The sequence below is a fragment of the Notolepis coatsorum genome (assembly GCF_963971535.1).
Source record: "Notolepis coatsorum genome assembly, chromosome: 10".
Lineage (NCBI taxonomy): Eukaryota > Metazoa > Chordata > Actinopteri > Aulopiformes > Paralepididae > Notolepis > Notolepis coatsorum.
In genome coordinates, this window is record NC_140174.1 from 57,711,942 (window position 1) to 58,000,299 (window position 288,358).

The following is a 288,358-nucleotide window of genomic DNA, read 5'->3' on the forward strand; positions in this document are numbered from 1 at the left end:
ACCCATCCTTGCAGTCTATTTTTTAACAGGCTACTCTAAGGCAAGCCAATAGAATTGTCTTGGACCCCTCCCATGTTTTACATGCAGAGTATGAGCTACTGCCCTCTGGGAGGAGGTTTAGAGTTCCACGCTCTAGACCATAGGTGTCAAACTCACGGCCCGCGGGCCAAATGCGGCCCGCCACGTCATTTGATGTGGCCCCCCAAGAGCTCTGGTAAAAAAAAGATTTTTTTTTTTTTTTTTTTTTTATTAGTCTTGGGTTAAAAAATAGCGGTGTTAAAATAATTGTGGGTTAATGCGTTAATAAAGCTTTGACAGCCTTAGTTATTACACATTCTTACACATACATGTGTGTTGAACATCTGAGGTATTGATGAAGTAACAAAGGAAAAAAGCCAAAAGCACTTACTCCTCAGACATTCTTTGACAATTTTAGCCCAAAATACAAAAAAGATCCAGGCGGAATAGGTAACTAAGGGTTCAAGAAATATTGTCTGAACAGTCAGATGCAAGCTGGCTGTGTGACATAACCGAGCATCTCGCTCAATTGAATAAGAAGCTGTAGGGACGCAGACAAGTCCCACCCAAAACTTGACCAATATAGTTGTGAACTGAGACAACCCTTATTTTGTTATTTTTGAGTACAGTTACAGTTGTGTGTTCATGCAGACACATAATAGCAATTTCATTACGAATTGAAAATGGGGGACCCTGATGTAAACAAGTCGAAAGTCTTTCTCTGGTCTGCATCCCCTTAACAATTGTGTGTATTGAGCTGTACTGTACTGTACCCATTCTGCAATCTGTTAATTAAAGTTAATTAACTATCTTCCATTAGTTGGATGTATGGCCTCTGCAAGGTTGTGTGCAGCCATTTGTTTTTGTAACATCTGCTACATCTGTCCCACGTGTTCTTTGCAGCTCACAGGTGTTAGTTCTGCCCCTCTTGACTGTGACAAAAAGGTTTTGAACAAACTTAATGTCATAGCTTGTATTTGATGATATTCTTCTTTGTTACTTACTTGAATGGTTTGATCATTGATTGATGGAGTAATATGGGGTTCTGATAAACTAAAATTATTTGTTAAAATAACATAAGCTAACATATATTTTTACATCTATGCAAATGCATATGCAATATGTATAACTTGAATAAGTAATAAATACAGAAACAACATGTTTAACAATATGTAAATGAGTAGCTACATTTATTTTACATTACATTAACATTTATACGGTCTTTGGCCCTTTGAGGGCAACCATAATGCTGATGTGGCCCTCTGTGAAAATGAGTTTGACACCCCTGCTCTAGACTAAACAGGTTTAAAAACTCCTTTATTCCGATCTCAGTTAAACTTTTAAATAGTGCCAGATAAATGGCCGGCAATTATCAAATAACCGATATTTGGTCGTTATATTATAGATACTATTACTATATATATATGTGGTGTTGCCAGACATCCAGCTGTGCAGGTACTTTATTGTTATTGTATTTTTTATAATGTTTATCTCCTCTGTTTGGAGTCAGTTGCGTCATGTCTGTATGTATGTGTCTGTGGCTGCAGTATGGGTGTAAGCCCAAGACTAATTTCCCAGCTGATGGGACAATAAAGTGACTCTTGACTTGACTAGCTACCGTGTTTGTTTTAAAATTTACCCAAGGTTACTAGGGTTTAGTCGCCGAAGTGGAAGTGAACAACTGCAACGGCTTACAAAGGGACCAGTGGTCATGGAACTTCTGCATTAACATCGTCAAATTCAGAAAGGGAAATAGGAATTCTCCACGTCTCGATGCTAGTCATTGAGATCAGCGTGCGCAGTCCAGACCAGGAAGATGGCTTGTATGTGGGCAGTGGCATATGGCATTGTGCATGTTTGTGGATCTTTTGCCCATGTTTGCACATCTTTACTCCCATTGAAAACCTACGGCATACAGAGATGAGTCCCGCTCTACTGTCTTCTTCTTACAATATCCCCATGATACGACCACGGTTTACAAGACAAGCATTAGCTGTGTTACTCTATTTCAGTCTTTCTTACTATTATTTATGTGTCAAAGTTCACTGACCTGTAATGACCCCGGCGGTGATGTAGAGCTCCGCGATGGAGTTGGTGAACGAGCTGGCCGCCATTCCAACCCCACTCAGTACTCCTCCCAGCATGACCGTCGCCCGGCAACCATATCTTCCCACCAACACACTGCAGAAGGGGCCTGTAAATGTAATGCACTTAGCTAAATACATACTGTTGCATAAAAGGACAAACACTTGTACAGACGTGGCACAGGTTTCCTTAATCCAACCACCCTTTTTGCGCAACTGATAGCAAGTCAAGCTGTAGCAAGTTTTCTTGAATAAAGTCCTACTCTCTCTCATGAACAAGCACAGCCGCGCCACTGACTCAGTTGTTCGGTAGACCTGTGTAGGGCCTGCCCTATAATGCTCCATGTTGGAGTGCACAAGGGTTAGACATCCTGTCAAACCTCCCTTATCAAACAAAGAGGGGAAAAGTCGATTATCATATCCTTGCCTTATTAACTGGGTTTCTAGTATGTAAACATACTAGAGGCGGCCAGTCGATGTGAATCTCATGTATCCAACACAAAGTACCACTTGTGTCATACAGTACCATAAAGTTATGGCTCTCATAACAATCACATTCTATCAGAGTGAACTACAGAGCTGCAAAAAGCTCCATAACTGGAACCACCAGTGTGCTCTATGGGTTTAGGTAACACATTTATCTTGGAACTGGGTTATATCATGACAGTTCTCTGGTCTTTTTGTCCCCCACACTTCTCAATCTCATGCATAGTACAGAATGCTCTACATTAGACTTCTGAGAGGAAGGAAGTTCTTAGAGAGATAGTGGCTTGTACACATTTCTGAGGGCCAACAAATTTGAGTGTCAATAAAAAACAATATGAAAACAGGCACATCTTTAACACATGATCGCCTGACTCTGTTCCCCTCAAGCAAAACATGTGACCTTTAAATAATGTGTGATGAACAGTCAGAAACCCTATTGAGGCCCCCTTTGGTTCCACAATAATTTCCTCTATGACTGTAGCCTCCAGTGAAAATGAACGATTATCTACAATAATAATACAATAATTCTAGAACGCCACGGTTATCCAAGATTGTAATAGCAGTTATATAGATTTAGTGTGAAGTTAGCATAGTGACGACACAATGGTGTAGTGGTTAACACTGTCGCCTCACAGCTAGAAAGCCCTGGGTTCGATTCCCTCTTGGGGACCAGGTTGCCATGTTGCCAATTACCCAGGTGGGGTATCTCCCGGGCCTTTCTGTGTGCTCGCAAGGGTTTCCCCTCCCGATAAGATAAACACAATGGAAAAACATGCACAACAGATCTCTAACGCTGTTGCGTCCCTGACGAAGACGGACAGGAGCACTTGGATTGGTCCCCGGGCGCGGCGCACGCTGCAGCCCTTGTCTGCTCCCGACGGGATGGGAGGTGCCGAGAACATTTCGTCAGCGACTCAGTGCATGTGTGTGTGTATTCCTGTGGGTCGCCCATTGCATGTGTGTGTGTGTTAATCTGTTGACAAATAAAGACTTCTACTTCTACTACTTCATATTGGTTGTTAGGGTTTAAACCTTGATTCACACGCTATTCTTAAATTGCCGTTTCCTGGTTTCAAAAAGCACAAAATAAATATATGTACAGCTGTTTTAGTTGCATAGTAAAATGACTGAAGCTAATCTCAATCTTTCGCCAGAGGCTGAGAGAGAGATCATTCTTCCAGAACCAGATAGTGAGGGCACTGCTGAGGTCTATGTTTACAACATACTTTACCTAGTCTCGGGACACCAGACCCAAATCTCAGCCTGTAAAACCTATAGGATGTAGATCGATGAATGTTTTCCAAAGGTTCTGCTGAACGAAACGTCATTCTTCAAGTCTTCCATAAGAAACATTAAAATTGGTCATGGCGTATGGGTAAAATTGACCTGGGCAACATATGAACAATTAAATAGCCTTTATTAAAATGGCTTCATACAGAATCAAATCAAATCAAATCAAATTTATTTATAGGGCCCGACAACACACGTTAATGTCCCCATGGGCCGTACAGGTCTTCTTTAAACAAGTCAAGAAGACAACATAACAATAAGTCAAGAACAGAACAAGAACACCATAGGGTCCAAAATTTTTTTAGATGAATGCAAATAAATGAAAGAATGCAAGCACTCCCAGACATACCCCACGCGAAGGTAAGGAAAAACTCACTAAAACCTAACAATAGGGAAAAAAAGCTCCACAGGCAATGTGGAGGAGAGAAACCTTAGAAGGGCCGTTCAAGGGGGGATCTCCCTTCTTAGATGTCGGTGATAGTAGTGTTGCAGACGGACAGTTGGTAAGCATGCACTCATGTGTGTGGTGAAACACAGATGAGTGCATGCAATAGCAACTGTACATTTTGAAAAATTAAAGATAGAGCTAATAGCGATAGCAACTGAACATTTTGAAAGATTAAAGATAGAGTTGATAGCGGATCTATTTGAGGCACAGGGGCGGCGCAAGAGGGTCACGTCCTCCCGTCTTAGTCACGGGACATTCAACACTCCGGTCGTTGCTCAGGGACAGCCGGAGACAGGCTACGTTACAGCTAACGTATAGATAGATAAGGGTTCTGCAATCTCGTCTGAGGGTTGGGTTGGTTGAGTTGGTTAATTAATATTAATAACTAATAATAATTAATGAGAAAATATTATTATTTAGAGACTGTCTCATACTGTACCTCCAGCGTGAAGCACTGATGTCATAATGGAGGGTACCCAGGAAGTCTCGCTGTTGGTGGCCTGGAACTCCTCCTGTAGGTCTGTGTAGAAGATCCCCATGCAGGACGGGAAGGCCAGGGTGAGAGCCAGGACCATGATAGTGGCGACCAGCACCACCCAGCCCCAACCTCCATCGGGAGCAGTGACTGCCCCAGGCATAGGCACAGAGTTCCGGGGTTCGTGGTCTCTCTTCCCAGCCTCCTCGGAGCCACAGTCGTTGGCCTCTCCTCCCATCTCCTCCTGACCCGTGCCGTTAGACTGTTTGACCACCTTGGTGGTCTCCATGCGGACGCAGAGGTCAGTTGATCCTCTGTTTCCATTCCTCCTATTCATTTTCTATGGGGAGGGTTTGGGTATAGTTCCCCTGGAGTAGCTTGCCAGGGTGGACTACAGCTACAGATATCACCCATGTCACTGTATCCTTTTCACCTACAAGGGCACCTGTGATGACAAGACAAATAATGTAAAATTATATCTATAACATTTACATTTAGTCATTTAGCTGACACTTTTATCCAAAGCGACTTGCAAATTGTGTACAAGTCAGCAGGAGGGGTACAGCTCTGGTGGCTAAGGGTAAGTGTGTTCATCTAGCAGTGTCAAACTTGAGTACAAAGTAGTATAAACATATTAGCATAGTAAGTAGTAGTATAGGCATAGTAGTGTACACATGGTAGCATAGTACATAATAGTAAATCAGATATTGATTGAAAAAGTGTGTTTTTAGTTGACGATGGAAAATATATTATAAGGGGTAAGATATTGATCTATGTATTTTGGCTGACAACATTCATAAAATAGCTTACTGTACAACCTGCGGAAGTGTACCAGATTAAAATTAAGTGAATATTGCGGAGATGTGCTGAATTGGGAAGAAGGGGGAGAGAGAAGTATGAAACTTGCATGCACTCGAGAAAAGTCCAGAATGAATGGCCCTCTGTGTGTGCACAAAAATGCGAATGAAAATGTACCAGGTCGATTCAGAATGTGTGGTCCATGCGTGCGCTGACGATTGTGCTAGCTGCACTAACAGGGAAGTTTGCATTGATTGATTGATTGAAAAGTTTATTAACAGATTGCAGAATGGGTACAGTACAGTAGGGCTGGGCGATATGGCCTCTAAATGATATCACGATATTTTTTGGCTATGTTACGATACACGATGTACATCACGATATTTTGACATTTCCTCTAAAGCCCTTAAAAATGCTTGATTTAGCCCTTTTTAAAGATTTATTTGTTGGCGTTTTATCGCTTTATTTCTACTGGGCAGTCCAGTAGAGAGAGACAGAGGAGGAACGGGAGACAGAGTGGGGGGAAGACATTCGGCAAATAACGGCGGGTTCGGGAGTCGAACCCGGGTCGGCCGTGCCGCGACTGAGCGTGCTATGTGGTTCGCCACTGGGGGGCGCCCCCGATTTAACCCTTTGAAGCATACAGTCACGCCAACATGACGATTAAAATAGTCCCTGCATTTGCATGTTCTTGGTATTGTATCTGATTCTAGGGCCATCTATGGATCTCAGGGAATGTATTCCCAGTGTGTCTGTTACTAGGGTTGAGTAAATAGTAATGAACCAAATGAGAATATCAATAAAAAAATGTTGTATCTTTGACTGTGAATAACACCATGCTAAAATTGACCAGACCTGACACTGACCTGGCTGAGAGAATGGCTGACTATACTGTATAGAAATGTTCTAGAAGGTTCGGTCATGACATCACCACAAATGTTCTAGAATGTTCGATGTTCTAGGATGTTCGGCTATGACATCACCACAAATGTTAAGAATGTTCAATGTTCTAGAATGTTCGTCTATGACATCATCACAAATGTTCTAGAATGTTCCACCATGACATCATACTGTGACATCACAAATGTTCTAGAATGTTCTATTATGACAATTATATAATACAATAACCTAAATATAGCTTTGGCTCCTACAAGTACTGAATTCTGCCATCCGGACACATGCAATTTGAAATATGATTATAGCATATAGAATATCAGGCATAAAATGGTTGTGTTTATTTTAATTTATATATATATACTGAATGAGTAACACATTGACCATAACTAAATGATAATGATGGACATCTTTGGCATCTTTTTATTATTGTCTATTTAAAACTGAATCAAACCATAAACAAGGTGGCCTGTTGGGATGTTAGATCCTAATGTGAAAAACAGATTTTATATGTCTCTATGTGCTCATTTTATGCCTGTCTTTTTTCTGTTGTGAAGCACTTTGAGCTGCAGTTTCTGTATGAAAGGTGCTCTACAAATAAAGTTTATTATAAAGTTTATTATTATACCTGAAAAATCTAAGCAAATTAATCAATGGAAGATGATTCAACAGAAGGTTTTGTAGATACAGTACTATGAGGGCAGACGTTCCACTCTACTGGTTACAATTACTTACTCGTGAGTAGTACGTTCGTTGATAAAGAAAAATTATGTCCACAGCCACTCCAGTGTAAAACAAAGATATCCAAATGGATGGTCCAAAGATGCACACTGACCTGGCTGAGATAATTTGCTGAATATACTGTATAGAAATGTTCTAGAAGGTTCGGACATGACATCACCACAAATGTTCTAGCATGTTCAATGTTCTAGAATGTTCGGTGATGACATCACCACAAATGTTCTAGAATGTTCAATGTTCTAGAATGTTCGGCTATGACATCATCACAAATGTTCTAGAATGTTCGACCATGACATCATACTGTGACATCACAAATGTTCTAGAATGTTCTATTATGACAATTATATAATACAATAACCTAAATATAGCTTTGGCTCCTACAGGTACTGAATTCTGCCATCCGGACAGATGCAATTTGAAATATGATTATAGAATATAGAATATCAGGCATAAAATGGTTATGCGATTAAAATGTGATTAATTAGATTAATTAATTACAAATCCTGTAATTAATTAGATACATTTTTTTAATCACCTGACAGCACTAATATATATATTTACTTTTTAATTGCATGAAACATTATGAAGTATTCTCTTATGCCGCTTTTCCACGGTCTGCACAGTACCTACTCGGCTCGGTAGTACCCCCCCATAGATATATATAAAGACGGTACCCCCCCCCCCGCCCCGGTCAGTGTAGCTGGGGCGCCGTGACGTCATCTTCAACGCGACAGAGGATTTCGACGCTAGCTATCAAGCTACTGTATTAATCCAGTGCCTTATTAGCTCAATTACGCTAGCTGCAATGCTAACCGTTAGAACGCGAGGCTACTACCAGTTCATCCACATCGGCGCCTCCATATTCCATTGACGTTTCTGAATAAAACATGTAGGGCTAACGTTTAAACTCGCGAAGCTCTCTCCACTTCTCTCACGCTCTCGTATCCCCGGCTGTCTCCTCAAAACAAACCTGTGGCGCCGCCTCTCCGTCTCTGGGTGTGTGTGTGTGTGCGCGCATGGGCGTGCGTCACGTGTAAGTTGGGGCGAGTGTGTGCATTTTTTTTTCTTTGAGAGGGAGAGACGAGAGACGGAGAGAGTAAAGGCAAGCGCTGCGCCAAAGTAAGTCATCTCAACCGCGGCGGCTTATAAACTGATGTGAGGGATTGTGAGAAACATCACGATGTCCGCGATACGTTTAAAAAGTGTATCGTTTATGAACTGTACCCGATATTTATTTAATATCGTCATATCGCCCACCCCTACAGTACAGTACAGCTCAATACATACAATTGTTAAGGGGATGCAGACCAGAGAAAGACTTTCGTCTTGTTTACATCAGGGTCCCCCATTTTAGGGGGGGACACACACACATTTTACACTGTACATTGGAATACTGACAAAGCCTTACTTGGTAATTTACTGTACAGCTAGGTTAGGACATTTGTAGGGGCCAGTTTCAAATTGCAGTCTCACGTAGGTGTTTTTTGAGAGTGTTTTTGAAAGTGGGTAGTGATTCACATTCCTTTACAGCTTTAGGTAGGGCGTTCCACATCGATGTGGCATAATTGCGAAACGTGTTTAGTCCCTTGTTTGAGCCGAATCTGGGTTTTACATGATTTGTGGAGCTCCCTCTGGTGTTGTGATCGTGGTATTCACTGACCTTCGGGAAGTATTTTGACATGTACATGGGTACATTGGTCGCGTAGTGTATCTTGTAGACCAGGCCCATTGCAAGTTGCTGTACTCTGTCGTCTACTCTAAGCCATCCTAGGTTGTCAAAGTGGGCAGGGATGAGGTGGGTTCTAGGAGTCAGGTCAAGCAGTAGTCTGACTAGCTTGTTTTGAGATGTTTGTAATTTGTTTTTTAGTGCCTTTGAGGTGCTTTGGTACCATGAGGTGCAAGCATAGTCGTAGTACCCTTGAATGAGTGCTCCTGCTAGAGTCTTCAGGGTATTCTTGTTTACCAGAGAGGAGATCCGGTACAAGAATCGCGTTCGTTGGTTGACTTTTTTTATTACATTTGTTACAAAGGATCAGATTAAACCGAATATATATATTTATTGATTGATATATATTGCATAGTATTTGTATATCGTTTGATATCCCTTGTATATTCCTTGTACATATACACGGAATATCCCTTTAGCCTAGTACAGACCATAATATTTCATTCTCCTATTGGACAGCGGTCCACAGGCGCCGGGGCCATGCCTCCAGAGTCAGGTTCAAGGCCACCGTCAAGACATGTCTGTACATGCCCGGCCTTGCCCAGGGATACGAGACAGAAATGAGGTTGGCACTAGATTGTTCGCCGTGCATATAAATATGGCGCAGGTGAATACAGAAGTAGAGTTACCCAATAAGTTGAAGCCTCACCCACGATACTCCGTGCGGTGAAGTATGGCCTGTTTGGCCCCAAATAGAGCATTGAGACCGCGTGCGAATTAATAACTGAATTGTCAGAGTTTGGCGCTATACCGTCGAGTGCGACATATTTCTATTAAGTCAGTAATAGTCTATTTGTGTATAGTGTATCGTGCGGCTAAAGTTCTACAGTGACCAGCATCACCAACGCTTCCTCGTACCAGCTAGAGTGCTTATCCAGGCTGGGCTGCTTTCATGGCGCTTTCACCCGAGGAGACCTAGACGAGAACCGTGTGGACATGTACACTGGATTAATCTACCCGACGACTACATAGCCCTTTGCGGCTGGATTATATTTGTTTTGGTCCTGTGATTTATGGAGCGGAGAATCGCCGACGCCTACACGTGTGGGATTTACCCTGTGAGGAGCCACGTCGAGTCTGCGCCTCAGAGAGCCTGAGGCCGGCTAGCTTTCTTCACTGTGGAGCTACAGTCTACGGAGAACAGCTGTATTCGTCTGTGGATCAAGAGACTATTGCACCGTCTCCTGTACTTGGAGTCTCCTTAGTCATCGTTGACCAGACTCTCTACTACCGACAGATCCTCTACCCCTGCTGGCTTACAACCGGGGGGACCCTTCCAGTATCTCCCGCTATATATTACTAGTGTACCATAGATATAATTCCCTAAGATTCAGGTTGTATAATTACCTCCTGCGTAACCAGAGAATGGACATTCATTATTGATTTGCCTACGCACATTCCTTTGCCTTATAAGCGCATCCAAAGTAAAATAGAGAAGTATATTATGTACCTTTTGCTGCAATAAATACTTAATTACCACTTTGTGTGGAACCGATTCATTGTGGGAAGTGTTCATCATATTTATATATCATGTACTGTATGGCCAGTAATTAAAGTACATAAAGCGGTAGTGGTTTAATGATACCATACTTATCAATACAGTCAGGGAATTGTACCCCTCAGTTACAACATTGGATGCCATTTTGTCACAGGAAAGATTAGCCTCTAGGATGGAACCCAGGTAGGTAATTTCATCTTTCCTTGTGATAATATTGTCACCCACTGTAACCGAGAAGCCGTCGGTCTTGCTGAGTTTGTTATTTGAACCGAAGAGAATGGACTCTGTTTTGCCCATGTGTAATGATAGTTTGTTGTCGGCGAGCCATATGCAGATTTTGCCTAGTTCCGAGCTGAGGGCTTTTTCAACCTGTAACTTGTTCTTGTCAGAGACCAGCAGGGCTGAGTCGTCCGCAAACAGGAACAAGTTGCAGTCACAAGCTGACGACATGTCATTTGCATAAATTAGGAATAGTAGCGGTCCTAGTATGCTTCCTTGTGGAACACCACAGCTCACTGTGAGGGGGGGGGGGGGGGGGGGGTAGGGTACCGTTTACCTCCACCATCTGTTCCCTCCCCTCCAGGTAGGATTGTATCCAGCTCACTGATAAACTATCAAAACCATGCACAGAATGTTTGTGTAGTTCTCTCTGTCTTCCAGCATGGCTGCCTGTAACATAGCAACCACTGTTTTGGACACATTTCTGAGGGCCAACAAATTTGAGTGTCAATTTGTAGCTGTGTCGATATGTTTCAAGTTCAAGTTCAAGTTTCAAGTGTGAGAAAGTGAGAAATATATCAAAAAAAAATCGCGTCATTACTGGATCGTGTAAACAGGTAAGTCACACTAGAAAAGTAATATCATGTTTTCCCAAGGTTTTACATACACTGCACGACATACATTTGCAGGCTTCTAGATCGTTTACAGGCATTTGAGTTAGTAGTTGATCAATAGCAAGACACATTTGGCAACTACACCGATGACATTGCTTAGAATTATTATTGTTATTATTTCTTTAACTTTTCCTCTCATTATGAACCACAAACATAGCCTTTCCTCCACGTGGCAACAGCCTAAATTAGTTGTAGAATCTCTTTAAATCATGATCGACCGACACGTACCTTTCCCCAGGCACGCATCCGCCTATCTTCGTGTCCCGTTAATTCGGAATTTACATAATACAGGGCTAATCCTCTCACAGCGATTGTTAATATGAACAAATGCATGTTTATATTCATGACTGATTTGTTATAATAATCATAATAATGAAGGCATTGGCGTTAATATTGTCAACATAACGTCACCGGTTCAGCAAATTCAGATTAAACGGGAACTGAAGCAATTTCAAAATAATTTACATATAACAATCGTTCGCCAATACATGGCGCAAAATTATTTTACCTTCTATGCGTTAGGTCTGTAGTTTACGCCCATTCCCATTTCCCACGATTGTTTTTTTCGCCCAAGGCCAGCACATCTCACAAACAGGCAGCTGGGAATCCCAGCCGTGGCTTTTTGAAGCTCTAATATCGTGTTCTCGGTGGGAGGAGACTTGGTAAAAGGCTTGGTGGGGCTGGGGCAAGACAGGAACTAAGTTGGTATGTTATTGTTAATGTAACAACAACACCCACATTTTGTAATAATCTGCTGCATTTTGTAATACACAGCTTATTATTACATATTGCGGTGGTTATTACAAAATACATTTTTAATGATGAACATGTAAAAATACGGTGCATTATGTAATAACCAACCAACATAGATGTCTTCATCTGTACATGTTAATAAGCTAAATTCAACTATAAATATTAAATAAACCAGTGTTATCACTGACTCTGATCGTAGTCACATAAAAGCAGCAACAAGATCAGCTTTTTATCATAATAATGAGCTAAGCTACCAGTTACTCTGCAGTAAATTAAGCTTCACTACACTGGCCCCCCAGATAAATGTAGCTAAGCTAAGCTACAGCAACATGACAGAAGTAGTTTGTACTACATCAAGCTATTATTATTATTATTATTATTATTATTATTATTATTATTATTATTATTATTATTATTATTATTATTATTATTATTATTATTATTATTATTATTATTATTATTATTATAAATATTTTTTATTTGTATTATTATTATTATTTTTTATTTTACATTGAATCAACTACATTCCAAGTTATTATTATTATTATTATTATTATTATTATTATTATTATTATTATTATTATTATTATTATTATTATTATTATTATTATTATTATTATTATTATTATTATTATTATTATTATTATAAATATTTTTTATTTGTATTATTATTATTTATTTATTTTACATTGAATCAACTACATTCCAAGTTAATGCTATCTCAGTGAATCAGTCAAACAGAATATTCAGTTCAATTGTTTATTAAACAATAATCTGTGCTCTCTGCTCTCACTGCTCAAAAACCAATTGGCAACAAAACAAACAAACTAGAAAGCTGTGCTCGGTAGAGCGCAAATCTCCGGCAGGCGGCATGGCCTAATAATAATGGCAATGTATGCTAAACATCTATCTAAAGCCATGAAAAAATTGTCACAGGCTGCAGGACCTCTTTTTCTGCATTAGGAGTAGCCTGCAGACTTACACACACAGACAAAAATGGTGAGGGGGAGAGAGAGAGAGAGAGAGAGAATTCAAGAGATCCAATGGAATACAATCATAAAGGCTGTCAATCATATGAGTAATCCTGCACTGTATCTGTAATGTACTTGAAGGCACATGTCTTTAAATACACTTGAAAAGCTGGTGCTGTTTTAAAATGTTATACCAAGTTATCTTTACTAAACACATACATCGCCACCTAATGTTCATTATGCCATGAAAAACAAACTGGAGCAGCTATAACGTTAATTTACAACTGCACAAAACTGGAGCAGCTATGACGTTCGCTTACACCTGCACGCACAATAACCATCTGATGTTTTCCATTAAGTGAACCACGCTCTCTGCACAGCTAGCTAGGTGACTGCTAGCCAGCATCCACATTTTCCTCATCTACAGACGTCTGTCACTGAATTATACAATAAACAATGTCCACATCCATATCATTGCTTTACATACATTTTGTGAATATTTTGAGTGCTTATTACATGCTACTGACCTGTTTGTGAACAGATCAAATAAAGAGACAGAAGATAGTTAGGCTGGTCTATATGAATTGAAAATGGGGGACCCTGATGGAAACAAGACAAACGTCTTTCTCAGGTCTGCATCCCCTTAACAATTGTATGTATTGAGCCGTACTGTATTGTACCCATTCTGCAATCTGTTAAATAAAGTTTTCATTCATTCATTCATTCATTCATGGTTCCATTGGCTTCCTGTCACAGAATGACGAGAAGCAACGCGTTCGGAAGGAACAGTTCTAGTTCCGCTGTGGCCCAACACTCCACTGCCACTTACTGGCTGAACTAAATAGTCCCTTAAAGGTTAATCATAGCAATGATGCCGGTTTATACAAAACAAATAAAAACACTAATAAAAACACTGTGACCACATTAGGGGTGTAACGGTACACGTATCCATACCGAACCGTTCAGTACGCGCTGTGTACTGAACGAATGCAACGGTACGTTAACCCTTTCTGTGCCAAACCCGGTTTTGATCCTTTTATCTTTTTTTCAATTTTCCCATTCTAAACACTCGCACGGACCTGCTTGTGTCTCCCTCTGCCTACATTAAAATTGCAATGACGATCGAATCCCGACAGGTGGCAGTATCGCCTACCTTTTGAACTGGGTCTCTAAGATGTCTCTCAGTGCCTCTGTGCCTCTGGCTGCAGGAATCCCCTCCCCCTCAAAGTGAATCAGCACACAGCCATCTGTCGGAGATTTGATCGCCTATTGTTTCCCGTATTATAGCCATGCCCAATGCACACGAGTAATGGCGATCGCGATGGAACTACTGGGATTATTCATTTTGGAGTACCTTCTGACTAAGGTAAGGTCTATTTTAGGTCTATTTTACCGAACCTAAAACATGCTTTTGTATTGATCACAGCATCGTATTTTACCGAACCTAAAACATGCTTTTGGTAACGATCGCAGCTTCATAAAACGACCCCCCCCCTTGATGATTTTGTGAAGAAACATCTATATATGGTATATACCTTTGATTTGGAAATAATATAGTTTTCAGGCGAGCAACCCGAACGATTTGCGCATATGCATATAACACGTCATATCTCGCGATCTAGAAAAAAATACTGGATTATTTTGAAAAGTGTTGGACTATAAATAGTGCCTGTCAAATGAGCCATACTATTGTCTCCATAGCTATAATATAGAATATAGGATGGGTCCGCAAACATTGTGAAAATTGTCAATAACGCTGGCGCCATTGAGTAAAGATGGGAAAACAGCGTGCCAGTCAATGAGTTAACGGAACGCACGCACATAACTTTATATAAAAAAATTCAAGTTCACCCCTTCCCAAAATATAATTTGTGCAAAGTGCCAGGTGTTCATTCAACCCACGCACAACACTGAGAGCTTACCTGTAATTTAGCATAGCCTCATAGTGTGGCGAACACACACACACACCCTCTCTCTCTCTCGTGCGTGAGGTGGAAGGGGCTGTCTCTCGGAGATCAAATTAATTATATGAAACGGGACCTGCATGATGCTTTTTTTCTCTATTCAATAACGTTTTACCCTGAGGGCTGATTTACAATAAAGTTCTAAAACAGAAAAGTAGGCTACTTACATTCTTGACGCTAGAACTCCAGCTGTAGTTTACATAGCTTGCATAAAACTGTCTCAAGGTTCCACAAGTTAATCAAAATCCGAAGTATTTCCAACCGGGGCTTGAGATGCTCAGACAGAGTGCAAACCACTGTCTTCTGGTTGTTGTTGTTGTTGTTCATTATTACTCGATTATTTTATTATTACATGTTGTTCAGCTCAATGATGTTTCCTATCTGTCAAGCAGCGCATTCAGGGGCACCGGGGGCTGGTTTTTTTCACAATACATTACATTTTTCTTTTTTAACAAGTCGAGTATTAATTTGAATATAGAATATTCATTGACAGCCCTACTTAACAGTAACTGCACACTACATCACCCCTGAGTGGAACATGGAAAGCCAAACTTTCCCCCACTGCACCGAAAACCCATACCGAACCGTGACTTCAAAACCAAGGTACATACCGAACCGTGGTTTTTGTGTACCGTTACACCCCTAGACCACATATATGTGTGACACAAGAGCATAATGCTGGAGTGTACAACAATGGAAATTAATTCAAATAAAATTGTTATCATTGACCGATGTGAAAAATATTTGAAGAGAAATACTGAAGTGAACATTTAGTTATTACATAATGTGGGGTTATGATGTCTGCGGTAGGCGGAGCCTATCCAAGGACATTATGCATTCAGTAGTGTGTGTGTGTGTGTGTGTGTGTGTGTGTGTGTGCGTGCGTGCGTGCGTGCATGCGTGTGTGTGTGTGTGTGTGTGTGTGTGAATCCGCTCAATATCTCACAAACTATAGGGCAGATCAGCCTGTGCTTTGGCACAGTATGTTACAGAGGCACAAGGACGAAGCTAATCTAATTAACACACAGGGGTTAGCACAACCAAAGTGCAATGGCTGAACCTCATCCAATATGATCTCATCAACAGCCCAATTATTTTATCTGGCAACAGCTTGGGGCAATAATTATCATTTGGGGGGAAAAAAAGAAAATAAGACATTTTGGGAGTGGGGAGTTCATTTTGTGATGTGAATAGGGAACGTGGCCATAGGCCGCCCTCTTGGCTGAGCCTCACCCACCAGCGTGCCTCTTGTTTCCAGTAACCAGCTAGTGTTACTAAGTTGCGTTTTGAAAAATAATAACATGATTTGCAGACTTTTGGTTGGGCAGTCAGAGTTTTGGTTTCGAATGATGGATTACCTAACGTAAATGCTAGCACCTTCTATTGGAAACAACGTGTGTATGCTAAAGGCACATCAATCTCAATAAAAATCACAAACTAAATGAAAGCACTTGTGAGTCAGAGACATCCTGAAAAGGCCACAAGAGATGACATAAAAATTTATGTGTACATGCCATACATCCTTCAATAGGGGGACATGTGTATTACCAACTATATGAAAAATATTCAAGGTGTAAGGAGTGAGAGGAATAGGAGGGTGTTTCTCTACTTTCCTTTTCTATTTTTCCTTCCTTTGTGTCACCTTTTGTCTAAACTGATTTTAATTTAAGAGAAATACCTCGGTTAAGCAAGTGATTGAGTATGGAAGCGGGAACTGATCCCCAATAAAGGTCAGCTGGTGTTTCAGACGGGAGAAGCAGACGGAGTGGATAGAGTGTGGCGCAAGGCAGTGATATGACCCACCTAAAAACACACCTATTCACACTTGCCTTCGCGCAACACGACCCTGCTCCCAAGTAGCCCACCCCCTTCCCCTCTGACCCTTTTCTTTTAAACTACCGATCCCGTTGTTTTTGTTTATTTTTACTGTGTTACTGTTCGTCCAATTGGACAGCACCTTGCTTCCTTTAAAAAAAAATCCTTTACATTTTTCCTACATATATATAATATATTCATATTTTTTACCCTCTCTTTTATATAGCTTCTCTCTCATTGTAAAGTGTCCTTGGGTCTGAGAAAGGTGCTTCTCTCTATAAATCCAATTATATATCCAAATATTTTAAAGATTTATTTTTTTGGCGTTTTATCGCTTTATTTCTACTGGGCAGTCCAGTAGGGAGAGACAGATGAGAGTGGGGGGAAGACATTCGGCAAATAACGACGGGTTCGGGAGTCGAACCCGGGTCGGCCGTGTCGCGGCTGAGCGCGCTATGTGGTTCGCCACTGGGGCGCCCATAAATCCAATTTATTATTATTATTATTATTTATTATTATTATTATTATTATTATTATTATTATTATTATTATTATTATTATTATTATTATTATTATTATTATTATTATTATTATTATTATTATTATTATTATTATTATTATTATTATTATTATTATTATTATTATATATTATTATTATTATTATTATTATTATTATTATTATTATTATTATTATTATTATTATTATTATTATTATTATTATTATTATTATTATTATTATTATTATTATTATATACTGCTACTCATGAGGACCACAGATGGACTTTTGTGTGTTGAGAAAACCAGTATATTAGATTAGATTAGATTAGATTGTACTTTTATTGTCATTATATTTGCATACAAGATTTGGGACTCAAGCTTAAGGTGCAGTAATAAAATCACAAGTAATAAAAGAGAAACATAAAATCCTATACAGTTACTAATCAGAGACCAGAGTGTCCACAAGCGTCTGACCAGTGAAACAGAACCCTGGTCAGACGTACGATTAAATACATAATTGAAATTACGTACATTAGACATCCAGATATATTCCAGATTTTTTCCTATATTTTAAGGCGTACACATTAAGTCCATTGACAACATGGTTTGACTCCCAAGCATTAGCATCCTGGAGAAAAATAGAAGAAAACATAGTAGCCCCACATAGACTGAAGGACATAGCATACACTAAACTACCAATCAAGCACTGTGAACGAAAATGTTGCCCCATAATTACTCATGCGATCCGGATATGGCGTGAATCACAAAAAAAAAATCCTAACCCACAAAAATGGCACAATCATACTCCCTTATTCAATAACAATGCACTCTTAATTGGTAAACGACCTATAAGATTCCCTATATGGGAAGAGCAAGGCATACACTCATTAGGGGATGTTTTTAACAAACAGGGTTTTTGTAGTGATAAAGAAATACGCAAAAAAATTTATCTCACCAAGTCCACATGGCTTTTTCACAAACAGTTAGAGCTATGTTTGAAGTCTCACGGTGTTCCATTAGACAGACCAATTGAACACCACAGATACCACAAATTCTTCTACGCAAGAGAGACATCGAGAGGTTTTGTTTCAGAATTTTATCATCAATTACTAACGTCCTCGTATGAAACCCTCCAACTTGACTCTGTCTGGAGGAGGGATATACCAGACCTGGAAAATGACTTTGATTGGCAAGGAGCCTGGGCAAATGTCCGACTTACATCAAGGAACCCGGATCATCAACAAATCAATCTTAACTATATTCACAGGACATACTTGACTCCTATAAGACTGTGCCGAATGGGGCTTAAACAAGATTCCAAATGCACCCAATGTACAAATGGGGACGAAGGGACATTTATGCACATGTATTGGGACTGCTCACCAGTTAAGGCATTCTGGAAAGATGTGACCCAACAAATATCAAAACTCGTATCTTGGAATATACCTGTACACCCCTCGGTATTACTATTGAATGATGTTTTTGAGTTTGCAGTGAATCCACAGCTAAAGAGATTGGTTTTATCGGGTATCACAGTAGCCAAGAAGCTGATCGCATCACGCTGGTTTCAACCGGAAAAAATTTGCCGTAAAGTTTGGTTTCTTACATATCTTGATGTAATTTACCATGAAATATCTACAGCAAGAATTCTGGGTCTCAATGAATCCAAAATGTCAATGTGGTTAGAAGTGGTGGAGAGAATAAAAGCTAGCTTATAATGGTAGTGTCTGGTTAGGTGCGAGGGATAGTGGAGGTACTTCTCAAGGTGGGGTCCGGGAGGGGGGGGTTCGAGCTGAGCATAATAGGTTTTTTTAGATAACAGGTATTAGGGGTATATCTTATATAAGACAACTAACTAAAATGTGATCTCATTGGATGTGCCCTGACAATTAATGCTTGTATATCTTATCGTGTGTTGTCATGTTTGTTTATATGTTTGTTTAAAAAATAATAAAAAAATAAAATACAAATTAGACATCCAGATATGACAGAAAGAATAAACAAAATATGCTCCAAAGGGGAGAAATTAATAAACAAGCCTTGGCTAGGCGGTGTTATTGTTATGTCTTTCACACCAGAGGCCAAATGCTCCTAACCTTGGTCGTTGTTAAAGAGACAGTGTCACTCTGTAGCCTCTGTTATACTAGTTGACCTATATTAAACTAGTCAAGCTGTACAGAGTTTTTAAACACAGATGGACATAGACTAGACAGTGCTAGTCCCGGCCAGAGACCTTGTGGGCAGAAAAACTAAACGTTTCTTTGTTCATTTAAATCCAGCGCCTTTTGTTCTGTCATCCTTCCTTAAATAATACACTCAATGTTAGGGCTAGAGCTGGATGACTAACCTTCATACCTCTAGATCAGCGGTTCTCAAACTACGGGTCGTGACCCACAGTGGGGTCGTGGGTAGGTGACAGTGGGGTCACACATTGGCAACTAAAAAAAAATATATATATATACATTTTTTTTTTTTTATGTTCTGGCAACATATTTTGACTAAATATGCCTCGTTTTATAAATGTGTATTGATAACATAGTGGTGTAATTACATTTTCTAATAAATATGCATGATCAAGTTCAACAATGTGTGCTTTTATTTTGATATTCCTTAATTCCATGTTGAAATTACGCAATAAAATACATGTGGGGTCGCCCAAAAAGAATCCTAAATAAAATGGGGTTGTGGTATAAAAGAGTTTGAGAACCCCTGCTCTAGATACACTCTAGTTCCTAACAGAACCCCTGCTCTAGATACACTCTAGTTCCTAACAGTATTGATTGATTGATTGATTGAAAAGTTTATTAACAGATTGCAGAATGGGTACAGTACAGTACAGCTCAATACATACAATTGTTAAGGGGATGCAGACCAGAGAAAGACTTTCGTCTTGTTTACATCAGGGTCCCCCATTTTCAATTCATCATATGACACACACGACATACAGATAGACAGTACTGCTACATCTATACATTTATGACATACCAGATTTGCAAATACAGTACTGTTTATGATACTAAAAAATTCAGAAAAAGAGTGTATATACATTTGACATAGAAACTGTACATTGGAGGAGGTTGGGTAGGTGGGGTGGGGTTGGGTGGGGCTGTACATTGGAGGTGGGGGGGGGGGGGGGGGGACACTGTACACTGTACATTGGAATACTGACATACATTTGACATAGAAACTGTACATTGGAGGAGGTTGGGTAGGTGGGGTGGGGGTTGGGTTGGGTGGGGCTGTACATTGGAGGTGGGGGGGGGCGGGGGTTGGGTAGGGGGGGGCACTGTACATTGGAATACTGACAAGGCCATACTTGGTCTTTACTGTACAACTGGGTTAGGACATTTGTAGGGGCCAGTTTGGAATTGCAGTCTCCCGTAGGTGTTCTTTGAGAGTGTTTTTGAAAGTGGGTAGTGATTCACATTCCTTTACAGCTTTGGGTAGGGCGTTCCACATTGATGTGTGTGGGATATTTGTGGATATCCTGAAGAAGAAGGTTCTCAGTCAACCGAGGTTCAGATAATAATAAGGTTTATTAACCAAACAGATAGAAATGTAAAAATAGTAGTTAGAGAGACTGGCTGAGGCTCTCGCCCCAGGTGGTCAGCTGAAATCACCCAGGTAGAGACCTGGGCGCGTGTAGCTTTATGCCAAGCAAGCAGTGCAAAAATTTACCGTAGTTGCGTGCAGTAATGCGCCTTTCATTTTCCGCCGCCCAGCGCCCAGGTCGCGCGGAAATAGGCTGTCTATTGCCATTCTCTTTGACAAACTCTAACCTTAACCAGCTCCTTAACAACGCCTAAACTTAACCGTTCTAACCTTAACCAACTCCGAAACAATGCCTAACCTTAACCATAGAAATTATATTGCCATTCTCTTTGACAAACTCTAACCTTAACCAGCTCCTTAACAGCGCCTAAACTTAACCGTTCTAACCTTAACCAACTCCGAAACAATGCCTAACCTTAACCTTAAAGAATACACGTTAAAAAAAAATCACGTTAAAAAATATTTTCGATGGGATTCGAACTCGCCAGCAAACAAGCCATAGGATCCACAGCCATGTGTCCTTGCCAATTGAGCTATTGCTAGATACTGGATTAGGGGCGGTGACTTATATATATTGAGCTCCGCTCGTGTCGGATCTCATGCGCATGCGCGGGCACCTCGCGCGAGCACGCCGGCGCACGCACGCACCTGAGCGAGCACGCCGCCGCCGGTGCGCGTACGGTAGCATTTGTCTGAAAAGAAGGGCGCTTTACCGCACTAGCGTGCGGTGACGAATGCGGAAGCATTTTTGCACTGCTTGCTTGGCATTAACGTACAGGCGACCTGGGCCCTCATGCATCAACGTGTTCTACGCACAGATCTGTGCTTACCCTGTGCGTACGATCATTTCTAAGCAAAGAGTGGGATTCATCAACTTCAACTTGAACTTGACTTCGTGCTTACATCTACGCACAGGTCAGACCTGGCGTACCTAGCTCCCAGTGGTAGAATATATTATTACAACAAGGAAATGAGCTTCTGTGCATAATAACACCGGCATGTTCTGTACGAACCGTAGTTCATTATAGTTCATTGTAGAATAGCAACAGTAGTGTAATTATGGTCAAAACCCTATAAATAGCATTTGGAATAATAGATCTTTCTCTCAGAATGAATGCAGCATGGTTTATATAGCGTTATCGGAATATACGGGGTGTAGGCTACTGACTGACTGCGCTCCGCGTAGCTTGATTGATTGATTGATTGAAAAGTTTATTAACAGATTGCAGAATGGGTACAGTACAGTACAGCTCAGTACATACAATTGTTAATTGGGGATGCAGACCAACTTTCGTCTTGTTTACATCAGGGTCCCCCATTTTCAATTCATCATAAATCATAAAGCTCAACTCGTTATTATTCTGCGCAGACCGCAGAAACACGGGAACGTTTTGATTATATTTAAAAGGCTTTACGTTAAACGAAACAAGTGGAACTTCGAAGCTGTAAGCAGAATACAAGTCATATTAATATAGTGTTCTTCCCCCTTTTTACTGTATAAGAAAGAATAGAAAACGCATTGCAATGACACTATAGTGGACAGACTATGTATATGATGGGATTCAAGTTCATGTATTGAAAGGCAGGCTATCATACATGCAGTGAGATTCATTGTTCTTGTATATGCTCTCGTATTATATTGTTTATATAGGCTACCCAATACTGACATCAAAATAGATTGTAGTATGCCTCTAGAAATCATATGCAGCAGGTAGAAAATTGACGGGAGATCCATCGCGATTTGGAATAAAATTGAGGAGAACTTTAATCCCTGGGGTATTAATCAAACAACACGGGAAAAGGCAGTCATATTCCAGCGCGGTCTTTATTAGCCGACAACAAAATAGATGCATCTAAAAATCATATAGCCAATCGAACACAACTTTTACCCAACAAAACACAACAAAAATTACCCCCCCCCCCCCCCCTACCCAACCCCCCCCCCCCCCCCCCCACACACTCCTACCCCCCCCCCCCCCCCCAACCACCTCCAATGTACAGTCCCACCCCCACCTACCCAATCCAATGTACAGTTTCTACGCCTAATGTATATACTCTTTTCTTTCTGGACTCTTTTTGTATCACAAATACAGTACTGTAATTGCAAATCTGGTATGTCATAAATGTATAGATGTAGCAGTACTGTCTATCTGTATGTCATGTATGTCATATATGTTACGATGAATTGGAAATGGGGGACCCTGGTGTAAACAAGACGAAAGTCTTTCTCTGGTCTGCATCCCCTTAACAATTGTATGTATTGAGCTGTACTGCACTGTACCCATTCTGCAATCTGTTAATAAAGTTTTCATTCATTCATTCATTCAAGGCATTCATATTACAAGCACGGTTATAATGACACACAACCAACGCCAAACAGTGGTCAACGAACGGTCTTTATTAGTATTTTGAGCTGTCCAGGCAGAATTGCAGCAATGGTCTTAGGGAGCCGTTGATATCTGACATCACCGTTTACAAATCCGCCTTTTATTTATCCCACAATACGCGATAGTGTCTTCTTGGTTCGACAGCAGTGAATTCTCCGTGGAGTTTCTCAGGGTTCCGTTCGGGTCCGTCCATTATTTCACATCCCATGGGGGGTGTTTCCTCATTTTCATGACCATATATGGATAATCATGCACGAGCATTGACGGTAGAACAAAGTGGTATTCATCAACACGGAGGACCATAGAGCCTGCGTACGCACGTGTGATGAATGCCGACTTCCCTGTGCGTGCGCTAGTTCTACATTCCGTGCTTACGTGTGGAAGTAGGTCAAGTTCTACGTCCACATTGATGCATGAGGGCCCTGGGCCCTCATGTATCAACCTGACGTACGCACAGATATGTGCTTAAGCCGTGCGTACGACCATTCCTAAGCAAAGTGTGGGATTTATCTATTTGAACTTGTGCTTGACTTTGTGCGTATATTTAAGCACAGGTCGGACCATGCGTAGGTGGCGCCGGTGGTAGAATATTTTCACAACGCGGAAATAAGCACTGACTGTGCTCTGCGTAACTCAACTCGTTATTATTTTGCGCATATATTGCAGAAATACGGGAACGTTTTGATTATATTTAAAAGGCTTTGCCATTGTTAAACGTAATAAGTGGAACCCCGAAGCTGTAAGCAGAATACAAGTCATATGAACACCCACGATATAAAAACGCATTGCAACGAGAGTGTATGTGTATACAAAACCCTTGAAATAAATGTGTCTTATGAATGAAAAGCATACATGCTCTGGACACAGAGCATATATCGTGTGGGTGATATTACAGAATTTCACTTATTTAGTTGTTACAATGTCAAAGCCTAAATCAAAACGTTCCCGTATTTCTGCAATCTATGCGCAAAATAATAACGAGTTGAGTTCTAACAAAGAACGTATTACATGCTGGTAGGCTGATAGAGTAAACTATGATATGAATATGAATATGATATGATCATATAAATACTGGTCCGTCCGCGAGGATATCGAGGACTCGGATAGCCATTAAGCCATTTGAGAATATAGGCGGCCTATAGCCTATACATATTATTTAATGTTTTCATAAGCGTAAAGATACAACAGCTAGACGGGCTCATGACGAGCGCACACAATAGGCATTGTAGAGCGCAGAGTTGGCGTCATTACAGTGCTTAATGTCGGGTCATCTCTTGTCATTTATTTCTGTCAATGTGCTGGTTCTGTAGCAGGACTGGGTCAGTCAACATCCTTGGCTCCTGGCGCACCGAAGATTATACGTTCAAGTTGTTGGTCGGACCTCGGTGATCAATCTCGCTCTCAGTGAAGTCTCTCAGAGTTCGCTTGGGTTAGTCCACTTTTCCACATTTCATGGGGGTGTTCCATTACCGTATATGGTTAATCGGGGCGGTTCTGGTATGCAAATACGTGAAAGTGTGCACGAGCCTCGGCGTAGGACCAAGGTGATATTTATCATGACAGGTGTGCGTAGGACCTGTGTACGCACGTGTGATGAATCCCGTTTTTTTGTGCGTGCACACATTTTAATTCTGTGCTTAATTATGGAAATAGAACATTTTCTACGTCACGTTGATGAATGAGGGCCCTGGAATGTTGTTGGGAGGAGCCTTATATAGTTAAAAGGGGGGGGGGGTGTGGTCCCATTTGATAGGTCAAATGGGTGGGGGGGGGACACAGGATAGGGGTGAAAGGCGAGGGGAATGTCTTTACATGAGAGAGTTGGGGAATCATTATATTATTCCACAGTTACTCACTTTTCTCTTCATAATGTGGGTGAGATTAATATATATAATATACCAGGATCATTTGGAACAGGTAAAATATTGAAAAGTGAATATACATGGTAAAAGAATGGGATCGATGTAACCCATCGGTTATCAGATACTGAATGAAATAGAAAACAATTAAAATAATGAAAATTTTGGCCAATGTGATCTGTTGGTTTACCGGATTATTGAATGAAATCATTTTAAAACCTTGATCTGGTGGTTGGCATAACAGTTTAAAATAGAATTATTTACATACATGATTCATGACATGATTGACTGGATTGAGGTCTGTGTGTTATTTTGATATCAGATGTGGGGATATCACCCTTTTCTTTTATTAATAATGGTCTGATTTAGCCACTCAAATACCTATATCAATGAGTGGTCCTCAACTCTGATATCAAACAACAAATAACATAATCATTAGAAGCTATAGCTGTGTATATATCTTGGCCTACCTCCAGTCGCTCACGTCGTGAATCAGACATTTATGTGTCATCTATGTGTCTTCATGATAATATCTATGGGAGCTAAGATCATGGTTGTACACATACAAACATAGTAATATTTACAATAGACATTACCTTAGTGGCTAATGTGTCAAAATAAAATTGAAAACCGTTAACCTAGTGGTTAATAAAAACTAACATGATTGATTATGGGAAAATGTTCAAAAATATATATATATGCACAATTTATAATGATTCTTGATGAAATTACTTAAGATCCAGTTGTATTTAACCTGAGTTTGAGTGTCACTTTCATCTGTGATTGTCTCAGTTTTGTTGGTCTTTACTTAGAATCAGACAATTTTCTCCATTTCTTCTCTATAACTGAGGAGATAAAACGTCTTATGCATCATTCCTGTATGTAATTCTAGTGCATATACTATCAACTGTCCACCATACAGGTGCAAAACAACAACGTTACATGTCCTCTTCTATGAGAGAACAAACCAACTGATTCTTTCTTGTCTAACAATACAATTTTGTAACTTAAGTAATTCAAATGTGATGCAATGTGATCATGTGACCACTTCTTCCTTCAGAAATGCATTTTTTTTTCATTATTACTAAACATTGTTAATGCTATCTCAATGATTTCATTTCATCACATTCCTAGTTAATCTTTTTTCCAGGTGCATATAACATTGTGAAGCTGTTCTTGTTTGTGAAGGCATGAATCTGACAGATGTTGCTTCGCTGTTGACAAGCTGTTCTCTGCCAGGGGTGCGTCCTTCTGTGGTGGTCTTGATGTGTGTTGAACGTATCGTACATTCAGTTGATGTTTCTGTGAGTCTGTTGTGTGGCAGCGCCAGACAGTAAGACAGTAATCTAAAAAAAATAACAATGTGGACACTATGTGCTAGGCCTGTTTTACTGCAAGTGTTAGGCGTTTCTCGTGTGTTTAGGTCGCCATCCACTCCTTGTGTATCTCGTCAAAGGTCACAGGGTTATTGGGAGTGGTGGGGTGGCCATCTACGGGGACGCTGTAGATTCCCCTCCCGGAGCCTGTGTTGCTCTTCATCTGTCGCTGTGCTCACGCTTGGCCTTCATCAGGCCCAGAGACATGGCGGTATGGTGTTCTTGAACGTGCTGTGTTGGTCGGTCCCCCGCTCTCCGTCATCGTGGTACCACTTGGTGGAGGGCGAGGGTTTGCCGGTGTAGTGGCCAGTCAGTAGGACGCTCTCTCTCACACGGATGACAATCTTATCGGAATCCACCTTGATGGTCGGGGCTCTAGTTCCCTTCTGCAGGTGATGGGTTTGGTCTGCCGTGGGCCGCCGGGGTGAGGCTGCATGTCGTCCTTCCTGTCTATGCTCCCCTTCCTTGGGGACGTCTGTCGTGTGGGCTGGGTTGGATGGTGGCTCTCCCACGGTTGCTGTTGTCGCCCTGGTTGTGTCCGCAGCTCCTTGGCGGTGTCCTTCGTGGTCCTCTGCTGTTGTGGGTCGCTCAGGTCTCTGGGTTGTGTTCCTCTCTGCCTGGTCCCGTTGTCTTTCATGGTTCAGGTCACGCGTCGTCTCACTCGTCCTGTCCTCTCACCAATATATGATCTGAGGATGATAAAAACCTGCCTTAGACAACTCCTTACATGATTCAACACCTTTCTGTTAAAGAGGAAAATCATTTAGGGTTAATTCAATTCATTGTTGTAATACCATCATGCATTTTATATGTTTGGATCCGATCTTTGCATGGAATCAGAAAAACATTTCTCTTTATCTTTATAATCTGTGATGTCAAATTGAAGTTGATCTTACCTCAGGATGCGTGCGATGGGTGTACCTCAGGATACTTACCTCGTCACGACTTCTCTGGCTTTCCTCACACCTCTAGTGTGGCTCATGTGACACGATATTAGCATAGAGAAAAACACAAACACAAACCTCTAGGCAGCCAGGCAGTTATTTTTGCATGAAATACATCCATTCATTTTCTCGTCTACTCTTAAGTAGCATTAATTCAATTACCTCTAATACATCTTGTGCATTTTGATAATCATAAATGTAAATGATTATCCTGCTTCCAACTGATACAAATAAATCTAACCCCAACTAACCTTACTGTCATGCACTTGTCCTAATAAACTAATCTACACTGTAGCACTCAATACTTTGATGGACGTTGTTACTCAGCTGATAGAGTTGTGCCCTTCCTGATGACCTGTCGCACATAACTTGTAAGTCGCTTTGGATAAAAGTGTCAGTTAAATGACAACCATGTAAATGTACACTTTGTATGTTTTGATCATTGTGCTCCAACTGGTGGTTTTGATATTTGCAGTCATGGAAAGTACTTGAAATAGCAAGGATTTAGTGGTTATAAGCAGAGGATAGAAGGAGGAGATAGCATGCAAGTTATGTTATTTTCATCATTAATCTTTCATTTTGGGCACTTCTACTTTGTCTGATTTTAAGCAGAACTCATATCTCTAATTTATGTGCCTTCATGAACAGAGAGATGATGCAAATGACTGGTTAGTTATTCTGTTAGTATGGGAACTAGGTAGCTTTTCATAACTGCAATATAATCACCTGTGTCTAATTCATGTTGTATAAATAAACAAGGATAAGTTAATTTTAAAACATTGCATTCATTGCATTTTGTGCTTCGGTGGGAACAACGAGAACATCTGCATCTAAAGTGATACTTCATACTATAGTAGAGATACTAAGTTGAGCCCCTAGGTGTGGTCAGAGTCCTCTATAGCTATTTGCATTGTCTTTCAGCTCCACACCATCCTGGTTGATTTTTTTTGTGTTCAAATGTAGATTATTTTGGGGTCTAAATTTACATGATTGTAGCTGGTCTCACTCTGTGTTCAGATGCAAATCATTGGAGTTTCCGTCTTTTGTGATACAATTTGCGTGTCCACACCACTCTGCATCTCGACCCAGAGCCAGATCTGTCTGTCTCTTGGTTGTCTGTAAACACAAACACATGTTAATTTCCCACTCCTCTAAGACCATTTTTGAGTGTGTTCTCTTTGATTTTGAGTTCATCTAGTCTTCATTTATTTCATCATCTCACAAAAAGTTTATAAGGTCTAATCGCCTATAATGGGAGTAAGTGTGTGTTACTCGTAAATTGTTTCTGCTTGGGGGGCTGTTTTACTCTATAGTTTGTGTCAAAGTAATCTAAGGTTATAACGTCTAATCTACTGTTGCAGAATACGTTATATTTGATGCATGCTTCTCTATGGTACCCCGTATCAAAACAGAGATGTGGGAGTTAAAACATACACTGTTTTAAAATAGAAATGATTTGTTGGATAGTTGTAATTCACAGTAACTGATATTAGATGTGTTATGCATCATCAAGGTTTGTTTCATACTCACCGGACAGCTGTTGTGATGACGTCGTCCTCATAGTTGTGTTCAGTTATTGAATACCCTTATAACTTACCCCCTTTTGTGTTTATGTGTATCTTCAATCGAATAGTGGTCCTTGAGGCTGTAACACGCTACGTGTCGTCAATGCAATGCTCGGCTCGTTTCTCTGGTGGTCTGGGACAATGCAACTTTGGAAAAACTCTTTTGCATCTCGCTACAGTAACACGACACGTTCTAATAGCAGCGCGTACATACACATACAAATAAAACAGATACTACACATGGATTTCATATACCCTCGGCCTCGGGCATATTAAACTTCACGTTAGCCCATGGATAGCTTCATATCAAAATCATAACTTCATGGCGCACACCGTATGACGTCATCGCTCCAAGCGACGTTCACGCGTTCCCATTCACCTCGGAAATAACGCTTTGCAATCCATGCAGTACTTTTCCGCAAGCTCTCAATAGCCTGGAATTCACCTAAACCAGCGTTTTGTAACCGAATGAACAAGCCTGTGCATCATGTGCGGTTCCATGTGAAACGTAAACAAACAGACAAGAAAACGCGATATCGGCCGGTTTTTATCTTAATAAAGCAACGCGACAGGTCCTATAATACTGTGCACATACAAACGAAACGTAATCAGACAAACAAACAAACAATAATACATAAAAGATAACGTGTGTGTATACCTGATCTGTATCGGATCGCTGTTCGTTTAATCGACCAGCACCATGCTGCGATAAGGCTTTTATACCCTTGACATACACTATACATCGTTATTAAAAAGCATAACAACCGAACCTGAACTTCGAAATTTAACAGCGCTATATTAGATTCAATTATACCATTTAATCAAACTCACGGTATCTTCAACACGCGACTAATGTCCCATTTAATGTAGGACACGTCCTACCGGGACGTCCCGTAGTCAGCTTCCCGCTATCTGTATTGATCAATTGGTTCACCTAATCCGAATACATCGTTTTCAGGAATGGAAGAGGTTGTGGGCTTAGTTTGAGGTTGAAACTATGAATATTACAACGTTACTCTGGTAAATCTAATCATGATTCAACCAGCTCTCGGTCTTCTTCCCGCCTATTGCCGAAGGATCATAGAACAATTTCTAACAGAGTAGCGTTTTCCAAGGATATCACGTCTAATAAGCCCATGTATCTTACCTTGTTGCCTATATTTCAGTCTGCACCAGCTAGACTAGGGATAGCAATCCAACAACCTATGTTGTGCCTTAGCTTTCGGTCGGCACCAGCTCGACCGGGAATAGCACTAGAACCCAGCAAATCCTCTCAGAACCGCCTGATAAGGACCGGAGTACACACGTTTCCCCCGTAACGATTCTCAATACAGATCAGATATATTAATGCACATTACTCTCACTCAGCCATGATCTCAATATTGACAACATACCGTAACATTCACCTGGCACAGAGAAAAGCGGGAAGGTTTTAATTCCTTGCCATACATTTTGGTCGACCATCTATATACTCACTTTTCTCTGTATAGATGAAACAACACGGCAGGCCAGGACGCAAAGAGTCCGTCACAAGTTCGTAGACGCCAATTGTGGGATATTGTGGATATCCTGAAGAATGTACTCAGTCAACCGAGATCAAGATAATAAGGTTTATTATCCAGACAGATAGAAATGTACAAATAGTAGTTAGAGAGAATGGCTGAGGGGCTCTCCCCAGGTGGTCAGCTGAATTCACCCAGGTAGAGACCTGGGCCCTCATTTATCAAGTTTTCTTAGAAAACCTTCTATTTCCACACGTAAGCACAGAATTTAGAATGTGTGCACGCACAAAAAAAACAGGATTTATCACACGTGCGTACACAGGTCCTACACACAGTTGTCTTGATAAATATCACCTTGCTCCTAAGCTGGAGCTCGTGCACTGTTTTAAGTATTTGCATACCAGAACCGCCCCGATTAACCATATACGGTAATGGAACACCCCCATGAAATGTGGAAAAGTGGACTAAGCCGAGGGAAGCGTGTTGTACACGGTGATGTCGGATATTATATCTATTAACTTCCTAAAAGACCATTGCTGCCTGGACACCGCAAACACTAATAAAGACCATTAACGTTAGGTTATGACTATAACCAAGTTCTGTTAGTATAGCGACGCTCGGCATCGCTCTCTGCACTATCTCGCATATGTGCACGCGCACTGAATAAAGACCACAAATGTACCTTTAATCCCAATATTCGTCTGACCACACCCCTATCAGCTTACCCATATAAGCAGGGGTGGGGCCACCCACTCGCCTCCTTCCCAAGCTTTCGCCACAAGGCGAGGTCAAAGGCTGCAGCGGCGTCGGATGCCGAGCGTCGCTATACTAACAGAACTTGGTTATAGTCATAACCTAACGTTCTGTTCCGTATACGCTCTCGCTCGGCATCGCTCTCTGCACAAGGGAGGCCGAGCGAGAGCCAACGGCCGACAAATACACCCCGCTGACAGCCCCCCACAACCATCAGAACAGGGAGGGCCGAGCCGCCCCGACCCACCCTAATGGAGGGCACCCCCCCTATTAGGGGCTTCACGGGAGGGCGACGGACCCGACCGTGCGAAGAGGCACTCAAGCAACTCAACGCACAGGGTGAGCAGACCGTGGCTTGACCCCACGACTACACACACGCACAACCCGCATGCCACCCGGGAACGAACGGAGGAACAACCTCGTTACTGCCCCCAGAATCACGGGGTCAAGGGCAAACCCAACCCCGTGGCAAGGCCGTAGCAGCGGAGCGCGAAGGAAGACCCAGACCCACCAAAAGGGCTGGACTCCCTGGAATGGGGGCCCGGAGAAGTCCATGATGCCAGCATCAAGACCCCACCAGGTGGGCACGTAGTGCCCCGCCCCCCACATCGCCAGCGTATTCGGACAAAGGCCCCTCAGCCGAGCGGGCCCCGTCCCCCCAATAGTACACCGCCTGGCACACTGACCCTGCAACAGGCAGTCAGCATGGCCGTAAGCACACAAAAAAGGTTAACCAACGGAAGCAGGCAGCGCACCGGGGAAAAACCAGGCAACAGGCTATTAACCCTAGCCTGGAGACTGCGGACAAGACAGGCGCCAGAGGGGACAGCTGAACACAGCCGCCCCGGCGGAAGGAGCGTAAGCTGGCGGTGTTGCATGACCAAGCCTCCATATAAAAACCCCCACCCAGAGGGGTCGAGGCAGAGAAGGCTGACACGATTGGCAGACGTCATGAACGTGCAGGGGCACCCTCAAACGGTGAACCCGGGAGTTGACACTGCTCCAACACACCAGGAAATCAACCACCTCGGTGTTACCCAATGCGGTGGTTGTTCCTATAACCCCTCAAGAAAAAACTCCAAAACACACCTGCGGGTATACACCGGCTATACCGCAGTACAAGTGTTTCAGTTTTCAAAAAAGGGTTAACCCAGGCCTACGGGTCGACGAAACATTACTTCGGACCGGGCCTGGCGGTACGGGAAGCACAGGGTCACCAGAGGAGGTCAAAAACCACCCCCACAGGCCCCTCTTCGCCATGCGTGAGAGAGGAGCAAAAAAGAATGGAGAACCAGCCCCTAAGCACACCGTACTTGGTATTCCCAGGCGGTCTCCCAACCAAGTACTAACCAGGACCAACCTGTGTAGCGGCCGAGATCCGACGAGATCGAGCGTGTACAGGATGGCATGGCCGTAAGCCATTACGACAGTGCTGAGTAAAAACGTACCCAACCAGGGTCTCCATAGCGCTTAACCCTGTGACACCCGCACCGACCTGGCATTTTTCACCCTGAAAAAAGCCCAAGTCCCTCAGGGTACCAGAACAGCAGATCTGCATCCCCGGCGGACAACGGGTTCAACTGATCCGGACCAGCGTGACCAGAACCAGTCCCGTGCCCTAACCACGCCGACATGCCTACTCCAGGAGAAAGGGCAGATATGCGTGTCGATCTTAACATGAAAAGAAGGCGCCACCCAGACGTTCGGGCGAACCGCGCCTGGTGGCCCACCCCAAGGGCGTGAGACCCCTCTACATATGTTCAGATCCATTCCGTCATCATCCCCCAGACATGAACGAGAATCCGTCGAAAACCAACCCAGGTCGTGGGATTTGGTCGTCGGAAGAGGAAAAACCCCCATCTCAGTTGCTTTATAAAAACGCCGTTTTAACCACAAGCAACCAAGGCGCGCCAGTCAGTCGCCTGTTTACAGCAAGCTAGCACTATACGTGCGTCGGGACACACCCCCATCAATGAACAGGCTATTTAGACCTGTCATTGAATCCCCAAGGCGCCCAGGGGAACGACAAGAGGGGTGTGACACTCCCTAACTCCAACACTTTTTGAATAGAAAAGAAGGAAGCATCAACAGTATGTATCCCAGTCTACACAGCCGGGGGTAAATTTTTTTCACATTTTTACATCCCACCACCCTCCCATAGGAAGGAGACGGGGATCCCCAGGGAGACTTCCCACGCGAGCTGTACAGATTGAAAAGAATATATTGCACCTTGAGCCATGTAAAAAATTGGTTTTAGGGCTCTCCGGGGAAGAGGCACTGAACCCATACACACTCAATAATCGAATTGAATCGAATACATATACAATAGAATAGGACCCTTCTAGAGGGTCCACTCACTTTGACAATCTGAGGAGGAAGGCTCTGTACTCTGATGGAGGCTCCCTCACATGGAAGAAGGAGTCCGAACTCACAGAAGGCCCGAATAGGCGCTTGGTGAGGAGGAGCCCTGACCACCCCCCTGAAACAGATCCATCACATGGACCTGAACAGCACACGGAAGTCCTACCAACAGAGACGCGCACGGTGACGTACTCTATGGCGGGGGAATTCCTGCGGTGCACACGCCCAATATACCAGGCCGTGGGACCAGGAAACTCCCTCCCCCCCCCCCCCCGTAACGTGCCGAACCGCCACGTGACGGGAACCTTGAAGGACAGGGGGTGTACCCCTGACCGACAGAAACGAGGAGGAGAGGAAAGGTTACCAGTTCACCCCTTTACGACCCCACACCCATGATACGATGTAATGACAAAAAGAGAATATGACACAGTCATAGTCAGCTCTATGAAGCGTTTGACAGCTCCACACAGCGCATGAGCTAACCTGCTATCTGATTTTTACTAAGGAAAAAACACAGAATAGAGAGGGCTCTAAGAGCCCCGGTCCAACATACACATGTGCTTCTGTGGCCAGTCCAACCCAGTTGTAGGTCACATGACACACACAACCCATCATCACCTACAAAAAATGGCAAAAACACTCTACAGAGGAACGCCGTTTTTCATAATGAGAGAATACATAATTCTCGATTAGTATCGGCCACAGGCCTTGCTAAGCACACACGAGAGCGACCAAACAATCTTTTCTTCTAGGAAAATAAAGTTTCTCCAGCAGTTTTAGCACAACCTCAGCAATCAAGCTAAGGGTTACATCGCATCCCTACCACACAAAAAACACAATTTAGTGCACAACATGTCTGATAGGAGGATGAAAAAGTCCCCAGGGAACCGGGGGGAAACACAATCCTCTTATTTTACCCTTAATACGGCCAGTTAAAACAGGAAAACCTGTTAATATGTGAACACACTGTTCATTGTCATCACAGGCTGAGAAAAGAACATTCTTTTACTCACTTGTCACTAAGCATAGCTTCATAGGTTAGTTACCTTAGTTGTGAGTACACAGTACATATAAACACCATGATGTTTCTCACACAACAACCAGATCATTGTCACATCTGTAACAACAACCCGATTTGCACGGAGAAGCTAACTGCCAGTGACAAAAACAGTTCACACATAACTCGCGTCGTATCCTAAATGCATTGCAGCAACACACGTTTTGGGAAAACATCGTTATTCACAAAACATTTAGAAAAGTAAAACCAGAAGACGTGTTATAAGGTCTGGTCAAACCTTGTCCTACCCGGAACGTAGATCAGCGAAGTGCAGCAGACTCAAGACCCCGTAGACAACACAGCCGATCCTGTGTTGCTCGAACTGGGCAGCGACGTCGCTCCAACCAGTCGCTACAGTCCTCTTTGTTGACGCAATCCCCGTCCAGGCTCAGGGCAGGGTCGACGAACATCCCCTGTCAAGGATGACGTCGTAGTCAAGAGTGTAAAACATGTTATCATCAAAGCACGTTCAACAGAGTAGCATTAAGCTAACGGCCGCTCCAACCGTTCGGGGCGCTACTGCCCCTGCTCGCGAGACGCCGAGCTAACGGCGCACGTGACCAGAAGCGAGCTCGCGGCGGCGCGCGAGGAGCTAAAGCTACCCCGCGCCAGGCCTTGGCCTATAGCAGCAAGCTAACGTTACCTAGTGATCACGACATGCTAGCGCCGCAGCTAACAGCTGACTGGCTAACAGTAGGCCCAACCTAAGTAGGCCATGCAGCGATCCCAGCAGGCTAACGCAGCAGCTAACAGCTGACTGGCTAACCGTAAGCTAAGCAGCTATCACCTGAACATGTATACAATGACATAACACTCACCCAGACAGGCCGCCGTTCTGAACCTCTCCTCACTTTTTAAGAGAAAAGAGAAACAAGATGTCAACACTGCTTTACAACGGTGATTTTACCAACACCCGACGGAATCACGCCTTGGTTGCCTTGGTTGCTTGAGGTTAAAACGGCGTTTTTATAAAGCAACTGGGATGGAGGTTTTTCCTCTTCCGACGACCAAATCCGACGACCTGGTTTGGTTATCGACGGATTCTCGTTCATGTCTGGGGGATGATGACGGAATGGATCTGAACATATGTAGAGGGGTCTCACGCCCTGGGGGTGGGCCACCGGGTGCGGTTCGCCCGAACGTCTGGGTGGCGCCTTCTTTTCATGTTAAGATCAACACGCATATCTGCCCTTTCTCCTGGAGTAGGCATGTCGGCGTGGTTAGGGCACGGGACTGGTTCTGGTCACGCTGGTCCGGATCAGTTGAACCCGTTGTCCGCCGGGGATGCAGATCTGCTGTTCTGGTACCCTGAGGGACTTGGGATTTTTTCAGGGGGAAAAATGCCAGGTCGGTCCGGGTGTCACAGGGTTAAGCGCTATGGAGACCCTGGTTGGGTAAATTTTTTACTCAGCACTGTCGTAATGGCTTATGGCCCTGCCAACCTGTACACGCTCGATCTCGTCGGATCTCGGCCGCTACACAGGTTGGTCCTGGTTAGTACTTGGTTGGGAGACCGCCTGGGAATACCTAGTACGGTGTGCTTGGGGCTGGTTCTCCATTCTTTTTCGCTCTTCTCTCACGCATGGCGAAGAGGGGCCTGTTGGGGTGGTCTTTGACCTCCTCTGGTGACCCTGTGCTTCCCGTATCGCCAGGCTCGGTCCGAAGTAATGTTTCGTCGACCCGTAGGCCTGGGTTAACCCTTTTTTGAAAACTGAAACACTTAGCCGGTGTATACCCGCAGGTGTGTTTTGGAGTTTTTTCTTGAGGGGTTATAGGAACAACCACCGCATTGGGTAACACCAAGGTGGTTGATTCCCTGGTGTGTTGGAGCAGTGTCAACTCCCGGGTTCACCGGTTGAGGGTGCCCCTGCACGTTAATGACATCTGCCAATCGTGTCAGCCTTCTCTGCCTCAACCCCTCTGGGTGGGGGTTTTTAAATGGAGGCTTGGTCATGCAACAACGCCAGCATACGCCCCTTCCGCCGGGGCGGCTGTGTTCAGCTGTCCCCTCTGGCACCTGTCTCGTCCGCAGTCTCCAGGCTAGGGTTAACAGCCTGTTGCCTGGTTTTTCCCCGGTGCGCTGCCTGCTTCCGTTGGTTAACCTTTTTTGTGTGCTTACGGCCATGCTGACTGCCTGTTCTGCAGGGTCAGTGTGCCAGGCGGTGTACTATTGGGGGGACAGGGCCCGCTCGGCTGAGGGGCCTTTGTCCGAATACGCTGGCGATGTGGGGGGCGGGGTCACTAAGTGCCCACCTGGTGGGGTCTTGATGCTGGCATCATGGACTTCTCCGGGCCCCCGTTCCAGGGGGTCCAGTCCCTTTGGTGGGTCTGGGTCTTCCTTCGCGCTCCGCTGCTACGGCCTTGCCACGGGGTTGGGTTTGCCCTTGACCCCGTGATTCTGGGGGCAGTAACGAGGTTGTTTCCTCCGTTCGTTCCCGGGTGGCATGCGGGTTGTGCGTGTGTGTAGTCGTGGGGTCAAGCCACGGTCTGCTCACCCTGTGCGTTGAGTTGCTTGAGTGCCTCTTCGCACGGTCGGGACCGTCGCCCTCCCGTGAAGCCACCAATAGGGGGGGTGCCCTCCATTAGGGTGGGTCGGGGGGGCTCGGCCCTCCCTGATCTGATGGCTGTGGGGGGCCTCAGCGGGGTGTATTTGTCGAGCTTCTAGCTCCCGCTCAGCTCCTATTATGCATAGAGACGCAGAGCGGGAGCTAGAGTGATACAGAACGTTAGGTTATGGCTATAACCAAGTTCTGTTAACACTAGTGGACGCTCTGCGTCTAGACGCCGCTGCGGCCCTTGATTTTTCATTGTGGTGAAATTTGTTGGGAAGGAGATGAGTGTGTGGCACCACCCCTGCTTATATAGGTAAGCGGATGGGGGTGTGGCCAGATGAATGCTGGCATTTAAAGGTACATTTTGAAATGTATTCAGTGTATATATGCTGAAGCGAGATATATGCATAGAGACGCAGAGCGTCCACTAGTGTTAATCGTTAATTATAAATTCATGGATAAAATATGAGAAACAGGCAGAAGGTCTTTAATAGACAGAGCACAAATAGGTCCCGCCCACACAGAGGGGAAAACACATCTCTCCATTGACTTTGTATTGTGTGACAGTGCTTCCTTGTTATTTCACTCAGCTAGTAAACGTGAACTAAGTTTTCATAAACTTCCAATCCGAAAAACTGAGCCTTTGAGAAGAGAAAAGTGCTTGATTGCCACCTGATTGGTGTCAGGTGTGCAGTACCTTTAAGTAGGTTTGGTTGACTGTGTTCGGATGCTTGTCGGTTTCATGTTATCCCTCATTATTACATGCCGTTTTAACATTCGCCGAAATGCTTGATTGTGATTGGTCAATAGCCCCCGACAGCGGTGAATTATGTAAGGGATAATGTATAGCTAATTATTTTGCTACAATGACCGAGTATAGGCTATACATTATCCCTCTTATTATATGGCTAACTTACTAACAATATACCTACCGTAATTCCTCTAATAGTAACCCCGGCTTGTATTTGTTTCAACTGTAGCGGATACCAGGCTGCGTCTACCTTAATGATAAGCAAGCAGTGCAAAAATGCGGAAGCATTCGTCACCGCACGCCACTACGGTAAAGCGCCTTTCTTTTCAGGCCCGCTTTGGGAGCTGTCGCGCGGAAATAGGCTGTCTATTGCCATTCTCTTTGACAAACTCTAACCTTAACCAGCTCCTTAACAGCGCCTAAACTTAACCGTTCTAACCTTAACCAACTCCGAAACAATGCCTAACCTTAACCTTAACCTTAACCATGCCTAACCTTAACCATAGAAATTATATTGCCATTCTCTTTGACAAACTCTAACCTTAACCAGCTCCTTAACAGCGCCTAAACTTAACCGTTCTAACCTTAACCAACTCCGAAACAATGCCTAACCTTAACCTTAACCTTAACCATGCCTAACCTTAACCGGCGAAAGAATACATGTTAAAAAAAAAAATCACGTTAAAAAAAAATATTTGATGGGATTCGAACTCGCCAGCAAACGAGCCATAGGATCCACAGCCATGTAGTCTTGCCAATTGAGCTATTTCTAGATACTGAACAAGGGGCGGTGACTTATATATATTGAGCTCCACTCGTGTCGAACCAAGGCGGGATCTCATGCGCATGCGCGGGCACCTCGCGCGAGCACGCCGGCGCACGCACGCACCTGAGCGAGCACGCCGCCGCCGGTGCACGCACGGGCGCTGGGCGGCGGAAAATGAAAGGCGCATTACTGCACGACACTACGGTAGAATGCTTCCGCATTCTTGCACTGCTTGCTTATCATTAAGGAAAACGCTACCAGGCTTGTATTAGGAGGAGGCATGTATAAGAGAGAGGCCTATATTTCTAATTTTCAAACAGATCATAATGAATAAATCAACATTTTGTGTCAGTTTGAACCCAGTAAAATGGACTGGGGTCATTTATTGAAACCAAGCAAGTACTGTATGAAATACGGTAGTAAACAGTGCAATTACAGGTGGTCAAAAAAAGTTAAATAAAGTAAAATAGTGCAATCACAATACTGGTATAATAATAATAATAACTTCGTTTTATACAATTCTGAGGTAGGCTTACTCTCTTGGTAAACATTAACACCATACCATTATATGGTATTTACTGCACAGCCAGGCCAGCATATAACAACAATAACTCTAATATACATGAAACCCGGCTTGTATTAGGAGGCCGGCTTATAATTGCTTAGATCAACAGTGCACCCGGTCATTAATAGAGACCCGGTTTTTAATTGAATACCGGTTACTATTAGAGGAATTACGGTAATTCATTTTACGAGATCAAATGCAGACGCAGTTCTGTTCTGTCGCTCCTGCTGTCATCGCCGGCAGCTTGCACTGATGACTGAATGCAGCTGTGCATATGCTGAGCAGCTGAAACAGTGTGTCAGTGGGCTTGATTACTCCAGCTGCGAAAAACAATAATCACCGGTGGTTATCGAAAAATAATTCACCGCTGTCGGGGGCTATTGACCAATCACAATCAAGCATTTCTGCGAATGTTAAAACGCCATGTAATAATTTTCGATAACCACCGGTGATTATTGTTTTTCGCAGCTGTTCGCAATCAAGCCCACTGACACACTGCATCAGTGCAGCCAATCAGACACACCTGCCGGCTGCACTGACAGCGGAGTGTGTGTGACGATGACAGCAGAGCCAGAACAGAACTGCGTCTGCATTTGATCTCGTCTTGTCGATGTAAAATGAATTAGGTATATTGTTAGTAAGTTAGCCATGTAATAAGCGGGATAATGTATAGCTATACTCGATCATTGTCGCAAAATAATTGACCTTCACTGACGTTTAAAACACCTCGGCGAGGCGCCTCTGTATTTTAAACTCCGCGTCGGTCAATTATTTTGCGACAATGACCTCGTAGCTATACATTATCCCTTACTTATTACATGGCGTTTTAACATTCGCCGAAATGCTCGATTGTGATTGGTCAATAGCCCCCGACAGCGGTGAATTATTTTTCGATAACCACCGGTGATTATTGTTTTTCGCAGCTGGAGTAATCAAGCCCACTGACACACTGTTTCAGCTGCTCAGCATATGCACAGCTGCATTCAGTCATCAGTGCAAGCTGCCGGCGATGACAGCAGGAGCGACAGAACAGAACTGCGTCTGCATTTGATCTCGTAAAATGAATTAGGTATATTGTTAGTAAGTTAGCCATATAATAAGCGGGATAATGTATAGCCTATACTCGGTCATTGTAGCAAAATAATTGACCTTCACTGACGTTTAAAACACCTCGGCGAGGCGCCTCAGTATTTTAAACTCTGTGTCGGTCAATTATTTTGCGGCAATGACCTCGTAGCTATACATTATCCCTTACATAGTGTCCCAAGCTCATGCTTCTAGGGTTTTCTGTCTCTAGTGCTATTGTTTTTCTTGTTGTTTTCAACTGCTAGGCAGTGGTGGTTATTTTGGGATTTTTACCCAGTTATTTTGTTTTGTGTTTTCTACAGTTTTAATTTTTATTTATTTTATTCTTGTGTTTTCCCCCACCCTCTCTCATCGCTCAGCGATTCCAGTGGTTACCCGTAACTTTAAGATTCCCCTTTTTGTGTGTCTGCATGTGTCCCAATCCTGACAATTTTCCCCATCTTCATTTTAGTTCTTAAAGGGGAACTATTTTACTATTTCTTTCACTATTTGGGCACTTTTACACAATTCCTGTGAGTCTATGGAACACCTCTGTAATATATATATTTTTTTTATTCATTGTTTTGTATTTCTAATCAAGTCCTCAAAAACAGCATTTTTCTACCTCCAGATCTCGAGCCGTTTTGAGCCTGGGCTCCAACCACTGTGTGCAGCTCATCATGTACCTCGCCATTATCATGCAGCGGTGTCTCTCTGACATCACAAATCATCACATTTTCAGATGACTCAGTTCAGTGAGGGTGAATATTGTGAGAGGAGAATTGGAAGAATGCACCAATATGATAATTAGAGACATAGATCATATTAATATAAGTTCACATAGCTAGGAAACAATGCTAAACACTCAAAAAGGCCATTTATAAGATAGTTCCCCTTTAACTATTTCTGCCATAAATGCTACTTTTCCTCCCTCCTGTGGTGTGTCTAACCTGGAATTATCGATAGTATATATTTTGTCAATATACCTTAGTCTCTGGTAGACACAGGATGCTACAATAATCTTTTGACATGCTGATATTTCATGTCTTTTGTTTAGATTTTCCCCCTTGGTTGCATAATAATGAGTTGGCCTCCTGAGGGCGTGGTTTTCAGAGTATGATTACTGAACAGGCATGCAGGGCAAATGTACCCTCGCAAGCCAGATGAATCTTACATGATTTCGTGTGGCTTGCGAGGCTATAGGCAAATACCCCAGGACGCCAAAACTAAAGATGTTTGCATGTAATTTTGCAATATATCATGTATTTCAACAGCTTTTGTAAGCATAATTTCTGTTGTAGCTTAATCCATTCACACCTGTCTTTTAATTAGCCTACATGATGATAGAACCTCAGTCATGTGATTAGTTGAACAAGGCCACAGAAGAGTCTTTCCAATAGGCTACCACTGATTGGACAACAATGTCTGATAAAGGTAAACATTGGGTCTCATTCCCGAACGGATTTACGACAAAAGATTTCCTCTCAGGCCAATTTAAGACATAGTAGCGCAATTCCCCAAATTTTCCTGACATCGGATTTGGCCGTGGCTGAGAGCAGAATTTAAGAGTGCTGAGAAGCACACTTATGATTGATTGACTGATTGAAAATTTTATTAACTTGACAGACTGTGTTCTCATAGTGATTCCTTCATGTCAACGCTACAGGCCTCCTTGGAATTAATTACTTAATCATAATTAAAATAAATATGACAATATTTGTACGATAAGAAATTACGCATTTGATGTAGGAAAAATAAATAATATGGATTCATCTGATCACAGGCAGCTGGATTAACCATATCTGAACCAGCTATTTTGGACAAATGTATAATTACTTTAATTACTCAGATATTCAAACACAATTATGCAATTATTGTGAGATGATTGAAAATAATTATTTAATGCCTTGTGTGGAATTTGTATTTCTTATTTGTTACATATATTTTAATGATTAATTATACATTTGAAAGAATGCAGGTCAACATGCAATATATCCCATTGATTGGTATACAATGGGACAGACCTTTGTTTGATATAGCTATAAACCTGCATTCCTTCGAATATATCATTAATCAATTAAACTGATATTGAAATACACTATATAGCCTATACACCAACACTAAAATGACAGTGGATAAATAAATAAGAACTAAAGCTAATCGCGTGGAAATAGACTGCATTAATATTCCATGTCTTGTGTGCGCCAGTATAGCCTACGTGTCTAATGAATGAACAGTATAGGCTTATATTATTCTAATTACTTGTTTCATTAGGATTTAGTAGATACTATATGCTCTGCCCTACCTACGTACAGTAAGTACAGTACACATATTAAGGCCGCCAGTCGGGCGTACCAGCGGACTGCACTACCGTCTACGGGGCGGGCAGTGCAGTATATTTGCTGCTCTCCTAATAAAACAAGTCATGATTAGAGTAATATAAGCCTATACTGCGTTCATTCATTACGCGCGTAGGCTATACAGTACTGCGGCGAGCTGTACTATATGATGACAATACATTAATCAAATCTCATTTTGATCGGTTGCAAAGCGCTTCCGCATATCGGCAACCATTTTCACACGGCTGCATCGTCAGTCGCATTCTAATGAGCTGGACAGGTGTCTAACTATTGACTTTTTGTGATTTCATCTGCACACTTCCCTATTCGGACGGGGATGCGCGTTCATGTTTCAGAGCTGTGAAATTCCTCATTGCGGCATCTCAGCTGAGACAGTTGAGTCATTAAGACATCTTCCCCACACGTTGTCGTATTCTGTCTCAGTCGGTTCCAAGATAAGTCTTCCAAGAGAACTCTTTGGAAAATATTCGGGAATGAGACCCATTGTCTGATAAGGTAAATGAGTCACACAAACATTTTTAAAACACAAACACATTTTTATGATTAAAAACCAGACTGGATTTTGTTAAAATTGTTACATTTAAAGAAACGGCATCGGTAGACAAAATTCAAAAAATATAAAATAAATAAAAGTGAAAAGGACAATCAGACAAAATGTTTTTTTTGTCAGCTTCCCAAACAGTTCTCCACAGTCTCCACCGACAATATTCACATTCGACATCAATACTGTTGATAAATGAACACACTAAAAAATAAACGTAATAGATGAGTTTCAGTACGTCTAAATGTGTGTACAAGTGTGTATGTCCACAAACGCATGCAGGTGTGTTTACAGATTAATTATGGCAAAAAATGTGCCACGATTCAAATAATCCTCTTTATTTTGTGTATATGGACCTGTGCGGGTTGAGTATATAAATGCTATATCCAAAGGGGGTGGGTTGGTAGGGAACAGTAGTCTCACTCAAAACTGGGTTGGTTGGTTAATTTGGTTAAGTTGATTAAACTAGTCGTCGTTTTTTTCTCTCTTTTCAATCTACAGTTAAATTGACACGACAGGATACAGAAACAATATAGAAACAGAACGTGATCAGAGAATACGTCTAGTTGTAGACCCTCGACACTCCACACAAGAAGTCTAAACCTACCACAGAGCCATGCCTTCCCTCTGCTCTCCACTCATGCATCACATATACTTTGCACTAACACGGAGGTCAGACAAATTCCAGTACACAACATCATAATCTCTAGAACAATGCATGCTCTCGTGTTTTTCACGTGCCAAAAAACGAGATTTTTTCTTTTTTTTTTCTCTCTTCTCTTTTCGCTTTTGCAGATTTGTCGAGAATTGCACATCTCTGTAGGCTATCTAGTGCAGGTGAAAAGTTGTCAACTTTTTTGAAAATGTTATTATTATGTTTTATTAAAGGTTAAACCTTTAAGGTAATCACACTGCGAAGGTTCAACTAGGTGGTCAAAAAGGGAAGGTTAGAGAGGTGAAATTTGAGTTCACAAAATTGAGAAATAAGTGCTTCAAAAGTTGATTCGATACATCTAGGAATGGGATCACCACGGGTGGCTTCCATCACCTTTAAGAGCAAACATGCAACTCAAGATACAAAGCCAAATCAAAGTCAAGTAGTAAAGCGGTCTCGTCTTCCCCCCCCCCCCCAAAAGTGCACTGCTGGATTTTATTTTTACTAAGATAAAAAGCACAGGAGAAAATAACTTTTTTTTGTAATATATATATATTTTTTTTTAACTACAAATCCTGCTTGAGCGTCTGCTTCTTGCCTCTCTCTCCAGATCGGTAGTGGTGTTTAACTCAACAAGGCAAAAGTATTACAGCTCAAATACAAATAAAAAAAGAGCCCAAAGCAGAGGATTGCAGAGACGCCTTAAAGACGCCTGAGGGGCCGGGGCTCAGTGGAGGAACTTGTTCAAAACAGAATTGGCACAAAGGAAGCAGGAGTTAAACCTAATCGTTTTTCAATCAATCGGTATTGCATAAAAAAACCTAAACAAAGACAAATCACTCAAGGTCTGTTTCATGCCTTCTCATTGAAACTCTTTAACAAGAAGAGACCCGACTAAGGACCACACCTTTAGAAGTACCTCAGGTGTCTCCTGGCTTGTTTTCGGTTGTTGTTGTTGTTGTCTTTTTAGGGTAGGCTATGAGAGGCGGCCTCATGACACAGAGAAAGAACAACTGTGCACACCACAGGTCAAAGGCACAACACTGGACACAGACGAGAGGGAAATCGCTTTGAAAAAAGGCCCAGAGAGAGGGGGAAGAGAAGAGCCCCTCAGTCAGACGGTTTGGGCATTCTTATAGCAGCACACACACACACACACACACACAGACTGCTCATCTCTCAGAATTAACATTAACAGAAGAGCACAAAGCACACTCAAAAGAATAGTCACATCAACGTGGTTGGAGCTTGCGAGGCCGAACAGTCAGGGAGCAAGACAACAGCAAAGGGTAGAGGAGGTTTTTTTTTTGTCGTAAAAATGCATTCGTCTTGTTCATGCCGATATAACATAATTGCAACCAAATATATATATTCTTTTCTACACCGGGTGGTGTTAATCAAGTATGTAACACCAGTCAAATAAAGAAGAGAGGGTGATATCACGTAGGGATAGCGGTACTCCTTTAGATTCTAAGGGCCAAGATATCTTAAGTACACAGTCGATGTGAGAACGAGTTCGGTTTTTCATAAATCGCACAACAAGGGCTCCCATCTCTGGCTGATATGTGTAAATAATAAATACCAGTCAAACGTCATTAAGTCGCTCTTATGCTTTGTCTTATGAGGCTGTAATTACATTAGTAACAACATTATATTCACATCTTACGTGTGTTATATATTTTAGTAAGGTTTAGCGGTTGTGTAGTACTATTGCTCAGACAATCTCATTATTTTGGTCGTTGCACAAATTGAATAGAGGCTGTAACAGTTGTTGTATAAAAAAGAGTCACTGGATGCTTCGCAAATGATTCACAAATCATTTGAAAAGATATAATGATTTGCACGTTGGTCCAATGTTGTTACGGGAATAAAAACAGCGCTGCCTAGCATATAGATAAAAGAGCAACTTAATATTAAATGTCATAAGAGAAACATTACTTTTAACGAGATGGTATCCATCTGTTGGCACTGAACGATGTCACATCGAGTGTGAAATAAAGGCTGTCCTCTTATTTCCAGAATTCCCAACAACACTTCCCATCTGGTACTTTCGAGTTATGTAAAACATCTTACAGTTATAATATAGGCCTGGCTATTTCGGGAGTGTGAAGTGTCTACATTTCAGCTTGCGCCACAGTTGCTACACACACACACTGCAAAATGTGAGACGACGCAGTCTTTCAAGGGAATACTTTTTTTGAGTTCTAAAGATTCGCAACATAGGCGGCTGCAAAGTGCCATGAAAATAATGGGACAAAGCTGTGGAGAGATGGGTACTTTTGAGGCAGCATATAGATGGGGCCGTGTCCCGATAAGATCCGACGGGACCACACTAACTCCGGAACACGTGACCATTCTTTTTTTTCTCCACATCAAACGATAAGCTTCTCTCTATAAATCTTTTTAGCTCTGGTTTACAATTTTAAGATATGCAAGGAAACAAAACAGGATATCCAAGTGTAAATAACATTACTTGTTTTTCCAGAAATGTTTGAGGATTGCAACAGAAAATGTGCTTCTGGGGGTGGGGGTGGGGGGGTTGTCTGATATTTCAGTCATGGACAAAGCAGAGAGGCACTGCATACACAAAGTCACACCCTTGTCTGGGGGGGGGGGGGGGGCTTGGGAAAACTGGTTATGAAGATTGATATTTTCCCATCGTTTAAATAGAATTATTCACCATAATACACAAATATATGACAACTATGATACATAAATCAATAATTACACCATTTGCATTCCATTTTTCATATAATTTTCATCATGTAGCCTATATAGATGTATATAGATTCCTTACATGCCTGACAAATTGTACACAGGTGTAGTTTAAGTCTTTTTGAGTCATTTGTTTTCTTTTGCACTGAAACATCCTTGTTGTGGCTGCAGAAAAAAAGAAAAAGTGCCCTTCCCCCACGAAAACAGACCAAATCTAGCCGGACGTAAAAGGGAGGAGTGAGATATTCATGATTCCCACCATTGACGAGAGCTGTCACCGCGGTGAACCAAAGATGTAGCCGACTGTTTGCACGCTCTCTCGTCCTCAGGCCAGAGCAGTCTGAGCCTCAGGGGAGCGGGGGGAGAGTCGACGTGGGGAAGGTCGGCCCAAAGAGAGTGCAGGGATTCTGGATCTGTCCTTCCTTAGCGGTGTCTCCGTCTCATCCCCCCCACCTCTCTGGACTTCCTATTTCCTCCGAGCTCGGCGCGACATGCTGTGACCTGCCTCTGGCATCGGCCCAGGAGGGGGGAGGGCAGGGGAGGGAGCTGACACTCACCGTGTTATCTGTGAAGTCAGGGTTACTAGGAGGCTCAGTCCGTGTGGTTTTCTTCATTCTTCTTATGTCCTTAAAGAGTCCTGAGGAGATAATCACAGATTTCCGCCAAGTCGACACAGCCAGACAGACATGGGAAAGGGGGGGGGTTCCTGTCCATTAACAATGTGACCATCAGAATGAGAATAATGATGATGATGGTTTAGCTCTGTGTTGAGGATCCATCCACCGACAACGAAACGGGGCTACTATAAGTGCCACAACCTGAATCAACCCGCGGTGATGACTGTCGAAAGCATTCTCACAACAATAACATCTAATATAAAGAATAATACCTTTTCTTTTTTTCTTTTTTTCTCTTTCAAAATCCCTCCAAACGTCCCATAGCCAATCAGGGAAGAAATGATGGATGAGGATGGGGGGATAGGAGGGAGGGGGGGGGTTGGCTTGCAGCACTGTAGGAGAGAGGGCACGGGAGAGCCCCCCACTGTGGAAAGGCACACCAGAGGACGGGCGGCGGTGGTGGTGATGGTAATGATGATGATGGTGATGATGATAATGATGGTGGAGGAGGGGAATAAACACATGGCTGGAAAACTGAAGAAAATGTCAAGTGGTTGTTGTTGTTGTTGTTGTTGTTGTTTTTGAGAGAAAGTGTTGTTAATCTCAGCGTCTGCTTCCGTCTCTTCACATCCGCGAGCCTCTCTCCTGGAGGATCTACATTGGGAAGAAAGAATCAGAATCAGAGTCAAAGAGCTTAGATTAGAAACAGAGAGAAACACCATATACTGTCTGGAAAACCGCTTATATTACAGTTACACCTTCCTAACACCTGCAAAGGTGATCTCAAGTAGGGACAGGCATTTGAAGGCAGTGCACTCATGAGATGACATAGCCTGAAGGACTGCTGTGATCCTCGCCTTCAACGAGTAAAATAATCACAACTGTGACAGTAGGCTGAAAAGTGCAGTTGACACAAACAAAACCATCAGCTACAGTCGAATACCTACATCCTTTTCAAACCACAGTGGGTAGTTGAATATTCTAATAACCACACCCCATCCCCATCCCTAATGAGTCACATTGCAGGTCACTCACCTTGGCCTTCTCAGTCGGCTCGATCACAATGCCGTTGGTGGAGTTGTTGAGCTCCCGGGAAACAACACACAAGAACTCGGCCTGGTCCTCGTTGCCATAGTTATAGGAGGAGCCGATGCTTATGAGCTGAAGGGTGAGAGAGAGAGAGATAGTATTAGAAACTAGTATTAAAAAGATGTAATCGAAATGCTAAAATCTGATATCAAGAGTGAAATATAACTTGCTTTTCTGCCCTTTTCACACATTGGAGAAGAAACCAATTGTATCTGAATAGTTTTTGTCCTTTAACCCCAAACTAACGGTATGAGTCTATATATCAAAGGTAGGGGTGTAACGGTACACAAAAACCACGGTACGTACCTCGCTTTTGAAGTCAAGGTTCGGTACGGGTTTTCGGTACAGTGGGGGAAAGTTTGGCTTTCCATGTTCCACTCAGGGGTTATGTAGTGTGCAGTAACTAATTGTACTTGTAGGGCTGTCAACGAATATTCTATATTGAAATTAATAATAGACTTAAAAAAAATATATATTATATTAGATTGTGAAAAAAACAGCCCCCGGTGGGCGGTCGTGAGTGGTTAACATACCGTTGTATTCGTTCGGTACACTACACAGCCATTCGGTATGGTACGGTACACACTGAAACGGTTCGGTTCGGTATGGATACGTGTACCTTTACACCCCTAATCAAAGGTAAATGGATTGGATCTGGACGACTCCAGCATAGGATGATATTTCACATATAGCACTCAGTCAGAAGCTGTGTCGGCAGAGAAAATGTGACATCTGGGAATACCTAATGAGAACATCTGACAATTCAAAATATATATATTTGATATATTACTTAAAAAAATAAAACTCATTGTTTCCCGCACCTGCTCAAACTTCCAGCCATCCGACATGGTTGAGACCATCTGTGTGAGTTCCTCCTCTTGGCACTGCAGCACCCGGTAAACATGCTTCACAGGGCCCTGAGGGACACAACACACACACAGGCAGATGTGCACGCACACACAGTCGCACACACACACACAAAATGTTACTAATAAGCACAGTAACACTGATACTGGCATACACACAAACAGCACCAAAAAAGTTTTTGATTGGTGGTTTGCGTTTTAAATCAGGCAGATGAAACTGTAAAAAGATTATTCTACCGAGATTATGTCCCCCCCTGAAAGATTAGTACACTTGCACTACAAGAAAAGCTTTCTAGAGGCAAGGTGCTTCTAAAATACGTAAATGTAAATCTCCATGATTAAAAAAAAAAAAAAAAAACATCCATTTGGGAGACAGCAAAAAACCATTGGAAAATACTATCTTGAAGTATGTCAAGCACTGTCTATAAAGACAAACAGTATTAATGGCACCATGCATTCAAATATTGGTTTCAGTCTATTATTGGGAGTTGCCATCTTCCCATAGAGATTTTGTTTCTATAATCAGGGACATTACTTTTATTGTTGTTGCTTTCCCTGCTATATATATATATATATATATATATAATATATACTGTATACCTGAGATGTCCTGTTCTCATTGTCCCGTATCCTCTCCTTAACCAGCCTCACTAGTGAAGCAATGTTGTAGAACTCAGCTTCCTCAAGAACACCTGTCAGAGACACACACACACACACAAATGGCTTGATCGCTTGGTTTTCTGTAAGATATACTGTGTTGCCTACACTGTAAGATACTACTGTTTAAAAAAATTAATACTTTGCAAGGTTTTTAAAACAGCAGTATATTACAGTGATCCAATATCATATTGTTTGCAGTGTGATGGAGGAATAATATATTATCCATTAGTGTGGAGGCTATTGGCTACCTTCCTCTGCCAGATTCTTGTCCATGATCAGTTTTCCGTGCCTCAGGTAATTCAGGATGGGTCCAAAGTATGTTGGGTCCCTGTCAATCAGGTAAGCTCCCGTGTCATCCTATAAGAAACACAACAGGGGTTGATATGTGTGATGGCCTATTTCTTATTTTCTGTTTACCTCAATGCATTGGTGTTCATCGTTTTGCAAACCATTTAGAAATTTAACAAACCAATGGATCTTGATGTAGTAGGGTGTTTATCCGCTGTGATATATAGGCCTATATCTGCACTGCAGTATGTATTGGTAAATATCTAAAGAATATTAAATTCGGAATATGGAATCGAATGATGCCAAAAACATAACGGTAACGTAACGTTAGCTTTTGCTCACCTTGTCCGAGTCCAAATCGGGGTCTTCTTGACACAGTCGGAAAAGGAACGATTTGGGGTCCCTACACAATGTTTGTTTGGTTGTGATGAAGTAGGTCCCACCGACGTTGAGGCGAACCCAGCGGGATCCTGGCTTTTCCGCTGGTTCTGATGGGGAACTAGGATTGCTTTTAGCTGGGAACCCAAACACCGTGCGGGTGGCGTTGCCCGACACCCCGGGACTGGGCAGGTTGCTCCGCGGCGGAATCATGAGAGTGGGCGACGCCAACCGCACAGAGCCCCGTACATCACGGTGTTCGATTTGTTCTATAGTGCTAGTGCCACTCTGCTCCACGACATGTAGTTCAGCCATATTTTCTTTCGTCTAAAACAACCACACGATTAGCTACACCGCAGGGAAACAATTTCTTACCCGATTTGTAAACAGCGAGGCTATTTTTCCTCGAAAAGGTGGCTGGCATTCGGACGTTGCTACACACATTCGATCGCCACTATATCTAACCGTAGTTTACGATATATATATATTTGTAAGATTAAGTATGGAATGTAAGCAACATCGCGTTTAATCTTTTCCGTAAAACAAATTGGTCATTCTTGTTTATTCAAACGTTAATCAGAGAAAGGCAATTCTTCCGGGTTGTAACGTGATTACTGTTTACTTCCGCTGTGTCATTCTTTTTCAAAATAAGAGTAATAAGAGACCCCCACCCCTTCCAAAATATCTGTTCCTTTTTTTTATCAGGGGATTAATTTACCAGTACCGTTACGGTATGAGCATAATTCAAGACATTGTATTCTAAATAGAATGAGAATATACATTTAAATAAATTAGATCATGATCATGAATCATTTAAGATTTCATTAAGTTTATTTATTACCCAGGGACAATGCACATTAATCAACATATTCAGTTTCCACATCAATGTAAATGTGCCAGAATTAGTTAATTTTCATCTGTAGTCCCTACATGCATGTCTTTATGGTGTGGGAGGAAACCGGAGTACCCAGAGGAAACCCACGCAAACACATGGAGAACATGCAAACTCGACATAGAACAATAGGGGGTATCTGCAGCGCCGCAGAGCCAGTCTGGACGGGTATAAATGGTCTGGAGAAGTATAAGTGGTCTGGACAAGTAGTTGCGAATGGGGGGGGGGGGGGGGGGGGGGCGGGGTTCGTCTCGTTTACATAGGTACATTATACAGAGGGTTCGTCTCGTTTACATAGGTACATTATACAGAGGGTTCGTCTCGTTTACATAGGTACATTATACAGACAGTAATGTTACATCTAGACATGTAATAATAGAGTAAACTTGTACCCATACAGTGTTACATCTAGACATACCAGATCTAGTAATAATAGAGTAAACTTAACTTTCGTCTCAGTAACAATGTTCATAAAGTGTTGAGTGCTACAGTGTAGGTTCGTTTATTAGGACAATTCCACCATTGTGGGGCAAGGACTAAGAATAGGCGACTTCTCTTTGATGACCCTCCCGGAGCTTGGATAGGAGTAGGAATAAACTGTACATATACAGCACTGTTTGAACGTGGCACACAACATACTTCACATGTCATTTCTCTTTTTGTTATTCCACCATTGTGGGGCAAGGACTAAGAATAGGCGACTTCTCTTTGATGACCCGACTTCTCTTTGATGACCCTCCCGGAGCTTGGATAGGAGTAGGAATAAACTGTACATATACAGCACTGTTTGAACCTGGCACACAACATACTTCACATGTCATTTTTCTTTTTGTTATTCCACCATTGTGGGGCAAGGACTAAGAATAGGCGACTTCTCTTTGATGACCCAACTTCTCTTTGATGACCCTCCCGGAGCTTGGATAGGAGTAGGAATAAACTGTACATATAGAGCACTGTTTGAACCTGGCACACAACATACTTCACATGTAATTTTTCTTTTTGTGGAGACGAAGATGATGAGTACCGGTCTTCTCCTCAGACATAAAATCAGTTTTTCAATACAAGTACGACTCAAGACACAGAACATTAGTATGCAAAATAAAAAATGAACACAGATTTTGAGTGTGAATGAAAACTTTATTGCAACAAGATTGCAGAATGGGTACAATACAGTACGGCTCAATACACACAATTGTTAAGGGGATGCAGACCAGAGAAAGAAGTTTTGTCTTGTCTTCTCGTACTGAAAACGTGACTGTTAGCACAGAGACGGCTGCAGTTACACACAGGGCCATTTTCGTTTCATTTTCAGGGTCAGTTTCGCTTTTCAGAACGCAACGTAATGGCAGGCAAGTTGCCCAGTCCACACGAGCGCTGGATTTAATATAACCATGATTGTATGTGCGCAGTTGCACTGTTCGGCCACACACAACCGGGGATTTGCTGTTGTTGCAGTTGATGGGGAGCCAGTGGAGTTTTTGCAGGGTGGGGGTGATGTGCTGCCAGGGTTTGGTGTGCGTGAGGACCATTGCAGCCGAGTTCAGCGCTGTTTCTTCCTTTCACGGTCGATTCTGTCATCGAATGCCTCCCGCTCACTAATATGAAAAAGCATAACATACAAAATGTAAAAAAAGGTTGACAATGCAATATTCTGGTAATTCTACACTGTACCACTATACATAGTTAGGTCTAATAGCGATATGACCAGGACAACACATACTGTGACAATAAATTCAAAACAAGACATTTAAAAGAGAAAATGTTTCAGATAATAAAAACGGATGTGATTGGCTTAGACAGCTCCCCACGTGCTCATCTGAGCCAATCGGTGTTCAGAAATAGGAAACACGTGGTCTTAAACGAGGAAGTAAATTATAATATATTTGCCTTTCATTCTCAGTGAGTAATATACGTTTTATATGTTATATGATGCAAATCATTATTGTATTATTATTATTATTATTATATGATTGGAAACAAAATATATGGAAATACTGGAAAGAAAAACGCTGAGATGCGATACTGTGTCGATTCGAATAGGCACATATATCATATCATAATATATCACATACAAGCTACCATCAAGACAAATATGGTTTGGTTGAATGAATGGATGAAAACTTTATTAACATATTGCAGAATGGGTACAATACACAGTACGGCTCAATACACACAATTGTTAACTTAGGGGGATGCAGACCAGAGAAACACTTTCGTCTTGTTTACATCAGGGTCCCCCATTTTCAATTCATAATGTCTGACATTTATGACATACAAACACAACATACATTACATCATGACATTTATGACATACAAGACATATTTGATGGGAACAACTCTCTTTAAACAAAGTGGGTGGCTCTGAAAAGAGCCTTTGGGTGATGGAGGGGCCTGCTGTACAGCGTCGCCTCTGGCTGGAATTCGCAGCTTCTCAGGGCCGTGGAACAGTGCTCACTGCGCCTTCTCACAACAAGGGCGACCCTCACAACAATCGCAACAAGGGCGACAGACGCGCTAGCTGTCTCGTAACATGGCGTCAGACGTCAGCGGTCTGGGCGACACAACATGACCTGCCCCCATCCCTATATTTAGTAAAGATAGCAGAGAGAGAAAGAGAGAGCCAGTTAGCTAATTAAATTCAATTGCACAGGTGGTCTGTGGTGGCCTTGATAAGCAAACCTAATGTCCAAAATAGCGAAATAGGTACTTACATTTTTACATATTTAGTAAATATAGCAGTCCTATACACACCATGCACTTGCAAGTTTATATTTAGTAAAGATAGCAGTCCTACTACACCATGTACTTGCACGTTTATATTTAGTAAAGATAGCAGAGAGAGCAGAGAGAGAGCCAGTTAGCTAATTAAATTCAATTGCACAGGTGGTCTGTGGTGGCCTTGATAAGCAAACCTAATGTCCAAAATAGCTAAATAGGTACTTACATTTTTACATATTTAGTAAATATAGCAGTCCTATACACACCATGCACTTGCAAGTTTATATTTAGTAAAGATAGCAGTCCTACTACACCATGTACTTGCACGTTTATATTTAGTAAAGAGAGCAGAGAGAGAAAGAGAGAGCCAGTTAGCTAATTAAATTCAATTGCACAGGTGGTCTGTGGTGGCCTTGATAAGCAAACCTAATGTCAAATAGCGAAATAGGTACTTACATTTTTACATATTTAGTAAAGATAGCAGTCCTATACACACCATGCACTTGCAAGTTTATATTTAGTAAAGATAGCAGTCCTACTACACCATGTACTTGCACGTTTATATTTAGTAAAGATAGCAGAGAGAGCAGAGAGAGAAAGAGAGAGCCAGTTAGCTAATTAAATTCAATTGCACAGGTGGTCTGTGGTGGCCTTGATAAGCAAACCTAATGTCCAAAATAGCGAAATAGGTACTTACATTTTTACATATTTAGTAAATATAGCAGTCCTATACACACCATGCACTTGCAAGTTTATATTTAGTAAAGATAGCAGTCCTACTACACCATGTACTTGCACGTTTATATTTAGTAAAGATAGCAGAGAGAGCAGAGAGAGAAAGAGAGAGCCAGTTAGCTAATTAAATTCAATTGCACAGGTGGTCTGTGGTGGCCTTGATAAGCAAACCTAATGTCCAAAATAGCGAAATAGGTACTTACATTTTTACTGAAAGACATCTTGTTCTGCCTGCGCAGTGCGCGCACACCACACTGTGAAAGAGTTCGTCTTCTTCTTCTTGTTGTGATGTGAGAAAGAGTTCGAAAAAAATGGACTCTTTATACTCTCACGTGCTCTAGTCCACACGCATGCGCAGGATTTCCATTTGGAGAATAGGTCTGGAAGGGATAAAGCTGGGGTAGGCAACTTCAGAATAATTAGAATTAGAAGAGTGAGTTTACCTGCCCAGCAGAAATGGAGCAACCTATACATCACTTTTCAGGCTCATGCACATGCAACAAAGGATTTCCACACTCACAGAGGCACCCGCAGCTTTAAGTTGAATCTTTCAAAATAAATAATAACAAATATTTTGCACATTGTGTGTGGAGGAAGATGATGGTGGTCTTTGTTTTCTGTGACCACTTGGCAGGCCAAAAGCATCTGATTGGCCAAAAACATCAGCTCCCTGCATCAGCAACCAATCAGATGTTTTCCTGGGGTCACATAAAAAAAACTACTCACAACTACTCAAAAAGTACTCACACAATTGTGCCTCATTCACCAATACTCTCTTATTATTTTTTGTATATTCTTTCTTACCTGTCTGTTAAAACACTTTAAGTGCCGAAAACGTTTTTAGGCGTCCTTCCCCGCCATGCTCAAGTTGCCGAGGACACTGTTACAAAGGATCAGATTAAACCGAATATATATATTTATTTATTGATATATATTGCATAGTATTTGTATATCGTTTGATATCCCTTGTATATTCCTTGTACATATACACGGAATATCCCTTTAGTCCAGCCCATAATAGTTCATTCTCCTATTGGACAGCGGTCCACCGGCGCCAGGGACCGGCCCCCGGAGCCAAGTTCAAAGTCACCGACACGACATGTCTGTACTTGCCCGGCCCTGCCCAGGGATACGGCGACAGAAATGAGAGTGGCACTATTTGTGCACCGTGCGTATAAATACGGCGCAGGTGAATGTAGAAGACCCTTAGCCCCTTACCTCCGTACCCTTCGTGCACTTAGCATGTTACCGATAAGTTGAAGCCTCACCCACGATACAACGTGCGGTGAAGTATGGCCTGTTTGGCCCCAGAATAGCATTGAGACCGCGTGCGAATTAATAACTGAATTGTCAGAGTTTGGCGCTATACCGTCGAGTGCGACATATTTCTATTGAGTCTTTAATAGTCTATTTGTGTATAGTGTATCGTGCGGTTAGAATTCTATAGTGACCAGCATCTCCAACGCTTTCTCGTATTAGCTAGAGTTCTTATCCAGGCTGGGCCGACCGCATGGCGCCTTCACCCGAGGAGACCTAGGCGAGAACCGTATGGACATGTACACTGGATTAATCTACCCGACGACTACATAGCCTTTGCGGCTGGAATATATTTGCTTTGGTCCTATGATTTATGGAGCGGATAATCGCCGACGCCTGCACGTGTTGGATTTACCCCGAGAGGAGTCAAGTCGAGTCGGCGCTCAGAGAGCCTGAGGCCGCCTAGCTTTCTTCACTGTAGAGCTACAGTCTACAAGAGAACCAAGCTGTATTCGCCTGTGGATCAAGAGACTACTGCACCGGCTTCTGTACCTGAAGTCTCCCTAGTCATCGTTGACCAGACGTCCTACTACCGACAGATCTTCTACCCCCTTGCTGGCTTACAACCAGTGGGAACCCCTTCCAGTATCTCCGCTATATTACTAGTGTACCATAGATATAATTCCTTAAGATTCAGGTTGTATAATTACCTCCTGCGTAACCAGAGAATGGACATTCGTTATTGATTTGCCTGCGCATACTCCTTTGCCTTACAAGTGCATTCAAAGAATAATGTAAAGTATCCTATGTACCTTTTGCTCCATTAAATACTTGATTAATACCTTTGACTGGAACCGATTTCATTGTGGGAAGTGTTCATTATATTCATATATCGTGTACTGTATGGCCAGTAATTAAAGTACATAAAGCGGTAGTGGTTTAATGATACCATACTTATCAATACAGTCAGGGAATTGTACCCCTCAGTTACAATTGGTCCTTCGAGCCGGATAATAACTAGTGTAATATTAATATAGTGGTATTAATATTGAAATGGCCTATGATGAACACTCCACAAAACGGTTCTCCTAAAGTAGATCGCCCGCAGCGTAGACGGCAGCCACCTCAGTACTTAGAGGATTACGTTGCCAGTATACTACCTAGCCTTCTACAGACGGTAAACGCGGAAAAAGTAGAAAGTAAAATTATGTCCGACCCTATCAACCAGGCTACCCCGCCAACAGAGGCCCTAGTGGGTTCTAATGTAACTGACCAAGCTCACGGTAGGGACCAGGAGGGAACTGACACAACTTTACCCCCCGCCAAGACCGAAGAAGTAGTCCCCGGAGAGCTCCAGGAGAAAGACAACCCTCCAGAGATGGAACTCTGCCCGGTACAAGAAGAGGAGAGCGCCCAGGAGATAGAGCTCCAGGACTCCCCGCAGGAGAACGCATCTCCAACGAGTACTGCCAGGAGCGGATCACCTCAACCAGCGTCTTCCCCCAGCGAGGCGGACAAGATGCTGGCACAGGCGTTCCTCGCCAGCCTAGCAGCCTCAACAGAGCGCGATCGACTCCAAGCACTGACGCTTAGTGAGCGCGAACATTCTTCCATGGAAAGAGAACGCCTTCAGGCGCAGCAACGTGGCGACGAAGATCGTATACGTCTAGAGATTAGACGCCTTCAGACGGAAGAGAATATGGCAAGGGACCAGGCCGACGCCCAGTGCGCCGCTGCCGGTACCCAAAGAGAAGCCGAGCGCGACCGATTACAAGCGCAGATAATGGAGCAGCTGATCACCAGGGCAACACCCCCTCCCTCCGCACGGGGTTCCAGGGCCTCGTCAAGACACGGGTCAAGGGCACCCTCCCCTAACCGATTAAGCGACCCTGAGCCCGACCACCAGAGAGAGCCTATACACCCCTCCGAACTCCTTCCCCGACCGGTCCCAGTGAGACCCAGCTACAAGGAAGGAACGGTATACACCGCGGAGAGGCTAAATAGACGACTACAGGATCTAGAGGACCTGACAGAGGAAGAAGAAGAGGGAGAGGAGGAGAGTCAAGCCCGACAGCAGCACAGTACTCCACAGGACCAGGAGGTCCAGTACAGCCCAGGCTCTACCCCCGCGGCTCTGCGCTACAGACCCCCGACTCAATTCACGGGTGAGATTGACGCACGACCAGCCCCGAGGAATAGCACCTGGATACGCGGGCCATGGTACCCAGCAGGTACCAGCCCACCAAGAGGCGTAAGAGGAGACTCGCCTAGGAGGCCTCTCTTCCAACGCTCACCGATGTGCCAGCCATCCATGGCATCATACATTGGCACACCGACGTTTCCAGACTTCACCCATGAGAACAGAGCACAGTACACGGAGCTACGGATGTGCTTAGAGACAATGATGGCTGATGTAGCTGATGAACGCCACAAGTATGCTATCCTATTGAAGCACCTCAAGGTGCCCCGAGCGCACAATATAGCGCTGGCCTATGCCACCTCTACTACCCCATACACAGCGGCTCTAGCAGCACTCGACCAAAGATATGGACGCATATGGGACTACGTAATACAAGAGATAAGGCATATTGACCGCCTACCCCCAGCAACAGACAATCGCTCACTAGACGACCTGTCTATCAAGGTACAATCCCTGGTAGGGATGCTGGGGGCGCAACGAGAAAAGGGTATGCACGAACTATACGCAAACTCTAATGTCGAGAGGATTTTAGAGAAGTTTCCGCCCGCCCGACAAGAGCGCTTCAGGCGGCAAAGAGACCACCGTGATCCTAACGGTCCCGAGCCATCCCTCCTAGACCTAGCCGACTTCCTGGCGAGAGAAGTCAGCAGCCTGCGATTGGATACGTTCGTGCGGAGCACACCAAGCTCCAGAGAGGGACCTAGGAGAGCAAACGATGGCCGAAGATTGGTGACTGTCATGCACCAATCAGAACCAGTACCGAGCAGCAAGAACCACAGTACCCCCTCGATGAAAGAGAAGTGGAAGATGGTGTGCCCGTACTGCGAGAAAGAACACTGGTTGTCACAATGTGACACATTCAAGAAGATGACCGCCGACGAAGTGGGTCAATGGATAAAGTCCAACCGACGCTGTTACCGATGTGCGCGCAGTCACATGGCAGCCGAGTGCCGCTTAAAGAAGAGGTGTAATCGGTGTGACGGAGCCCACCTAGATGTCCTACACGACAGTAACAGAAGAAAGCCCGCACCCTCAAGCAGCACAAAGGCAAGTGTTATGTACATTGACCCCGCCAGCAGCGGGGGCGCCCGAGTGCTCTTAAAGGTGGTCCGCGTAACACTGAGTTACCAAGACAAGGTCATGGACACTTACGCCGTCCTTGACGACGGGTCAGAGAAGACCCTTCTCCTCGCATCCGCTGCGGCCCAGCTGGGGCTGCGGGGGAGCGAAAACCAGATGACGATTCGGACAATAAGAAGAGATCTAAAGACGATAAAGGGCGAGAATGTCTCCTTCACTATCGCAGCAAGCGGGCAGCCAGAGAGACGGTATAGGATTACTAATGCTTTCACCAGCCAAGAAATAGGCCTGTCGCAGTACACCTACCCCATCGCCAAGCTGATGGATAAATATGTGCACCTGCGTCAACTACCTATCCCGCTCATAGACGGTGCCACCCCGACCCTGCTGATAGGCTCCGACCATGCAGACCTCATAGTCCCGATAGACCGGGTCCACACAGGGCCCAGAGGCTGTCCTGCAGCAGTCGAGACCCGCCTAGGATGGACATTACAAGGCCCCCTCGCTAAGTCTCTTAACCGAACAGCAGCCACTAGCTGCCTCCACTCCAGAGTGACAGAAGAAGACACCACCCTCCTACAGCATGTCGAGAGGCTATGGACACTAGAGACAATGCCCTTTAAGAACGAAAAGAAAGACATTCGTTCCAAGGAAGACATTTACGCCATAGCACTCCTCGAGCAAGGGACAAAGAGAGTCAAAGTCAACGGAGTGATGAGATACGCAACTCCACTCTTGAGGCGAGAGGGTATGCCCACCTTCCACGCCCCAAAAGAAGCGACGGAGCGGTATCTATTGAACACAGAGCGGCGCCTAGCCAGAGACCCCGCTCAAGAGACTGTGTACCGCGCTGAGATTAACAAGCTAATCACAGCGGGACACATAAAGAAAATTGACATTAAAGAGGCCGATCAGACGACCGAATCATGGTACGTGCCGCACCACAAAGTCCACCACAACGGCAAGGATCGTATTGTGTTCAACTGCAGCTACCAGATCGGATCACAAAATCTGAATAAAGAGCTCTTGCCCGGCCCAACACTCGGCCCCTCCCTACTAGGCGTGTTACTACGTTTCCGCCAGGACAAGGTGGCCATCAGCGGCGACATCAAAGGGATGTTCCTGCAGGTGAGACTAGTGGAGGAGGACAAGCCCCTGCTGCGGTTCCTATGGAGAGAGAGGATCGGGGATGAGCAACCAGCCATCTATCAATGGGAAGTCCTCCCTTTCGGAACCACATGCAGCCCATGCTGTGCTACGTTTGCACTGCAAAAACACATCGCAGAGGACCCAGCAGCTGATGAAGAGGTCCGAAAAAGTGTAGAAAATAGTTTCTACGTGGACAACTGTCTGCAAAGCGTCTCGACGCCAGAAGAAGCCGAGGCCCTTCTACTCAAGCTCCGCGCCTCCCTGATCAAAGGCGGCTTTGATCTCAGGCAGTGGGCCAGCAGCGACCCGCAAGTATTGCGCAGCCTCTCCCCCGAGGACAAGGCAGCAAGCAGCGAGACCTGGATGGCGACCATCCCAGGAGAAGCCCAAGAAATGACATTAGGACTAGTCTGGCGCTTCAAAACAGACTCGCTCCATTATAAACACACACCCCTGACCAAGGAGCAGGGAAGGTCGACTGCACTACCGACCACCAGACGGAGTGTATACAGAACACTCGCTAGACAATATGACCCGTTGGGATGTATTCTACCTTACACCACCAGGGCAAAGATGATTGTAAGAGCGTTATGGGACAAGGACCAGGGCTGGGACGACCCCATACCCGAACACCTTGCATCCACATGGAGAGAGTGGGAGACGGAACTCAGCTCACTCCCAGGTGTCAACATACGCCGCAGCTACTTCCCACCCACAGTGAGGCCAGAGACATGCCAGATGGACCTGCACGTCTTCAGCGACGCCTCCGAAGTAGCCTACGGTTCGGTGGCCTACTTGCGTGCCCGAGAGGAGGGAGGAGAAATACATACTGCTTTCATCCTGGCTCACTCAAGAATAGCCCCACGAAAGCAACAATCTATCCCGCGTCTAGAGCTCTGCGCAGCCCTAGCAGGAGCGCACCTCGCCACGTTAATCCAACGTGAACTCACCATTCCGGTGCAAAGAACAATCTTGTGGTCAGACTCCACGACAGTACTCACATGGATCCGGTCTGATTCGTGCAGATACAAGGTCTTCGTGGGGGTCAGAGTCACAGAGATTCAAGAGTTAACAGAAGTAGCAAGCTGGAGGTATGTGGACACAAAACACAACCCAGCTGACGTCATCACCCGGGGAATGTCCCTGGATGACCTCACCCGTCACAACCCATACAGTGACGGACCAGAGTTTCTCAAGCTCCCGGAAGAAGAGTGGCCTACACCCACCCCACGGGAGGCGAGTAAAGAGGAGGCCGAAAACAAGAAATCTGTGTTCTGTGGATTGAACACACTCGTCTCCACAGACCCCGACATAGACGATTGCCTCACCCTAGAGAGTGCGCAGCTAAAGACATTTCTGTGGCACCACCCAGAGGTTCAGCCCACTACTGACATTTCAGCAGCTGACTACGAAGAAGCGGAACTTCTTCTACTACAACGAGCCCAGAGAGACTCGTTCCCCGATGAGCTAGACTGTCTACAGGGAGCAAAGCCCATCCCATCAGACAGCAGACTGCTCCACCTAGCCCCCGAGAGCGACGCCCATGGTCTCATCAGAGTGGGTGGTCGTCTGCGGAGAGCCCCAGACTTACCGGATGACGTCAAGTACCCGATAGTCTTGAACAGCCGACACAAGGTCACAGAGCTGATCATAAAGAAATACGACGAGGATGTGCACCACGCAGGGGCAGAGAGAGTCTTCGCGGAGATCAGACGTCGTTATTGGATACTGCAAGGGAGAGAAGCAGTGCGGCGCTTCCAGCGAACCTGTCTAGACTGTCGTAAGTGGCGAGCGCAGCCCAGTATACCCCGGATGGCTGACCTACCTCCCTGTCGCCTCCGACTCGGCGACAAGCCTTTTCACTCCACCGGTATGGACTGTTTCGGCCCGCTGTATATAAAGAAAGGAAGAGGAACCGAGAAGCGGTGGGGTATTGTATTCAAATGCATGACCACCCGAGCGATACATATAGAACTCCTTCCAACCATGAGCACAGACTCATTCCTTATGGCCTTCCGAAGATTCACATCGCGGAAAGGCAAACCGTCTATATTGTTGTCTGATCACGGGACAAACTTCAAAGGCGGAGAAAGAGAGCTGAGAGAGAGCTTCCAAGCTATGGGCCCAGAACTTAAGACCCACCTCGCTCCATCCCAGATTGACTTCCAGTTTAATCCCCCGAACGCACCTCACTTCGGTGGAACTTGGGAACGAGAAGTACGTTCAATAAAGACAGCCCTGTACGCCGTGCTTGGGGCCCAGACCGTGGCGGAAGAAGTCCTAATGACAGTCCTCACGGAGATCGAGGGAGTATTGAACTCAAAGCCCCTCGGTTACGTCTCAAGTGATGTAGCAGATGTCGACCCAGTCACCCCCAACACACTCTTGATGGGGCGGCTGGACCCTGCGCTACCCCAGACAATGTACAGGCCTGAAGAAGCGAACGGCCGAAGAATGTGGAGGTACAGTCAAGTATTGGCTGACAAGTTTTGGAACAGCTTCCTACTCCACTACCTACCGTCTCTACAGACCCGCCAGAAATGGGTAAAAGAGAGAGACAATTTGACAGAAGGAACAGTCGTCATGATTATCGACCAGTCACTACCCCGAGCTATGTGGCCGGCTGGCCGCGTAAGCAAAGTGATCACCGGTGCCGACGGAAAGGCCCGAGCAGCTGAAGTGCTCGTCCAAGGGCGGACCTACACCCGACCCGTGGCGAGGCTAATAGAACTGCCAAGGCTCCCCGATACTATCGATGACGACCATGACCCCATGACATTGTGAACTGACTGACCCTCACAACAGACATTGAGTAGAGGACAGTGCGGTTAATCTGTCTCTGCTTAGCTAATTAGGTGGGACTAATTAGGGGGCGGCTGTTACAAAGGATCAGATTAAACCGAATATATATATTTATTTATTGATATATATTGTATAGTATTTGTATATCGTTTGATATCCCTTGTATATTCCTTGTACATATACACGGAATATCCCTTTAGTCCAGCCCATAATAGTTCATTCTCCTATTGGACAGCGGTCCACCGGCGCCAGGGACCGGCCCCCGGAGCCAAGTTCAAAGTCACCGACACGACATGTCTGTACTTGCCCGGCCCTGCCCAGGGATACGGCGACAGAAATGAGAGTGGCACTATTTGTGCACCGTGCGTATAAATACGGCGCAGGTGAATGTAGAAGACCCTTAGCCCCTTACCTCCGTACCCTTCGTGCACTTAGCATGTTACCGATAAGTTGAAGCCTCACCCACGATACAACGTGCGGTGAAGTATGGCCTGTTTGGCCCCAGAATAGCATTGAGACCGCGTGCGAATTAATAACTGAATTGTCAGAGTTTGGCGCTATACCGTCGAGTGTGACATATTTCTATTGAGTCTTTAATAGTCTATTTGTGTATAGTGTATCGTGCGGTTAGAATTCTATAGTGACCAGCATCTCCAACGCTTTCTCGTATTAGCTAGAGTTCTTATCCAGGCTGGGCCGACCGCATGGCGCCTTCACCCGAGGAGACCTAGGCGAGAACCGTATGGACATGTACACTGGATTAATCTACCCGACGACTACATAGCCTTTGCGGCTGGAATATATTTGCTTTGGTCCTATGATTTATGGAGCGGATAATCGCCGATGCCTGCACGTGTTGGATTTACCCCGAGAGGAGTCAAGTCGAGTCGGCGCTCAGAGAGCCTGAGGCCGCCTAGCTTTCTTCACTGTAGAGCTACAGTCTACAAGAGAACCAAGCTGTATTCGCCTGTGGATCAAGAGACTACTGCACCGGCTTCTGTACCTGAAGTCTCCCTAGTCATCGTTGACCAGACGTCCTACTACCGACAGATCTTCTACCCCCTTGCTGGCTTACAACCAGTGGGAACCCCTTCCAGTATCTCCGCTATATTACTAGTGTACCATAGATATAATTCCTTAAGATTCAGGTTGTATAATTACCTCCTGCGTAACCAGAGAATGGACATTCGTTATTGATTTGCCTGCGCATACTCCTTTGCCTTACAAGTGCATTCAAAGAATAATGTAAAGTATCCTATGTACCTTTTGCTCCATTAAATACTTGATTAATACCTTTGACTGGAACCGATTTCATTGTGGGAAGTGTTCATCATATTCATATATCGTGTACTGTATGGCCAGTAATTAAAGTACATAAAGCGGTAGTGGTTTAATGATACCATACTTATCAATACAGTCAGGGAATTGTACCCCTCAGTTACAACGCCGTTACTCGTCTTTGTTCTGTTTACATCTTTTTTCGATTTTCCCAGTCTGAACTTCACCGCGGAGCTTTTGGCAGAGAGTTTGAACAGGAAACTGCATTTCCTCTCAAATTACACTAGGTTGCAGTGTCCCCCTATTTTCTAACACTGTATCACAAGATAATGAATATTGCACCCCACAATGAATCTGGCATTTGATTGGCCAGCATACCTGACCAGTGTGACCACAGGTATAAAAGTTTAGCGGGATCCCAGAATCGACAAGGTTTTGTAGGGGAGAGAGAGAGAGAGAGATAGATAGAGCGATAGAGAGAGAGAGATTGAGAGAGAGATATTTGAATTGAGATCAGCCTATAGTCTATATTTATAGTTTTATACAGTATAGTGGTAGTATCAGAATAATTGTAAGGTTTCAGCTGTGCTTTAGAAGTACTTAGTCATGCTAAGTAGTAGTACTATTGTGAGGGATTAGTGTGTAGTCTAGGTAGTATATTTCAGTAGTAGTAATAGTAGTTTGATCTGTTAGTAGTTCCATTTAGATCAGTATGAGGAGACGTAGTGTAGGTAAGAGAGGCGACAGACCGACAGCGGATCGGTTTGTTCAAACGAAGCTGGCGTTTGGACCCGCCGTTGCAGCAGCAGTAGCAACAACGACCGGACCTTTGGTAGCTCCGATCGGAGAGAGCCGTGAGACCGCCGCTGGGCCCAGCGACGTGTCTCGCCCCGGGACCGGGAGCGGCTCTCCCCGTCGCAGTTCGAGGAAGAGGAAGGTGGCTGCTGTGCTGATATCTTCTTCAGCCGAGTCCTCGGACAGCGATTCAACGGTCCATGAATCTGCTGGGAGCGCCGATTGGGAACCACCAGGTAAGGATTGTGTGTGTGTGAAACGTGTATATTTGATGATGATTTACCTAACGCTAATTGATTCATTGTATACTGTGAATATGTAACGTTAGTTCGCCAACCAACGCCGGTATGCATTTATTATAGCTCCGGAGTCATCTGACGAGGATATCGATCTGGGTCGGAGGTATTATGGTTCTGATTCATCTCACGAGTCCGACGGGGGACGCGGTGGTGGTCGAGGGGAGAAGGGTAAGTCCCTTGAGCATGCATGTTCAAATCGATAGTTGCATGCTATAGAGGCAGAGGCATCACCATGTGCTATATATTTGATTGTGTGTGTGTGTGTGCTGTAATCAATGGAATTGTGCTAAATGCTATGCTACACATGCATATAGAGGCCACCATGTGCTGCAAAGTTCAAAGCTGTTGGATAGGGGTCATGCCCTTTGATATTTGTGTGTGTGTGTGTGTGTGTGTGTGTGTGTGTGTGTGTGTGCTGTAATCAATGGAATTGTGCTAATTGATTGATTGATTGAAAAGTTTATTAACAGATTGCAGAATGGGTACAGTACAGTACATCTCAATACATACAATTGTTAAGGGGATGCAGACCAGAGAAAGACTTTCGTCTTGTTTCCACCAGGGTCCCCCATTTTCAATTCATCTAAATGCTATGCTACACGTGCATATAGAGGCCACCATGTGCTGCAAAGTTCAAAGCTGTTGGATAGGGGTCATGCCCTTTGATCTTTGTGTGTGTGTGTGTGTGTGTGTGTGTGTGTGTGCTGTAATCAATGGAATTGTGCTAAATGCTATGCTACACATGCATATAGAGGCCACCATGTGCTGCAAAGTTCAAAGCTGTTGGATAGGGGTCATGCCCTTTGATCTTTGTGTGTGTGTGTGTGTGTGTGTGCTGTAATCAATGGAATTGTGCTAAATGCTATGCTACACATGCATATAGAGGCCACCATGTGCTGCAAAGTTCAAAGCTGTTGGATAGGGGTCATGCCCTTTGATCTTTGTGTGTGTGTGTGTGTGTGTGCTGTAATCAATGGAATTGTGCTAAATGCTATGCTACACATGCATATAGAGGCCACCATGTGCTGCACACACACACACACACACACACACACACATGTACATGTACATGCTTTGATGTACAATGGCCGCTGATTTATTTTGTGTTCATACAGGATCCGACACAGAGTCCGGCGCTGGTACACCAACATGCTTGGGTATGTACTAACTACAGAGACTTACTTACTGAATGAATTTAATCCAATTCAGATTCTGGCGCAGACTCCGCAGAGAGTGATGCAGAGACTGGCAACGACATAGGATCACATTCTACTCCTGCAGGTAATTGTACATAAAATATAACACATAATGCTATATATATATATATATATATATATATCATGTAAATAAAATGACAATACGTTGCCCTAGTGTAATGTATTACATCATGTGATTCTAGAACTGGATGCTAGTCTGGACATGCCGGAACCCGTTGCAGGGCGGAAACGCACATCTAAGAGCGGTAAGTTGGCCTCACTCTGCACACCACTTCCAGCTCTGACCTCTGACCCCCACACCACGTCCAGCTCTGACATCTGAACCCCACACACACTCACTCATTCACTCACACACAGTTTGTAACTACATGGCATATGAATGTTTGTCTACAGTAGGGGTGTTATAGTATATTTGTATAATTGACAGGTCGTGGCGTGCGACGCGGAGGAGCGAAGAGCAGGGCTGCGATCCGTCAGGAAGAGGAGAATGCCTGGTCTCGTGAGGGCTGGGTGCCTCACAGGATCCCCTTCACAGCCCAACCGGGGTTGCTCCAGGACGCCGCGGCACTGAAATCGTACCGGCCTGCAAAATGGCTAGATCTGTTCCTGACGGATGCTTTTCTCAATTCCATTGTTGCCCAGACCAACCTCTACGCTGATCAGTCCATTGCCCGGCTGGAGCCCACGCTAACCAGTAGCAGGGCACTGCTTTGGAAGGCCCTCACATTGAAGGAGCTGAAGAAGTTCCTTGGACTCAATTTCCTGAGCAGTGTCCTTCGGAAGCCTCGCGTGGACATGATGTGGACCATTGACGATATGATGTACACACCGTACTACTCGGAGACCATGCCACGCAACCGGTATCAATTGATCTGGCGATTCCTCCACTTTGCGGACAATACATCCCTGGAAGTTAGAGACAAATTGTGTAAGGTACGCCCTGTAGTCGACCATGTCAACGCGAGGTGCAAGGAACTGTACCAGCCCGAACGTGAGCTCGCCATTGACGAGGGGGTGATGGCATGGCGAGGCCGCCTGACCTTCCGGGTCTACAACCCCAACAAGCCAACCCGGTATGGCATCAAGTCGTACTTCCTGTGCGAATCACGCACAGGATATTGCTTTGCATTTAAGCCATATTGCCGGGAAGGCTCGCTCCTGGGGGACACGGTCGTCGGTCTGCTTGGACGTTTGTCTGGGGCCGGATATACGTTGTACATGGATAACTTCTACAACAGTGTACGCATGTCCGCCAGGCTCCGACAGTTGAGGACCGACGTCTGTGGTACCCTCAGGAAGCACCGGGGGGAGCCAGCCATCATCAAGAACGTGACCAAACGTGACATCGGTGTGGGGGAGCGCATTGCGGTCAACAACAAGGAGGTCCTGATCGTGGCATGGCGCGATAAGAGGATCGTGAAGACCATCAGCAGCTACCACGAGGACACCATGGAAATGGCGAAGGTGTGGAAGAAGCGGAAGAAGGGCAAAGCGCTGAGGGTGGAGATGCTCAAGCCGTCATCAATCATGTCGGACAATAAATTCATGAACGGCGTCGATCAGCTGGATCAAAACCTCTCGTACTATCCGGTTACACGTAAGACTGGAAAGTGGACCAAAAAGTTTGTGATGTATCTGATCCAGATATGTATGTTCAACGCTTTTGTCTTGTACAAAAGCAAGCACCCACAAGGGCATTATTACAACCTCTTCCGGTTCACCAGGGCTGTGGCGCGGACCTACACAGGGGGTCAGGAGAAGAAGATTCCTGGGGTGACAGCGGAGATGGAGGCGGAGGCGGAGGCAGGGGGTGGGGGTGAGGAGGAGGCAGGGGGTGGGGATGAGGAGGAGGCAGGGGCTGAGCAGGTGGGGCGTGATGGGCAGCACGACCCTAGGGCCCCACCGGGGGACCCGCAGAGCAGATTAGTGGGTGGCTTTGTGAAGCATGTAATGGTTGCATACAAAGCCACCCCCAAGCAAAAGCTACCGTGTAGGAAATGTCGGGTCTGCAGTAGGCGTGGCATCAGGAGTGAGACCAGATATTTTTGCACATCGTGCAAAGTCCCCCTGCATCGTGACAAATGCTTCGCTCTGTACCACACAAAGAGGGATTTCTCTAAATAGTTTCTTTATTAGTTGTCATACAGAAGTACAGACTACTTCTAAATAATCCGGCACACAGAAGTACAGATTACTTCTAAATAATCCATCATTGTGTGATACAGACAGAACCATGTGTACCGGTACATAGTATAGCTAGCTGAGAGTAGTATAGTATAGTATAGTATAGTATAGTATAGTATAGTATAGTATAGTATAGTATAGTATAGTATAGTATAGTATAGTTCTAGCTGTGTCGACTCCATTCATCATTTGCATTGTGTGTGTATATGGTTTATTTTTTTATTTTTTTCCCCCCTCATTTTTACCGTTTGCACAGAACCAATGGTTGCTGACAGTCACCCAGTTTATAAAAGTATATACTGTAGGTCAGTGTTTCCCAACCGGTGGTACGCGTACCACTAGTGGTACGTGGGTGGTCCCCAGGTGGTACGTGAAAAGATTTTGAAAAGTAAAAAAAAAAAAAAAAAAAATGTTTTTTTTATTTTTTTTATTAGAAATTGTACAGGAAAACTGTACCCACATAATGAATAATGCATAATCTGTAATAATGTAACCAAAATTGGGGGCATTCAAATTAAGTAATCATTTGCTGGCTATAATTATATTATTATTGGCGCTGCGTTCAGCTTCCCGCCCGCCGGCGCCGGACTGTCTGTCAGCTTTCAGGTGTTCATTGAAGAAAAAAACAACTCTGAATTATCATCATTGTAGTGGCGCGCTGGCTAGCAAAACAACATCCTATCAAGTGAATGCGCTTATTGATATAACGCTTATGTGTTTATTGAGATAAAAATCATTATGGATCAATGGCTGAGTCGAGCTGGTTCATCCAGAAACAATGTAAAGCATATATGTTCGCTTTGCAGTTGGATGAATCGACGGATGTCAGTGGGGAAGCACAACTGATTGCGTTTGTGCGTTACAAAGACACTTTGGAGATGAACGAGCACATTCTGTTTTGCTAGAAACTCACGGGGAGAACTACTGGACTGGACGTTTTTAACGTTATTGACAATTTTGTCAATGGATTAATGGATTAATGGCCATACGTAAAAAAGGTAAACCCTGACGTTACATCTCAGCACTAGCTGAGAATGAGTCCAGAGTTAAATGATGTTTTGAATGATGCCGTAAAAGTGATCAACTTCATACAGTCCAGGCCTTTGAATCATAGACTGTTTCAGTCACTTTGTGAAGACGGTGGGTCAGAACATAAACAGCTCCTGCTTCACACCGACGTTAGGTTGTTATCCCGAGGGAAGACGTTACAGCGGCTGTTCGAGCTGCGCAATGAAGTGAGGGCATTTCCTTCTCAGCACACACACCCCCTTGTGGAGATGTTCGACGACGCAGATACCAGCAAACTCAACCAGCTGAATCTCTCTCTTCAAGGTAAAGACACAACTGTTCTTAGCTTGTATGACAGGCTCAAGTGTCACATTAATTGGTGAGTTACTAACTTTTTTTTAGTCTTTAAACAATGGCTATTATCATTTATAAGATAGTTCCCCTTTAAATATTCGCCAATGCGTGGTACATGTTTGCAAAATGTTTGGTATAGCGCCCCTCATGGAGAAGAATGCACCGGCCGCCACTGCCTTTGACACTATCGATCATTCGATTCTTCTAGGTCGGCTTGAGAATCATGTTGGCATTCGGGGTCACGCACTTGCTTGGTTTAAATCTCATTTAACTGATAGAACACACTGCGTGGTCTATAATGATTTAACATCTGAGACCCTCCCAGTGCAATGTGTTGTCCCACAAGTCAAGTCAAGTCAAGTCAAGAGTTTTATTTGTCACGGCATACAAGTATACAATGAAATGCGGGTACAAGGCTCTGTCCTGGGCCCTTTGCTATTTTCAATTTACATGCTACCCCTCTGCAATATCATACGCAAATTTGGCATAAACTTTCATTTTTACGATGATGACACCCAATTATATATACCTATTAAGCCAAATGATTCCTCCCAATTACAAAATCTTGAGGCCTGCCTGCTTGCCGTCAAAAAGTGGATGTCGCAAAACTTTCTACTCATTTACATTTACATTTACATTTAGTCATTTAGCTGACGCTTTTATCCAAAGCGACTTACAAGTTCTGTGCGACAAGACAGCAAGAAGGGTATAACTCTATCAGCTGAGTAACAATGTTCATCAAAGTGTTGCGTGTTACAGTGTAGGTTAGTTTATTAGGACACGTGCATGACATTAAGGTTAGTCGGGGTTAGATTTTTTTTTTTTTTTTTAATCATTTCAGATAATGGTTGAAGAAGTGAGTCTTTAGTCGACGGCGAAAGATTGGACGGGATTCGGCTGTCCTAACTGGGATGGGTAGTTCATTCCACCATTGTGGGGCAAGGACTGAGAATAGGCGGCTTCTCTTTGATGACCCTCCGGGAGCTTGGATAGGAGTAGATCTGAGGCGGCCAGAAGACGCAGAGCGTAGGGGTCTTGAGGGTGTGTAGTTAGAGACCATTGACCGGAGGTAGGCGGGAGCAGTTCCCTTTGCCGCACGGTATGCTAGGTCGAGGGCCTTGAAGCGGATACGTGCAGCAATGGGGAGCCAGTGCAGGTCCCTAAGAAGTGGGGTGACATGGGCTGACTTCGGTAGGTTTGAGATCAGGCGGGCCGCTGCATTTTGAATGAGTTGAAGAGGCTTGGTGGCAGTGGCCGGGAGGCCAGCTAGCAGTGCGTTGCAGTAGTCGAGGCGGGAGATGACTGTTGATTGGACGAGGAGTTGGGTGGCTTCTTTTGTCAGGAAGGGGCGTATCCTTCTGACGTTGCTCAGGAGGAATCTGCAGGTTCTGGTTGTCGCTGCGATGTGAGCAGAGAAGTTCAACTGGTCGTCGAGGACAACACCAAGGTTCTTGGCGGTCGGCGACGCGGTCACAGCTGCATTCTCGACTGTGATGGAGAGGTCGGTCAGGGGGGAGGATTTGGCCGGCAGGTGGAGCAATTCTGTTTTGCTTAGGTTCAGTTTGAGGTGGTTGGTCGTCATCCAGGCGGAGATGTCGGACAGACAGGCCGAGATCCACTCAGAGACGTGGATATCTGAGGGAGGGAAGGAGAGGAAGAGTTGAGTATCATCGGCATAACAATGATATGAGAAGCCATGAGATGTGATAATGTTACCCAGTGATTTAGTGTAGAGGGAGAAGAGAAGGGGTCCTAGGACCGAGCCCTGGGGGACACCCGTCCGGAGGGGGCGGGTGGCCGACAGAGTCCCTCTCCATGACACTTGGTAGGAGCGGTCATTGAGGTATGATGTCAGCCATGTCAGCGCAGATCCAGCCACTCCCATTCCTGCGAGGGCCGCGAGGAGGATCTGATGGTTGACTGTGTCGAAGGCTGCAGATAGATCTAGGAGAATCAGGACAGAGGAGAGGCCTTTCGCTTTTGCTAAGTGAAGTGCCTCTGTGACCGCAATGAGGGCCGTTTCTGTGGAGTGGCCAGTCCGGAAGCCAGACTGATTGGGGTCTAGGAGGTCATTCTGTAAGAGATAAGCAGTAAGTTGGTTGGATACAGCACGTTCAAGTGTTTTAGAAAGGAAGGAGAGAAGAGAGATAAATGCAGATAAAACTGAGATGTTAATTGTTGGCCCCCCAAACCACAGAGGCCTGTTTCAGGACATCTCCCTCAACTTTGATACTTGTCATGTATCCCAGAGCTCCACCATAAAAAACCTCTGAGTCATTTTTTATTCCTCCCTCTCATTTAATGCACATATAAAAAATGTCACCAAAATTGCCTCCGTGGTCTGTCAAAGTGGTTTGTGGTCTGTCAACGTGGTTTCATTGCTGGGTTAAGGACTTCTATTCTATTCACTTAATATGCTTACTTCATATATCTATTCTATTCACATAATGCTTACCACTTGTATCTATTGCTATGTCCGCCCATTACAATCATGCGAGCTGTCTAACGCCTGTCCCGTCTCCCCATCTCCCTGTCTCCCTGTGAGTTGCTGTCCCGTCGGACATCCCGTGATGAAGACCGGGAGGATGCGACCCTCTCTGCGTGTCCTCCTGTCTCCCTGTCTCCGGCTGTCTCGTAGTGATGACCGGTGTGCTGGACGTCCCGTGATGATGACAGGGAGGTTGCGACCCTCTGTGCGCCGCCCCCTGTCCCTCTGTCTCCGGCTGTCTCTGAGTTATGACCGGAGTGTTGAACGTCCCGTGATTAAGACGGGGAGGACGCAACCCTCTTTGCGCCGCCCCTGTGCCTCAAATAGATCCGCTATCAGCTCTATCTTTAATCTTTCAAAATGTTCAGTTGCTATCGCTATCAGCTCTATCTTAAATTTTTCTAAATGTTCAGTTGCTATTGCATGCACTCATCTGTGTTTCACTACACACATGAGTGCATGCTTACCAACTGTGCGTCTGCAACACTACTATCACCGACATCTAAGAAGGGAGATCCCCCCTTGAATTGGCCCTTCTAAGTGTAGCAGGGTGGATTATCCCTGCTTCATGGGAACGGGTGTGCACAGTCACTGGGTAGCGAGACACAGTAGAGCTCCGTCTGACTGCACCTCCGTCTTTGGGTCTGGAGCTTCAACTGGAGGCTGGCAGTGGGAGTGGATGGGGCCCGGGATTTACCAACCTGGTCTGAATCCCGGGCCCAATTCAGTGACTGAATTGTAAATAAATAACTTGGTTCCCCCCGCAAGCAGTACCCTCCCTCAGTGACACTAGAAACCTTACAACAAAAAGGGAAAGGTGGAATAGGAAGGGGTTAATTATAGTAGCGTTACCCACACCAAAATAGCTAATACTGTGCACAGTAATGGACACGCACACAGAATCCCATCTAATATTTTTATGTTAATTGGTACGTTTGAGTACAAAAGTTTAATAGGAGTGGTCCAATGGAATGAAATCCTACTACTGCTCAGTTGTAACTCAATACCTTATGTACACGTATATTCTACACACACCTCTGTGTTAGCACCAGGAATAATATACTTTAATGTATTTGAATCATCACCCATGTCTGGGTCAGTACCATGTATAATACCTCTATCAGGCTTTAATTATATGGTAGGAATAATACCTCAGGTCTGTAACCTCCCCACTGGGAAAGGGTTGATTAGATGGGAAATTATTATTAAAGAACCAACACGTTATCACACTCAAAGGAAATCAAAAATGTGGGCCCACTGTACCAAAACAAAAGTCCTATACTAATGTCGGCATATAATGTGTATGGGGTACCCCTATGAACTGGATTTAGCAACGTTAGCTCGCCCGTAGGCCGCACCACACTGTGTACTGTGCAATAAGATCCGGAGCACCGGCGCTCTACTGTACTCAACCAAGATGGCATCCTCGCCGCGCCACCACTGTTCGGGGTAGCTAGATGGCGTCGAACGCTCTCGTCACGGGCACTAGCAAGCGGAGCTGGAGCAGAGGAAGCAGTAGCGGGCTGGGAGCGTGTGCTGGATGATGGCGCCTCTGCTGGACCGGAAGAACTCCCGTGCTGGGCTGAAGACCGCCGGTGCAGAGCAGACATCCACACCGGCGAAGACTGGTTGTTGACGGCCGGTGCTGGATAGACGCGCAGCAACACCCTGGCCCTACCTTAACTGAAGCTACTCTTAGGGTCCCAAACAGCCCTCCTGCTAGCCGTGATATATAATGACGCAGGGTGTCTCTAAACACCGGTCTTCTTCAGGCGGGGCACCTCACTAGAGGGAATATCTTTAACTTAAGCCACACTTGGCTATACCGCATTTCTTCTAGGATAATTTTATATTTTTTTTTATAATGCAGGACCTGTTGCAGAGGTCTTTATTCGGCATCACTAGGGATACTAACTTGTTGTATCACTAGGGTTATTCAGTGGGGAAAACATGCAACGCTCCCCTACGGTTACTTTTCTAGGATAACCCGTAATATACTCAAGTTCAATACGTTCACCCGTGTGGTACACCACGGGGCTCCGTCAAGACACGACCGATCACATCCCAGTCCACTGTCGAAGAGGCTTGTTCTCCCCCCTTCCGTCTCCATTGGCTTGCTTCCTTTCCCGTCTCTCTCGTACACTCTCTGCCTGCCACCGCGCCCCCTGCTGGTACCGCCAACTAGCCCCACAGGGAAGCACTGGATGAAAGAATATGACCCAGTGTTACTGTTCATAATCCATATTCCAGCCGGTAGAAGAAGGAGAAGTCTGCGTCATTGTTCGAGGGAATATTAATGGAAACTAGTTAGTATGTCTTGGTGCACCAGGGGAGATAAAAGGCAAGTCAGCACTTCTGAATAATAGCCATATTTTCAGGGTGCTACATAAGGTTTCTCTCCTCCACATTGCCTGTGGTGCATTTTTTCCTATTGCTAGGTTTTAGTGAGTTTTTCCTTACCTTTGCGTGGGGTATGTCTGGGAGTGTTTGCATTGCATTCATTTATTTTGTATTTATTTTAAATTTGTTGGACATATGGTGTTCTTGTTTTGTTTCTTGACTTATTGTGATGTTTCTTCTTGACTTGTTTAAAGAAGATGTGTCCGGCCCATGGGGACATTAACGTGTGTTGTCGGGCCTTACAAATAAATTTGATTTGATTTGATTTGATTAGGTAAAGGACGTTAGAGAAAAGATAAACAAGGAATTGCTGACAGAAATAGAGAAGAAAGCTAGATACATGAAACAGACATACTATGAAGGAGGACGGAGAGCGACCAGACTTTTAGCTAGACGAATCAGGACACAACCAAAACTAAACACAATACACACAATAAGGGACACGAACAATAAAACAAAATACTAAGAGAACCAGCTGAAGTAGAGAAGACATTCGAAGAATACTATAAGACACTATACACACAACCGATAGCGGCAGGAGAAGAGGAGATAATTTTTTTTTTAGAAAAACTAGGTTTACCGTCGATAGGGAAGGAACAGAACGAAATATTAAATGCAGAGATTACAGAACAGGAAGTGGGGAATGCGATCAGTAAAGCAAAGAACAGTAAATCACCGGGTAGCGACGGATTCCCTTCTGAATTCTACAAAACATGAAGACAGGTACTGAGCCCCATATTAGAAGCAGCATTCAGACACACGATGAAAGAAGGCACAATGCCACCCTCATGGAAAGAAGCCATAATTACTACAATTCCAAAAGAAGGGAAAGATAGAGAACTATGTAGCAGTTTGAGACCAGTGTCCATACTTAATGTAGATTACAAGATGTATACATCGATAATATCCAAAAGATTTGAGACATTTATGCCAGATATTATAGACGAAGACCAGACCGGATTCATTAACACTTTGGATGCCAGCGACGCGTTTTGTCGTTAGTTCATGCCGACCTTTGAATGCCACCAACGCTATATAGCGTTTGTTTGTCGTATTTTTTTTTATTGACGATTTTAATTCATATTTCATCAATCGAGCCTCAGGTTAGTGTTGCAGACTTTCTCTGAGCTCAATTGGGAAGATACCGCCCCCTATCGTCTCTCCCTGTGTAACTGCACCCCATTAGTTTAGACTGATGGGGGGGGGGCGGGCCAGCCTCCTCATGTTACTTTTCCGTCAAGCCAACTGAAGAGACCAAGTGATCGCCGGCCCGGAAAACGCGTGGAATATATATTTACAGTACCCAATGCTGAATCAATAAACGCGATCGATATTTGGAATGGCGATCAGGAATTGGAATAATCTTTTTGGAGAACATCTGATCTGGGGTAAGGAATCTATTTTACCAGTCTTGGGATAATCAGAGCTTTTTTCACAGATATATCAACGTGTCCCATATGTGTGTGTGTGCGTGTGTGTGCCACTGATCAGGAAATGAGAGAATCGATATTTCAGCCCGCTTCTATAGCGTGCATAAGTACACATATACTATCGATAATCTAGCGTTTATTTGAAAACGATTCATAAATAGGCAGAAAAATTACAAAGTTTTTGTGTATTCCAGAATATTCCAGTAAAGGGCGATTATCACAGAATCTATATATTTCCCTGAAAAACGAGGGCTTTTCAAAATGCTATAAAACGGAAATGAACCGATTAAAAAACAATCCGTTTCGACAATGTTGACTGCAAACAAGTCATTGATAAACGACGGGCAGATTAGACACATAGCCATAATTTAAGACAGAGATTATGCATTCACAACGCTATCATTGAAGTGGGTGGTGGCATTTAACCACGTTTTACCATGTTCACCAGTGGTAATCAAAGTGTTAAAGGAAGACAAATACAGGATAACATAGGGAAGATAGTGCAGATAGTAGAGGAGATACAAAAGGAAGGAGGAAGTGCAGTATTAGTTAGCCGAGACGCAGAAAAAGCATTCAACAGTGTGAGCTGGATATTTCTATATAAAGTATTGGAGAAATTTGGATTAGACAAAAACGCTATGAAAACAATTAGGGCATTATATCAAGAACCGACGGCAAGGATTAAAGTAAATGGTAGTCTGACGGACCGGATTAAGCTAGAGAGAGCTACCAGACAGGGTTGTTGTCTTTCGATGTATTTATCGAACCACTGGCTCAACTAATTAGACAGAATCAATAATAAATATAAATAATAAATCAAAGGGGTGGAGATAAGGGGAACAGAACATAAATTGGGACTGTTCGCAGATGACGTGATAGTATATATGAGACAACCAGACACAAGTTTCCCGATACTGATGGATTTACTGACAGAATATGGATATTACTCAGGGTATAGACTTAACGTGACGAAGACACAGACTTTAGCACTGAACTACACTCCAACTATAGAGATCAAAGAAAAATACAAAATTAAATGGGACATGGACAGGATCAAGTACCTAGGGGTGAACATTACAAGAGGGGTGGAGGGATTATATGATGCAAACTATACGCAGATTAATCAGAAAATCAAAAGAGACCTAGAAAGATGGACAGTAATGCCCCTAGATTTCAGCTCAAGGATTGAAATCATTAAGATGAACATATTACCAAGGTTATTATACCTATTTCAGTCTTTACCTATATTAATACCACAAAAACAATTCAGAGAATGGGACAGACAGATATCAAGATTCATTTTGGGGGGGGGAAGGCCAAGGATCAGATATGTGACTCTACAACTACCAAAGGAGAAAGGAGGAATGGCAGTACCCAGTTTAGAAGACTATTACTATGCAGCACAGCTTAGAACAGTAGCATGCTGGTGCAATGTGAATTATGAAGCCAAATGGAAAGATATAGAAACCAAAAGAGAGGGATTCAAAGTGCAGGCACTAACAGGAGATAGGGAGCTGTTCAGAGGACAGGAACAACTACTAGACCCAATTACCAAATTCACTATAAATATATGGAACACGATAGTAAAGAAATACAAACTAGAAAAAGAATCCAAGATACTGAGATGGATAACACACAACAACAAATTCAAACCAGGGATAGATGACCATGGGTTCAAAAGATGGGAACGGGGGGGTATAACAGCAATACTGTATGTACAATGATAGAAGGAGGGGAGATGCAGACTCTACAAAAATTGAAAGAACGATTCGGACTAGAGAATAGAGACCACTTTAGATATTTACAGATTAGAGATTACTATAACAAAGAAATAAAACAAGACAGACAAAGAACAGAATGGGATAATTAAGATAATGGTAAAAACATATGAAGGAAGGAGGGGGAGGGTCATATCAGCACTATATCAGGCAATAATGGACAGCAAGGAAATTACAACCTTATAAGAAAAGTGGGAGAAGGAATTAGAAACTGAGATAACGGAGGAGGAATGGTACAACATATGTAAGGTACAGCACTCAACCATGGGTTCAAGGATATGGAGGGAGTTTGGATGGAAAAACATAATTAGATTCTTTAACACCAGAGATAAAGGGCAAATATGCACCAGCACAGAAGCCATGCTGGAGAATGTGTGGTCAGGAAGGTGCAAATCACACACACATATTCTGGGAATGTCAGAAAATAAGAAAGTACTCGGAAGGAATAGGAGAGACAATAAACGAAATAATAGGATACAAAATACCTCAGACAGGTCTGGTGCTGTACCTAGGGAACCTAACACAGGAAGAGATACAGGGGGAAGACAAGTACCTGATAAAGATACTACTGGCAGCCACCAAGAAAGCAATAACTAGACTGTGGTACAAGGAAGACTCACCGACAAGGGAGCAATGGATAGGGATAGTAGGGGAAATACAGGAAATGGAGAGAATCACACATATGCTGAGGCTACAGGAGGGGACATTTAGGTCAAAATGGGGGAAATGGGAGGAATATAAGGGGAACGAGAACGACATCACAGAAGAATAACTGAAAACAAGAAAGGAAATTTAAATGTAAATGAACAATGTAAATACAAAGGAGTGTCAATGAACCCATGTCACATTTTTTGTTTTATTATTTATGTTAAATGTTTGTTGAAACCGGTGTGACGGATCATACTGGGTCTGCGTTGTGTTTGATGTTAAATGAGAATGTCCCGAGGGGGAGTCGAACAGGGGGCTCCCGCGTCCGCGGGCGACGACACAGGCCGCTGCACTAAGAAGTGAATTCACTCCTAACTACCGTACCTATACGTCTGTTAACCCTGTTATGGGGAAGTGAGTTTAATTTACCAGCCCGCACTGCCACAGTCACTCGTCAACACACCTGTTTCCGTGACTGTGGACATATCCATGGGCTTCCCCGTTACACCGGCACGGTGGTGTAGTGGTTAACACTGTCGCCTCGCGGTCAGGTGGCGTAGCGGAGATTGTGCTCGTCACCAATGCAAGAGCCTGCGGTCTCGACTCCCGGAGAGTCAGCATTGCCTTGGCTTGGGCTGATCGCTATACTAACTCGTTTGGCTGAGTTAGGGGGAGGGAAGCCGTGGGTGGGTCCTGGGCGTTGTGGACAGCGACACCTACAGTTCGGTCGGGGCGCCTGCACAGCGAGGGTAGGATCTGGAGAAAGGTAGTGTGACCTTCCACACGTTACACTCTCCCGGTGAGAATCTGCGCTGCCAGGCTGGCTGCCGGCTGGCTGCACATGTGTCGGAGGAAAGCATGTGACAGTCTCCGGCCTCCCGGACCAACAGTAGGGGGGGGGGGGGTGCGCAACAACCAGGAAGGGGGTTGGGAATTGGCATAACGACTAACAGTGGGATGGGAGAAAAATTGGAAAAAGGAGGGGGAATAAGATAATAGAAAGAAAAGAAAATTAAATAAATAAATAAATTTAAAAAAACACTGTCGCCTCACAGCAAGAAGGTCCAGGGTTCGATTCCCGCTTGGAGACCAGGTTTCCATGATGCCAGATTACTCCCAGGCCTTTCTGTGTGGAGTTTGCATGTTCTCCCTGTGCTCGCAAGGGTTTCCCCTCCAATAAGATAAACCCAATGGAAAAACCTGCACAACAACAGATCGCTAATGCTGTGGCGTCCTTGACGAAGACGGACAGGAGCACTTGGATTGGTCAACGGGGCGCGGCTCACGTTGACGCCCTATCTGCTCCCGGCTACCCATGGGGGGAAGGACGACGAGATGGGTTAGGCGCAGAGACTCTATCGCATCGGCGACTGAGAAAAAGACAATGCATGTGTGTGTGCGCCGCTCCAATTGCATGTCCAGTTCGTTGCATGCCGATTAAAGACCCCCTAAAGAAGTCCTGCATTATTATTATGAAATGTGTTATGTATGTTTACAATTCAAAAAACTGCAAATAAAAATTTGTTTAAAAAAAAATAATAATAGAAATGAATAGTTTGAGGGCGGTCAGGTGGCATAGTGGAGATTGCGCTCGTCACCAATGCAAGAGGCTGCGGTCTCGACTCCCGGAGTCAGCATGGCCGCTGGCTTGGGCTGATCGCTATACTAACCCGTTTGGCTGGGTTAGGGGGAGGGAAGTCACGGGTGGGGATCTGGCGTTGTGGACAGCGACGCCTACAGGTCAGGTCTGGGCGCTTGCTCAGCGGAGGCAGGACTTGATGAAGGCAGCGTGACCTCCCACGCGTTACACTTCACCAATGAGAGTCCTCGCTGCCAGGTGAAAAAAGAGGCACTGGCTGTCGCCGCGCGTGTCGGAGGAAGCGTGCGGATTACTTCAGGTTTCCCTTGTACCGACCAGTGGGAGAACATGCGCACAACAAAACAGGTAGGGGAGGGGGGGAATTGGCACAACGACAAAAAATTGGACGGGGAGAAAACAGAGAAAAAATTGAAGAAAGAGAGGATTAAAAAAAAAAATGAATGGTTTGGTAACTATTGACATTGATACCCAGTGACGTTGGTACAGAGGACAAATGTACATATGAAATGTAAATATGATGTTTTCATACAGAAGTGTTTAATTGAGAGTTATTGGTGTCAATAAAACTCTGAGAGGACGGCGGCTGGGTGGCGTAGCGGAGATTGCGCTCGTCACCAATGCAAGAGACTCCGGTATCGACTCCCAGTCTCAGCATTGCCTTCGGCTTGCGCCAGCCGTCCTACTGGCTCATTTGGCATAGTCAGCGGGTGGAAGTCGATGGGTGGGGATTGGACATTGTGGACAGCGACCCCTACAGGTCGGTTGGGAGACGCCTGCACAGCAGAGACAGGAAGTGGCGAGGGTAGTGTGAGCCTCCCATGCGTTACACCTCGCCAATGAGAGTCCGTGCTGGCAGGCGAAAAGATGTGACAGGCTGCCTCCTCGTGTGCAAGGCTTCTATCCTCTCTACAACCGACCAGTGGGAGGCATAGTCGAGCAACGTTCAAGACAGGGGAGGGGAGAATTGGATACACAAAATTGGGATGGGAGAAAAATAGAAAATAAGGAGAAAAAGTGTATATTAAAAAAAATAACTCTGAGAGGAGAATTGGAGTATAACCGAGCAACACGCGTCTTCATTCCTCTTGATCACTATCCTATACTTTCAGGGAGTGAATGCTGACCGGCTGCAAACATGATTTGTGAAGGTACCCAATAGCCTTGGGACCGGTAACATTTGCATAGACACACACCTGCCGGGGTCTGTTGGTATTCGGGATTCGATCGTCATTTCAATTCGAATTTCACTCAGAGGTACCAGGATCACACAACAAGGTCTGGCTGACTGTTTAGTATAATAATAATAAAAATTAATAAAAAAAAGAGTATACTCGTTTTTGGCGTTCAATGAGTTTAGAACGGTTTGATTAATGTGGCGGTGGCTTTTCTTATTTTTCTTAACAATCCGGAAATGACTGAATGTGCATTGCCAGGATTCCTGGGCGATTTTAGCATATCTCATGATCTTAGCGGAGCTATTTCTATATTTTATATTATAACTATGGGGAAATGGTTTGGCTCATTTGACGACGACAAGTTGATGTACACAATGAAAAAAAACGTTTGTTTCTGCATGTCTTCGTTCGTTCACAATTACAAGTTAAAAAAGGTCAACACAAGGTAAAAATCCAGGTGGATTCTTTAGAAAAGGAGTTACAGGCACTTTTATGAACGGTGCGCCGCCGGGTGATAATAGGTACTGAACGTGTTATAAAGCAATTTAGACTGGGATGGATGGATGGATGGATGGTTTGTTTGATAGATTGTTTTATTGTTTTATTGTTTGATTGATAGATTGTTTTATTGGTTGTTTGATTGATAGATTGTTTTGTTGGTTGTTTGATTGATAGATTGTTTTGTTGGTTGTTTGATTGATAGATTGTTTTGTTGGTTGTTTGATTGATAGATTGTTTTATTGGTTGTTTGATTGATAGATTGTTTTATTGGTTGTTTGATTGATAGATTGTTTTATTGGTTGTTTGATTGATAGATTGTTTTGTTGGTTGTTTGATTGATAGATTGTTTTGTTGGTTGTTTGATTGATAGATTGTTTTGTTGGTTGTTTGATTGATATATTGTTTTGTTGGTTGTTTGATTGATAGATTGTTTTGTTGGTTGTTTGATTGATAGATTGTTTTGTTGGTTGTTTGATTGATAGATTGTTTTGTTGGTTGTTTGATTGATAGATTGTTTTGTTGGTTGTTTGATTGATAGATTGTTTTATTGGTTGTTTGATTGATAGATTGTTTTATTGGTTGTTTGATTGATAGATTGTTTTGTTGGTTTGTTTGATTGATAGATTGTTTTGTTGGTTGTTTGATTGATAGATTGTTTTATTGGTTGTTTGATTGATAGATTGTTTTGTTGGTTGTTTGATTGATAGATTGTTTTGTTGGTTGTTTGATTGATAGATTGTTTTGTTGGTTGTTTGATTGATAGATTGTTTTATTGGTTGTTTGATTGATAGATTGTTTTATTGGTTGTTTGATTGATAGATTGTTTTATTGGTTGTTTGATTGATAGATTGTTTTGTTGGTTGTTTGATTGATAGATTGTTTTATTGGTTGTTTGATTGATAGATTGTTTTGTTGGTTGTTTGATTGATAGATTGTTTTATTGTTTGATTGATTGATAGATTGTTTTGTTGGTTGTTTGATTGATTTATTGTTTGATTGACAGTCCGACTGACTGACTGACAAACTTGAAATGCAGTAATACTATTATATCGATCAGGTGGGAATATATTGTATTGATCAGGTTAGTAGATATTGTACCGATCAGGTATTATAGATCATGTGCATGCAATAAACTTAAAAAAAAAACATTTTGACTGTTTCTCATTCATGTACTGTGCATAATCTGCTCCCGTGTTGTAGACACTGTGTTGCTCTGTACCTACCTGTTTTCCAATTTATTCGTCCATACATGATAAACACATTCATAAAGTAATAATAGCTTGTATTGATAATATATCAATTAGTTTCACTTGGAAATACTACTACCTTATCAACCACCACCATGCCTGGCGCTAACGAACAAGTAAGTTATAACTACTGGTGTAGGTCCAGAAAACATTATTATAAAATACAGAATACTTTACAATGCAGAAAACTTGAAACTTTGATGAAATGAACATTTTTATTTCAAAATATGTTCAATAAACTGGGTGACAAGTCATCAGTACCAACCATTGTTGCTGTGCATTAGACACATATGCTGGTAACATTCACAGTATAAAATTATGGTAATTTACCAAGACAATACCTTATAAAAAGTTAACACTGGCTGATGATAACCAACCATTGTTTCAGTGCATTTAGGAGTTTGCTGGTAACATTCACAGTATAGGATTATGGTAATTTACCAAGACAATACCTTATAAAAAGTGAACACTGGAGGATAATCAACCATTGTTTCAGTGCATTTAGAAGTTTGCTGGTAACATTCACAGTATAGGATTATGGTAATTTACCAAGACAATACCTTATAAAAAGTGAACACTGGAGGATAATCAACCATTGTTTCAGTGCATTTAGAAGTTTGCTGGTAACATTCACAGTATAGGATTATGGTAATTTACCAAGACAATACCTTATAAAAAGTGAACACTGGCTGATGATAACCAACCATTGTTTCAGTGCATTTAGGAGTTTGCTGGTAACATTCACAGTATAGGATTATGGTAATTTACCAAGACAATACCTTATAAAAAGTGAACACTGGCTGATGATAACCAACCATTGTTTCAGTGCATTTAGGAGTTTGCTGGTAACATTCACAGTATAGGATTATGGTAATTTACCAAGACAATACCTTATAAAAAGTGAACACTGGAGGATAATCAACCATTGTTTCAGTGCATTTAGAAGTTTGCTGGTAACATTCACAGTATAGGATTATGGTAATTGACCAAGACAATACCTTATGAAAAGTGAACACTGGAGGATAACCAACCATTGTTTCAGTGCATTTAGAAGTTTGCTGGTAACATTCACAGTACAGGCACGTCACATGATCAACTACAGGGCATATCTTACTTGGTCTCTCGCATCGATGACTGCATTGTCCATTGATAAATGGATGAATCGCCAGATGATCTGTGGACCAAAAAATATCCAATACATGCTTCCAAAGTATATAAATAAGAGGCCAATGGACTGCATTAGAAAAGTGTGGTATGTTACCTACAGCAGTGGTTCCCAACCTTTTTTGAGTACTGTACCACCAAAGCATTTCAAGCCAACCAAAAGTACCACCTACTACGCGATCAATCGTGGTGATGCCCAGGATGTATAATTAATAAATTAATAGTCTATATATTGTGGCAGACGGGCTGTGTGTGTGTGTGTGTGTGTGTGTGTGTGTGTGTGTGTGTGTGTGTGTGTGTGTGTGTGTGTGTGTGTGTGTGTGTGTGTGTGTGTGTGTGTGTGTGTGTGTGTGTGAGAGACCTGGATAAAGTCACATGGTCACACAGGTTGGCAGTTTATTGAAGTAAAGCTTTAGTTCTGAGACACCATTCACCATGGATAGCCACCAGCCACCATGACAGCACAGAGCAGTGTATAGTCAAATCGGCACGTACATTAAAATTGGCACGGCGGCCGATACGTGGCACAGCGGCCCTACATTAAAATTGACATGGCGGCCCATCCTGTGTGTGTGTGTGTGTGTGTGTGTGTGTGTGTGTGTGTGTGTGTGTGTGTGTGTAGCTAAGGTGAAACCTGGGAGTGGAAGAAGGAGAGAAGTGATGAGGAGAGATAGAGAAGAGGAGATTTTTGTCTGTGTGACCCAATGCGACAATTAATGTGACACTTAAATCATATATTCAATGATAAATGTACAGCATGCCTGGAGCCGGCGCATTGATTCGAGACGAGAACTGAGGTTTGGCACTAGAAAGCCACTTAAGTATATATATCGTGGCAAGTGCAAACAGCAGCAGTGTGACAGTTCGGTAAAATAGTGAAGTGCAAGCAGTTCGTCTAAACAGAGTGTTGAGAACCACGTGCGAAGTGAATAGTAAAAGTGTCAGAGTTAATGCAGTAACGTCAAGTTCGACTTAGCTTAATGTGAAGTAAAGAGTCGTTATTTAGTGTGAATCGTGCCAACAGCAGTTCGTTCGTTTAGTAGCTAGTGGAACCTTAGCCAGTGTGCGTGGACTAAATACATTGGTGCCAGTACACGAGGAGGGCCTAGTCGTGGAACCTACTGGACATGTGCATATTGGAACCTACGGCGGCGATTGCAGAACCAGTATTGGTTGGATTATAGTGATTGTGGAACGTACTACCTGGAGAAGAGCCTCGTTAATACCCACTGTCGTTTGGATTTAACCACCTTGAAGATTTACCTCGGGCTAGCTTCGTGGACCGAAGCTAGCTGGCTATCGTCATTGCTATCGGGCAATTGGATTACAGTTATTGCTTTGTTGCTGAGCCTTTGGATTACAAGGACTGGATCTATACGAGAACCCCTTCTTCTTCAATTGAACAGACTGAGTATCCGAACATTCTTCTTTCCTCCAGAGCTTACATCTCTGGGAGGATAACCCCCCTGTCTCCAGCGGTACCAGCGTTTCCCCCTATATTGCCATCCTATGCCAGGCGGCGTTTAGTCTAGTACCCCATCGTAGGAATTATTCATTCCAACTGACTTTTGCTACTGACCGACTTTATTCATATTCTTCGCCATACAAGCGCGACCTTAATTCCCATCTCTGTACAATTTGCTGCATAATAATAAATATTCTAAATGATATTTCTTTGTCACGTGCCGTGTTATTCTGAGTGTCTGCCATAATTAGTTGTACTGTCTGGCAAGTAATACTAAGTACATAATTAGCAGTGGTTTAATCTATCACAATCTTTAATACAGTCAGGGTTTTGTAACCCCTCAGTTACAATTGGTCCTTCGAGCCGGAGGGTATCAGTAATCTTAATATCATATTAATAGTGATATGGCCAGCGGCGGACACTCTCCAAACGGCTCTCCCAAACTAGAGCGCCCTAGGCGCAAACGTCAGCCCCCTCCACACCTGGAGGACTACGCTTTCGTTTTACCTCCTAGCTTATCTAAAAAGACGCTAAGCACGGATAAAACTAATAGTTTAAGCATGCCCAATCCTATCGACTTGTCGGCCCCACCAGTAGAGACCCCAGTGGGTTCAAACGAAACTGACTTAGCTCACGGGGGGGAACAAGCGGGACATGACGTGACTATACCCAAAGACAGCGCCACCGGGATAGACCCCGGAGCGCCAAAGGATAAAGACAGCGCCACCGAGATAGACCCCGGAGCGCCAAAGGATAAAGACAGCGCCACCGAGATGGACCTCGGAACGCAAGAGACCCAAGGACCTCGGGGCGCGGGAGAAAGTAAGAAGCAGCGCTCAAGAGATGGACCTCGGAGCGCGCCAAGAGAACAGGTCACCACCAAGTCCTGTCAACGCCAGATCACCCTCATCAGCGTCATCCCCCAACGAGGCTGACCAGAGACTAGCGCAAGCCCTGATCGCCACGCTGACAGCTTCAACCCAAAGAGAACGTCTCCAAGCGCAACAACAGAGTGAGCGCGAACATTCTGCAGTGGAAAGAGAACGCATCAGACTGGAAGAGAGGCGCCTCCAGGCTGAAGAAAACATTCAGCGAGAACGCACCAATGCACAGCGCGACGCCGCCAATGCACAGCGCGACGCCGCCAATGCACAGCGCGACACCGCCCATGCACAGCGCGACATGGAGCGGGACCGACTGCAGGCGCAGATGATTGAGCAATTACTCCAGAGGGCGACCCCCCACTCCTCCACCCGGAGCTCCCGGATATCATCACGACACGGGTCGAGGGCACCTTCCCCACCCCGACAAATCTACACGGGACCCAGCCAACAGGAAGAACCTGCTTACGTCGCCGAGCCCCCTCCCCGACCGGTCTATACGGGACCCAGCCAACGAGAAGATCCCGCCTACGTCGCCGAGAAACTAACTAAGAGACTCCAAGACCTCGCGGAGGACGAGGGAGGACATCAAGCCCACCAGCACGAACCTACTTTGGACCAGGAGGCCCAGTACAGCCCCGACCTCAGCCCCGAGCCGCTGCGTTACGAACCCCCGACCCAACCCACGGGTGAGTTTAATACACAGTCAGCACCGAGGAGCAGTACCTGGGGGCCCGGCCTCTGGTACCCACCCAGCACTAACCCACGACCACCCGTACGGGGAGACTCGCCCAGGAGGCCTCTTCCCCTACGCGCATCTGTGTCCCAGCCATCCATGGCATCTTACCTTGGAACACCCACGTTCCCAGACTTTACGCGTGAGGACAGAGCACAGTATACGGAACTACGCATGTGTTTAGAGACTATCATGTCCGAGGTACACGACGAGTCTTATAAATATGCCATCCTCCTCAAGCACCTTAAAGTGCCCAGAGCGCATAACATAGCGCTGGCATATTCGAACTCAAGAACCCCCTACTCTGATGCTCTGGTGGCCCTCGACGCGCGCTATGGACGCATATGGGATTACGTAATCCAAGAAATACGAGATATCGACCGCCTCCCCCCAGCCAAAGACAATAGAGCACTAGATGACCTCTCTATCAAGGTGCAATCCCTTGTGGGGATGCTGGGGTCACAAAAGGAGAAGGGGAGATATGAACTATATGCAAATTCTAACGTGGAGCGGATACTGGAGAAGCTCCCTCCAGCCCGTCAAGAGCGTTTTCGGCGGCAGAGAGACCACCGTGACCCCCACGGCCCAGAACCATCCCTCCTAGACCTGGCTGATTTCCTCGCCAGGGAGGTCAGCAGTCTACGATTAGACACGTTCGTGTGGGGTGGCGCTGACCCTAAAGATGGACCGAGAAGGTTCAACGACAACCGCCGGTCCGTGACCGTGATGCACCAGGCCGAGGCTGTGTCACGGCAGACGAGCCACAACCCCCACGCCAAGGAGAAGTGGAAGGCTGTCTGTCAGTACTGTGACAGTGAACACCAGCTGTCACAGTGCGACACCTTCAAAGACCTAACCACAGCCGAAATAGGTCAGTGGCTTAAGGACAAACGCAGCTGCTTCCGCTGCGCGCGCGGCCACATGGCAGCCGAGTGCCGCCTCAAGAAAAGGTGCGGCAAGTGTGACGGCGCCCATCTAGAAGTCCTGCATGAGAGCAACAAGCGCCCGCCAGGAAACCAAAGTAGGCCCGTCACGGTGATGTACCAGGCCGAGTCGGTGTCACCACAGGCCAGCCTCAACCCCCCCGCCAAAGAGGAATTTGAGATCGCCTGTTTTTACTGCCACGGCGGACACTGGCTGTCAAAGTGCGACGACCACAAGACACTGACCCCCGCTGAAATGGATCAGCGGCTTAAGGCTAACATGCATGACTCCGAGTACTGCGATGCACTGCGCAAGGTCCACAGGAGAAAACTAGCCCTACAAGGCAACCCACCAACAGGAGTGCTCCACATCGACCCCAAGTATAGTGGGAGCCCCCGAGTGCTCATCAAAGTGGTCAGAGTGCTCCTGAGCTACGAGGACAAGGTCCTGGACACTTACGCCGTCCTCGACGATGGGTCAGAAAAGACTCTCCTCCTCGCTTCCGCCGCAGCCCAGTTGGGCCTGCGGGGTACCGAAGAAACAATGACAATCCGTACTATTCAGCGAGAACTAAAGACCATAAAGGGCGAAAACGTCTCATTCACAATAGCAGCGGTCGAGCAGCCAGAGAAGCGGTACAGCATCACTAAGGCATTTGCAAGCCATGACATAGGTTTGTCAAGCTACGACTACCCCATCCCACAGCTGATGGCGAAGTACGCGCACCTACGCAGACTGCCTATACCGCTCATCGACGGCGCCACACCGACCCTGCTCATAGGCTCCGACCACGCGGACCTCATTGTCCCAATCGAGGCGGCCCACATCGGACCCAAAGGATGCCCAGCCGCGGTGAAGACCCGCCTGGGCTGGACGCTCCAAGGCCCTCTCTCCGGGCCTTCCAACCAACCAACGTCCACACGCTGCCTTTACACAAAGGTGAGCGACACAGGCCACTCTCTCGTACAGCCCGTTGAGAGGCTATTGACATTAGACGAGATGCCTGTGAGAGAACCGTGGGCTCAAGAAGAGGGAGTTCCGAACTCCACCCCCCTCAGCTACGCTCCAAGCGACGTAGCTGACCTCGAACCCAGCACCCCAAACTACCTTTTGATGGGGCGGCCGGAACCGGCCCCTCCTCAGACGGTGTACAGACAGAACAAGAGGAACGGACGGAGGATGTGGAGACACAACCAAGCACAGATCGACCAGTCTTGGGCCCGCTTCCTCCTAAGCTACCTACCATCCCTTCCCGCCCGTCAGAAGTGGGTAAAGGACAGGGACAACCTGAAGGTGGACACAGTCGTTATGATCATAGACCAGTCACTACCCCGAGCTACGTGGCCGGCCGGCCGCGTAAGCAGAGTGATTACTGGTGCCGATGGGAAGGTCAGAGCGGCAGAAGTCATAGTCCAAGGGCGGACTTACACCCGACCTGTGGCGAAGCTGATAGAGTTGCCGAAGCTCCCTGACTCCCCTGATGACGACCATGACCCACTGACTTTGTAGATTGACCTACTCCTCACAACGAGTATTGAGCAGTTGACTGGACTATTAATCTGTCTCCCTTAACTAATTAGGTGCGGACTAATTAGGAGGCGGCTGTTGTGAAGGGCCAGATTAAAGCTGAGAATCTACGTTTATTGTTTTATATACCTTGTATATTATTTATATATACACGTTATATCCCTTTAAGCCTTCGTTGAATCCTAGTAATATTCACTTTCCTCATTGGATAACGCTCTCTGCGCCAGACGGCGCGCCCCTAAAGTCAGGTTCAAAGGCGAGCCTGGGCATGTTGGAGCATGCCTGGAGCCGGCACATTGATTCGAGACGAGAACTGAGGTTTGGCACTAGAAAGCCACTTAAGTATATATATCGTGGCAGGTGCGAACAGCAGCAGTGTGACAGTTCGGTAAAATAGTGAAGTGCAAGCAGTTCGTCTAAACAGAGTGTTGAGAACCATGTGCGAAGTGAATAGTAAAAGTGTCAGAGTTAATGCAGTAACGTCAAGTTCGACTTAGCTTAATGTGAAGTAAAGAGTCGTTATTTAGTGTGAATCGTGCCAACAGCAGTTCGTTCGTTTAGTAGCTAGTGGAACCTTAGCCAGTGTGCGTGGACTAAATACATTGGTGCCAGTACACGAGGAGGGCCTAGTCGTGGAACCTACTGGACATGTGCACTACGGGGTACTATAGGGTACTACATGGCACTACGGGGTACTACATGGTACTACATGGCACTACAGGGTACTACATGTCTGCTCCTTTGCAGCACCACAAACATGGGAACTCTCTAACTCTTCCCCCCCCCCCCTCTTTCCCGTGAAAAATGTCCCGTGACTAAGACGGGGAGGACGTGACCCTCTTTGCGCCGCCCCTGTGCCTCAAATAGATCCGCTATCAACTCTATCTTTAATCTTTCAAAATGTTCAGTTGCTATCGCTATTAGCTCTATCTTTAATCTTTCAAAATGTACAGTTACTATTGCATGCACTCATCTGTGTTTCACCACACACATGAGTGTATGCTTACCAACTGTCCGTCTGCAACACTACTATCACCAACATCTAAGAAGGGAGATCCCCCCTTGAATGGCCCTTCTAAGGTTTCTCTCCTCCACACTGCCTGTGGAGCTTTTTTCCCTATTGTTAGGTATTAGTGAGTTTTTCCTTACCTTCGCGTGGGGTATGTCTGGGAGTGCTTGCATTCTTTCATTTATTTGCATTCATCTAAAAAAAATTGGACCTTATGGTGTTCTTGTTCTGTTCTTGACTTATTGTTATGTTTTCTTCTTGACTTGTTTAAAGAAGACCTGTACGGCCCATGGGGACATTAACGTGTGTTGTCGGGCCCTATAAATAAATTTGATTTGATTTGATTTGATATTGGAACCTACGGCGGCGATTGCAGAACCAGTATTGGTTGGATTATAGTGATTGTGGAACGTACTACCTGGAGAAGAGCCTCGTTAATACCCACTGTCGTTTGGATTTAACCACCTTGAAGATTTACCTCCGAAGCTAGCTGGCTATCGTCATTGCTATCGGGCAATTGGATTACAGTTATTGCTTTGTTGCTGAGCCTTTGGATTACAAGGACTGGATCTATACGAGAACCCCTTCTTCTTCAATTGAACAGACTGAGTATCCGAACATTCTTCTTTCCTCCAGAGCTTACATCTCTGGGAGGATAACCCCCCTGTCTCCAGCGGTACCAGCGTTTCCCCCTATATTGCCATCCTACGCCAGGCGGCGTTTAGTCTAGTACCCCATCGTAGGAATTATTCATTCCAACTGACTTTTGCTACTGACCGACTTTATTCATATTCTTCGCCATACAAGCGCGACCTTAATTCCCATCTCTGTACAATTTGCTGCATAATAATAAATATTCTAAATGATATTTCTTTGTCACCGTGCCGTGTTATTCTGAGTGTCTGCCATAATTAGTTGTACTGTCTGGCAAGTAATACTAAGTACATAATTAGCAGTGGTTTAATCTATCACAATCTTTAATACAGTCAGGGTTTTGTAACCCCTCAGTTACACCCCCCATGCTAGAACCTGACCAAGGGTCTTATGAAAAGCTAACCAACATACTCTTGCAAAGGTTCGCCAAGACGGTTAAATTCCTTACAAGACAACGGTACAACTGCATATTATCAACCCGGTTCACTGTTTGGGATTATATTTACAATATTATCGGCTTGGACCAGAAATATATCAATGTAAACCAGCACAAGCTGTGTGTGTAACCCCTCCCCCAATGCTAGTATAGCCAAAATGTGCTCACGGAAAAATCTGTGAACACGGTCAAATGTCTTTTAACCAAATGCACATACTGCACATTGATTGATTGATTGAATACTTTATTTTGACACAATCGTAGGACAAAAACATTTTAAAAGACAAGACAATAACAGTGTCAACAACGCTGGTCAAAAATGGATAAAACACAATAAAGCCAAGGCTTGTTTCCATTGTGGTCCATACATGGAACATAAAAAGGCACAGAAACACAAATGGACATGTACACTAGACAGGGCACATCCTAAAAATGTGTATAAAAACACCTAACCTGACAACTCATACAGTTAACTAATGTTAAAAGAAAATCCGCAAACCTTTAAAAGCAACTCATGATAAAAGAAATAAAAGCCAAGTTGCTCAACCAATCAGAGAGGGGTCTGCAGAAATGGGCTCAACCAATCAGAGAGGGGTCTGCAGAAATGCAGCTACGGAAAGTAGAGACGCCAGTCAGGGAGGAACAGCGGTAGCGGTAGATGTAACATTACTGTCTATGTACCTATGTAAACGAGACAAAAGTTAAGTTGAAAATGGGGGAAGGTACGTTGAAAATGGGGGATCTATGTAAACGAGACGAAAGTGAAGTTGAAAATGGTGCGCAGTAGTGCAAATACTTGTCCAGACCACTAATGGCGCTTTTCCACTGCATGGTACCTACTCTACTCTACTCTACTCTACTCGGTATTTTTGGTTTTCCATTACCAAAGTACCTGGTACCGGGTACTTTTTGGGTACTTTCTGGGTACTTTTTTAGTCCCTGCTCTGTCGTGGTTCTTAGCGCGAGCCAAGCGAGTAGAACTGGTACCACAAAAGTCACGTGAAAAACTGCAGACCACTGATTGGTCAGAAGAGAGACGCGTCACTGTTTGGAGAGTCTGAACGAAAACAGAAAGCCGCCATCTTGAATGGCTCGCATAGGATTTCATTATGGTTGCAGCAGGCACAAGTTCAATAAACAAACGATACAGTCACTGTGTATTCTGCCTCATTTATTGATTAAACAAAACCGATATCAACACAATTTGCCACCGAGCGGAGAGATTAGTCTCGCAAAAAGATCGCTGACTTGTTAAGGCTTATGCTTATGTTGTGCTAATGTTGTGCTAGCGTTTTAGCATGGCTACCGTACATAGCGTGATCAATATAACTCGCTATTGATTGTTTGTATGAGTAACGTTAATGCTAGTAGAATAGACACAACGTGAGGTAATCACCATCCATTTTGAACCGGTTATTACCTAATGCTAACGTTAGCAAATAGACGCGACTGGTAACGTTACAGATTGTTAGCCTAATGCTAACGTTAACGTCAGCATATACAGCCTAGCTAACGTTAACGCTTGTAGAATAGACAATGAGAGGTAACGTTAGCGTTAGCAGAATAGACACAACGAGAGTCTCGTTAATGTTGTTATTGATTGATTGATTGAAAACTGTGTTTTACTCTGGCTTGCGCCTACTAGCTCGCGGACATAGCTATGCTGGTCCTGGAGCTCTCACAGAGCTATGCAGCTCTCAGCTGTACACTGTCTCCGTGTGGGGAGGCGGGGCGCCTGTAGCTGTTCCGCAACCGTTCCTACTTCCGGGGTAGGCCTGATTGGCCCCGACAGGCACGTGACCCGCCGCGGCCACGCCCCGCGGCAGCCCCAGGAGCAAGCGCGCTACTGCTGGAGTTCGCTTCGCCTTTCACATCGCTGCCGTTGGCGAAAGCAGACAAATGAATGACTAATTCGGTCAGAAATAACGTAACTAATAACGTTAGTAAGCACTGCTTATATGCTTATTATGTCTGCGGGGTACAGTAAACGTTTCTCCCGGTACATTCTGAAGAGCACACCGCTGCCTGTATGTTGGAGAACCAGCGGTCTTCCTCACTCGAGTGAGACTAAAGCCGTGCACTGCACAGTCTCTAACAGTGTAACAGTAAGAAGCATTTTGGATAAAAGTATTCTGTACTTCTGTATGACAACAATGTATGCCTTTCAAATGTTAAATGATTAAATGATACACAGCGAAATCTACGCTCTCGCCTCTCATCCTGCTTGCAAAGCGAACTCGCTTATGTCTGCGGGGTACAGTAAACGTTTCTCCCGGTACATTCTGAAGAGCACACCGCTGCCTGTATGTTGGAGAACCAGCGGTCTTCCTCACTCGAGTGAGACTAAAGCCGTGCACTGCACAGTCTCTAACAGTGTAACAGTAAGAAGCATTTTGGATAAAAGTATTCTGTACTTCTGTATGACAACAATGTATGCCTTTCAAATGTTAAATGATTAAATGATACACAGCGAAATCTACGCTCTCGCCTCTCATCCTGCTTGCGAAGCGAACTCGCTTATGTCTGCGGGGTACAGTAAACGTTTCTCCCGGTACATTCTGAAGAGCACACCGCTGCCTGTATATTGGAGAACCAGCGGTCTTCCTCACTCGAGTGAGACTAAAGCCGTGCACTGCACAGTCTCTAACAGTGTAACAGTAAGAAGCTGTCGTAAATTAATTGAATCAAAAAATGTACGGTACAGTAAGGTTAGGGTTTTAAGGAGACATATGGTCACAGCTTTAAAGAGGAATGACGCTCAAGTCAAAGCAAATAGCAAGGAATGCACTTTTGTTGAGGGGTAGATTACTGTTTCCTCACCCCCCACTCGGCGAGGTCAGTAACGCCATAAAAGCCTAACCCCTCCGACACCAGAAGGAGGGGTTGGTGTATTTTAGGGTAGAAACAAACCAAACCATGGTGCTATTTTCCTCCGGTGACAGTTTAAGTCTTCTGCCAGGAAGACAGATAAGATGGTTACAGATGGTACCGCCATAAGACACTGTAGTCAGATAACCGAAATCGCGATTATCAAATGTGCTGCCCATCAGTCTGATGAGTCTAAGGTGACCAGAGGTAACAACATGGCGGATGTGGCTGCCAAGCAAGTGACAGGTGCGGACAGAGCAGGTAAGGTATTGGTTATCACACATGAGGTGGAGTTGGAAGATAAGATTACTTACAAAGATGTTTTGACCTTTCAGGAAGAGGCGAGTCAGGTGGAGAGAAATCTCTGGTCAGCAAGGGGGGCTAGTAGGGATGGGACAGGTTTGTGGCGGAACCATGAAGGACTTGTGGTTGCACCAACTGGCCTGGTCGGACTGCTGATCCAAACTGCGCATGAGTTCTGTCATGCACACCGGAGAGAGGTGAGTAGGAAAATTGAGGAGTATGGGTTTTGGGCGCCAAACCTGCTACGGCAGATTGATTGTGTAATAAGTAGATGTGCAATTTGCTTGAAGAACAATGCACGCAGAGGGATCGTTGTGTCTCCGGGACACATCCCCACCCCAAATGGCCCAATGAGAGAACTTGTGATTGACTATGTAGACATGATAAAACCGATTAACCAAAAAAGGTACATTCTTGTCGTGGTGTGTCGATTTTCAAAGTGGGTGGAGGCTTGCGCGACTAAACATAAGGATGCTGCCTCAGTGGCTAAGTTCTTATGCCGTGAGATAGTAAGCCGTTACGGAATTCCCGATAGAATCGCGTCGGACAATGGAAAAGAGTTTGTAGACAAAACTGTACGTTTAGTACTCCAACAGATGGGGATAAAACAGCGTTTCGGGTCCGTTTACCACCCTCAGAGTCAGGGGGCTGTGGAACGCATGAACGGGGTACTTAAGAACAAATTGGTTAAGATCTGTCAACACACCGGTCTAAGCTGGCTGAGCGCGTTACCGTTAGCATTGATGGCTTGTAGATCTAGCGAGATCCGGGGCCTGCGTTTAACTCCGCACGAAATGTTGTTTGGCCGATGTATGGTTGTGCCCGGATTGCGCGCAGCAGGAAAAGGTCCGAGTTTGGATATTCTAGACCACGAGATGCGTGAGTACGTGAAGTACATGTCAAAGCTCCACGGGGCAATCTATGATTATGTCTCTAGTAAACGAGAGACAGAGGAGGAGGAGGATAGGCGGAATGTTCCCCAGATAGTACCAGGGGACTACGTTTATGTTAAAGTGTTCAGACGCAAGTGGTATGGAGCGCGGCGGGAAGGACCGTACGAGGTCGTAAGAGCTACGGAAAGAGCGCTACAGGTAAAAGGATCTTCAATGTGGTTTCACCTTTCGCATTGCGTAAAAGCCCTGCAAGATGGGCAAGAATTGGAATCCGAACCCCTGTTCATTGATCAAGAACAGGAGGAAAGGCACGACGAAGGGGAAAATGAAGACGATTATGGGGAACCAGACAGAGGCGAACATGATGGTCCCTCTAGGGGAAATGAAGGATTTTTGCAGGAGCCAGACAGAGGAGATCATGAATTGGAATTGGAAAATGATGATTTTTCCTCTGTGGATTTTGGCGGAGTACCAACAGCGGAACCAAGGACGCTGGAGGAGAGAGCGATTAGCGCAACTGCAACGAAAGAGACACGGCCAAAAAGGGTTATCAATAGACCTCAGAGGTTTCAGTGAGGATAACTGGTAGAATTGCAGCTAAGAGGAAATAGACCTCAGAAGGTCTTTTGCGAAGGAGAAATTCAGTGTTTATATGTTTATGGTTTAAGTCTCCTTCGTGTTTTATTAGAACTGTTAGTCTTATATTGGTGTGAGGTAAATCTTTTCTTGCAGAGTCCATTACACAAATAGACACAGGTGGTAAGGACATGGATAAATATAGTCGTAAACGAAAAGAAGCTGAGAATGGTACGATCATCTCTTTGCATAGAGAGACGGACCTAGACTGGATGTCATAATAATAACTGATAAATGTGTATAACTATGCAAGAAGAAGAGGTAAGTGAAATTTTGGATTTTTTAAGTTTTTGGAAATTTTTTAAAATTGTTTATATTTTATGATAATTATAACATTTTTGATTTTGGAAATTTACTGGTTACATAATGAGGGTAGACCCCTCAGAGAAGGGATTGTCGTAAATTAATTGAATCAAAAAATGTACGGTACAGTAAGGTTAGGGTTTTAAGGAGACATATGGTCACAGCTTTAAAGAGGAATGACGCTCAAGTCAAAGCAAATAGCAAGGAATGCACTTTTGTTGAGGGGTAGATTACTGTTTCCTCACCCCCCACTCGGCGAGGTCAGTAACGCCATAAAAGCCTAACCCCTCCGACACCAGAAGGAGGGGTTGGTGTATTTTAGGGTAGAAACAGACCAAACCATGGTGCTATTTTCCTCCGGTGACAGTTTAAGTCTTCTGCCAGGAAGACAGATAAGATGGTTACAGGGTCGCATACCTCAGCAAGACAGTTGGTGGTTTAGATGTGAGTAGGAGATAGAAGGCCAGGAGGAAATAACTTAGCAGCTGGTCCAAAACAGTTAATGACTTACAAATGCAGAAAGTTAAGACTCTAAAATAAGCAAGTTATTAAGCAACAGATAACTATAGGAGACACATTAAGAAAAAGCAAGCACTATGACACTAAGAAATAGACGGATTGACCACTGAGAAGTGGAATAATCTGACTCACGGGAAATAGCCACACATAGGATTAAAACATAACATTGTCAAAGAAATAAGATTCTAGTTTAATATAGGTAAAAAGCCATTACCAGAGAGAGACCAAATTAAATAAAACAACAGTCCTAAATACATTGCTTATGAAATAAAAAGGAGATGGAGTTTTGCATACTACTGTACCCACAATAATCTAAATCTGAATTAAATAGGATTTAGATGATCTAGCATAATCTGGAATGTAATAGTAAAAAGCCTGTAGTAAAGTAGAGTGAATATTTTATTGTTCATTTAGAAAGAAAAGGTTAAGACCAAATTGGAAAAAATAGCGGGCCTAATGTAAACTTATCCAAAAAGGTGATTGCTAATTTAGATCCCGTTGGTAAGAGTTGTGTGTGTATTATACTGTGCTATAACCATTCTGCAATCTGTTAAACAAAAGTATTCACTCATATATTTTGATCAAACAATAACTGTGTAGTCCTTGAAAAACGGCCCGAAATAAGTTACTTCACCTCCTTATTTGGAGAGGAAGACAGTCTCCTAGAGTGGTAAGCCAATCACATTGGAGTCCTTGGCATGTGACATCACATCTCAGGGACTCGATCAATGGGGGATGGGTTGTCGAGTCCCTATATTTACCACAGATCTGAGACATGGAAAGGAGGCACGGAGACCAGCAGACCACGTCGACGCACGGAGAGCATCATCTTGAGACGACCCCCAAAACCTACGCTGAAAACCTATCCAATCGAGACGTGCTGCAGACGCTGATTAGACATAGAAAAGTTGACAAGAACTTTAAGCTGTTTGGATCTTCCAATAAACGACGGCCAGACTGTCTTTGTACCTTTAGCGCCTGGCTCCGACTCCAAATCATTTATAAGACAATTGAACAGAACGTGTGAGTACAACAGCAGAGATACTATAGAGATCCACTATACGATCCTAAGACTTTAGTAGATAGATTCATTGAAAATACACGTCAAAGCATTTTGGATAAAAGTATTCTGTACTTCTGTATGACAACAATGTATGCCTTTCAAATGTTAAATGATTAAATGATACACAGCGAAATCTACGCTCTCGCCTCTCATCCTGCTTGCGAAGCGAACTCCAGCAGTAGCGCTCTTGCTCCTGGGGCTGCCGTGGGGCGTGGCCGCGGCGAGTCACGTGCCTGTCGGGGCCAATCAGGCCTACCCCGGAAGTAGGAACGGTTGCGGAACAGCTACAGGCAGCCTGGCTCTGCGGCGCGTCTATACAAATAGTAGCTCCAGTTCTGCAGACCCCTCTCTGATTGGTTGAGCTCCATTTCTGCAGCCCCCTCTTTGATTGGTTGAGTGAAGCCCCTCTCTGATTGGTTTAGCTCGTCATGCGGTAAAAGGCGGATGTAATGTTATCATCTCAAGAAGATAAAAATAAATGTACTACCAGATTCGCGTTTATAACGTTATTTCGCGTGACTTCGCGGTTTATTCATAACGTTATGCACATTTCACAACACAGCCAGCTGTTAGAAACTGTACATTGTAACATTATATAACATAACTGTTGTGAAGGGCCAGATTAAAGCTGAGAATCTACGTTTATTGTTTTATATACCTTGTATATTATTTATATATACAAGTTATACCCCTTTAAGCCTGCGTTTGAATCCTAGTAATATTCACTTTCCTCATTGGATAACGCTCTCGGCGCCAGACGGCGCGCCCCTAAAGTCAGGTTCAAAGGCGAGCCTGGGCATGTTGGAGCATGCCTGGAGCCGGCGCATTGATTCGAGACGAGAACTGAGGTTTGGCACTAGAAAGCCACTTAAGTATATATATCGTGGCAGGTGCGAACAGCAGCAGTTCGGCGGTCGGTAAAACAGTGAAGTGCAAGCAGTTTGTCTAAACAGAGTGTTGTGAACCACGTGCGAAGTGAATAGTAAAAGTGTCAGAGTTAATGCAGTAACGTCAAGTTCGACTTAGCTTAATGTGAAGTAAAGAGTCGTCATTTAGTGTGAATCGTGCCAACAGCAGTTCGTTCGTGTGTAGCATTACCCAGCAGTTCGTTCGTTGAGTAACTAGTGGAACCTTAGCCAGTGTGCGTGGACTAAATACATTGGTGCCAGTACACGAGGAGGGCCTAGTCGTGGAACCTACTGGACATGTGCATATTGGAACCTACGGCGGCGATTGCAGAACCAGTATTGGTTGGATTATAGTGATTGTGGAACGTACTACCTTGGAGAAGAGCCTCGTTAATACCCACTGTCGTTTGGATTTAACCACATTGAAGATTTACCTCGGGCTAGCTTCGTGGACCGAAGCTAGCTGGCTATCGCCATTGCTATCGGGCAATTGGATTACAGTTATTGCTTTGTTGCTGAGCCTTTGGATTACAAGGACTGGATCTATACGAGAACCCCTTCTTCTTCAATTGAACAGACTGAGTATCCGAACATTCTTCTTTCCTCCAGAGCTTACATCTCTGGGAGGATAACCCCCCTGTCTCCAGCGGTACCAGCGTTTCCCCCTATATTGCCATCCTACGCCAGGCGGCGTTTAGTCTAGTACCCCATCGTAGGAATTATTCATTCCAACTGACGTTTGCTACTGACTGACTTTATTCATATTCTTCGCCATACAAGCGCAACCTTAATTCCCACTCTGTATATTTGATGCATAATAATAAATATTCTAAATGATATTTCTTTGTCACCGTGCCGTATTATTCTGAGTGTCTGCCATAATTAACTGTACTTTCTGGCAAGTAATAATAATGATAACTAGCAGTGGTTTAATCTATCACAATCTTTAATACAGTCAGGGTTTTGTAACCCCTCAGTTACAATAACGTTATGTTATTTCGCGGTTTATTCATAACCCTCCCTCCCAAATCATATTCAGAAAGTATCACAGAGACTTCTATTGACCAAGGAATTAGTTATTATTTCGCGGTTTATTCACATAACGTTATATTGTTTACACTGTCTTTCTTCTATTATAACCCTCCCAAATCATATTCAGAAAGTATCACAGAGACTTCTATTGACCAAGGAATTAGTTATTATTTCGCGGTTTATTCACATAACGTTATATTGTTTACACTGTCTTTCTTCTATTATAACCCTCCCAAATCATATTCAGAAAGGCACACACAACATATTCCAGTTAACGGTATATTTTTTTAATGATTCGTTATGGCGTAATCAATACTTCCATGCGTATAAATTGCGTTCGCGACCTCCATGTTTTGGGGGTAGTCATCAGAAACCTCGGATCCGGGATTCGCTCCCATCCGTCGGGCAAGAACTGTGTGTTTTCAGCCTCTCTCTCTGGAGTTTCTGGAGGAGCTTGTCGCGGCTCATGCGCATGCGCGTGCTCAACCAATCAGAGAGGGGCTTTGCTCAACCAATCAGAGAGGGGGCTGCAGAAATGGAGCTCAACCAATCAGAGAGGGGTCTGCAGAACTGGAGCTACTATTTGTATAGACGCCTCTGCGGCTCTGCAGATACCCCCTATTCTCCACTTGCACAACCTGAAAGGCGGCACTTCCGGCTGACTTCCGGTTGCCAATGGTACTTCCTGTCCCATCCAAATACATTGGTTTTAGCTACTTTTCTCCCCTTATTTAAACAACTTTGTCGTCACAGAGAGGCAATGAAACGTTTGTATTATTATAGTATAGAATGTATTTAATAAGCAAACGTTTGTCAGCAGGGTTTTTGGGCTGTATTTCATGTAAAAACGTTCACTGTTAGTTTACTTGCTCACGCTAATTAAGGCTAATACTGGCTAACAGAAGCTAGCGCAAGAAACGACGCTGCAAAGTATTGTTTATAGTGCATTTCTTGCCACCTTATAGCATTTGTACATTTGTATGACAGTCTATAATGCTCCCGTGAGGTTTTTCCGGACGTTTTGGTAATGATTTTCACTATAAAATCATATTTCTAAATGACAGGAAGTTGATGAAAACTGTCCGGAATAGCTTTGAGCTAACTATCTTTGCCGATGCATTCCATTCTAAACGTAACGTTAGTTGTTCAAAACATTACCCGTCTATATAATTTGTTCCTCAACATTAGCTTCTAACTGTAGCAGGCTGCAGCTTGCTGGCTAACGTTAGCTTCTAACTGTAGCAGGCTGCAGCTTGCTGGCTAACGTTAGCTTCTAACTGTAGCAGGCTGCAGCTTGCTGGCTAACGTTAGCTTCTAACTGTAGCAAGCTGCAGCTTGCTGGCTAACGTTAGCTTCTAACTGTAGCAGGCTGCAGTTAGTTTACAAAACATTACCCGTCTATATAACGTTGAGGAACAAATTATATAGACGGGTAATGTTTTGAACAACTAACGTTACGTTTAGAATGGAATGCATCAGCAAAGATCGTTAGCTCAAAGCTATTCCGGACAGTTGATCAACTTCCTGTCATTTAGAAATATGATTTTATAGTGAAAATCATTACCAAAACGTCCGGAAAAACCTCACGGGAGCATTATAGACTGTCATACAAATATACAAATGCTATAAGGTGGCAAGAAATGCACTATAAACAATACTTTGCGGCGTCGTTTCTTGCAATGCATCGGCAAAGATAGTTAGCTCAAAGCTATTCCGGACAGTTTATCAACTTCCTGTCATTTAGAAATATGATTTTATAGTGAAAATCATTACCAAAACGTCCGGAAAAACCTCACGGGAGCATTATAGACTGTCATACAAATGTACAAATGCTATAATGTGGCAAGAAATGCACTATAAACAATACTTTGCGGCGTCGTTTCTTGCGCTAGCTTCTGTTAGCCAGTATTAGCCTTAATTAGCGTGAGCAAGTAAACTAACAGTGAACGTTTTTACATGAAATACAGCCCAAAAACCCTGCTGACAAACGTTTGCTTATTAAATACATTCTATACTATAATAATACAAACGTTTCATTGCCTCTCTGTGACGACAAAGTTGTTTAAATAAGGGGAGAAAAGTAGCTAAAACCAATGTATTTTGATGGGACCGGAAGTACCATTGGCAACCGGAAGTCAGCCGGAAGTGCCGCCTTTCAGGTTGTGCAAGTGGAGGAGTAGAGTGGAGAATTGGAGTATGATGGGGAGGGGAAAATGGACACTGTAGGTGTAGGGGATTAAGGATTCCAGAAGATGGCGGTAAATGCCCCAGTCATGGTGGCCGTCCGCCGTAAAAACCCCAATAAGAAGAAGAAGAAGAAGAAGAAGAAGAAGAAGAAGAAGAAGAAGAAGAAGAAGAAGAAGAAGAAGAAGAAGAAGAAGAAGAAGAAGAAGAAGAAGAAGAAGAAGAAGAAGAAGAAGAATAGACAGTCAGAGTCATAGATATCTGTGTTCTATAGATATCTATGGTCAGAGTGACAAGATGGCCACAAACGATAGTACGAGTGATGAAGAGGACGGAACGGAACATTTCATTGTCCTGGAATAAAAAAAAAGTTTTTACTTTGACTTTTTAGTACTTTTAAAAGTACAAACTTTTTTACTTTTACTCAAGTGTGTTGATTTTGAGACGGTACCCATATTTTAAGTATAATTTCTCGGTACTTTTTACACCCCTGCTACTAGGACATTATTTTGACAATTTTACAGCCCAAAATATACAAAATTATAAATATATAAAAAAATATATAAAAGATAACCTTTTGGCGTCGTTCACGCATTATGGCCTTTATTGTGAAGTCCGAGAGCAAAATATGACCGGAAGTGTGTTTTGTTTTTGTATTGAGATTCAGTCACGCCACACTGGTCCTGCTGCTGCGACTGGACCTATAGGTAAAGTGCTAGGGGTTGATACTAATTTAGTCCTATAGCTTACTGAGAATTTAATTGGTTTATATACTGGAATTGTTGACCAGATAGCACGTCTATTCCTCGGGCCCATTCATTTTGCTTGCTGCTAATAGTAGCTTGCTGGCTAATGTTAGCTAACGTCTATGCATAGCCAACCAGCAGGCTATCTTGTCTTGCTCCTTTCGTATCATACAAGCAGAGGACAGGGAGGGGATGGCGCAGGGTTGGGGGATGCAAAGAGGCCAAGATCATTAAGCTAGCTAATGTTAGTTAGCCACATACATGGCATACAGTCCTATCTGTGCATCCATACAACTTAGTAAGTTAGTTATTGCAAGATTAGTTTGCTCAACCCTCAGCTGTATGTAGTGTTAAGACAGTCTTATCAAGGTAATATATTTACAATCGATATAAATATATATAATTGGAAATGCAAGCTTTCTACCTCTTTCTAACTACCACCATCTTTTTCACGTCAGCTGCCTGAGCCATGAGCGAGTTCAGGATACACCATGATGTCAACGAGCTGCTCAGCCTGCTTCATGTGCGTGGAGGAGATGGAGCAGAGGGTTACATCGACTTACTGCAGAAGCACAGGACTCCTTATGTCACTACAACCGTGTCTGCTCACAGCGCAAAGGTGAGTAATGAATGGCCTGGATGATTGCTGAGATTATTGTATTGTTGTGTAATACATGTGGATATTATTGTCTAATCACATTCTATATTTTGTGTTCTTGTAATGATCCCCCTCTAAAAGGCTCACCACAAATATCTTTTCAAAACTGATTCAACCTCGCATTGATGTTTCTTTTCTTGCATGCACATAGTCCTTCCCTTCCATGGTTTGGCTGTGTATTCTGCTTTCCCTGGTCTGCTTCTTCCACAGTTTGACTGTGTATTCTGCTTCTTCCACAGTTTGACTGTGTATTGTGCTTTCCCTGGTCTGCTTCTTCCACAGCTTGACTGTGTATTGTGCTTCTTCCACAGCTTGACTGTGTATTGTGCTTTCCCTGGTCTGCTTCTTCCACAGCTTGACTGTGTATTGTGCCGGCTCTGGCCTGCTTCTTCCACAGCTTGACTGTGTATTGTGCCGGCTCTGGCCTGCTTCTTCCACAGCTTGACTGTGTATTGTGCCGGCTCTGGCCTGCTTCTTCCACAGCTTGACTGTGTATTCTGCTTTCCCTGGGCCCCGTTCCCCGTACCTGGATAACTGAGTTAGCCGGATAATTTTCGGTCTAGTCTGACTTAAGCCGGACCTTCCCATTCCCCGACGCGCGATTGTCCAAATCACCATGACAACAGATCAAAAAGTTTGAGCCTGGTCGGGAGCAGGGTTAACTTCAGTTAGCCGGATGAACCATGGCCACGCCCCCGCAAAGAAATGACAGCTCGCTTCCTGAAATGATTCTCACAGTCTAGGTCTCTAGGATATGCATTATACTAGGGCTGGGCGATATAACGATAACGATAAATATCGCGATATATTTTAATAATCGATATCGAAATAATTTTTTTTTTTTTTTTTTTTTTTTTTTACCTGCAACAGGGCAGTTTTAAAACCAGAGACAGTGGACAGACTTGTCTTTCTTGCCTGCAACTTAAAGTAATGGCTTTGCTTGTTCAAATGACAATACTGACCAAATTCAGATTTATTTTTCTCTTGTCCATTTATTTTGTTTGCTTTCTAATTTAAAATACATTTTGAAACCGTCTGTACACAGTAGGCTATGTGTGCTAGCAGAACTAGACTCCAGTCACGAGTCACAGTGCACATGTGCGGTGGTTTGTCCACCAAAAAAGCGCCAAAAGATCAAAAATAAACTAGCAGAGCCAGAACTGTTCAACTCCTCTGGAGCCACAGCCAGCAGAGAAGCCGGTTTACTTGCTTTTAAACCAGCTGCAGCCTGAGAACTGGAGTGTGAGGGGATGTAACACTAAAGATGGCGGCAATGACAAAGAATTGCTGCAAAATAAACATACATCTGTTGTTAAAAAAAAAAAAAAAAAAAAAAACGTTTTTTTTTTTTTTTTTTTTTAATTTTTTTTATACTTATAACAATTCGATAATTATCGATATCGAGAAATAAAATAAAATTATCATATCGTTATCGCGATATGATTTTTTTCCATATCGCCCAGCCCTACATTATACCATTCTGAATTACGTTTCTGTGCTTCGTTTTCATAGAGGGGGCTTTTGAAATGTATAATAATAGAACTAAATGCTGATAATAAATCATATTGAGCCTATAGATTTACTTTGTCCTAAATAAAATAATGCACGTCATATACGGCGCTCGGAGTCGCGATACACGCTGCATGTGGTTATTTTAATAACGGCGCATTGCAAATGTGAATCCCGCTGGGATATTTTTAATGAATGAAACCTATCGGCCGTTTGGCTCTGATTAGTTTAATATATTCTCCGCTGTAGATTTGCTTAACGGAGCGCCCGGATTGTGTTTCATTCAAGCATAAAATTGAAGTGTCTATGCGGGGGTTGTGGTTTTTGTGTGATATTGTAACTGGGATTAAAATGTCTGATGAGATGCGCTGTTTGACGGATTTGAGAAATTGAATGAGCCGTTGACGTCACATTAATGCATTTGAGAATAAAGAGATAAAACTTCATTCAAAAGTAAAATATTCTAAACACGGGTCTCTCGTTCATTAATGGATAAACAATGAATTTATCCCGTCTGGCACAGTGGCGCAGCGGCTAGTGCTGAATCCTGGCAACCGGGCGACCGGTGTTCGAAACCCCGCGTTTCCAATATAATTTTTTTGGAATATAATATTAATGATTATACGCAAAAGTAGCCTACCGTACTTTTCGGACTATAAGCCGTGGCTTTTCCCCCCATTTTTCGACCCTGCGGCTTATATAACGGTGCGGCTTATATGTGGACAAAACCCGAAAATCGAAATATTGCTTTTTTTACTGCATTGAAATGTTATTTATCTGTTCCCTTATTTACTTAATACAACTTGTAAATGAGTTAATTCTTGTTATTTGTCCGACAGTATTGTGTCCCAATGGGAGTCATTCTCTGTAGAGGTGGGAGTCATTCTCTGTAGAGGTGGGAACTTAAAGCTCAATATAAGAACGGCCATGCACCACCACCCACAGAATCGAGAAAAAGCAATCAATCTGTCAAACCTTTCCGTGTCCGGGCCGGGTGAGGTTTCCCGTATTGAGTCAAATTAAGCCGCAGGCTCCACCCCTTACATATGGTAATTAAACATTAAAACACATGCGGCTTATAGTCCAGTGCGGCTTATATATGTACACATCATTCAATTTAGCTGCTGCGGCTTATAGTCAGGTGCGGCTTATAGTGCGAAAAGTACGGTAGTTTTAAGTTAAAATATTATAAATCTACATGCATTGAGGATGTCATTCTTTATATAGCTCTCAACGTGCACCAAATTGAATTATTCCTACATTGCAAAAAGAAGGAAAAGACTAGGATTCGAACCCGGGCCGTCTGCGTGAAAGTCAAAACCAGAAACCGTTACACCACAGTGTAGATAAGTAAAAGATCCACCATACATCAATCAATGGGTAAGAGAGCCGTATCCTTATTCTGTATAACAGTTAAACTAATTATTTTCGCTAGCAAGATCTCATTTGATTATTCAATCCATAAACCTACTGCCAGCAGGCAAGTTTAAAGAAATATAATCTGATTGATTGGGGTAATGAGGGACTTAAAATTAGCCTATAGATCATGCATTTAACTTGTCGGCGAGGCGATTGAGCCGTACTGCAATCTGTTAATAAAGTTTTAAATCAATTAATCAATCAATGGCGTTAGAAAATCAGGATCTCTGCTATCGATAAGTGCTGGCTTTTCAACTGAAGCGGCCGCGCGCACTTATCCTGGGTCTCAAGTCTGGTTCGAGTTAACGAGACTGAATCCACCTTCGAGGAACAGGAAAATCCCGGCTTCAACCATCGGGTTAACTGAATCTGGATAATGGGACTCTTGATCGACTTAGTTGAACCAGGTACGGGGAATAGGGCCCAGGTCTGCTTCTTCCACAGCTTGACTGTGTATTGTGCCAGCTCTGGTCTGCTTCTTCCACAGCTTGACTGTGTATTGTGCCGGCTCTGGCCCGTACACAAATAATTGGACAACCTGTGAGAACAGTCTTAGGGCATGGCTACATGGATCCATCATACTATCATGAGATAAAACAGATGGAAGGTAAATTCTGTCCATTGGTTTGTTTTAATCGTGCATTTGCAGAAACAACAGCTTTGCTAACGGACAGTGATGTATCTGTCCTTTCCAAAAGTTCATCCCCATCATTAAGGACACAAATGTGGCGGAGACGGACACATCAACGAATGTATACTCCTCATTGAAAAATGATTTAAAAACGGATGTAGACGGACCGACTCAACGGATCTATGTAGCCGGGCCCCTTATTCGTATGTTGTCTGGTGATGATTGGTTGTTGATTGTTATACATTGTCATTCATAGGTCAAAATAGCAGAGTATTCTAAAACTCCTGAGGACTTCTTGAGGAAATATGATGAGCTCAAGTCAAAAAATGTTCGCAACCTGGATCCTCTGGTCTATCTCCTGTCCAAGTTCAGTGAGGACAAAGAGGTAAGTATCATGGAAAGCTAATAATTGTTTAACTAAGTTTAAAAAATAAAAAGGAAGACTAGTAAATAATCATTGCCTCAGTAACAATTTTAGTATTAAGATGCTTTTGAGGAGTTTACACCTGGGGGGTTATTTCATGAAGCAAAATCACACATTTAGCCAGATAACGTTCCCAAATATCATTGAATAACTTCTGATATTTTCTTCATAATGAACAATTATCAATATGCATGACTGAATCACACCCCTTGACCTAATATTCAGGTTTTAAAGATTCAAATCCAAGACATCATGACAATAATACAATTGAACCCTTGCACTGAAGAACCATATGAGTCTGTTTTGAAATCTTTTTGGCAGCCCATGTATTTGTAGTTGTGAAGTTAATCTAAATCACTTGGTGTGTGAATGTGATATATCCAGAAAAAATTTCTTTAACTGTGAACAAACCCAACACTAACTCACCATCTTTAGATAATAAAGTTTGAAAACATTGTTCCTCTGAAAACTTAAAACAGACTTATATTATTGTTTGTCTGAGGTACTCAATTGATAATAATAATAATAATAATTGTTATTATTATTATGAATTATAATAATAATAATAATAATAATAATAATAATAATAATTAAAACTTTGTTTTAAAATGATCTGGCTAACCTGCTTATCCTGTTTTGTGATATACTCCCACTGAACTGTTTCACATGTTGAGGTATCTTTCTCTCTAATACTAATTTATATATATTTTTTATGTATTTATTTTGTATCCCTAGACACTCCAGTGTCTGCAGCAGAATGCTAAAGACAGGTCAGAGTCCTCCAACACAACATCGGCCACGACCACCAGTTTCACTCTCCCTCCCACTAGCACCAAGATGTCCATGCAGGAGCTGGACGAGTTGCGTAAGAAGCTGGGCAACGTGACCGCCAGCTCCAACGTCCCTCAGGTTGGCATTTTACACAGTGTCTCCTCTATGTCCATTCATTAACGTCGGCCCGCCACGCAGCGGGAACACTGCAGAGAACTAGAGAAAATGTAAACCTGAAAGAAAAAAAGGCCACAGGCGGCCACATTCAGAATAATTTCACCCCGAAGTACAAATACGTTTTTAATTAATAAGCAAAGCACCTCATTTTTTCCTCAGTGGTGGCCCAATGGAATGAGGACCTTGTAGACTCAACCACTAAATGACTTGCTTATTCCAATGGAATGAGGACCTTGTAGACTCGACCACTAAATGACTTGCTTATTCCAATGTGTTGGAGCCAAAAAGCCTTTCTGTTTATTTCATTTTATTTGTACTCACGGTGCAGAGGTGTGGCATTTTCAGTCACCATGGCAACCACCACAGGGGTTGGTTACCCATTTATACTGATCAGTGGGTGACGAGCCGCAGGTGTGCAAAGGGAATAGCTAAACAGTTTTTGACCGTGTTCGTGTTGATGTGCCGTATAGGTCGGCGTTCAGTGTTATTAGTTAAAGAGTATTTGTATTATATTATTTGGAGGAAAAAAGGTCAATAAAAGGATTGGCATATCGAAAATGATACGAGCACTCTGGACATTGAATTCTTCAAGCACGCGTCTAACTCAAGCCAGCCCACTTGCCCCTCGCAGTAGGCTTATAGGTAAAGGTTCTACACAATGGAATGAAGACCTTGTAGACTCAACCATTAAATTACTTGCTTATTCCACTTCTACATTTCTGTCTTAATTTCAAGTTATTAAAATGTCTGTGCTAAGAATGCTTAAGCACTGTAACTCGATGCGTAAGCACTGTAACTTGCACTGGAATCAAAACTCACAGCAACAGATCTTGAAATAGCTAAAACAGAAATTATTTCCAACCACCTCTGCTGCAAAACATTGATGTTAGAGGGAAATGTCACCCATTTGAAGACTTCACATTATGTTCTTCCTGTATTCCAGGATAGTTCAGTCAGTATTCACACACACCACTGGGACAATGTATTTATAAGAAATATGGTTTGTTAGTATGAGTTTTAAATTAAATGCATGGAAATAATAATAAAAAAAGACATCTCGTACTTCAAGCAGATGCTGGACAGTAAGGACACACACGCACACATGAAAAATGCTCTACTTTTACCTCGAATTAAATGCATTAGTGAACAGCGGAAATCTGGACTTTTTGAATTTGCTCGCAGTCTGCTGAAGTCACGCGGAAGATGTTGAGGGACAGGCACAACAAGAAGAACCCCACGCAGCCCAACCCTGTGTTTCCCAACTGGGTGTACGACCGTCCCGCTCTGATCGGGGACTTTATTGCCAGCACCCCCCCCGTGGGAGAGCCTGTCGTGTCCATCGGTATGGTATATCACTAAAGTACTTTGAAAGTATTTGTTACTCAGCTGATAGAGTTGTACCCTTCCTGCTGTCTTGTTGTACAAAACTTGTAAGTCGCTTTGGATAAAAGCGTCATCTAAATGACAATGTAAATGTAATGTAAATGAAAGTCATTTATTTCTTCTTTAAAAACATTTATTGTTTTTGTTTGTTTTGGACTTAAATTATATTGTATCTAGATGAAATAGACAATGTGCTACATATATAGTGTGTCCTGTACAGATAACATCAAAAACAACAACAATAAAGAACATTTGAATTAAGTGTATAGTTTTTGCCTGTACAAATCCAACCAATTGTTTTGAGATGTCGTACTGAGCATTTGAGTTGTTGACATCTCTTTTTTTCTCTGATCAGGCACGATGCCCCTGGCAGCTCAGGAACAAGCGCTGGTGGAGGATCTGCTGTTTGTGCTGATAGGAGTGGATGGGAGAGACATCACAGCCCAGCCTGTGCTGGGGAGGCAGAACCGCTCCTTCATAGTAGATCCTAGTCTAGACATGTCTGTCAAGGAGCTGGTCAGCAGGATATTACCTGTCGCGTCATACTACTCTACTATAACACGGTGAGTGGACCGCCAGATAAGCTGTTGAATGGACTGTGGTACATTCCCTCATCCGCTATCACAGCCAGGCATGGTTGAGCGGGTACAATAACAGTTGAATGGGAATATTTTGTATATCTGGGGCAGGGGTCGGCAGCCTGCGGCTCCGGAGCCGCATGCGGCTCTTTAGCCAATCAGCTGCGGCTCCCTGGCAATTTTTTTTTGTTTTTTTTTATCTTTATTTTTTTATTATTTTTTTTTTGTTCTCTTATTTTGGAGATCGATGTCATACTGTGACACTGAAATGAAAAAATATTTCGTCAACAAAAATATTTCATCAACTAAAATATACAGTACGTCACACCCTGCGCCTCTCCCTGCCGTCTGCAAGTGGTTAATCTTTTTTTTATCTACTTTTTCTCCCATTTTCTATTTTTTCTCTCATCCCAATTTCGTATCGTCCAATTCTACCCTCCCCTGTCTCGAACGCTGTTAGGCCATGCCTCCCACAAGCTGGCTGCAATGTGGACTAAGCCTTACATCACGTGTCCCCTCCGGTACTCGAGGAAGCAGCAGTCGCATCTTTTCACCTGCACAGCGCAATCTCACAGCGTCGGGGGTCTGCGTTTGGAGGGCACGCCGCCCCCGTCTCTTCCTGATTCTGCTGCACAGGCGCACCAACCGACCTGTAGGAGTCGCTGTCCACAACGTCCGATCCCCACCCATCAGCTTCCCACCCCCTAATACTGCCAATTGTATTAGTATGAACGACCAGCCAAGCTGATAGCAATGCGGAGAGCTGGGCTCGAACCCAGCGTCTCCTGCATTGGTGGTGAGTGCCTTGCCGGCTTGCCCACTGCACCACCTAGCCGCCCCTGCAAGTGGTTAATCTTGAATTTCCGACCCCCCAGTAAGCTAACCATGGATAAATCCAAAAAAAGGAAAGTCTGAGGAAAATAGAGGGTTTAATTCAGCGTGGACAGATTAACTTGCTTTCACGACTAACGATGCAGGCTTACCTGTATGCCTGATATGTGGTGCGAAATTTGCGAACAACGAAAAATTTACTTTTTATTTTATAGATTTTCCACAAATAAGGGAAGGACTCAAATAGAGCTGCATAGTTCAGGGTTTTATTTCAAAGTAGGTCTACAGATGCCAGTGTTTTTTCTCCTTTTCTGTGTTTTATTTCAAAGTAGGTCTACAGATGCCAGTGTTTTTTTCTCCTTTTCTGTGTTTTATTTCAAAGTAGGTCTACACATGGTGGTATTTTTTTCAAAGTGGACTACTTTTTATTTTATAAATGTTCCACAAATAAGGGAAGGACTCAAATATACCTGAATAGTTCAGGGTTTTATTTCAAAGTCGGTCTACAGACACCAGTGTTTTGTCTCCTCTTCCGTGTTTTATTTAAAAATAGGTCTACATAGCCAGTATTTTTTCTCCTCTTCATAAGAGTTTGAGGTTTCCCTTTGTTATAACCGGTAAAAACAGCAATCAAAAGTCAACATTTTTCTTTTTGTTGCTTTATTATTCCATTAATGCAACAAACTGTGTGCTATAAGTATAAAGTATAATAAATCGCAAATTACTTTGGGTATGCAATTGTCAGGCGTTTTATGCTAAATGTGGGGATATATAAAACGTTATACACTGTGTTATCTTCATTTTAAGGGTAAATAGGTTGTGCGGCTCCCTGAGCATTTTATTTTGTGGGAGGGGGGAAAAGTGGCTCTTTTGATAGTAAAGGTTGCTGACGCCTGATCTGGGGGAAGAAAGGACACATGGTTTGCACGTGCATTGCCTGTAAGCCACCACTAGAGGCAGAGTGGCTAACCGTGAGTGAATGTGTCAGAGATCGCGCAAGAGTGCGTGATTGAGTTAACCTCTTAAGCCCGATGGGTCCGGTACCGGACCCAAGCCATAAATCCTATATGAATTAATGTTGCGTTTTCCCCCCCAAATGTAGCCAAGAGTAAAGACCCTAACCCTGTCAAAACAGCAGTCATAGTGTACATTTTCAGCAATAAGTTTGTTTACCAATAGGTTAAAGTGTTATTAGTGAAATATTAGTTTTGGAAATGTATTCAGAAACTAGCGAATATCGACGGAATGTAATGCGTGCCGCCATTTTGTTTGTAGTCATATGAGGAGAGGAGACTCAGAGCTTTCGAATGGCGTTGGAATTAAAATAAAAAAAAAACACTACCCAGCTCAAGCCAGTCAATCATGACTTGTGGATTTCCTTTTTTATTTATCTTATTTTTCGGGATTATCTACCACAAACCTGAATGTTATTGGCATAAATTAGAACGCAGTTAAGTTTATCTACCTTTCTGTGAATGTTTAGCAAAAATCTGCGTTGCAATCTGATGAAAGATGGCGGAGCAATTTCCATTATAAAAAAGTAACTGTACTTACAGTAGATTTCATTCACGGTTTGTGGATCACACCTGGTGATACTAAATCCAGATTTAACTCTGCCATTGGAAAGAGGAGATTTGGCCCGATCCATAGATGTGCGACTTGGCTATAATAAGGTAATTTATAGGCCTGCTATTCTATATTCTATATAATAATATTTCAAATTGCATGTGTCCGGATGGCAGAATTCAGTACTGTATCTACAAAACCTTCTGTTTAATCATCTTCCCTTTATTCATTTGCTTAGATTTTTTGACGTGATCTCAAGAAGGTGCTGAACGAGCTCAGTGGCCGTTTTTCATGTCTGGTCATTTTTTGCATGTTATTCACCGCCAAAGATTAAAAAGAAAATACCTTAGGTAGTGAAAAATGCATCTTCATATATAATTGATTGTCTTACTGCATTCTTTCTTGCAGCTTCACTGAGGAGAAGTCGTCCTTTGAGTACGGCCAGGTGAACCACGCCCTGACGGCGGCCATGAGGACCCTGATGAAGGAGTACCTGATCCTGGTCAGTCAGCTGGAGCACCTCCACAGGCAGGGCGTGCTCTCCCTGCAGAAGCTCTGGTTCTACATTCAGCCCACCATGAGGACCATGGAGATACTGGCCTCCATTGGTAAGACTCAACTCTTTAACCTCTTAACAGGTGGGGTACCGCCGACGTGTCTGTGGGGGGAACTAGAGGCTGACATGAGTGTATTTTGACCCCCGCTCCTTCCCACTCCCACAAAAATAATCTCATCCCAATCCCAAATGAGAGTTTAAAAAAAATCCCACTCCCACAGAGGACTGATTCCAATCCCGAACCAAGCTTTTATAGAATCCCACTCCCATCCCTGTTTACTCGCACCCAATCCTGCTCCGTTTTTCTTCCTCAGTATAAAATATGCAGTACATGGGTCACATCATGTCTGCCTTAGTTAAATATAAAATGAAAACTACGAGGGTGAGACATTTTCAAATATCACTCTCGTCCAAATCCCGTTGATTTTGTTGTCATAGTTCCCACTCCCTTCTGCTCCTGTTGACTTTTACTCCCGGTCCTGCCCAATCACATGATTCAAAGTGAAATTGACTCTCATCCCGCGGGACCCGTTGGAATCCCGAAAATATGTCATCCTCTAGGGGGAACGCACAAAGTCACAGCACTTTGCGAGCGTCTAGCGGCTCAGGGCTCCATTTTTCGCTGAACATATACTGTTCGACATTACTGTTCGAAAGATCTATTTGTTGCCGTTCGAACGCCACCTCACTCGACCAAATCCGTGCCTCGGTTCTCGAGTTACGTGGCGATACGTCAGGTGAGCGTCTTTTTACGCGCCGCGTGTCAGATGACCACCCCGGATTCCCGACACTCCAGAACTGCCAATCATCCGCTAATGGTGAAAATGATTAGTCAGCGTTGTAGCCAATGAGTGTACCTTTCCAACAATACCCCATGTGGGGGGGGTGCGAATAAGGGATCTAGGTGAAAGTTGACGAGCGAAAACCAGAAGTGAATTTTGGAGAGCTTTTTCTTTTGTCTCTGGTTATACTTGGACGTCTCAAAGACTAATTTCTGAACGGATTTCTATCAAATTTGGACCTGTACTACATACGACTTCAGGCTATGGAACCGCAGTGTCTTCCAGCTTATACAACTTTAAATGTTTTTTATTTATATTGCAACCACTACAGAATACACAAGTTCAAGTTCAACTCAAGTTCAGACCTCTGTTACTCCATTTCATTAGCACTGAAAGTGATTTTCCTTTTTTGCATTAGTAACTTCAGAATGTTATCTTTCAAATGCATGTGCTATAAGTATAAAGATAAGCTTTGCAAAAAAAGTATGCAGTCAAGTTCAATTAAAAGTCTGTTAAGAGATGCAGAAAATAACCTAGTGCTTGTTGCACGGCCAAAATAAACCTTCATTTAGCAACGTGAAACTGAGGTCATCACTCGAACTGTAAAAGAAGAACATTGTACATTTAAAATTCTAAGTGGATCTTCATCTGCAAACTGAACATTTTTGCCTCAGACAAATCTTTTTACATAAACGCTCGCCTGCATTTTCAGAATCAGAAACACTTCATTTGCCAAATAGTTAGAATGTATGTGAATTTGCTTTGGTGACAACAACAGTACAGACTACAGAGAGGGAATTGCGACATACCAATCTTCACGGTATGGCAGACAGACATGTTATGGTAGACAGACACGGTATGGTAGACAGAAATGGTATAGCAGACAGACATGGTATAGCAGACAGACACAGTAGGGTAGACAGACATGGTATAGCACAGTGGTTCTCAACTGGTGGGTCGTGACCCAAAAGTGGGTCACAGGGCCATTTTGAGTGGGTCGCGGACTCACGGATGTGCGCTGAACGCACAAGGTCACGGCACTTTGCGAGCGTCTACCGGCTCGGGCTGCATTTTTCGCAGAACATATACATTTCAGAATTAAATATCTATTTGTTGCCATTCGAACGCCACCTCACTCGACCAAATCCGTGCCTCGGTTCTCGGTTTACGTGATGATATGTCAGGCGTCGGGCAAGCATATTTTTATGCACACGTTGGATGACACCCGACGCTCCAGAACTGCCAATCATCCGCTGATGGCTGACACCCACTTACTTGGGTGCGAATAAGGGATCTAGGTGAAAGTTGATCTTGATGAGCGAAAACCAGACGTGACACATTTCGAATGAATGGACGAGGAAATGGAATTCTGGAGAGCTTTTTTCTCCTGCACGGTTTACCCGGATGTACTGTACGTTGCTATGGATAAAAGCGTCTGCTAAGAAGCATATTTTTTATTTGTATTTTTTTCATTGGGTTTTTAGCCCTAGTTGCACTTTCTTTTGTTTATTTCATGTTTTTAACAGTGCGTGAAGGATTGTGTATTACTGCACAATTTCTGTGAAATAAATCAGTGGTTAAAAAATGTGGGTCGCAACTTAATGACGAAGGAAAAATGTGGGACTCCTGAGGCTAGACCAGTTGAGAACCACTGGTATGGTAGATGGATGCGGTATGATAGACAGACACGGTATGGTAGACAGACACGGTATAGCAGACAGACATGGTATGGTAGACGGACATGGTATAGCAGACAGACACGGTATGGTAGACAGACACGGTATAGTAGACAGACACGGTATGGTAGACATAGACAGACACGGTATGGTAGACAGACATGGTATGGTAGACGGACATGGTATAGCAGACAGACACGGTATGGTAGACAGACATGGTATGGTAGACAGACACGGCATGGTAGACAGACACGGTATAGTAGACAGACATGGTATGGTAGACAGACACGGTATGGTAGACAGACACGGTATAGCAGACAGACATGGTATGGTAGACGGACATGGTATGGTAGACAGACACGGTATGGTAGACAGACACGGTATAGTAGACAGACACGGTATGGTAGACAGACATGGTATAGCAGACAGACACGGTATGGTAGACATAGACAGACACTGTATGGTAGACAGACATGGTATGGTAGACAGACACGGTATAGTAGACAGACACGGTATGGTAGACAGACATGGTATGGTAGACAGACACGGTATAGTAGACAGACATGGTATGGTAGACATAGACAGACACGGTATGGTAGACAGACACGGTATGGTAGACAGACATGGTATGGTAGACCGACATGGTATGGTAGACAGACATGGTATGGTAGACAGACATGGTATGGTAGACAGACACGGCATGGTAGACGGACACAGGACATTTTTTTTTTTTTATCAACTTTTTCTCCTTTTTTCTATTTTTCTCCCATCCCAATTTCGCCTCGCCAATTCTCCCTTCAATTCTCCCCTCCCCTGTCTCGAACTTTGCTAGACCATGCCTCCCACTGGTCGGCTGCAATGTGGACGAAGCCTTGCATCACGTGTCCCCTCCGGTACACGAGGAGGCAGCCGTCGCATCTTACAGCGCGATCTCTCAGTGGCGAGGAGTAACGCGTGGGAGGCTCACGCTGCCCCCGTTGCTTCCTGATTCTGCTGTACAGGCGCACCAACCGACCTGTAGGAGTCGCTGTCCACGACGTCCGATCCCCACCCACCAGCTTTCCCACCCCTAACACTGCCAATTGTGTTAGTATGAACGACCAGCCAAGCTGGTAGCAACGCCGAGAGCTGGGCTCTAACCCAGCATCTCTTGCGTTAGTGGCGAGCGCCTTGCCCACTGCGCCACTTAGCCGCCCGACACAGGACATTCACATACAGTGCACACACAGGAACAGCATGACAACAACAAACAGCAGAGTATACATGTACAGTGTATGTTATGTATATATGATGAAAGGGATTAGTTATCCAGGCCCTAACATAATCTAAATGTTTCCCTCAGTCAAAATTCAGAAATTCTAGCAGTTAATTCTGCTAGGTTATTTGTCTACTACTGAATTATGCCTTGTTACATCTTTTCTCCTGGTCATCGTCTTCCCCCTGTAGCGTCCTCGGTGGACAAAGGAGACTGTATGGGCGGGTCGACGCTGAGCCTCCTCCATGACCGCACCTTCAACTACACCGGAGACAGCCAGGCCCAGGAGCTGTGTCTCTACCTCACCAAAGCAGCCAGCGTCCCCTACTTTGAAATACTAGAGAAGTGGGTTTACAGGGGTATCATCAAGGATCCATACAGGTAGTCACTCATCTCTGGAATATGACAATGAAAAGGGGGGTAATTAGGGATGCCCCGATCGATCGGCCAGCGATCTGTATCGGCCGATATTCAGTATAAATATGAGATCGGTGAATTCCAATAATGCTTTATTTTCGCCGATCGTGAAAACCGATAGAAAAACATGATCCAATTCTTACTCGCTGACTTCTCTCTCAAGCACACAGAGCTGCAGCAGCGCACTGCCCCTCCCCCTCCCCCTGCCCCTCCCAGACCCGTGTCAACAGAGGCTCCTATTGTCTCCGGCAATAGTCTGCTCTAGTCTAGTGCATGGGACCTCTGTGAGCTAACGTTAGCTAACGTTACTGTTTAAACAAAATGACCCAGTCAACTATTCACTTTTAGTTTAATACATGAGGCATTGTCTAACGTTATCTAGCTGGCTATCTACTGATAGCTGCTGATATCAACAAATGCTCCGGAAATAGTAGAGTGCATGATACCTCCGTTAGCTCGGTAGCCAACGTTAGCTCACGTTAGCTCTATATGAAATGTCCCAGTAAACTAAATGGTTCACTGAGGCGTTGTCTTAACGTTATCTAGCCGGCTAGCAGTAGCTACAGATAGCTCCTGATATCAATGTCTTATAACATTGATTCGATGCGTATACGAGCCCCTGGCTTGCATCGCAGTCACGAAAGGGGCTAGCTGAGGGCATGCTGAATGTGATTTGACCAAAGCAGAGTATACCAATAGGGTCCAGCTGCAGCGCCGGAGAATCCTGGCATCAGCTGGAGGCTACTCGAGTATACACACAGACAGTGGAGCTGTTTGCAGATAGCGAGCATTTTGACTTGTTGCGTGGTGGCGATGTCTCACAGATAATACAACTACAAGTATGATTATATAATATATATATTTTATAAAAATATATATATATATATTTAATTTTTTATTTTTTTTTATAAAACCAAAAACAATCGGTATCTGTCGATATGGCTCATAGACGATCGGTGATCGGTATCGGTGGCAAAAAACGTGATCGGGGCATCCCTAGGGGTAATTGCATTGTTGTTGTTGGCAGCAAACACAACATGCTCTCATACAGCAACACACCAACAATCATACTGCAGTTCATAAAAGAAGTAATCAAGATGAGCTTAAAAAAACCAATAAGAATAGATAATGTTCTTTCCGGGAACAAAAGCATTCATTCCGACTGTTACATCACTGATGCTTGAAATGGCAAACATACAAAACATTGCTACAATGTAACTTCTACACAATGTTTTGTATGTTTGCCAGGGGTCGGCAATAGGCGGCCCGCGGGCCGACATTGGCCCACCAGCAATAATTTCTGGCCCGTCAGATTATTTTGAGAATATATTTATTTTACGCGCGGGAAATATTCACTCGGGACGCCAGGGTGTCTTTGTGAAGCGTGTATATTTCCCTAACGCACTTTCACTTCCGCGTTCGAGATGTGAGCGAGTAACAAAATGTGTACAAAAAAAAAAAAAAAATCTTTGGATAGCTTCTTTGCAACGGGGAAATATAACGCTTCTTTTAATAAACAGGAGCCATACTTAAAATACGGGTTTATCGCAACAGGTCGGTGATTCTTGCGTGCCGAGCCGACGTCCTCTCTGCATAATATGTGGCGACAACAACAACAACAACGAGGCAATGATGACAACTGTGTTCAAGTTGGCAGATAAAGTAGCTGCATTCAACGCCAATCTGGAATTGGAGGGCGGCGAGTGGATATTTGACATGTTTCAAACATTAGCAGGTATTTTGAAGGACTGAACAACAAACAAGGTATGGTGAGTTGTGTTTTCATGCATTCTGATCTGGGCCCCGTTCCCCGTACCTGGCTAACTGAGTTAGCTGGATAATTCTCAGCATAGCTTGACTTAAGCCGGACCTTTCCGTTCCCCGAAGTCGGATTTTCTAAATCACCATGGTAACAGATCAGAAAGTTTGAACCTGGTCCGGAGCAGGGTTAAGTTCAGTTAGCTGGATAACCTGCATGGCCACGCCCTCGCAAAGAAATGCCAGCTCGCTTCCTGAAATATTTCTCACAGTCTAGATCCCATTATACCATTCTAAATTATGTTTTTGTGCTTCGTTTTCCTAGAGGGGGCTTTTGAAATGTATAATAATAGAACTAAATGCTGATAATAAATCATATTCAGCCTATAGATTTACTTTGTCCTAAATAAAATAATGCACGTCATATACTGTGCTCGGAGTCGCGATACACGCTGCATGTGGTTATTTTAATAACGGCGCATTGCAAATGTGAATCCCGCGGGGATATTTTTTATGAATGAAATCGGCCGTTTGGCTCTGATTAGTTTCATATATTCTCCGCTGTAGATTTGCTTAACACTTTGGTTGCCTAAGGTTAAATTCATGATATACCATAGATTGCCAGCGCTATTTGTCTATGGAGAAAGTCCCCTTCTTTGCAGGGCTATAACTTTTTAAATTCTATTGCTACATTGCCATTATTAGGGCCCATTCAAAGTCCTATATGTATTGTTCATTGTGTAGCAACGTTAAACTTTTTCATTCACATATTCATAGTAAAGTATGGTCTAATGTATAAGTATGTTTTCATCTCTTTCTGCAGCTTTCTCCAGAACATGATATATAGCCCCAAATGCATTATATTGATGATGAAATACAGTTTGATGGCAATCAGCGCGATATAAAAAATTCCAACTAGACGTACTTCTAGAAGTTACTACACGTCATCTGATGTTGACCGGATGGGCGAGGGGGCGTTTATAATTCCGTGGGCAGCGTTATACCAATCATCTAATGTGGGTCAAATGTTGATAATAGCAGTTAGTATCGAAGACGGTAACGTTACACGCTGAAACTCACCCCAGTCTCCGCGCGCCGTTGGGCGATCATCGTCGAGTAGAAATCTTATCATTATGGGATATATTTTTACCCGGTCCATCTCCAGCTTGTATAATGGTATATACGTCCAAATCATGTTGTTTATCGAGTTATTGCCAATCGATCACCGTGTAGCGTGACGAGCCAGAGTCCCATGAACTATAGCGAGCGCCCAGAAGTACTACGGTCGTCATGACAACCTCTATTCAACATCCTGTTTGGCGATTGCGCCGATCGGCCACCAGATGGCGCTCCTGAACCGCCAGAGAGCTCAGTGGGTCCTGCTGGTGGATCTCAGGCCAGCGGAGGGGACATATGAATCCGAGCGCAGATTTTTGAAATATTGATATAAGGACGCTGTACAGCGTCCCCCGGCAACTTGAGCATGGCCAGCAATGACGTGAAAAGACGTTTCATGGCAGTCAAAGTGTTAACGGAGCGCCCGGATTGTGTTTCATTCAAGCATAAAAGTCTATGCGTGGATTGTGGTTTTTGTGGATTATGAATTACGAGGAATCTGAGGATTGTTGAATTGTATCATCACTCACACGTTATTGTGATATTGTAACTGGGATTAAAATGTCTGATGAGATGCGCTGTTAGACGGATTTGAGCAATTGAATGAGCCGTTGACGTCACATTAATGCATTTGAGAATAAAGAGATAAAACTTCATTCAAAAGAAAAATATTCGAAACACGGGTCTCTTGTCCATTGACGGATACACAATGGATATATCCCATCTGGCACAGTGGTGCAACGGCTAGTGCTCACTCCTGTCAAGCGGACGACCCTAGTTCGAAACCCCGCGTTTCCAATATAATCTTTTTGGAATATAATATTAATGAATATACGCAAAAGTAGCCTAGTTTTAAGTTAAAATATTATAAATCTACATGCATTGAGGATGTCATTCTTTATATAGCTCTCAAAGTGCACCAAATTGAAGCATTTACATTGCAAAAAGAAAAAGAAAAAATTGTGGGATTCGAACGCGGGTCGTCCGCGTGAAAGGCATAAGGACCAACCATCAGACCACGGTGCCAGATAAATAAAACATCCACCATACATCCATCAATGGATAAGAGAGCCGTATCGTTATTCTGAAAGAGTTGAACTAATTATTTTCGCTAGCAAGATCTCATTTGATTATTCAATCCATAAGCCTACTGCCAGCAGGCACGTTTAAAGAAATATAATCTGATTGATTGGGGTAATGAGGGACTTAGAATTAGCCTATAGATTATGCATTTAACTTGTCGGCGAGGCTATTGAGCCGTACTGCATTGTACCCATTCTGCAATCTGTTAATAAAGTTTTAAATCAATCAATCAATCAATGCCGTTAGAAAATCAGGATTTCTGCGATCGACACCTGCTGTCTTTTCAGCTGAAGCGGCCGCGCACAATTATCCTGAGTCTCAAGTCTGGTTAAAATGAACGAGACTGAATCGGCGTTCGAGGAACAGGAAAATCCCGGATTCAAACATCGGGTTAATTGAATCTGGATAATGGGACTCTTGATCGACTTAGTTGAACCAGGTACGGGGAATAGGGCCCTGTTCATCACCCGCCGCGGTGATCTGCAACAGCTGATCTGCTGTTCATGAATGAATGAATGAATGAAAACTTTATTTAACAGATTGCAGAATGGGTACAATACAGTACGGCGCAATACACACAATTGTTAAGGGGATGCAGACCAGAGAAAAACGTTTGTCTTGTTTACATCAGGGTCTCCCATTTGCGAGTGCTCGCTTATGCCTGTTTTTTACTGTTGTGAAGCACTGTGAACTGCAACCTCTGTATGAAAAGTGCTATACAAATAAAGTTATTATTATTATTATTATTATTATTATTATTATTATTATTATTAAGTGTATCCACCCGCCGCGGTGCTGCATTTTTCACTATCAGTATATTAAATTAGCCATTGTTTTTTATCCTGTCCCGCCAAGCAAAGGCTTGGGGAAAATCTGGCCCGTGGCCAGACCTAATTGCCGACCCCTGTTCTACAGTCTCTCTTTCTTCATCTTTCTTTTTTGTTAACAGACTGTTATACTAACTGGCTACCTGGCTAGCTAGCGAGCTGTACCCAGCATGCCGTTCATCGGTGTAACAGGGTCCCCTCTCAATACACTACAATGTAGGGGCCGGTAAAAACAAGGGGAAATCTTTCAAGACAAAACAATATTTGTATAAACGATTCGATTTGTTTTTATAATTTAACGAATATTTGAAAATCGATGCCCATCCCTAATAATGACCAATGTGCAACATATATGAGGAGCACATCTGAATGATTTCATTCAATGTTTTTACATGTTCAAAATCCATGTAATGTTTTCCCATGAGTGCTGGTTACTACTTCCTCATGGTATCCGTGGTATTCAATCGTTTTACATGCTATTAACTAGTATGGCTGCAACAACTAATCCACTAATCGACAACTAATCGATTATAAAAGAATAGTTGGCAACTATTATCATAATGGACTAGTTGGGTCTATGCTATGCTACACCTCCATGGCCTGTTGCTGAAGCCATTTGATGTATAGCAAAGCTTTAAAACCGATCAGTTCCTTTCAAGACTTAAAACAGGTTTTTGTTTTAAAAAAAAAAGTATTAAATTATATTTAGTTTTTTTTGCACTGTTTATGTATAGCATACATTTACCATAACCGTCAATTTGCAAGTTGTTTGAAAAACCATTGTACAAGACAAGGAATAACATTTTAGTTTTTTGCATAAAATCTTTCTTTATTTAAATTTGTATCCGATTAATCAATTAATTGTTTAAATAATCGATAGATTCATCGATAGATTCATCGCATATCAAAATATCTGTTAGTTGCAGCCCTATTCACTAGTTTTGGCCCACATCTGATTGGTTGGCTCTTAATTGACTCTTAATGCCCTCTTTTCCTGATCCTCCAATCACAACTGTTGCTTGTTTGTCCAAGGGGAGCAACAGTTGTGATCGGAGGACCAAGAAAATAGGGTGTGGCTTGAGATGGGTCAATTGAATATAACTCAAAAAGATCTCTATAATTAGTGCTCGGCTACATTGATCCAATGTGTCTGTCAGTCTACTTCTGTTTTGAATGAGAAGCATCCGTTTGTCGGATGATGTGTCCGTCTCCATCAGATTTGTATCCATTTTGATGGACAGAAAAGAGAGGATGAACATTTGGAACTGACTGATACCGTCCATTAGCAAAAGCTGTTGTTTCTGCCATCGCATGATTACATTAGGCTCTAATTTAAAAAGAAAAAAGCAGACAGTGATACCTTCTGTCTGTTTTATCACCGGGCCCTTCTAGGCTGTAATTACAATATCAAGAATTCATCCATTACACAATTAACTTCAATATCCTCTGTGTCCATTTTCTTTTTGTCTCGTCAGTGAGTTCATGGTTGAAGAGCATGAGCTCCAGAAGGAGAAGATCCAGGAGGACTATAATGATAAGTACTGGGACCAGCGCTACACTATTGTTCAGCACCGCATTCCATCCTTTCTGCAGAAAATGGCAGACAAGATATTAAGCACAGGTAATTTTAAATGGCAGACAAGATATTAAGCACCGGTAATTTTAAATGGCAGACAAAATATTAACCACAGGTCATTTTAAATGGCAGACTACTAATTCAGATTCAGGAAGTCAATGGGAGGTCGGGGAAATTTGCGAACGCCTAAACTATATCTTAAATTATGGCTATGGGTCTAAAACACCCCTCGCTTATCAATGACTTGCTTGCAGTCAACATGTACGAAACGGATTGTTTTTTCATTGGTACATTTCCGTTTTATACCGTTTTGAATAAGAGTATAGTTTTGGAGATTTTGGAGAATTCCAGAGAAATCCGCGATAATAACCCTTTACTGGAATACACAAAACACGTTGTAATTTTTCGGCTGATTTATGAATCGTTTTCAAATAAACGCTAGATTATCGATAGTATATGTGTACTTATGCATGCTAGAGAAGCGGGCTGAAAAATCAATTATCCATGCCGTGGATACGGCTAACGTTACACACACACACACACACGCGCTGCGATGGCAGTGATAGGAACATCTGATTACCCCAAGACTGGTAACATAGAGTCCTTACCTCAGATCAGATGTTCTGCAAAAAGATGAATCCAATTCCTGATCGCCATTCCAAATATTGATCGCGTTTATTGATCCAACGTTATAGCACCAAAACACATAATCGAAAGCTGCTCCGAGCCTCCCCAGTGAATGTGGTAACAGATACTGCTTGCCCGAGATGGGAAAACCCCAGACCTGAGTTTTTCTCTGATGCACAGTCCCATCCAATCCAATACAATGATGTGCAATACCATCCAGGAGACGATAGGCAGCGGTATTTGCCCTTTTCGAGCTCAGACCCATTCCCAATGATAACGTCAGGCTGGATGGATGAAAAATGAATGGATATTGCTAATAAAAGAAATAACGATTAAAACCCGAGTTTTCTCTGGTCTTGGCACTCAACGCATGGCGAGTTAACCCGACTAATCTCGTGGTTGGCACTGAATGGGTTAAGCACCGATCATTTTAAATGGCAGACAAGATATTAAGCACAGGTAATTTTAAATGGCAGACAAGATATTAAGCACTAATCATTTTAAATGGCAGACAAGATATTAAGCACAGATAATTTTAAAGTGCACCGATTCAAAAGAAAAATTCAGAAAACATTTTCAGAACCAATACAAGTACGGAGTACTTTTATAAAATGTATTGATCGACACCAGTGCCGACCCATGTTGTACTTGATCAATTTACGGTCATTCATGGAGTTGTACTGGCTTAACACATCAAGTGCCGTTCAGCAGGGGGCGCTGTGGGCCGTGAGTGCCAGCGCTCTGTTCAATGGGATAAATGCCGGTGTTTTGCAGTGCTAAACCTATATTAAATATTATAGCTATCTAATAACACCGTCGATTGTCAGTGTTTCTTCCGGTCAACATGCAAAAAACAGATCATTTTTGTATCCATACATTTCCATTTTATACCGTAGTGAATACGAGCATAGACTCCAGAGCGATTCTGTGTAATCCCAGGGAACGCAGCCAAAACAGTGTTTATCTGCATTTCACTATAAATCGTCCCATGTCTCGCCTGGATCAATGATCAATCTGAAATCAAGGCTAGATTATCGGTATTATGTTTCCTTATGCATGCAAGAAAGTCTGGGTCGTGTTTCTATGCTTCGATCGCCACCAATGGGACACCGGCACACACACAGACGGGGGGAAAAATTATCGGGTTAACTCAAGATTGATAATATATAGCCCTTACCTTGTCTATGATGTACTGCAAAAAGAATAATCCAATTATCTGATCGCCATTCCAAATACTCATCGCGATCATGTTTCCAACATAATCCAGTAATGAATATGAACAGGGGGGGCGGGGGCCTCGTCGAGGCAACTGTGGTAACCGCTTGTCTCGCCCGACTGTTCAGACCCCGCCCCCACGGCCCTGCTCGGCCCAGACGCCAAGCCACATCGTTTCAAATGGAGTGCAATAGTGGCCGCAAGGCGTTAGGCAGCGGTATTGGCCATTTGCGATCTCGGACACATTCAGGACAGCCTGCACAAGGTGCCTCGATGGATTATGAATGGCAATAGCTAATAAAAGAAATAACGACACAGAAACCTCAACCGCTGGGCCACAGAAACGTAGATCTAGGTTTTCGGCAACCAAAGGGTTAATATGAAACATGGGTGCAGTGCATCAATAGAGGCCTTGTATGGAACCTACAAGTGGTTAACCATTTGTTAACCACTTTCAAAAAAGAAAATTCCTAATTTCTGAGCAGATAAAACACTGGAAAAGCATGATATGACCGTTCCACTGTGACTTGTTTTCAAGATCCAGAAATAAGACACCAATTTATTACATCCGTGTTGATATATTTCCCGTATCAAAACATAGCAACCATTGTTTTGCACATAACAACCATTGTTTCTTCCAAATGGAGGACAAATGGACGTTCTAAACTAGGGATGCACAATAATTATCGGGTCGATAATTAACGGGCCGATATCAGCAATTATGACGTCATCCCGATAAACCCGATAAAATTATTGATAGCTCTGATACATTTTTTTTTTTTTTTTTACACTTTAAAAACATTTTATTTAAACTTTTTTGCATGTCAACGTTCACACGCACAATATATGCTTACTTAGGCTTTTGACTTGATTCAACAACAAAGCAGTCGGGGCAATGGCAAGCCGAAAACGGTCGAAAATGTGGTTATTTGAAGTTTGGATTTTTTTTTCACAACTGAGGTAGGTAGATTACATTTTTAGAGACTAAAGTACAGAAAAAGGTACCATTCCATTAGACAGACCAATTGAACACCACAGATGCCACAAATTCTTCTACGCAAGAGAGACATCGAGAGGTTTTGTTTCAGAATTTTATCATCAATTACTAACGTCCTCGTATGAAACCCTCCAACTTGACTCTTTGATTGGCAAGGAGCCTGGGCAAATGTCCGACTTACATCAAGGAACCCGGATCATCAACAAATCAATCTTAACTATATTCACAGGACATACTTGACTCCTATAAGACTGTGCCGAATGGGGCTTAAACAAGATCCCAAATGCACCCAATGTACAAATGGGGACGAAGGGACATTTATGCACATGTATTGGGACTGCTCACCAGTTAAGGCATTCTGGAAAGATGTGACCCAACAAATATCAAAACTCGTATCTTGGAATATACCTGTACACCCCTCGGTATTACTATTGAATGATGTTTTTGAGTTTGCAGTGAATCCACAGCTAAAGAGATTGGTTTTATCGGGTATCACAGTAGCCAAAAAGCTGATCGCATCACGCTGGTTTCAACCGGAAAAAAATTGCCGTAAAGTTTGGTTTCTTACATATCTCGATGTAATTTACCATGAAATATCTACAGCAAGAATTCTGGGTCTCAATGAATCCAAAATGTCAATGTGGTTAGAAGTGGTGGAGAGAATAAAAGCTAGCTTATAATGGTATTGTCTGGTTAGGTGCGAGGGATAGTGGAGGTACTTCTCAAGGTGGGGTCCGGGAGGGGGGGGTTCGAGCTGAGCATATGTGTGTAGGTTTTTTTAGATAACAGGTATTAGGGGTATATCTTATATAAGACAACTAACTAAAATGTGAACTCATTGGATGTGCCCTGACAATTAATGCTTCGCTTGTATATCTTATCGTGTGTTGTCATGTTTGTTTATATGTTTGTTTAAAAAATAATAAAAAAAGAAAATACAAAAAGAAAAAGGTACCATTGGGTACCGGTATCGATTCACAGGTACCGGTACCGTATCGGTTCAAATGTGAACGGTACCCATCCCTACTGACAAAGCACAATACCTGTTGGTTTTTAGTTCACTCATTGTTCAGGGAAACACATTGTTAATGACATTGACGGATTGTGAATTTTGTGATTGACTCAAATTATATTTATTTGGAAAAATAAATATAGTCACTTTATTTGAAGAATCAAAACTGTTCTCTTGGCTTTGTTTTGTTCATAGTAGTAACGCTCATGTCATGATAAATCTGGTTAGGTCAACACTACAGGAATATACATAATAAAAAAAAAATGTAATACAATAAATATATATATATCGGTATCGACCTTGAGGAGCAGAAAGTTATCGATATCGGTGTCAAAAAATCTATATCGTGCACCCCTATTCTAAACATTATGTGAAAGGATATTGTTTATTCATTCATTCAATCTATTGATGCACTCGCGTGTAATACCTGGTTAAATAAATAAAACATGATATTTAAAATATGAGATGAGAAAATAAAAGTGTATTGTTATCGGGACAGCTTCATTTGCCGATCCGGGTACAAGTACTTAGGAACCAGCTCAGCCCTGTTTATACCATCAGTGCACCTCCACTAGGGCTGGGCAACATACCCCAAATATCATATCACTATATTTTCCTTAGTTTTGATGGTATGTGACGGTATAGCTTTAAAAATATATATATACAGTTTGTATGTATACATATATATGACGCTATACTTTCATATTTCGTATACCTCCCAGCCCTAACCTCCACTGAAAATTGTAACAGCATGTGTGAGAATATAAAGAATATATAAAATCGAATAAATCTGGAATATTAAAATAATATATTTGTGTTATGTAGGGAAGTACCTGAATGTGGTACGGGAGTGTGGGCGTGACGTGACGTGTCCTGATGCCAAGGAGGTCCTCTACACGCTGAAGGAGAGGGCCTATGTGGAGCAGATAGAGAAAGCCTATTACTACGCCAGCAAGGTCCTGCTGGACTTCCTCATGGAGGAGAAGGAGCTGGTGTCACGTCTCAGGTACAGCAAGAGGATCCATATTAAGTTGAAACATGTACCGTGTAGGGGCGGCTGGGTGGCGCAGCGGACATTGCGCTCGTCACCAACGCAAGAGACACCGGGTTCGAATCCGGCTGTTGGCGTTGCCTCCGGCTTGGGCCCGGCCGTCATACTAACTCAATTGGCAGAGTTAGCGGGTGGGTAGTCGAAGGGTGGTAATCTGGTCGTTGTGAACAGCGACTCCTACAGGTCAGTTGGGGCGCCTGCACAGCAAAGTCAGGAAAATGGCGGGGGCAGTGTGAGCCTCCTACACGTTACTCCTCGCCAAATGAGAGTCCGCGCTGGCGGGTGAAAAGATGTGACAGGCTGCCTCCTCGTGTATCGGAGGGGACATGTGATGCAAGGCTTCTATCCTCCCTACAACCGGCCAGTGGGGGGCATATGCGAGCAACCATCAGGACAGGGGAGGGAGAATTGGCACGAGAGGTAAATTGGGATGGTGAGAAAAATCGCAGAAAAAAGGAGAAAAAGTAGATAAAAAAAAACATGTACCGTGTAACTCTTCTTTAGCAGTCGGACTGTCTAAAACAAAGAGAGAACCCCTCCCATCAGCCATCTTACATTTTACATTTACATTTAGTCATTTAGCATTTAGCATTTTATCCAAAGTTTTGTACGACAAGTCATCAGGAAGGTCACAACTCTATCAGCTGAGTAACAATGTTCATCAAAGAGTAACAATGTTCATCAAAGAGTAACAATGTTCATCTTCTATTCATTTCACAGAATACGTTCTTCCTAAACCAAGTAGAATTTGCCACATAGTGACCGACTTGTTTGTTATTTTATTCATATTCAGCAAGTATTAAAAAAAATAATCAATATCAATCAATTCTCATCGCTGCTTCTTCAGGTTTGCGCATTAGTTGATGATCTCATCTCACACAGGTGTGATATATGGTGCTCTCAATTTGATCATGTGACCCATAATAAAATAATGGGCCGAGATGGTAGTGTCGAGATCCCATTGCCTGGAAGGATGTTTTAAAAAAGATATTTTTAATTTGTAGCTGGTGATGGTTATGTTGAGGGATAGGTTTATGTATAAAAAATGATGACAAGTTACAGCTTTGGAAGCTACGCAATTATTATTATTTTTAAATATGACTAATCAAAACACCCTTCTGGGCAATCGGATACCACCCTGATTTCCCTCCCCCCTCTAGATCCATCAAGCACTACTTCCTGATGGACAAAGGAGACTTCTTCGTCCACTTCATGGACCTGACTGAGGAGGAGCTGAAGAAGCCGGTGGACGACATCGTCCCTCCCCGGCTGGAGGCTCTGCTGGAGCTGGCTCTTAGGATGAGCACCGCCAACACGGATCCCTTCAAAGATGACCTGAAGGTGGGTTGAGCAGGGTTTGCACAAGGTCCTTAACACTTTAACTGCCAGAAGACGAGTTTAGGCGTCCTTCCCCGCCATGCTCAAGTTGCCGAAGACGCTGTAGCTCGTCTTTGATATCAATATTTCAAAAATCTGTGATCGGATTCATATTTCCCATCCGCTGGCCTGAGACCCACCAAAAAGCCCCACTGAACCCTCTAGCGGTTCAAGAGCGCCATCTGGTGGCCGATCTGCGCAATCGCCAAACAGGAAGTTACTTGGACGATGTGCTGTTCACCCATATTACTTCCGGGCACTCGGTATAGGTTCCGGCACTCTAGCTCGTCACAATACATAGCGATCCGTTGCCAATAACTCGATAAACAACATGATTTGGACGTATAATATAATATAATAATATTAATTATATAATATAATTATATAATATATATATATATATATATATAATTATTATATATATATATAATATAATAATATAGTATAATATAAAATATCCGGTCCATTTCCAGCTTGTATAATAGTATTATACAAGCTGGAAATGGACCGGATATTTTTACATCCCATAATGGAAAACTGTCTACTGAAAACTGATCGCCCAACGGCCCGCGGAGACTGGGGTGAGTTTTAGCGTGTAATATTTCCGTGTTCGACACTAACTGCTATGATGAACATTTGACCCACATTAGATGAATGGTATAACGCTGCCCACGGAATTATAAACGCCCATCCGGTCAACATCAGATGACGTTTAGTAACTTCCAGAAGTCCGTCCAGTTGGATTTTTTTATATCGCGCCGATTGCTATCAAACTGTATTTGATCATCAATATAATGCATTTGGGGCTATAAATCACGTTCTGGAGAAAGCTGCAGAAAGAGATGAAAACATACTTATACTTTAGATCATATTTTAGTATGAATATGTGAATGAAAAAGTTTAACGTTCATACACCCTGAACAATACATATAGGACATTGAATGGGCCCTAATAATGGCAATTTAGCAATAGAATTTAAAAAGTTATAGCCCTGCAAAGAAGGGGAACTTCTCCATAGACAAATAGAGCTGGCAACCTATGGTATATCATGAATTTAGCCTTAGGCAATCAAAGTGTTAAAGTGCTTGATTTTTTTTACCCAAAAAAAGTCTAGGCCTGGAATTCCTTGAAAACACCCCATTTTAAAAAGTCCTTGAAATTCAAATCAACCATTCGCATTGAAAGTTTTGTTCATCCATGATAAAATTGTTCTGAATCAAGAAATATTTTCTTTTTATTTAATAATTGTCGGAAATTGGTTTTAAGCCATAAATATTTGATCCGATATTTTTTTCTATAAAAAAAAACTGCATTTAAAAGTGAATTGTATCCTTTTAAATGCCCTTTTAAAATGAAAAATAGTGCTTGGAAAAGTACTTGAAAGTACTTGAATTTCATTTCGCAATGTCTGTGAACCCAGGACCACGCAGGAACCCTGGTGGAGGTGTTTGGCCGTGCCTGGTGAGCTATGTACCGTGTAGCCGCAACGGCCTGGGTTCCGACGAGGCTTCATTTATTGGGATGGGAGGGCGGGAGTGGGAGGGTGGGAGTAGAGCATGTGAGCGGATCGGAGCGTGAGCGGAGCGGGTGGTTTTGACGTGAGCGACGGAGTGGGTTTTAAAATGGGTCGGCGCGACGTCCGGAGCGAGAGTTCTCCTCCGCTCCAATCCACTCCGGGCCGCTCACAGTGGTTTAACACTGATGTAATATACATGTAGTACAATGCCAAAGCAACAGATGGCGATGTACAAACATGAAGGCCATTTTCAACCAATTAGAAGGGTGAACCGTCACTCACATCCTGTTAGAAAAAGTATATGACGCCATTGTTGTTGTCGTTAGCTTACATGCTAACGTTAATGGCAGCGACCATAGCACTGTGGCTAGGCTAGCTATCATCGCTTAGTAGAGCTAGTGAATGGATAAACAACGTTATTTAACATTGCAGAATGGGTACAATTACAATACGGCTCAATACAAACAATTGTTAAGGGACCCAGGGGGTGTAGACTGTTGTAGTTTGGTCAAATCAAGCAAATTTACATCATGCTCCAAAAAAATTAAAATTCTGCCGAGCGATGGGGAGCGCTCGATTCAAGGTGAGCGGTGAGCGAGCGGAGAGCGACTTGGGGGCGGGGTCAACATGAGCGATTAGCGGAGCGGAACAAGCCGTCTAGAGCGAAGAGCGGATTTCTCGCCCGCGCCGATCCGCTCACATGCACTTGGCAGGACACATGCTGAGTGTTCTCACAGGATATGACGGCTGCATCCTCACTCCCATTTAGCCTCATTGGGTTTGAATCCGGCCTGTGAACTGTGTTGCGCCCCCCTCTCCCCCCCATGTTTCCTGTCAGTCTACTCTCTACGGTCCTAATAAAAGCAGAAACGCCCAAAAGTATCTGCAAGGTCTGCCATGTTTAACTCAACAGCTCCATCTACAGGTTATAAAGGATTGATTGATTGAAAACTTTATTAACAGATTGGAGAATGGCTACAGTATGGCTCAATACACACAATTGTTAAGGGGATGCAGACCAGAGAAATACTTTCGTCTTGTTTACATCAGGGTCCCCCATTTTCAATTCATAATGACATTTTATGACATACACAACATACAGATATACAGATATATATCATTTATCTTGACATACAAGATATGCAAATATACAGTACTGTTAAACAGAGATCCTAACAGAAAATATATACATACGAGGGGGAGGAAACTGTACATTAGGAGGGGGTGGGTGGGTGGGAGGGGGGGTTAGGACATTTACGGGGGCCAGTTTCGAATTGCAGCCTCCCGTAGGTGCTCTTTGAGAGCGGTTTTGAAGGTGGGTAGGGATTCAAAAAGATGTAAGGCTGTGGGTAGGGCGTTCCACATTGATGTGGCATAATTGCGAAACGTGTTTAGTCCCTTGTTTGAGCCGAATCTGGGTTGAACATGATTTGTGGAACTCCCTCTGGTGTTGTGGTCGTGGTATTCACTGACCTTTGGGAAGTATTTTGACATGGGTACCTTAGTGGTGTAGTGTATCTTGTAGACCAGGCCCATTGCAAGTTGCTGTACTCTACTCTGAGCCATCCAGGTAGTCAAAGTGGGCAGGGGTGAGGTGGGAGAGGAACAATCCATATTGCTAGTTTATAAATGTTTTGCAAACCTGTGTTGAATTACCATTTGAAATGGATTCTGCAGACCTTGCATGAACCAAATGTTGCTAATTGCAAGCAATTCAATTGATTGATCATGGTCTGCTTTCAAGCAAGGTAATCAATTAGCTGCACTCAACCCTGTCATTTTTATTATTATAATTTTAGTCGTGTCATGTTTGACAACTGTGCATGTGAAGTCATTCCTGTTCGCCTTTATCCCCAGACTGACCTCATGCTTCAAAGATCATGATGTCTCATACCTTTAAAATCATACTCTATAATGCTAATGCTTTCTCTCCGCAGATTGATCTAATGCCTCATGACGTCATCACCCAGCTGCTACGGGTTCTGGCCATCGAGACCAAGCAGGAGAAAGCCATCATCACCGCCGACCCCACAGACGTGGCCCTGAGCGGCCTGGAGGCCTTCTCCTTCGACTACATTGTCAAATGGCCGCTGTCACTCATCATCAACAGGTACAGTGTCATAGTACTGCAATGTAGTTTCAATGATTTTACTGTTAGGATAATTCCGGTTCAACCTAGACCCTGTTACGGTATTGTTGCGTGGTTGCCCTGTTGAATTGAATTGCAGCCAGGGGAAAGCTGCAGCCAAGCCAAGCAGCCAGACAAACATAGCTCAATCTGTCATACGCCAATTGACAAGATGTTGAGTTAAAGCTCCACTAGTTTTAGGAGGGGAAATTACCTCGAGAATAAATGATCACAAACAGAATACCGACACTCACAGATCAATAATCTTCTTATTTATTGTGGACAAAAAACAAACTAATTTCAGCTTAAAGGAACATGCCAACTTTTTGGGAAATTAGCTTATTTGCCAGCTACCCTGGAGTTAGACATGCAGATACAGTACATACACTTTTCTTCTCTGTGCATGCATTAGGCTTAGGGAACAGCCGCACTTTTTTTTTTTCACGTGGTAAATACACAGGTCACAACATGTTTACAGGAACGTTTTGGAGTATTTCGTGACTGTTGGGAACTAGGCTACACTGGCACACCTACTTCCAGTGAATGACGCTAAGCTAGGCTAGCGGCTGTTCCCTAAGCCTAATGCATGCACAGAGAAGAAAATGGTATGTATCCGCTTGTCTAACTCCAGGGTAGATGGAAAATAAGCTAATTTCCCAAAAAGTTGGCGTGTTCCTTTAACTTAATTTAGAATAAATCATGGTGATTGCGTTCACGTCGATTCTGCAGATATCCTCGGATTTAAATAATTAGAATAATAAATATGACAATATTTCTATCATTAAAAAATACGTTTTACATTATAGTCTGAGAGTTGTATGTTGAGTTGTATTTTTGTATTTCTTGTCTAACTCCAGGGTAGATGGCAAATAAGCTAATTTCCCAGAAAGTTGGCGTGTTCATTTAAAGCAATCATCAGCGTGCTATTCTTTTTTTTATTTTTTTATTTTTTTTATCTTTTCCCCCCTCCTTTTTCCTCCGTTTTTCTCCCATCCCAATGTTAGTCGTTATGCCAATTCCCAATCCCCTTCCTGGTCGCTGCGCACCTACCCCCTACAGTCGGAGTCGGTCTGGGAGAGTGGAGGCTATCACATGCTTCCTCCGACACATGTGTAGCCAATCAACCGCTTCTTTTCACCTGGCAGCGCGTACTCTCACTGAGAGGGTGTAACGTGTGGAAGGATCACACTACCCCCCTTAGATCCTTTCCTCGCTGAGCAGGCGCCCCGACCGAACTGTAGGAGTCGCTGTTTACAACGACCAGGACCCACCCACCAGCTTTCCCACCCCTAATACTGCCAATTGTGTTAGTATGAACGACCAGCCAAGCTGGTAGCAACGCCGAGAGCTGGGCTCGAACCCAGCGTCTCCTGCGTTGGTGGCGAGCGCCTTGCACACTACACCACCTAGCCGCCCCATCAGCGTGCTATTCTGTTTGTTTCTTGCAACAACCGTGAACCAGATACTTTCTTCATGAAATTGGAGTTGTGTGCACTTCTACTTCTCACAAATACTTGGGAACCACACAAATGCCAACAAATGACCGGTTATAAACCATGTTGACCAACATTAACCTTAGAAGATGCTTCCTTGTATTGTGAATGTGGTGGGGAGGATAGGACACCACTGTCAAACAGATAATTTCTAGCTTCATACAGCATTCCAGGAATCCTGTTTTTTTTTTTTTCTGACACTTTATTTTCTCAGTACTAAAATTACATCACAAACTACTAGTTTTAGAGGTTGAAATTTCTACTCTAAAACGTTCAGCTTTAATTCAGTTAAACGTAGTATTATTTTGACGTTGTCTCCATCGTCTCATAAGAAATACTGAACCTTCCCCAGGAAAGCGCTGACCAGATACCAGATGCTGTTCAGACACATTTTCTACTGCAAACACGTTGAAAGGCTGCTGTGCAACGTGTGGGTCAGTAACAAAGATGCCAAGCTGTACTCCTTGCACTCTGCAAAATGGTGAGTACTGTCTTTTCATAGGGGATGAATTGATTAATGATTTGATTTGGTTTTAATCGACCAAGCCTTTGTTAGTCGAATAGTCGATTTCAATGTTTTTTCCCCCCATATTGAATGAGTTATTTCTTGAAAGATTATAAGCACATCTCTGGTAAGTGTGATATTTATATCGGTCATTTTGCGTTATTGCGCATAGAAGAACAAAGATTTTACATATTTGTTGATTTAAATCAACTAATCAATTAGCTTGGGAAATCCTTGATTATTATTTGACTAAGTAAGAATACATTTTATTGTGCGTTTTCTTTGATAATTTTCTCCCATCCCCCCACCCATCATTTAGTTGTTGTAGTGTTGCGCATACTGTCGGTTGGGGGACGGTGTAGACTACCACATACCTCCTCCGATACATGTGGAGTCGCCAGCCACTTCTTCTCACCTGACAACGAGGAGTTTCACTGGGAGAGTGTAACACACACAGAGGTTCACAGATCCCCTCCTTGTTGAACACGTCATCTGACCGACCAATAGGAGTTGCTATTACCCCACCAGCTTTCCACCCACGAACACTGCCAATTGTGTTCGTAGGTACGATTGACCAAGCCAAAAGTACCACTGCTGGGAATTGAACCTGGGTCTCTATAGTGGTAGGCGATTGCTTAGACGACTCTGGAGACCTTTCGAGGACGGCGCTAATGCAATGACCTCACTTCCCCTTCAGGCAAAGTGTCTTCACACCTTCACACTCTACTCTCTGTATCAATACAGTATAGTATAGTGTTGTAATACTTTCCACCATAATATTATATCTATTTGTGACGCCCAATGTTGTAATATTTGTCATGGCAATTTCAAGGCCTTTAATGACTGAACATAGAATGGAAAAAATGCTTAGCTTGCCTGGAATTTTAGCCTTCAGGAGCTTTCGGGTGACTCCCAGTCCCATTAATATTCTTACTAGAGCTCCTACCAACCATTATTTAAGTAATCGATTCATCCAATCAGATGTTTGGTGCTTCTAAACAATTTTTCATCTGGAAAAAGAAAACAGACAATTGAACATTTAAGTTTAGTTGCATTAAATTTTTCTCATGAATTCACACTGAAATTGAGCTAAAGCACTTTAACATGGTCCTTTTTAGAGCATTTCTGAACAATGTTCGTGCTTCTGAATTAAATTCTTCTTCTTTTGTATTTCCATCAGACTAGACCACAAATGAAATGTTTCGAAGCATCAATGCAGTCATTTTAATTTATTATTTTCTGTAATTGATTTATTAGATGAATTGATTCTTCCCTCCCCGCCCGCAGGTTTTCTGCAGCCTTCGCCCTCCGCCAGCGCATGTTGAACTTTGTGCAGAACATCCAGTACTACATGATGTTTGAGGTGATGGAGCCCACGTGGCACATCATGGAGAACAACCTGAAATCAGTGAGTGAAAGAGACCAAGGGCTGCATTCCAATAAGCCAGTAGGAACCTGTGAAGGGCAGTACGCAGTGGCAAAGCCTGCTTCCTGGGCCAGTTTTTAAAGAAAATATATCCATGGAGGGTGTAGGGCATAGGGTTCCTTCATACTGATCGGAATGCAGCCAGAGTGTGTCCTGTTCTGTCCTGTCCCCTCCCCTCACTGAGCTCACTGCTACACATGGTGTCACTGTCAATGGTCTTTTGTGTTGAGAGCATAGCCACACTGGCATTCATGATGATATCAGCCCTAAGCTCTTTGGTTTAAGATGATGTATCGGTGCTGTACTGTACACATACAATAACGACATCATCATGGTGTGGTTTTATTCTTTACAAATTGTTATGATTTACAAGTTGTTGTGATCGACCAGCGGACCAGTGGTAGCAGTTCCATCAATAAATGGTTTAACCCAAAGCGATTGCGAGCTCGGAGAACAAAGTGACACTGAGACAGAGTCACAAGGTTGTTCTGAAGTTTATTGAGTACATACAGAATATATATGTTTGAATGGCACATGCACACAATAATGAATAAGGGTTTGTCTCTGTACCCTGAGTTTAACCGTTCCTACCCATAGATGCTGACCTCAGTGCAGAATTCAGAAGTAATTTGCGGTCTGGTTAACTGGCACAGAGCAAGATTAGATGATTGTTATATGAAAGCACACATAGTACAAAATGTTTGTGTGAAAATGATAACCGTATCTTACCACCCATGTATGTACTGTGTGAAACAACTCCTAACACTAATGTCTTATGAGAGGGTAAAGCGGCACGGTGGTGTAGTGGTTAACACTGTCGCCTCACAGCAAGAAGGTCCAGGGTTCGATTCCCGCTTGGGGACCAGGTTTCCATGATGCCAGGTACCCAGGTGGGGTATCTCCCAGGCCTTTCTGTGTGGAGTTTGCATGTTCTCCCCGTGCTCGCAAGGGTTTCCCCTCCGATAAGATGAACCCAATGGAAAAACATGTACAACAACAGATCGCTAACGCTGTGGCGTCCTTGACGAAGAAGGACAGGAGCACTTGGATTGGTTCCCGGGCGCGGCCCTCGCCGACGCCTGTCTGCTCCCGGCTGCCCTTGGGGGGAAGGACGACGGGATGGGTTAAGCGCAGAGACTAATCGCATCGGCGATCCTACAAAGACAATGCATGCGTGTGTGTTCCGGTGTGTGTGTGTGTGTGCTAAACGCTAAAACATTGAGGATAATTGCATGCCAATTAAAGACGTCTGAACAGGTCCTGCATTATTATTATCGTCAGCAGACATGGACATTGAAAGGAAAAGGTGTTTCCCATACATAACATCAGATACTGTAGACCCACCACAAATGGATGTCCCGAAAATGGAGACAATAACACATCAGCCACACCTTTTGTGGGGTACGTATACAGTATTTTCCACCGCTGAACATGTATCCTCTGTTCTAACGCACCCCCGGCAGCCAGCCGCCACCACAAATAACCATGGGAAACAAAAGACAGAAATTAGGATTTCACTTATTTAATTTGCCAATTGCCACTATGGTCTCAGGAATATGTCTGTGTTCTACAACTCTTACTGCTCTTACTTATATTCAGACAGTATTACTGCCTCATGGTTCACTTGTCTGATACTCGCTTCACTTCCCAAGCTGCTAAACCCTGATAGGGATATATACATTATGTAAGTGATGTATATATGCCATGGATGTATAAATGATGTATATAGTAATATATAAATTATGTATGTAAGTGATGTATATAGGGATATATAAATGATGTATATGTAATTGATGTATATGGGGATATGGAAATTATGTACCAGTATATAGGGATATGTTAATTATGGATATATGTATATATAGGGATATGTAAAATATGTATATTGTACTGTATCTTATATATGTTGCTGAGTTATATGTTTAGTCTACATCTTTGTACTATACTACGAGGTGCTACTATCCTGATACCATATGTGTCAGTAAGTGCTCTGTATACTTTCCTGATTAAAGGGTAAATAAATTAATGGAACGTGTTTCTTTGTGTGTGCACCTGTATCACCAATGCAAATTCCCATCCATTCTTTACATTGGAGAATAAAGATTATTCTGAGAATGTGGTTATTATTTCTTTACGTCCATATATATATTAAAAAAAAAATTGATCCCCCCCCCCCCCCCTCCCTCCTCAGGCGTCCAACATCGATGACGTGCTGTGCCACCACACCAGCTTCCTGGATAACTGTCTGAAGGACTGCATGCTGACCAACCCAGAGCTCCTCAAGATCTTCTCCAAGCTCATGTCCGTCTGTGTCCTGTTCACCAACTGCATGGAGGTTCGTAGACATGTAAAATTGTGTGTGTGTGTGTGTGTGTGTGTAACAGCAGTAACAATATAACGTCCAAGATAAAAGTAATCTAATGCAGACCATGAGCGTTCAGATGATCTCTTCCTCATGTATTTCATGTATGTACATATTTCACAATTTCTCAGTGTTGAGACGACCCCTCATTGTCAAAAAAAACAATGCAAAACAAAAAAAAATTCCTGTGTCCAGTTTTACAATAGGGGCCCTTTTAAGCAGCGTATCCAATATCCTCCTGTTGTTCAGTTGGTTGGTAGATTTAGAATTCAGATGACGAGGCTGCTTACTACCCAACTATTCAATCAGTGGAACCCACTGTTCATGAAAGGTAGGTGGTACATTACAAATGCCAACCTCTTCCGATGTCCTCTGTCTTGGCTGTTGTAGCGTTTCACCCAGAGCATGAGGCTGGACCGTCTGTCTCTGGAGCACAGGACCATGGCGGGGCCTCCTACCCAGAGCGAACGTGCCGAGGATGCAGAGAAGAGGAAGCTGACCACCAAGGTACCCCCGTAAACTAGAGCCTGTGTAAATCAACATTCTTATGGCTGATTTATGCTAGGGCAGAAACCTCGTGTTGTTTTCATGTTGTGCATCTCCAGAATTTTGTTATATCATCGACACTGATATTTCACTGGTTGGTGAAATGCCAACCTTGCCAACCTTGTCATGGCTAACATGTTTATACACGGAGGGAACAGAGGACATATTGATAGAGCATGTGAACACAGTCAGGAGGTGTCTTTTTGTTACCATAGAGACCACAGAAACCTCTGCCAATTCATGAATCATAAATGTTGAGCGACACCTTCTTTTCTGTCAAGAGACGGTTGTCAAAAGTGTGGAACGCCCTAGCAAGCCTAGCAATCGGCCTCGTTTTATGGCTATTTCAAGAATGAAGTAAATATTTATTATCCCCAAGGGGCAATTAGTCTCGCAGCCAGTAGATAAAAAGCTTTCACAATAAAGATTCTCTAAAGAAAGTACGTCATCAGTATGAGCTCCTTCTTAAAAACATCAGACATATTAACATTAAACACCAACCTGTCCACTGTCTACCCCCACATATTAACATTAAACATCAACCTATCCACTGTCTACCCCACATATATTAACATTAAACTAAACACCAACCTATCCACTGTCTACCCCACATATTAACATTAAACACCAACCTATCCACTGTCTACCCCACATATATTAACATTAAACACCAACCTATCCACAGTCTACCCCACATATATTAACATTAAACACCAACCTATCCACTGTCTACCCCACATATATTAACATTAAACACCAACCTATCCACTGTCTACCCCACATATATTAACATTAAACACCAACCTATCCACTGTCTACCCCACATATATTAACATTAAACACCAACCTATCCACTGTCTACCCCACATATATTAACATTAAACAGGAACCTATCCACTGTCTACCCCACATATATTAACATTAAACACCAACTTATCCACTGTCTACCCCACATATATTAACATTAAACACCAACCTATCCACAGTCTACCCCACATATATTAACATTAAACACCAACCTATCCACCGTCTACCCCACATATATTAACATTAAACACCAACCTATCCACTGTCTACCCCACATATATTAACATTAAACACCAACCTATCCACTGTCTACCCCACATATATTAACATTAAACAGGAACCTATCCACTGTCTACCCCACATATATTAACATTAAACACCAACCTATGCACTGTCTACCCCACATATATTAACATTAAACACCAACCTATCCACTGTCTACCCCACATATATTAACATTAAACACCAACCTATCCACTGTCTACCCCACATATATTAACATTAAACAGGAACCTATCCACTGTCTACCCCACATATATTAACATTAAACACCAACCTATGCACTGTCTACCCCACATATATTAACATTAAACACCAACCTATCCACAGTCTACCCCACATATATTAACATTAAACACCAACCTATCCACTGTCTACCCCACATATATTAACATTAAACACCAACCTATCCACTGTCTACCCCACATATATTAACATTAAACAGGAACCTACCCACTGTCTACCCCACATATATTAACATTAAACACCAACCTATGCACTGTCTACAAGCAAATTCCTTGTATGTGAAAAGTATACTTGGCAATAAAGACCTTTCTGATTCTGTCTACATATATTAACATTAAACACCAACCTATCCACTGTCTACCCCACAGATATTAACATTAAACCGCAACCTATCCACTGTCTACCCCACAGAATTATTAGCATTAAACACCAACCTATCCACTGTCTACCGTTACACTCTCCCAGTGAAACTCCTCGCTGTCAGGTGAAAAGAAGCGGCTGGCGACTCTACATGTATCAGAGTAGGCATGTAGTACTACCCTCCCCAGGCCAACAGGAGGATAGCACAACGACCAGGAAGGTAATTGGCATAATGACGAAATTGGGGGATGGGAGATTTTCAACCTTAATCCTATTGTTCTATTGTGAGGAGGCCATGTGATAAATGGACGTGTAACTCGCCAACGTGTGTCTCGAGAGCTCAGCCACATCGGCACCCTGAGACATTCCTCAGAGTGACATCATAGAGAGAAGAGCAGACCTCGAGCCACCTGCAGACACTAATCCCTCAACTATTTTCAACTGTAGTAGGCCCAACTCGAGGAAAGTTGAGGAAATAGTGTTTAGGATTAGGATTAATGTTGAAAAACGACAAAGTGCTCATTTAGAGAAGCGCCTTTTTCAGACTCGACACTTTACATAAAAAGAGAAGCTATATAAAAGACAAGATATGAATATATATGTATAGTAATAACGGGAAAATAAAACAAATAAAAATAAAGTGAAGCAAGGTGCAGTCCATTTGGAAGAAACAGTAACACAAAATAAAATAAACAAACACAGGATCAATAGCTTAAAAGAAAAGTCAGGGGGGGAAGGGGGTGGGCTACTTATAACATCATATGTCAAACATGTTGAGGATTTAGATTTTAAATACCCCTCCCCCCCCCTTCCTTCCTGTAGTTTCTAGCGGAACATGTGGAGGCCTTGCAGGCGGATGCATGCTTCGAGGCCACCATCAGTAAGTTTGACAGCAACTTCAGCACCTTACTGCTGGACCTGCTGGACAAACTGAGCATCTACAGCACCAACGACTGTGAGCACAGCATGATCAACATCATCTACAGGTAACATCACTGTTTACTAGAGGACACATGAGGGGAAACTGGTAATGTTGGGTTAAAATACCACTGGGGATATTATTAACGATCAAAACCGGTTCATTTTATATGCAAACCAGACCTGATCAACCTATATTTTAAATGTGGACTACTTGATGTCCATTTGCCATAGCTGGCTATGGCACTGAAACAGCCCAGTTTTATCAATACACATCAATATTCTGATGTATATCTCTCGTACAATGCTTAAAAAGTGTAATCGGTATCAGTACAATTGAGTACCTTAGATGAAGAACCATATAATTCTGTTTTAAGTTTTCAGAGGAACAGTTTTTTTCAAACTTTATTATCAAAAGATGGTAAGTTTTATTATCAAAAGATGTTAAGTTAAGTGTTCAGTCATAGTTAAAGACAGTAGAGGTTGAGTACTTTAGTGATATATCACCAGATTTCCGGTATTGTTGTCCAAAAAAAAAAAAGCATATGGGTGCATCTCTACCTTGCTGCACTGTTACACTTGGGCGAGTGCCCATGTTGAAACCGGTTTGGGTGATAAAGTGGAAAGGCGGCTGAGGGTGTGTTTCAAAACACGATTTCTGTGGTAACACCACTTCCACGCTGCTTGGCGCTCCTCCTTTTTATTCTGCCAAATATTTTAAAACGTTTTCTACTGTTTTGGAAACATACACAACGTACTTTCGCCCCTGGTCGGGATATAACAACACTTTAGATCATAAACATTTAGGAGTGTGTGTCAATTGATTGATTGATTGATTGAAAACTTTATTAACAGATTGCAGAATGGGTACAGTACAGTACAGCTCAATACATACAATTGTTAAGGGGATGCAGACCAGAGAAAGACTTTAGTCTTGTTTACATCAGGGTCCCCCATTTTCAATTCATCGTAACATATATGACATACATGACATACAGATAGACAGTACTGCTACATCTATATACATTTATGACATACCAGATTTGCAATTACAGTACTGTTTGTGATACAAAAAGAGTCCAGAAAAAAAAAGTATATACATTTGACGTAGAAACTGTACATTGGATTGGGTAGGAGTGGGGGGGGGGTTGGGTAGGAGGGGTGGGTGGGGGACACTGTACAACTGTACAAACAAAACTGTACATTGGATTATTGACAAGACCATACTTGGTAATTTACTGTACATTGGAGGGGGTTGTGTTCGGACATTTACAGGGGCCAGTTTCGAGTTGCAGTCTCCCTTAGGTGTTTTTTGAGAGTGTTTGTACAGTGTTGTACTTGTACAGTGTAAAAATGATAACGCAAATAAAACTCTTCGTTATTCCACAGGTTGGATTTCAATGGATTCTACACGGAGCGTCTTGAGAGGATGGCCATCGAGAGGAGCCAGAAAGCAGCCTCGTAGCAGCTTATGTTAGAAGCTAGAAGCTTGTGTGATTAGTCATCCACCAATAAGTACTTATTTTCCTCATGTTTGGCCTTCAGTCCAATAGATGCCCAAGAGACCACAGAGATGTCAGAGACACATTTCTGTCCCATGATGTTTAAAGGTTTTTTCACCAGAGAAACTGATATTTCAATGTATGTATACTATCAATTGTATAAAATGTAGAGTTACTGTTTGATGTCAGCAGGTTTATTAAAATGCCTTGATGTAAATTTGAAGATCTGTGAACTATTCTATGTACTACCAACCCCCCCCCCTCCTTTTAAAATGGTTGATGTTTGTATTATATCAATAAAAACATTGACCAAAGACCGCTCCCTTGGCTATCTGATCTATTCCAGTAATGTGTGAGGTCACGATATAAGGGTCTTTATTGTGCGTCATTTTACTGCTATGCTGCCATGGAGGCGGGACTTCTGTGGAACAGAGGGCTGCATTCCAATCAGCCAGTAGGAGCTCGTGAAGGGCAGTATACAGGGAGCACAACATATTTCACAAAGCTATTGTTACTTTAAGGAGGCAGACAAGCACTTTGTAAAGTTCAATATCATCCAAAACACTGACATTTGTGTTTTCAGTAGCAAAACCTGCGCCCTGGGCAAGTTTTATTTTAAAGAAAATAATCCATGTAGGGTTTAGGGTTGATTCATACTGATCGGAATGCGCCCTAGTACTTGACTTTGTGCTTCATACAGTAGGGGATAGTAGTTGAGTCCTCGAGTCGCAGATCATCTGTCGGCGCACTAGGGACCAGCGCACCAACATGGGATATATTCAATTATTACTGTGGCTCGCATGGGGTAAGTTTGCAAGTTACTAATTATGAATCAAATAGCGGATATTAATATGCGAATCGAGCTGAAGGCATTAAAGGAAAACTTGAACGATTGCCTATTAAGAGATTCAGATTCCAATTGATCTAATAAATGCTGAAGTTAATGTAATGTAATGATGTCATAGTATAACCTTAAGTTCTAGAACCGCTAACATTCCTATTTGGCATTCTGTTTAGCTTTCTAGTAATGTATTGTATCTTGTAGTTGTGCTGATGAATAGGAGTTACCTTCGACTTCACGACATCGCCTCAGACTCCCGTCTCTCAGCACTACACCTGTGATAAAAACAAAACTAATGAATGGAAATTATTTCGACATGTATTACGTTTATTACTTGAGTTCACTTAGTATCATAAAGACATTTAGGCTACTTGAAATTGCAACAAACATGTACGTGGTGTTGTGTGTCCAGTCTCACTAGTGCGGAGCTCTGCGATGCTGCCACATGTGAAGCGCTATGATGTAGTGAGACCACACAGACTACATGCGAGAGACAAGAGGAGCCCGTTTTCAAATCAGGTATCTGCAACAAAGTAATTTATTTAATGAAGATGTTTGAGACAGACAAGCTTAGGCTATTTCGCTGCTCCTTAAATCTAGACTTGGTGTAGTCTACGCTTAAATGTGTATGTAGACCCATCGCAATACATTTTTGAATAACAATCATAATAATGGTATTATTTGATTGATAAACCTTATTTTCCACAGCTTTATCCTGACGTGATAGGATATCGATTTGCCATTGAAGGAAGGAACCATACAATTCATCTTGAAAAAAATAGGTAAAACTGACTTGGCCAACAGTATTTCAATTCATAGAGGAAAATATACTGTAATTGTGGTGATATCTCAACATACGCATCATGCAATAATAACATGACAACACCGGTTATATACTGTACACATGAACAATATATACTGTACCTACAATCATTTAAATGTGTCTCTCATAGGAATCTCATTGGGAGAGATTACGTTGAATCACACTATTCAGAAGAAGGCAAGCGAGTGACGAGATCCCTAAACGAAGTGAGTGTTGCTCCATGCATTTTGTTATAATATCCCTTGTAATAAATAGACTAATACAATGATCACATTCATTCCAGGATCACTGCTATTACCATGGTCACGTTGAAGACATTAAAGATTCATCGGTTAGTGTGGGAATATGTTCAGGTATTAGGTAAGTTATTGAAACTTTCAACTTCCCATTTGTAATTTCCCACTTATCATTTTCGCACTTATAACGTTTTCCGCGAGTGTCTTCACTTGTGCAACGTGTTATTGCCTTTGGAAATCCTTTATGGTGGATATACATTTTTATATTATATTTTTTTTTTTAATATACAGTTTTTGTGCTATATTGTTTTTATTACTGGAGAGTTTTACATTTTTATTTTATTTTTTAATCTATATAAATACAGGTCTAACCTTTATGCAGCTTATGTCGCACTGCTTATGGTCTGCAGCTAAATGCAGTAGATTGTGTGCATTTTTATGTTCAGTCTAGTATATATTTGCTCTACAGATCATTTACACTGAATACTGTAAGATAAAACTTTCTTTTTTACTAACATTTTTTATCAGTAATTTTTCAGTCTGTGTGATGACCCCCAAATATAATAATTTATACTGTACTGTATGTTGTTGGCTCTAGATATAATCATGTCACTATTCACTATTCTCCATGTACACTATTGTATATATAAACTCCTTGAATACATGAAGTTCTTCATTGGTTTTCCATCCTGCTGCTTGCTGTGTCCACAGTGGCTTTGTGACAGCCAGACAGCAGGTCTACCTGATCGAGCCCCTGGGAGACGGTGAGGACGGGGACCATGCCGTCTACAGACAGGAGCATCTCAGGGTTGATGGGAGCCCAACCTGTGGTGTCACCTCCTCCAACGACAGCACTCTCTATGACAACGACCAGGACCGGGGCCCCAGACTCTCTGGCCTCTACAAGTCTCGATCCTGGGTAGGCATTCACTCAAGCTTTATTTAACTCTTGGGAATACATTTTCAGTGATGCCGAGATTACACAAGGCAACAATAAGACAAAATAAAAACAATAAAATACAATAAAACACAAAGTCAGACAATGAAAGACACATCAACACGTTAACTCAACATATAATATAGAGAACAATTACTAAACAACAATTAGTTTAAAATGCTACATTAAAAAACATTTTGAAGTTTAAAAGCATATTTGTAAAACGTCCCAAGGTTATCAAAGGATATAATAATATAGGCATTCCAGGGGTGGTGGGGGTGGTGAGTACTTCAAAAAGCAGGATTGTTTAGTTTGCTATAATCAGTCTTTTGAAACATTAACACTATTAATAATAATAAATAAATAAATACAAGACTTGCAGCCCAAAATGCTTCACAGCAGTGATGTAGACACAAAATAGACATATGCATAACATTTGCATAAAACTGGCATAATTATAGACGGGCATAAAATCAGCAGAGAAATTATAGACTTCTATTTTTTACTTGCTATACTTATTTTATTTTATACTTATCTTTTTGTCTAGCACAGTCTCTGGAGCGTAACAGAAAGAAGCATTTTGTATAAAAGTATTCTGTACTTCTGTATGACAACTAATAAAGAAACTTGAACTTGATATTAAAGCCTCCTGGTAAATTTGTAATAGATTTCTTATTGATTATGATAGATTTTTTACTGCCTCAATTAAAGCAATGCATAAAGTGCAGACATAGAAGGGGCGGCTACGTGGCGTAGTGGGCAAGGCGCTCGCCACGAAATGCTGGAGACGCTGGGCTCGTCAGTTCGAGCCCAGCGCTCCACATTTGCTTTCAGTTTAGCTGGTCGTCCGTACTAATACACATTGGCCGTATTAGGGGGTGGGAAACTGATGGGTGGGGATCGGGCGTTGTGGACAGCGACTCCTACAGGTCGTTGGTGCGCCTGCGCAGTAGAATCAGGAAGTGTCGGGGGCAGCGTGAGCCTCCCACGCGTTACTCCTCGCCACTGAGAGATCGAGCTGCGCAGGTGAAAAGATGCGACTGCTGTTACCTCAAGTACCGGAGGGGACTTGTGCTATGTATGACTTAGTCCACATTGCAGCCGGCTTGTGGGAGGCAAGAAACAGCGTCCGTGACAGGGGAGGGTTGAATTGGATGATACGAAATTGGGATGGGAGAAAATATAGAAAATGGGAGAAAAAGTGGATAAAAAAAAAAGTGCAGACATAGAATGAATATAAAAATAAATCAGAAATAAGAGCAGTGCAATAAAATAGACATAAATGAGCATAAGATAGACAGAGTAAAATAGTGCAATAGGGCAGTGCAATAAAATAGCTCTCACCTACAGTCTGGATGCAATGAGTCCAAGCAGCAGAGTGTATTAAAAAACTATGGTAAAGAGGTATGTTTTTAGCTCACTTTTGAAAATATTTTGTGATCTAGCCTCCCTAATGTCCATAGGGTGTTGCATAGCTTTGGTGCATAATACCATAATTTGCCGTTCTGTGTTTTTTTCCCGGGAGGCAAGGATGCATTATAGTCAAGTTGGCTTGAGATAAAGGCATGGATCAGTTTTTCAGTGTCCTTTTGATTTATAAATGTTTGTACTTTAACTATGTTTCTAAGGTGGAAGAATGATGTTTTTGTCATCTTGTGATTTAAAGCTTAGGTCTGAGTCTATAATAATAATAATTAATTGCATTTATATAGCGCTTTTCTAGACACTCAAATCGCTTTACAATGTAGGGCGGAAATTGCCTCCTTCACTACCACTGGTAGCACCCAACCTTGGGCTATGCAGGCTCAATATACCATACAATGGCACCCGGCACACATCACACTACACAATGGCTGAACGGCTCAGGAGACAGGGATTGATATCAGCCAATTAAGGGGAAGGGATGATTAGGTGGCCTTTATGTCAGAGACCTGATTGGGAATTTGGCCAGGAACATCGGGGAACCCCCTACTCTTTACGATAGGCGTCCTGGGTTCTTTAACGACTGAATTCAGTCAGGACATCGGCTTAGCGTCTCATCCGAAGGACGGCACTCGCAGCTGTATGGTGTGCCTATCACTGTAACAGGGGCATTGTTACTGACAAGTCCAGAGGACAGAGTACCCCCTGCTGGACAACAACACCACTTTCCGACAACATCCTTGACCGGGGCTCGAACCGGAGATCTTCCGATCATGAGGAGCTCTATACTCATGTAGCCACGCTGCCGGATATAACACCAAAACGTGTAAATTTGGGATTAATCCAGGAAATTGCCCCATATTGCTCAGCAGCATTTCTCTTTTCGTTATAGGGCCAACTAGTAGGATTTAAGTTTAGTCTTCATTTAATTTTAGGAAGTTGTTAGTCATCCATTTGGGCAGCAATGGAGTTAATAGCTGTGGGATCATTTGGTTCAGCAGAGATGTACAATTGTGTGTAATCTAGCTATGGAAACATACATTGTGTTTTCTAACGATGTCTCCAAGTGGCAGCATGTATAGTGAGAATAATAGTGGACCAAGGAAGCTTCCTTGTGGAACTCCAATGTAGGTGTTATGATTCTCAGAAGCATGATCTAGTCTGAGGTCGCTAATTATTTTAGTGAGAGCAGTTTCAATGCTGTAGTTTAGTATGTTCTGAAGCCTGATTGAAATTCCTCCATGATGTTGTTTTCTTAAAAAAATAATATCGTCCTATAGTTGGTCAGTACATTACTAGTTTGGGTTTTTTGAGTTTTACGACGGCTGTTTTGAATGCACCTGGGAAAATGCCTGTCAGAAGCGATGTATTTATATTTATAATCTTTATGACATGATTTACTTTTGAATATCCGCTTAATAAACGCTGTAGGTATAGGGTCAATACAGGAAGTGGAGGAGTTACATTCCATGACAGTTTTATAGAGCTCAGTTGATGTAATGCAAGTGAATTTCCCCATGGTTACTTTTTTTGCAGGGTTTACAGATGGTATCTGTGTTTGCATGCAGGACTAATGCTGGCTCTGATTGACATTGTTCTGTTATTGAAGAATAATGCGAGTTCTTCACGTTTTGAAGCAGAGGACTGCAGAGGGGTGGGGGCAGTGTTGAGTAGCTGGTCAATGGTGGAGAATAATATTCTAGTTTCCAGCATTCTCTATGATAATCTTAGAAAAGTAGTCTTATCTTTCATATCATATTTCTTTGTTATAGACAGTCATGGCTTCTTTATATATATCACAGTGAACTGTGAGCATAGTTTTCCTCCATTTTCGTTCAGCATCTCTACAGATCTGACCAACTCTGCTATTGTTTAACCATGGGGAGATTTTGTCAGTTGACTTATTTTCTTTAATGCTAGTAGATGTAAATACTGCTTAGTAAAACAGATGTGTACTTTGAATGATTTAGTAATTGTCTATTTTCATTGATTATTTTTTAGAAAAACAGCCCTACTCCTCAGAGGTTTGTGGAGCTGTTCTTGGTGGTCGACAACGCAGAGGTAAAACATCTGAACCTTATTATTTAGAATTTGATTTATTTGTTTGTTTGTTTTATTTGTTTATTTGACAGGGACCGTGTGTAATAAATACATTGCACCAGTTATAGCTATAAGCTCATTTACATCTGTAGTCCCTGGTTCTTTGCATATGTCGTCCAACAGATGCATTTGCTTGATTAATCATTAGCTTTTCTCTTCCCCCCCCCTTCCTCCCCAGTATAACCGTCATGGCAGCAAAACCAAAGAGCGAATGTTGGGAATTGTAAATCACGTTGACAAGGTACCTATTCGATACAGGCTTTTGATTTATAAATTGCTTGCCTGGCCGCTTGCCAATAGTGCTTTTAGCTACAGTAACTGTTGTGAAGTGGATCTCATTCATGAAAAAAACCAACAACTCCTCTTTCTTTAGTTGTATCGAGCCCTGAATATCCGCATCGTGCTGGTGGGGCTGGAGATCTGGATGTACAGCAACCAGATTGATGTCGATGTTGATCCAGAAACTACCCTGGACAGGTTCCTCTTGTGGCGCCAGATGGATCTTCTGAAGAGGACAAAGCACGACAATGCCCAGTTTGTGACGTAAGTCTCAGTCTGCTGATCCAGATAATCCCCCCCCGTGAAATTAGGAATATTTGAAGTCCAATTATTAATCAAGTGAAATAGTCTGAAGAGGGGAACATTCTTTGGTGTCAGCATTCTGTCTATGCTTGACCATGTTGGGCATCACAAAAAGGCATTCCTCTGTTGAGAACCACTGTGTAATCAATGGGCAGTGGTGGCCTAGAGGTTACAGAAGCAGGCTTGTGACTGGAAGGTCGCCGGTTCGATCCCCCGGGCTGGGTGGGAAAGTAAATACCGTCTATCCCGTACCAATCACTGAAGTGCTCCTGAGCAAGGCACTTAACCCCCAACTGCTCCAGTGGAGCTGCTCAGTGGCCAACGGTACCAGACTGGGGTTGTACTGGGAGGCTCCCCGCTGTGGATTCATGTGTGTAACTGTGAGTGTGAAGCAGGGCATTGCTGAAAAAGAGCATGCATGCTCAGCGAACATACCCTGGGTAAATAAAGGTTATAAAGAACCTACCCTGTGTGAAGAAAGGTTATAAAGAACCTACCCTGGGTGAAGAAAGGTTATAAATAACCTACCCTGGGTGAATAAAGGTTATAAATAACCTACCCTGGGTAAATAAAGGTTGTAAAGAACCTACACTGGGTAAATAAAGGTTATAAAGAACCTACCCTGGGTAAATAAAGGTTATAAAGAACATACCCTGGGTAAATAAAGGTTATAAAGAACATACCCTGGGTAAATACATTTGATAAAGAACATACCCTGAGTAAATAACGGTTATAAAGAACATACCCTGGGTAAATAACGGTTATAAAGAACATACCCTGGGTAAATAAAGGTTATAAAGAACATACCCTGGGTAAATACATTTGATAAAGAACATACCCTGAGTAAATAACGGTTATAAAGAACATACCCTGGGTAAATAACGGTTATAAAGAACATACCCTGGGTAAATAAAGGTTATAAAGAACATACCCTGGGTAAATAAAGGTTATAAAGAACATACCCTGGGTAAATAAAGGTTATAAAGAACATACCCTGGGTAAATAAAGGTTATAAAGAACATACCCTGAGTAGATAAAGGTTATAAAGAACATACCCTGAGTAGATAAAGGTTATAAAGAACATACACTGAGTAAATAAAGGTAAAAACAAATGATGGACTCTGCAATACCTTTGTCAAACACAGTCTGGTCTTCTGCTTTGACCTAATATTACATTTCTGTCCTCAACAGTGGTATAGATTTTGATGGCGACACTGTTGGACTGGCAAATAAGTTTGCCATGTGCACCGGAAATTCAGGTGGAGTCAATCAGGTAGGGTAACCTTTTTTACCTGATGCAGTTTTGTTTCCTTAACCCTTTCACTACCACACTACAGAAGGTTAACCCTTTACGGTTAACCCTTTACTACCACATTACAGACGGTTAACTGTTAACACAACATATCCCTATGTCAAATTACACAGCATCAAGTTGTTTTGAGAGTATTTATATTATTCTATGATACTACCGTATTCGATTTTAAAGAACTCTTTTTCATCTTCAACCCCAGGATCACCACATGAACGCCATTGGCCTTGCCTCCACGATCGCCCATGAGATGGGTCATAATTTCGGCTTGTCCCATGACGCCTCCAGCTGCGCGTGTGGTTCCTCTTTCAGCAGTGGGAACTGTGTCATGGCAGACAGACTCAGGTGAGGCTGTTGCTGCATAATAACGCATACTTTGATGACTTTGTTTTTAGCTGTTAGTGTTTGTAATTATTGTAACCTCTAAAGGGGCACATCGCAAAACAACATTTTCTTTGCAAATAAGCGCACACACATCGTAGTGTAGCAATACCATGTCTATTAGGAATGATAGGGATCATTTCATTGAGCTGTAATTAACACAACACAAGGATTCAATGTCCCTGAATCACTGGTGACTATATTCAAACCCATTTACACTCAATAACTGTCAAACAAAAGGAATGTGTGCAAAACTGTTTAGAGTTTTTGGATGTGCAAAATAAATCAGTATTGTTTTTTTTTTTGGTGAAGTGCCCCTTTATATAGATTCATACATTATAGACTTTCAATTAAAGAGACTCATACATTATAGACGTTGGATGTTTCAGCTACACTATGAATACGTGAACATTTCATTTGGTGCATGTGTTATCCTCTCCTAGCTTGAATTTGGGGGTTACAGCAGGAACGGGCGTTTGTTGAACCGTCTTGGCTTGGCTGTAATCTCTTCGGTATTGTGCAACGTGTTTCAGGACGGGATCTCAGGCGTTCCCAGAGTTCTTCAGCGACTGCAGCAGGGAGCAGCTGGACGAGTTCCTGGACCGGGCCCAGCCCAGCTGCCTGCACAAACCCAGCTCTGACAGGGCCATCCAAGTGGCGCCTCGCTGTGGCAATGCGTTGCTGGACCCTGGGGAGGAGTGTGACTGTGGCACAGAGCAGGTCAGGCAGACTAGAAGCATTGACCATATTCACAAACAATTAACAGTGGTCAATTAACGTTTTCAGAATTCATCCATTTACATTTAGTCATTTAGCGGACGCTTTTATCCAAAGCGACTTACAAGTTCTGTACAACAGGTCAGCAGGAAGGGTACAACTCTGGCAGCTAAGTAACAGTGTTCATCAAACAGTGTTGAACTTGGGTGCTACAGTCTTGAGTGCATAGTAGTATAGACAGATTAGCATAGTAGGTAGTAATATAGGCAAGGAAGATTACTTAGTAACAAAGTGCATGATAGTAATGTAAACCCAGAGCAGCCCAGGCTGAGGTGAGACCTTGTGAGTTTAAAGATCCCCCTCTATACATGTTTTTTTTTAACACTTGCATTTTTTTTTTATATTGAATAACAATTAGTTTGGTATGAAATTGTTCAATAGACTGGTGAAAATGTCTTAGCAGTGTCCCTACACCTTTGCCGTCATTGAGAAGGTAATGATCTATGAATGCCCCTCCCCCCTCACGTCTTCCCCATGTTAACTTTATCTTTTTCCACCTAAACGGTTCACCAAATAATTAGTTTCACCCAAACACAACACTTCTTAGCTTATGCAATCATGTTATAACTAAGCAATTCGCTGAGGAAAAAAAAGGTTTCGTGCATAGATCACTAGATGTATTCTAGTTTAACGTTAGCAGTTAGCATTTCCTGGATGACCGTGTGGCCAGCGGGGCAATATCGAGCATGGATTGCAGGATTAGTTGCATCTCAGATTTTGAGGAGATATTGAAGTAAGTACAGAGAAGCTCCTCCCCTCCAGAGGAAGGATGTGAAAAGGGTGCTCTGGTGACGAGTTCTGCACAAATCACAATCTTTATAAAGAAATAAAAAGCACCTTTTTGAGTGGAGGGAACCTTTATGATATAATCCTTGGTGAGGGAAGGCTCACCTTTGGTTGCCTGGTTTATGTGAACGGATGCAGCAAGTGAGGGATACTGTAGGTGGTGATGATTCAGCACAGCCAGGAATGGGGGCGGCTCCAAAAAGGGGCTTAAAAGGGCTTTGTGTTCTAGAGCTTCATGAGCTCAATCTCTCATCATGTAAAGCAGCATGTAATTCCCTGGTTAATATCTGGGCTATTACATGCCTGACTTGACTCCGTCATTACCGGATCTCAATAACCAACTCAAATTCTCTGCATGGGTGATGGCACACATACTGTGCACGGGGATACTCGCAAATCCAGATAAACATTTGGGCAGCTCTGTTTTCCGTCTGATCGGGAAAATATTTTAAACGGGTATTATGTTTTCCAGGAATGTAAGAACCCCTGCTGTGATGCCACAACGTGCCGCTTGGCAGAGGGAGCCCGCTGTGCCCATGGAGACTGCTGTGAGAAGTGCCAGGTACGCTGCAGCACCGCACCCATCACTGTCTGGTTCACTTCACTGAAGATAATATGGATCTTTATTGATCCCCTTGGGGAAATTCAGGGGAGGAGGAGGGGAAGTACAGGCAGGGTCATAGAAATGACAATAAAACAATATATGATAATGGAAAATATTAGAAGAAAAGGTAAAGAAATACATTTCAAATATGAAATAAAGGTGAGGGTCTGATCTGCTGGACAGTTGAGACATATGTTACTAATATCAATATAATAATAATAACAACATAATGCGCATATGAATATCCCCCCCTGGTATAATATACAGATTCTATCTAAGTACAAATATATATAACTAAGTCTACTCTGTGTAATGTGCAATACTCCATACTGAGTCTACCCTGGTATAAATAAACAGATTAAAACGAACGATCAATACATATAAAATATGCTTATACAAATAAGATCTCAGGCGCTAATAAACGAGTAAGTGATGTGTGAGTCCTGGTGCAAGGTGCGCCAGAGTCTGTGCAGGTCAAACAGTTCTCAAGTTCTCCGTCGTTAGTTCTCCAGCCGTTGGCCAAGTCAATCCTTGCCGGTGGTGAAGCCTGACGGGCCGGCTACCGGCACAAATGGCTGACCAAGGTTGTAGATCTAAACGTTTGAGTTAGAAACGCAAGTGATACAATTAGGTCTTAGCCTGTGGTTCAGGCGTGAGTGTAATGTAGTCTATAGCCCTGGGACAGGTCTAGAACATACCTTTACCCTCATTACACGGGGACCTACCAGAGATTGGCCTATGACCCATTTTGGATCCTGACCCACAATTGCGGGTTGGAAAAAAGCACCACCAAACTGTTTGCGTTTAGCCAGTCAACTAAAACACCATTGTCGCCATTGTACTGATGCCAAGATGGATTATTTTAGCTACAGTGGAATATAGCACATACTGTACTGTACAGGAAGGCACTCTGGCTAATCATACACAGACACACCCGTCTGGTTAATAACTGCTGGCATGAATTGCAGCAGCAGACGGAAGGGTCTTGGCAGATGGAACAACCCAATGCAATGGCAGCAATGCAATAATAACAGGAAACAGAGTTTCATTTCCATGTAACTCTTTACCACATCCTTCCTCAAAATGACAGCTCCAAGGACAGGAAGAGCTGGTGTCAGTAATAAAGTACTTTATAAATACACAGGTGTAATTATATAAACGGTATCTACGAGAATATACCGCTATCAACCATAACTATCGGTTATTCTCAATAAAACACCTGTTCTCCCCGCCGCAGCTCAAGCAGGCAGCCAGCGTGTGCAGGACGTCTGCCGGGGAGTGCGATATGGCGGAGCACTGCACCGGGGTGTCGGAGGATTGTCCCGAGGACAGCTTCGAGATGAACGGGAAGCCGTGCTACGACCAGGGCTACTGCTACGACGGCCAGTGCCCCACCCACCAGGGGCACTGCAGGAGACTCTTTGGACCAGGTACATATAAACACACTGACCGCACCAAACGTTAGGAACACCCTTGCTAATTTTGAATTACACCCCCCTTTTTGCCTGTCAATTGTTGGAAAAATCACTAGTGAAAAACACATACCTTTGCATGGATCCATGACGGTATACCTCAATATTCTGTATGCCTCTACCAGCCCTACCCTCTCCTTCATCCATATCTCCCCCGCATGACTGGGGTTGATTTAGCGGTCGAAATCAATATGGAAACATACCTTGGGTTCACCCAGTCAGCTGTTCCTAATATTGTGCAATAACCCAACCTGACATGACCTAGGAGAGTAACCAGAGCCGGCTCAGAGAGTCGTATGGGGACACGAGCACTCCGTCACCTGTGCTTAACGCGGGTGTGGGAAGCTAAAAGCGGTAAACACCAGATAGGCACTTGTTATTGTGACACGAGATACATACATGCAGGTATATGCAGGAGGTACAGTACATTAATTCCTGTGGATTATTAGGTTATAAGCGGGGTGTTAAAATGTATTAAAAGCGCAGCACGGCTGTCGGGAGATGAAATAATATTAAATATATGAAATTATTTTGTATTCAAGTCGTTGTCTGGCGAGAGCTTGTATGGAACCTGCAGATACCCTGATTATTCCCTTCAGCGTAAAGGTGATCAAACTGCATAAACTGCTAAATGGAAGCTTTAAAGGGGACATGTATTATAAATGGCTTTTTTCTATGTTTAGCATGGTTTTATAGTAATACGGGTTAGTATCAATGGGTCTGTGTCTCTAATTACCATATTGACTCATCAGTCTAGTCTCGAGTTCACGAGATCCTCCCTCACTCAACTAAGCTGTTCTGATTTGACGGTTTTGCTGATGTTAATATAGCACTGTTTTGCATAACTAACGCCCCCTCTATGGTTGACAGCGACCGCAAACAGAGCGAGGCAGATAGTGTAACCCGACACTTCCTCAAACAGAGCGAGGCAGACAACGAGCGAGTGTGAGAGAGAGAGAGAGAGAGCACGGGGAAGCAGCAGTAGCACATACTCATTTACACACAACCTGGGCTGGACGCCTGAACACTTAAGGTAACCTACTTGCGTTCAGCGTTTCTCTGATTGGCCACGACGCCCACGTGACCGCGCGCTAGCCCGCCCCCTTATCGCCGCCTGCCGCTCCTGTGTGTTGCAGCGCGGCACGAGCAGCAGAGGTCCCTTGCGGAAATGAAATGCGGAAATGTAATGTTATGTTCGAATCGAATCGCTAGAATACACAACATATTTATCAAAACAACTACCAGATTCACTCATAACGTTATTTCGCGTGACAACACAGCCCAGCTGTCAGAAACTGTACATTGTAACGTTATATAACGCAACGTTATATAGCGTTATTTCGCGTTTTTATTCATAACGTTATTTCGCGTGACAACACAGCACAGCTGTCAGAAACTGCCCATTGAGGGGGTTTGAATCACTGTACATCAGTGGAGGCTGCTGACTGATTAACTAGAAACTGTACATACAGAGTTAAGTGTACTGTACAATACAGAGTTAAGTGTGTACTGTACATAGAGTGTAGTGTACAATACAGAGTTAACTCTGTATGTACAGTACACACTTAACGCTGTATGTACAGTACACACTTAACTCTGTATTGTACAGTACACTCTGTATGTACAGTACACACTTAACTCTGTATTGTACAGTACACTTAACTCTGTATGTACAGTACACACTTAACTCTGTATTGTACAGTACAGTACACTTAACTCTGTATGTACAGTACACACTTAACTCTGTATTGTACAGTACAGTACACTTAACTCTGTATGTACAGTACACACTTAACTATGTATGTACAGTACACTTAACTATATGTATTTTACAGTACACTCTGTATGTACAGTACACACTTAACTCTGTATGTACAGTACACTCTTAACTCTGTATGTACAGTACACTCTTAACTCTGTATGTACAGTACACTCTTATTGATTAACTAGAAACTGTACATTGTAACGCAACGTTATATAATGTTATTTCGCGTTTTTATTCATAACGTTATTTTGCGTGACAACACTGTACATCAGTGGAGGCTGCTGACCAAATTTTTTGGTGAAGCACAAATGATTATATTATATATTAAATTATATTTTTTAAACATCCCCAACGCTGCAACACCCCCATTCCTCCCAGGTGTCAGGCTCCTCATTCGCTTCCATTCATTTTGGGGACCATGTTTAAATATTGGAGATGAACGTTATTTCGATTGATATGAATAGCTAGTTACGTTTATATAGAGAGATGATAAATTAATTAAACGTAAAAAAAAATAAAATAAAAATTGAAGTGATTCGAACTTGTCACCGACTGACCATAGGCTCTACAGCAAGCTGACGAACGAGTTGAGCTATCCGTCGATATTAAAACTGAGTGACGAATGTATAATTTACACTTGTGCCAATTGCCTACTTATTATTAAGCTAGGTATTGCGTGAGCGTTGCTTGATTAACCTGCATGGTTATTATGTAGGGGGGATTACGAATGCATAATGCCGCAGCAACCTATTAATATTACCTATGCGACCTACAGTATGTGACACATTAAAGATGGCGGCTTGCGTTCTGAACGAGCGTATTCGCGAAGGTTGAGCGCTCTGCCGCGGGGGCGTGCTAGGCGTGGTCACGTGGGCGTCGTGGCCAATCAGAGAAACGCGGAACGAAACGCTGAACGCAAGTAGGTTACCTTAAGTGTTCACGCGGGCTGGACCTCGCGGGGAAGCAGCAGTAGCACATACTCATTTACACACAACCTGGACCTTGCGCGGGGAAGCAGCAGTAGCACATACTCATTTACACACAACCTGGACCTTGCGCGGGGAAGCAGCAGTAGCACATACTCATTTACACAACCTGGACCTCGCAGGGAAGCAGCAGTAGCACATACTCATTTACACAGTGCTTATGGGCGGAGCCAGGCCAACACAGCCTGAAATCCAAAGTGAGAAAAATGAATTAACAATAAATATTTTTGAATAAAAGCTTACAGATGTGTTCAATAGACTCACAGGAATTGTGTAAAGTTGCCCAAATAGTGCTAGGAATAGCAATGCATGTCTCCTTTAAAGGAACACGTCAACATTAGGGGAGATGTGCTTTCCGGTCTTCTCCTCTGACAAGGAGATAGCTATAAATTTCCTCTCTGTGCGTTCAGTGGAAAGCTATCCAGCTGCAAGCTAGCCTAGCGTCGCACAAATTAATGGAAGCAGATACGGACCACTACCCTATCTTAAAACTCCGGGAGAGGTGTTTTTGGCCAACAGCTAGGCTAGCTGGTCCGTATCTGCTTCTATTAATTTGTGCGAAGCTAGGCTAGCTTGCAGACGCGTCGCTTTCTAATGAACTGTCTTCTATCTTCTTGTCTGACTCTGTGGAACATGGTAAGCGCATTTCCCATAATGACGCCATGTTCCTTTAACTGCTGAAAACAAGGTTTCCCCTTCCATCGAGATGACAGGCAAGGTTAGGTAAGGTCACTCTGCCTAGAGGAGATAAACCCCACCTTTAGTTAAAGCATTGTATTTTCTATTGGTTTCAGTGGTTTTCAGTCACATGATCTAAAAATGGTGTGTGAGGCCTGTCTGTTGATAAATGTTTCTGAGGGAAACTCTGGCTGATACACACACTGTATTTTCAGTAAACAGAACGTAGAACGAAGGTGCAGAGTTTCTCCATCTCCAAAGAGTATAGTGTGTTTTTCAATGTCACACTCTGAAACATTGGAAGGTGATGATAATTGATCTCAAACCTTGCCCTCTTTTCTTGATCCTCCATTCACAACTGTTGCTTGAATCTGAGGAAGACTAGTTGGGATCAAGATTCAAGACATTAATTAATTCAAACCTTTGAATTAAACGTCACTGAGGTTTGTTTGTTTTTCAGCAGAACAAATTATAGTTGCAGACAGTCTGTGTAATCTTCTTCTCTTTGTCATATTATCTGGGCTAATGCCCCTGACAGTGAAATTTGTGTCCCGTCTCTAGGGTCCAAAGTGGGAACAGACATGTGTTTTGACCTGAACAGAGGAGGCCAGGATGGAGCTCACTGTGGAAGAGACGGATATGGCTACGCTCGCTGCACGCCACCGTACGTGTCTCCACATTAAGGCATGTGTCTGAATTGACCTATCTCAAACCGTGCCCTCTTTTCTTGATCCTCCAATCACATTGGAGGATCAAGAAAAGAGGGCGGGTTTGAGATAGGTCAGTTCACATAGCATTCTTTCAGTCAAATTAGCATGAATTTCACAAAGAAAATGCAATACCTGGGATGAATGAGACATTTCATTAATGTTATAATAATAATTAATGTTATTTTGTATCATTTTGGTCATATTCTAAAATGGTTTTATTTGCAGAAATGTAAAGTGTGGCTCTATATTCTGCGAGGGAGGAGGCGACTCCATCACTGGGAAGAGGGCCGTGTTCACTCTTGGCAGCAAGAAATGCCTTGTGGCTGTGGACGACGATAAGACCAGAAACCTTGACATGGTTCCTACAGGAACCAAATGTGGATCAAACAAGGTAACCATCAAGCCTTGTAAACACTTCCTCAGAACCAGTTTCAGTTCAGTCACAACCAACACTTCCAGGGATCGCAAAGATGAAAATGTAATATAGAGGTCTAAGCACTTGTCTACCACCGCAGAGACCATTTCCCAGCAGCGGTACCTCCAGTTTGGTCAGTCGTCCCTACAAACACAATTGACTGTGTTCGCGGGTGGGAAGCCGGTGGGGTATTAATCCTGGTCTTGCAACAGCGACTCCTACCGGTCGGTCGAGGCGCCTGTTCAGCAGGGAGGGGGTCTGGGGGAGATACTGTAGTGTGAACCTCTGTGCGCGTTTGTAGATTTGTATCAATAGTGGATTTATTCTTCACTCATTGATGTTGTCATGTATGTTTGCATCGTCAATGGCAACGTTCTGACAAGCATTCTGTGGTTCTCACACCTTGCAAATGTGTTACAGTACAGTTACTGGGAAGTTGCAAGAACCATGCCAAGAATTCACACATTCTTGTGCCCCAGGACGGTTCAGTCCATATTTCCGAACGTGAAACCAAACCTTATTTGGGTGTACGGACTCACACAAACATTTTATGGGCCTACAAAATCTATATTGACCAGATTAGCCCAGATTTTACATCAGTTGACATTGCAAATTTTAGAGTTCCTTCATCTGATTTCTAGTTCTAGGAAAGAGTGCAAACGGTATACATAGTTAACGGTCCAGCGGTACAGGAATAATGTATGTGAATTCTTAAAATGTGAACAGAACTGTTTTCAAAAGTGAAGCCCTTTTAAAATCTGATACAAAGCCTTACAGTAGAGCAAGTATACTCAGCTTTATTTACAGGAGGGCCACTTTGAAAAATATATTGTATGTCGGGGGCCAGAGCCCAGTGACACAGGGGTCTGTACAGTATGTATTGTATGTCGGGGCCCAGAGCCCAGTGACATGGGGGTCTGTATGTATTGTATGTCGGGGGCCAAAGCCCAGTGACATGGGGGTCTGGATGTATTGTATGTCGGGGGCCAAAGCCCAGTGACATGGGGGTCTGTATGTGTGCTTGTTTCTGTGGTTCAGTATACTATATGAATTAAGGTATTTAAATTGCTGTCTCAGCTTTACAGGTTGGTAAAAAAAAGTTACAATTATATTCGCATACATTGGATATGGTTGTAGTAGCTAGGGCTGCACGATTCTTGCTAAAATGTGAATCACGATATTTCTCTAAGAATTGAGATCACGATTCTCTCACACGATTCTTATTTTTTCAATAAAATAATTGATTGCACTCTTTCTTAAACAGACAACATAACATATTATGAACCTTATGGTTCTAATGCGCCCAATTACATTTAAATAATTTATTTTGATCGCATTTGTTTTTATATACAACAAACACCACATTGACATCAACCACAATAATAATAATAAGACAATAAAAATAATAAATACAGACTTAAAACTTGAGTACAAAGAACCAAATACAAAATATTAAATATAGATACATTTAAAAATTTTAAGGTGAGAGGTCAAGGCACCCCATTGTAATTGGGTTTACAGATTTTTTCCTCGTCAGAATCTTGTGACTTTCGAGCATGATTCCATCACTTTTCCAGTAACTTAGAGATGCCTGGTATGTCCCAAATTCCTCAAGGTCTCTAGTTTGATATGATACCTAATATTTTCGACCTCTAGCCTTAAAACTGAGCTGGTGAGATCCTCTGAAAGATGCGATATGCTCGTTGTTAAAATCAAATATATGGGTTTGTTAAGTGATATGATGAATGACCTTGTGGGCCTCTGAAAAAGACGCCGTGGGCTGCAAGTTGAGTATCACTGAGTAGAGGGAAAATGGACCTCCTGAACGTTACATAGAATCTTTAGTTTAAGTTGAATTTTAGGTCTAAGTAATGAAAAATGAATCTGTCTGGTTTATAGGTTTGTTATGGTCACAAATGTGTATCCACCGGGGTTTATGGCCAGAAGGAGGACTGTTCAAAGAAATGCAACAATAATGGAGTGAGTACTTACTGGTGTTTCTTTACACTTATTTTTTTTTACTCTTATTTAAAGTGCACTGCACTGCATTGCATGAATGTATGAAATGTTCTCTGTAACTAAAGTTTGTTTGATTGATTGAATCTGACACTAGGATCACCTCTCTGCCCCCCAGGTGTGTAATCATAAGAAGGAGTGCCACTGCAGCCCCGGCTGGGCCCCTCCCCACTGTGACGTCCAGTACGCAGACTTACCTCAAGGTACAATGCAGCTCAATGACTCTGTACTGATGGCTCAATGGCAACACATTCAAGGCAATGGGAACGGACAATATTGGATTGATGATGTGGATTGCGTTTTTAAATAGCTTAAACTGTAGAAGGGTTTTATCTGTGGATGTGCTGATGAAACAGTTGTTGACTAAATTTGGGGATGGGAAGAAAAAAAGTATATTGCGGATAGTATAATGGGCTATAAGGAACAATTAAACGTAAAGAATCAGATGGATGCAAGTAAAAGAAAATGTTCTGAAGAAAGGTTTCCTATACGGCATATTGGCTTTTCTTTTACCATTAATCACAACACGCTGTCAGGATACATATATTTCATGAACCCACATATTCTCTGAGGATACATGAGAATTCAAGCTACAACATCTTGAGTAGATTTGGCTACAATTCAACTACAGCCCACGCATACATTCTGAAGGCCAGAGTCCAAAGTCCCACATTGTAATTTGCTCTTCTAGACTTTCTTAGAGAGCAGCCCCGTCTCGATCATCTGTTTGCAGTGCCAAGGGTGGTGCTGAGATAGTTACATGAATCATATGATGTTCATGAACATGAACTATTATAACATCCTACCGGCGCTGTCCCAGACTAAAGACTATCCTGAGTCAGCTAAGATCAGAGGGTTTTTGTTGACTAATCTATTAGTCCATTTACTCATTGTCTACAGCTAATGAATTCAATCATGTAAAATAATCTTTTTAAGCATCTAGCTTGAATCAAAGACCACAAATCACGTTAAACCCAGATTCGGCTCAAACAAGGGACTAAACACGTTTAGCAATTATGCGATAATAATGTGGAATGCCCTACCCACAGCCGTAAAGGAATGTGAATCCCTACCCTCCTTCAAAACCGCTCAAAGAGCACCAATTAGAAACTGGCAAATGTCAACCCCCCCCCCCCCCCCCCTACCAATGTACAGTTTCTTCCCCTTCGGATGTATATCTTTTTTTTATCTCTCTTTCTTATGGAGGACCCTTATCTAAACAAGATGAAAGTCTTTTTCTGGTCTGCATCCTCTTAGCAGTTGTTAGTATTGAGCTGTACTGCATTCAAGAGGTTTATTTGTCACATACATACCAGGGCATGTACCCAATACAGTAATAAAGTTAATCTGTTAATAAAGTTTTCAATCGATCAACATATAACTATGAATAATGTTGTGATACCAGAGAGGTGCCCAGTAATTCCCAGTAATAACTCATAAACAGGAAAATCATTAAGGACTAAAAACACCTCTCCTAATGAAGGAGCATTGCATTCCTCCACCATGACGGCCTGCACCTGACCAGCATGTTGTCTGTGTCACGCAGGACACGTCGGGGTGATCGTGGGCGTCTCTGCGGCGGTAGTCTTCCTCCTGCTGCTCACGCTGGCGGTGGCAGGACTGATGTGTTGCAAAAAGGACAAGAGAGAAAACTATACGTCCAAAAGGTAATTTTCCACTTCCATTGTCCTCTCACCCTTGCATTTGAATTTAGGTCACATCTTTGTACTAAAAAGAAAGAAACGTTACTCTCTCCAGGTCCTATTATTATACATCTGAATATTTTAATCCACTTGCCTTTCCTGGCGTTATTGAGGAGATTAGCTATTCCGTTTTTATAAGAGTATTGTGATGTGGGTCAGATGCTTCTAGAAGTTGTATCATTAAAGGGGAATGCCACCCATTTTAAGTATTCACATGTGTTCTTCCTGTGCCCCTGGGATCGTTTTTTAGGGCCTTATAAAGGCAGAGGCCTGTTCATTGTCTATGGAGAAGCCAATTGGAGAGTTCTCAGTCTGACTTCTAGCTTTAGGAGAGTGGTGTGTGTTCACAAATACTGACGGAACTGTCCCGGGGCACAGGAAGAACATGTGTGAATTTGCCCTTTAACTGTGGTCTTAACTACTGAAAATCCATGATTATTTAGAGAATGTGTCTTTCACTGTTCTTTGTCACCACCACCACATTTGTATCCATATTAAGATAATATTTGTATTGATCCCCTTGGGGAAATTCGGGGAGGGGGGAGGGAAGGTATGGGCAGGATAATAGTAGGAAGACATAAATATAGGCAATAACATTTTATTTGAATATAAAAAAAAGAAGAAATGTATACAATTAAATAAAGAAAATGTAATAAATAAAACTAAATTAACATTAATTAAATAATTTATTTCAATATTATAATATTTGAACATTTGAATGCTTTTTACGTCCTTTCTTTTGTGTCCACAGGAAAGTCCATTCTGCGCCAGGGAAGCTGAACCCCATGTTCCAGGAGAGCGCTAAGGAAAAGCCTCAGATCGGCCAGCCCACCTTGATGGAATCTACGGCCACGCAAGCCTGCACTCCTCTGTTTGTGACCGTGGTACCAAGCAGATCCGCTCCACAGGTACAACAAGATACACTACTTTACCACAACTCTTCATTGGTCGTGGAATTCCTGGAACATTTGGGGGATTTAGAGAGTTTCTGGTCCAGACAGGGGAGGGATCTTATGTCCTTAAAGGGATACTTTACCCTGTAATTTCTACGGGTTTTCCTAAAATGTCAGCATTCCTCATTGAAGTCATGGTGTACAGTTGGCTACAAGCTAACTAGTGAGGAGTGCTGACAAAGCTAACGTGCCATTTTGTCTTGTTACACAAACAAAACTCACTCTCCTTCTGTCGGCAACTTCAAACACCCAGACTTTCACCCTTTCAGACTCCTGTTACAGCCAGACATGTACATATTAGGTTGTGCTCTGCTCAGGTCAAGGAGGTTCAGGAATACCATTAATAATGGCTCCTAACAGCATGCGGCATAAGACAGATTCCTGGACAGTGGATAGTTAAAAATCAATGAGTGGACTGCAAGTTTCCCTTTTTTGCAGCTGAACTAGACTGTTCTATATTTGTAATATCAAAACGCAAAGTAACGTCTAAATAAATAATACATTTGTTTCAGCCACCAAGGAAATCGCCTACAGAGTCGGCCACCTCTTGCTTTCAGCCAGTAAGCTTTGGTTTTTAATCAAACGTTGGATGGTGGTGTTTTCAAATTGTGGGGTGTTTATATACTGAGGATGTAATCAAAATCTCTTTGTGTTTCGTCCAACAGCAGAAACCTCTACCTCCATCTAAACCTCTACCACCTCTGAACAACAAGCAGGTGAGTCATGCAGACGACACTGTGTAGGGAACACTGTGTAGGAACAACTGTAGGGAACACTGTGTAGGAACAACTGTAGGGAACACTGTGCAGGAACAACTGTAGGGAGCACTGTAGGTAGGGAACACTGTGCAGGAACAACTGTAGGGAGCACTGTAGGTAGGGAACACTGTGCAGGAACAACTGTAGGGAGCACTGTAGGTAGGGAACACTGTGCAGGAACAACTGTCGGGAACACTGTAGGTAGGGAACACTGTGCAGGAACAACTGTAGGAACACTGTGCAGGAACAACTGTAGGAACACTGTGCAGGAACAACTGTAGGAACACTGTGCAGGAACAACTGTAGGGAACACTGTGCGGGAACACTGTGTAGGAACAACTGTAGGGAACACTGTGCAGGAACAACTGTAGGGAACACTGTGTAGGAACAACTGTAGGGAACACTGTGCAGAAACACTGTAGGGATTCATGACTGGTCAACTTGATCTGCGTTTCGCATCCAGCTTCACTAAAGCTTCACTTTAGTGGTATATAGTCTTAAATGAAGCATGATACTGGAGCATGATGCTGGAGCCCGGGGACTTCACTTACATCCTATGGAGAATCACTTTAGTGGTTTTAACTTTCAAATGTAATTATAATTCCAATGACAATTATTCTATGGTTATCTTTGATGAAACGGCGGCCTATGCTCCCCCAAAAGGAGCGATAGGCGTAAGTAAGTAAGTAATCCTTGATAACGATGGTGGCTACAACGGGATGGTTGAGTTTTCTTCCATGGATTGATTGGATTGATTGGAAAAGACACAAATGCGCAGCAGTGCAACCCAAGGGACAACAACACATGAGAGATGTGGTCCCCGGTGGAACACGCATAAACAAACAGAACACAACACCAGGAGAGAACAGTACTTGATGACATGACATAACATATTTGTTCACGAATTGTAACTGAATTTCTTCCCCTTTGTTTTTCAGTATATTGCAGCCAAACCCAGTTCTCCTCCTGTACCTCTTATGAAGCCCAGTCCTTCTCCAGTCCGACCAGTCAAACCATCTACTCCTCCCGTCCCACCAGTGAAGCCTTCTCCTCCTGCTGTTCCTCGTATCAAGCCTTCTTCTCCCCCTCCTGTTCCTCCTATCAAGCCTTCTCCTCCTCCTGTTCCACCAGCGAAGCCAAAAGCTCCTAGGTTCACATGAAATTCTCAAAGGTACGCCCTTTTTCACTTTGCAAGACTGGAGAAGTTATTACATTTTGTTAACCAACATTTACCAGGTAAATGGATGTTTTAATTGGTAGTCTTTTTATTTTGTATTAAATATTTGTATATATACTATATATATATTAATATTATATTACACCATGTAAAATGTCAACATCTTTTATTTATTAAATTGTTTTACTTGGTAGGAATGACAAAGTAGCATATATGCTTGTAATAGTATATGAAGGTCAGGTTTTCCAGAGTGACTTCTCAAGTGAATAGCTTGTTCATGTGTTCCAGAAGGTCTCAGGAGGAGGCCATGATGATAAGGCGATTGAAGCAGTGATTTACAGGAACCACAGACCTTTTGGGAAAAGTTCATTCCTTTGTTTTAGAAGAAGCCGACAAGAGGTCTCGCATGACTGAGGCTAAAGTAAACTTGGGAGAATGCCTTTGATGATAGGAGACCTACACTGGTGAAGAAGTATGTCTCTCTCTCCTGCTCAGCCACAGTGGAAAAGTAGTTTGGTGGATACAAAAGAATATATATACTAGCAGTTAACTGCTGTTGCAGTTGTCAGAGTATGCTCCTTTTTCTATTGTTAAAAAAAACTTTCAAGACAACTCTCTTTGAAATTAGCATAATATTTTATTTTTTATATAATATGAAATTGTCTCATTGCACTTTTATGAGGGTGAGCAAAATGGTGCTCATGTGAAATTGTACTCTTCCACTGTTTTATTTAATATTTGTGCTGAAGACGCCACTTTGTGCCTTTTTATGAAAATGTCTTTTGTTGTTACTTTTTGTTTTAGTTCTATACTTGAAAACTAATGAGGTACCGTTGAGAGGCACTTTGTTTAAATGTTACTGCACTGTTCATGTGATCCGTGTGTGTATGTTGCTGAGATTCACTTTGAAGAGGACAACTTGATGTGATCCGTTATTTGTTATGAGTTCCGGTGTCTGTGTCCTCCGGCATTATGACTGTCAGGAAGGTCTGCGCCCCGGGAAGGGCGGATATTGTTTGTGTTTTTTACTGCACCGATATTGTTCAAGAGTCATGCAGTTCACATGATGGGGGTGGGGCGACAAACGGCAAATCCGCCAAGACTACAGTAATATTGCCGTTGACACGTATGATATTACAGCATATTGGCAAACCTAATATAATAAACCAAACATAATTGGCATGACTTGGGTATTAAAACATAAGAATGTATGTATCGTCTTCATAGGGATAACTTGAACCCACAACTTGATAAATACTCGAGAGTTGTTGCCAATTGTTGCAGCCCATTAAAAAAAAGTTCTGTCCTCATTTGCACTTTGTTGCTCAAGTGTGAAGAAATGTTGCATCTGTTCCTGTGAATGAGGAACATGTTGGTGGGAATTAAAATATGTTCCGCTATTTCTTGTCAGAGTGTGAATCTTCTATGTGGCTCTCTTATTCTGTAGTGACTAATAACTAGTGCAGCAGTTCTAGCAGTAAATCTTTGGTAAATATTTGTCTTATTCTAGTGGAATCATGAATATTTGATGTCTATATAGACCATTTATATAGTGCTTTTATCCAAAGCATTTTACAACTTATGCCTCACATTCACACACAGACGGCAGGTTGCAAGGTGCCAACCTGCTCATCAGGAGCAGTTAGGGGTTAAGTGTCTTGCTCAAGGACACTTTGACACGCTGCCAGAATCGAATCGGGCGACTGCTATACCTCCTGAGCCACTGTCACCCCTATACAGTATATATCTTTCCACCTGGTTCCCACCTGGACACATATCATAGATTGCGAGATATGACACGTTATATGCATTATGCCAAAATCGCCTGAAACCCCAAATACTTCCAAATCAAAGGTATATACCATATACACGTCTTCACAAAATCATCAAGGGGGGGGGGGGGGGGGGGTCATCTTACCCCGAAACTTCTATAGTTGCCAAAAGCATGTTTTAGGTCCGGTAAAATACAACACTGATCGGTACAAAAGCATGTTTTAGGTTAAATAAATACCAGCAGGTCACCTAAAATAGGCCTTACCTCAGTCAGAAGGTACTCAAATGAATAAATCCCATGGCGATCGCAATTACTCGTGTATATTGGGCATGGCTCTCATATGGGAAAGAATAGGTCTGAGGCACCAAATCTCCGACCGATTGCTATGTCCTGATCCACTCCGAGGCGGAAGCAGCCGGAGGTAACTCAGTACTGGAAGACAACTGATTCATTGAACTGATACAGTTCAAAAGGTAGGCGATACTACCACCTGGTGGGATTCGATCGTCATTTCAATTCTAACGTAGGCAGCTGTGCGAGGGAGACACAGGCAGCTCCGAGTGTTTAGAACGGGGATCAAAGGATCAAAACCAGAGAACTTGGGTATGGCGCTCAACGGTTGTCGACAAAACCCAAGAAAAGTCTGGTTTGGCGGCCAATGAGTTAACAGGCACCCCTCAAAATTGGTCATTTTAGTTTGAGGACTGCATACCTTTTTTGCAAACCAATACTATACTTTATACGTATAGCACATGCATGAGCCTGTTCTCTTTTGAAAGATGACATTCTAAGTAAATTCACTTTTAGTGCTAATGAAATAGAGTAACATAGGTCTGAACTTGAATTGTAGAAAAACTTGTTACTCATGTTTTTCTGTAGTAGTTAGTAGTCCAGAAGTAGTATTTCCCCAAAAATGGGTATGGCTGAAAGGACAACTTGGGTCCATAGCCTGAAGTCTTGTGTAGTACAAATTTCATAGAAATCCGTTCAAAATGGGGCGGCTACGTGGCGTAGTGGGCAAGGCGCTCGCCACAAAATCTGGAGACGCTGGGCTCGCCTGTTCGAGCCCAGCGCTCCACATTTGCTTTCAGTTTAGCTGGTCGTCCACAGTAATACACATTGGCCGTATTACGGGGAGGGAAACTGAAGGGTGGGGATCGGGCATTGTGGACAGCGACTCCTACAGGTCGGTTGGTGCGCCTGCGCAGTAGAATCAGGAAGTGTCGGGGGCAGCGTGAGCCTCCCACGCGCTACTCCTTGCCACAGAGATCGAGCTGCGCAGGTGAAAAGATGCGACTGCTGTTACCTCAAGTACCGGAGGGGACTTGTGCTATGTATGACTTAGTCCACATTGCAGCCGGCTTGTGGGAGGCAAGAAACAGCGTTCGTGACAGGGGAGGGTTGAATTGGATGATACGAAATTGGGATGGGAGAAAAATATAGAAAAGTGGGAGAAAAAGTGGATAAAAAAAAATAAATCCGTTCAAAAATGAGTGATTATGAGTGATTTTGGTAAACTGTAGCGTTCCTGGTTTCCTTTTCCTCAGACTTTGATTCATTCTGCGTTTTTTTTTCCACTTGTGACTTTTCACCTAGATCCCTGATTCGTACATCCCTCATTCATTGGAAAGCGACACTCATTGGCTACAACCCTGTCCAATCATTTTCGAGATTGCCAAATGATTGACAGAGTTAGAGCCCCAAGAGCCGGGAGTGGTATTTGCGCAATACCGTGTACTTCGGCGCATGCCTCACATATCAGCATGTAACTCGAGAACCGCTGAACAGATTGTGTCACCTGAAAGGGCTATCGACAGGCAACAAATGGGGCTTTAATTTGATATATATTGTATTATAAAAATATGCACAACCGAGCCACTAGAGGTCGCCAAAGTGCCGGTGGGCAAATTGTCCTCAAGAGGGCCCAGATGTGGGCCGTTGCATGTTAACTCATTCAGAGCCACGCCCATATGACCAAATTAGGCCGTTCCGTGCCAGCGCTTTAGTCAATGGGAGGACGGGGAAATTTGCGAACGCTTAAACTATATCTTAAATTATGGCTATGGGTCTAATACACCAGTCGCTTATCAATGACTTGCTTGCAGTCAACATGGGTACATTTGTTTTGAATAAGAGTATAGTTTGAGATTTCTAGTAATTCCAGAGAAATCCGTGATAATAGCTCTTTAGTGGAATACACAAAACACGAAATTTTGTCAGATTTATGAATCGTTTTCAAATATATATGAATCGAATTTTAATAAAAAAAGAAAATGTCATGAAAGTCCATTATAAGTAAGTATGCAGTATGATAACTACATCTGACGTTTTTAACAAACCAAACGGTTGAAAATGTTGCAAGCTATGGTTATTTCAATAGTACATGCACTATGGACATTCATGTTAGTGGGCATGCTACCCTGTAGCAAGATGGCCGCCATGTGGCAACGTCTGTCTCCATTGGCCAGCAGCACGGGTGAGTCTAGTATTTATATATCTATGGTCCATTCTGCCTATGCTCGACTATGTTGGGGGAATAGTTAATTGTTAAATGAGTTAGTTGAATCTTTATTAATCCCTTTGGGAGAAATTCATCCTCTATCTATTTGACACATCCTGACTATTTAGGAGCAGTGGACAGCCACGCATAGTGCAACGCCAGTTGTAATGCCAGTACCTTGGTCAAGGGCGATGGCAGCTCCTGATTGATTGAAAATTGTATTAACAGATTGCAGAATGGGTACAATACAGTACAGCTCAATACACACAATTGTTAAGTGGATGCAGACCAGAGAAATACTTTTGTCTTGTTTACATCAGGGTCCCCCATTTTCGATTCATCATAACATATGACATACAGATACAGTACTGCTACATCTATACATTTATGACATACCAGATTTACAAATACAGTACTATTTTATTGACAACCTTACTTGGTCCAAGAAGAGGGTCTCGTGTATTGCTGGGTTAGGACATTTACTGTACATTGGAGGGGGTTGTGTTAGGATATTTACAGGGGCCAGTTTCGAATTGCAGTCTCCCGTAGGTGCTCCTCGAGTGGTTTTAAAAGTGGGTAGTGATTCACATTCCTTTACAGCTGTGGGTAGGGCGTTCCACATTGATGTAGCATAATTGCTAAACGTGTTTAGTCCCTTGTTTGAGCCGAATCTGGGTTTAACATGATTTGTGGAGCTCCCTCTGGTGTTGTGGTCGTGGTATTCACTGACCTTTGGGAAGTATTTTGACATGTACATGGGTACCTTAGTCGTGTAGTGTATCTTGTAGACCAGGCCCATTGCAAGTTGCTGTACTCTGACAACCTAGGATGGCTTAGAGTAGACGACAAAGTGGGCAGGGGTGAGGTGGGTTCTAGGAGTAAGGTCAAGCAGTAGTCTGACCAGTTTGTTTTGAGATGTTTGTAATTTTGTTTTTAGCGCCTTTGAGGTGCTTTGGTACCATGAGGTGCAAGCATAGTCATAGTACCCTTGAATGAGTGCTCCTGCCAGAGTCTTCAGGGTATTCTTGTTTACCAGAGAGGAGATCTGGTACAAGAATAGAGTTCGTTGGTTGACTTTTTCTATTACATTGGATGCCATTTTGTCACAGGAAAGATTTGCCTCTAGGATGGAACCTAGGTATGTAATTTCATCTTTCCTTGTGACAATATTGTCACCCACTGTAACTGAGAAGCCGTCGGTCTTGCTGAGTTTGTTATTTGAACCGAAGAGAATGATAGTTTATCAGCGAGCCATATGCAGATTTTGCCTAGTTCCGAGCTGAGGTTTTTTTTCAACCTGTAACTTGTTCTTGTTCTTGTCTGAGACCAGCAGGGCTGAGTCGTCCGCGAACAGGAACAAGTTGCAGTCACAAGCTGACGACATGACATTTGCATAAATTAGGAACAGTAGCGGTCCTTGTATGCTTCCTTGTGGAACACCACAGCTCACTGGGAGGGGGGGGGGGGGGGGGGATAGGGTACTGTTTACCTCCACCATCTGTTCTCCCCTCCAGGTAGGATTGCATCCAGCTCAGATTGACAAGCTAAAAGCAATTGGTTTTAGCTTGTCAATCAGAATGGTGTGATCGACAGTGTCGAAGGCCTTTTGTAGGTCCAGCATGACCATGCCGCAGTATTTGCCCGCGTCCACCTCTTGTTTGATGTGGTCGTTTAAATAGAGAAGGCATGTGTCAGTGGAGTGGGATGTTCTGAAGCCAGATTGGAATTCGTAGATTAGATTTTTATCCGCAAGGTACTTTTCGACCTGTTCGTATACTATTTTTTCCATGACTTTCGAGATGGAGGTAAGGATAGAAACAGGGCGGTAGTTGCCTGGGTCTAATTTGCTGCCCTTTTTGTGCAGGGGTGTTACTCTCGCAATTTTGAAGTCTTTGGGTATGTGTCCCTGTTTTATGGAGAGGTTTATTATGTGGGTGATGACTGGGGTGATGGCGGCTGCCGAGTCTCTGAGGAATTTGGAGGGGATATTGTCATGGCCAGTGGCCTTGTTAGGTTGGAGGGTGCTCAGTTTTCTGAGTACCTCAGCTGTTGTTACCATTTCTAGTTTGAAATAGTCTTTGAGGACCCCTAGGTTTTTGTAGTAGGCTATGATGTGTTCTACCCCAAAATGCCCTGAGTGGGAGGGTAGTTTGTTTACCAGTGTTGTGGCTATGTTTGTGAAGAAAATGTTTAAGTAATTGGCTACATCCAGCTTGTCTGTGATGAGCGAGTTGTCCGTCTTTATGTTTGTTTGAAAAGTTTTTTACTGCAGCCTAGTTGATTGAGTAATTTCCAAAGTTCACGTGGTTTGTTTTTGTTTTCCTCAGTTGTCATTGATGAAGTTCTTTTTTGCAGTTTTGATCATGGAGTTTGTCATTTGTGTCTGTTTCTTTCCAGTTTGAGTTCAGTCACGTGGGCTTGGAGTTCACTGCTTGTGCTTTTGGTAAGCTTTGACTGACTTTTACGAAACGGAGCATTTTTTGCATTTGTGTGGGAGGAAACACACGCAAATGGGAATAGACGTCCCTCTGTTTTTAAGGGTCACAAGTTGAAAGAGGTTGAGAACCCCTGCACTGGTGGATGATAATGTATTGCCAGTGAATGGATCTTAAGACTCTCTCGCACGCGTTGTGTGGTTCATTGTGCTGCATGTGCCATAGCCGCCAGGCTTTCCCATGGTACTGGACCCCCAGCTGACTACAGTATTAGCCCCGTCGCGTCATGTTGTGACTGATTGCATCCAGTCGGTGAACAATCAGAGGCATTTATAAGAGCCAGTGTTTTCTATTGTACCAGCGAGCGTAGACGAGGGGACGCATCAGCAAACTGTTAATCACAATCTAATGGCTTCGCTTGGCTCTTTTGTGAGAGTGAGTTGACTCCAGAGGAAGTGAGTTCCGAAGGCCAACCATCACCAGGGCCCAGACATCCCACATCATCTGGCTCCGCTCACGTTTCATTCACACTGAGGAACATTAAATAAAAAAAGCTGTTTCACTTATTATAAAGGGATTTAGTGATGAGTGAACCCACCATAACTCAGTTTAGCCACATTTTCATTTATGGAATAAGAGTTTTCCTTTTTAAGATAAACTCAATTTAATTTAAATTTATGGTATAGATTATAGTATGTTGTATCAAATTGATGAGTTAAATGAAACTGCTATTTGAGAAAAAAAAAAAAAAAGAAAACAGCAAGTTGATGTTACTATGATCCGAGTCATCTTTGTGACTCAGACTTCATCATTTTCATTGCTGTCTCAGCAGGGAGAGAGCAGATCCTGTGTGGAATATTATATACACATCAAGACAACTATGAAAATACTGGATCTGTGCCACAATAGATGGAGGGGAAAATGAATAATCAGATTTGAGCTGGTGGTGAAAACGGAGCCACAGAGAAGGGAGGGAGCAGAGCTTCCTGGAATGTAGGCCCAAGCAGGGGGGGATGGATCCTCACAGGGAGATCCTGGCTGATTCACTCTTGATTCACAAACCATACAGCTAATAAAACAAGCATGGTTTCGACTGCATGGCTTGCTTCGTCTCCGCCTTGTGCCCTTATGTTTGTTGTTCCCTCGTCTGAAAACATGGACACGGGACACGTTTTAGTTTGCATGCGAATTACATATTCTACTGTTCCAGACAGGATAGAACTGTAACTTGAATATAAAACCCAATTACCGGTACACGGTTTTCTGAGCTCCGCATTCAAGCCTCACCACAATCCAACCCACCACTTTCCAATAACACCGGCTGCCTAGTAAGACTAACAGAGACTGTATTTTTCCTTTATGTTTTACCACATGTTTATTTTCAACTCTACTTCTTTTGTGCACATGCTATTCATGTTCCATAGCTTGTGGTCACGGTCAGCGGCAGACAATGCTGAATTATGACCCAGTTAGGAATGACTGGATCTCTTAAGTACTAGGACACAACACACTTTCCAACAGAATGACTGCATACATTTTTCAGTATGGGTCGCCCCAGTGGGAATCGAACCCTTAACCCTAGCAGGGTTAGTGCCGTGCTCTCGAGAGCCAAGCACTCTACCCACTGAGCTATACAGACCGTACAAAGAAGTGAAGAAAGCGGGTGACCTACTTTATGCACAAATACATCACCATCCATAAACAGTTTCCTTCCTGCCTCTGGTACTTTTGTCATACTATGAATGGGAATTTGCAATGGCTGCTTAACACACTGGAGGTTATTTTTAAGTGACTCTTAAAACCAACAACCTCGGTAACCACATCTTTACAATCAGCATGAGTCTCCTGCACTCACATCCATGTAAACACTCCCAACACAAATCATTTCCTAGCATCATTTCCCAGCACCTGCAGTGACACAGTCGTGAGGCTGAGACGGCAGCTGGAGGCGGAGAGTGAGTCCTCAACAGGAACAACCATAGGTCATAATTAGAGGATGGGAGGTCGGAGACCAATAACGTGCATTTGGTCAGTGACTCATCATTAATCACTCGCTCCAAGGCTGCGTGAACCAGACTGGTTTTAACATAAAAAAAAAGGAAAATAGATCACTCATCTAAACTCGCTCAAATGTAGATCGTTTCCAGATGCTCCACCTTATAAAGATTGAAACATAAAAGTGCAATCCACGCTTCTCCCAAACTGTAACCGAAAGATGTACACGGGACTCTCTTGTTGTACTAAGGAAATTGCTCACTCAAATAACAGACCATTCCCAGTTATCTGGGGTCTAATCCATCTCAGAAAAACAACTATAACTGAAAGATATTATCTGCGATTGTCCCTGTTGTAACAGAGTACTCGATAACGCTGATCCTGGGGGACCTTTCCATAGGAATGTACTGTAAATCTGCAGGGCTGCATCATTCATCAGATTCGTTTTCATGGATTGTTTACGTGCATTGTACACACACACACGCCTTGTTGCCAGGGCAATAGCAGAATCATGCCAAAGCTTTTTATTGGAATACCGGGCAAACATTTGATCTCAATGCAATTACTAAAAAGTAAACATTCATAGGGCATGTTCAAACCATTGGATAAAAAAAGAAAAAAGGAAATCTGTAAAAGAAAGAAATCTGACGCAGCATATTACTTAAATACATACAAAATGAATTCCATTGCACGTAGACTTCATAAATACACCTTAGAAGAAAGATATTGTATCTCAGCAAAGTAACCAATGCTTGTTATAGTCGACAGTGGAGTTACGACGGGTAACCACAATACATTCACCCGTTCACCATATCTGCTAGGTTTTCTCAAAAGCACTTCAGTAACTGAGATCAGGTTTTAGTTTTACTATAAATCAATGAACCAGGCCTTGGCAAACTTCCATACATGAGCCATCCAGTGAACAAGAATGTGCATAAGAATGAGGGCACCAAAAAACAAAGTGCTTTTACATGTACATTAATGTTCTGAGTACTAGCAAATATCCCGGTTAAGGTATTTTATACGGGATAAGATCTTTGTATGGATATACATATCCTGATAAAGATAATGGAATACTGCAAGTATTACCATGGAAACGGAACACACAGACCGCAAAAAACCCAATAGTAAACGGGACAGGGTGTTTACATGCCTCAGTGGCCCGGTGTTTATATACCATGTGCTCCAACTCCAAAGACAGAATACTGTAGTGTCTTGAATAATATTCACAATCTGAATATCAATGCACATGTAAATGCAACCATTGTGTCTTTGACATTTATAAAAAAAAAAAAAATTAAAAAAAAAATTAAATAAAAAAGACTGACATACAATACAGACAGTATATAGACAGACATGGCCAGCCACTTGTGTCACGTAGATAGAGTCCAGGAGCCTCGTTTAGAAAAGGTTCTTGCACACAAGCCCTTGTGCTTATAATAACAAAATCTAATTATTTGTCAAGAATGAATCTTGAAATCACAGGTTGAGATACATTTTCTGTGATATATCAGGAGCTAAAACTCATTTCTATCAATACCCAAAATATGAATGCTTTAATATATATATTATAGTCTCGCCCATTAACACATTGATTGCCAAAAACAGCGCACCGGTCTAAATCGCATTGTATGCGTGCACGACGAAGAATAATACTAGTGATCTAGCATTGATTTCAGGAAGATCCAATTATCAGACGAAAAATTACGTGTTTATTGAATTACACAAAAACGCAGTTTGTGTCTTTTCCCTGGAATTGCTCAGAAGCGGCCGGACTATGTTCATATTCAAAACGGTATAAAACGGAAATGTACGGATGAAAAAAATTATCTGTTTTTTTGCACGTTGACCAGAAGCAGCTCAATGAGACCAGACGGCATTATTAGACCCATAGCTATACTATAAAATATAGGTTTAGCTCTACAAACTACAACTACGTTTACATGGGTTTAATGGGCGGCACGGAAGAGGTCACTTCCCGGAAGGGGCGTGGCACTCAATGTGTTAAAAAAATAAATACGTTGATTAATATTGTAGAAAGGGATCTATTAACACTTTGATAAATGAGGCCCCAGGACACTTCTCCCTATAAATCCTTGCTTTACAAAAAATTTTAAAAAAATCTAAATAAGATTTACATATCATCTAACTCCTTAGGATCCACATATGAGTGTGTAATAAAATGTAAGGAATTGAATATGAATGGCGATAACAATTTAACATTTACCGTCCCGTCATTGTAAAGGCCAGATGAATGGGATCCTAACCAGTTCATTTGGAACATCTCATCTCTTCAGGATCAAAGTGCTGTTGCTTGATTGTAATTTTGAAAGTGTCTAGAATGTAATTTCCTCATCCTCCAAAAACACCTCCTACATGTGTTCTTCCTTGCGTGACGTCACCCACCGCGAGGACCAACCCTTCGCGAAACTCTCTCCAATCCATCAAAGTAACATCTACTTATCCTGAACTCGTGTTTTCAAAATCGAGTGCTAGTTTGCTTGGTTTTGCAATAACAGTAAAATGAACATCATCAGCTATATGAAGGACGAGCATAGTCTGTGTGGCGAGAGTGAAAACTACACAGTGTTAAGATGATATATTCTTTCCCCATATAAAAACAATAATATTTATTGATCATCATCGTCAAACTATCCACAGTACGAGAACATGAGAGTAGAAGGACACCACTGAGTGTGTGTTTTCTTTTCCCCACCTGCCCTTTAGAAAGGCTCAGAACAGCCATTGAAGTGAATGTATACAGTCCAACGTACACATGTACAACGCCAACCGCGCGCGTCTCCATTGTGTTAACAGCATTCAGTCCTTTAGTGTTACTTGGGAGAGCGGACAGGGGTCAGGCTGGACGGGGCTTCTTTTGTTTACAGCTCTTGTTTTGTTACACATTTTGTTTTTTCAATTTTGTCGACAGCGTTTCGTATTTCGTCCAGCTCCAGTCTTGGTCCTGCAAAAATGTTATTACATTTAAAAGAAAAGTGCATACTTAACATGTTTCTATGTGGAATAACAATAAAGATGTGGTAGTTTATATATTCAAGATTGCTTTCCTGGAAATAGTGAAAAATGACCACCAACAACCTAAAATCAGACCCATGTCAAAACTCACATGAGTCATAAATTGGACTTTCTATTTTTTTTATTTACTAAAACTCGTGATTCAAGATTTATTACCATACCAAAGACTGTTAAAAATTAGATGAGCGATCCGTCTTGTGTTTTTGTTGTCATGGACACACAGCACGTCACTGATTTGATAACTTCTGGCAGTTCACTACATGCTTACTTACTTATGCAAATCTATTTTTACTCACATTTATTTTTTTAATTACATTACCTCAACTCAACAGAAAACTCTTAGTCTGATACCTTTAAACTAAACTAGCTCAACTCACCACTATGCTCTTGTCCCGATACATTTAAACTCACCACTATGCTCTGGGTCTGTTTAAACTCACCACTATGCTTTGGGTCTGTTTAAACTCACCACTATGCTCTGGGTCTGTTTAAACTCACCACTATGCTCGTCTGGTCGTCAGCGGCGTCCTGCATCAGGCTGGTCAGCTGGGTGAGGTACCTCTGGTTCTCCAGCAGGAGGCGTGGGGCTGCATCACTGGAGGAGGACAGACACAAACGCAGTTACCACACATAACAAAAGGACTTATACAGATTTTTACCCCCTCCACATCTTTAAGAATAAACAACATACACAGCATTACACACACACCTACATTAGGGTCAGTTCAAGTAATTGATTACATTCAGAAATCCATGCCATTATTGGATCTGTGAAGAACATTTTAAAATGTCCATTCCTAGTACAGTATATTTTAGCATTTTGTACATTCGTTTTGTATATTTTGAATAGTGTTTAGTCTTTATTTTATTTTACTGTATGAAGCACAATCTTAGGGGGCTGATACAGAACCAAGCATTTCACTGTATAATGTACCTTATATGTGACAAATAAAACAAAACTTGGAACTTGAAACCGGTCAGCAATAGGTGTGCAGGATCTGGTACCTGTCATTGGGTCCTGGTAGGGAGGTGAGAGGGTGAGGGGCGCTGACAGGCTGGGCTGACTGGGACCACTGGGACACCTGCAGTGGATTGGACGACTCCGGACTGGCTGCTATCGAGTTCCGCGACGAGTTCTGAGCCTGGGAGAGGAGATTATGACATCTCTACATTAAGAGATTATCTACACATCATCTCTTTGTCTATGAAATAGAGAAGGTAGTGTATTTCTTTAGTGTATATTTTCTTTAGAGTGAGAAAAACAGGAGTTAGCTGCAGACATCACACAACAGAACGTTACTGACGTGAACCACGTTTTTTTCACTCTCCCTGGAAACGGGTGTTGTTCCAGGAGACTTGAAAGTGGCAAAAGTTATACCTCTGTTTAAATCTGGTGACTCATCCTTATTTTCCAAATACCGACCGATTTCGATATTACCGTCCATGTCTAAAATATTGGAGAAGCTGGTTTATACCAGAATTTTGAAACATCTTAATGCCAATAATATATTATATGAACATCAATACGGTTTCAGACAAAAACATTCTACTTACATGGCTCCCTCACAGTTTATAGATAGAATCACAGATGCACTAGACAATAAGCAATTTTCAATTGGTATATTTCTGGATCTATCCAAAGCATTTGATACTGTGGACCATAAAATACTTATATCCAAGCTACACAGGTATGGTTTGGCTGGCGACGTGATTAAATGGCTCAGTGACTTATCTTTATAATAGGGAACAGTTTGTTTCCATTAATAGCGATGACTTTGACAGGGCAAAGCTAGTCTGTGGGGTTCCTCAGGGCTCTATACTTGGCCCCCTTTTATTTTTGATTTATATAAATGATTTTGCTTGGGTATCTCCTAGAGTATTCTCGATCTTGTTTGATGACACCAACATTATAATGTCACATGAGAATTTTGCAGTATTAATTAGGGAAGCCAATGATGGTTTATCTTGTGTCTCAGAATGGTTCCAGACTAATAAGCTATCGTTAAATGTAGAAAAATCAAATTTTATTGTATTTTGTAATAAAGGTAAAAGTTATTCGAAAAAGGAGGCAAAGCTATTAATCAGTAACACCGAAATCAAACAAGTAACTTCAAAGTTTTTAGGGATCTTAGTTGATGATAAACTGTTGGAAAAAACACATTGATCATGTTTGTAAAAAAGCAATGAAGTCAGTAGGTATAATTAGGAAGGTGTGTTCATTGATAAATATAAGTTGTTTTTTAATCCTGTATTATAGTCTTATCTTTCCTTACATATCTTATTGTAACATAAGTGTATGTGTGTGTCACTGGAATTTCCCCAAGGGGATCAATAAAGGAATATCTTATCTTATAATATGGGCTAGCACTCATTCATCTAATCTTCAAAAAACTATTTTACTTCAAAAAAGATTTTTTAGACTGGCAACCCTCTCAGATCGATTTGAACCATCTGCTCCTCTTTAAGAAACTAAACATTCTGACTATGTCTGAGGTTAATTCCTTACAGATACAATGGGGGAAATAAGTATTGAACACATCAGCATTTTGTCCCGTAAATATATTTCAAGTGAAATTTTCACCAGACTTTGGTATTAACTCAGGGAATCCAGACAAAATCTAAACATTAAAGTCCATACATAAATAAAGTTACGTGTAATAAAGTGGAATGACATAGGAAAAAAGTATTGAACACACTAACTGAAATGTATTCAATACTTAGTGGAGAAGCCTTTGTTTGTAAAGACAGCTCCAAGGATGCTTTCTGTATGATGTAACTAATCACCCGCAGTATTCAGGTGTGATTTTGGCCCATTCCTCTACACCAGGGGTAGGCAACCCTAGGAACGCGTGCCTGCATAGGCACACGGGGCATTTTCATAGGCACAGGGGGCAGCATAAAAAAAAAAAATAATAATTAAAAAAAATTTTGCTTTGAAATATTATAGTTAAATATTTTGCACTGTTGTCGCATTTATCTTGTTGAAATCCTCCCACAGGTTCTTTTTACTACCACATATTTAATTGACCCTTTATTTGTTTATTATTTCAATTTAGCTGGAAATACATTGCTACATCATTCAGTAACATTTGCAGAGCCTTATAACAAACACATTATTACGGTCACCATTGTGACCAGTGGGATTAATCAACACATTTTATTATTTATTTTTCTATTTCATTGAACATTGCACATGTTAAAAGCCATTTTTTTTTACTCAAAATGTGAGTATTACCAAGTCAACTTGTGTTCTTAAAACAATGACAAAAAACAGTTTTATTAGGTTGAAATAATGTGGTTGTGTACTTATTCTTCTGTTAACTTTTTATGGATTGAAAACTGAAAACCTTAATGCACAGTAACTGAACTCAAGTTCTGGTAACTTATTATTATTTATTTTTTTACAGTGTAGTCTTGCGATCAATCAAAACTTATTTACACGATATACCTCACATTCACCCTCCATTCACATCCGTGTTCTCCTGGTGTTCTCCATTAGGCCTGTAGGTAGAGCTATGACAGCACACGTACAGTACACACACCGATGGTGTGTGATGTGTCCAAAAATGAAGGCAAATGTGAAATGGTCGCACTGTATGCAGCTGTTTGTCTGCATTGCATTCCCCCCCCCCCCCCCCCCCCAACTCAGATTTAGGGTTGATACAACCATCATAATAATATTGTTAATAACAACAATAACATAATGTAAAAATTATCATTAAAAAGACCTGATTATGAGAAAAAAAATTACGATGCATGGAATATTGTTGAGGCACACTAGTTACAACTATATTTCAAACAGGCACTCCATGTCAAAAAAGTTGCTGACCCCTGCTCTACACAGATTGTCTTTAAATCTTGAAGATTGCGGAGGGGCCTCTTGTGAATCTGGATCTTCAGATGCTTCCACAAACGTTCAATTGGGTTTAAGTCAGGTGATTGACTGGGCCATTCCAACAAGTTGATTTTCTTTCTCTGAAATCAACTGCAAGTTTCCTTTGCTGTATGCTTTGGATTGTTGCTGTATGCTTTGGATTGTTGTCATGGTGGAAGGTCCACCCACGTGTGTCATCCTCAGCATCCTGGTGGATGGCAGCAGGTTCATCTCAAGAATCTCTCTGTACATGGCTCCATTCATTGTTCCTTCAATGATATGAAGTCTGCCAGTACCAGGAGAGGAGAAGCAGCCCCACACCATGATACTTCCACCTCCAAACTTCACTGTTGGTAGTGTTATTCGGGTAATGTGCACTGCCATTTCTCCTCCAAACATGGTGTTGTGTGACAGCCAGAAAGTAACATTTTGGTCTCATCTGACCAGAGTACATGCTCCCAGTAATTCACAGGCTTGTCCAAATGTTGTTAGGCAAACTTTAAACAAGCTTCAACATGTCTTTTTTTCAGTAGTGGGAGTCTTGCGGGCTGAGCGCGCACAGAGGCCATGGCGGTGGAGTGCATTGCCTATGGTTATTTCTGTCACAGTTGTACCTGCTGCCTCCAAGTCTTTCTGGAGCTCTTTCCTAGTGGTCCATGGCTCTCTGGCTACTCTTCTAAGTATCCTTCTGACTCCCTGATCAGAAATGTTGTGAGGAGCACCTGTGCATGGCCGGTTGATGATGGAGTGATGTTGCTTCCACTTATGGATAATGCCCCCCAATGGTGCTTACTGGAAGATTCTGAAGTTGTGAAATACGTCCTTAGCCAATTCTATTTTCATGATTTGCAACAATCTGTTTGTGAAGGTCTTGAGAGCTCTTTGCTTTTACCCATAATTTGATGTTTCTTGTGTGGCACCTTGGTAACAAAAAAATACATTTTATAGCCCATCAATATATTCTAACCCAGTTGACATTATTAGCACAGATAGGAGGTAGAGTTGCCTCCTAATTAGTTTTGGTTTTCAGCTAGTTCCTTGCCTTTCCTTGCCGTGGTGTACTGCTGTGTACTGCTGTGGGTGTCCAATACTTTTTTCCTGTTTCATTCCACTTTATTACACAACTTTATTTACATATGGACTTTAATGTTTAGATTTCTTGAGTTAATACAAACGTCTGGTGCAAATTTTGGAAATGTACTGAACAAAATGTTGATGAAAATGAAAATGTTATTTCCCCCATTGTATGTATATTTGTGTACAAATGCATTCATGATCACAATTTACCAAATGGTTTTAATAGTTTTTTTCTTCTTTTAATAGTAGATAAGATAAATAGGTCATACATGTAGGTATGCATTTGTTTATGTGGGTGGGTAGGTTTGTAGGCAGGTGGGTGGGTTGTTATATATTATTATGTACGCAGTATACAGTGCATGTATGTACTGTGTGTATGTATGTTTGTTGCATTTATTAAAAAAAAATTGGACCTTATGGTGTTCTTGTTTTGTTCTGGACTTATTGTGATGTTTCTTCTTGACTTGTTTAAAGAAGACGTGTATGGCCCATGGGGACATTAACGTGTGTCGTCGGGCCTTACAAATACATTTGATTTGATATTAACACATATCTTTTGAATGTATTCTGGTATTTTATAATATGTATATTTTTGTATTTTTGTATGTTTGATTTTATAAAACAGGGGAAGTTCTCGATAAGACTCTAGGCTTCCAACTTCTCCTTCACAATGGTTATAACGTATTACCGGTATGTATTGTTTTTACTTTTGTTTAACTGTGTTAATAAATAAATACAAATAATACAAATACAGAACATAATGCAACCAGGAATTGTATCACAACTCCAGCCAGGAGAATTTATGTATTTGGGATGAATGCGTTCCCACTGCGCGCTCTCGCCCACTTAAACAAATAATCTACCACATACTGGGTGATCTGTGCTAAGTGGACCAAAATGTTGCGGAACTGAGTCCTTCTCCTTGAGCCATGTGTCAAGTTCTGGATTTGACTGAACTTGAATCATGTTAAATACAGTATCTCCCTGGTGTGTGTGAACGCATCTGTGCAGGAAACAGTGTTGCCAGATGGGAAATGTTAATATTGTCCAAGAGGCTTTTTGGGAGAAATTATCATTTGCAAGTGATAACCAATAGAACAAAGAGGCATACAGAGGGCAAAATGATCATACAAATACGATAATTATCATAAATGTGGCAACACTGGCAGGAAATTAGGTTGTTGTTGTGACCCATCTCAAACTCCGCCCTCTTTTCTTGATCCTCCAAACACAACTGTTGCCATTCCAATAAATAGAACAAGGTGTTTGTTGATGAGACTCACACAGGCGATCTTCAGGAGGTGCCAGAACTCCCTCTGTCTCTTCACCTGCATCTGCATGACCGTGTTGTCTGCATCCTTGATGCTCTCCAGTGTCTTCTCTATCCGTGGAAACAGATCGATGATCTTCTGTTTGCTGAGCAAGATCTTACTGTTAACAGAGTGAGAGACGAGATCTTACTGTTAACAGAGTGAGAGACGAGATCTTACCGTTAACAGAGTGAGAGATGAGATCTTACCGTTAACAGAGTGAGAGACGAGATCTTACCGTTAACAGAGTGAGAGACGAGATCTTACCGTTAACAGAGTGAGAGACGAGATCTTACCGTTAAAAGGTCCCATGCATTATAAATGGCCTTTTCAAGTGTTTAGCATTGTTTCCTAGCAATTGGGGATTATATCAATGTGGTCTGTGTTGTTAATTATCATATTGACTCATCAGTCTAGTCTCGAGATTCTCTCTCTCTCTCTCTCTCTCTCTCTGTGTGGGTGACTGTCACTGAAAGCGCTTATGGGCGGAGCCCATCCAATAACAGCCTGAAATCCTGAGGCTGAAAAATTATGCTTTTGAGTACTTCATTAGAAATACAGATGTCTTCCATAGACTCACAGAAATTGTGTAAAGTTGCCCAAATAGTGCAAGGAATAGCAATGCATGTCCCCTTTAACAGAGTGAGAGATGAGATCTTACTGTTAAGAGTGAGAGACGAGATCTTACTCTGAACAGAGTGAGAGACCGGTAATACCGGTGTTGTCATGAGTTTATTAGTCACAGGAAATTCCACATCACCGTGGCAACCCTAGTGTACAGATCTCCTACCTGAGGTGTGTGTAGAGGTCTCCTACCTGAGGTGTGTGTAGAGGTCTCCTACCTGAGGTGTGTGTAGAGGTATCCTACCTGAGGTGTGTGTACAGGTCTCCTACCTGAGGTGTGTGTAGATGTCTCCTACCTGAGGTGTGTGTAGAGGTCTTTAAGGACTTTATCCTGGTTCTGGACCGTCAGAAGGATGGCCTTCACCATCTCAGAGCTGTCACTGCTCACATCTGGCTCTGGCACTGAGGGAGGAGATGCATCACATTATTGGACTAGAGTGGCACTCAAGACGTAACACCAAGTAGAGTGAGGAGACTCATGAGTCCCTCAGTCAGAAATCTTGTCAAGACACACACTTGTGATTAGATTACAATACCCGCTTGCACTTTGTGTAGGTGAAATGAGCGGATTCCAGTATAACATAACATGATTACCGGCAAGGCAATTCAAGGGTCCATTTGGCTACAAGTGGCCGGTTGAATGTAGGTCAACTGCAATATGCCCCAAGTGTTACTTACTTTTGCATTTCATCTTCAGTTGCTTGTAGAGCTCAATAGCCTTTTCCTCCCTGGAATGACATGAAGCAAAAAAATATATATATACATATATAAATCAAACTCTTATTAGACAAAACATTTCATTCATCCACCCACTGCATTACAAAGTTACAAGACAATGCATTGTTTTATTTTGCTAATGCATATCTGAATCCAGATTTCTCCCCCCCCTCCATAATCTAGTTGCAGAAAACGTCGATGATCACAAAAACATTTTTAACTGCAACCAGCAGCTCTATAGATAACCATTTGTTGGTCAGACGGTTGGTCCACAAAACTGTCCTCACTTCCTAGCGGCCACCGATTTTCTTCTAGGAGGCTGAAATTTGGCATGGAGGTCAAGTGTGCGTGTGTGTTCATGCCAAATGACAAAGGATCAGGCATGAAGTCTGAGGTTAAGGTAGGGGTTGGGTTTATAAACAACCTTTTTTGGTTGAAAACGACAAGGTACTGGCCACCGATTGACCAAGTGCACCAACTAGGTTGTGGGGGGGGGGGGGGGGGGGGGAAGACATCTGATAATTATATTTCTAATCATTCTGGTCTATTAACATTATCTCAAGCCCTGCCCTCTTTTTTTGATCATCTGATAATTATATTTCTAATCATTCTGGTCTATTAACATTATCTCAAGCCCTGCCCTCTTTTTTTGATCCTCCCATCATGTTGTGAATCATGTCATGATGGGAGGATCAAGAAAAGAGGGCGGGTTTGAAATAGGTCAATTACTATAGATAACTAACAAGTTATCGACTCAGCATCGACGGGGCACCGGTTGAGAGAGTGAACAGTTTCAAGTACCTCGGAGCCCACATATCCGAGGACTTGACATGGACCACACACATTGACAGTGTTGTGAAGAAGGCACGACAACGCATCTACTTCCTCAGGCGCCTAAGGAAGTTCCAAGTCAGTCAGAAGATCCTTAGGAACTTCTACTCATGTACAATAGAGAGCATCCTGACTGGCAACATCACCTCCTGGTTTGGGAATAGCACTGCACAAGACCGTAGCAGACTACAAAGAGTGACACGTTCAGCCGAACGCACAATTGGAGGGGGGCTTCCCACCCTCCAGAACATTTACAACAAGCGGTGCAGGGGGAAGGCTAAGAGAATTATTAAGGACTCGAGCCACCCGAACAACTGCCTCTTTGAACTGCTGCGGTCAGGCAAGCGATACCGGAGTCTTAAGGCGAGCACAGAAAGACTCAGAAGAAGCTTCTATCCCCAGGCCATCAGGCTGCTTAACGAACAATAAACACTATGCAACAACCATCAAATGCACACAGCACACACACCCACACACTCACTTAAACAAACAACACACTGCAGCACCCACTCTCCACAATTTAGATCACACAAACACACTTTATATTTATTGATAAAGGATTTGCACTACAACTCGTACACCTACTGTAAATTGTACCTAAATTGCACCTCATCCCATTTCTGCCTTGCACTATATAGTATTGTATATTAGTACACTGCATAGTATTGTATATTATATGGTAACTCAGTTACGTCTATTCTGCATCGAACATTGTACATATGTCTATACTGAACACTGACCTCATTTTTTTTTACTTCTAATTTACATGCTATACTATGTTATTTTATTTCATACTTATCTTGTCTTGCACAGTCTCTGGAGCGTAACAGTAAGAAGCATTTTGTATAAAAGTATTCTGTACTTCTGTATGACAACTATTAAAGAAACTTGAACTATATATATATATATATAGTGAAAACTGCTATGATAATGAATGCAGCAAACATATGAACTAGAACTAGAATGGAGACTGTACAGACATGCAGCTCATCATCCCCGACTCCCAATAAACACTCACAGCTGTTCCATCTTGTCTCCCTGGCGACGAGCGTAGGGGCTTCTCTGAAGTTCCACTATCTCAGAGTGCAGCGCCATGATCTCCTCATCCAGATGGCTCACCTCCGCCACCTTGAGGCCAAAAGCAGGGATTACCCCTCATGTACTTTCCACACAGTATCCATACTAGTATTCCATTACATCATCGTCGCAGACATCTTGGTAGGCCGGACGACGAAACAATCAAATAACGGGTGAAACTAGTTAAATGATAACTGTTTATTGTTTAATTATGGATCCCCATTAGTCTACAAATCTACACCCACAGGTGAAATGAATGAATGAATGAAAAGTTTATTTCTTGGACATGTTATTCTTCTTATTTCTTCAAAAAACTCAGTGTCTTGATCCGTCAGACCAAACAATCATAACAAATTTAAAAAAATCCTTAAAGAAAAAAAACATTTAAAAAAAAAGAAGAAAAAACAGGAATTATAAACAAAAGAGCAATGTGTTTGGTTGGCAGACATGTCCAAAAAAAGGAGTAGAGGGAAGCTTAGCTTATTGATCCCTACCCCCTTACATTTGTATTTGTTCTTCCATTAATATTACTAGAATTTACATAATTTAGTATATTACAATATAGAATATTATTTTTACTTATATTACAATAAAAAACATGATTCACTTGACAGCAGTGAATATAGTACATCACTACATACACAATATAACACAATTTTGTTTATCCTCACTACTCATTTCTGTATTTTTCTAATGTGTATTTTTTTTAACTGCTTTTTAAATTGTGCCACGTTTACTCAGTTTGATGTAATCGGGTAAATTATTCCACAACTTCACTCCACACACCGATATGCACATGCTTTTCAGCGTGGTGTGTACCATTGGTTGTTTGAGATTCCCTCTCCCTCTTAAATTATATTCACCTTCCCTGTCTCTGAACCATTTTTGAATGTTGCCTGGGATTAGCTTGTATCTGGCTTTGTATACAATGAGGGCAGTTTTGTAATCCACTAGGTCCATACATTTCAATGCTTGTAGCTTTATAAATAAGTTATTGGTGTGTTCATAATATCCTACATGGATTATTCTTATTGCTTTTTTTTGCATGGTGCATATTGGCTGTAGTGCTTTTGTAGATATTACTCCACACCTCCGCACAGTAGCTCATATATGGTAGGAAGAGTGTACAGTACAGTGTATACAGTGTTTTTTGGTTTAGAATGAGTCTTATCTTGCATAAAACACCAACACACCGTGCCAATTTAGTCCTGACATATTTGATATGAGGTTTCCAGTTGAGTTTGTGGTCCATTATCACACCCAGAAATGTATTCTCAAATACCCTCTCCAGTTTAATACTATCAATCCTTAGTTCAACCGGTGTATTTACTTGTATATCACATTTACCAAATATCATGAATTCGTTTTTTTTTAATATTTAATGATAATTTATTTACATCAAACCACACTTTCAGCTTGGTTAGCTCAGCTGCGACAACCTTTAAAAGCATTTAGAGGTTCTCTCCCTCACAGAAGACATTTGTATAGTCAGCAAAAATTAAATTTTTCAATATTTTAGACGCATTACCTATTTATGTACAGTATGAATAGTTTCGGGCCCAGAATTGACCCTTGCGGCACACCACAGGTTATGTTTGACTGAGTGGACCTGTACTCCCCCAACTGCACAAACTGTTGTCTTTGTTCTAAGTAACTCTTTAACCATTTGAGCCCTACTCCTCTGATCCCATACCTTTCCAATTTTAGTAGCAGAATATCATGATTTATAGTGTCAAACGCCTTCTTCAGATCTATGAAGACCCCTATTGCAAACTTCTTATTATCAATTATGCTTGTAAGTTCTTCTACTAGGTCCATTAGTGCCAATGACGTTGAATGATTCGATCTAAATCCATATTGACTGTCTATAAGTAATGCGTGTTTATCAATGAAACTGTCCAATCGTGCAGCAAATACCTTTTCCATTATCTTTGAGAACTGGGAAAGGAGAGAAACCGGCCTATAGTTGGTGAATAGATTTTTCTCACTGGCTTTGAAGATCGGTATCACTTTTGCAGTTTTCATTTTGGTTGGGAAGGCACCCAGTTTGAATGAGAGGTTACAAATATGCACTAAAGGGTCTGCTATGGCTATTATTACATGCTTAATTAAGGTCATGTCAATGCCGTTCCAATCTGTTGATGTTTTATTCTTAAAATTGTTCACAGTATCCATAATTTCATTTTGATCCGTATTTCTCAAGAAGATAGAACTTGCGTTTCGTTCTTCAAGATAATTAGAAACACCTCCCCCTTGTGGCGGCGTTATCTCCTCTGCCAATTTAGGCCCCACATTAACAAAGAAACTGTTGAAACCTTCTGCCACCTCATTTTTATTACTTACTGACTTTCCCTCATCTATAAATTCATCTGGAAAGCCAGAACTAGTTGCTTTATTTCTTATAATTGAGTTTAATATATTCCATGTTCCCTTTATGTTATTTTTATTTTTTTCTAATACATTATTATAGTACTCTCTTACATTTTCTAACAATATCAGACTATTCTTCCTGGGGTCCTAACACACAACCTACAACATTACAGTACATTACAGTCATTACGATTCCTCCAGAACCTGCCCTTTAGAATTACAGATAAAATTTACTATCTTGGAGTTGTTATTCCTAGGAATCACAAACTCCTGTATAAATTAAACTATAAACCAATGTTGGAGAAATTGAAATGTAATGTAGAGAAATGGAGAATTCTCCCATTGTCTATGATAGGCCGTATTAATGCAATAAAAATAGTCACTCTACCCAGATTTCTATCTGTTCCAGAACCTGCCAATTCTTTTAACAAAAGCATTTTTTTAAGTCCCTTGACACTCTTATGCCTTTCATTTGGGGATACAAAACACACCGTATTTCCAAAAATCACCTGTGCAAGCCTACAAATATGGGAGGCCTTGCCTTACCCATGTTTCAACACTACTACTGGGCAGCCAATGCAAGAGCTCTGGTCTACTGGCAGGACTCATACCCTGGTGAGACCACCACTACCACCCCTGCATGGCTTATGATGAATTGAAAATGGGGGACCCTGGTGGAAACAAGACGAAAGTCTTTCTCTGGTCTGCATCCCCTTAACAATTGTATGTATTGAGATGTACTGTACTGTACCCATTCTGCAATCTGTTAATAAACTTTTCAATCAATCAATCAATCAATCAATCAATCAATCAATCAATCAATCAATCAATCAATCAATGGTCTACTGGCAGGACTCGTACCCTGGTGAGACCACCACTACCACCCCTGCATGGCTGGTCTACTGGCAGGACTCATAACCTGGTGAGACCACCACTACCACCCGTGCATGGCTGGCCATAGAACAGAATGCTAGTAATATCTCTCTCCCAGCACTTCTCTTTGCAACAAAAAGACCCCTTGGGGCCGCTATAAGAGACAACTTTATGATAAATAACTCATTGAAAATATGGTACCAGATCAGAAAAGTCTTTAAATTACCAGAGACGTCGGTCTGTACGCCCATCTGTCATAACCATGCTTACCCCCCCCCCCTCACAATCAGACCACATTTTTTTCAAATGGAAGGAAAAAGGAATAACTATAGAAAACCTTTACATAGATGGTCATTTTGCCTAATTTTCCCAACTCCAGCATAAATATGAGCTCCCCCCCACTCATTTCTTTCGATATTTACAAATTAGGAACTATGTTCGTTTAAATATTCCAAATTTTGAAACTTATACACCAATTGCTGTGATATACTCCCTCATGACTACAGAGCCAAATACCAAAGGCCTGATATCCAAGTTTGTAGACTCATTTACAGAACACTATATTCCATCTACACAATGCTTGAGGAGGTCCTGGGAGAGAGCGATCCAGGTGGACATTCCAATAGACACCTGGGATGAGGGCCTCCACAGTATCCACTCTTGTTCCATTAATTCCAGACATCAGTTAATTCAATTTAAGGTGATGCATAGACTTCATTATTCTTGTACAAGATTGCACTCAATATACCCCTCAGTCTCACCACTCTGTCCCAGATGTAAATCAGCTGAGGGCTCACTGGGTCACCTCTTCTGGTTTTGCCCGAAGCTCCATAGGTTCTGGAGTGAGGTGTTCCCATGCTACTCAAACATCTACACCCATGACTTTCCCCCAGACCCAATAGTGGCTATCTTTGGCTGGTCACATAATATGACGACACTCAATTACTCTGAGATACAGACACAGTATGGCATGGTAATTGCAAAGAAATGCATTTTAATGCTGTGGAACAAAGAAACAGTACCACTTTTCCAAACCTGGTTGACATAACTCATTAACATGCTACACATGGAGAGAATACGCTATGAGAACGCAGGGCAACCCAGCAAATTTAAAGATATTTGGCAACCTTTTCTTGACTATCCATCTTAAAACTAACAAACGACTACATATACTGTAGATATCTAAAACAATGTGAACTTATAGAGCACTATTTAAATTTTTTTGTGTTTTGTTTTTGCTATGCGATTGTTGTGTGATGTTTCTTCCCTCGGCTCATTGCTCTATAGGCATCAACTAAAGGGACTCTTGATGACCTGATGGTATTTTGTACAAAGAATATAACTGGACTATGTGGACTGAATGTCTATTATAGATATATATTCTCAATATCTGATATGTCTATGTCTAACACTGGTAAGAGACACGAAGGAGTGACTGGTTGTCTTGTTTTTGTTTGGGAGGGGGGAGGGTATATATTTTTTTAATTTGTCGCTGTGATGTCTTGATTTTGTCTGTCCCGTCTGCTTTGTTTGTATCTGTTAAAACACTGAATACAAATAATATCAAGAGACAGTACATTACAGTAACAAAAAAACAATAAAAACATAAGAAACACCTTAGCCTAAGCACATTCTCAACACATCTTCAAAATCTCAAAAAGTGCATTTGTACTTGGTAGAGGCAGAGTAAAATGAAGACCCACTGCGTGTCTGGTGACATAGCCATGTCTAGTATTGGTGGGTTGTAGTTCTGACCACAAAGACATAGGTTTACCAATTTTATAAATATTAAACAAAAATGTTATAAGGCTGCATGCCAGCCTCTGATCCACTCTAAGCCAAGACACAGAGCAGCGGAGGGCGAGACATGCCGCTCTGTTCTGAGCGAGCTGAAGTTTCTCCAGATACCGCTTTGAAGCTGTGTTCATGGCTTTGCACCATATTGGTAGGAAAGGCTACCGGCATCTAACAGAACAATACGGAGCCTTTATCATGTCATGCTGTCTAGACCAAAAGGTATTTTGGAGCAGACTCCAATTTAATAGATAATTATTATTATTATTAATAATACTAGCTTGGATTTATATAGTGCTTTACAAAGCAATAGAAAAGACACATAAGACATAGGCTAAATAAATAAATAATAATAACAATAAAGGAGAGACATATGCCTTTGTGAACAGGTGGGTTTTCAGGGCTGTCTTGAAGGGGAATGTGGCAGAGAGGATCTCAGACAGGAGAGAGTTCCAGAGGGTGGGGGCTCTGTCCCCAAAGGTGCATAGGTGGGTGTGGGGGAAGGAGAGCAGATCCGTGTCCGAGGATCGCAGCTTACAGGAGGAGGTTTAGGGGTGGAGGCGCTCAGATAGGTATTGTGGGGGGGCAAGGGCATGGAGGGATTTGTAGGTAAAAACGAGGATCTTATATGAGATACAGGACTTAACCGGAGGTCAGTTGAGTTGCATGAGGGTGATGTGCTGGTAGCAGAGCTCTAGCATCAGTTCCTTCCTTCTGCATCATGTCCTTAACACATTCTTTGCCAAGAACGTTATTGGCCGCCAATCGTTGAGCGCCAACAACGAGTTAACTCGTTTTTATGATAAGTTATTTACCGTACATTATTCGCTATTGGCATTCATAATTCATCCAGCAAGGCTGTGGGAGCCTCTGGACTCTGTCTGATATTGGAACACCTCAATACCACCGCCTAGTGGATTTCGGAAGAGTTGCACTCCACTCTAAACCGGATGTGGCGCTCTGTGCATCGGTGAAAATGTTCCGGCAGAGCTATCTTGTTACGTGGATCCAGACACTCGAGTGCATTGGATCGCTTTCGAGACGCAAGAATCAATATGCTTTCGGCGTTTATTGCGTCGTGCAAACGGAAAATGGATCTAGCAGATCGAAATCAAATAATTGGAATACTTTTTCTCCAGACTCATCGGCCACAGGTAAGAGGAATCTAACGTAAATTCCAGCTCGATTGTCCATTTATTTCATTGCAATCCATCTGATCAACGTATGATGTCGTACTAAAGACAGCCGTTACGGACAATCAAGGAATCATAAACGCCCCCCCCCCCCCCCCCCCCCCCTTTCCTTCACGCATGGAGCATAATGTATAGCGATCATATGCATTTGAATTTTTTAACATAGCGTGTATAGGAACGGAACACCAATCGATTATGTATAATATGCGTCAGGGCCTATAACTCGCGTTCTAGGAATTACTGCTCTACACTCTAAAAACACACTTATATTTACGACAGTACTAACACGACAATGTATCAATGGAAAAATATAACGTTCCCACATCCGGAACAATAGATACCCGATGTTGAATGGGCCATAGTAATGTCGATATAGCTATAATATTTAAAAAGTTATAGCCCTGCAAAGAAGGTGAGCGACTCCATAGGCTTACAGCACTGGCAGAGAGTGGTATAAGATGGGCAAACTGCGTGGCAGACAATGTGTTAATCCATATTTAAGTAATTCAGTCACATTAATCCACTGGTCACTGTGCAAAGTGCACGGTGTAATAAGAGTGTCCATCGTGGCTATACAGTGAAGTAAATCCAATACATTACCTGTGCAAAAGCAGCAGCCCTTTCCTCGTTCTCCTGCCATGCTTTCAGCATCTTTTCAGAGGCTTTGAAGAAGTATAAACAAGGTGTGAAACAAAACAAACATCTCATTCCATGATGAAATAAAATGCACATTATGTACATTACCACATCACTGACATTGTTCATTTATAATGATGATACAGTTTAATTAAAGACTTTTTCATAAATGTAAACCGCAAGTGAAAAGAATACTGGTGTATTTTCATCAACTGAATAATCAAACCGTTCTCAGAGGAATAACTAAGAATGACATGTACAGGAATAAATATGCTTTGTAAACTAACGGCAGGCTCTGGAATTGTACTGAAAATTCCTCACAAACTCCCCTTATTATCAATATACCGAGGGAAGCCACACAACTCTTGAGGCTGTGATTATCCTAAAGGTTATTTTATACAGTGAAGTAAAAAACAAAAAACATCACACCAATACAACTACAGCTGGGCTCATTAGATCATTGGACAAGAGTCTCAGCTTTCCAGTCATACTATTGATGCAATTCCAAGGCTGTTTAGTGTGTGTATCTATTTATTTTTTACCCAGGGACAGTGCACATTAAACAACATCTTCAGTTTCCACATCAATGTAAATGTGCCAGAATTAGCTAATGAGCTATTTTTCATCTGTAGTCCCTGCCTAACATGCATGTCTTTATGGTGTGGGAGGAAACCAGAGTCCCTGTCTAACATGCATGTCTTCATGGTGTGGGAGGAAACCAGAGTCGCAGTATGCAGAAATATACCGGTACTATGAAATATAGTCGATTGATATTTTTGTCTTGCATACAAATGCCCAGCCCATATGGGTGCTTACAAGACAAACAATAAGTATATAGTATAATGAACAATTAGACCAAGATGGCCACAAAAAAAGAAAAAAACACAAGCTGTAAACAATGTACTTCAAAGAAACAAGAGGAATTCATATACGTATTATATAGGATATAATGCGTTTCGTCTCAAGTGCCATGCTTTCTCCAAAAATTCTGCAAAACTGAAAATCTCCTCCACAAAAAACCAACTCAAGATACAACTCTCAGACTGCCTAAACAAATCCGGATTTACAAATTGAACTTTCTCAAATTAAAATATAGTAATATATAATGGTCAAATACACCATTTTTAGAATAGGTGAAAATAATAAATGTACTTCATGCCCACCCATAGAACCCATTTTCATTCAAATATCTTGTGAGAGGTCAAGGGACCCCATTGAAAATGACCGTGCCAGTTTTTCCCCTTGCCAGAAAGTAGCCTAACTTTGGAGCATTATTTTCCCTTCGCGACAAGCTACCATGACATGGCTGGCACCTAATAGACTCCCATGGTCATCAGAATCTTCAAAACAGAGCCTGCTACAGCCTCTGAAAGACCGTCCTGCTGGCCGCTCTCACATAGCACTTTCAGACAGCCTCGTTTGTCTTCACAGCCTAGAATATGACACGCCCACTGATGACATCACGGTTCGCAAGGAAAAACCTAAATTTCTTTGGTTCCAGCTTGAGAACCAACTTTTCAGGTTCCGAACCAATACATTTTCGGTCTGAACAGTCTGAAAATTAGGTTCGGGAACCGGAACCGACACGGAGCCCTGCCAGTGTGAAAGGGCTAAGAGAGAGTTAAAACAAATAAAAGCAGGGCGCGGTCAGCACACACTCACATATGCCATAGTGCATCTGATCGCTGTACTTCTCCAAGTCGTACTGGATGCTGCTCTTGAAGAAGTCCAGCTTGGCCTTCAGCTGCTGCGAGAAGCCAAACATACTGTTCTTATACCTGGTCAGGTTGGTGTTGTAGCGCAGGAGACTCAGCCTAGAGAGGCAGGAGGGAGAGACAAGAGAGAAAGACTGTAAGTAACACCAGAAACCTTTAAAAAAGGGAATATAACCAAGTCGTTTGCACTTTCCTGTAATGAGTCACGTGAGCTACACAAGGCGCAGCAGTGGTGGGCTTACTGGCCCTCTCAACTTGTGAATAGTGCGGTCAGAGGTTCCATTTACCCCAATGAGAGATGTAGTGAAATCTACTCCACAGAGTGCACACAAAGTAGATTTTAGTTGTCTTCAGTCATTGGTTTATAGCTAATTAGCCAAGCTAGTATGAGGAACAGCATTGCTTGTGCTGAGAAGGGACTCGATATAGCCCATTAGACTATTGGTGTTTATACAACGGCATGCAAATTTCTCGATTCTGATTGGCTGAAACAGTCCATTTACACGTATGTATAGGGACCATTCTACGCTCCTGGTCCCAGGACCCGCCCACAACCGAATCACATCACTCCGCCAGGATCACTCAGTCGGCAAAAACAAGATGGCGGACAATAATCTTTAACAAATGGATATGTTGATAGCGTCATAACGACAAAATATAAAGCGATTGTCACAGCGAATGTCTTAGTCCTTTAAACAATGTTGGATGATGTAATTGATGGGTCATGAGTCATTTTAGAACAAAAGAAAAATCGTGGATTGATTGATTGATTATTTGCAATTTTATTTTAAATGTCTACTTCCTTCCCCCTGACTGCAGCGTTCACTCTCACACTGTCAGACGCTGGCGTACCCACCCACCCCCACACACACACGTCTGCAACGCGGGGGAGAGTCCGACTGTAGAAGCAGCTGAGTGCTGCGCTGTTCTAAGTGAGCATGGCCTATTGAGTTGATTGATTGCTAATTTTATTACTGTACGCCTGGTTTCCAACTGGTTAAGTTTAGGCCCTCTACAGTAGGTTTTAAAAAATAAATAAATAAAAAAATAGGGCGAAGAAAACTTTTTTTTCCTATAGGGCAAAGAAAACTTTTTAATTTGTTTTACCTACTTTCTATAGAAGCATCTGAGAATGAAGTTCTATAGAAAGTAGGTCTGCATCCCCTTAACAATTGTGTGTATTGAGCCGTACTGTATTGTACCCATTCTGCATCTGGTAATACAATTTTCAATCAATCAATCAATCAATCCAATAACAACCACTAACTTCATAATTAAAAACTAAAGAAAAGTTGGATGCGTTAGTTGGATGGATGTCTTAGTTGAAAGGCAGTTGGATGCGTTAGTTGGTTGGATGTCTTAGTTGAAAGGCAGTTGGATGTGTTAGTTGGTTGGATGTCTTAGTTGAAAGACAGTTGGATGCGTTAGTTGGTTGGATGTCTTAGTTGAAAGGCAGTTGGATTCCAATAACACACAGTTGGATGTGTTAGTTGGTTGGATGCACTTCCGAGCTGCTTCCACATGGAAGCAATTTCTCTTTTTTGTTGTTGTGGGAACTACTTTTTCTGGCGGATGGTTCTCTCAATAAATCTTCGATTAATGTGTGTTTATTGTATAGCAATAAGGTTGGATGAATGTGGCAGTTGTATAAAAGCATTACACCACTTGCAGTCGTGATTTGTGAACAATAAACCATGCCTAGGGGGGTCTAACGACCCTCGGCTGCGCCTCGGGCCTAACGACCACCCCTAGGCATGGTTTATTGTTCACAAACCACTCCTGCGCGTGATGTAATGCTTAAATATAGCCCATTAGACCATTGGTGTATATAGCCCATTCGACTCACATGGCAGCTCTCTGGCCTTGGAACAGCCTGCTGTAGTCCTCCTTCAGCCCACAGATGTAGCTCACAGCCTCCCCCCACACCTTCTTCAGCACCACCAGAGGCAGCTGGCTCTTGGCCTCTTTCACTGCAAGGTGAGAAAGAGAGCAGAGACTTGGATTTGCCACTATAGCCAGAAGCAAAATACATGTACATTTTTGGTTGGCAGGTACATCTGACATCAGATTCCTACTGTTCTAGTGTTAATCTTTATTTTCTGCTGTTAAAAAGGACACATTTACTGCTAGGAAATAAAAATTGACTGGTATAAAAAAAAGAAAAGGCTCAAATCCTATTTAATTCAGCCTCATGTGAAAATGTGAAAACAGTGGCTCTGCTCTTACTCATGTAGAGCAAAAATATGTGACTGATTAACAATATCCCAAGTGAGTGTCATTACACCAGTCCAAAGGCATTTCATTGCTCGAGTAAAATTCCTGCAATCTCAAACGTGTGTGCCAGTGTGTATAGTGTGGGGCCACAGCCAGTATAGGACTGCCATAGCCGCGTAATTTTTTTTCGTAGCCGCATTTTGCGGAGACACTCTCTGATTGGCCACTTCATGTGACCCCAATCGCGTGACGCCTGTTTCTTTCGCCGGTTAAGCTTAGGCGACTCTTTCGAAGTTGGTTAAGGTTAGAGTTTGTCTTAGAGCAGGGAGATAGAACACCAGCCCTGATTCCATACTCTAACCTTAACCAACTTCAAAAGAGTCGCCTAAGCTTAACCAGTGATAAACTAGGCGTTAGGTAGTTTGCATGCTGTTCGAGGCGGCAATGGCACAGCTCGTCACGCGATTGGGCGCACACGTCAGTGGCCAATCAGAGAGCGTCTCCGCAAAATGTGGCTACGAAAACATGGAGGGCCAAGGGCCGAAAAGTAACATGGGTGGTGGTGGGCCATGGGCCACATAATGTGACTGGACATTGATGATTTAGTAAATGAAACAAGTAACTAAATACACAATATAATGAGTAACAGACATAGATTACTATGACTCAACTTGTAACAGAATACCCACCCATAGTGTTGACTTTATCAGGCAGCTGTCTGGCACTGAAGGGACCAGAGTACTTGGTGAGGCTCTTATCGAACAGGTAGACAATGTAGCTGTCCCAGCCTCTCTAGAAGAGACACAATATGGAGAACGTGTCAAAAAGAGACAAAAAGTAGCTGTCCCAGCCTCTCTAGAAGAGACACAATATAGAGAACGTGTCAAAAAGAGATGATGTAGCTGTCCCAGCCTCTCTAGAAGAGACACAATATAGAGAATGTGTCTAAAAGAGATGATGTAGCTGTCCCAGCCTCTCTAGAAGAGACACAATATAGAGAATAGGGATGCCCCGATCACGTTTTTTGCCACCGATACCGATCACCGATCATCTTGAGCCATATCGGCCGATACCGATCGTTTTTGGTTTAAAAAAATATATATATATTATATAATTATACTTGTAGTTGTATTATCTGCGAGATATCGCCACCACGCAACAAGTCAAAATGCTCGCTATCTCCACTGTCTGTGTGTATACTCTGCTTTGGTCAAATCACATTCAGCATGCCCTCAGCAGGGTATATCTGCGGCTCTGCAGATATACCCTACTCCCTCAGCTAGCCCCTTTCGTGACTGCGATGCAAACCGGGGCTCGAATACGCATCGAATCAATGTTATAAGACATTGATATCAGGAGCTATCTGTAGCTACTGCTAGCCGGCTAGATAACGTTAAGACAACGCCTCAGTGAACTATTTAGTTTAATGGGACATTTCGTTTTGAACAGTGAGCTAACGGCGGTATCATGCACTACTAGACTATTGCTGGAGCATTTGTTGATATCAGGAGCTATCAGTAGCTAGCCGGCTAGATACCGTTAGACAATGCCTCATGTATTAAACTAAAAGTGAATAGTTGACTGGGTAATTTTGTTTAAACAGTAACGGTAGCTAACGTTAGCTCACAGAGGTTGCATGCACTAGAGCAGACTATTGCCGGAGCTTGTAGCGGAGCGGAGGAGCGGCAGTTGCAGGTCCTGTGTGTCTGAGACAGAAGTCAGCAAGTGAGATCTCCGATAAGAATTGGATCATGTTTTTCGATCGGTTTTCACGATCGACGAAAATAAAGCATTATCGGAATTCACCGATCTCATATTTATACTGAATATCGGCCGATACCGATCGCTGGCCGATCGATCGGGGCATTCCTAATAGAGAAGTGTCAAAAAGAGATGATGTAGCTGTCCCAGCCTCTCTAGAAGAGACACAAGATAGAGAATGTGTCAAAAAGAGACCAAGCAGCGTTAGGGTAGAGACTGAATTCGGAGTGCCAGTGTATACACACACTGTACATATTGAAGACATAAAATGTTGTAAATCAATGGAATTCAATTAAATTCTAAGTCATAATTTCAGTTCCGAGTCAGTAAGACTCACAGCTCTGCTTATTATTATATATATTTTGTATTAATCGTATCAAACTATAAATCGCATATAGACTACAACCAACTCTCCAATACATTCCAGGCCAACCCTGAGATATCTCGGGTTAACTCGCCATGTGCTGGGCGCCAAGACCCGAGATATCTCTGGTTTTAATCGATATTTCTTTTATTAGCTATATCCATTCATTTTTCATCCATCCAGCCTGACGTTATCATTGGGAATGGGTCTGAGCTCGCAAAGGGCAAATACCGCCGCCTAACGTCTCCCGGATGGTAATGGACATCATTGGAATCCATCTGGCTGGGGCTGTGCATCGATCTAAGAAGTCCGGTCCAGGTTTTACTTCTCGGGGCATGCAGTATCGTTATAACAGATGGACTGGGGACACTCGGAGCAGTGTGGATTGTGTGTTTTGGACATATAATGTTGGATCAATAAACACGATCAATATTTGGAATGGCGATCAGGAAATGGATTAATCTTTTTGCACCACATCAGATGTGAGGTAAGGACTTTATGTTACGAATCTGGGGTTAATCCGATGTTTCTTTCACCGCCATCGGAGCGTGTGTGTGAGGTTCGCGCCGACCAAAGTACGGAGAAACGATTTCAGACCCCGCTTCTGTTCGCGTATGATGACACATAATATCGATAATCTAGCGTTTATTTGAAAACGATTCGTAAATCAAGCGACAAATGGCATGATTTCTAATGAAATGCATTGAAGCTCGATTTGCTGGAGTTTATTGAGATTAGACTGAACGCTCTAGAAATATATTCATATTCATCACGGTATAAAACGGAAATGTATAAAAAGATTATCCGTTTCGTGCATGTTGACTGGAAGCTGACGATCAACGTGTTATTTAGATCTATTGCTATTATAATTTATATATTTTAAGCACTCGCAAGTAAGTCCCATCCTACATTGGACAAAGCACTGGCACTGAAGGGCCATCAGCGCCCTCTGCTCTGCTGTTGGCCCCCAATGAGTTAATGGTACAGTTTATTTCCTATCCATCAATAAAAAAAAAATCCTTCATTCAAAACCATGTCCATCAATAGTCCTTGACCATGACTGTGTGGTTCAATGGCCATTGGGAGGGATTAACATAACATATTGCCCCGTCATGCCTGAATAAGCATCAAGGAGTATTTGGGGGTTAAAGCAGAGATCGCCTGATGGGGTTTGAACCCAGGACCTGCTTGCTATGTTGGCACCAGTGCTGAGCACTGGGCCGCCCCCCAGAATAGATGTACAGAGAGAACAGATTCTGTGTTACCACTCCATCTAGGACACATTGTGCAGCAGGTTTCCTCGGGTCCAGCGACACCCCCGTCTCCTGCAGGAGCTCCTGGTTGGCCACCTCTATCTTGGCCTCCGCCTCGATGCGCTTCTGCAGGCTGTGGAGGCTCTCGTCTGGGACCAGCTGGAACGAGTGGACCTGTGCCGTCGTCATGTTCAGGATGTGGACAACCTGACGGCCGAAGAGACGATGACCAGTGGAACAGTGTTTAGGGCAATAACCACTTTTTCACTGCCAATACCAACAGAGGCCTTTGCGCAGAATGTATGTGTACCGGTAGTTCTCTTTCTTCCAACAGAGCTGCCTGTAACAATTAGTAAACACTTTGACAGGGAATGTCTCATTTCTGTGCAGTCGTAGAGTAGGTAAAACATAGGAAAAGCATGATATTACTGTTCCACTGACTTGCTTACAAAGTCCAGTAATAAGACATCAAATGACTATTTGTGTTGCTATATTTCTCATGTATAATATTAGTTACATTAATTAATATATAGTATAGTATATATTTATCAACACATAGCAACCATTGCTTTGCACAAAGCAACCGTTGCTTCTTCCAACATTCTAAACATCCCATGAAAGGACCGTTCTACACCTTCAGTATCACTCCATCCAGCCCATTGGTGTTACTGAGCAGTATAGACATAAACCATTAGTTTTGAGTTATTGGACAAAACATATTGTAGGAGATGTAGACATCTAGCATGCTTCTACAGCATGTTGCTTCTACAGCATGTTGCTTCTCTACAGCATGTTGCTTCTACAATATTTTGCTTCTACAATATGTCTACAGCATGTTGCTTCTACAGCATGTTGCATGTTGCTTCTACAATATGTTGCTTCTACAGCATGTTGCTTCTACAGCATGTTGCTTCTACAATATGTTGCTTCTACAGCATGTTGCTTATACAGCATGTTGCTTCTACAGCATGCTGCTTCTACAGCATGCTGCTTCTACAATATGTTGCTTCTACAGCATGTTGCTTCTCTACAGTATGTTGCTTTCTACAGTTATGTGCCAAAGATGCAGACAATCAAGTCAGTTGTGTGGTTTTTGTTATGACTATCTGTGAATCCCTAAGATTATTTATTGTTGCCATGACCAGAACTACATCTAGGCCTGACCAGAATGCTTCTAAGCTACAATTTCGCTGCCAGGTAGCCAATGCCAAAATCACTATTCCAATGCTTAATTTAATTTTTTACCAATCTAAAAATATGCCTACGTGAGCATAAGAAATAGCTTATATTAAAGAATAATCCAACATTAATTTAGTCATATCTGCTACATAGCTCTCATTTACACATAACAAACATTGTGCACCAGAAGAATGACGCTTTGATTATTTGCTGATAATTACTAAAACGTTGAATTGAAACCCAAAAAATTATAATCATAACAGCCCTGCCTACATCTAAAAGATAATTCACCTTATGCGACGGCAATGTGACTCACCTTCATGTTCAGTATTTGCTCCAACACTTCGAAACACTGAGGCTTCTTGTTTTCAGGGTTCACTCTGCCTCCTCTCTGGACAGGATCCCACTTCAGCATCAGCTGCAGCAAGGCCTCCATCAACTCCAGGAGTGTCCTGCAAAAATAATGCAAATAAACACCTGGGCTGGTAAATGAGCACCCACCACTATCAAAGTGAGGATCAATCTCATCAATAGTAGTTTTTTTTAGGGACTGTAATTTCAATTTATTTCACTGACAATCCAAAGATCCTTAACACATTCAGCTCCAGAGCTATATGGCGAATATAGGTCTAGATCAGGGGTCAGCAATAGGCGGCCCGCGGGCCGAAATGGGCCCGCCAGCAATAATTTCTGGCCCGTCAGTTTATTTTGAGAATATGATATTTATTTTTTACGCGCAGGAAATATTCACTCGTGACTAGGGATGCTCGATATTGGCTTTTTTACCGATACCGATATACCGATATTGTCCAACTCTTAATTAACGATACCGATATCAACCGATACCGATATATGCAGGGTCCCCCCCCCCCAAAAAAATGGAATAATTTCAGGTAATTAACATTACATATCTCTTGTTGTGGAATTAACACAACATTATGCATACTTTTGACAATAAATAAAATCAGAATTTGTTCTTACTTGCTTGCCTGGGTAAATAAAGGTTGTAGAAATGTAAGAAATAAAAATTAAAATATTTTTTTTTTAAACGGATACCGATATTTTACGATATCACATTTTATTGCCGATATCGGCCGATAATATCGGTAGGCTGATAATATCAGACATCCCTACTCGTGACGCCAGAGTGTCTTTGTGAAGCTGTATCTATCTATTCATCATATCTATGTCTGTCACTATAGCCAATTGAAATGCTAGAAATGGTCACGTGGACTGGGAGAACCAATGGAATAGTCCCACCGGGCCGCGTGTATATTTTCCCTAACGCACTTTCACTTCCGCGTTTGGGATGTGATCATGCGAGAGACTTAACGTTAGCAAAAACAAAACAAACGTCTTTGGATAGCTTCTTTGCAACGGGGAAATACCAACTGAGGAGCCAGAAGAGGAGCCTACGACCTCCAAGACACATAAAGCTTCTTTTAATAAACAGGAGTCATACTTAAAATACGGGTTTATGGGCGGTCAGGTGGCGTAGCGGAGATTGCGCTCGTCACCAACGCAGGAGATGCTGGGTTCGAGCCCAGCTCTCGGCGTTGCCACCAGCTTGGCTGGCCGTTCACACTAATACAATTGGCAGTATTAGGGGGTGGGGATGCTGGCGGGTGGGAATCTGGCGTTGTGGACAGCGTCTAGTCAAGTCAAGAGTTTTATTTGTCACGGCATACGAGTATACAATGAAATGCGGGTGGTCTTGCCCGCAACGATGTGCAATACAGTGGGTACAACATATAATAGAATCCAATACAAAGAAAATTGTGCAATAACAGGTAACATGGTGCGACATCAAAATCGGTATCTGTACATACCGTAATTCCTCTAATAGTAACCCCGGCTTGTATTTGTTTCAACTGTAGCGGGTACCAGGCTTGTATTAGGAGGAGGCCTGTATAAGAGGGAGGCCTATATTTCAAATTTTCAAACGGATCATAATGAATAAATCAACATTTTGTGTCAGTTTGAACCCAGTAAAATGTACTGGGTTCATTTATTGAAACCAACCAAGTACTGTATGAAATAGTAAACAGTGCAATTACAGGTGGTCACTGGTCATTTCAACGTTTTCAAAGTGAAATCAAGTAACTAGCTCAGTATGCAGCTCAGTATATTAGTAAGCCGGCTTGTATTAGGAGGCCGGCTTATAATTGCTTAGCTCAAGAGCGCACCCGGCCATTAATAGAGACCCGGCTTGTATTTGAGACCCGGTTACTATTAGAGGAATTACGGTAGTTATTTACAGAGCATATAGGACATGCTAGGTAGCTTTGGTAGTGCAATACACCGTTACTGTTGCTAATACTGATTTAAAGTGGCCTTTCCTTTTGGCAATAAGTGTGAGTGTGTGCGCATGAGTGTGTGCCCGCTCATGTTGAAGTGTTAAAGTGGCTGCTAGTGTGTGAGCGTGCACAGCGTGCGTGTCGTGTGTGTGCTCATGTGTGCTTATGTGTGAAGAAGTCCTGAAGAAGTCCACTATTATCCCTGTACCCAAAAAATCCAAGCCTGCTTGCCTCAACGACTACCGCCCTGTAGCTCTCACCTCCATAGCCATGAAGTGCTTTGAGAAGCTAGTAAAGGGCTACATCTGCTCCTCCCTCCCCATCAACATGGACCCCCTGCAATTTGCATACCGCCCCAACAGGTCCACGGAGGACGCCATAGCCCATGTGCTGCACACAGCAGCATCACACCTGGACAAGAGGCAGGGGAACTATGTGAGAATGCTATTCATCGACTACAGCTCGGCATTCAATACCATAGTCCCCTCCATACTCATAGCCAAGCTCAGGGGCCTGGGCTTGGGCTATGACCTCTGCCAGTGGGTCTTGGACTTCCTGACTGGCAGACCCCAGGTGGTGAGAGCAGGCAACTGCACCTCCTCATCCATCACCCTCAACATAGGGGCCCCCCAGGGCTGTGTTCTGAGTCCCCTCCTCTACTCCCTGTACACACACGACTGTGTGGCTCAGCGGAGTAGCAATACAATCATCAAATTTGCTGACGACACAGTGGTGGTGGGCCTGATCTCTGCCAACGACGAGAGGGCCTACCTGGAAGAGGTCAAGGTCCTGGCGGGATGGTGCCAGGAAAACAGCCTCTCCCTGAACGTCAGCAAAACAAAGGAGATGATTGTGGACTTCAGGAGGTCGGGGGTCAAGGACTACAGCCCCCTCAGCATCGACGGGGCACCGGTTGAGAGAGTCAACAGCTTTAAGTACCTCGGAGCCTACATATCCGAGGACTTGACATGGACCACACACATTGACAGTGTTGTGAAGAAGGCACGACAACGCCTCTACTTCCTCAGGCGCCTAAGGAAGTTCCAAGTCAGTCAGAAGATCCTTAAGAACTTCTACTCATGTACAATAGAGAGCATCTTGACCGGCAACATCACCTCCTGGTTTGGGAATAGCACTGCACAAGACCGAAGCAGACTACAAAGAGTGACACGTTCAGCCGAACGCACAATTGGAGGGGGGCTCCCCACCCTCCAGAACATTTACAACAAGCGTTGCATGGGCAAGGCTAAGAGAATCATTAAAGACTCCAGTCACCCGAACAACTGCCTCTTTGAACTGCTGCGGTCAGGCAAGCGATACCGGAGTCTCAAGGCGAGCACAGAAAGACTCAGAAGAAGCTTCTATCCCCAGGCCATCAGGCTGCTAAACGAACAATGAATGAACACTACACAACAACAACCACCAAACGCACATAGCACACACATCCACACGCACACACTCACTTTAAACAAACACACTGTAGCACCCACTCCCCACACTTTATATTTATTGATGAAGGATTGCACTACAACTCGTACACCTTACTGTAAATTGTACCTAAAATTGTACCTCATCCCATTTCTGCTTTGCACTAGATAGTACTGTACATTAGTACACTGCATAGTATTGTATATTATATGGTAACTCAGAACATTGAACATTGTACATATGTCTATACCGAACACTGTGACCTCATTTTTCTTCTTCTAAATTACATGCTATATTATGTTATTTGATACCATCTTGTCTAGCACAGTCTCTGGAGCGTAACAGTAAGAAGCATTTTGTATGAAAGTATTCTGTACTTCTGTATGACAACTATTAAAGAACTTGAACTTGAACTTGGATAGTTCAGTGTTCTGTGGTACTCAATGTTCATTGTTCTTGACTATGATGGCCTGGGGTAAGAAGCTAAGCCTAAGCCTCTCTGTCCTAGTAGCTGGGGTTCGCAGGAGTCTGCCTGACCTCAGCAGCTGAAACAGGCTGTTATTGGGGTGGTGGGGGTCTTTCATTATTCTGCAGGCTCTGGATTTGCACCTCTTGTTGTATAGAACCTGCAGGGGAGGTAGTGCAATACCCGTGGTACGCTCGGCTGAGCGCACCACTCTCTGTAGGGCCTTCTTGTCCTGTGCCGTGCTGTTTCCATACCAGGCAGTGATGTTTCCGGTCAGGATGCTCTCTACAGCTCCTGAGTAGAAGGACTGGAGTATCTTCCCCGATACTCTGAACTTCCTTAACTGTCTCAGGTGGTAGAGGCGCTGTTTCGCCTTCTTTACTACTGTGTCTATGTGTGTTGACCATGTCAGGTCCTCTGAGATGTGGACCCCCAGGTACTTAAAGCTGCTCACCCTGTCCACGGTAGCCCCGTTAATCATCAGTGGTGTGTGCGTCTCCTGCTGTCCTCTCCTATAATCCACGATCAGCTCCTTGGTTTTACCAATGTTCAGGAGCAGGCTGTTATCCTGGCACCAGCGTTCCAGTACCTCAACCTCCTCCCGGTAGGCCTTCTCGTCGTTGTCCGAGATCAGCCCCACCACCACCGTGTCGTCTGCGAACTTCACTATGGAGTTGGAGCTGAACTTGGCCACACAATCGTGTGTGTAGAGTGAGTACAGCAGGGGGCTCAGAACACAGCCCTGGGGGGACCCGATGCTCAGGGTGATGGTGTTGGAGGTCTGACCCCCCACCCTGACCGCCTGGGGTCTTTCGCTCAGAAAGTCCAGTACCCAGGCGCTCAGGGCGGAGCTCAGACCTAGCTCGATCAGCTTGTCCACCAGTCTGGTGGGGACTATGGTGTTGAACGCTGAGCTGTAGTCAATGAACAACAGTCTCACATAGCCCCCCTTCTGACGGTCAAGGTGCGAGAGGGTGCTGTGCAGTACCTGGGAGACCGCGTCGTCGGTGGACCTGTTTGTCCTGTATGCAAATTGCATAGGGTCCATATCACTGGGGAGGGAGGCACAAATGTGGTCCTTGACCAGCCTCTCGAAACATTTCATGACCACAGAGGTGAGTGCCACCGGTCTGTAGTCATTTGGACATGTCGGGGAGGGTTTCTTCGGTACAGGGATGATGGTAGACATCTTGAAGCAGGCAGGGACCACTGACTCTGCCAGGGATTGATTAAATATGGCGGTGAACACTGGGGCCAGCTGGTTGGCACAGGACTTGAGTATGCGTCTACAGGTCAGGTCTCGGCGCTTCCTAAGCGGGGCAGGACTTGGTGGAGATAGCGTGCCCTCCCACGCGTTACACTTCACCACCCACGCGTTACACTTCACCAATGAGTCCTCGCTGCCAAGTGAAAAGACGTCACTGGCTGTCGGCGCACGTCTCGGAGGAAGCATGCGATCGACTCGGTGACGCCCTTGTACCGACTCGTAGGAGAACATGCATACAGCAGCCAGGTAGGGAAGGGGGGGGAATTGGCACAACGACTAATTGGGATGGGGAGAAAAAATAAAATTAAAAATTAAAAATACAGGTTTATCGCAACAGGTGACTCTCGCGTGTTGACATGGCAACACGAGGCAATGAAGCGACTGTGTTCAAGTTGGCACAAGATAAAGTAGTTGCATTCAACGCCAGTGGACATTTGACATGTTTCAAACATTAGCAGGGATTTTGGAGGACCGAAACAGAAACAATAATAAGCCCAGGGCAGGGCTGCATTATGGTGAGTTGTGTTTTAATAATAATAATACATTCGATTTATAATACACCCGCCGCGGTGCTGCAAATCAAATGCCCCCCCTACTGATCTGTTCATGCGTTATAATAATAATAATACATTCGATTTATAATGCGAGCACCTGCATTAAAATCAAATTACTGATCTGTTCATGTGTTATGCACCCGAGAGGCACTTTATAATAGAAAAAAAGACAGTGCAAACATAGAGTATGTCGCTTACAGTTTATTATGCCACCTATGCAGCTCGTTTATTTTGACAGAGTTAAAAAAAAATTCACTATCATTATATTAAATTAGCCATTGTTTTTGGTCCTGGCCCGCCATTCAATCGCTTGGGGAAAAATTGGCCCATGAGCAAACCTAATTGCCGACCCCTGGTCTAGATGGTCGCCGCTTTAATCAATGGGATGACAGGGAGATTTGCGAGTGCTTAAAATATATCTTAAATTATGGCTATGGGTCTAATACACCAGTCGCTTATCAATGAGTTGCTTGCAGTCAACATGTACAAAACGGATTGTTTTTTCATCTGTACATTTGAATACAAGTATAGTTTCGGAGAGTTCTAGTAATTCCAGAGAAAGATCCGATAATAGCCCTTTAGTGGAATACACAAAACACGTCGTCATTTTTCGGCTGATTTATGAATAGTTTTCAAATAAACGCTAGATTATCGATAGTATATGTGTCCTCATGCACGATACAGAAGTGGGCTGAAAAATCGCTTATCCCAGCCTTGGGTCGGCGCCAACGGCACACACAGAGACACGTTGTGATCGCTGTGAAAGAAACATCTGATTAACCCAAGATTGGTAACATAGAGTCCTTACCTCACATCTGATGTCCTGCAAAAAGATTAATCCAATTCCTGATCGCCATTCCAAATATTGATTGAGTTTATTGATCCAATGTTATATATCCAAAACACATAATCCACGCTGCTCAGAGTGTCCCCAGTCAATGTGGTATAACGATACTGCATGCCAGAGAAGGAAAACCTGGACCGGCCTTTTTTTTTTATGCACAGCCCCAGCCAATCCAATGATGTGCAATACCATCCGGGAGACGATAGGCGGCGGTGTTTGCCCTTTTGCGAGCTCAGACCCATTCCCAACGATAAGATCAGGTTGGATGGATGAAAATGAATAGATATCGCTAATAAAAGAAATAACGATTAAAACCCGACTATACTCGTGATTGGCGCTCAAGCGTCGGCGAGTTAACCCGACTATACTCGGGTCTGGCGTCCAATGTGTTAAGAATCGACTAACCAGCTAGTAAAAAATAAAGAAAAAAAACACAACCTCTGTAAAACTCAAGATGACATCATTTATTTCCCTGGTAGGTTGAATCTATGAAAAGTTGGCCGCGTGTGTGTCCGTAATGTATCATAGAAGTATGTCACCGTGGTGCGGGGGCTAGATGAGAAAGTAAGACAACGAGAGAAAGCTAAAAAGGACATGCGCACGCCGCACACAACAAAAGTTGGCTGGGTGCCAGTGTGAAAAAAACAAAAGCGCCAACTGCTTGGAAAAGACCCGTCACGAATGCTAGTGAGCTAATGTTATGCTAACAAGCCATCAGTAATGTTGCCTATGGTTGACAAACAGTGAATATGATCTCGCAGTATGTTTCACAACATGGTTGGCTGGCTAATAGCTATCCATACCCCTCATTGTCCCCTAATCAATAACATTTTCAAATTAGTTAGGTCCATTATAGCGAGGCCAATCTCTTATGCAAATAAGAGTACAGTGTCACTGTCACCAAGGGAACCTCATAATTAAAGTGTATATAAAATATGCAAATTGCAGTTGTATTATTAAATTAACGAGCCACTGAAATGCAGTGCTTTGTTCTGGCATACTAGATGAACTTGTATTTGTATCGTCGTCGACGACCACATCACACAGTGATTAATCCTTTCCATCCCTAGCAAGTGTCTATTCCAATGGTTCTCAGAGTGCTAAATGGGGAATATTCATGAATTAATTTCACTAATATATTAATTAAATATATATATTTTTCATTAGAAGTTAGTACAGTGAGAGAGTGTATAAGACTATTCTGCTCTCTTCTCCTACAGTATAGACAGGTATGGAATTCTGAATAAAATCATATGCAACATCAAATATCTTGTCAGATGGGGGTAACTTGGTCAATTACCTATCAATTCTGGGGTCCTTGACCAGAAACCGTCCGAGAACCACTGGTCTATTCAATCCATCAGTCACTTCAGTGGGTCAATAAACACTTTAACCAGAACATTTTTAACCCATAAACCATTGTACCAATTTAATTTTTTATAAATGTTCTACAATGTAGCCTTCACACCCCCCCCCCCCTCAAAGAGAAAGAGGAAACACTCACTACATTTATTGTTTGCATATCTCATCATCATACATGGTTTCTCTCTAACCTGCTGAGGTTGTTGGGGTAGGGAAGATGTGTGTAGAACTTGACTTCTCCATTCAGTTCCTCCACAGCCATGATGTCTTTTGGACCTTTATTCCGCACCTTGCTGGCCCTGAGGGTTGGAAGAAAGAGAATTTTACTGGTCCACCATCCTACATGAACTCAGTATAATACTTTTTTTCACTAAAAGCTATATTTTGAGATTTCCATTCATGGTCCGTTTGTTGCATTTCACGAGGCACGGTGAAGAAATTGTTTCTGCGAGCCTCTTAAATTAGTCTTAATGTTTATTTCTGTAAGCATCATTAGAAATGCTAAAAAGCCCTTTCCAAGGTAACTAGAGCGCAGATGATATTTTTAATCCACTGGCTAAAAACGGAAAACTGCCCAACGACTGTAATATTCATTGGGATGTTAGGGATGTCACAATTCGATGGTATGATTAGTCTGAGGGATTATCACGATTTCCACAATTATAAAATAAATAATTTCTTTTTGAAGAGAAAATAACCTGTGTATATGTATATACACACATAAATATCTATCTTTTGAATAAAATGGTCACAGGCTGCATGACATCTTTTTCTGCATTGTGATTGTATGATTGAGTATCCTATATCAGACTTTTACACACACACACACACACACACACACACACACACACACGGAGGGGGAGAGATAGAGAGGCCTATTAGCAGTGTTAATGATTTTAAATTATTCCTTAATATATAATATAGCTAATGAACTGAAGGATTTATTATCATCAATTATCCAGTTAGTTTTGATGGTATAACATTTGGCTACTTAAAAATAATTTATTATTATTTATAATTTAAGAATGAGAGCTGAAACCATCAACTCCTCCCTCAACTCGGGGATGGTTCCCAACTCCCTAAAACAAGCCAGTCACACCCCGCTAGGGCTGGGCGATATGCCCTAAAAATAAAATCTCAGATTATTTTATTTTTTTTAATCCGATTTACGATTTTTATCGATTTTTTTCACTTGAAAACTAGAAATCATTCAAATAACCTTTATTTTTATTTGACACAAAAAGAAAATCAAACCAAGATGAATTTCCCTATTGGGATTGAAGTGCAAACCTAACTTTCACCAATCTTCACTTAAAAAAAAAAAATAATATTATAAAGTGCAAATCTAACTTTCACCAAACATCACTTTGTTAAATAAAAGGTGATCCTTGAAACAATTTTTTTTGCCAATTTAAGGTGCTTTTTGGCGCATATGAGCTGGGGATATCGGTTCCCTTTGCCACTTTCACAGCCAAGTCTCCTCTCTGCTTGTGATTAACGTTAGCAGCAGTGGTACTCACTCACACAAAACAACAAACTAGTTTTCACCGCACACACAAACAAAGTGACTTGTGAGAGGGGTTTTCCAACCATGGTTATAGTAGGGATGGGAGCGATTCGAATAGTCGTTTCCGTTATTAACACGTTAATCGCCGGAGACGCCGAAACTCGTCTTTCCCCGCCATGCTCATTCTGCCGAAGACGCCGTAACACGTCTTTGATATCAATATTTCAAAAATCTGTGATCGAAATCATATTTCTCCCCCGGGGACCTGAGATATAGTGCTGAGCTCCACTCAACTCTCTAACGGTTCAAGAGCGCCATCTGGTGGCCAATCGGGGGATCGCCCAGGGGAGAAACAGGATTATAAACGACCCCCCGCCCATCCGGTCAACATCAGATCATACGTAGTAACTTCTAGAACTACGTGCAGTTGACATTTTTTATCTGGCACCGATCGCTATCAAACTGTATTTGATCATCAATATAATGCATTTAGGGCTATAAATCAAGTTCTGGAGAAAGCTGCAGAAAACGATAAAAACATACTTATACTTTAGACCGTATTTTAGTATGAATATGTGAATTAAAAAGTATAACGTTGCTACACCCTGAACAATAGATATAGGACATTGAATGGGCCATAATAATGTCAATTTAGCAATACAATTTAAAAAGTTATAGCCCTGCAAAGAAGGGGAACTTCTCCATAGACAAATAGAGCTGGCTAGGGATGGTAAATTATGAATTTAACCATGGCGATCAAAGTGTTAAGATCGATTTCAGCATTTTTACAGCTTTTCTTGGTCACGCAGGACCGACAGATGAGAGGGCGAACGGGAGGAGAGGTGGGGAGGACATGCGACAAATAACGTCAGGTGCTGGGATCAAACCCGGGTCGGCCGCGTAGGTGCGCGAGGCACTATGGTATGCGCCACGAGGGCGCCCCTAGATCGATTTCATTTTTGTACAATCGAATATTCGTTTTGTAAAAAAATATTTACTTTCTTTTTTTAATGCATTTTTTTTATTTTTATTATTGAAGCAAACACTTATTTCATTCCTTTTTATATTTAGAGGCAGCCTAATTTTCATAGCCTAATTCAGGGGTCGGCAGCCTGCGTCTCAGAGGGCACATGCGGCTCTTTAGCCAATCAGCTGCGGCTCCCTGGCCCCAAAATTATTTATTATTATTTTTATTGACACCGAAATGAAAAAATATTTCATCAACTAAGATATTTGGTCAACAAAAGGCTTACCTGTATGCCCGATATGTGGTGCGAAATTTGCGAACAACGAAAAATTTACTTTTTATTCGATAGATTTTCCACAAATAAGGGAAGGACTCTAATAGAGCTGCATAGTTCAGGGTTTTATTTCAAAGTAGGTCTACAGATGCCAGTGTTTTTTCTCCTTTTCTGTGTTTTATTTCAAAGTAGGTCTACACATGGTAGTCTTTTTTCAAAGTAGACTACTTTTTATTTTATAAATGTTCCACAAATAAGGGAAGGACTCAAATATACCTGAATAGTTCAGGGTTTTATTTCAAAGTCGGTCTACAGACACCAGTGTTTTTGTCTCCTCTTCTGTGTTTTATTTAAAAATAGGTCTACACAGCCAGTATTTTTTATAGCGTTTTATGCTAAATGTGGGGTATGCTTGGGGATATATAAAACGTTATACACTGTGTTATCTTCATTTTAAGGGTAAATAGGTTGTAAGGCTCCCTGAGCATTTTATTTTGTGGGAAGGGGAAAAAGTGGCTCTTTTGATAGTAAAGGTTGCTGACCCCTGGCCTAATTGATCAAAAAGATGCACATGCTCATGTATTTTATGTCCGGATGGTGTATCTATGGAACGGTCACTGTCTCTATCACACTCACATGTGCGCAGGTATAGCCGCATACAAGTATCTAGGATACACATATTCATATGTGTACATAATAGGTTTACACACACTCATATACACAGGGATAAGTTATACACGTCAGGGGCACACATACATGCACATACTCACTTATAGGAAATAGGCATACACACACCTACATATACACATAGTTGAAATATAGGCTTTCACTGACACATATGGGGGATACACATGTATATAGGAGACAGACACATACGTAGCTGAGACGCACATATATATACACGTGGGATATACAGTGGACCTCGTTTCAATATATTGTGGCGGAAGAGAGTATTTTAGTGTCATATTTATTGTCATGAGATACTCCGCTTGTCGGCTAACGTGCGCAGACTGATGACGACATCAACTCGACTTGAGACATTCGCAGCAGCATAAGAAGTTAATTAAACTTGACGGACATTATATCGACGATAATTATCGATATCGAATTATATGAAAATAATTTTATAATTTTATCGCGATAACGTTTTTGGTCATATCGCCCAGCCCTATCTGAGATATACACTCACATAGGGGGCAGAGGCACACATGGATACGAGACACACACAAGAGATAGGAGTACAGTCACATACCAGGAAGATGCACACACACACATATGAGGCATGTACACATGCTTACGTGATACACGTACCCACATACATGTGTTGGAGACATGCGTGCATGCATGTTATCATGCACAACTGCATGTGTCTGGGGCGCTTTCTCTCACATGCAATATGGAGAAGGGTGGCATCCCGATAGAGGATGCAGCACATACCTGCTCGAAGGTAGTTTGGTCTACATGCAAAGTATATATATCAGGGATGTATACGCATAATGTATAGTATAGTATGTTTCTTTTTCGTAAGTCTTTTTTTATTTTCCATGTCAGTTGTTAATGTATTTGTATGAGTCCTTTACATGTTTTGTATGTTCTTACAAAAAAGAAAAAGGCAAATCCTGGAAATTGCATATGATGTGGAAAGAGATGTTTTGAATATTGGAGAGATTTGTGCAAAAAATATCAATAAAAAAAAAAAAAAAAAAAAGGTACATGCTACCGTTTGTTTATTAAAGCTGGTTTATAGGCCAATGCAATGGTGTTATTATAGGCTACGATGGTGAAAGATGTCATATATTCAATATTATGAAACACGAATTTTCGAATAGCACTTTTGCTAGAAAGTCCTATCCCTAGGTTATAGTGAAACCAGTTAATGCCGACAGTCAGTCACAGTTGAGGGTGGACGGATACCATTTATTTTACTGATTGATACCCGATTTGGACTAACCCGATATTGACTGCCAATACCGATTTTGAGTTATATACTTTTAAGGATCAGCCGATACAGGAATCCAATCCATTACTTTTACTGTATCTATAAGTAGTATAGACATAGACCATTAGTTTTGACAAACTTATTACGCTACAATCCATTTCTTTTTCATAAAATGCAGAAAAGTGTTGCATGCCATTTAGATTTGATGATTTGTGGCTCTTGGTGTGGGATTTCAGAATGGGGGGAAAAACACTCCGATACCCCAGTTTGAGCCTGGTATCCGCCCAATACCGGCTACAAGTATCTGACCTTTTCAGTCCCGAAACAGATACCGATACCTGGGTTTGGGTATCGGCCAATACCTGGGTTTGGGTATCGGCCAATACCGATACCGATAGTCCCAACTTCTTTTTACAAAGTTTAAAAAAAAAAATTATCCATGTTTTTTTTATATTAAAATATATTTAGTTTTTAACACATTGGACGCCAAAAACAAGTATACTCGTTATTGCCCGCCATGCGTTGTGTGCCAGAAACTAGTTAACTCGTTTTTGGAGTCAATATTACATTTTTTCGCCATGGCATTCATAATTCATCCAGCCTCCCTCCGGGACTGCAGCTGGACCCTGTCCGATATTGCAACGCCTCAATACCACCGCCTGGTGGATGTCGGGCAAGTTACATTCCAAGCCAAACCAGAAGTGGCGCTCGGTGCATCGAGGAAATTCCTCCGGCAGTAATATCTTGTAATGTGGGTCTAGATACACACTCGAGTGCATGGGATCGCTTTCTAAACGCAATAATCAATATGATTTCGGCATTTATTGCGTCATACAAACGGGAAATGGATCTAGCAGATCGACGTCAAATAATTGGAATATTTTTCCTTCAGTCTCATCTGCGAACGGTAAGAGGAATATAACGTTATTTTCAGCCCGATTGTTTATTCATTTCATGGCAATCCATCTGAGCAATGTATCAACCCATACTAAATAAAGCCGTTACTGACGATCAAGGAATTATAAACGACCCCCCCCCCCTTTCCTTCACGCATGATGAAACATAATGTATACCAATCATATACATTTGAATTTTTTAATATAGCGTGTATAGGAAAGAAACGCCAATCGATAATCTATCATATGCGTCAGGGCCTATAACTTGCGTTTTAGGAATTACTGCAGAAAACCTTAAAAACATACTTATATTCTCGACGGTACTAACACAACAATGTATGAATGAAAAAATATAACGTTCCCACATCCGGAACGATAGATACCCGATGTTGAATGGGCCATAGTAATGTCGATATAGCTATAATATTTAAAAAGTTATAGCCCTGCAAAGAAGGTAAACATCTCCATAGGGTTACAGCACTGGCAGACTGGGCATAAGGATGGGCACAAGGATGGGCACAATGGCTGGCAATCAAAGTGTTAAGAATTGTAAAGGATCACAAGTGTGTTTTTGATTTGTTGTAAACAAAGACAGAAAATAAACTTCATTCATTCAATTAATAAACTGTATGCCTCACAGTCACTGTGTGAAAGAGACTGGTATCATTCTTTTGTGCAAGGCAACATCAGGCTTGACTTAAAACATTACTTTCCTAACTTAGTGAAACTAAATGTAACAAATTAACAGATATAAATGTACTGAATGGTTATTTCTTATTAAATTTTTTTTTTTTTTTTTTTATTCGATTTTTTTTTACGATAGCCGATCCAGCTATTTTACTGATATCGGCGGCCGATACAGATACCAATATCGGAGCATCCCTAATAACAGAATTTCCACTCCTCTCTCCACCTACCACTGGACAGGCTGGAGGTTGTGCAGGAAGGGGCGGAAACCACAGCTGCATTCAAATATCATTGTGGCAAAACTCCAGTAGTCCACCGTGACAGTGTAGGGTTTATTCTCAAAGAGCTCAGGCGCCTGTGGAAGACAACATTATGAAGCAATATAGATAGTCATAATTGACATATCTCCAATCCCGCTCTCTTTTCTTTCTTTCCTGCTCTGCAACCGTTTGTTTTGCAATATGTAACAATCGTGAATCAATATGTACATTTCATCGATTTATGGGATTGTCGTTTTGAATCAGTGCATCAATCCATATTGATGTATAGTTACAGCCCTACTGTATCTGAAGCTCTGCCCTCTTTCAATCACAACTGTTACTTTCCTCTGACAAACTTTGCACAACAACTTCTAATAGATTCATCCTCCCTTACTATTACTATTACAGTGAGTCACCAGTTAACCTCTGTAGTAACTAGTATCCACACGTGAGACACAACATATAGACTGAAATGCTGAATGTTTTCTGGGGTACACTACTTACCAGGTATTGGAGTGTGCCGACAAAAGAGGTACACAGACTGCCTTGGTCCAAGTCTTTAGCGTAGCCCAGGTCAATGATTTTGTGAACCAGCTGGACAACAAAATTTGAAAAGGTGAGACACTTCCTTCCGAGACGCACATCACTATTGCAGAAAATGGTCAAAACTTGATATGTAAAGAAAACAAGTAAATGTCAGTTAGGGCTGTCCTGATTACCATGCATTTGGGCTTTGAAACTTCAGTCATAATTACAAGTGAATAATCTAAGCCTCATTCCTCCCAAGTGCAAGGTGTCAGTGCAGCCAGTAAAGGAGACCAATGTGGCAGATCATGATTAAATATCTTGTCTGAGAGGAACTGACTTTCAAAACGAATAGATTATTATTTCTAGAAACTATTTATTATGCTGATGTAGGCCAATTGACATATCCCAAGCTCCATCCTCTTTTCTTGACCCTCCAATCACAAGTGTTGCTTTCCTCGGTCAAGCTACATGTAAGAGAGGGTAAATTGAAATTGGTAAATTATTGGGAGTGATCAAATATTTTTTTGCTTTAGCTTATGGCTATAGATAGCTAACTAAATACAAGGCTGAAATGCATTAAGATTAACACTTTAATCGCCGGAAACGCCGAAACTAGTCATTGCCCGCCATGCTCATTCTGCCGAAGACGCCGTAACACGTCTTTGATATCAATATTTCAAAAATCTGGGTGAGCGGGGGGTGGGGGAGAACGAGCGAGTGTCCATGTAGGATGATCACTGTACAGTCTGTATCAGTTATTGTCTTGTCATGTGGTGTTAAGTTATTGTCTTGGGAAGTCTTTTTATGTATTATTATTGTATTGTTTGTGATATATGTTTTGTTTCATGTTGAAAAGAAAAGAAAAGAAAAATATTTGATAAAAAAAAAAAAAAAAATCAAAAATCTGTGATCGAAATCATATTTCTCCCCCGGGGACCTGAGATATACTGCTGAGCTCCACTCAACTCTCTAACAGTTCAAGAGCGCCATCTGGTGGCCGATCGGCAGATCGCCCCAACAGGAAGTCATGTGGATGAAGTGGTGCTCACTGCTCACCCATATTTCGTCCGGGCACTCGCTATCATTAGCAGGACTCCATCTTGACACAGTGAACACCGATCGGTGCAAATAACTCGACAAACAACATGATTTGGACGTATATACTATTATACAACCTGGAAATGGATCGGGTATTTATACATCCCATAATAAGAATATCTCTGCTCCACGCTCATCGCCCAACGGCGCGAGGAAGATACGGTAAGATCCAGCGTTATTTTCCAACGTGTTCTTTACTAAATGCTCTGATGATCATATCACCCACACTAGATGAATGATATAACGTTGCCCACGGAATTATAAACGACCCCCCGCCCATCCGGTCAACATCAGATCATACGTAGTAACTCCTAGAACCACGTCCAGTCAACTTGATCTAACCTACAGTATTAGTTAGCTTGTTAAAGGCGTAATTCACCACTAAATGTATCTCAATGTAAGGATATTTTCCAAGATAGGCCTATTTATTTTCCCATATCAGATATGAATTCGCTTTTTCCAAACGTATCACCGCAATTCCAATAGACTGTGTCTGTGCTGTCCTTTCAGCACCGACAACACCATCATCCGTTGTGTCTGAGCGTCTAGGTCTGTTTTTACTTCACTTCCAATGAGTATCCAGTTGTTGGACAGGGTTAATGTTGTGTCTCTGCCAGATTTGTGTCCGCTTTGATGGACAAAAACTTTTGGAGAGGGTGAACTGACGGATACGTTACCATCCGCAAAGCAGTTTTTTCTGCAAAGGCATGATTACAGGTTCTAATTAAAAAAGAAACCAACGAGGCGGTCAGGTGGTGTAGCGGAGATTGCGCTCGTCACCAACGCAGGAGATGCTGGGTTCGAGCCCAGCTCTCGGCGTTGCTACCAGCTTGGCTGGTCGTTCATACTAATACAATTGGCAGTATTAGGGGGTGGGAAGCTGGTGGGTGGGAATCTGGCGTTGTGGACAGCGACGCCTACAGGTCAGGTCTCGGCGCTTGCTCAACGGGGGCAGGACTTGGTGGAGATAGCGTGCCCTTCCACACGTTACACTTCACCAATTAGAGTCCTCGCTGCCAAGTGAAAAGACGTCACTGGCAGTCGCCACACGCATTGAAGGAAGCGTGCGGTCGGCTTCGGGACGCCCTTGTACCGACTCGTAGGAGAACATGCATACAGTAGCCAGGTAGGGGAGGGGGGGAATTGGCACGGCGACTAAATTGGATGGGGAGAAAAACAGAAAATAGACAGTAATAACTTCTGTCAAATTTATATCTGTTCATTGATGGATCAATGGTTGCATATCGTACTCATTATGCAGCGCAATCTGCAATCCACAAGGTACAGACTTTTCCATTTCTTATTATAGGGGAGCACCTAGCGGTGAGAAGGCAGAACAGCAACCTCCATTACAGTGCTCCGTAAAATGGAAAGAAAAAAAGTAAAACATCTGCCTCAATATTTCAATGGTTTACAAATTCAAAACTATACTGCCATTTGAAAAACAGTACCGGTTCGTTTTTCTTTTATTTTCGCAAACAGTCAAGTTTTTTAAATGTTTTGAATAGGCCATTACAAAATAAAATACATTTAAAATAAAGGATTTGTACCGTATGTGTAATGAAATCTTGTTTGTTAAAAAAGATTTCAGAAAATTGCTATTGAAAAAAGTATCGTTCAGGAACCAGTATTGAAGTCAAGGTATCGGTATGGAAAATCTTTGAAGGAAGATACCCAACCAACGCACCCACCCAACCACCCACCTACCTTTCCATTGACATCTTGGAGCACTATATTCTCAGGCTTCAGGTCTCGGTGTATGATTTTGTTTTCGTGCAAATACTGTATGCCAGATCCTATAACACAAAGCATTTGTACAAGACACGATGCCACTAGTGAAAACAGTACAAAACACTTGAACATGATGTACATAATAAAAACATGATTCACATACCAACATCATTGAGGAGCGAGACCACTTCACTCTCTTTCAAACCACAGCAGTTTTCAGGTTTGCTCAGCATCTATAAGCCAACCATACATAATGGTATCAGAATCTCTGTAGACGATATATATATTACTGTCTAAACATGGTGCCAAGGTTTCCCAGACAAACTAAATAACTCATTGCAAAATACATTTTATTGCACCCGAGTAGGCTTTGCCGTTTGTTATGATGTGTAAATCAGTCATTTCAAAGCTATTTGATGCTGTGGGACACTTATACAAGAATGAAAATTCCAAGTCATAAATCATCATTTTGCTTGTAAGTAAGTATCATTAAAACAAAACAAGAGGTGACGTGATAGCTAAAATATTAGCAAGGCGATGGTGCCAATTTTATTAACTTTGACCGAAAAGTATTATCATAGGCAAATTTCATTATATTTTAAATTTAGAACGTTTTTTGTCAATGACCACCGTCAACTGGACCCTAGTATTAGGTGCTCTCTCTCTCCCTCCTTCCCCGACGCCTCACCTTCCTGAGGTCCCCCCGGGAGCAGAACTCCATGGCCAGCAGCGGAAGGTCGTTTAAGGCTATGTGCTTCATCTCCTCTGGCACATCTCTGGCTGTCACCACATTGATGTGATTCAACCTGAAGCAGAAAACAAACCCAAGTGTGTAACTTGGACCCTTTCCAACTGGGAGAAAAATCACACTGGAAAAGTAACAAGTCAAACTCCACCCTCTTTTCTTGATCCTCTAATCCCAACTGTTGCTTTCCTCAAAAATGTACGATTTCAATTCATAAAAATGACCACGATTTCAGACAGTTTAGGCTAATCGGTTAGGTTTTACCGTTATATGTTATAGCAACTATATACCAGAAATGTAATAGATGCTTGGGTGCAGACAGGGGTGTTGTTGTCGATATTTGTACCTCCAAGCCAAACTGTTATTTTCCAACAACTGTTCTTTTGGTCAATTTAAGTTGGCGTGTTTTAAATCAAACATCCACTGCTGCAGTTGAGAGCGAGCCATTTATCACCAAATATCTGGTTGAGAGAGAGAGAACTCAAAGTAATTGACGTCAAGAGATGGAACGTTTTAGCTGTGTCGTGCTACTTCAGGGAAGGCATTACTTTTATAAGCATCTAATTGTTTATGCATTTCACAGTCTAACTTACGCGTATTGCTGTGTTTGCACTGCAGTCTATGCTAATTGAGCCATGGACACTAATATGGATAAACATTTTATATTGAGAGAAAAACTAGTCTACCCCTTTATTCTTAGATTTAGGCTATAGTCAGTCAATTGTGAACCATGACATGAAGCTATCTATTTCTCTTAATTTGATGTATCATGTAGTTATTGTTATAAGTTTCTCATGCATTATGACAGATACATATATATTAGTGCCGTCAATAAATAAAAAAAATTTAACTAATTAATCTCACAATTTTCTGTAATTAATCTAGATTAAAAATAGCATTTTTCTACTTAAGGAAAACACCAACATTTTGGGAAATTAGCTTATTTAACATCTTCCCTGGAGTTAGACAAGAAGATACATACCTTTTTTGTCTCTGTGCGTGCATTTAGCTTTGGGAACGGTCGCTCCGTTAGCATAGCTTAGCTTCATCACTGGAAGTGAGGGAGGACAGTAGCCTGACGTTCCCTACAGGTTTGTTGATATTCTCATTCCTTCAAAGGATCCGAACCGATTGAAGTTTATGGATACCATGACTTAAAATCCTCTTACCTTGACGATTAAAAGCCTCCCCAATTTAGAAAACAGTAATCCAATGGCTAGTATTGATAATATACTACTAACTACTGGACGCTCGGAGCTAACCGGAGCTAACACAGAACAGGATGGTAAAGCAAATATGACTTCCTTTCTGGGGTTTTCAAAATAAAAGTGCGACGTTTATAGCAGCGGAAAACGTTTATTTTGTACATTATCTAACGTTAACACAAACCTAAACTAACGTTACAGCTAACCTAAAGTTAGTTTAGGTTCGTGTTAACGTTAGATAATGTACAAAATAAACATTTTCCGCTGCTATAAACATCGCACTTTTATTTTGAAAACCCCAGAAAGGAAGTAATTATATTTGCTTTACCATCCTGTTCTGTGTTAGCTCCGGTTAGCTCCGAGCGTGCAGCAGTTAGTATTATATTATCAATACCAGCCATTGGATTACTGTTTTCTAAATTGGGGAGGCTTTTAATCGTCAAGGTAAGATGATTTTAAGTCATGGTATCCATAAACTTCAATCGGTTCGGATCCTTTGAATGAATGAGAATATCAACAAACCTGTAGGGAACGTCAGGCTACTGTCCTCCCTCACTTCCAGTGATGAAGCTAAGTTAGGCTAACGGAGCGACCGTTCCCAAAGCTAAATGCACGCACAGAGACAAAAAAGGTATGCATCTTCTTGTCTAACTCCAGGGAAGATGTTAAATAAGCTAATTTCCCAAAATGTTGGAGTTTTCCTTTAAGACCGAAGCTTGTAACAGATATTTACTTGAGTAAAATCATGGAATGAATGTAAAATCAACACAAAGAAAGTATATTTAGATTCAAAGACTATTTTATTTATTTATTTTTTATCTTTTCCCCCCTCCTTTTTCCTCCGATTTTCTCCTATCCTCCCAATGTTAGTCGTTATGCCAATTCCCAATCCCCTTCCTGATCATTGCGCACTTACCCCCCACAGTCTGTCTGGGAGAGTGGAGGCTATCACATGCTTCCTCCGACACACTTCTAGCCAATCAACCGCTTCTTTTCACCTGGCAGCACGGACTCTCACTGAGAGGGTGTAACGTGTGGAAGGATCACACTACCCCCCTTAGATCCTATCCGCGCTGAGCAGGCGCCCCGACCGAACTGTAGGAGTCGCTGTTTACAACGACCCGGACCCACCCCGCCAGCTTTCCCACCCTCTAATACTGCCAATTGTATTAGTGTGAACGGCCAGCCAAGCTGGTGACAACGCCGGGAGCTGGATTCGAACAGGCGAATCCAGCGTCTCCGGCGTTGGTGACGAACGCAATCTCGATTCAAAGGCTATTTTAATAGCTTTCTTTGAATACAGTTTCTCTCCTGTGAAATACAAATGTTCAACAAAACCATCAACATTGATTCAGCTAGACCTCTTTCTTATATCCGCAGCGCTATGATTGAAGATTTCTCACTCCATAGATTAATTTATTTCAATGCTTTAAATCATTTATCAATTAATCTCCAAAGTTAAAGCATTCATTTTGAAAGCCCTAATATATATATATATAAAAATGTAAAGGCTAATTAAATCCATTAATACTGCTGTGGATAATAATGTATTTTTCTTAGCTATTACCTAAGGAAGGAAAAAACTGCCAAGGGACCCGTTCACCATAAATCACTGCTCAGTGACATTCATTCACTCTTTCTGTGCTGATTTGACCCTTTATAGCTAAAGTGAAAGGGGGTTTTAAATATATGGGGATGAACTGGAGGTGGTGGGGTGCTGTGAACCTGCATCTAGGATCATCTTAGTTTTACCAGTACTTCCAATACAAGGAAGTTCAGAAGAGGAACATTCCAAAGAGTAATGTCAGCGGTCAGTATGTTGTTAGACTTGATTGTTAGACCTCTCTCCACAATAAGTTAGCGCTAACGTTGCTACCCCTAGCTAACTGCATCTGGAGATATGACTGGCCCGCAATACGTTGATAACAGTGCACAGCTAGGTCATGTTGGACATGCTCCCTTGCTTGCATGAAATACTATTGCTACAGGTATTGCATTTTGCTTTATTCAATCTTTTTTTTAAGCTCAGCCAAACTTCCTAGCCAGGGAACAAAATAAGTACCAGCCAACCGCCAATGGCTGGTAAAAAATCTGCCTGGCTGGTAGTTTTTAAAATCTACCAGCCAAATGGCTGGTAAGTCAAAAAGTTAAGTTTGTTCCCTGAGAGCAGAGCTACACAGCAGTGCGCCTATTTTGCGAGCCGAAATAAGTCTGTGGTTTTTTCTTCTTCTCACAACGGGTCAAATGCAACTAACATGCATTGCATCGTCGCCATTCCTTTATGCCCACATCGCCCGAAATGAACGTTATGTTAGCGTAAGCTAACAAGCTAATCCTGATCAGCGGCAGAGCCATAGAGAACAGCAGACAGTGTGGACTGGGGAAAGGGAAATGGGGGGGGGGGCACTCTCCCTTTCTCTGTGTGTGTGCGTGCATTTGGAAAGACGATGAAGTCACTAGTCAGGACTCAGGAGAGGAGTATATTGTAGTAAACTGAGGATTACTGAGGATGCACAGATAATGTTGATATTCAAATATAAAAAGGTTTCGAGAGGAGTGGAAGTTTGAAGACAGACTAGACTACAATATGATGCAGGGGTGGTGAGTTGAAACAGTGTGTGTGTCCCCGACCCCACTTCTATGTTTCAATAAATTATTTGCATTTAAAACTATTAACGCTGACTCATTCCTTCAGTCCACTCAAAATTATGCTAATATTCCTTATGTTGTTTATGATATTAATTGAAAATAGCATATGAGAGTATTATATAGTAATAATAACACATGGCGATATACTAAAAAGCTATTTATAATTTTTGGCTGGTAAAAAAATCTGCCTGGCTGGTAGTTTTTAAAATCTACCAGACAAATGGCTGGTAAGTCAAAAAGTTAATTTTGTTCCCCGTTCCTAGCGTTTGCTGCCGTCAGCCACGGTCCACTAGTAAACAAAAACATTTGCTAACACAACCCCATAACCAGTGATGTAACGTAGGGCGGCTACGTGGCGTAGTGGGCAAGGCGCTCGCCACGAAATGATGGAGACGCTGGGCTCGTCAGTTCGAGCCCAGCGCTCCACATTTGCTTTCAGTTTAGCTGGTCGTCCGTACTAATACACATTGGCCGTATTAGGGGGTGGGAAACTGATGGGTGGGGATCGGGCGTTGTGGACAGCGACTCCTACAGGTCGGTTGGTGCGCCTGCGCAGTAGAATCAGGAAGTGTCGGGGGCAGCGTGAGCCTCCCACGCGTTACTACTCGCCACTGAGAGATCGAGCTGCGCAGGTGAAAAGATGCGACTGCTGTTACCTCAAGTACCGGAGGGGACTTGTGCTATGTATGACTTCGTCCACATTGCAGCCGGCTTGTGGGAGGCAAGAAACAACGTCCGTGACAGGGGAGGGTTGAATTGGATGATACGAAATTGGGATGGGAGAAAAATATAGAAAATGGGAGAAAAAGTGGATAAAAAAAAACCCCAGTGATGTAACGTGAGGTCTGAGCAACAGGTCCTGGCCATTAAGTAGAATTCTTTGCTCAATGCAATCGACTCCTAAAAGAGTGACAGAAATACACTGTAGGATGATCCATTGAGTATAATCGAAAATACATTTCTTAACAATTCCACATATTTTGTTGGCCTGGTGGGGTTGTCGTTGGCCTGTACAATTATAGAGGAAACACTGATCTGGGGCTGCTTCCATAGCCATAAAATGTTTGTGTGAGCTCTTACACCCAAATGAGATTGATAGTCTAGCATTGCTAGAAGGCCTAACCCAGAATTAAAACCTAATTTGGGTGTAAAAGCTCTCACACAAAGATTGAATGGCCTCATAAAGTCAGATCTTCATTCATTGTCTGTGGAGCAGTCCCGTATTTTATATCCCATTGCATCACTGATTCTTGCTCTGAAAGTAGTATGTATTCACAAATACTGACTGAACTGTCCTGGGGTACACGATGGACATCTGTGAATTAACAGGCAGGAAAGACTGAAAAATACTGACTTTTTCATAATCTGGATCTCTCTGCTCCATCGGTCCTTATTTCTTGGTGTCAGCTCCAGGCGGCACATTTTCACTGCTAGCTTATCATTTGTTTCCTAAAGACGTGAGAACAAAATCCACCCCTTGGTGACACAACACTAATAAAACATTGCAAGGAAGTGGGTGGCCTAGCATTGGTAACTGCAACAGAAATGTGTGTGGACAGATTGTATATTTAGGTCAATGGTAAAAAACAATATATAATAACTTACATGATGTAGATAGAGGTAAACATGGGCAAATGCGCCCATGCCCAATCTCTCTTTCAACTCCCAGTCTCCGCAGTTTTGATTCTGTCTGAAGGGAGGCTTCTCCATTGCAATGCAAGCTGTAACAATATGTCACAACCAATGTTCGTATGATGCTAATAATAATAACATAACATCCACATCAAGTAACACCGCATTAGAAAAAAGGAAACCTGCAAATAAAACATTGATATAGAATGTTGGCTCGTCGTGGCACCTGTCACCGGTCATCCTTCTAACGTTATTTAGATATACTAACGATAAATAGAGACTACCCTGGAATAGCCAGTCAGCTAACGTTACATTCGATGCCTGCAAAAAACGTTAGCTTGGTTAGCAAACTTGATGTTTTACATTATGTCAGTGGCTTGTTGTCACATCCCTCCCAGTCATTGGTTTCTTATTATCAGTACGCGGTATGTGTATTAATAACTAACTTGTCAGGAAGACGAGGAAGTAACGAGCCGTTACGTTAACATGAATCCCACCGATATATAAAACGCAAATGTTAGCTTTCTCTCTGGCTCGGCAGCTACTAGCATGTCAGTAATCCCGCAGCGAAACCCACACACCAGCAAATAGACGGAGCCATTTAGCTTGTTAGCATTAAGAAACAAACGCTCAGAAAACATCAACGTGACTGCTACACAGACAATCTTCGTGTTGAACTACCAAATGAAACGCGCCTCAAACCTTGTGTTTCTACGAAAGTGTCATCGGCGGGTTTTCACAAGATAAATGTGTGATTAGCAGTCCTCTTGTTTTCAGCTCAATGCAGCGCCACAAGAATGTATACTTTCCTAGTAATGACGTCACCAGAAAGCACGGGGGTGTGTTCGATCGAACAGAACATCTTGGCTTGATCTATTATGTTTCTTTTTATAAAACCTTACTGTAAAATACGTCTTCTACTTATAACAATAACAATAATAATAATAATAATAATAATAATAATAATAATAATAATAATAATAATAATAATAATAATAATAATAATAATAATAATAATAATAATAATAATAATAATAAATAATAATAATAATAATAATAATATAAGATAAGATATTGCTTTATTGATCCCCTTGGGGAAATTCGGGTGTCATAGGAGCATGGGGGAGGGGGGAGGGGATGTACAGGTATGGGTGCCAGGGTAATAGTAGAGACATAAATATAGATCTGAATATAATAATATGAGAAAAATAAACAGTGTAAACAATATTAACTCTGAATATAAAAACAAGAGACAATTTAACAGTGTAAACAAAGGCGGAGATGAGGGTCTGCATGTATTGGTTATATTATACGTTACAATAGATATAGTAGTGGGGCAGATACGCTCATAATGGAAGGTATTGTGCATTTTATGAAAGAAGCATGCAACTTTCTACAGTGTTTCTATATACCATGAAGTTTGTTTTCAGACGTGGAAAGACTTCTGAATTGACCTCTGGAACGTGTCAGAGGCTGTACACATTTTGGGCTCTCAAAAACATGTTATTTTAAACTTTTTTTCCAGGCACAAAGGTATTATATAAAAAAGAAGAGTTGTGGAACCCACTGGTCATCATAAAAGTGCTTTAATAGATTAAATCAGCTGTATAGGATATGGCAATTGGGTTTCATGTCATACAAACACATCTCACACAAACACAAAGACTCAAAAAAAGACTTTCAACAGTATGCATGTTAAATTTGATTGAACAGTTGACATCTCTTAACCTATACCCTAGTTGTAGTAAGTAGTACCTGATTGATTGATTGATTGATTGATTGATTGATTGATTGATTGATTGATTGATTGATTGAAAAGTTTATTAACAGATTGCAGAATGGGTACAGTACAGTACAGCTCAATACATACAATTGTTAAGGGGATGCAGACCAGAGAAAGACTTTCGTCTTGTTTACATCAGGGTCCCCCATTTTCAATTCATCATAACATATATGACACACACGACATACAGATAGATAGGGTACCGTTTACCTCCACCATCTGTTCTCTCCCCTCCAGGTAGGATTGTATCCAGCTCACTGATAGACTATCAAAACTAATTGCTTTTAGCTTGTCAATCAGAATGGTGTGATTGACAGTGTCGAAGGCCTTTTGTAGGTCCAGCATGACCATTGCCCGCGTCCACCTCTTGCTTGATGTGGTCGTTCAAATAGAGAAGGCATGTGTCAGTGGAGTGGGATGTTCTGAAGCCAGATTGGAATTCGTAGATTAGATTTTTTCCCGCGAGGTACTTTTCGACCTGTTCGTATACAATTTTTTCCATGACTTTCGAGATGGATGTAAGGATAGAAACAGGGCGGTAGTTGCCTGGGTCTAATTTGCTGCCCTTTTTGTGCAGGGGTGTTACTCTCGCAATTTTGAAGTCCTTGGGGACGTGTCCCTGTTTTATGGAGAGGTTTATTATGTGTGTGATGACTGGGGTGATGGCGGCTGCTGAGTCTCTGAGGAATTTGGAGGGGATGTTGTCATGGCCAGTGGCCTTGTTCGGTTGGAGGGCGCTCAGTTTTTTGAGTACCTCATCTGTAGTTACCATTACCAGTTTGAAGTCGTCTTTGTGGACGCCTAGGTTCTTGTAGTATGCTACTATGTGTTCTACCCCATACTGCCCTGAGTGGGAGGGTAGTTTGTTTACCAGTGTTGTGGCTATGTTTGTGAAGAAAGTGTTTAAGTAATTGGCTACATCCAGCTTGTCTGTGATGAGCGTGTTGTCCGTCTTTATGTTTATGTTTGAGAACCTGGTTTTAAGTTTTTTACTGCAGCCTAGTTGATTATTGAGTAATTTCCAAAGTTCACATGGTTTATTTTTGTTTTCCTCAGTTTTGTCATTGATGAATTTATTTTAAGCCGTTTTTATCATTGTAGAGGCAGAAACTGACTTGGTAGATTTATATATTATTATATTATTATTATATATATTATGTTATATATATATATTATATATATATTATATATATATATTATATTATATATTAGAACCATGCACTGTTTAGACTGTCTTAACCTTTAGACTGTCTTATTTATGTTTGGACACTAGAGGGCTCACCACCCATTACAGCCCACTCCTATAAATAGCCAAGGTGATCACTGCAATCTTATGCACCTGCGGAGGATTTACCTTCAAACACTGTTTTACTGTTGGAACTGACCACACGGAGCAATTGACGACTGTTCTGTTTAACCCTTAATTCACTATCATTTACCCTTGGACAACAATAAACCCTGTAAACCGTAAGAGGAGCAACTGTGGACATTCAATTCATTCAACATCTACAACTTTGGTACAGAGTGAAAAGGCACAATAGCAGGTGCATCGTGGACGGCTGTCAACAACCCAGGAATGACAGTCGGCCACTACAAAAGTTTGAAGGTTCCCTCACGACAGAAGAACGTGAGTGAAAAGAAGAAAGTTTGAAAGTGTCCTCACGACAGAAGGACGTGAGTACAAAGTTTGAAGTTACCCTCACGACAGAAGGAGGCGAGTGAAAAGGAGGAAAAATATCCTTGTGAAAGAAGGACGTGATATGTGAGTATAAAGTTGGATCACCTCCCTCACCAAGGACAAGCAGCGGTAAGAAGATTTTAAATAAAACCTCCATTGATGAAGAACTGGATAACGGATAACGCTGCTGTATTTATGAATGGAACCAACTCAGGACATTGCTACTGTGTGCGCTTCCTTGCGAACGCTGTGGAGCATTCTAGCGTCGGACTAATTAAATTGTGATACTGTGGATAATGGAACGGACTATGCGCCGTATTGATGTGTGGAACCGTCACAATTATTATTGTCTGGACGTGTAGAAACTGGACACTAAATATAAAGCAATGGACTGTCTGATTTAAATTCCGACATATATAGTGGGCAATACTATGTTACTGCAGAGCATTCATCATTTGGAAGAAAATAAACCCACTTTGAAGGCTCTGACGTCACACCACGTCGCCATCCGATTATAACATTTAAAGTTACACTTCGTTATATGTAAAGAATAAATAACAATGTCTGAAGTGGGAAAGTGCGTGCCTCGCCACTCGCCAGCCAAGCAGTCATAGAAGTGTGAGCTCAACAGCCTCATCTATGCTTAAAAGGACTCAAGCTGAAAAAGCTGCCATGATGGCACGTCTTGCCAATTTAAATTAAAAAAAAAATGACCTTGAAAAACAACAAAGGGATTTGAAGCATGAATTGGAAGCCAGACAAGCAGCAATAAATCGTGAATTGGAAAACAGACAAGCAGCATTAAATCGTGAATTGGAAAACAGACAAGCAGCATTAAATACTGTGGTAAATTCCCAACATAGATCTCATGATTAACTAATGTGTAGAAATACTTGGCCCTTAATTATAGTTCATATTGTGTCACTAAGACCTTGTGGTCTCTCCAGGAGGGCATTTGCATATAGTGGCAGCTGGGGTAATACTTACTTCCCTTTAGGGGGTGGGTAAGAACAAAGGGCAGGAACATGTGTCTCCTTTTAGGAGACATCAAAGGCTCAACTGGTCTGCCAAAAGACAATGATTAGGTCACATATTGATGGCTACATGTGACCATCAAAGGTCTGATTACACACACACACACACATAGACTCACACACACACACACACACACACACACATAGTCACACACACAGACACACACACACTCACACACCCACACACACATAGTCACACACACACACACACACTCACACACACACATTTTCACATACACATCCACACACACACACACACAGAGAAGATCACTATTGAAATCCTTAATTTAAGCTCCAAACAAGTAAAATATAATTAGGTTTGGTCATACTTAAATTAGGTAATTAGTTAATGTGCCTGTTCTGTTTTCATTTATGTTCAATTTGATTAAATTGATGGTTTTATATTCTGATCTATTCTCTTCTATCCAGTTCTAATTTAATCTGTTATTCAGTTATATTCTATTCTAAAAGAATGATTAAAGTCAACAGACTTAGTGATAAAGAAATATATCTGTGTTTATGTGGGCAATTGTAATTCAAATATAGATAAATGGAAATGAAAATGATGCAATGTTTAAGGACAGTATATATTGTTGACTGTAAGGACAGCCTCTTTTTGCAGTTATGTGAAGGGGGTTGGGCTATTAAGCCAAACCCCTATTTTTCAAATACCAGCTTAGCAGTCCTGTGATTGGAGGAATAATGTGATGATGTCATCAACTCCGAGACACTGGGCCTTGGGCTATAAGATGGGGGTGATGGGGGGAAAGGAGGACTCTGAAACAACAACCCACAAGACAAGACCTCACCCACCATCTCACCCATCTAAAGCAGGCAACGAGGACAAAGGAACTTCTTGGAGGGAAAATCAACTCTTTGTTCACTAGCCAAGACAACAAAGACCATCAACAACTTATCAACTATCATTCTTTATACTGTAATATTAGTCAGGTTGTTATCACTCACGGCATAGTGTTTGTGATCACAACTATAGCATTTTCTTATTGTAATTTGTATACACTCTTAAACTTTGATTAAACAACTGTTATACTACTTTCCTCCTAAATTCCTTCTGCCTGCACCGCTCAGTTTGAACAGAAGTGATTCCCAGAGCTTTAAGGTATTGAATCACAACGCAGAGTACCAGCAACCCGGTTCTGAAGCAGAGCAGAACCGAAATAGCTTGGGAAATCCACTTCATTTTGGTGCCGGACTTCAGTGAATCAGAGCGCTCGTGTTATCACCACAACAAAAGAAATACTAAGAGGTGAGTGTGATGATGTATGGGTGCTCTATTCGAACCACGGAGGGGGTTGCTAAGAATTTAACCTCATGTAAGCATGATGTAAGGGAAAATTGATTTGAATGTTCTGGCTGGGGAGGGCGGCTCTGTAATCACTGTGCGTCGTATTTTCTAAAGTAGAGGTTTAGCACAATGAACGGAGCGCCGCTGCCAGTCGGAACAAGTAAGGGAGTAGGAACATGTATAGATTCGTGCTCAGAGTTGAACCAAGATAAACACCGTGCGTTGTATGTCTTAGAAGTAGAGGCTAAAGCACGCGTGCGTCGTATTTTCTAAAGTAGAGATTTAGCACAAGTAGGTCTGGTTTAGCCTTGGGCACGGGCGGGCGTGTTGAAATTAGACTGCGTTAGGCGGTAACAAAAAATAGTACTTACGCGCCGCTGTGCGGCGTTCGAGAGACGGTAATGTGCGTGAATGCTGATTTTGTATTTTTTATTTGTGATAGGAAGCGTGTATGAATGTATAGTTGGCGAATGTTTATGGTTAGGAGTGATTGGTGGGACGTGTGAGAGTATAGTTATGTTATTATGTAATTTAAGTCACCGGTTGGCCATGGGGAAATGTAATGGTGAACGCCGGTTTTCCGAGGCCCGTGGAACGCAGCAGCCGTTAGCTGTTGTATTAGCCTCTGAGGCACCGGAGCATACGGAGGGAAAAGTAGACGTAACTCAAATGTATAAGGTCGATCGATAGTGTCTTGAGATTACGGGGATGTGTAAGGCACTTAAAAGTTTTCATATTCGTGGCGGACAAAATAGATATGTAACGTTTAAGGTGATTGGGATAATCTAGACGGGGACCCGGAAGTCGTTCTAAGATCGCCGGTAGTGACGACAGAGGGGTCAAACTAGTGTTTTGCTATTATGTTTTTATATTTCTATTTAAATCACTACACTGGCGTTCTGAGGGAAATAGGATTCTGTTGTGGGGTATGTGGTGTTATATTAACGTTGCGAGGAGACGGCCCGCGCGGCGGAACGGGTCGTTGGGGAGCGTTTTTATGGGATCATGGGAGAAGCTAAGCTAATGCTACCTAGCCGCGCTAACGGCTAAAGCGGTCGCCGGTTGTGACGTCATAAGGGTGCGTGGTCTGACGGCCTACGCGCGCTGGGTTGAAGCTAACGAAGCTAATATGCTAAGCTAACTGTGCTGACGTCATGGCATTAACGGGGCTCTCGGGATGTCTCGCGATCGGGCGTCCATCTTGGTAGGGGCGGCGAGCGTCCATTGTTAAGGGGAAGGTGGAGTTTATTTAGGAATGCAGTAGGGGGCAGAAGAGGACAGGATGAATATGTTTGGATTCTGCTCACAGAACGTTTTCATTGTACACTCTCTCTCCCCCTCTCTTCTCTTTCTCCCCCTCTCTTTCTCTCTCTCTCTCTCTCTTCCTCTCTCTCTCTCTCTTTCTCTCTCTCTCTCCCTCTCTCCTCTTTCTCCCCCTCTCTTCTCTTTCTCCCCCTCTCTCTCTCTCTCTCTCTCTCTCCCTCTCACCTCCCCTCCCTCTCTCTCTCTTTCTCTTTCACCCCCCCTCTCTTTCTTTCTCTCTCACCTCTCCTCCCTCCCTCTCCCTTTCCGCCTCTCTCCCTCTCTCTCTCGCCTCCCCTCCCTCTCTTTCTCTTTCACCCCCCCCCCTCTCTTTCTTTCCTTCTCTCACCCTCCTCCCTCCCTCTCCCTTTCACCTCCCCCCTCTCTCCCTCTCCCTCTCACCTCCCCCCCTCTTCCCCTCCTCTCCCTCTCTCTCTTTCTCTTTCACCCCCCCCTCTCTTTCTTTCCTTCTCTCACCCTCCTCCCTCCCTCTCCCTTTCACCCCTCTCCCTCTCACCTCCCCCCCTCTTTCCCTCTCCCTCTCTCTCTCTCTCTCTCTTACCTCCCCCCTCTCGCTCACTCCCCTCATTCCAACACCGCCTCTCTTCCATATGTTTCCCCCCTCCCCCCCCTCGGCCCCCCCGAAACGCTTTCTCTTTCTCTCCTAGTTTAGGGCCTGTATATAGAGGTTTTTTATGGGTTTCAAACGCGGTGTAGTGCTAGGTATGTTGGTTATTGCTGTTTACTGTAAGGTTTCAAAGGCGGTAGGTTGAGTTTGGGACTTATTATGCGTATGTTGTTGTTCCATATTCAGTTTTATTGTTATTTTTAGGGAATTTCTAGTGCTGGCAGTGGTATTGGCTGGCGTTGGCGCTACGCTTTGGTCGACAAGGCGCTCGTACTTCTTTCCTTACATTTGGACGGGCTCCGTGTCAGTTCATGTTGGTGGGCCGTAAGTCGGAGCATAGTTACTCTACTCGGCTGCGCCTGCGATGGGGGTGTGGGTAGACAGTTCGTCGTGGCTCACTGTCTGCCTCCACGCTTTGTGCGCTGTGTGCGACTCGTCGGTGCTCGCTGCCACACTGCGCACAGTTTTCATTTTACCAGGGGTACGGGGACTGCTAAACGTCGTGGCGGGGGTGGGCTCGCTGTCTGCCACCGCGCATTAACGGGGGTGCGCTATGCGTGCACTCGTCAAAGGCTCGCTGCCACACTACGCGCGTCGAATTATATTATGTGTGGGTGTTTGGGTGACTGGTTACAGTGGTATCAGGGGTGCTGTATGTGTGTGGCTGTGGTTGTGAGTGGAATGATCTTTGAATATCCTTGAGTAGGGGGCCCGGGGTTTCGCGTTCCAGGTTGCAAACTGGGGGTGATGCCGTGGGCCACGGGACGAGTTGGCCAGTGGAATGTCATTGGTCGGCAGGATTTTCAATGTGGGGATGGTGTCGGCGACCTGTGGTTATGAACGGGTTGTGTGACACTGTTCTAGATGCACGGGGACTTCAGTGACATAAGGCACTGGAAATTGATTTCTGTTCCCGTGAGGAGCGCGTTATTTTAACACCTAAGGGGTTAGGTGTTACGGGGGAAATATAGTAACTGTGTGAGAGATTATGAATGGAAAATATGTATGTTACTGATATGTATAATGTAATATGAGCGAAATACATACTAGGCTTTCACGGACAGAAATAAATATAGTTACACATACACATAGTCATTTGCAAATAACGATTAGAGTAAAAGTGAGGTTATTCACCTAAATTACCATGTCCGATACAGATGTTTAGAAATGATAGGCTGTAAATAACGAATTTCTGATTGACCAACAGAAGGAAACAGCTGATGAAAAATAAGTTCCCCGGAGTTGTGTTAAGAAGGATCACAACAGGATTGAGAGTCTGGGTTTCCAATGGAGACAACTGGAAAAAGATTAAGGCTGTGTCATTGATAAATCAAAAACGAAGATTGCACAAATGCTCTCATGGGATCATAGTCTAGGAGATGCCCGACATTCCATGCTTAAAGACAAATGATGGATTGTGAATGGGAAATATCACTGGTAATTAAGTGTATTTTTTGCTTCTCTCTTCACAGCTGCTCCAGGACGGATGGCCGGCGCTGACAATTCCGAACCCCAACAGGGAGATCAAAGAGACTGTTGACAGTCAGGGGGTATAGTATCACAAGAGCGAGTTATCAATTCCTGTTTACACCAATATAGAAGTGTGAGTGAAATAAACTCAAGTTTGGTAAAAATAGTTTGAATACAGAGAAACTTGCTTTCCAAACGGTGACGTTACGAGTGTTTGGAGAAAGGTGAGAATGGAAAATACACAGATAGGAGCAACCGGAGGGTTAGATGTACTGACCATAGAAAGGGTAGACAATCTGTCTATTTCAACGACTGGAGATGTCACAATAAAAGTGACGAAAAGATGGCCAAAGATATTCAGGCCATTACAGAACCTTGTAGTTAAAGGAGGCCGGTATAGAATGCGTACCCAAATCAAGTTAATGCCGATAACCTCTGCAGACATTACATTGACCGAATTGGACGTTGACTTGATTGACTGGAATTTGATCGACTCCCCTCTAGTGTCCAGTGAGACGGAGGGACTGGAAATAATGTCTTTTACTCCGCCACAGGGAGTCGTTGCAGCAAGCGACCCAGAGACAGCTGTATTACCCGAGTTAATCCACGCTGAAGTGTCCGTTGCAGATGACGGCCAGGTACAGACGTGCCTCCCTCTCGAACAACAGCTAGCCGAGGCTAGACGGGTAGTGGACTATCTCCAAGGCCTAATCCAGTCCACACAGCCCGGAGGGGAGACAGGTTCCAATCGCCTCTCTCCCTCTCCCTCTGGAGAACCAGATGGCCAGAGACGGGCCCAGTTGGGGCCACAAGGGGGTCCCGTGCCGGAACAACAACAAACCCCAATAAGACCACCCACGAGGTGGCAACCACGAGGAAAGGGTCAAAGCGGCAGAGGCAGGAATCCGAATGGCTACCGTGTGCGGCAGGTGCATTGTTGGACGTGTGGGACCCTCGGACACATTTCTCGGGACTGTGCAGAGTGGGACCATCTATCCACAACAGGGCGTGTTTGTACAGAAACAGGTGGCGGGCCCCTCCCAACCACGGGCCCCTCTCAAGGAACTGTGACTGGACCAAATAGGTACGTGGCTTTCTCCTCCGAACAGGCTCCAGGGAACCATGGCGATGATGGCATACCACCAGGACATGTTCTGGGCCCGATGACCCCAGGGTCATCCGGTCACAGGCAACTGACCCACCGGGTCCCACAACCCGGGGGAGACCGCCAATGTTGTTGGATCTGTGGAGTGAACGGTCATTTTCAAAGGTCATGTCTGCAGAGGCCACCGGCAGAATAAAATGTATGCAACTGACTAGGGTAGAGGTGGGATATATTGAATGATAAAATATGCTCCTAATTAGATTAGAATAAAAAATAAAGAATAAAAATAGACAGTTAATCAATATTAGACAGTGTGATGATGTGACACTGCGGCAGCTAGTGATCAGTGAATTATCCATGCTTGGTCAACATTCAGATTGATCAAAGGGTGGACTGCATGATTAAGAAGTTAAAAAGACTCATAGTTGTTTCTAGTATTTTATAGTATTGATAGGAGCGTATTAACAGTTATGAGCAATAGGATAGGTGTTTATTTACTTTTATTTTTACTTCTCTTTTCTAGTGTGTTACGAGCAATTCCTGACTTAGGCCGGGAGCGTACATTTTGTTTATTCATTTGATTTCCCTTTTTGTTTCTTAAGTTAAAAATGAGCTCAGAAGAAAAAAGAAAAAGCTCACAAGTTTGGTTTATTTTTTCATTTATTGGTTTGGCAGCGTTTTCTTTGTGTTTTGTTTTCTGTTTTCTTTCTTTCTGTGTGTTTTTTCTTAGGGTACCTGGCAAGCTGGGAGTGATCTCGACACATCAGGACGGGGTAGTATATGTCTGTAAAATGGACTGGGAACAAAGTGAAGGAACATGAGCTAGTTATGGATTTTTGTTCTCCGCCCATTGAATACCCAGTTTTAGGGGCTGGGGGTGTGTCGTGATTGGTAAAAGTGTTGGGAAGCATGATTCTCTGTACATTAATGAAGCTCAATAGGTTTGGTCGCTATTGGCCAAATTAGTCTTGTGTAGGGTGTGGACATGTGTAATTGATAATTGGCTTGTGGTGGGGAAGATGTGTGTTTAAGGCGGCCTGTGATTTGTTGCCATACACACAGGTTACTGGGAGAGTGGATGTGTCGGTGCTGACCGTCCGGTCCGGGTGCGGCTGTTCAAAGGACGACGGTAACGATGTTTCATTGTGTATTTCACATCGAGAGGTGGAGGAGTATACTGTTTTGACAGCATAATATAATGAGAGCCATGTGAATTTTTCAGAATTTTGAAAATTAATGATCTAAAAACCATGAAATATATAGATAAATGATTTGGAAAAGAAAGTTGTCAAAGCTCAGACCAGTAAAGAGAGTCTGAGGGAGGAAAATTATGGAAATTATGGATTCTCAATCAATTGTTGTGGTAGAAGTGATCCCCACTGTCCCCCGAAGCGATATGTATTCACTGCAGGATACGGATGGGAGAGGACACTGGCTAGTGTCTACCCAGCGGTTCCATGGGGAACCACAACACTGCGGAGAACCAGGAGACGCCTACCTCTCGGGCCGGGAGAGTCTTGGCCAACGCAGTGACCGAGTCTTGAGGCTTCAGAGGGAAACGACAGACAACTAACGAGGAGACAGGCGGCTAGGCCTCAGCAACAACTCCGGCTGTCAACAGAAGCAAGGCCTCAACCATTGACCAGGGGGTCAACCAGTGAAAGGGTCGAGCAGCCAGCAACAACCTCCCCACCGCTGTGACAGCAATAGAAGATACAGCAGGGGGCTCTACCCCCTAATAGAGGTCAACACGAGTCAAGATGTTCTTGACAGAAGACGGGGTGGGATAGAAAGGCAATTTGCTTTCTAATTCCACCTCCCAGAATGGGTGGCACCATTCAGCAGTCGTGATACTGCACCAGCTCTGAGCAATAAAGAGGAGGCAGGGTCAAATCTAGAAAACATGGACCCCCCTCCTCAAATGCTCCAAGTCAGAATTTGACAACTCACAGTTGAAACCAATGGAAATTGATCTTGGTACGAGAACAAGTTGTTAAAAACTGTGCACATGATATATTTTATCCTAATATGATTTAAAATGTTTTAAGTATTTAGTAGTGTGTAGAAATTGATATCTATGTTTGACATATTAAGGATAGGTAAACTATCCAAGTGGGGAACTGTGGTAAATTCCCAACATAGATCTCATGATTAACTAATGTGTAGAAATACTTGGCCCTTAATTATAGTTCATATTGTGTCACTAAGACCTTGTGGTCTCTCCAGGAGGGCATTTGCATATAGTGGCAGCTGGGGTAATACTTACTTCCCTTTAGGGGGTGGGTAAGAACAAAGGGCAGGAACATGTGTCTCCTTTTAGGAGACATCAAAGGCCCAACTGGTCTGCCAAAAGACAATGATTAGGTCACATATTGATGGCTACATGTGACCATCAAAGGTCTGATTACACACACACACACACATAGACTCACACACACACACACACACACACACACATAGTCACACACACAGACACACACACACTCACACACTCACACACACATAGTCACACACACACACACACACTCACACACACACATTTTCACATACACATCCACACACACACACACAGAGAAGATCACTATTGAAATCCTTAATTTAAGCTCCAAACAAGTAAAATATAATTAGGTTTGGTCATACTTAAATTAGGTAATTAGTTAATGTGCCTGTTCTGTTTTCATTTATGTTCAATTTGATTAAATTGATGGTTTTATATTCTGATCTATTCTCTTCTATCCAGTTCTAATTTAATCTGTTATTCAGTTATATTCTATTCTAAAAGAATGATTAAAGTCAACAGACTTAGTGATAAAGAAATATATCTGTGTTTATGTGGGCAATTGTAATTCAAATATAGATAAATGGAAATGAAAATGATGCAATGTTTAAGGACAGTATATATTGTTGACTGTAAGGACAGCCTCTTTTTGCAGTTATGTGAAGGGGGTTGGGCTATTAAGCCAAACCCCTATTTTTCAAATACCAGCTTAGCAGTCCTGTGATTGGAGGAATAATGTGATGATGTCATCAACTCCGAGACACTGGGCCTTGGGCTATAAGATGGGGGTGATGGGGGGAAAGGAGGACTCTGAAACAACAACCCACAAGACAAGACCTCACCCACCATCTCACCCATCTAAAGCAGGCAACGAGGACAAAGGAACTTCTTGGAGGGAAAATCAACTCTTTGTTCACTAGCCAAGACAACAAAGACCATCAACAACTTATCAACTATCATTCTTTATACTGTAATATTAGTCTGGTTGTTATCACTCACGGCATAGTGTTTGTGATCACAACTATAGCATTTTCTTATTGTAATTTGTATACACTCTTAAACTTTGATTAAACAACTGTTATACTACTTTCCTCCTAAATTCCTTCTGCCTGCACCGCTCAGTTTGAACAGAAGTGATTCCCAGAGCTTTAAGGTATTGAATCACAACGCAGAGTACCAGCAACCCGGTTCTGAAGCAGAGCAGAACCGAAATAGCTTGGGAAATCCACTTCAATACCTTACAAGAGGAGCTTGAGATGAAAACTGTCATTGACGCTGCAGATGCAACATTAAGAACACTATCAAGTTGTGAGGAAAAGAAGAAGATGTCTGTTGAAGACAAAATATTTGTGGAAATCATGTCGAACTCTACTGTGAGAAGTGATGGACATTACCAACTTGCACATACCAGTTATGCCCTATTAAAGTCTGCAGAGGACAACACAGATGCATTTTCAGCTGAAGCAGTTGACACTGTTCGAAGCAATTTCAATGAAAATGATTGTTTAAAGTCTGTTTCCACAGAAGAAGAAGCAGTGACAGAGGAAGTCGCTGTGTCAGACAGTGATGAAGGAGAAGAGGACAGTGATGAAGGAGATGAGAACAGCGATGAAGAAGAGGGCAGCGAGGATGAGGATGACTATTCGATCGTGCCTCATATTCCCTCCAAGGAGTGGATTGTTCCTCAGACACTTCCTCAGAATGAACCAGATGACAATGGTGATGTGGGCGGTGAGGAAGAGGACGGCGTCGATGATGAAGAAGAGGACGGCGTCGATGACGTCGATGATGAAGAAGTAGATGATGATGATGATGGGGACGGTGAGGAGGACGGCGTCGATGACGTCGATGATGAAGACGAGGAGGAGGACAGTGATAAAGAAGAGGAAGAAGAGGTAGATGAAGTGGACCAGTGGCCAAGCCATACTGCTACAAGCCATAAGACAAGATGTGCTGCCCCTGCTGGTCGAAGCCGGCATGTGCTGCCAACCTCTCATACTCAAGCCCCTCAGTCTCACACTGATCTACACCAAACAAGCGGAAGCAGCAACCTAGCATCAGATGATGGTGAAGACAAGGAAGCTGATGATGGGGCAGAGGCAGAGGATGAAGACGGAGGAGAGGAAGGAGAGGAGGGGAACCAAAACACTGGATGGGCGGAAGCCATGGCTAAGATCCTGGGAAAGAAGACCCCAGAGAGTAAACCCTCCATCCTACTGAAGAACAAACAGCTAGACAAGCTGAAGGAGAAAAAGAAACGGGTTGACAAGAAGCGGACCTGGGAGATGATGTGTAGAGACAAACCTGACCTGGTCAAAGACAGAGAGATGGAACGAAATCTACAGAGAATTGCTACATTTACATTTACATTTAGTCATTTAGCTGACGCTTTTATCCAAAGCGACTTACAAGTTCTGTACGACAAGACAGCAAGAAGGGTACAACTCTATCAGCTGAGTAACAATGTTCATCAAGTGTTGCGTGTTACAGTGTAGGTTAGTTTATTAGGACAAGTGCATGACAGTAAGGTTAGTCATGGTTAGATTTTTTTTTTTTGTTTTTTTTTTTTATCATTTCAGATAATGGTTGAAGAAGTGAGTCTTTAGTCGACGGCGAAAGATTGGACGGGATTCGGCTGTCCTAACTGGGATGGGTAGTTCATTCCACCATTGTGGGGAAAGGACTGAGAATAGGCGGCTTCTCTTTGATGACCCTCCGGGAGCTTGGATAGGAGTAGGTCTGAGGCGGCCAGAAGATGCAGAGCGTAGGGGTCTTGAGGGTGTGTAGTTAGAGACCATTGACCGGAGGTAGGCGGGAGCGGTTCCCTTTGCTGCACGGTATGCTAGGTCGAGGGCCTTGAAGCGGATACGTGCAGCAATGGGGAGCCAGTGCAGGTCCCTAAGAAGTGGGGTGACATGGGCCGACTTCAGTAGGTTTGATATCAGGCGGGCCGCTGCGTTTTGAATGAGTTGAAGAGGCTTGGTGGCAGTGGCCGGGAGGCCAGCTAGCAGTGCGTTGCAGTAGTCGAGGCGGGAGATGACTGTTGATTGGATGAGGAGTTGGGTGGCTTCTTTTGTCAGGAAGGGGCGTATCCTTCTGACGTTGCTCAGGAGGAATCTGCAGGTTCTGGTTGTCGCTGCGATGTGAGCAGAGAAGTTCAACTGGTCGTCGAGGACAACACCAAGGTTCTTGGCGGTCGGGGACGCGGTCACAGCTGCATTCTCGACTGTGATGGAGAGGTCGGTCAGGGGGGAGGATTTGGCCGGCAGGTGGAGCAATTCTGTTTTGCTTAGGTTCAGTTTGAGGTGGTTGGTCGTCATCCAGGCGGAGATGTCGGACAGACAGGCCGAGATCCGCTCAGAGACGTGGATATCTGAGGGAGGGAAGGAGAGGAAGAGTTGAGTATCATCGGCATAACAATGATATGAGAAGCCATGAGACGTGATTATGTTACCCAGTGATTTAGTGTAGAGGGAGAAGAGAAGGGGTCCTAGGACCGAGCCCTGGGGGACACCCGTCCGGAGGGGGCGGGTGGCCGACAGAGTCCCTCTCCATGACACTTGGTAGGAGCGGTCGTTGAGGTATGATGTCAGCCATGTCAGCGCAGATCCAGCCACTCCCATTCCTGCGAGGGCCGCGAGGAGGATCTGATGGTTGACTGTGTCGAAGGCTGCAGATAGATCTAGGAGAATCAGGACAGAGGAGAGGCCTTTCGCTTTTGCTAAGTGAAGTGCCTCTGTGACCGCAATGAGGGCCGTTTCTGTGGAGTGGCCAGTCCGGAAGCCAGACTGATTGGGGTCTAGGAGGTCATTCTGTAAGAGATAAGCAGTAAGTTGGTTGGATACAGCACGTTCAAGTGTTTTAGAAAGAAAGGAGAGAAGAGAGACAGGACGATAGTTGGCTATGACGGTGGGGTTCAGGGTTGGTTTTTTTATGAGGGGCGTGACTCTGGCTTGTTTTAGGGAGGTGGGGACCACCCCCGAGTTGAGTGAGGAGTTGATGGTTGCAGTTAGGAATGGGAGGATGTCCGGTGCTATGGTCTGGAGGAGTGGGGAGGGTAGCCGGTCCAGCTGGCATGTAGTCGGACGGTTCGACGTTACCAGTGTCAGGGTCTCGGCTTCTGTAATGGGAGAGAAAGATGACAGAGTGAAGGATGAGGTTCTCGATTCAGCGTTTGGAATGGGTGGGGGTTGGGAGAAGGAGCTGCGGATGTTCTCCACTTTTTCCTCAAAGAAGATCGCAAAGTCTTCGGCAGAAAAAGATGAGGGAGGAGGGGGTGGGGGGGGAGTGAGGAGGGAGGACATGGTAGCATGCAGTTTGCGAAGATTCTTGGCAGAGGCCTCGATCCTATGGTGAAAGAAAGAAGCTTTGGCATTAGTAATGGTTTTGGAGAATGTTAACAAGAGGTTGTGATATGTGTCGATGTCAGCAGTGAGGCGTGATTTTCTATACTTCCTCTCAGCCGCTCTCAGGACCTGTCTTTGTTCTCTCACTGCATCCGTCAGCCATGGACTGGGTGGGGAACGGCGGGCAGGTTTCTCAACGAGGGGACAGAGCTTGTCAAAGGAGGTTGCAAGGGCTGAGAGGAGGGTGGAGGTTGCCATCTCTGTGGGGAGAGCAGAGAAGGTGTCACTCAAAGGTAGAGCTACCAGGGGGGTGGTGCAGCTGTTCAACGCTGTGAAGAAACAAGCTTATCAAGTGAAGCTTATGGAAGCCCATGGTGTTACCGGGGCCGGTGATGGCCAAACACTTTTGAATATGCCAGTTTCCAAGAGGAGAAACTACAAAAGACGACGGCGTAAGGAAACCTGGGGAAGAATGGCTGAGACCTCCCGACCGACTTACCGCCGACAGTCCTAACGACTCTGATGGAAGGTCACAACCAGGGGCGTTTTTAGGGTTAGAAAACATTGGGGGCTTCAGCCCAGGGGGGTGGAGGGGGGGTAACCCCCCCCCCTTTTTTTTTATATATATATATTTTTTTTAACACAGAAATACGCAATTTTAGAGTAATTAGAAATGAATACTGAATAACTAGAATCATTAGAGGTTCTCAAAGTGAGGTCCAGGTCCATGAGAGGGATCTGGGCAGTCCCCATAGAACATTCAAAGTTAACAGGACCAAATCATCAGTTTCTTATTTATTTATTTATTTATTTAGCCAGATAAAACATTGATCTGGTCCAAGAAGCCCCAACAGGAGTACATATATACACATATATATACATATATATATATAATATATATACATATACTGTACATACACATATACACCAATAACAAAATAAAAACACAGTTAAGAATCATACACATAAGCAAATAAACAAACAAACAAACATATGCACAGCCTATGTACAAAATAAATAAACAGTTCATCTCTAGTATTTACAGTTTTTCCTGGTCAGGACAGGCAGAGATGCAGTCCCTACTATCCAAAGTGTCTTTTCCCTCCTGGATGATAATAATAATAATAATAATAATAATAATAATAATAATAATAATAATAATAATAATAATAATAATAATAATAATAATAATAATAATAATAATAATAATAATGCATTTGATTTATAAGGCGCCTTTCAGGACACTAAAAAAAAAAAGTCCACAAATCGGTGAATGAAAAAATTATAGGATCAAATGAAAACTACTTACTAAAAATGTTTAAAAGTACTAAAAACCAACAAGAAAATACCAAACACTAACAAACATTCAGCACAGACAATGGGGATGCTGACACAAAAAAAAAAAGTTAAAAAAAAATAAAATAAAAAATTAAACAATTTTTATTTTTATTTTTTTTTAGATCCGGGGCTAGGAGAAAAACATCCGGGGCTAAAGCCCCGGAAGCCCAGGGCTAACGACGCCACTGGTCACAACCAGTAGACATTGGTTGATTGATTGATTGGTTGAAAACTTTATTAACAGATTGCAGAATGGGTACAATACAGTACAGCTCAATACACACAATTGTTAAGGGGATGCAGACCAGAGAAAGACTTTCGTCTTGTTTACATCAGGGTCCCCCATTTTCAATTCATCAGGACATATATGACATACATGACATACAGATAGTCAGTACTGCTACATCTATACATTTATGACATACCAGATTTGCAAATACAGTACTGTTTGTGATACAGAAGGAGTCAGGAAAAGGGAGTATATACATTTGACGTAGAAACTGTACATTGGAGAGGGCGGCTAGGTGGTGTAGTGGGCAAGGCACTCGCCACCAGTGTGGAGACGCTAGGATTCGCGTGTTCGAATCCAGCTCTCCACATTGTTTTCAGTTTAGCTGGTCGTCCGCAGTAATACACATTGGCCGTATTACGGGGAGGGAAAACTGAAGGGTGGGGATCGAACGTTGTGAACAAGCGACTCCTACAAGTCGGTTGGTGCGCCTGCGCAGTAGAATCAGGAAGTGTCGGGGGCAGCGTGAGCCTCCCACGCGTTACTCCTCGACACTGAGAGATCGAGCTGCGCAGGTGAAAAGATGCGACTGCTGTTACCTCAAGTACCGGAGGGGACTTGTGCTATGTATGACTTAGTCCACATTGCAGCCGGCTTGTGGGAGGCAAGAAACAGCGTTCGTGACAGGGGAGGGTTGAATTGGATGATACGAAATTGGGATGGGAGAAAATATAGAAAAATGGGAGAAAAAGTGGATAAAAAAAAGAAACTGTACATTGGAGGAGGTTGGGTGGGGGGGGGTTGGGTACACTGGGATATTGACAACCATACTGGGTAATCTACATTGGAGGTGGTTGGGGGGGGGGGGGGGGGGGCACACTGTATATACAAGCAAAACTGTACATTGAGGGGGGGGGGGGGGGGAGAGACACTGTACAAACAAACAAAATTGTACATTGGACTATTGACAAAACCATACTAGGTAAATGACTGTACATTGGAGGGGGTTGGGTTAGGATATTTACAGGGGCCAGTGTTGAATTGCAGTCTCCCGTAGGTGTCCCTTGAGAGAGGTTTTGAAAGTGGGTAGTGATCCACATTCCTTTACAGCTTTGGGTAGGGCGTTCCACATTGATGTGGCATAATTGCGAAACGTGTTTAGTCCCTTATTTGAGCCGAATCTGGGTTTAACATGATTTGTGGAGCTCCCTCTGGTGTTGTGATCGTGGTATTCACTGACCTTTGGGAAGTATTTTGACATGTACATGGGTACCTTGGTCGTGTAGTGTATCTTGTAGACCAGGCCCATTGCAAGTTGCTGTACTCTGTCGTCTACTCTAAGCCATCCTAGGTTGTCAAAGTGGGCAGGGGTGAGGTGGGTTCTAGGAGTAAGGTCAAGCAGTAGTCTGACCAGTTTGTTTTGAGATGTTTGTAATTTTGTTTTTAGCGCCTTTGAGGTGCTTTGGTACCATGAGGTGCAAGCATAGTCGTAGTACCCCTGAATGAGTGCTCCTGCCAGAGTCTTCAGGGTATTCTTGTTTACCAGAGAGGAGATCCGGTACAAGAATCGAGTTCGTTGGTTGACTTTTTTTTATTACATTGGATGCCATTTTGTCACAGGAGAGATTAGCCTCTAGGATGGAACCCAGGTAGGTAATTTCATCTTTCCTTGTGACAATATTGTCACCCACTGTAACTGAGAAGCCGTCGGTCTTGCTGAGTTTGTTATTTGAACCGAAGAGAATGGACTCTGTTTTGCCCATGTGTAATGATAGTTTGTTATCAGCGAGCCATATGCAGATTCTGCCTAGTTCCGAGCTGAGGGTTTTTTCAACCTGTAACTTGTTCTTGTCAGAGACCAGCAGGGCTGAGTCGTCCGCAAACAGGATAGGATATGCCTATCAGAGCTATAGGGCTCTGTTGAACAATGAATAAACATTGAATAGACATATGCATATAGCCTATCAGAGCTATATGGCTCTGTTATTAAAAACAAAAAAAGGAAAAAAAGGGAAAAGAAAAAGGGCATTATGTTTTTGGCTCAAATTGATTTTGTATGTCTATAATAATAACGGAACCGGTTGTTGGACCGGAGCCTGACCAACAGCCTAATGCTTTGAAACATTTTGAATGTTATTGACTGTTACTTGACTCACTAACTGATTTGTTCTTCCCATGCTCAGGGACAACAGGTGAAAACAACAGGACCCAGTCAAGTTTCTTGTGATTTCATATTGTTTATTATTGAGGACATTAGCATTGACTGTAGGTTATGTCGGCTTCTTTGCCTCTTTGATGCATATATATAATTTTATAATTGTGTTTTGGTGCACAATTTTTTTTTGATCAATTTTTTTTATTATTAATTACATGAAACAGGACAACACAATAACCACAGTAACAAAAAACATAACTTCACAGGAGAATAACAAACAATAATAATACAGAATAATAAATTATAAAGACAAAAAGAAAAGAAACAGCGTCCAACCTATCAAATATAGATGGCTACTTCAATAACAAAAAGGGTCTTCAAAACATGGCAACCTTTCCCCACCTTTACAAAGTGGAGTGACTTAAAAGATTGTTTATGAGAGTGTTGCCGCAGATTTACTGTAGATAGCCTAGGTCCCTTACACATGTTCAAGACTGCCAAACTCGCAGAAGGTAAAGTGTAAGAAGAAAGAAATTCTTCCTCCAAGTTGGTTGACAGGTCAATCAGTCTGCCAATATTAGTCCCTTGGGGAGATGGCATGTGAATTGACATATAGCGCAGAATAGCTAAATACCAACCCCCCCTAAAATCCCCCCAGTGAAAGTTAAGAAGGACAAGACAAAAACCAAGACAGACAAGACATTTCCTCCTCCCCCTCCCCAGAGACCGCCGGACCCCCCCGATCAAGCGCCCCAACCCCGCTCAGCCGCACACGGCGGTCTTTACCTTCTCAGCTGCTGCGAACCACAGGTCAATTCCAGCCTGCCCTACCCCGATCACCCGGGCCGTGGATATCTCAAGATAAATCACATCCAATAGAGTTAGGGACCAGTTAATCATTGTAAGCTTCTCAGGCTCCTTCCATCTCATTGCTATTAGCTTCTTCGCTGCTGTGACGCCCGCTAGGACAACCCTTTTCAGTTGTACGGACGCGGGTAGTGTCGTAATATCGTTCAGGAGTAGCGTAACAGCTGTGAATGGGATAGTTAAGCCACACAGATCTTAAAGTTTGTCCGTTATTGACCTCCAGAAGCGGGCCACTGGTGGGCAATCCCAATACATATGCATATAAGTGCCAGTGGCCTTTTGAGAGCACAAAGTGCACCGAGAGTCGGTTATCAGTCCCATAGCATATAGCTTCCTAGGTGTAAGATAGGTCCTATGAATATAATTAAAATTAATTTGCTGGTGATTGGGGTTGCGGGAAGATAATGCCACATTTGCCCAAACATCATCCCAGTCAAACTCGGGGTCCAACTCCGGGATATCCACACGCCAGATTGTATCCAATGATACATTTTTATACGTGGATTGAATTAAGAGCGTATAAAAGTCGGAGACAAACCCTCTGGATGTCGTCCTGTCCACTATGAGCCTGAGGAAGGGGTGTGGGTGCAAGGCTTGAGCCCACGGTACGCCATGCGCCCTCAGTGCTGACCTTAGTTGAAGGTAAAGAAAGAAGGACTCGCCGGGAAGATCATAAAACTCTCTTAAGTCCTGAAACGCACGGAGGCCGTTCTTATCATAAATATCCTCCAGAGTATGCACTCCCCTCCTTTGCCATTGAGGAATATTAACCGGCTTGTGTCCAACAAGTAATTGCTGGTTATTAAAAATTGGAGAGTCCAGGTGCCATGGGCATTTAACCCCACACGACCTCTGTACATTACGCCACGTTTGGATCACGTGAGTTATGATCGGTCCATACCTCAGCCGGCATTTCGAAATAGAGACAGTGGAGTACACTACATCCTGCAATCTTAGCGGAGATACCGCCGCCGCTTCTAAGGAGCGCCACGATACAGCCTCTACAGGGTCTAGCCAGCACATCAGAGGTCTCAGTGAAAAGGACCAGAAATAAAGTTTAAAATCAGGGATTGCGAGGCCCCCATCTTGTTTTCTACGTTGAGTAGTAGCCCTTTTGATTCTCGGGCGTTTGTTATTCCAGATAAACTTAGATACCATCGATTGTACCTTGCGCCAGTGGTCTATTGGAGGGGGCAGGGGGAGCATTGAGCTAATAAAATGTATCCTAGGCAGGATGTTCATTTTGATTATGGAAGCCCGGGCTTGTAAGGAGTTAGGAAGGGACGACCACCTGTCTAGATCCTGGCGTATTTTATCATAAGTACCCGTGAAGTTGTACTTAGTAGTTTGGTTCAGCGTGGGGAATATCTCTATGCCCAAGTATTTAAAATGTTCTACTATGGGGATATCAGCTGGTAGTCGTACCGCCTTGGCCAGTTCATTAAGAGGTAGGCAGGCTGATTTGTTCCAGTTAATCTTAAAGCCTGACAATTTACCAAAGTCGTCGATTATCCTCAATAATTTTGTGGCCGACCGGGAGGGGTCGTCCATGAAAATCAGCAGGTCATCCGCATAGAGAGCAATTTTGTGTGGAGTATTATTGACCATTATGGGGACGATGTCCTCCGATTGCCTAATAAATTGGGCCAAAGGTTCGAGGGAAAGCGCGAACAGTCCTGGGCTCAGAGGACAACCCTGTCTAGAAGATCTGGAGACTGGAAAGAGTGTGGAACAGTTTTTGCCTGTCAGTATCATCGCAGACGGCGAGGCATACAGGACTTTAATCATATGAATAAAACTCTTCCCAAGACCCATGACCTCAAGTACCTTCCACAGGTATGACCACTCAAGTCTGTCAAACGCCTTCATGGCATCCAAAGACAGAACTGTGGATGGAGTTGTATTGTCTTTACTGTTATCGATTACATGCAACAGCCTCCTAAGATTATCTGCAGCCAGACGCCCCGGGATAAAACCAGTTTGATCGCAGTGTACCAATACAGACATAAATCTCTGCAGGCGACGGGCCAGCACCTTGGCAAACACTTTTAAATCGGCCCCGAGAAGACTCAAGGGTCTATAGCTACCACAATCATTGGGATCTTTGTCCTTCTTGAGAAGTAAAGAAATCAACGCCATATTGACATCTCTTGAGAACTCCCCTTGTTCGATAGCGTAATTGATCATATCGAGCATCAATGGACCCAGTTGGTCCCAGAAAGCTAAATACACTTCGGGTGGAATACCATCCCAGCCTGGTGCCTTACCCCTCTGCATTTCAACAATCGTCTCCCTCAATTCCACGAGAGTAATCGGTCTCCCCAGTTCCTTGGCCTCTTCCTCAGAAATGTGGGGTATCTCAAGCCCGCCAATGAACGATTCAAATTTAGAGTCATCAAGATTACCCTCTGAGCTATATAACTGTGAGTAAAACTCTTTAAAAGTGTCATTGATCTTTTTCGAATCAGTAGTGACTGCACCCTGGCTCGTCCTAATCGAGGGGATATCCGAGAAATGATCATTTGAGCGTATTTTCATTGCCAATAGATGGCTAGGTCTGGAGCCGTGAAAATAGTAATTTTGTCTTGTCCTATGTATCAAGAACTCAGACTGTTGTTTAAGTATGGAGTTTATTTCTTTTTTGACTATCTTACGTTGTGTGTTTAGTCGTTCATTATAGTTAGTTTGCAAGGATGCGTATAGGTCCGCATATAATGATTCCAGTCCTTCTAGCTTTTTTGACCGGGATTTTCGCAAATTGGAGGCAAATAGTGTGACATGACCCCTGATAAATCCTTTCAATGCGTTCCACAGGACCCTAGGGTCTTCTACTGTGCCAACGTTGATCTGCAAAAATTCAGCTAGTTTACTCCTGAACTCAGAACAGAAGTCATCGTTCTTTAGCAAGGTCGAATTAAAACGCCATCTGGGAGCTCTTGCGGAGAGCCTGCCAAAGGTTGCCGTAAGGAAAATCCCCTTGTGGTCTGAGAGAGCCAAGGGAACCAATGAGACATCGAAACTATCAAACATATTAGGGGACGCGAATGCATAGTCAATTCGAGAGAAGCTTTTGTGTCTGGCTGACAGGTGAGAGTAATCTTTGAGGGTGGGGTTGGATAAGCGCCAAAGGTCTGTGAGCCCCGTGTCCTTGGCCCACATCCTAAGGGCCTTAGAGGCCCATTTTTGGTCGCTCGTTTCAGAGGGCCCGGACCTATCCATCTCCGCATCCCAGCACGCATTAAAATCGCCACCCACAATGAGAGCGTATCCATTAAGTTCCAACATATTCTTCGTGATTGTATTATAGAACGCTGAATCAAATGTGTTAGGAGCATACAATGCTATTATAGCCATCTTCCTATGCAAGAATTCAACTTTTGCTATAGTAATCCTTCCCTCCGTGTCCGACTATACATCCAAGACTTTGATATCAAGGTTACGTCTTGTAACTATGACTACTCCTTTTGTCTTATCATCGGCTGAGGATGAGGAGATAACGTGATATTGCCGATTTGCCAGTCTTGACACGTCACCTACCAATAAATGCGTCTCACTAAGGAGAGCAAGGTCAATATTTCTCCTCTTCAATAGCCAAAGGACACTGGCACGCTTGTGTGGGGCGTTAAGCCCTCCTGCGTTCCAAATTAAAATATTCAATTTAGCCATGGTCGAGCTCGTCTAAATGCGTAGAGAACATACCAGTGCAGCCAGGCTGAGTACAGAGGCGCTGATCCAGGCGGGCCCAGACGGTCAATCCCAGGAGTTCAGAGGAGGAACAATTACACACATATAAGACAACAATACATAAAACACATAAAAATACCACCCAAGCTACAACCCCCCCTCCTTCTACTCTAAACCCTAACCCACCCGTCCTATTATAAGCCCCCCTATACCCACTCTCCAATCCCCACCCTATGCCCCATCCACTGAGGATGGTCATCTTCCTATCACTTCCCACTAGAGACATGGATCCAATAAGACGCTCCCCACTCCAACCCCCCTCTAGATAAACCCCTGAGTAAACCCCCACTAGTCCAATAAACACAAATAATAATAAAAATAAAATTCAATAAAGATATCGGTCGAAAACCACCTGAGCCTTGGCCCCAACATAAGACAACCATAATGGTAAAAATAGCCATTATTAAATAATAACTCCACATCAACCTGCAACCATCCATTTCCGAATCTGCGCTTCAACGTCGCAATGTTATACCCCAAATGGGTACAGGAAAATTCAAAACAAAATTAAATTAAAGCATCCCAGCCGATAGTCTAAGGCAGGATCGGGTCACAGGTTAATTGTGCAAAATTGTGTGAACAATGTCAATTAAACAATGACAATAATAAGAAAGGGAAAAAAGGGGTTATGGTTAAAGTGCACCCCTGAAGCAGTCCCTCTGATCAGGCACAACGGCTGAAATGACATAACCTATGTAAGAATCGACAATAATAGGAAAAGGAAAAAGAGGGTTATGGCTAAAGTGCAAGCAAAGTTAAACCTGACCCAGCCTGTTATCACATATTTATGTATATTCGTTCGAGAGCCAACATGAACCTTGGCCCTAACATGACAGCTATAATGGAAAAATTAGCCATTATTATATAATTACTCAACATCAACCCTGTGACCATCTACCTCGTAGTCTGCATATTAATGTTGCAACGTTATAGTATAAATGGATAAAGGAAAATTCAAAACAAAATCAAAGCATATCAGCAGTTAGTCTAAGGTAGGATCGAATCACAGTTAAATTGCTCATTCAAATGCCATTAAAACAGCGACAATAATAGGAAAAGGAAAAAGAGGGTTATGGCTAAAGTGCAAGCAAAGCTAAACCTAAGCCAGCCTGTTATCACATATTTATGTATATTCGGTCGAGAGCCAACGTGAGCCTTGGCCCTAACATGACAGCTATAATGGAAAAATTTGCCATTATTATATAATTACTCAACATCAACCCTGTAACCATCTACCTTGGAGTCTGCATATTAATGTCGCAACGTTATAGCACAAATGGATCACGGAAAATTCAAAACAAAATTAAGGCATATCAGCAGTTAGTCCAAGGTAGAATCGGATCACATTTAAATCGCGCATACAGATGACATAAAAACAGCGACAATAAGAAAAAAAAAGGAAAAGAGGGTTATGGCTAAAGTGCAAGCCATATAACCATATAGCCATAAAGTGCACGCCATACCCGACCAAACCTGTTATCATATATTGTGTATGCATTTTCAACCGACCTTGGCTTCTACTATTGGATCCCAAAGCTCAAAACAACCTGGATATAAAAATAAAAGCATACCAGAAGTTAGTTAAGGACCCGATCACTCTTGAATTGTGCAAACCAATGTCACTTTGAACAGCAACAGCAACCAAAATACGTAACCATTAACGGGTCTCGAATGTCTCAGCGCAGAAGATAGACGAAGCCCGCTAGCTAGCCCGAGGCTAGCGCGTAAGCTAGTGATGAATCGGGATAGCACGTTAGCCTATTATGTACATTGTTCAGCTAGCTCGTTAGCTTCCAAAGAGGCGATACACAAGTACGACCATGAGGTCAGCTTTAGCAAGTAACAGAAGTCATTGGGAAGCCCCGCTAGTTGGATGGGCAGTGGGCAGTTAGCATGTCTGGGCATGACAGCAAGTATTTGTGAATAGTCGGCCTAATCAATGTATATAGGCCCACACCGCCAAGTCACTCACCCGACATAGATATCAAGCAACAGTCTCGGGTATCCCCGCGAGATATTCCTTCAAAATGAACGCTGACCATCGACCTTCTCCAATACAGATAATTTCGCGGGAGCGAATAACGTGGGCCTCAGGCCTAGTTTCCATAGCTTAGTCTGGACCACCTTGTATTCGCCTCTCTGTGCTTGAACCTCCGGCGTAAAGTCTTCGAAAATGGCCACTTTGTGATCGCCAAGCCTCAGATTACCCCTTCTGGTACGAGCCGACCGCATGATGAGTTCTCTCTGCTGAAGCCTGTTCAGCTTGACTATGATGGGCCTCGGCTCTTTGTTCACGCCGGGAGAAAACCTGCCCGCTCTGTAGGCCGACTCACAGACAGGAGGCGAAGGGAGGACGTCCGTCCCTAGTATTTTCTGCAGCAGTTCGGGCATGGTCTCAGAGAGACGGCCTTCACCGCTGGCCTCCGGTACTCCAACAATCCTGACGTTGTGGCGTCTATCCCGGGACTGCATCTCCTCCATTGCCGACTGTAGTTTGTTGACTTCAGCCTGCCTAGCCAGCAGGGCGGATTCGAGACCCGCCATCTTCTCGCACTGTAATGATACCTCCGTCGTTAGCATGGCTAGTTCGTTAGCATTAGCCGATGAGGCAGCGTGAATCGACTCCATCTTGTCTGTCAGCGGGACCACCGCCAGCCGTATTTCTTCTGATATCTCACGACGGAGGTTGACACAAAAATCCGCCAACACTTTCTTCTGTGCTTCAGCGACGCGTGCCTCAGAGTCTGCGTGTAGCTTGGTCATGACCAAGAGCACAGCTTCGCTTATTTCCCCGACACCGGACGACGATGCGGCCAGGCCCGGTGGTGGTGGTTTGCTGGTTGGGGCGCTCATGGCTCTGGTTTCCACCCCCGTCATCGCAGAAAGTCGAAAAAAGGCGGTGACAGTATACTAAACACGACGACCTTGCAAACAGATAAAAAACAAATAAAAATAAAATAAAGACTAATGGGGAGAAACGTATATTCAGCACGGTAGAAGGGAGCTCATGTGAAACACGTCTACTCCATGATCGCTCAGCTCCGCCCCCGTGTTTTGGTGCACAATTAAGGGGCCGGTGTGTAGAGGCAGAAACTGACTTGGTAGATTTATATATTATTATATTATTATTATATAAATTATGTTATATATATATATTATATTATTATTATATATGTATATTATATTATATATTAGAACCATGCACTGTTTAGACGGTCTTAACCTTTAGACTGTCTTATTTATGTTTGGACACTAGAGGGCTCACCACCAATTACAGCCCACTCCTATAAATAGCCAAGGTGATCACTGCAATCTTATGCACCTGCCGAGGATTTACCTTCAAACACTGTTTTACTGTTGGAACTGACCACACGGAGCAGTTGACGACTGTTCTGTTTAACCCTTAATTCACTATCATTTACCCTTGGACAACAATAAACCCTGTAAACCATAAGAGGAGCAACTGTGGACATTCAATTCATTCAACATCTACAACTTTGGTACAGAGTGAAAAGGCACAATAGCAGGTGCATCGTGGACGACTGTCAACAACCCAGGATTGACAGTCGGCCACTACAATCATGGGCCCTCATTCATCAACGTGACTTACGCACAGATATGTGCTTAACCTGTGCGTACGACCATTTCTAAGCAAAGTGTGGGATTCATCAATTTCAACTTGAACTTGACTTCGTGCTTATATTTACGCACAGCTCGGAGCATGCGTAGCTGACGCCCAGTGGTAGAACATCGTTACTACGGCATAAGCGCTCCTCAGTTCTGCATTAGTTTCAACGCGGAAATAAGCGTCCGTGCATTACTTCCAAGTTCCAACACTGGCGTGTTCAACTTCTGTATGACCCGTAATTCATTATAGTTCATTGTAAAATAGCGACAGTAGTGTAATTATAACGGGCTCATGCGGGAACAAGAGGTTGGCTTGCTTGTTTGGCATGGGGGGCAGAAGCAGAACACCCACCTCCAAACGCCATTAAATATTGTTTCAAATAAAAAGCGACATACTATTATTTTGTGTCATGTTTCCAAATAAGATTGGCCACAACGGAATTCTTTCTACTTCAATTTGTTGATTAGAATAGATTACCTCGCTCCGTTGAAACGTCACTGAGCTCAGCACACAGACATGATAATAATAACAACAACAATAATAATAATAGCTTCATTTTACATAGCGCCTTTCAAGAGAGACCCATGCAAGGTCGCTTTACATAGATGGGGGGGGGAATAACAAAGTAAATAAATATGATGATGGGATTCAAGTTCGCGTTTTTGTTGATCATAGGCATGCTGTCAGAGTATGATATCTTAATCAAACATTCTAGAACATTTGTCGTCACAGATCATGTCATAATAGAACATAGGCTACATGGCATGGTCCATCGTGATATTGTGTAGACTGTTATTACTGTACCAGTACCACCCATTGTGACAACAGCACACAAACATGATGGAATTCAAGTTCATGTATTGAAAGGCAGGCTACATCATACATGGCAGTGAGATTCATTGTTCTTGTATATGCTCTCGTATTATTGTTTATATAGGCTACCCAATACTGACATCAAAATAGATTGTATGCCTCTAGAAATCATATGCAGCAGGTAGAAAATTGACGGAAAATCCGTCGCGATTTGGAATAAAATTGAGGAGAACTTTAATCCCTGGGTATTAATCAAACAAAACGGGAAAAGGCAGTCATATTCCAGCACGGTCTTTATTAGTGTTTGCGCTGCCCAGGCAGCAATGGTTAATAGATATCATATCCGACATCACCGTACGTGTACACGTCTGTCAGCCTGTCACATAACACGCTTCCCTCGGCTTAGTCCATTTTTCCACATTTCTTGGGGGTGTTCCATTACCGTATATGGTTAATCGGGGCGGTTCTGGTATGCAAATACTTAAAACAGTGCACAAGCTCAAACGTAGGATCAAAGTCATATTTATCAAGACAGGTGTGCATAGGACCTGTGTACGCACGTGTGATAAATCCTGTTTGTTTTGTGTGTGCACACATTCTAAATTCTGTGCTTACGTGTGGAAATAGAACATTTTCTACGTCACGTTGATGAATGAGGGCCCTGGAGTTTACGTCATTTCTTAGTCTGTTTCTTTCTAGTTTGAGTTCAGTCACGTGGGCTTGGAGTTCACTGCTCGTGCTTTTGGTAAGCTTTGACTGACTTTTTACGAAACTCAGAGCATTTTTTGTCTCTGGCTTTCATAGCGGTCAGTATTTCAGTGTGCATCCACGGCTCAGCGCGATTTTTTACCCTGGTGGTTCTTAGGGGGGCCATGTTGTTTAGTATTGTGGAGAATTTGGTTTTGAAGCCAAGCCAGGTTTCTTCAACCAGTGTACCATTGAGCTCATCTGACCAGTCCAGGCTCTCCAGTTCAAGGTTAAAGGCCTCGCTAGAGTAGGTTTTGAGGTCTCTAGATGTGACTGTTTTGTGACAGCCAGCCTTTTGCTTTAGCTTTTTGCGGGTACAGAATATCATATAATGATCACTTAACCCGCATGCTATAACCCCTTTATTGGAGATCTTGGACTTGTCTGAGGTCAGGATGAGGTCAATGGTAGTCTGAGTTGATTCACATACCCTTGTGGGTTGGGTGATTAGCTGGCTGAGGCCGTGCAGATCACAAAACCTACTGAAGGCCTTGAAGACGGGTGCTGCTTTACGTAGCATGTCCGTGTTCCAGTCCCCATTAAGGATTTTTTTCTACTCCGTCCTCCCCAGCTAAACACCCATCAAGTGAGTCATAGAAGCCACTGTGTTCTGGCGGTCTATAGATTGTGCCTATTAGTACTGTTTTCGCCCTTTCAAATAAGATTTCAATCCAAACAGTTTCAATCTCGTCCTGGTTAAGGTCAGTACGGTTGATGAATTTGGTATCTTTGTGAATATACACACAGACGCCACCTCCATACTGGTTTCTATCCCTCCTGAGTCCTGACTATCGAATAGTTCTCGATTTCAATCTCTGGATCCTGAACAAATTAGTCTAGTTTTGTTTCTGTGAAACACAATATATTAGCCTTACCATTTAAAAACAAATGTCTGATTTCAGCCAGTTTGGGTCTCAGGCTGTTTGTGTTTAGGTAAAATATGTGAAGTCCATTTGTGTTTGTTATTTGATTAATGTCATCTAGCTCTCAAAGTGTTGATTGACGGTGGTGTGTGGTTGTCCTTGTGGCGGTAGGTGGGGAGGGGGGGATGGGGTCCTGTGTCCATTGTTGTTAGGAGGGGGGGTGGGGATGATCCTTTGTCCTCTGCTGGTGTCTGTATTGCTCGTTGTGGAAGCCCGCAACGTGGGGGGGGGGGGGGGCTGGTCGCTGTCCACAGATGTGTCTGGAGGTCCTCCATTGTGGGGGAGGGGGGTGGGTCTGTCCTTTGTCCTGGCCCGGTCAGCCTAGCTAGCCTGGCGGGGCTAGCCGAGCCAACCGGCGGGTCCCTGGTGATCTGGACGTCCCGCGCTGATCTGTGTCCCATGGTTGCAAGCTCTCTCCCTCTCGCATCTCGCCTCATCTGTAGGGGCTTCGGTGAGGGCATGTCGCCGCCTGCTGGTCGGTTGGTGCATCCGCTGGCTGTGTGGATGTTGTTGATGCTGTCGACGGTTGGTGTGATGAGGAGCCGTTGGTTCTTCGCCTGTCGGCGTGTTAAAACAGGTCCCGGGTTTTGGTGAATGTCTCCAGATAGGAGCAAATACAATAGAAACATCGATTTTCTATTAAACTTGCCTGTCGGGGGTAGTTTCTTTCTTTCGGGATTCGCCGTCAGCAGTCTGTGAATAGCTGCAGCTCCAATAGCCGGATGTTTCCTCTCCGAGCCATTCAACAGGAAAAAGTCACAATGGGACTGTAGATTTTCGCTTTTGTTGCTTTCCACCGCCGTTTCCTGACGATTCTGTGCTGAATTCAGGCACACGTCTGTAATCCACAGTATGGCGAGCAAGAAATGCGCAAATATTCCCGTAGATCTTTTTGTTGCTGATTTTTGTTGTTGGTATCCATGGGAACAGCAAGGTATCCTGCGACCGTTCATGTCGAGATCCGGAAGTAGTCTACAATGACATTATTAGTGAGGCCTAACAGTCTCCTGAGCATGAGCAAAGGGCAGCACACTTGAGGGCAGCCTTTTTGCACTTGCAGAGTGTTGTACACCCTTTCTTGCAACCACAATGGATCAGTTCATAGCAGCTCTGTGATGCTTCTGGAAGGGTGGTCCACAGTGGCTGCCATCCCATTTCTTCTTTCACCCAGCCCCAATCAGCATGGCTTGGCAGCTGAGGGTCAGGTTCCAAGGCGTTGCTCCAAACATTGGCCTGATAGCTGGCACGCTTAATGTGTTGCTCTAGCGCAGCCTTCGTTGGGGGCATGTTCTCCAGAGCTCTGGATTTCTGAGTGAAGAGCTGTTTTTTAGCTTAATTTACCTCTGTGGTTTCGCTTGTCCTGTCATACATCAGTACGACAAAGCGCTCCAACCGTGACTTGGACAGCTCACTCACATCACCCTGCATCTGCAGGAGCTCATTGAAAGCCTCAGTCACTTCAGGGAAAGCCTTCCAAGTCTGCCATGCTGTTTTCTTTCCTCTTCCAGCAAATGCTGAGACTGTGTCACATCCTGTGAGTGCGTGGAACAATGGGAGAGCAGCACAGGTACTTGGACCCAGCTTGTTGGCTATTTCATGAACGCCAATATATCTGAGGTTGGTTCCACTACCAAGAGCAATCCACATTTCCTCTAATTGATCTTCCTAATCATGGCCATGGCCAGGACTACAACATCGGTGTCAACAGTACGAATAGTCACCTTCTTGCAACCCTTCTGAACAGCATCTGACACATGCAGAAGCAAGCATGTGTCTGCTTCCTCATAAGAACATGGGGTGAGATTTGTCATGTCACACTGGGGAGGAGAGCAGAGCACCATTTTGCCATGAGTTGCGTAAAAGTTATTTTCTCTCATCTACTGTGATGCAAATTACTTGCTGAGAGAGGAATTCAAACAATTCTGTTTTGTTCTCATCAACACGCAGGAAGACTTTCCAGTGCTTTGGCAGTGCAGTGGTAGGCATCACCTGTCTCCTGATTCCCTTCCCTCTCTTCTGTCGGGTGGTTCCTTTCAGACTGTCTGGGATATAGATGTCCCAGATAACATCAAGACGCCTTGTATTTCTCAAGCTGGGATTTTGCATATGGCACAAAGACACTATCTGCATAATCCTGGAAGGTCTTTGCTGGACCAGGATTCAGCATCTGGACCACAGCTGCACCATCAAGGAACACAGCATCAACCACAGGAGGAGGTTGTGAGTCAGTGTCATCAATCATTATGCAGTGCAAGAGGTCTGCTTTTGTACCAAGCCGCATCTTCCCTCCTTGAGATAAAGATGGTGGTGCTTCCTGGTTTTCATGACTGAAGAACTGATCCAGATTGCCATCACGTGTTTGGCAAGCCACATACAGCCGTGAGAAGAGATTGCAATCACGCTTCAGTGCTTCAAGTTGTATCTTCTGCTTTGACTGTGTTTTCACTAGTGGGCAGCTGAACAGAGGAAATTTGTTCTTGGGCAGGGTATATGTGACTGGCTTTGTTTGCTGCTCCAGGCATTCTTCCACAAAGGTCTTGTACTGTTGTGCACCAAGGGACTCCACTTTCCTTACTGTGTCTGAAACTGATGAACTCATGATGTCTTAAGAGTCAAGCAAATCAAATCAAATCAAATCAAATTTATTTGTAAGGCCCGACAACACACGTTAATGTCCCCATGGGACGGACACATCTTCTTTAAACAAGTCAAGAAGAAACATCACAATAAGTCAAGAAACAAAACAAGACATGCTACGCCCTCTCAGTGAGAATCCGCCATGCCAGGTGAAAAGAAGCGGTTGATTGGCTGGACGTGTGTCGGAGGAAGCATGTGGTAGCCTCCACTCTCCCAGACCGACTGTGGGGGGTAAGTGCGCAGCGACCAGGAAGGGGATTGAGAATTGGCATAACGACTAACATTGGGATGGGAGAAAATCGGAGGAAAAAGGAGAGAAAAAAAAAAAAAACGAAACAAGAACACCATAAGGTCCAACAAATTTAAAATAAATACAAAATAAATGAATGCAATACAAACACTCCCAGACATACCCCACGCGAAGGTAAGGAAAAACTCACTACAACCTAGCAATAGGAAAAAATGCACCACAGGCAGTGTGGAGGAGAGGAACCTTAGAAGGGCCATTCAAGGGGGGATCTCCCTTCTTAGATGTCGGTGATAGTGTCACCTGACCCCCACGGGAAGCATCCAGGTCTAAAGCTAAGGTGTGCACATGCACGGATACTCTTCCCAAAGGGGCCAGCCGACCTACCACCATGAATTTCCCCAGGACCACAAACAGACACGGGAGAATGCGCCGAGAAACAGTAAGAAAGCTTTTATTGCATAAAAATAGATAGTTTAATACAAGGTTATATTTCGATATAAATAACTGGTCGGTTAGCCTATTTAAAAGACCCACGCCTCTTAAGCCTAAGGTAGTTTAAAAGGAGGAAGTGCTCCATGCCCCGTAAACCCGCCCCCAGACTGTTACTCCCACCCACGCCCCCTATCCCCGCCCCTGAGACACTACACACGTGAAGGAAAAAGAGTCTGCCCTGCACACGGGTCTATGACTAGCAAACGTCAACTTAGAATCACACTATACCACACGGTTCACTGCAAACAGCCTGAAATAAGTATCGATATCACACTATCCCTCGGGGAGCCACGGCAAATGATTTAGGGAGAATATAGGTAGATAAATACACAGTGTTCACACGGTAAATTAAGGGGGTTTGGATAGGATAGTGGGTGCTGTTCACCGCTAGGGGTTGTGACCAGGCCTAGAATACTCCTCCCATATCCTAACCTAGGTCTGGGGCAGTGGAAGCGCTGAGTTACAAACAATACTAAAAAGGTTAATGATAACCGGGGCCCGAAGCTGAGGGCCGGAAGGACGCCACCTCCTTCCGCTCCCGTAGCCCCTCTCGGCTTCGGGCTAAAAACCGTTCGGTCTGTACTGGGGTGTTTTAGGCACTCCAAGCACCAGGCGTGCAATAATGTCCTTCCGCCTGCAATGAAAGGCACAGTCAGTAAGTGCAAGGTCCCCCCGTTCACGGGTTCGTCAAAATGCACAATGGATTAGATATCCTCCATATGATTTAGAAAAGAGAGAAAGGTAGTTCACAGAGGATGGAGAATCCACAATACTAGGTTCCAGTCTTCGACAGTATTACTGGCTTTACTGTATGCCGTTCCGATAATCTTCAGCTTCACGCCACTAATAATATTCCTAATTCAAATGCAGTCACTGTTCGTCTATGTCTTCATTTACCACTCGGGAAATAGTTCGTTTGTTTAGGCACGTATTCTACTGTCTTGCGTTCTTTACTCACGGCGCCCGGTGTGGCGATAATGTCTCTCCGGTCTGAAGCTCCACTCGTTTCCACTGTGGGGGAAACACCGCAGTCGCCGCTATGAACTGGTTCCACTGGAGGAATGGTAAAAACACAAAAGAGCCGCGTGTCCTCGTACTCCTTAGCCCTGCGTCCTCTGCTACCGTCCTCTTGACTCCCGTTTTCGTTCTGCCATTGTTCGTCACTGATTCTCCTTTCAGTAGCGCCAGCACTTCCGGGCACCGCCCCCGTCACGCCAGCGAGCCAATCACCTCGCGCTCCCTCCAACGACGCTCCCCAGCTGCGTAAGAAGAAGAGGGCACACATGTGTAGCCTGTATAACATTTACATACGCTACCCCCCCTGGTGGTCCTGCACTTGCCTGCTGTAGCTGTCGTCTGCACAAAATCACCATCCTCCCAAGATGGCTCTCTCCGCTCCCGTCAGGACCTCCTGGACTCCACTCCGTCTAAACAAAACAACAGGGACAGCATGGTGCAGTACAGTGACGGTACTTCACATCTCATCATCAGCTGATATTCACTTGCCTTTTCCATCAGCCAGGTATGCCTTTAGGTCCTCTTCCAGACCATCCCGGGACACGTCCTCCTCTTTGGCTCCCGCAGGTATATACACCCCCCATACAGATACCCCTATACCCCCACCCGCGACAATAGTAGTGTTGCAGACGGACAGTTGGTAAGCATGCACTCATGTGTGTAGTGAAACACAGATGAGTGCATGCAATAGCAACTGAACATTTTGAAAAATTTAAGATAGAGCTGATAGCAACTGAACATTTTGAAAGATTAAAGATAGAGCTGATAGCGGATATATTTGAGGCACAGGAGCGGCGCAAAGAGGGTCGCGTCCTCCCCGTCTTAATCACGGGATGTTCAACACTCCGATCATCGCTCCGAGACAGCCGGAGACAGGGAGATAGGGGGTGGCGCAGAGAGGGTCGCAACCTCCCCGTCATCATCGCGGGACGTCCGGCACTCCGGTCATCACTACGAGACAGCCGGAGACAGGGAGACAGGAGGGCACGCAGCGAGGGTCGCATCCTCCCGGTCTTCATCACGGCACGTCCGACACTCCGGTCATCACTCCGGGACAACAACTCACAGGGAGACGGGAAAGGTGTTAGACAGCTTGCGTGATTGTAATGGGCGGACATAGCAATAGATACAAGTGGTAAGCATAGACGATGGCGCTGCTCCGACCGGCTGCCTCTCTGTTCGCTCCGTCGAGACTGTGTTTACTTTTGTTAATATTTATAGTTTTTAGAGTTTTGTTCGTACCAACTGTTGGTGCATTTAATGTATATGACCGTCAGTCACTCATAGACATTGGATTACGGGAAACTTACCAACTGGATTACTCACTGGATCAGCTTTCCGAACCGCATCAATGGCCTGAAGAAATTCTCCGGAGATCAGGACCAGATCCTTTGTTCCTAGACCCCAGGAACAGAGGAACCAGACGGCGAGGGAAGAGGGCTGGGATCCGTAACAGGCTGAGATCCAGACGCCACCGTACACCACTGCCCAGTATATTGCTAGCCAATGTACAATCAATTGACAATAAACTGGATGACATCCGAGCAAGGATTCAATATCAAAGAGACGTTAGGGACTGCAACGTCCTCTGCTTCACCGAGACGTGGTTGACGCCGGACGTCCCAGACCACGCAATTCAACCGGCTGATCACTTCTTTATCCATCGCAAGGATCGGACATCAGCAGAGTCCGGTAAACAACGTGGAGGAGGTATTGCCTTCATGTTTAACAAAAATTGGAGCGATCCAACTAACGTGAAGGAATTATCCAACCACTGCTCCCCAGAACTGGAATATATAACCATCAAGTGTCGTCCTTTCTTCCTCCCGAGGGAGTTAACGGCGATCGTCCTGGTCGGAGTGTATATTCCACCGCAAGCCAGCAACAAGGTTGCGCTCTCCAGACTACACGACGAGGTAAATAGAATCCAAGTGGCGAATGTTAACGCCGCCATTTTAGTTCTGGGAGATTTCAATAGCGCCAATCTGAGAAAGGTATTGCCTGACTTCTATCAGCATGTGACTTGCAACACCAGAGGCGGTAACATCCTAGATCACTGTTACACGCAATTTAAAGGTGGCTACAAGGCTCATTCTGATAGTGGCTTTGGTAAGTCAGATCACGCGTCCATCTTTCTTTCACCAAAGTACAGACAGAGAATTAAAAGTACTCCCGTAGTCTCGCGAGAGGTGCAGAAATGGGATGTGACGTCAGAGGAGACGATCCGGTCAGTGTTTCACCACACAGACTGGAATGTGTTCCGCGACACAGATAACATTAATGTCTACACGGAGACAGTGCTGGACTATGTTTGTACTAGGGTGAAAGAAACAATCCCCACTACCAAAATGAAAGTTTACCCAAATCAAAAACCCTGGGTAGACAAATCTGAGAGAGAGCGCACCAAAGCATACAACGACGGCCTAGAGGCAGGCAACATGAATGACCACAAGGTGGCGCGATACAACGTAAGGAGGACAGTGTCAGAGGCCAAACGACGCTACAGGGATAAAATTGAACTCCAGTTTGAACAAGCTGACTCTAGAGCTATGTGGCAGGGGCTCAAAACGATGACAGACTACAAAGGCGCCTCCCTCAAACTGAACAGTGACATCTCCTTAGCAAATGACCTCAATACCTTCTATGCGAGGTTTGATGCTGGTAATAACAACACCAGCTCACAAGCCTCGGCAATGGGGGGGGGGGGGTCGGCTGCTGATGGAGGCGCAGTGTTCAGGGTAACAGAGCATGAGGTGAGGCGGACCTTTAAAAAAGTGAATATCAGGAAGGCAGCAGGTCCAGACGGCATCCCCGGCCGCATCCTAAAAGTCTGTGCTGACCAACTGGCCCCAGTATTCACTGACATATTTAACCTGTCCTTAGAACAGGCTGTCATCCCCACCTGCCTGAAGAAGTCCACTATTATCCCTGTACCCAAAAAATCCAAGCCTGCTTGCCTCAACGACTACCGCCCTGTAGCTCTCACCTCCATAGCCATGAAGTGCTTTGAGAAGCTAGTAAAGGGCTACATCTGCTCCTCCCTCCCCATCAACATGGACCCCCTGCAATTTGCATACCGCCCCAACAGGTCCACGGAGGACGCCATATCCCATGTGCTGCACACAGCAGCATCACACCTGGACAAGAGGCAGGGGAACTATGTGAGAATGCTATTCATCGACTACAGCTCGGCATTCAATACCATAGTCCCCTCCATACTCATAGCCAAGCTCAGGGACCTGGGCTTGGGCTATGACCTCTGCCAGTGGGTCTTGGACTTCCTGACTGGCAGACCCCAGGTGGTGAGAGCAGGCAACTGCACCTCCTCATCCATCACCCTCAACATAGGGGCCCCCCAGGGCTGTGTTCTGAGTCCCCTCCTCTACTCCCTGTACACACACGACTGTGTGGCTCAGCGGAGTAGCAATACAATCGTCAAATTTGCTGACGACACAGTGGTGGTGGGCCTGATCTCTGCCAACGACGAGAGGGCCTACCTGGAAGAGGTCAAGGTCCTGGCGGGATGGTGCCAGGAAAACAGCCTCTCCCTGAACGTCAGCAAAACAAAGGAGATGATTGTGGACTTCAGGAGGTCGGGGGTCAAGGACTACAGCCCCCTCAGCATCGACGGGGCACCGGTTGAGAGAGTCAACAGCTTTAAGTACCTCAGAGCCTACATATCCGAGGACTTGACATGGACCACACACATTAACAGTGTTGTGAAGAAGGCACGACAACGCCTCTACTTCCTCAGGCGCCTAAGGAAGTTCCAAGTCAGCCAGAAGATCCTTAAGAACTTCTACTCATGTACAATAGAGAGCATCTTGACCGGCAACATCACCTCCTGGTTTGGGAATAGCACTGCACAAGACCAAAGCAGACTACAAAGAGTGACACGTTCAGCCGAACGCACAATTGGAGGGGGGCTCCCCACCCTCCAGAACATTTACTACAAGCGTTGCAAGGGCAAGGCTAAGAGAATCATTAAAGACTCCAGTCACCCGAACAACTGCCTCTTTGAACTGCTGCGGTCAGGCAAGCGATACAGGAGTCTCAAGGCGAGCACAGAAAGACTCAGAAGAAGCTTCTATCCCCAGGCCATCAGGCTGCTAAACGAACAATGAATGAACACTACACAACAACAACCACCAAACGCACATAGCACACACATCCACACGCACACACTCACTTTAAACAAACACACTGTAGCACCCACTCCACACACTTATAGCACACACCCACTTTAAACAAACACACTGTAGCACCCACTCCCCACACTTTATATTTATGGATGAAGGATTGCACTACAACTCGTACACCTTACTGTAAATTGTACCTAAAATTGTACCTCATCCCATTTCTGCTTTGCACTAGATAGTACTGTACATTAGTACACTGCATAGTATTGTGTATTGTATATTATATGGTAACTCAGAACATTGTACATATGTCTATACCGAACACTGTGACCTCATTTTCTTCTTCTAAATTCATGCTATATTATGTTATTATGTTATTTGATACTATCTTGTCTAGCACAGTCTCTGGAGCGTAACAGTAAGAAGCATTTTGTATGAAAGTATTCTGTACTTCTGTATGACAACTATTAAAGAACTTGAACTTGAACTTGAACTATATGTGAATAGAATAGAAGTACTTAACCCATCAATGAAACCACGTTGACAGACCACGGACAGAAGACGGTAAGAAGCTGATCCATGGCCTTGGTGGTGCACGTAGAGCAGTCACTGCAATCTTGGCCAAGACCCCGAGACACCAGGAGATCCTGACTCTCTTCAAGAAATGGGTTCCCCATCTCTTTAATTACTGCTGTGAGGGACCTAACATGTTTTATGAAGGTTTCTTGCACTGCTGGCTGCTGCTCGTGGTGACGATTTTCACTTTCTGGGGTGCTTTCATTCTCGAAATCTGTAGTCAATTTCTCGACCTGCCACCATCCAGCGATGCAGTGCCCCAGGATTCTCTGTCAGGCCAACTGCTCCACCAGATCCTTTGATGAGTGCGTTGTTCTGTTCGTGGCAGTGGTCAATTGCAATAGCAGAGAATTTGTGACTTGTTTTTTGCACAACAAACTTTCCAACACGGAACTCCTCCAGGATGGCTGGATGTTTATCAGAGAGGACCATCATATCACGGACATTGACCTGACTCCTAGAACCCACCTCACCCCTGCCCACTTTGACAACCTAGGATGGCTTAGAGTAGATGACAGAGTACAGCAACTTGCAATGGGCCTGGTCTACAAGATACACTACACGACCAAGGTACCCATGTACATGTCAGAATACTTCCCAAAGGTCAGTGAATACCACGACCACAACACCAGAGGGAGCTCCACAAATCATGTTAAACCCAGATTCAGCTCAAACAAGGGACTAAACACGTTTCGCAATTATGCCACATCAATGTGGAACGCCCTACCCAAAGCTGTAAAGGAATGTGAATCACTACCCACTTTCAAAAACACTCTCAAAGAACAGCTACGGGAGACTGCATTTCGATACTGGCCCCTACAAATGTCCTAACCCAGTTGTACAGTAAATTACCAAGTATGGCTTTGTCAGTATTCCAATGTACAGTGTACAGTGTCGTCGTCCCCCTACCCAACCCCCCTCCCCCACCTCCAATGTACAGCCCCCCCCCCCCCCCCCCCCACCCAACCCCACCCCACCTACCCAACCTCCTCCAATGTACAGTTTCTACGTCAAATATATATACACTCTTTTTCTGGACACTTTTTGTATCACAAACAGTACTGTATTTGCAAATCTGGTATGTCATAAATGTATAGATGTAGCAGTACTGTCTATCTGTATGTCATGTGTGTCATATATGTTATGATGAATTGAAAATGGGAGACCCTGATGTAAACAAGTTGAAAGTCTTTCTCTGGTCTGCATCCCCTTAACAATTGTATGTATTGAGCTGTACTGTACTGTACCCATTCTGCAATCTGTTAATAAACTTTTCAATCAATCAATCAATCAATCAATCAATCAATCAATCAATCAATCAATCAATCAATCAATCAATCAATCAAAGCCACCTGGAGTAGTGAGTGTGGTCCAGAGCAAACATCCAGGGTAGTAGCTGTGTGAGGGTTTCCACATAGAGCTGAAAGTTGCCCTCCCACAGTGATTTGATGTATATGAGCATGAGGACCTCAAGTGATAAGGTTTTCAATCAGTAGTCGAAATGCACACTTTCCCTGACTCGCTGTAGGCACCATTCTTCAAATGTTGGAGGGGCCGCTTCAGGTATGCAGTGCTGATTGTAGGCCAGGTGCAGTAGCTTACGCAGGCTGCGTCTATTCTTATCCTAACAGATTTATGCTTCCGCGTTCGCGTTTTGCGCTCTGATTGGCCACTGACGTACGCTAGTTTTGCCCCCGGTAAGTTATCTACGCCAGTTACGCCCAGCTCGAAGCATAAATCCGTTAGGATAAGAATAGACGCGTACAGGCTAGCAGCAGTAACTTGGTGGGCCTGTTTAGGTCCAGCTCAGCGGGTATCTGTCCAAATTCTTGAAATTCAAGAAGATGCCTGGCCAATGACACATAACCACTGCCTAGTGGTGGCTTGCTTGAGTGGGCAGTTAGTGGGGCAATGCAGCTTCTTAGATGTAGAAGGATGGGCTGGATCAATCAGGATATGGCATTTGACATGATGCAGGCACAGTGTTGCATAACATTTATGAAGAGTGTCGTAGGCTGCCTTGCCAGTAGCTAGCTGACACATACAAAAATCCTGTAGTGAACATGAACATACCATATTGTAGATGTAAGTATATATTGGTATTATTTTACGCATGTATTTATTTGTGTACATATTTAGTGAGAACATTTTTATTAACACCCTGTATGGAGGAATTAATGGTGAAGAGGTTGGAGGTGGATTGGCTAACATTACACAATGGCTACTAGCTAACTAGCTAGTGTTAAAGCGTTCTTATATTGACCTTGAAAGATGAGGAGAGGGTGTTAGCAATCAAATATTTATTACAGAGTGAATATTCAATATTACAGAGTATTTACACAAACAGCTGAGAGTGGACATGGTTCTACTTAGCTTTTGGTGGCACAGCAGAAGTGTGTCCCGCCCCTTCCATCACATTGTCATTTTATAGTTTTTCTGGTTGGTGTTCTGAGCGAATGAGGTGGCTCTCTTCCAAATTAGCAGCATGGTTCAGGTCTTTAACAAATGACTATATAAGGTAAACAGTTGAAATGGCAAGGGTCTATAATTAGGTCTGTCTCCTGGTGGTTCAGGAGGACAGCTGGGGTCATGGTGGCACATAGGCCTTTGCTTGTTTTAATACCATATAATAATAACACATTTTAATGGTACACACATTTGTAGATATTTGTCTATACATTCTTACAATTGATAAATGGATTGACTCATAGATATTAAACATATTGTAGATCCTGACAATGCTGCCTGGTCGCTTGTATCCTTTCGGCAAGCAACCCTCCCTTCCGCGTTGCTCTGATTGGCCGAGCGCGCGCATGCGCCGCGATAAGCCCCTCAGCCAGGCAGGAATACTAAACTCCAGTTAACCTAATTCATACAAATGGAAGTATTGATTTTGCCGTAACGAATCATTAAAAAAATATACCGTTAACTGGAATATGTTGTTTCTTTACACATATGTTGGATTATGTAATTGGTTTGTCTACTGTATGATAAACCAATAAAAAATCGCGAATTAACCGGTGGTTATCCTATTATATTAACATAGCTACAACAACACACAGTAACGTTAATATAATTACATGCATCATTGTTTACAATGAACGGTGGGGCTAATCGAAAGGACTGGACACGGACAAGTTAAACTAACCTAAAGTTAGTTGTTCACCAACAATCTACAGACACCAACAAACACAGAACCGGACTGTTATATTAAAATAATTGATTGCTGTTTAACTTGTCCGTGTCCAGTCCTTTCGATTAGCCCCACCGTTCATTGTAAACAATGATGCATGTAATTATATTAACGTTACTGTGTGTTGTTGTAGCTATGTTAATATAATAGGATAACCACCGGTTAATTCGCAATTTTTTATTGGTTTGTCATGACAAACCAATTACATAATCCAACATATGTGTAAAGAAACAACATATTCCAGTTAACGGTATATTTTTTTAATGATTCGTTACGGCGAAATCAATACTTCCATTTGTATAAATTAGGTTAACTGGAGTTTAGTATTCCTGCCTGGCTGAGGGGCTTATCGCGGCGCATGCGCACGCTCGGCCAATCAGAGCAACGCGGAAGGGAGGGTTGCTTGCCGAAAGGATACAAGCTGCCTAGTCAGCCAAAATCGTCACCTCATCAGTCCTTGCCTTGGTCTGTGGGTTTTAGCAACAGCTGCACTGACCCTTCCGGTCACAAATAGATTTTTGGCCACCTCAATAGATACAGACATGCTGAGATAAATACAGGCTGAGGCATGAGACATGATAATAAAATACATGGATAAATGTATCTAGGGACATAAATAAATGGATTTTTAGCCCACACTAGTTGCTAGCTTGATAGCTAACTGTATTTCATTTCATTCATCATCAACAACATTTCATTCATCAACAGCTAGAAATAGTATTTGATAAATAATAACATGATACAAATTCTCACCTGTCCATACATCAAAATCTCTTCTCTTCTCTCATGTGCACTCTTTTCAGGCTACTGCCCTCTGCTGGTCTACTGCAGTCAAATCATGCAACAAACTGAAATATGGACACAAGGCCATGGCTGAGCAAGTGAGATGCTTCCAGCTGCAGAACCCCAGAACCGCGTGTTGCTTTTTAACAGCGGAGGAGTGCAAGAATGTGACAATGTGACCATGTGACCGCGGCAGCGCGAGAGAGCGGCAGTGCAGAAATAGGCTGTCTATTGCCATTCTCTAAGACAAACGCTAACCTTAACCAGCTCCTTAACAGCGCCTAAACTTAACCTTTCTAACCTTAACCAACTCCGAAACAATGCCTAACCTTAACCTTAATATTAACCATGCCTAACCTTAACCTTAACCATAGAAAGAATATTGCCATTCTCTAAGACAAACTCTAACCATAACCAGCTCCTTAACAGCGCCTAAACTTAACCTTTCTAACCTTAACCAACTCCGAAACAATGCCTAACCTTAACCTTAACCTTAACCCCCCCCACCCAACCTCCTCCAATGTACAGTTTCTACGTCAAATGTATATACTCCCTTTTCTTGACTCCTTCTGTATCACAAACAGTACTGTATTTGCAAATCTGGTATGTCATAAATGTATAGATGTAGCAGTACTGACTATCTGTATGTCATGTATGTCATATATGTCCTGATGAATTGAAAATGGGGGACCCTGATGTAAACAAGACAAAAGTCTTTCTATGGTCTGCATCCCCTTAACAATTGTGTGTATTGAGCTGTACTGTATTGTACCCATTCTGCAATCTGTTAATAAAGTTTTCAATCAATCAATCAAAAACCATGCCTAAGCTTAACCGACGAAAGAATACACAAACGGACCGCAGGACCACCGCGCTGCCAGGTGAGCTAAGCTTCGAATGAGAATCATCGCGGTTTACGGCTTCATAATGCCGCAAGCTCTGCCGCTCCGCTCCGCTCTGCGGTTGCCGCGCCTGCCGCGGGGCGTGTCGCAGCCAATCAGGGAAAACGCGGAAGCATTCGGCGCACTCCTTCGCTGTTAATAAGCAATAGGCGCCCCGGCGGTTAGAGACCCCGGCGGTTAGACCCCTCGCTTCCATTGGCTGATTTGGGTCACGTGACCGTCCCACCCAATGGCTGATTTGGGTCACGTTGCACTGCGGGATTGATTGATTGATTGATTTAAAACTTTATTAACAGATTGCAGAATGGGTACGTACACGTGACCGCCACATGCCCTGATTGATTGATTGAAAACTTTATTAACAGATTATAGAATGGGTACAGTGACCGATTGATTGATTGATTGATTGATTGAAAACTTTATTAACAGATTGTAGAATGGGTACAGTGACCGATTGATTGATTGATTGATTGAAAACTTTATTAACAGATTGTAGAATGGGTACAGTGACCGATTGATTGATTGATTGATTGATTGATTGATTAATTGATTGATTGAAAACTTTATTAACAGATTGTAGAATGGGTACAGTGACCGATTGATTGATTGATTGATTGATTGATTGATTGATTGAAAACTGTATTAACAGATTGCAGAATGGGTACAGTGACGTCACAGGCCCGGATTGATTGATTGATTGAAAACTTTATTAACAGATTGCAGAATGGGTATAGAGGTGTGATAGGTGGGATCGGTGTGATAGGTGTGATAGGTGTGATAGGTGGGATCGGTGTGATAGGTGTGATAGGTGTGATAGGTGTGATAGGTGGGATCGGTGTGATAGGTGTGATAGGTGGGATCGGTGTGATAGGTGTGATAGGTGTGATAGGTGGGATCGGTGTGATAGGTGTGATAGGTGTGATCGGTGTGATAGGTGTGATAGGTGGGATCGGTGTGATAGGTGTGATAGGTGGGATCGGTGTGATAGGTGGGATCGGTGTGATAGGTGTGATAGGTGTGATAGGTGTGATCGGTGTGATATGTGTGATAGGTGGGATCGGTGTGATAGGTGTGATAGGTGGGATCGGTGTGATAGGTGTGATAGGTGGGATCGGTGTGATAGGTGTGATAGGTGTGATAGGTGTGATACAGTCACCGTCACAGGCCCGGATTGATTGATTGATTGATTGATTGAAAACTTTATTAACAGATTGCAGAATGCAGTACAGCTCAATACACACAATTGTTAAGGGGATGCAGACCATGCAGTACTGTTACATTTGTGACATACAGTAAATATATACAAGGGGGAGGGAACTGTACATTTATGATGAATTGAAAATGGGGGACCCTGATGTAAACAAGACGGAAGTCTTTCTCTGGTCTGCATCCCCTTAACAATTGTGTGTATTCTCCAGCTGCACAAAGGCAGATCAAGAGGCTCTACAGAGGGTGGTGAAGGCGGCAGGCAGGATCGTCGGGACTCCTCTATCAAACATCACCTCCATCTTCACCTCCCGCTGCCTCCACCGCTCCAAGTGTATCATCAAGGACCAGTCTCACCCAGCACATCACCTCTTTCAGCTCCTTCCCCCAGGGAGGAGATACCGGTCCATACATGCCAAGAGTTCAAGATTTAAGAACAGCTTTTTCCCCCAAGCAGTCAGACTGTTAAACGCTCATTGACTGTCCCCTCACGTGCACCATGCACTTACCTGGACTTGATAATCACTGTTACCACTCATCATGCACTTTATTTAAAATATTCTGTTATGTACAGTGTTATATGTGTTGTTCATGTATGTATATATTGTACTACGGTCTGTGGGAGCTCCCCTGAAATTTTCGCCTGTGAAACTTAACATTCAGACAAAGTCACAGAAGATTACAGACTGTATTAAGCCCAAACTGAGTAAAAGATCACGTTCTGACATTGAAGATGCAGAGGAAGCTTCATTGGAGGAAGCGCTGACAATAAGAGAGGTTGACATGAATCTAACATTACAGACCATCAATAAGAGACTTGATAAACTGGATATGTTGGACTTGATGATGCAGGAAATTAAGAGCCTCAAAGAAAGCTTGGAGTTCAGTCAGAGACAAATTGATGAGCTGGTCAAGGATAATGCTGAGCTGAAAGGAAAGGTGGAATACATGGGAAACAAAGTAGACATAATTGAGATAGACAACAGGAAGTTGAAGGAATCTCTTCTGGATGTACAGTGTAGGTCTATGCAAGACAATCTGGTTTTTACAGGGATAGCAGAGAAGGAGAGCAAGGACTGTGAATCAGTCATAAGGGAGTTCATGTCAGACCAGCTAAGACTGCCTAGGGACACTGTTCAGAACATCACCTTCTCTAGAGTACACAGAATGGGAAAACCCTCAGGGGACAGACCACGGGCAATAGTGGCTCGTTTTGAGCATCACCAGCAGAAGGAGCTTGTCAAGGGTAGGGGCAGGGAGTTAAAGAACACCACCTTTGGCATGAACAACCAATTTCCTCCCGAGATAAATGGAAGACGTAAGCTATTATATCCTATCATGAAAGAACATCGAAGCCTAAACAAACGTGTTGGTGGATAGACTATATATCAACAACCAACTGTTTAGGGACTCCAGTATCACTCCCTGGTTATTCTGAAACCCATTGAGACTATTGCTTTATGGTCGGTAGGCCTACTGATACTTCCTGTATTAAGCTAGGCTTGCATAAGGGTTTGGTTATAGTTATAGCTCATATCAATGTGTGTAGCCTGAGAAATAAGATACAATAACTTCCTTACAATAACCATATAATATATAAATAGCCAACTAATCGGAAATAGGAGTAATTCCAGATATTGATACATACATTGATGAATACAAAAACGGGGCTAATTGTATGGCAAAACTTTTATTTTTTAAACGGAAAGGTCAAAATAAACACAACACATGATGTATTCTTAATCTTACTAATAGGCTACATAAAAGCCTAAGAACAGTTTAATAAACCAATCATTATGGCGAATCGACATGGGTTTAATGTGTACACCCCCCTCCCCTCCCCCCCAGTATCGCTGCAGCATACAATGAATCACAATGGCGTTTATTCTTTGAAAACAAAACAAAGTTTCATCTATTATTATTACACAGTAATTAAGATAAATAATTTAATCCAAGCGGCGTGTAATCCTCTTCCGTTCACATCGCACTTTCCCCTCCAAGAGGGCAGCAGGAGGTCGCAGAGGTCAAGAGACGGATCGGTTCTCAGTCGCCGTGGTCCAGAGAGGAATGGAAGGTGTGCGATGTGGACGGAGGGGGTTCAGTCCTGCATCAGGAGAAGCAGCGGAGTGCGTGTAGAGTAGAGGACAGGGCCTGCAGTGCTACTGATTCAGTTTAGTAGTATAGGCCATATTCCTGGTGTTCCCGATGGCCTTCTTGGTAATCATCCCCCGATATTCCATCACACATCAGCTGTTCTCTCTGAAACCTTAAAGAGGAAAACAAAAAAAACATTTAGTTTGAAGGTAGAATCTGTAACGTCGCCAAACAGAGACCTCTTCAAGTTCAAGTTTCAAGTTTGTTTATTAGTTGTCATAGTAAAATACAGAATACTTTATCATGAAATGCTTTTTCCTGTATGAGCCCCTGGGAGTGTGCTAGATAAAAATAGATAAAAAGTATCAAATAGAAAAAGTCAAAATTACATGAAATAAAGTGTTCAGTCAATATATACATAATATACAATACACAATACAGAGTAAAAAGAGTAACAGTGAGGTACAATGCAGAAATGGGATGAGGTAAAACTTAGGGTAAGGTGCAATGAGGTATGAATTGTAGTGCAAATCTCTTTGTTAATAAATATAAATTAAATTGTGTTAAAGTGTCTAAAGTGGGTGTTAAGGTGAGTGTTTATTTAATATTTTTTTATTATGTTTTTGGTAGGTTTTTATTTGTTTGTTCCACCGGGCAGTCCGGCAGAGGGAGAGAGAGAGGAAGAACGGGAGACAGAGCGGGGGGAAGACATTCAGCAAAGGACGGCGGGTCCGGGAATCGAACCCGGGTCGGCCGCTTCGCGACGCAGTGCGTTAGATGGGTCGCCACTTGGGTGCCCAAGGTGAGTGTTTATTTAAAGTGAGTGTGTGCATGTGGATGTGTGTGCTGTGAGTGTAGTCATGATGGGTTGTTAAATAGTGTCATTGTCGTTGAGCATCCTGATGGCCTGGGGATAGAAGCTCCTTCTGAGTCTCTCTGTACTGGCCATGAGACTCCGGTAGCGCTTGCCTCTACTGTATCTTATTGCAAGGTGAATTTCTCCAGACCTCTCTTGGCAGAGCCTGATGTGAGGCCAGCAATGGGAACCCCCCCACCAGTCAACTCCAACCCACTCATACAGAACCAAGCATTTCACTGTAATGTACATGTCAGTGTTGTAGTCGAGTCACCAAATCTTGAGTCCGAGTCGAGAGTCCCCAGTGTTCGAGCACGAGTCCAGGTCCCGAGTCACCAAAGAAGAGCCCGAGTCGAGTTCGAGTCGAGTCCCCATTACCCTAGTCCGAGTCATCGAGGTTGAGTCCACTCCACTCTGGCAGTCAAAGAGCTGACATGCAAATAAAAAAAGGTCTACGTTAAACATAAATGACACAGCGGTCACCGTTTCAAAGGGAGTTTATTTACTTTGTGACACAATAGCCAAACAAAATGCACTAGCCATCAATATCTTATGGCAAATGATTAGGGCCTATTACAATAATTTTTTTAATATAAATAACTGTATTTATCAATTAACAAGTCTCAGTCCTCGTCTGCACCTTCCGAGTCCGAATGCAGTCGATGCTCGAGTCCAAGTCCAAGTCTGAGTCATCAGTGCTCAAGTAGAGTCACGAGTCCTGAAAATCAGTCCAGTACTACAACACTAGTATGTACCTTATATGTGTGACAAATCAAACAAAACTTGATTTCTGATTCCTGACCCCTGACCTGCATGCTGCTGTAGAGGACGAGACGTGCGGTGACCGGAAGCCCGCTCTTCGTCAGCGCGTCGTAGCCGTCCCCCTCCACCACCAGGAGTCTGAGGGGCGACAGATTGCAGAATGGGTACAATACAGTATGGCTCAATACACACAATTGTTAAGGGGATGCAGACCAGAGAAAGACTTTCGCCTTGTTTACATCAGGGTCCCCCATTTTCAATTCATAGTGACATTTATGACATACACGACATACAGATATACAGGAGATATATATCATGACATACATGACATACAGCCAGGTATATAGTACTGTTACATTTGACACACAAGATATGCAAATATACAGTACTGTTAAACAGAGATCCTAACAGAAAATATATACACCGCTCATTTACATTTAGTCATTTAGCTGAACGTTTTTATCCAAGTCAGCAGGAAGGAAGGGTACAACTCTTACAGCTGAGCTGAGTAACAATGTTCATCAAACAGTGCTGAAACTTGGGTGCTGCAGTGATGAGTGCATAGTAGTAAACGTAGTAGAAAAGACTCACGCACATCCCAAGTATAGTCACAGGTGCTCGACTCAAATAGATATGTAAGGTTGTGGAAAAAAAGTCAGCACACAGTCTGCCGTGTTCCCAAGTTTAATTTACTATAACACAACGTTTCGGCCTGTGGCCTTTGTCAAGTCAAGGACACTTGACAAAGGCCATTCTCATTTCATTGAATTAATTTCATTCTCATATTGATTGAAGAAGTGTGTCGACGGCGACAGTTCAGGCTTCTTCTCACTGGCTTTGCTCCGAGTATCTCGCCAGGTGCAGAGACGCCAGACCATGCTGTTCATGATGATGATAATAATAATAATAATAATAATAATAATAATAATAATAATAATAATAATAATAATAATAATAATAATAATAATAATAATAATAATAATAATAATAATAATAATAATAATAATAATAATAATAATAATAATAATAATTTAATAATAATAATAATAATAATAATAATAATAATAATAATAATAATAATAATAATAATAATAATAATAATAATAATAATAATAATACACTTTATTCCCCCGTGGTCAGTGAACCCCTGGGGAGAGCAGAGGCATGTCATTGAAGGTGTTGTAAAGATGTTTTTATGTGGATTTTTTACTTATTTTGATCTATGTACGAGTTATCTTACTGGAGGTACCATTGAATGTATGTATTATTTCTATATGATAACAGTAAAAGTGGACTTAAAGATGCTAAGAGAGAGATAAGGGGAGGGGGGTATACTTGTGTACACTTGTGGAGAAAAGGAACTAAAAATAATTGATGGCAATGAAAACCTGACTTGAAAAAAACCCAATACAAATATTGTTTAAAATAAAAAAAACAAGAGCAAGACGCTTAAGTTAACCCCTAACTGCTCCCGATGAGCAGGTTGGCACCTTGCGTGGTCGCCTCTGCCGTCGGTGTGTGAATGTGTGAATGAAATGTGAGGAACAAAAATTGTAAAGCGCTTTGGATAAAAGCTGCTATATAAATGCACCATTTACCATTTAATGTATATATTCTAAGGCTGTCAAATATATCGCGTTAATATCGCGTTAACTCCCGATTCTATTAATGCCACAAATTTTTTTAACTCAAGATTAACTAAAAAAAAAAAAAAAAAAAAAATTTTTTTTTACTAGACTTCACTCAGGTGTATTATTGATGCTCTCATTGATACTATGTTTGTTTCTGAAGTGTGTGTGTGTGTGTGTGTGTGTGTGTGTGTGTGTGTGTGTGTGTGTGTGTGTGTGTGTGTGTGTGTGTGTGTGTGTGTGTGTGTGTGTGTGTGTGTGTGTGTGTGTGTGTGTGTGAGATATAGAGAGAGAGGGGGGTGAGAGAGATGAGGAAGGGGCAAAAGAGAAAAAGAGCTGGGAGAGTGTGTGTGTGAGGGAGAGAGGGGGGTGTGTGATTAATCAGCCCTTGTGTGTGTGAATGTAACAAGTTCCTAACGTTTTCTTTCCCCTATTATTTCATGCACACTTTATTCATTGTTTTAAATTATTATTTTCTTTTAAGTTATTTTGTGCATCACTCTGTTTTGAATTTGATGCAAATTTGCAATGCATGAGGGTCATCCTTTTGTGTTAAATGGCTGCACAAAGCAAGCATTTGTTGACTTGCATGTTGATAAGAGTATTAAAACTTGGAACTTGAAAAAGATCTGTTTAAGGTAAAAAAAAAAAAAAAAAATGATTAATTTGCGATTAATCGCGAGTTAACTATGGACAATCATGCGATTAATCGAGTTAAATATTTTAATCGTTTGACAGCACTAATATATTCATTATGACGTTAGATCATTCTTGATCATTCTTGGTATAAAAGGCATCCATTATAGATCCAGTATAACAGTATGGAGTAGGGATGCACCGATCCGATATTGATATCGGATATCGGCCCCGAAAATAGCTAGATCGGGTATCGGAGACACTTTAAATATATATATTTTTATTGTTTTTTATATGTTTATATTTAATTTAATAATAAATAACAATTCAGTACATTTATATCTATGTCAAGCCTGATGTTACCTTGCACAAAAGAATGATCCCAGTCTCTTCCACACAGTGAGGCATACAGTTTATTAATTGAACAATCGGATCGGTACTCGGTATCGGCCGATACCCAAAGCCCAGGTATATCGGTATCAGTATTGGGACTGAAAGAGTCGGATCGGTGCATCCCTATGGAGTACCTGGCTAATGAATGTCCCGGGCTCATCCTGACCACAGCCCAGGTGGAACCCGAACCCGGTCTCCTCTCGGTCCAGGACACAGAGTCAGGACAGGGGAGGGAGACATGCTCTCTGCCTCCGTGTCCGTTCTGGTCGTCCAGGCGGCGGGACACGGTCTTTACCCCGTCCTCTCTGCCTCCGTGTCCCTTCTGGTCGTCCAGGCGGCGGGACACGGTCTTTACCCCGTCCTCTCTGCCTCCGTGTCCCTTCTGGTCGTCCAGGCGGCGGGACATGGTCTTTACCCCGTCCTCTCTGCCTCCGTGTCCCTTCTGGTTGTCCAGGCGGCGGGACACGGTCTTTACCCCATCGTCCTTCTTTGGCAGGTAGACCTCATGGAACAACAGTGGAGATATGCCCAGCTATACAAGAGGAAGACAGGCGATCAGAGATGAGTTAGACATGTCCTGTTACTTAAACTACTACAGTAGGTAGAGATGTAATGTTATATAATATATTAGACATGTAATGTTATAATACTACAGTATGTTAGAGATGTAATGTTATATAATATATTAGAGATGTAATGTTATAAACGGGGCTACCGTGGACAGGGTGAGCAGCTTCAAGTACCTGGGGGTCCACATCTCAGAAGACCTGACATGGACAACACACATAGACGATAGCGGCACGGTGGTGTAGTGGTTAACACTGTCCCCTCACAGCAAGAAGGTCCAGGGTTCGATTCCCGCTTGGGGACCAGGGCCCTCATTCATCAACGTGTGCGTAGAATATGTTCTATTTCCACACGTAAGCACAGAATGTAGAATCAGTGTACGCACAGGAAAATCGGGATTCACCACACGTGCGTACGCAGGTTCTACGCACACCTGTCATGATGAATATGACTTTGATCCTACGTTTGAGCTTGTGCACTGTTTTAAGTATTTGCATACCAGAACCGCCCCGATTAACCATATACGGTAATGGACACCCCCATGAAATGTGGAAGAATGGACTAAACCGAGGGTGTTGTACACTGTCGGATATTATACCTATTAACTTCCTAAAAGACCATTGCTGCCTGGACACCGCACACACTAATAAAGACCATCAACCACTGTTTTGCCATTGCCCGTTAGTGTCATTAATGCATGCTGGAATAAGAATGCCTTTCTTAATTTATTTTTAATATTAATAATTATTATAATACAATAAAAGACAGCTCCGTCTTTTAATACACAGTAACGTCAAATAAATACTACAGTCCCCGCTGAAATAAAGGTTCTGCACCACATACCAGCAGACCCGCCTGGGAGAAATGCGAGGCCCTGTGCGAGATTTAAACGCAAGGCCCCCCCCCCCCCCCCCCCAAAAGGTAAAAAAATTAAAATAAAAATAAAATATATATATAATTTTTATTTTTATTTTTTTTCATACAGTTAACATATTCGTAAATAATAGCGCTGCCCGAGGCTGGGCATGATACAGTCAACATATAGCAAGAGAGAGAGCGAGCGAGAGCTCCCGTTCTACAGTCAATATACAGTGTACAGAGAAAGAGACACATTGGAAAGAAATTGAAATGCTATTTGGCCCTAAACAGAGAGTACACAGTGGCAGAATACCTGAGCACTGTGACTGAAGATCCTTGACTAGGTACAGACTCAGCGAGCACAGCCTAGCCATCGAGAAAGGCCGCCATAGGCAGACTGTGTGTGTTAGAAAGAGAGAGAGAGAGAGAGAGAGAGCATGTGTGTTAGAGAAAGAGCATGTATGAGAGAGATAAGCAAAGATGACCCCATAAAGGATATTCAACTTTTAATGAAAGAACAAAACAGAAGGAAAAGATAACTTCACAAAGGCAACATGAATATACATAGATCCAAAAGGACAAAGATCAACACTTAAATCCAAAGAGAAGAGGGTCCAGAGAAAACAAAGCAGCAAGGAGCCAATGGCCGACAGCTAAAGGCTAGCCAGGTAGGCTACTGACACCAGGCCACACACAGCTTTGGCCAACGGCCCAACGCTACCCAAGCTACACAAACGACCAAGACAATGAATTCACACACAGCACATGTCGTATCTCCAAATGTTGTGAAGTAACATATGTTTTGCCTGGAAAAAAACATCGTTATTAACAAAACATTCGGGAGGGGAAGGAAGGAAGAGTGGGGTAATGTCATGACATTTTCATTAATCTTACCTGCACCAAGGAACGCAGGGCGAAAGGCCGCAACACAGGTCTCCACGTTGACGAAAGGCCTCTCGCTGTCGGGACAAAAATAAGCTATGGCCAGAGCCTTGTCATGGTGCAGGCCCGACTACATCTACGGCTAATGTCAATGGTCGTACTGTAGCACAAGCTAACAGCTAACTCAAGGCTAACTGATAGCATCAAACGAACGTTCCCAGCCGAGCGCAGCCGGCAGCTAACTGGCTAACAGTTAGCTCAACCAGGCTATCGCTAACCATTAGCTAACGCAGAAGCAAGCTATGCGGCTACATACAGGTGCTGACACCACACACCGTTAGCTACTAGTAGTACTACAACAGCTAGTCGGCCAGTTTAGCTCCAGAGAGAGAGAGAGAGAGAGAGAGAGAGAGATGTCCACGGCGGGAATAGAGTTAATAGAATAGGTTAAAAACTCACCAAACGTCCAAGAGGATGGAGACAACCGCGTGGAGTTGACGAAGTTCATCTGCCAAACGACCATCCTCTTCATCTTGGCTGCATGCATTGTCTCTAGGTTAGCTAACGCTAGTTAGCCTTTAGCTAAGCTAGCTACTAGCCGACATCATCATGGCTATATCCCGACTGAACCACACTTAATATTATAACGTAGCTAAAGCTAACTAGCTGTCCCTGTCTTTAGCCGGGATGGCTAGCTTGAACCTAAGCAAAACAGAATTGCTCCACCTGCCGGCCAAATCCTCCCCCCTGACCGACCTCTCCATCACAGTCGAGAATGCTGCTGTGACCGCGTCGCCGACCGCCAAGAACCTTGGTGTTGTCCTCGACGACCAGTTGAACTTCTCTGCTCACATCGCAGCGACAACCAGAACCTGCAGATTCCTCCTGAGCAACGTCAGAAGGATACGCCCCTTCCTGACAAAAGAAGCCACCCAACTCCTCGTCCAATCAACAGTCATCTCCCGCCTCGACTACTGCAACGCACTGCTAGCTGGCCTCCCGGCCACTGCCACCAAGCCTCTTCAACTCATTCAAAATGCAGCGGCCCGCCTGATCTCAAACCTACCGAAGTCAGCCCATGTCACCCCACTTCTTAGGGACCTGCACTGGCTCCCCATTGCTGCACGTATCCGCTTCAAGGCCCTCGACCTAGCATACCGTGCGGCAAAGGGAACCGCTCCCGCCTACCTCTGGTCAATGGTCTCTAACTACACACCCTCAAGACCCCTACGCTCTGCGTCTTCTGGCCGCCTCAGATCTACTCCTATCCAAGCTCCCGGAGGGTCATCAAAGAGAAGCCGCCTATTCTCAGTCCTTGCCCCACAATGGTGGAATGAACTACCCATCCCAGTTAGGACAGCCGAATCCCGTCCAATCTTTCGCCGTCGACTAAAGACTCACTTCTTCAACCATTATCTGAAATGATAAAAAAAAAAAAAAAATCTAACCCCGACTAACCTTAATGTCATGCACTTGTCCTAATAAACTAACCTACACTGTAACACGCAACACTTTGATGAACATTGTTACTCAGCTGATAGAGTTATACCCTTCTTGCTGTCTTGTCGCACAGAACTTGTAAGTCGCTTTGGATAAAAGCGTCAGCTAAATGACTAAATGTAAATGTAAATGTAAATGAACTGTCTAACATGCAACAACTTTCATCTTCAGTCCATCTGCCGAACGATGTCCTCTTCATCTTGGCTGGCAAAACATCCAATGCTGCACTCGCGAAATAGTCAGACGCTAGTGATGGGTCGGTCATGAGCGACTCGTTCATAAGAGCCGATTCATTGGCGTGAGCGTGAGTAGAATCGCTCACGTCTGGCAATGAGTCGGTTCACGCCCCCCCCCCCAGACACACACAATGAACTCAACAGACGCTACCTTACCTGGCTGTAACCCCTCCCCTCATTGAAACCAATTCTGCTGCCTGCAGAGCCTCAGAGCCAGGAACGTGTCTAATGTGAAATATATAAGCATATAAGCAAAACTAGATTTTAGGTCTGTGATGAAAAAGGGCCTCGCGGAAGGGGGGGCCTCGCAAAAATAAAAATAAAAATAAATTTTTTTTTTTGCGAGGCCCCCCTTCCCGCGAGGCCCTGTGCGACCGCACTGCTCGCACACCCCCTGAGGCGGCCCTGCCAGCAGTGATCTACAGCATAAAAGATAGCCACTTTATAATACTATTCTGAGTAGATAATTCATCTGTATCGCAACAGAGTCACGGATCTGGTCGGGGCAGGTATCATTATGTCGGGAAAATCCTTATGAAATAAACAAAAGTGAATTAAAGAATTTAAAAACAAAGTTTAGCATATTAAATTGTTTTATAAGCTTTCTGGGTAGATAATTCATCTGTATCGCAAAAGAGTCACGGATCTGGTCGGGGCAGGTATCATTATGTCGGGAAAATCTTTATGAAATAAACAAAAGTGAATTAAGGAATTTAAAACGAAGTTTAGCATATTAAATCGTTTTATAAGCTGATAGCTTTTTTCGTGCTGATTTGAGAGGGTCCAGCTGCAGAGCCGGAGAGCAACTCTCAGGGCCAAGATAGCACTTATACTATTTTGAGAGAGACAGCAGAGAGACAGACAGCAGAGAGACAGACAGACACTGTTCCACAGTGTGTGTGTGTGTGTGTGTGTGTGTGTGTGTGTGTGTGTGTGTGTGTGTGTGTGTGTGTGTGTGTGTGTGTGTGTGTGTGTGTGTCTGCTGTCTGTCTCTCCGGCTCTGCAGCTGGACCTTGATCAAATAAGCACGGAAAAGCTTTTAAGCTCGTAGCTCCAATTTGGGTCCCAAATTGCGGTACAAATGAAGGAGGTGTCTCGGGTAGTGGACTCTAGTTAATATTATGTTCTCTCTGCAATTAGACTGCCCCTCATTCATCCCTATCTGATGCTATCTCTGAAAACAGTTCCTGCGAGCGCAGTCAGTGCACCCCATAACGCTATATATATAAACCTGCATTCATTCGGAGAGAAAGACCTATTCCACATGCTATTTAGGGTTTGACAATAATTACACTAATATCGCTATTTCACAATGAACTATAATGGATTACGGGGTCATACAGAACACGCGCCAGTGTCTTTATTTCCGCCTTGAAACTAATGCAGAACTGAGGAGTGCTTATGCGTAGTAACGATATTCTACCACTGGGCGTCAGCTAAGTGTGCTCTGACCTGTGCGTACACGTAAGCACGGAGTCAAGTTCAAGTTGAAATTGATGAATCCCACTCTTTGCTTAGAAATTATCATACGCACAGGTTAAGCACAAATCTGTGCGTAAGTCAGGTTGATGAATGAGGGCCCAGGT

General features: G+C 43.0%; 5 protein-coding genes across 8 annotated transcripts in view; 2 read left to right on the plus strand and 3 right to left on the minus strand.

Annotated features, from left to right (window-relative positions):
• slc16a5a (solute carrier family 16 member 5a) overlaps positions 1-11,965 on the minus strand; it is a 51,076-nt gene extending 39,111 nt beyond the window's left edge. Inside the window, exons 1-3 of the mRNA XM_084323239.1 lie at positions 11,860-11,965; positions 4,766-5,246; positions 2,069-2,212 (exon numbers count right to left, since the gene is read on the minus strand). Coding sequence (XP_084179365.1) covers positions 2,069-2,212; positions 4,766-5,138 — 517 coding nt within the window. The 5' untranslated portion in view covers positions 5,139-5,246; positions 11,860-11,965. The remainder of the gene's footprint in view (positions 1-2,068; positions 2,213-4,765; positions 5,247-11,859) is intronic.
• A 31,326-nt stretch (positions 11,966-43,291) lies between these two features.
• kctd2 (potassium channel tetramerization domain containing 2) lies at positions 43,292-51,141 on the minus strand. 2 transcript variants are annotated; one of them, XR_014620198.1, is made up of 7 exons: positions 50,541-51,141; positions 50,159-50,267; positions 49,851-49,942; positions 49,206-49,301; positions 48,331-48,456; positions 47,568-47,949; positions 43,292-47,315 (listed from the first exon to the last, which is right to left on the minus strand). XR_014620198.1 is itself a non-coding variant. In XM_084323705.1 (6 exons), the coding sequence occupies exons 1-6, from the start codon at positions 50,889-50,891 to the stop codon at positions 47,920-47,922; spliced, it is 804 nt and encodes a 267-aa protein (XP_084179831.1). In that variant the 5' UTR covers positions 50,892-51,141; the 3' UTR covers positions 43,292-47,919. The 2 variants fall into 2 exon arrangements, 1 of the variants encoding a protein (XP_084179831.1); XM_084323705.1 differs by having other exon boundaries at positions 43,292-47,949.
• A 52,394-nt stretch (positions 51,142-103,535) lies between these two features.
• Positions 103,536-145,676, plus strand: tubgcp2 (tubulin gamma complex component 2). Of its 2 annotated transcripts, none has more exons than XM_084322630.1 (19): positions 103,536-103,763; positions 103,984-104,023; positions 104,521-104,681; positions 108,536-108,664; positions 109,439-109,612; positions 110,834-110,993; positions 111,390-111,597; positions 114,418-114,617; positions 118,470-118,659; positions 124,955-125,100; positions 129,732-129,912; positions 131,118-131,298; positions 134,788-134,960; positions 136,824-136,952; positions 138,264-138,384; positions 140,594-140,737; positions 141,155-141,271; positions 143,825-143,988; positions 145,310-145,676. In XM_084322630.1, the coding sequence occupies exons 3-19, from the start codon at positions 104,532-104,534 to the stop codon at positions 145,383-145,385; spliced, it is 2,643 nt and encodes an 880-aa protein (XP_084178756.1). In that variant the 5' UTR covers positions 103,536-103,763; positions 103,984-104,023; positions 104,521-104,531; the 3' UTR covers positions 145,386-145,676. The 2 variants fall into 2 exon arrangements, with proteins under 2 accessions (XP_084178756.1, XP_084178755.1); XM_084322629.1 differs by having other exon boundaries at positions 103,536-103,718; positions 103,978-104,023.
• Positions 145,677-145,897: 221 nt separating this feature from the next.
• On the plus strand, positions 145,898-170,228 carry adam8b (ADAM metallopeptidase domain 8b). 2 transcript variants are annotated; one of them, XM_084322668.1, is made up of 24 exons: positions 145,898-146,227; positions 146,676-146,782; positions 146,972-147,045; positions 147,217-147,292; positions 147,370-147,446; positions 148,034-148,241; positions 151,683-151,742; positions 151,960-152,022; positions 152,155-152,324; positions 153,555-153,636; positions 153,875-154,017; positions 154,587-154,773; positions 156,089-156,178; positions 157,458-157,650; positions 161,683-161,785; positions 162,057-162,222; positions 164,146-164,226; positions 164,381-164,465; positions 165,809-165,929; positions 166,717-166,873; positions 167,431-167,478; positions 167,584-167,634; positions 168,615-168,847; positions 169,142-170,228. In XM_084322668.1, exons 1-23 carry the CDS (start codon positions 146,191-146,193, stop codon positions 168,834-168,836), a joined length of 2,601 nt encoding a protein of 866 aa, XP_084178794.1. In that variant the 5' UTR covers positions 145,898-146,190; the 3' UTR covers positions 168,837-168,847; positions 169,142-170,228. The 2 variants fall into 2 exon arrangements, with proteins under 2 accessions (XP_084178794.1, XP_084178795.1); XM_084322669.1 differs by having other exon boundaries at positions 169,145-170,228.
• Positions 170,229-178,054: 7,826 nt separating this feature from the next.
• Positions 178,055-230,617, minus strand: LOC311236269 (inhibitor of nuclear factor kappa-B kinase subunit alpha-like). Its single transcript, XM_084323947.1, has 22 exons — positions 230,494-230,617; positions 229,765-229,880; positions 229,514-229,608; positions 224,249-224,366; positions 223,724-223,793; positions 223,537-223,625; positions 220,708-220,797; positions 220,174-220,298; positions 213,865-213,972; positions 205,772-205,907; positions 204,289-204,483; positions 201,588-201,690; positions 200,531-200,654; positions 198,632-198,783; positions 196,934-196,995; positions 190,045-190,154; positions 188,157-188,206; positions 187,775-187,880; positions 186,828-186,975; positions 181,599-181,735; positions 181,092-181,188; positions 178,055-180,522 (listed from the first exon to the last, which is right to left on the minus strand). The coding sequence occupies exons 2-22, from the start codon at positions 229,867-229,869 to the stop codon at positions 180,457-180,459; spliced, it is 2,286 nt and encodes a 761-aa protein (XP_084180073.1). The 5' UTR covers positions 229,870-229,880; positions 230,494-230,617; the 3' UTR covers positions 178,055-180,456.
• Positions 230,618-288,358: the final 57,741 nt, after the last annotated feature.

Coding starts and splice junctions, on each gene's coding strand:
- adam8b (XM_084322668.1), top strand. CDS start 146,191: ATGGGATATATTCAATTATTACTGTGGCTCGCATGGG. Junction 164,466..165,808: donor GTACGCAGACTTACCTCAAG/GTACAATGCAGC, acceptor TGTGTCACGCAG/GACACGTCGGGGTGATCGTG. Junction 167,635..168,614: donor CACCTCTGAACAACAAGCAG/GTGAGTCATGCA, acceptor TTTGTTTTTCAG/TATATTGCAGCCAAACCCAG.
- kctd2 (XM_084323705.1), bottom strand. CDS start 50,891: ATGGCTGAACTACATGTCGTGGAGCAGAGTGGCACTAGCACTATAGAA. Junction 50,268..50,540: donor CCGATTTGGACTCGGACAAG/GTGAGCAAAAGC, acceptor TGTTTCTTATAG/GATGACACGGGAGCTTACCT. Junction 49,943..50,158: donor CAAGAATCTGGCAGAGGAAG/GTAGCCAATAGC, acceptor TGTCTCTGACAG/GTGTTCTTGAGGAAGCTGAG.
- LOC311236269 (XM_084323947.1), bottom strand. CDS start 229,869: ATGGAGAAGCCTCCCTTCAGACAGAATCAAAACTGCGGAGACTGGGAG. Junction 229,609..229,764: donor TTTACCTCTATCTACATCAT/GTAAGTTATTAT, acceptor TCACGTCTTTAG/GAAACAAATGATAAGCTAGC. Junction 223,794..224,248: donor CCCGGGGGGACCTCAGGAAG/GTGAGGCGTCGG, acceptor GTTGGCTTATAG/ATGCTGAGCAAACCTGAAAA.
- tubgcp2 (XM_084322630.1), top strand. CDS start 104,532: ATGAGCGAGTTCAGGATACACCATGATGTCAACGAGCTGCTCAGCCTG. Junction 114,618..118,469: donor GGAGATACTGGCCTCCATTG/GTAAGACTCAAC, acceptor TTCCCCCTGTAG/CGTCCTCGGTGGACAAAGGA. Junction 141,272..143,824: donor AGAGGAAGCTGACCACCAAG/GTACCCCCGTAA, acceptor TCCTTCCTGTAG/TTTCTAGCGGAACATGTGGA.